At 44.1% G+C, this 288,358-nt stretch overlaps 4 protein-coding genes, 2 long non-coding RNA genes, 1 other non-coding gene and 1 pseudogene across 8 annotated transcripts in view; 2 read left to right on the top strand and 6 right to left on the bottom strand.

Annotated features, from left to right (window-relative positions):
* NMNAT2 (nicotinamide nucleotide adenylyltransferase 2) overlaps positions 1–46,140 on the top strand; it is a 98,219-nt gene extending 52,079 nt beyond the window's left edge. The window contains exons 2-11 of the mRNA XM_070397049.1: positions 19,593–19,681; positions 20,523–20,590; positions 23,533–23,611; positions 25,035–25,161; positions 26,685–26,765; positions 27,897–27,941; positions 31,824–31,900; positions 44,861–44,962; positions 45,082–45,149; positions 45,794–46,140. Of these exons, the coding sequence (XP_070253150.1) occupies positions 19,593–19,681; positions 20,523–20,590; positions 23,533–23,611; positions 25,035–25,161; positions 26,685–26,765; positions 27,897–27,941; positions 31,824–31,900; positions 44,861–44,962; positions 45,082–45,149; positions 45,794–45,896 (839 nt within the window). The 3' untranslated portion in view covers positions 45,897–46,140. The remainder of the gene's footprint in view (positions 1–19,592; positions 19,682–20,522; positions 20,591–23,532; positions 23,612–25,034; positions 25,162–26,684; positions 26,766–27,896; positions 27,942–31,823; positions 31,901–44,860; positions 44,963–45,081; positions 45,150–45,793) is intronic.
* Positions 46,141–53,357: 7,217 nt separating this feature from the next.
* Positions 53,358–125,139, bottom strand: LAMC2 (laminin subunit gamma 2). Its single transcript, XM_070397047.1, has 26 exons — positions 124,817–125,139; positions 123,231–123,445; positions 116,467–116,757; positions 110,688–110,907; positions 91,689–91,877; positions 84,820–84,955; positions 81,819–81,917; positions 78,999–79,135; positions 78,066–78,188; positions 76,681–76,870; positions 74,124–74,236; positions 73,288–73,506; positions 72,466–72,648; positions 71,648–71,893; positions 67,719–67,864; positions 66,374–66,530; positions 65,849–66,054; positions 64,678–64,757; positions 63,455–63,604; positions 62,539–62,683; positions 60,964–61,113; positions 60,313–60,427; positions 59,128–59,327; positions 57,313–57,471; positions 57,121–57,220; positions 53,358–54,728 (listed from the first exon to the last, which is right to left on the bottom strand). The coding sequence occupies exons 4-26, from the start codon at positions 110,761–110,763 to the stop codon at positions 54,475–54,477; spliced, it is 3,573 nt and encodes a 1,190-aa protein (XP_070253148.1). The 5' UTR covers positions 110,764–110,907; positions 116,467–116,757; positions 123,231–123,445; positions 124,817–125,139; the 3' UTR covers positions 53,358–54,474.
* A 7,679-nt stretch (positions 125,140–132,818) lies between these two features.
* Positions 132,819–238,849, bottom strand: LAMC1 (laminin subunit gamma 1). The gene is made up of 28 exons (XM_070397159.1): positions 238,423–238,849; positions 174,485–174,789; positions 170,537–170,667; positions 168,295–168,461; positions 165,128–165,316; positions 164,171–164,288; positions 163,719–163,817; positions 163,488–163,624; positions 162,281–162,403; positions 162,004–162,193; positions 161,589–161,701; positions 158,811–159,032; positions 158,514–158,702; positions 153,721–153,966; positions 153,065–153,218; positions 152,349–152,491; positions 151,205–151,383; positions 149,814–149,970; positions 148,049–148,254; positions 147,274–147,353; positions 145,606–145,743; positions 144,938–145,082; positions 143,370–143,519; positions 142,996–143,110; positions 140,988–141,187; positions 139,847–140,005; positions 137,367–137,466; positions 132,819–135,830 (listed from the first exon to the last, which is right to left on the bottom strand). Exons 1-28 carry the CDS (start codon positions 238,832–238,834, stop codon positions 135,574–135,576), a joined length of 4,824 nt encoding a protein of 1,607 aa, XP_070253260.1. The 5' UTR covers positions 238,835–238,849; the 3' UTR covers positions 132,819–135,573.
* On the bottom strand, positions 165,644–165,778 carry LOC138996484 (small nucleolar RNA SNORA20). Its single transcript, XR_011468778.1, has one exon. It is a non-coding gene; the product is annotated as a small nucleolar RNA SNORA20 (small nucleolar RNA).
* On the bottom strand, positions 225,686–228,838 carry LOC138995531 (adenylate kinase isoenzyme 6-like; annotated as a pseudogene).
* A 1,677-nt stretch (positions 238,850–240,526) lies between the features above and the next one.
* On the bottom strand, positions 240,527–267,685 carry LOC138996459 (uncharacterized). Its single transcript, XR_011468763.1, has 3 exons — positions 267,606–267,685; positions 252,612–252,870; positions 240,527–240,627 (listed from the first exon to the last, which is right to left on the bottom strand). It is a non-coding gene; the product is annotated as an uncharacterized lncRNA (long non-coding RNA).
* Positions 267,686–268,122: 437 nt separating this feature from the next.
* Positions 268,123–285,881, top strand: SHCBP1L (SHC binding and spindle associated 1 like). 2 transcript variants are annotated; one of them, XM_070397691.1, is made up of 10 exons: positions 268,123–268,724; positions 270,392–270,541; positions 273,854–274,068; positions 275,301–275,387; positions 275,706–275,924; positions 279,375–279,480; positions 281,784–281,937; positions 283,336–283,475; positions 284,513–284,635; positions 285,504–285,881. In XM_070397691.1, the coding sequence occupies exons 1-10, from the start codon at positions 268,284–268,286 to the stop codon at positions 285,747–285,749; spliced, it is 1,881 nt and encodes a 626-aa protein (XP_070253792.1). In that variant the 5' UTR covers positions 268,123–268,283; the 3' UTR covers positions 285,750–285,881. The 2 variants fall into 2 exon arrangements, with proteins under 2 accessions (XP_070253792.1, XP_070253791.1); XM_070397690.1 differs by having other exon boundaries at positions 283,225–283,475.
* LOC138996458 (uncharacterized) lies at positions 273,829–280,892 on the bottom strand. The gene is made up of 2 exons (XR_011468762.1): positions 275,267–280,892; positions 273,829–274,010 (listed from the first exon to the last, which is right to left on the bottom strand). It is a non-coding gene; the product is annotated as an uncharacterized lncRNA (long non-coding RNA).
* Positions 285,882–288,358: the final 2,477 nt, after the last annotated feature.

Genomic DNA, 288,358 nt, shown 5'->3' with positions numbered 1-288,358 from the left:
GCCTTCAGTTCCAGATCAGGTCATGAACCCCTCACGTGACACCTTCTTCGCTCCTTTCTGGCCCTGAGTGCTGGTTGCAGCAGTTTCTCTGCCTGTCCTGGAAGCTGCGGGGGCAGCTGACGTTGAGGAGCCTCTGACCTGGAGATTTGGCAAGAGAGCTGCTTGCTCAGTTGAAGAGGAAGTCAAGGGAGAGAGGGTAGTGTTCAGCGCCAGCTCCTCTGAAACCCAGGGGAGCGAGGGAGCAGGCAGGGGCAGGGAGGAGCAGGGTGGGAGAGCACCAGCCTCCCAGGGCAAGAGAATAAACCAGCAGCCAAAGGACTTTTTATTTCCAGTTCTCCAGTTTCCACTCCCAAGAGATCTGTCCGAGTGACTCACAAATGTCCTTATGCACCGAGAAATCACCTTGTGTGCAGGTACAGTGAGCCAAATGAGCATTCCCCCTCTTCTTCAGCCCCTCACCCCTACCATGGTAAGCAATTCTGGGAAATGCTAGTTTCTGTGCAGTGTGCGCATATCTGAATTGGGAGAGTTGTTGGGACACACAGTAGGAAGCTCTGTTGTACGTGAATTGTTGAGGTACAAGAATTGCACGTAAATATGGTCACTCGGCTTGCTGGATTGGTGATTCTTGTGCCAACAGATCTCCGTAACTTGCTGTGTGAACTGGGAGATGTTATCTCACCAATTTCTGTCTCTATTTTCCTAGTAAAGAGAAAAGAACTACGGACACTGCTGGGAAATGATAGGGTGACAGTCATCCCAACCCCTTTACTCCCGTGTGGCTTGATTGGAGGAGACTAATTCTATTCATCTCCTTCTGATCCTTCCCCAGGCCCCTTCCATCCACCTGGTTACCCAATCCCTTCCCTCATCTCCCCCCTCCCGCCCCCCAGGCCAAACCTTCAGCTAACTTGGAAACTTCAGCCAACGTGGTCATTCTTCCTCCGTTGTGTATGTTAAATCCATCTTGCTCTTTCCAGCTCCCCCATCACCTCTCACCTCGTCCATTGCAACATTGGTCTTCTAGCTTCTCATTCCAGGAACATGTCCCTTTGGTCCACATCTGACCATTAGCACCCAGGCTGGGTAACCAGGCTATAACAAGGGCTCAATAAATATTTATTTACTTCTTTTTTGAGCACCTACTATGGGTAAAGAATTGCACTATATTCTGGGCAAATAAGGAAATAAAACAGACTGCTCACATAAAGCTAATGGTTATAACACATTATTTAACTATTATGATTTGAGTGTGAGGAGAGAAAAAGTGATGGCTCTTTTAATATTAGAAACACATTGAAATTGCATTAAATAAAAAAAAAACCCCTATGTTAACAACAGACTTCTGATTTGCTCCACTGTGGAATAATATGAGGCAAAATGTTTTATTTAAGGAAGCTCCAGCCCAGGTGTCGTACCTTGGGCTTATTTAGCCATTTTCTCTAGAGGTTTCTGATGCACTTTCCTCAAACCATCAAGCATTAAAATAGCTTGAAGAAAACCTTAAAGATTGCCCCGAGTCTCTTAAAGAACATGACTTTTCATTTTTCCAGCTTTTCATGCAGATAATTGTATGTATCTCTCTAGAGTACCTGTGAATTTTCATCCTCTTACGAGTTGGCTGGGTTTGCATTCAATTGAAAGAGAGGGAATAAAATCCTTTTACCGACACTGAGCAAGAAATGGAATTTAGAATGAAGCTGCGTGATGTGGGAATAGATCTCTGACTAGGAATTGGGGGGCACAGATGCAGGGTCTGGTTCTACCGCTAGGTACCTGGTGAGTCAGATCATGTCACAGGGCCTCAAGTTTCTCTCTTAGAGAGTCAGGGGGCTGGACTAAGTGAGGTGTCCTTATCTAGTGGTGGCAGTCGATCATGATGGATGATGGTAAAATGGGATGCCCTGTGCCTGGGGCCCCTAATCATATACCAGAGAGAGAACTTGGTATTCTGGTTTCTAGGTAATCTGGGGGACTGCTTGTGGGACCACAGTCATTGAACTCACATATACCCTGTGAATGAATGAGTCCAGAGATTCATTCATTCAACAAATATTTATCAAGCACCTACTACACAGTGCCAGGAACTGGGACATAATGGCAATGGAAGGCTAGTCTAAAGTCCCTGCCTTCAGAGAGTTTTAAGTCTAGTGGGGGAGACAGGTAGCAAGCACCCCCACCCCACACCCCCCAAAAAGAAAAAGTACAATGTGAAGTGCTAAGAGGCTGGAAGCAAGGTGCAGGGACAGAGGATGATGCTAGGAAAACCATTTAGGAAGTGGTCAGGGAAGACTCCCCTGAGCAGGTAGCATCCTTTGAAGGATCCAAAAGGAGGAGGGAGGTGCAGAGCATATCTAAAGGCAGGAAAGGGCTGCAGCGGTTCTCAACCTGTGGGTCGCAACCATCAGAAAACACATATAGCATATCAAATATTTACATTACAATTCATAACAGTAGCAAAATTACAGTTATGATGTAGCAACGAAAATAATTTTATGGTTGGGGGTCACCACAACATGAGGAACTGTATTAAAGGGTCGCGGCATTAGGAAGGTTGAGAACCACTGGTAGAGTATCAGGGGAACTCAAGGGAAGCCAGAGCAGCTGGCATTTAGTGATCTAGAAAAAAACACGTGACATGAGGATGGTGCAGAAGGTAGAAACCAGGCCAGGCAGGGCCAGCAACTGGGGCTCCCACACCTGCAGAGGCCGGCAGCTGGGGATCCTTGGTGTGTGCAGCTACGGAGCCTCAGCAGATGGAGCCCGAGGCCACAGGCTCAGGGGGCAGGAAGGACTTAGCACTCTTCCCAGGGAGAGGAGGGTTGTGCGGGGTTCTACTGCCCCCTCCCGACCCCTCCCTTCCCTGTTTCGTCCTCAGAAATTCCTTCCCCCACCCTCTTTGGGGGATTTCCTCTCTCAGAGAGGGTGAGATGACCTTGCTCTGGTTTCAGAATTCCAAAACAGGCCAGGAATAAATCTCCCAGAGCTGACTGGCTCCCAAACCCAGAGCTAACTCCGTTCTCCTTCGCTGCGGCCATCGCTCTGCACCCTCCTCCTCTCCAGTAGGAGCCAACGCCAGAGGCGCCCGTCTAGAAGGGGCTGCTGGAATTCCCACTTAGAGTTAGTCTTTGGGGAGGCTCGCTGGGGGCTCTTGTTAAAATGTGTGTTAGACACAGATGGGGTTACAGTTATAAAACGCACACAGGGTACTAAGCAGTAACTAGCTGAGGGCATGAGGGGTGGGGGGCACGGAGGTCTGGAACGGAACATGCCAAGGATGCTGAGAGTTCCACTCAAGGCCCAGCAGGGGGGTCTGTGCTGCTGGGAAAACCTCAGTTTCCACAAGTGGGAAGGAGGATCAGACAAGGGGCTATTTCCAAGAAATTTTGCCTCATATACAATATCCCATGGAGAGGCCTACCTTTACTCACTCATTCAGTGTTTGTTGATATCTGTAATATTTAAGATGCTCTGCTAAGGACTGGGCTGGGGCGGGTAGGGCAGCAGCTGGGAGGGTACAGTCCTGACCTCCAGATCACAAACGAAGGGACAGTCCCCGGGAACCCACGCTCGGCCAGAGCGGAGGCCCAGGCCGCCCGGGTCTGGAGCTGGTGCTCCCACAGGCAGCCCAGGAGGAAATCCGAGGCTGTTGTCTGGCTCAGCACATGATCTTCACAGACATGAAAGAGAAAATGGGGCAGCAAGAATGTGTGTGGGCAGACTCTGCTCTCTTTTCAAGCCTGGAGAGCCTGCAGGGGAGAGAGGGGCCACCCCACAGAGCAGCCATTGATCTCAGGAGGCTCAGGGAGATAGACCCCAGGGGAAACACACACTCTGCCCGCCACCCACGCCCTCCTCATTGTTCACATGGCTCTCCGTGACCTGTGTCCAAATGAATCCCAGGCTCCAGGGGGAAAGGTCCCTGGGAACGCCAGCCTGTGGGGTCAGAGGTGACTCTGGGCCCATGACGTCACCACCCCCCCTGGGGAAAGCTGCCTCGAGCATCCCCACCTGTGAACCTCAGGATGGGCAGAAACTGGGTCAGAGAAGAGAAATACAGTCCCCGAGCCGTGTCTTTTGAATAGACCCGAAGCAGGACAAACCTCTACGCATCAAAGATGAGGGAGGCTTTGGTTACTCTGAACTTGATAGTTTGCTCGGTTCCTGAGTTACTCTGATATTTCAAAAGCAGTTTGACGTGATGTCTTTAATTCGGATTGAATTAAACACACACCCACACACACACACACATGTTCTCTGTTTGTTGTACCCTCTAGGAATGCTGGACTGGTTACATGTTAGCAAACGTGTGTGATGCGTGTTTGTGTTCACCAATGTGGAAATAGTGTGTTGGTGGGGAAGTTGGTGGTTACTATTTAAACTGTTGAGATATACACGGACCCTTTTAAAAGTATGTACAAAAGTATTTTCTTTCTATCTGAATGTCCTCCTGAGCAATTTCAGAACCAGGTACAGATGGCCCTCATAGTACGGTGGCCGGTCCATTTAATGTGCTCTTTTTCATTATCATCAGCATCTTCTTGTTGAAGTAAACCAGTGTCCTAGCGACAAAGAGAAAAAAAAATGATGGGTTGAATATTAACACATTGCAGGCGGATCACAAGCATTCTCGTGTTTTCATATGACACAGTGTTTTACGTAAATGTTAAAGGCACGCCTTAAAATTAAATACCCATTGCATTTTGAAGTTATTTATTACATGTTCTTAAAAGCTAATATCTTTTTAAAGTATCATACTTTGTAAACGTTTTTTGTACTCGTTCAATAGAAACTTATCTGGCCACTGGGTAAAGCTAGCAATAAGACTACTGGTGTGCAATGTGTTAAGATGAAGTATTCATCGAAACCTTTGGCCTTGTGATTTTATCTTTGAAAACCTGTGGGAGGTGACATTAGAAATTTAAATTCATAAAACTAACATATACAAAGGTAGAACTCCCCCTCCCGCCCCCCAAGAAATTACTACATTTGTACGTGAGAAATTCACCTTCAGGCTGGGGAGTCTACTTTTTAAGCTGCCTATGCTCTTACACACACATGTAAAAGTCTGGTGGAAAGCTGTGCCCATCAGTACGCATTGAGTATCACGGAACGTGTGGTTGGTAAGGAGGGCCCAGGCACTGGCGATGCAGAGAATAAAGCAAGTCCTAACCCGAAGTTGCTCTGAAGAACATGTGATCCAGCCCACTGTGGTGATACATTCGGAGCTGTGGACAGGAAGCGTCTATTTCCCCTCCAAAGGCCAGGGAAGGTGGCGCGGTGAATTGGACATCGAAGGGTTGGCAGTGTTACCTGCTGGGGAAGACATTTGCGGCAGAGGGAACACCTGGGTGAAGGCATCATAGGGAAGAGGGACGTGCTTGAGGGCTGTAACAGAAGGTTCACATTTAAAGGACCAAAGATGCCCTCCGTGGGAGCTTGGGCCTTAACCTACAAGCACCTAGTGTGGCAGGTTTGAAGGCACGTGGAGGCTGAATGGATGCTTCTGGAGACAGACAGAAGGTCCCACAGGGGACACACGGAGGCTGCCTCTGACTCTCAGCTGCGACTGACGCTGGCAGAGCCGGCCTCGTGAACATGAGCCCAAGGCTGTGGCCCAGCGAAAGCCATCCCGTTCCCAGCGGCTACACACCCCGCAGGTCCCTGAAGAGAAAACCCAGCAATAGATGGAGCCAAACCATCGCTTTCTGCTTCCAGGCATTTCTTCCCGCCTTCCCGGTGAAGCTGCCCGTGGGTAATCATTAGTGATTACCAGCTATGTGCGGTGGTTGTTGGAACGGGAAAGCTATAATTCTCAAACAAGAAACGCTGGAACGAGGAAACATCTTAACATCTTGTGAAAGCGCCAGGAACATACTCAGTATATTTTTAACATCAGTTTTTTTCTTTCTTTCTTACGAGCCCACTACCCAGCTAGGGGGGTGTAGGGAGAGAAAGGACAGCTGGTTGGTCCAAACGCCCAGAAGCGAGGCCTCTCCCTCTCTCCGGTGGCCGTTACCCACAGCACTGCCTGTGGTTTGTGATCTCAGGTACACCAGGTTCACGCTGGTTTTCCTACTTGAAGTACAGGCAGTGTAATCATTACATGCAATGAGCTTTTGTTCTTTTCTATTCCATAGCATGCTTCTCCATGTCTAAATCTGCCATTGTTCAATTGAACAGAAGACCCTTGTGTATGGGGGAAGCAGGGAGCCTGGCAGTGGGCAGAGAGAGAAATTAGGAAAATCGTGCATCCATGCCAGCTCCGCCCATGACAACTGGGGGGGGGGAGTGGAGGGTTTCATAGGAAAGGGCAGTGTTTGGAAAAAATGCTGGTGAATAATGATCCCAAATAATGACATAGTGTGGCAGGTTTGTTTACGTTTAAGCAAATGAGAAGGGAAGAGAGAAGGACGTAATGGTAGCTAACACTGAATCACCTTTGTTACTGAGTATCGCGTAATACGTGTGCCACACGTGTCCATGCATTGTCTTATTATTCACTTAGTTCGTTTGATCCTCGCGGTAACCTTATGCAAGAGACACCGGCATCCTTCCCAGTTTACAGACGAAGAAACCGAAACTTAAGAAGGTATTGAAAGTCGCACTGCTGGAAACTAGTAAAGCCGGGATTTGGACCCAGAGATGCCAGGAGGCCCTCGGAAAACCCTACTTTGCAGGCCTAGACTTTTCAGCCATCTGTCAAGGGCTCAGCCTCCCTTCACCTGGAAAAGGATGGGCCTTAACTGTCACTAATGTGTCCTTTTTGCTGGGAAACGCACACTGAAGTATTTAGGAGTGAAGAGGCAGCTTAGCATCAAATAGTTTAAAAAGTAATATTCATACGACTATACAGAAAGCACAGAGATAGAGCAAATGTGTAGTAAGACATTAACAAATGGGGAATCTCGGCGAGTGGTATGTGGGATGCTTTGTACTATTTCTGCAATTTATTTCTAAGCCTGAAATGATTTCTTAAAAATTATAAAAACAGCAACAAAAGCCTGTGAAAAACCTGCCCAGAGAAAATGATTCTCTGTCCTTTTCTCCTTCCTAGTATGCTTACACATTTCTAAGTTTGTTGTGGTTAAACTGGGCAGAACACCAGGGTGTGTGTGGTGTGTGCGTGTGGTGTGTTTAGGGGCCAGAAGTGTGAGCTGTGTTGCAGAATTATCTTCCTCTGTTCTGAGCAGCAGCCCACTTCCTGGGTCTGCATGAGAAAAGAAAAGCAGTAACTACCATGCATTTCACAGCTATTAATCATCAGGTTCTCCAGCAGACACTCCCATTCCCTGACCCGGAGGCGGGAGACAGGTCTTTCCAGGAGGTGGACTAGGGACCAGCCTCTGTGTCCGCTCCTGCCAACATGGTGCAAAGAGCTCCCTGCCACTTGAACTTGCAGGAGAAAAAAAAACGGTCTTTACCAGCAGAGAGCCAAGAAACCAGTGCAATTGGTTTTACCTGATTATTATAGATTATTTTGAGTCTAGAAAACAGGCTGCTAATAAATGCTTTCACTGCTGCTTGTCTTAATGACTCCCTCCCAGCTTTTCATAAAGAACCAATTAATTAGCTAGCAGGGCCTGCAAGGAGAAAGGGTCTCCCTTGGTCCTTGGCCAAGAATTCCCTAAATCACTCCATCTGCTTGTTCCCAAATCCTGGGCCCTTTAACTACTGTGCACAGGCGCCCTTCATTCTGTCAGCTCAGGGGGATTTTTGAAGCTGCACGACTCCCTAGAGTGGGACTCGGTTTGTAGAAGCAGAGGGAAGGGGACAGACGGACAAGGAAGAAGGCGGGAGAGTGGAAGCCTGTCCCAGATCACTGTCCTTCCCTCAAGCAGGGCACGTCTCGATCTGCAGCCCCTTAGGGTGAGCAGAAACCTTGGGACTAACCTCTTACAACCCGCCTGGACAGCTTGGAAATCCCTGTGTCCTGCAGGGCATTTGGTCATAAAATGGTATGTGGCTTGGTCACTTTTTCTAATAAACAGTCCCTTGTGTTTAAAGGAGCAGAAAGGCGGAGACTGAAGTCCCAACGGCCTTGGGTTTTCTTCTCTTGGGGCCGGAATTCTTCCACCTGTGTGGGCGCTGTTCGTTTCCACTTCACCTTTGGCGGGCGGGGGGGGGGGGCTTTTCTTTATCCGGAATATGGTTTCTCAACCTGGGCACTCTTGGCATAGTAGACCAGATGCTTTTTGCCCTGGGGGCTGTCCTCTGCATTGTAGGGTCGTTAGCAGCATCCCTGCCCCCTAAAACAGCCAGTAGCACCCCCTTCTAATGGTGACAACCAAAACTGTCTCTAGACATTGTGAAATGTCCCCCCGGGGAGCACAACTCAACCCCAGCTGTGAGCCACTGACTTAGGACTTACTTAGGAAGAGGGGTTGTCCTGGGAAACCACTGGAAACAGGAGAGGGGCCAGCGCAGGCTGGAGGCCTTGGGTTTGAGCTCGGGGTAACGGGGGAAGAGAAGTCGTTGTGATTGGACACCAGACGTTCTGGAGGCCAGGCTTTGCTGTCTTGCTCTGGGTGCTGGTCCTAAGACACCGGGACCATGTCACATTCTGCACCGGCTGTTCCCACCAGCGTTGGAAAGCCTTCTTGGGAGCAGGGCGATATGGGAAGCTGACCTAGAGATACTGAGATCCAGGTTGCCGGGCCGTGGTCTTTGACTAATTAGAAATACGGCATCTTAAGAATGTTTGGGAGAGTCCGTCCGAGCCGCACCCGGCTGCCTGCAGATTTACCTAATCCTGGCTGGCTCTTTCCTCTCATTAGAGCCGCCCTCCCTGTGGAAGGTCACACAACTCCTCTCGTTCCGAGAGCAGAGCCGTGGACCGCCCAGGGTGATTTCCATGCTTCTGCAGGTGCCCGCCCTATATTTTCAGGAAAGTGCTGACAAAGTTCATCCCAAAGAAAATATTTGCTCTGCTTAAAATTAGAACGAAAAGGTAAAGTCTGGTCTTCTAGGGGGCACTGTAACTTTAGCTAAAAAAAAGTAAAAGGGCCCTGGCCGGCGTGGCTCAGTGGTTGAGCGTCGACCTATGAACCAGAAGGTCACGGTTTGATTCCCGGTCAGGGCCCGGGTTCCGGGCTCCATCCCCAGTGTGGGGCGTGCAGGAGGCAGCCAATCAATGATTCTCTCTCATCGTTGATGTTTCTATCTCTCTCTCCCTCCCCCTTTCTCTCTCAAAAATCAATTAAAAAAAAAAAGTAAAAGGAACAAAACCAGCGAAAAAATATGTTGAAGCGCACCGTAGTCCACTCAAGAGTACAAGAATGTGAGACTTTACTCTTTACTTAGGAATTTGGTGCATAATCCCTGGGATCCTTCCAACTCTTGGGTTTCACAAAATAAAATGTCATATCAGATTGTTGAATAAACTGCCGTATTCTGGGAAAGGATTTGACCAGATAAGATATGCTCATAACAAAATAATCTGCATCATTAACCAGCTGTAACAAATTTAATTCTACTATAAAATTACTCTCCACTTAATGTAGGCCTTTTTAGTTTTGAAAATAACATCTTAGTCATCGAACATTTTGTAAAATGCAGATTAACGTGTTTGCTTCGGTGGTAAATGACTGGAGGCCTGGCGATTAGGAGGTGCATGATTTATTTCTCACCTGGTCTCCGGTGAGCATCACTTACTTGGTCTCGCTGCCTTCACCCATGTCCCCCACAATTCATTCTCCACCCCACCCTCAAGTGACCTTTCAAAGGTGTAGCTTGCATCATTCTGCTTATAACCCTCCAAGGGCTTGGGGTAAAATCCCAGACTCCTTCCCTGCTCACAAGGCCCTGCCCGGTCAGTCCTCCTCCCTGACTTGAGCACCAGCTGGGCTCTTCTGCCTTTGGGACTCCATACCAGCTGCTCCCCCTGATCTTTGTGTGGTCAATGTCTTTCATTCGCTTCTCTGCCTCCATGTCACTTCTCCAGAGAAGCCACCCCCCACCCCCCAATCTCTACCCTCTCTCCCTGCTTCATTTCCTTCACTGCTCTCATTATGACGACCTGACATTATTTTACACTCACATAGTTTTATTCAAATGTCACCAGGCTATAGTTAATTCTATAACTTGATTTCCACCCTTCCCCCGCCACCTAACAATGTACTTTGGAGATCTTCCCATGTCAGACTTGATAGATCTACTTCATTCTTCTTAATGGCTGCATAATATTCCTTTAGATGTACCAGAATTTGTCTAACGGTTAACCTCTAACCTCTAACCTCTTCCCTATTTATTTCTGATGTTTCCTATTATAAATAATGCTAAAGTGAAATAGCCTTTTGAACACATCTCTGCACATGTGCAAGTTTTTTCTGTAGGACAGATTCCTGGAAGTGGAGTTGAAAGGCCAAAGGTGGTGCCCATTTGTCATTTGGACAGATGCTGGCTGCCATACGGCTTTCCTAAAAGGCTTTATCCATTTATACTCCCACCAACAGTGTGTTAGCTGCACACTGCCCGAATCCTCACTGACATTAATTAGTATCATTTTTTGTAAAAATTTGCCTAAGGGATAGACAACAATGGCATCTTATTTTGCCTCCTAATTCTAAAGGCAGTTTTCAGATTGTTTCCTGCTCGTGGCCCCTGGAGTCGTGCCTCCAGCTCAGTTCGGAGAGAAGCAGCAGAATCCTTTGTGTGAGCTCTGAGAGTTTCATAAGATAAATGAAACCTTTCAAAGCAGTCTCATCCATCCCACCAGAAACCTCATGTGTCCTGTCCCCGAGCTCTCTCCCATCCATCATCCACACACCCCGGGGGCTCAGCGAAGGCTCTGAAGTGAGTCGAAATCTGCCCAAGAGCAGCACGCCCCCCACCCCAATCTTAGCTTCTCTGACATCATTTAGAACGCTTTGTTCGGCTTCACGTAAGGACCAAAGGAGACTGAGGTCTGGTCATTGACACGGCATCTCCAGTGGTGGCTTCTCAAGCCCGGAGGGGCATGTCCGCTCTCTCTACGGGAGGCAGGACCAGAGAGCCAGAGGGCACCAAGGAAAACATATCGCTGACTTGATCTTTCTGGTCACCAACCCCAATCCAGGGGTCATCCAGGAGCCCACCCAGAGTCACCTCATTAGAACAAAGACAAATGCCACAGATGCTGCTAGTGTTCTTATCACCTAGGAAATTACAAGGGTTCTAGGAGCTCTGTGCTAGGAACCAGGGATAGAGACCAATATATGTATTTTCTGTTGTCTCAAGAAAGTTGCTAGACTTCCCCAAGGAAGGAAAGTATGGCCTGTGATTCCTGGGTGCTGGTGCTATGCTACGCTCTTTGCATCTATCATCTAACAGCTCTGTGAGGTAGACAGTGTTATTATCTCTTAGAGATGAGTCTGCAGCCAGAGCAGTTGAGTAACTAACCTAAGGTCACCTGGCTAGTAAGGTCGGGGGCAGGATTTGAACCTCGAGCCTCTAAACGTATGTCCTGTTGCCTCTTAGGTGAGATCGGTGTCTTAATCTAAGACATGTCAAAGGCATATTTTGGGGTGTTAAGAGATTATTGTTCATTTCTTTATTTATAGGTTTCTTTTAAGAGAAAATGCCAAAGTAACTATGAAATTACTTTAAAATTGTGACCTTTCTATGCCCACATGGACGTCTATTTTCTATGGGCCGATTTTCTTCACTTCTGGTTCAAGACAGTGCAGGGGTTCCCTGGGCACCCTGGTCAAGGGAGGGGTAGGGTGAACAACTGTTTCCGTTTCCTATTGCTGCTGTACTCAATTACCACAAAGTATTGACTTACACCCACACAGATGTATGATCGCATAGTTCTTCAAGTCCTAAAATCCCGGTGTGTTCTTCCTGGAGGCGCTGGGGGAGATCCCCTGGCCTTTTCCATCTCCCAGAGGCCACTGCACTCCTCGCCGCATGGTCCTTTCCTCCGTCTTCTAATCTCTGCTCCCCTTGTCCCCTTTCCTCCTGAGTCTGTGAGTACATTGGACCCACCTGCATACTCCAGGGTCATGTCCCCATCTCAAGATTCTTAGTTTAAGCCATCTGCAAAGTGCCTCCTGCCACACAAGATAACACATTCACAAGTGGCGGGGATCAGGATGCAGACATCTTTGGGGGCTGTTATTCAGCCAACCATCTCACTTTGCTGGAGACTGAAAGGTCTTCTGGGTAGTGGAGCTTTCAGTGCTACAACTACTACGAAAGTTCTGGGCCAACCTGGACCGTCAGCTGTCCTTAGCAAGGGGGCCCTCGTCCCAGGGAGATAGTCTACTGACTCTTAGGGAAGTAGATAGAGAAGATGGACACCAATAAGAAAGCTGTAAAGGAAACTGTTTCTCCAATAACATTCTGAGGAGAAAAGCAGCCTTCACCTGTAGGGAGCCCCGCCCTACACGGTAGCCTCCAAGGACCACATCCTTTCAAAGGAGCCTTCTCCGCCTAATGTTCTCCACTATTTTCTTGATAAAAGCAAAGCTATTTGCTGGATAATCTCTACTTCAAAGTCTGAATTATCCCTAAATAAGAAGCCTATATGGTGAGCTTGAATTCAGGAAGGTTCATAAAGTGTGGAACGACAGAGTTGTAGTTAAAAATAGAGCCGATTCCATGCCAGTGACCGAGACTTGCCACCTCAATGTGGAGCCATAGTCGGGTTTCTTCATCGGGTTTCCTCTTCCGATCTTTCTTTCCTATTCCTCACCTTCCCTTCTATCCCTAGCCCCAGTCCACCCACCCAGTTATATTTGGTATTACAGTCTGTGGGTTTCTAAAATAATTCTCTCATGTGTTTATGAGTCTCACTGAAGGGAAACCAGTTCATGTCATATTTTTACACATATATTTAGCTTTCTATTTCTGAAGAAATAAACAAAAAAATCCTTTTTCAACAATGGGTGAATTCCAAGAAGCTTGGAGCCTGCTTTGGAAAGAGTGGGGGATGGGATCTGGGGAGCTTTCCCAGTGGAAAGGGTTTGAATGGAGGCCAGACTTCTGGGGTGGCACGCAGCCACTGGGGCCCAGGAGAGGGTCACCCAGCACGGTCTGTCAGAAGTGACAATTCGTGGAAGTGAGGGTCATCAATCATCCTTCAGCTGTGAAGACAGAGGGACTCAGAGTCTTCCAAGGTAGAGGTAGTGGAGCAAAGAAGATCGCAGGAATGAGGGAGCGACTGCCACTCTGTGTTACTCCGTGACAGCCGGTTCAGGGCTGCAAGTGGCAGTGGCTGCAAAAGCCAGACAGATCGATGAAAATCCAGGACCTAGAGGAAATGCAGGCATGCAAGGGGTTCTGGGAAGCATTGGTTGCTTTCTTCAGTGAATTCAGATAGCCTGAGGCTCGTGCTGTGGGGATGGGGACCGCTGGTGGGACTTGACAGATGGTCAAGAGAACCGGACTCCAAGGTGGCAGGGTTGCTCTGAGCACGATCTGTTCCGGGACCTCAGCCTGATCCCCACGGGCACTTAAACCCAGCCCGCCCTTCTGCCGGCCAGTCACTGGCCATAGAGACTGGGCGGAAGAACGCACCAGATCTGGGCAACCCCCCACCCCCATCCCTGAGTCAGAGACAGGCCAAAGAAGGTGTCTTTTACTGAAGAAAAAAATTGTATTCTCATAACCTCAAGGGGCTTCATGTTATATTGCTCCTTCTATAGGCGTGGGGAAGGGGTATGAAGGAAGGGAGAGGCCACTGTGCTGGTGAACCTGCATCCTCTCCCCCAGTTCTGCTGAGGCATCATCCTTGGCAAGCACTTGTCCATGGCCGGCTGGGGGCAGGCTGGCGGCTCCCTGTGGAGAGTAAGTCCATAACCAGCTATCAGCCCACTCAGCTCATGGTGTCTAAGGGGTGGCACGGCGGACTCCCAGGATCCCACCCGTGGATCAACGGTAGGGAGAAGACTATCCTTTAATAATTACTTCAGCCTCAAGTTGGAATCTCACTTGGAAATTATCTCATGGCGTAGGCTGGACAACTCAGAGACAGAGGACCGGGACCGACCCACTGTTTCACCCACCAGGGGAACGTGGCCTCCCAGCTCCCTTCTTCCAAACAGATGGGGACTGGAGCACCTGGGTCCAGAGGAAGATGCAGAAGGTGCTCGAGGTTGGCTGGGGGAGGGTAAGACTCCCTTAGTGACAGTGGATGGATGTGGTACCATTGGCTTTCAAACAAGGAAAGCCAAGCCCTAGAGCCTTCCGGAGGACCCACAAACTCCATTCCTGACTCAGTTCATCTGCTCACATCGCCTGGTCCCCCTGGAATGAGTGTCTTCTGTTTTAAAATGTAGGTTTCACTATTAGGTGTAGCATGGCCAACAGATCAGGAAACAGTTGCCCTGAAAAGATAGTGAAACTCACAGTTCCCAAGAGGAGAGGACATGCCGTGCTTGCGGGGGTGGGTGGTGGTAAGACTGGATAAGGTTGGTCAGCAGGCAGAGGGAGAAGGGGAAATGTAGGCCCGAGCCTTTCTTGTCATTTCCACAAGAAGGAACAGGGGAGGCAGAGTAAACAGGTTTAGGACTGGCTCATTTGGGTAATTTCAGCAGATGCTGTGACATCACAGCTATCCCTAGTTGTCTGGTACCTGGCCCTGAAGTGATTAAGGCAAGGGGCTAGTGTGCCCTTGAGTGTGAGAGCAGACAGAGGAAGTGGTTGGTGGGGGAGCGGGGAGGACACTCTGATTGGGGGAGTTTGCATTTGAAAGGTGGGTTCTAGTGTAAGTTGTTCATTATCTCTAGGAATTGTCTAACCCGGGGAGGGGTGGCTCTCCGGGGTCAGCAAGGCCCTAGAGGTCATAGCCTCAGAGAGCAGAAAATAAAAATACGTGGGTCATACACTTTCCTCTTCTCTGTTTTCAAGACCCAGCTCAAGCCTCAAGCTTTCCCAGACACCCCATTCCATTGGGACCACTCCCTCCCCCAAAGTCTTATAAGACTTCATGTCTCTGCTGTTCATCGATAATTGATTTTGGTATCGATTATCACAGGAGAGTGTGCTGTGTCCCTGCATCCTCGGGGGGCTTGTGTCTTTTACTTCTCTACGTCCCCTGCGGCACCTGGCACAGAGTCTGGAACCTAATAAACACTTGTTGAATATTTGTGAGCTCATAGGGCAAGCATGTCAAACTGAAAGGCTAACACAGGCCAAATAAACGAGGCATGTGGCCCGCGGGCTGCGAGTTTGATGTGCTTGTCATAGGGGCTCAACTGCCTTCAGCTCAAAAATAATCCATGTCAAAGTGGCATGTCTTAGGGAGGCTTTTTTTTTTAAAAAATATGTTTTATTGATTTTCTACAGAGAGGAAGGGAGAGGGATAGAAAGTTAGAAACATCGATGAGAGAGAAACACCGATCAGCCGCCTCCTGCACGCCCCCCACTGGGGATGTGCCCGCAACCAAGGTACATGCCCTTGACTGGAATCGAACCCGGGACCCTTGAGTCCGCAGGCAGACGCTCTACCCACTGAGCCAAACCGGTTCTGGCTAGGGAGGCTTTTTTAAAAACCCCTTCAGTTTCTTCCTTTATTACCTAGGGCTTGATCTTTCTAATACTCAGAATGTTTACAACTCTGGACCACCTTTATGAAATTCTCCGACAAGGAGCATTCAGGCAGCTCCAGCTGTGAATGCAACTGAGAAGGGACCCTTTCTAATTTCAGCTGGAAAGGAGAAATTGAGTAAGTATCGATGCCCTGGCTCCAGTGTTTCCTCCATGAACTCCCTGGAAGAGGAGAGGAGATGACATACAGCAGTGGGTTCACGGAGTCGCCCGGAGGCAGAGGAGGCATGTCTGTCTCATGTATTATTATTAATGGACAAACCATCTGTGTTATGTCCATCTTCGCTGGTGGGTCCAGCCCACGCTGTCAGCAAGGGAAGTAGCCTGGAATGAGGAGACACAGGGGATCCTCAAGGTATTGAGGGCAGGACACGGCGATGCTGCTGGCCACCTTGGGCCCCCCCTCCATTAGAATAAGAGCGATGAGGGAGAACAAATGGAGGGCGGGTTGGACTTGAGTGTAAAATGATAGAGTGATTTGGCTCTGTCCCTGGGGCAGAGCTGATGGACAAAAATAGACCACATCTTGGGAAGCCTGGCATGAAATTAAACTCCAGGGCTGTAGCGATAGCCTTGCCAGTGGGCTACCTGCCAATATCCAGAAATGCCCTTGTCATGCAAAGTGGAGGTGGTGGTGGAGTGGAAGAGAGAGCTTCTGTGGAGGGTGCCCGGACATTGCAGGGGCTGGCTCATCTGTCTTGAGTCCCTTGTTATTCAAAATATAGCCGATAGGCCTGCAGCATTGGACTCATTTGGGAGCTTGTTAGCAATGCTGAATCTCAGGCAGGGCCAGGGGGAGGGGGCGGCCAAGGAGGCTGGCGCCCTCCACTGCAAAATTCAAGGAGGCGCCCCAAAACTTGGTCATCAAGATAAATAATACTTTTAAAAATCAAAATTCATGCAAAAAAAAAAAATCCATGAGATGAACAAAATAGCATGATTTTAAATGAAAACAGGATCTGACTCTGCACTTGAAAGATTCTGCCTCTTTCACCTCCCCCTAATCATGGCCCAGATCTTAGGCCCCGCCCACACTGTTAGAGTCGACATTCTAACAAGGTCCCAGAAAATGCACATGCACCTTGAAGTTTGAGAGGCACTGCTTTGGACAACACCTCTCAAGCCACAACAACTCAAAATCTTGGAATCCAGACAGCAGCAAAAATGGAAAGGGATCATCAGAGAAAAAGTTCCAGAAGCATCCGCCCCCACCAGTTGGCTGGCCATTTGCCTGGATTTGCACACGGCCACCTTAGAATGGTAGTGTTTCATAGTTTCCTATAAACTTTAAAACCTGTTTTATTTGGAAATCATCATCCATTCATAGGAAGATGCAAAGAGAGTACAGAGAGAAGCCATGTGCCCTCACCCACCTGATAGCCACACCCACCTCCCTTCCCTGCCCCACTCCTATCCCTAACTCTTGGCAGCCACTAACGCAGTGACGGCGAACCTATGACACCCCTCATTTTTTTGGTTGATTTTTCTTTGTTAAATGGCATTTAAATATATAAAATAAATATCAAAAATATAAATCTTTGTTTTACTATGGTTGCAAATATCAAAAAATTTCTATATGTGACACGGCACCAGAGTTCAGTTAGGGTTTTTCAAAATGCTGACACACCGAGCTCAAAAGGTTCGCCATCACTGCAGTAATCCGTATAAATGAATGACATATAAGTGGAATCATACATATGCAACCTTTTGAGATTGGCTGTTTTTCACTCAACATGATGAACTGGAAAGTCATCCCAATTATTGCACATATCATTACTTCCTCCATCGAATTGTTTTTGCACCTTTGTCAAAATTCAGTTGGCCATATTTGTGTGGAGCTATTTCTAGACTATTGTATTTCATTAACCTATGTGTCTATCTCTCTACCAATACCTGAGGTCTTGATTACTATAGGTATATGATAAGCTTTAAAATTTGGATAGATTGATTTTATCACTTTCTTCTCTTTTTTTTTCCAAAAAAAGATTTTAACTACTCTAGTTCTTTACCTTTCCATATAAATTTTAGAATTATTTTACACCCCGAAAATCTTTCTGACATTTACATTGGAAATGCATTAAACTTATATGCCAATCTGGGGAGAATTACTATCTTTACAATGTTGAGTCTTCTAACCCATAAGCACAATAACCTCTACATTTATTTAGATCTTTGATTTCTGTCACCAGCATTTTGTAGTTTTTAATGCACAAGTACTGTATTTATTTTATTATATTCATACCTAAGCATTCATTTGTGTGAGTGGTTATAAGTGGTCTTATACATTTAATTTCACTTCCACATGTTTTTGCAATTACTTTTCTTAGATTGATCTTGTATCTTATGAACTTAATGAACTCACTTATTAGCTCCAGGAGTTTCCTTGTAGACTTCTTGGGATTTATAAGTAAATTTTCATGCCATCTGCAAATACAGTTTTTCTTTTCCTTTTAGATCTCTATTTTTTTTCAAATTTCCTTTTCTCACTTTCTTGAGCTAGCTAGAACTCCAGGTGCTGTGTTGAATAGCTGTGATGAGAGCAGACATCCCTGCTTAGTTCCTGATCTTAGGAAGAAGCATTTAGTCTTTCTCTGTAAAGTCTGATGTTTGCCGTAGGTTTTTATGGGTGTTCTTTACCCACTTTTCTGAGTTTTTCTTGTGGGGAAGAAAGAAATTTCCTCTACTCTTCCAGGTTCTGGGCCCCACATTCAACAAGGACAGAAGTTCCTTTGTTTGGGACCTCAACCTACATGTCTCTTCATCTGGCTGTTGATTCTTATCCTTAAAATCCTTTGTAATAAATTCATAATCTAGCGAATAAATGGGTTTCTCGAGTTCTATGAGCCACTCTAGCGAGTTTGCTGAACCCAAGGAGGGGTTCTTCGGAACCATCGAACTCTATAACACAGAGAGTAAATCTGTGGCCTAGAAATAATAATGTGTCAGTATGAACCCACACAGTGTAACAAATGCACCACAGCAATGCAAGGCAATACTAATAACAGGGGAAATGGTGTGTGTGCATGGAGTGGGGGAGGCGATAAAGTAAGGGGCTGAGTATATAGAACTCTGTACACTATTTGCTCACATGTTCTATCCATCTAAAACTGTGCTGAGAAATAAAGTCTATTCGTTATTTAAAAATGCAGCTCTAAGAAAGCTGACATTGAAAGAAATGTGATGAGAATTTTTTAAGTTTTAGGAGAGCCTGCAGGGTCACCCTGGAACCTTGCTTTTAAACTGCACCGCAAGCCTTGCTACCCAGGCTCATTGTAAAATAAACCCAAGCCTCGCTTCCTCAGCGGCACAAGCTCAGGCCCCGATAGAGCTGTAGAGCGAACCCCCTGAGAAATAAGAGGGCCAAAATTTTCATCCCCTTCCTAGGTTACGGAATTTTTCTCATGAAAATGAAATGGGGCGTGGCTGGCCAATTTGAAAAAACAACATCACAAATTCCTTCCTAAGGGGCGGGGTGGGGGGTGGGGGTGGGGGGAGGGGGGGCGGACACACACGTTTCTCTGGCTGAATGCTCCTCAACTCACTGTGATGATGGGTTTTTGACCTGACTGTTAATTCTCCCTAATTATGCAGAAGGCTCTGTAAATTTGTTTTGGTGGGTTTTCTCTTCGGAGTAACTAGATGAGGCAACCAGCTCACCTTTCCTAATTTAAGAAGGCTGCTTCTGCTTCTTTTTTAAAAAATGACTCCTGCGCTTCAGCATTTCTGCACGTGATCAGTGGAGCACAGTTCCGTCTGTTGCTCCAGCAGCTCTTAGTGAGGGGCTTGTTTCAAATCCCCCTAAACTACACTGGCGCATCGAGTGGAGGCCCTTTAAAACTGGATTAATCCCCTGGAGTTCGGAATCCTTTTGCTTTGAGGGCTGAAGTCTGGCTCTCTCGCCTTTTGAATCCCCAGCTTGTGCTTTGAAAGTTGGCCCTTTCTATGTAAATGGCAAGAAAGAGCGGAGGTGAGCCTTCCAGAGCTGAATGTATTGATTGCAACGATCGCCTTTAATCCACCCCTTTCCTCCTTATAATGTGCGGCTTTCTTCTCTTAATTAGAAAGAGCCAGAGATTACCTGCACAAAACCGGGAGGTTTATTGTGATTGGCGGGATTGTCTCTCCTGTCCACGACTCCTACGGAAAACAGGTGGGCTCCGCTTTGCCCCTTTTCTCCCTCCCCTCCCCTGCACCCCCCCCCCCCGCCCCCCCAGCCCCTTCCTGACCTGATGCCTCCTCTGGTATCAAACTGCCCCACTGCCATTGCTGCTGTGATTCCGGCCAAAGCAAAATGCCTGGTAGCAGGCATCGCGTTTCCCATCTCTGGACCAGCCGGACCTCAGGGACTGGTGTTGGGCAGCAGCTGGAACAGCTGCCCACAACCAGGCAGCTGCTGGCAGTGCCAGGCTCGGTCCAAACTCATTAGAAGAGAAGCAGTCACACCCGCTGAGGGCCAACTGTGGCTCGGCATGGATGCCAAATTATCGGCTGGTTATGGGCAAGGCAGGTCTTTCCTGGGATTTTAGGAGGAAAAAAGACTTACGCCTTTTATAATCTGATTTTACAAAGTCACTTTCCTGCCCCTCCATCCCTGCCACCTGTCCCAGACAATCTAGGAGCCACTCCCCTTGCACCCCCAGGCAACTTGGTGGGCCCCAGGGGAGGTCCCCTGAGAGCCAGACTGAGCCACGAGACCAGGCAGCACCTGAGCCTCATCTCTGTGCTGGGCACACGGCTGCCCGAGAGGTGGGGGCTCACCCATGGGCCCTGTTGCGGGTGGTCTCCTCCTCCTCCTGCCCCTTCATTCCTGTTCTTTCCCTGCTGCCCCTCCATGCCTGTCTTGTGTCTGATGGACAAGTAAAGGGGGCACACCCCCATTCCCCGTCACCACCGAGAAATGGCTGCTTTTGGGAATGGGCTGCCCCGGATGGTGTCTCGGGAGGTGGTGGGGAGCAGACACAGGTCCCCATGATTGCCCTGTTGCTTCCCAGGGCCTTGTGTCGAGCCGGCATCGTCTCATCATGTGTCAGCTGGCCGTCCAGAACTCCGACTGGATCAGGTAGGGCTGGTCTGCTGATGCCGGAGGCGGGTGGCCCCGGGACTCACAGGGGTGGGTGGAGAAAGAGGATGGGTCTGGGCAGGGGTCGGGAGGCCAGGGGAGATAGTAACCCTGGTAAAGACAAAATTCAGCTGAAGATATATATATATATATATATATATAATACTTTATTGATTTCAAAGAAGAAGGGAGAGGGAGAGAGATCAAAACATCAATGATGAGTGAGAATCATTGATTGGCTGCCTCCTGCACGCCCCACACTGGGGATCGAGCCCACAACCCAGGCATGTGCCCTGACCGGGAATTGAACCGTGACCTCCTGGTTCATAGGTCGATGCTCAACCACTGAGCTAGGCCGGCCGGGCCAGCTGAGTAGATTTAAAGATCAAATTGGCTTTATTCAAAGATTCAAGAATCAGGCAATATCCCACCTAGCAAGTAAAAAGGAGCTCCGAGGAGCTACACAAAATGGAAGGTTTTATAGGCAGAAGGGGAGAGAGAGTGGATTGTTTTGGGCTTAGGTAACCTACCTGGGGGCAGGAGGAGGCTATTGGGTGAAGTACCTCACCAGGAGCTGACCAGGAAATTCTAGACTGACTGGTTAAGATAACAATCCCGGGAGAGGCTGAAATTGCTGTTAAGCTAGGTATGACGCCCTGGTTTGGTGATGTGAGCTTAGCACAAGTGACTCCATTTTGGGCCTGTTGTTTGTTTCATAACAGCTCCATGCAAGCAATAGTTACGTAGACCTTCAGGGGTGGCCCAACTGATAACTTACATTTTTTTTAAAATATATTTTTATTGATTTTTTACAGAGAGGAAGGGAGAGAGATATAGAGTTAGAAACATCGATGAGAGAGAAACATTGATCAGCCACCTCCTGCACATCTCCCACTGGGGATGTGCCCGCAACTCAGGTACATGCCCTTGACCGGAATCGAACCCGGGACCCCTCAGTCCGCAGGCCGATGCTCTATCCGCTGAGCCAAACCGGTTTCGGCGATAACTTACATTTTTAACCAAGTTCTGGGGCCCATGGCACTAAAGAGGGTGCTCTAGTGTTTCATCTGCTCTGACACCTTTCGATCCAGGAATATTCTTGGAGCCTCCAAAAGCATCATTGGGTTTGGGGTGAGGCATGGCCAGAAAACCCAAAATGCTTCCCTGCTTTTATCCCCACTCACTTCCCGGGTGAGTTGCCTGGCCTTGGCTATTTCCCTTTCCCAAATTGGGGTCTCTGGGGCCCCAGGTTGACTGTGGGACGGAGGTGTGGGGGGAGCGCTTGCTCCCTTTCCCGGGGACATTCCACTAAGATGGCAGAGCCGTTACCCACTGAGCCTGCCGTGTAATTAAAGCAACCTTCCGCTAATTATGCTAATTACACTCTCAATGTGCCTACAGCTGTAATTTGCACGAGTGGATGACGTTTCTAAAAAATAATGGCCCACCATGTGCACTGTCATTTCCCCCATGGAATCGTCAGCAGCACCTAGAGGTTCCCTTGAAAGGAAGAAAAGGAGGGAAGGCCGACCTCAGGAGGAGGGCGCAGAGCGTGTGGAGGAGATGGGTGGGCCAGAATGAGAGCCGTGAAGGGAGGCGACAGGGGTGATTAAGAATCCATCCTTGACCTTCGTGCACAGTGATCTGTGTGAGGAGCACATGCGCTTGGTAGACCTTCTCCTCCCCCCAGGATAGAGGTTAGGCAGAGAGACAGTTGCCTTGTCTCAGACCAGGCAAAGAGACGTCCAGGGGCTCGAGAGCGAACAGCACGTCTGAGGTCAAGGCAGGAGTAGAAACAGCCTCTGAACCTTGTAACTCATCACCTGCTGGGGAAACGGGGTCCAGTCGGGAGAATACTGGGCAGCAGGCTGTTCTCTTCGGCTGTTCTCCTCGGATGTGATTAGAAGATTCTAAACGAATTCCCTCATTCATTCACTAAATGTTGATTGACAACTTCCGGCCCGCCCTGCTCTAGGCACCGGGAAAGCTAGAATACTGAGCTGAGATCACTAGGGGGGCTCAGAGCTAGCTCTAGAGGTGGGGCTGGGTGCAGCAGGGCCCCTGGACATGGGGAGTCTGCTGAGTAGATCCATCCGGGGTCTGTGCATCTCAGGGGAGGGCTGGGCAGGGATGCGAGGAGCGGGGGGTGGCAGGCTCAGGGCAGGCTGACTCTCTGAGTTTTCAGTTAGAGAGATTGCCTCTCTGAAAACCTTAGGTGTGTGTGCATGGTGAGAGGTGGGCAGGGAATGCTCAAATGCTAAGAAACATCCCAAGTTAGCATCTCATTTAGCGTGTAATTAAGGCTGAGTGATGCATCAGTCGGGGCTGGAGCCCTGCTCACTCTCATCCTGGGCTGCAGGAGGGCGTGGCCCGGCCCAGTCTGACAGCCAGGCCCACCTCCGTGCCCACAAGGCAGAGGCAGACAGGGCAGACTCCCCAGTTCAGCTAGCTGCAGCCACCGCGGGGTGAGGGCTTGGCTCTCGCTATCCTATAAGGCCCCGGGGAGAATTCCCGTCGTGCAGGTAAGGATACAAGCAAGACACTCGTCTAGGCACTTTACATCCAACACTCATCACACCCATCTCATCTCCCCACAAGAGAGCTACTGCTGCTAGTCTCATTTTACAGAAAAGTGAGCGCCGCCGAGAGAGATCACACAGCCTCCCCACGGCCCCGCAGCGCGAAGTTCTGGGCCTGGGGTTCCGCCTGAGCAGATGAGTGTCAGCGTCCCTGCATGTCAGCCCACACACCCCTCCTCTCACAGAGGGGAAACTGAGGCTCGGGGAGGAGTATAGGCCCACGTTGTATCAGCTTTGAGATCTAACTACACAGCATGACCATGTCTGCTCAGCGCCCTGAGAGGTGGTCTTTGAAGGGAACCAATAAGAAAAGAGGGAGAGACTGGACAGCAAGGGAGACCCCCTCTTTCCCCCATTGTGCAGGGTGGACCCCTGGGAGTGCTATCAGGACACCTGGCAGACGACCTGCAGCGTGTTGGAACACCATCGCGACCTCATGAAGGTGAGCTGGCCGCGCCGAGGGGTGGGGGACCACAGAAGCCAGGCAGGCTGTGGGGAGGGTGCCCCTGGCCTCCTGACCTGGTTCGGTCTCTGGTTTCTCACCAACCAGGCCCCGAGCAGCACACGGGAGGGCGGTGGGCAGGCACCCAGAGCAGCCCTAGGGACTGCGCCTGCCCTGCTCCCCTTGCTGGATCTGACCTGGGGCTGTTTTCATCCTCTGGGGGCAAGTTCAAGGTGGGATGAGGACCACAGGCAGAAGACTTCAGAAAGTGAGGCGAGAAGGAGACCAGGCAGAGAAAGGCAGGAGAAGGGAGGGCCTCTGGGAGGAGGAACAAGCAGCCAGGTGCTCCTGTACCACCTGTTTGGGACCCAGTGGTCCCCTCCCTCCAGCCCAGGATGCTGTGCTGAGGGCTGCACACCTGCCGGTCACTGTACCGCCATCCCCACGGGTTCCTCCTCAGTGAGTCCCACGGGCAGACAGTGTTTCAGCTCCTGCTGTGTCCGTGGGTAAAAGGAAGCTCGAGAGGTGAGCCAGCGTGTCTGAGGACACACAGCGACTGCCTAGTGAGCACGGCAGGGTGCCTGGGGCTTGTGGCCGGGTTGCCAGGTGAGGACGGGTTGCACACCAGCCAGTAGCACCCGCCACAGACCAACACCAACCCATTGACTCTCACTGTGAAAGGAGAGAAGCAGGAAGCCCAGCCCCCAAGGCCAGACAGAATCCATTCTGAGGAACTGTATTAAAGGGTCGCGGCATTAGGAAGGTTGAGAACTGCTGCTCTAGAGAGAAGCAGCGCAGGATAACACAGGACAATGCTGAATACACATAGCATTTCCGCTTGGCTCTGGAATGTGGCTTCACACTGGCCCGCTCTGCCCAGGGCCCCGCCCCACCCTCCTGCAACACAAACGCTTCCTGCTCTGCCTGGCACCGCTCTGGCTTGGCCCTGCCGTTGGCATTTCTGGCCTGGAGAGGCGGCAGATGGCGATCGTGCCTGGTGTTTATATGACCTTTCCCAAGCTCACACGGCCCTTGTGCAGACATGACCTCATTTGAGCCCCACGAAGCGGGCAGGGAGGGCAGGTATGTATGTTGCCCAGAGGTTATAGCACGGGCTGGGGGTACCAGGTTCCTGTCACGTGCCAGGCACTCCATAGGCACCTTGCATATCCTCCCTCGTATAATCCCAGCACAACCTGGAAATGTTGCCTCTCTATGCTGGACTCCTGAGCTGAGGTTCAAGAGGAGTGAAGTCCCTATCCAAGGTCACACAGACAGAAGGGGGCAGAGCTCAACCTTGAACCTAGGTCTGGGCAACACCACACCCCATTGGACAGCACATGTGCATTTGGAGATGATTAGAAACACTTTCCGTAAGTCACTTGGCTGATGGCACCGACTCTGAACTTTTCTCTTCCCCCAGCGGGTGACCGGCTGCATCCTCTCCAATGTCAACACCCCCTCCATGACCCCCGTGATCGGACAGCCCCAGAACGAGAACACCCAGCCAATGTACCAGAACAGCAACGTGTCCACCAAGCCCACTGCAGGTAGGGAGCGCCGCGTACAGAGGGTTCTCCGACTTCAGAATCACCTGGAGCGGCTTGGTGCCGCCCCAGATCTGATTCGGTGTGTCTGGGAGGGGGAGAGTTCGCATTTTTAACAAGGTGATGCTGATGCTGTGGTCTCCATAGTGACAACCCTTAATCTAGAGGGTCAGAGAGAAATGGCCAGGATTAGAGAGACAGAGAGACACAGGGGTGAGGGTGTGCATTCTTCTACTGTATATCAATATAAATTATATAAATATAAATATAATATAAATATAAACTGCCTCAATGGAAATGAAAGATACAAAAGAGAGCATTGTCCTCTGCCTCTCCCAAGGGGGTTGAGGACTTTGCCCAAGTCAAACAGCGAGGAAGTAGCAGGACCAGGAGTCAAACCCAGGCCGTCTGCATCCAGAATCCCACCCTCTTACCCCCCTCTTCAGTGACAGAGGGGTGGGGGCCACCCCACAGCTACCCAACACCTACCACTGGGTGCCCGCACCGTGCTCAGTGCTTTACCCGGCTTCTGTTCGAATGCAGTGATTCTGCGATAGAGATAGGCCGTTCCCATGGACGCGAGATGCAGAGGAGACGTGGTTTGCCTCAGAACACACAGCTGACACGCACAGGAGCCAGCATTCACATTCAGGGCTTTCTGATTCCAAGGTCTACGCTCTGTCTGATATTTTCTTCCAGACCAATTGCAAGAGGCAGACCCTGGTATTACTTTTCCAGCCTGGAGCCCATAAGCAATTATGTCATTAGGCTGCTATAAACAGGAAAGAGTTCCATAGTTCACATACAGCCACAGGTGGGGGCTCAAAAAAAAAAAAAAAAAAAAAAAGTCTGGATTAGAGCCCAGAGAAATGATGGAAAACCAGATACCTCTTGGCCAGAGTAGGCTGTCTGATTGTTCTAAGGGCCATCTGCATGGGAAGGAATGACCAGCAGGAATGATTCCACATGAGTCCTCTGCCACAGGCCCAGGCTCCTTGGATCTGGGGGTCAGTGTTCAGCGGTGGGTAAAAGCTCATGATATTAAAAAAAAATAATAATAAGCAAACAGCCAATATGCCCTTTAAACACAGGATATAATCCACCTGATGTTACACAGACACAGCTGCATGATACACATTTGAAAAATGGAAGAAAATAAATAATATACCAATATGTCAGAACCACCACTGACATATTGGTATATTATTTATTTTCTTCTTCCTATGTCTTCCTCTTCTATATTTTCCGATTTTTCAACCGTGTAATAAACATGACCGGAGGATAGACTCCAGTCCGTGGCGCAAAATGCTGTGCCTTGGACTGTGAATGAGAAGGAATCTTTGCTGTCATGTTTCTGTTCTTTCTCTCTGCCCTCCTTCCACCGCCCACTGACCACACCCCCCCCCCCCCGCCCCCGCCTCCCTCCAGTGCGTCCCGCTGTTAACGGGGGCCCAAGGCCGGGCCTACCGAGTGCCAGTTGTGAGTGGTTCTCTCCCTGTCCCTGTGTGTCTTGCTCTCTCCCGCAGCCAAGATCTTGGGGAAGGTGGGAGAAAGCCTAAGCCGGATCTGCTGCGTCCGCCCGCCCGTGGAGCGCTTCACTTTTGTGGGTAAGGAGCACGGACCTTCTCTCCCAGTCCTGCCTCTTTTCTTTCCCTCCTCCCTTCGTTCATCCAGCAACACCCCCCACCCCAACCCCGCCCTCACCCCTTCCAGCACCTGCTATAGAACAATGGTTTCAAGAAAACAGAAGTTAACGGTGGTGCTGGTGGAGCTGTTCTGGGAGGCAGAGGGCATGACCCTCAGGGCCTGGGCTGCCTGGGAGACCCCCTCGGAGATGGGCTCATTCCCCACCCCAACAGGATGTGTCTACATGCCTAGGAGTTTTCAGGGGGCCCAGCATCCCCGCTCAGGTCCTTCCGGCTCAGGCATGCCTGTCCTCCTGGCGGCAGGCGAAGAACACACACACGCTTCCCTAATTCCCTCTGGTTTGGGCTGCTCCCCATGGACCCCGCATGGATGGGACTCTCCGAGCCCCAGTCCTACTCGGCGGAGGAGCTAAAGGCCCAGGCCTCTCCCCTTTGACGCTTTGGGGCTGACGCCTGCTGTTTCTGAGATTCCCAATCGCAGGCGTCTGGAGAAGGAACTAAGAGGGACAGCTGAGGAGGAAGGGAGGCAGGGGACCAAAGTGGCCTCCCCATGGCTTTGTGCACCCCGTGCTCCCCCACGCAGGCCTTGCACACGCGCAGGCTCGCGCCGAAGGCTCTGTCGCTCACACCGGCCTCGGGCTCTTGCTGCCTCCCGCCCCGTGGAAAACCGCCAAGGCTGTTTTGCCTGCCCTTTGGGCCACGTCACCCTAAGGAGAGAGGGCCACCTCCGTGTGACTCAAAGCTGCCTCCCTCGGTTCGAGGGCGTTGCTCTTCCCTAAAATACAGAAAGAAACAGAAGGCGCTCAGCAGGAGCGTGTGTGTTCGTCACTGGCTCACCAGCGAGGCTAATTCTGACTGTCCCCGAAATGTGACGCCTGCCCTGGAGCCCAGGGAGATGCTCCCTCTCTATTTGGGGCTGGACTGTGCTGTCCATTCACTCCATGCAGATGCCCCCTGTGCAGGGAGGCAAGCACCCCCCACCCCCAACCCCCACCCCCTCCCATGTACTCCTTCCAAGGAGCCCAGGTGGACTGCAGGTTGGGTACCAGGAAGTCGGGGCCCTAATGCTTCTGTGTTCCCCTCTCCTCCCAGATGAGAATGCCAACCTGGGCACGGTGATGCGGTACGAGGAGATTGGTGAGTGGGGATGGGAAAGCAGGGGTGGGGAACGGGGAGCCACCTGCCTCCACACGGGCAAAGTGGGGGTGGGGAGAGGCTTGAAACCCTGGGCCAGGGTGGCTACCGGGTCTACTCTCAGAAGAGTCCCAAGCAAAGACCAAAGTCTCAGTGACCCCCTGTTCGCCTCCTAACTGCACTCTCCCCGCCAGTTCCCAGGAGGGAGGCCTGATCCCTGGGCAGCTTCCCCTTGGAGCCTCCTCTCCCTCATCCAAAGACGTGGGAGTCGAGCTTCAGTGCCAGCCAGAGGGACCCGCCCACTCCACTGCACAGGAGGCAGAAGACCTTTGGATGGAGAGGGGCAGAGAGGGAGCCGAAAGCCGCCCCACAACCTCCCTGCAGCCTGGGGCTGAGGCTAAGGCATCTACCGTCCATGCGAGGGCCGTGGAGGCTCAAGGCCAGAGCAGGTGGAGGGCGGGTACCTGGAGCTGCCAGGTGGAAAGGAGCCAACCTGCCCCAGGGAGGGAACCGAGTCCTGGCCAACCTGGGGAGCAAACCAGAAAAACACAATCTTTCCAAGGTTCCAGAGTGGATGAGAGATACGGGGGGGACACAAATATCCGACGCTGGGGAAAGAGCAGACAGGTTCCAGAATGTAGCTGGAGCTGCACAGGCACCAGGTGACACAGAGGGTCAGTGGCAACGGGATGCCTGGATCTCTAGGGGGAGGGGCAGCCTGGCGTCCAGCAGACACGCTCAGTCTCAAAGGTCCAGCTGCAGAGATGCTGCAGGTGCCCCCTCCCGCTGTCCTCTGTCTGGGGCCGGCGGTCACGGCCTCCCACAGTGACCCTGGGAGGTGGGCTGCACTTGAACACCAGGTCCTCCCAGGAGGCCCAGCAGCTGTGGCATCATTTCCGGGGGGCTTTTCTGGGTCCTGTCCTCTGATCTGAGGTGCACTCGGCTCAGCTCTCACTGGTTTGCTAGAACCGTTTGCAAGGTTTCCAGGAATTTTGTGAAGCGGCTGTTACATGCAGCCAATAAAAAAAAAATTAAATTATATCAAGTAACAGTTAAGTAAATTGTGTTAAAAACAAAAGTAATGAGTACTGGAAACTCCTCACTTCCTAAGTAGCTGACTATATTTTAATATCCTTTATTTATTGGCACGGCCCTGTCTGAGGGCCACAGAAAGTGGTACCTGGCTTCCTGGGTGCACCCCAAAGCAGGCAGGTGCACAGTGGCCACAGCCTCCAAACCCAAAGGCCGGGATGGGAGCGAAAGCCCTGCACCCTCTTCCCCAAGGTTCCACACTGGCCAGGGGTTAGTTTTCGGGGAAGTTTCCGTGACCAGCAGAACTCCCTCCTACAGAGGCAAAGCCAATGGGGGTTTGCACAGGGCTCTGCTCTGCGCCCAGCGCTCACTGCAGCCTTGGGAGGGGCAGTCTTAGCCCGGTCTTACTTACTCTGCCTTCAGAGGAAGGAAAGCTGGGTGGCCACAGGGGTCAGGATGGATGCCTGGCCTGGCACAGGTGGCGGCTGCCTCTGTGTGCGGTGGGAGCTGGGAAGGGCCGAGGGGCCTGGGCTTCACATAGCACAGATTCCTGGGTGGGGAGGGTGCCTGGAGAGCACTGGCTCTGGCTGTGGGCCCTGGATCCCTGGGTGGGGGGAAAGGGGGAAGTGGGAGAGAGCGCCCTGCCTCCCCGCACCTCCGTGCTGTGAAGCCCTCTGGCTCACACGTTCTCTTTTTGCAATCCCCTTGCACACTTGAAGAGAAGGAAAAAGCCATTTTTCTCTTAGCTCAGTTAGCATTTCGGATCCATGTTCTTAACCAGCTGACTGCCCCCCTAGGGGGAGGTGGGGAGGGGGCAACCCCAGACCAAAGGCTTTGTGGGCTATCAAGGCCTCCCTGTCTCAAGCATGAAACTGGGAGAAATCACTGCTGCCCTCTAGTGGCCACACGTGAAATCCCAAGCCCTGTGAGGGCCTGGGGTCTGTGATAAATACATGTGCTCTGGTCCTGTAAGCGAAGGTGGAGACCCCACTCTAACTCTCCGTGCTCTGGCTTTTAACAAAATAATCCAACATTCTACTGGAGTGGGAAAGCGAGGCTCTGGCTGGGGGTTAGAAAAGAGATTCATTCCCATGGCTACCGAGCAGAGGTTCTTGTGGGGGCTGCTGCACGCAGAGTAGGATGTCGAGCAGCATCCCTGTCTCTCCCCGGTCTTGACAACCAAACACCTCTCCAGACGCTGCCAGGTTCTGGAGACAAAATTACCCACAGTTGTGAACCACTGAGGGAGAGCGAGCTGAGGGCCGGCACATCCTCTGGGCTCGGCTCCCTAACTGAGCTTTCAGGTGCCTGGAGTTTGAGCCTCAGCCTTTCAACTGGGAATTGACCTGGCACGCTGGCTCCTGGTGGGGGACCGGGAACAACAGGCTCCCAGGAGTGAACCTGGCCTGGCTCCTCTGAGCCATACCAAGGCTGGTTCCTCTCCACAGGTGGGGAGTCGGGCCAGCAATCCCAGGGCATAACACAGAGGGCGGAGGCATCGCTGACTAGGGCGACACTTTCCCAGGCCCCCAAGATATAAGGGCAAAGGCCATGATGGCCAGCCCAGCCAGCCCAGACCGCCCGGAGGCTCTGAGACAGCCTGCCTGCATGGCCCGTTGGTCAGCTGGTCTGCAGTTCACTTAGCCATATATCCTGAGCACCTACTGTGTGCAGGTCACTCTGTCTGGCCCTGGGGATATAAAGGTAAGTTAAGGTCCCTGCACATAAACAGGTCATTCGGCTATAGCAGGACATCAGGAGGAGAGGGAAAAGGAGGGGGAGGGGGAGAGAGGGAAGTGGGGTGAAGGAAAGGGACAGCAGGAATATTTAGGAGTTAAGCCCCCAGGGCTCCATGGGGCTCCATGGGGCTCCCTGAGGATGGTCTGTTTGAGTGGGACAATGAGATGCTGCCCTGTCTGTGGTCAGCCCAAGCAGCCTCCCTCTGAACCATCGGGGACTCCTGCAGCAGGGACAGGATCACGGTCTGAAAGTCCCTGTCAGGCCCTGAGATGGCTGTGGGGTCTAAGGCCACTCAGCCTCAGGGCCTGGGGTGGCAGCGGCCTCTGGAAGGCTCAGAGCCAGGCGGGCTCACTGTTTCAGACAAGAAGCCCACAGCCACGGCCTCTTGACAGGAGCCTAAACAAACCACTGAGTCCCGCCCCAGGCAGAGAGCTCTCCTCTGTGGCTCCAAGAACCCCCGGGTTTTAATGAGTGTCAGTTTGCTGCTTGTTTTAAACCACGATGGGCCTCCCTGGGCTAATTCAGAGCGCACTTAATGAGGGAAGAAAAACAGCTGACAAGCGGGGAGTGTGCCTGGGAGTCAGACAAGGGGTTCTCGGCACCACTTCTCCAGCCCTCAGCTGAGGACAGGGGCCACGGAAGGAGAGGACATCTGAGGAGCTCAGCTACTGCCCAGGTGCACTCAATGCGCCCCCCCTTCCCCGCGTCATGTCGGCATTGGTGATGGGAGACAAACTGAGACAAGGCACAGCAGCAGAGAAGCCAATGCCACTGACCCTTGAGTTTGATGTGAAGCAACAGAGACCCTGAGACCTTAGTGAGGGCACATCGCTGGCTCCGTCTCTGTTAGAGACCATCCTCTCTTCCAGAAACCCCTCAGTACCCAGCAAACCAGACCCTCCCCAAAGTAATTCCTCCCACAGGAGACAGGGGTGGTCTATGAACGAGCTGAGGGAGAGGAGAGCAAAGGCTTCTGCACTGCACACACCATGGTGCAGGGGTGCCTGGGAGCCCCAGGTGGGAGACTCCTGGGTGCATCGGGGAAGGCTGCTGAGGGTCGCATGCTTCCCAGGTCTTCACAGGCTCCCTCTGCAAACTCTGTCCCCTCCTCAGAGCTGCGGATCTTGCTGCTGTGTGGCAGTGACCTGCTCGAATCCTTCTGCATCCCAGGGCTCTGGAACGAGGCAGATGTGAGTACCAAGGTTGCAAGACCGCCCACGGCTGGCATGGGGAAGGATGGGAGGGGGCACTTGATGGGGGCCTCTGGTCTTCCCTCTCCCCACAGCCTCCCTCCCCAACCATTTTCCTCCCCACTTCTGAGCTCCCAGGAGGGCAATCCATTCCTATCTCCAGGGAAGGAAATTCTCACCCACCCCAGGCTGTATCTCTACTGCATTTCCACACCCACTCTTCCTCATGCTTGCTCTTGTAAAGCCCTGGGGGAAGCCACCTGAGTCATAGAATACCTTCTCCAAGGAGTGCTTGGGGCAGGGGGGGGTGGGGAGGAGGGATGTGTGTGTTCCAGAGAGGCCTGCTGGCGGTAGGTGGGGGTGGGAGGGAGAGAGAAAAAACAGCCTTTACCCCTTTGAATTATTGTGTTTTGTTTTCCTTGGATTCTCTTTGAAGAGGTAGTAAATATCACCCTAGAATCCCCTCAACTGGAGAATGGGGTCCAGAGGGAAGACATTAATGGCAACAGGTCAGCAGGATCCTTCTGGCCATTGACCTGGACTAGAGGGAACCAGGAAGTTAAACTTGTATCACTTAGAAGCTCAGTTGGACGTCCTTGGTTACCAGATCTGACTGGGATGGTCTTAAGCCAGCTGATTCTTAAAGGACTCACTCTTCTCTTGGCCAATTATTCTTGTTCTTTCACGAATTCATTCATCTGAGAGCCAGAGCTAATGCCCCCAATCCCATGGATAGCCCTCTGCAAGCTGAGTCCCAGGCAGGAATTTCGGATCCAGTGCTTTTTATTAACTTGCTGTGTGACTCTGTGCAAATCACTCAACAACTCTGGGGCTCAGTTGTATTTAATCTATACGATCTATAGAATGGTATCTATAGCATCCGGAGCTTTTAAAGAAATATACAATACAGTCCCTAACCCCAAGTATTAGGTGGCAAGATGGATACATATGAAATACATATATATGTCTCTGGAGAGAGAGGGAGAGAGGGAGAGAGAGAGAGAGAGCTGATAGGATCAGACTCAAGATTCTAGTTCTACTCTAACACAACTCATGACAAAATATGTTCTGAGCATCAGGTTTTCCCACCTCTAAAATGGGTATAATAATGGAGCATACCTCATCAGATTTGGGGAGAATTAAATGAGTTTTCTTATCTATAGCGCCCTGCCTAGCTCCTGACACACTGTTACATACAACATATGTTAGTAAGTGAGTTTACCTGCGCAGACATGGAGGGCTACACATGGGTACGGGGGAAGGGCATCCATTGCTGACAGGCTGTGGGACAACTAGGAGGGGAGGAGAGACTCAGGGGAGCAAATTACAGTGCAGGCCTCTCATCTCCAGCCCTCAACGATTTCCGGCAGAGAAATTCTAACCCCCCTTTCAGTTCTGGATTAGGTGGCTCCATTAGCTTTCACTTTCCTCCCTGCCTCACAAGGTGAAGGTGAAAAGTCATGCGGGCAAAGTTCTGTACAGATCGCAGCAGAGCTCTGCCAAGAATCCAGGCAAATGCGGGCAACTGTCCGGGGCTGTCCCAGCGGGAGGCCGGGGCCTGGGAACCTCCAGGGACTCCTCTCCAGGGCAGACTCAGGCTTTGTGGAGCCTGAAACGTACCCAATTTGGGGTTCTGGAAGCGCAGCCAGGGCTTTGTTAGCTCTCGGACTGCAGGTCCTCTAACTGCCCTCCAGAAGGGCTACTGTCATTGTTGCCCTTCTGACATTTGAAGAACAGAAAAGTGAGCCCCAGGCCCCTCCCTTCCCTTTGGCCCCTGGAGCTGAAATGACATGATGGTTAAGACAGGAAATTTGAGAAACCAATAGCTGTTGTTTTACCGGGAATGGGAGAGTGGAGGTGGAGTGGGACCCTCACCTACTCAACTGTGTCCCCACTTGGCGGGTCACCCCAGAGATCGGGGCTCCCAGCCTGGCTGCTCCCAGAGGGCCCAGCAGGCCCAGGCCAGCAGGGACCCACATCTGTCCTGGTCAGGGTGCTGAGGACTCCAGTCCACAGCACAGGCAGCAGGCGAGGTGGGTGAGGGGGATACGCAAAGCTCATTAGTGGGTTTTCTAGAGCCCAGAGCTCTACCTCCCCACCCAGCCCGGCCAATCACTCAGTCCTCTGATTCAACCCCCAGCCAGTCTGTGGCGTCCTTAGAATCATGGTATCTGAGGCAGAGAGAAAAAAACCAAGGAGCTGTGAGTGTGAATCTCAGCCCACAGCACAGGTGTGCCAGACCAAATTTAAACCAAATGTTTAAACCAAATTAAAATTCAACTCCAAACCGCTGTCCCACAGGGATGATGGGAAGTTGGTCTCAGTCATCACTGACTAGAACCCGAGAGGCTCCTGTTCGCCCTGAACATGAATATCAATGCATGAGGGTCCCCACAGACACCTCTCTTCAGGCCTTGTGGTGCCTTGAAGTTGGTGGCTCTATGCTCACCTGGGGCATGGGACTCCTGGCTGAGTCTAGAAGCCCAGCGCTGATCCACCCACCTATGATCACCAGGCCCCATTTTCTTCTGAGGCTTTGCTCCCAGGATGATGCCTGGGAGGGAAGAAGGAGGGGTTTCACAGATCCCTAGCTTCTCTCCAGTACAGAGGAGGGGGAGACAGCTAAAGCTCTTTTTATTCTGATGTTATATCCCTATCTTCTCTCTCCTCGGGACATCTGGTGAAACCTCTTCAGGGAGTTTAAAACCATTGACTTAAAAACATTCTGTTGTCTGCCCTGCAGATTCCGCTCCTCAAGGGGCTGGCTCTCTGCTAGAAATAGGGTTGGGGTTGGGCAGAGGTGGGTACAGGGAGCAGGAAACTGTAGTCGCTCAGTGAATTATTCCACTGTCCTTATTTGGGGAAGGTTGGCTCTCATGGTCTAGAAAAGGAAGGTCTTTTTCAAGACTAGGCACAGGGTGAGCCCTGTTTATTCTTCTAGCAAGGTCTGCCCTCTGAGGCCTGCCTGGAATTTAAGTTCCTAAGCATGGGATCACCGGGGATGAGGTTTGCGAGACCCGCTTCTAGCCCAGGTGTCGTTCATTCAGTCAACACTTCTCAGAACACCTGGTGAGCCCAGCGCCAGAACCTGCCCATGTCAGCAGGAGAACAAAGCTCCTTGGAAAAGTCCCGGGCCCGGGCTTTGTGTTCCAGTCTCCCCTGTTTTCTCCAGAATCCTCAGAAACCAGACAGGAGAGAAGGAGAAACAGCAGCCTCTGCACCCTCCTGTAAGGGAAGCTCTAGGGAAGTGGGGAGCCGCTCTGTCCCCACTCAGGCTGGGCAGCCGCTGAGACAACCTGCTCTACAGCGGGACCGCCAGGCCCTTTCCAGCCGCACACTCTCCACCGAGTCCCTCTTGCTCTTTCTTTGCTTTGGATTCCTGAGCCAAAGCTCTTTACCCAGAAATCTAATTACACAACTAAAGGGACAACCCCACTCCCACCCCAACACACCCCGTGGGCATTTCCTGTTAGGCAAAGAGACCCATTAGCCCTGCAGAGCATTCCGACCTCCTCTGACCAGTAACACACCCCTAACCCTTACATTCCCCGGGGAGAAAATTCCATACAAGTGCATCATGTTCCTCCCTAGGATCCCAAAGAGCTGCTTGTGTGCTTCCTGGTGGTTGGCATTTTCATTCTTGATTCCAGGAGAAATCAAGACTCAGGTTCCTGGACTAGCCTTGGAGATCAGGATCCAGCCCCCCCTAGCCTGTTCATTTCTGGGCTTTTAATATATATATATTTTATTTCAGAGAAGAAGGGAGAGAGATATAGAAACATCAATGATGAGAGAGAATCATGGATCGGCTGCCTCCTGCATGCCGCATCTACACTGGAGATTGAGCCTACAACCCAGGCATGTGCCCTGACCAGGAATCGAACCATGACCTCCTGGTTCATAGGTTGACGCTCAACCACTGAGCCATGCCGGCCGGGCATTTCTGGACTTCTTATTAGAGAACTAGTCTCCCCTAGAAGGCCTGGTCGTTGCTGTGCTGCTTCCTGAAACCAGCACCAAAGCGGGTGTGCAGGCGGGACCAAGGTCCGTGGGAAACCAAGGCCAAAGGCTAACCGGTCAGCCATGGACAGATTTATGAAGCAGGAAGATTTCATACTCACTCCCCTCCCCCAGACAAAACCTGCGGTCCAGGACCTTATGCTGCGAGCTGCTTTGTCCATTACGTTATGGTGGAAGGCAGCCAGGCAAATTAACTCTGATTCGAGTATTCTTTCCTTCAATCAATCTCGCAACTAATACTTATTGAGTGTCCATGATGAACATAAGCACGTTATTTGCCCTGGAGGCACTGGCACCCTAAAAGTCTCTTACATTTTCTTAGCTTAGTTCCTTCTAGTCCATGAAATAAAACATGTGAAAAGTTCAGAAGAGTTTCTGACCCTAAAAAGCACTCAATCAACGTTGGCTGCTATTCATTCATTGGTTTTAAACTATTGAGTAGCTGCCAGGTGCCCGGCACTGTTCTAGGGCTGGAGGAACAGAGAAAACAAAATAGACCAAGAGGGGAGACGAGCCATAAACACGTGGCTTGTGTCTCAGTTAACCCCTAGACTCAAGACCTAGAGCATTCCCGAGAAGTGGGATCTCTAGCCCCGTTTACAGATATGGAAACCAGGGCTCCCGTGGATTGTGACTTGTGCAAGACCTAACTATTGGTTAAGCAGAGAGGGATTTTGCATAAATCTTCAGCTTCCTCATCCAGATAAGATGGTCAAGTGAGAGGAAGGATACATGTAATTCACAGCAGGCCAGGGAGGAGGCAGCACTGAGCTGGGCTTTGAATGATGGACAGGATTGGGTTAAGTGGGTGGAAAGAGGGCTTGAGAGGCTGAGAGAAGGCTGTACGAGACCCAGTGGTGGGAACAAGACCTTTTGGGGGGCGCTGGTTCTGGCTGGTTGAACCAGAAGGTTTCTCTTGGTCTTTATTTGGGAAGCGTTTGACTTTTCAGCAAGATGGCAAAATCATTAAGTTTAATGATTAAATGTATTGGCCACTCGCCTTTTAAATGAGCCAGGGTCAATATTTAACCCAAAGGAATGAAAGTCTACAAGGGACATGAGGCACCAGAGACGGGCCAATGAGGAAAGTGTTTTTTTTTCTTTGTTCCTTTGTCTTTCTTTTTGCATTTCCCAAAGCGGGGCACTCCACAGGCCAGCTCTAACAGGCTGTAGCCGACATTTTTCCCAGCTAACCAGCCCTGGCCTAACTGCCTCCTCCATCCACCAGCTGTGGGAAACCAACCAAAGCAAATAAACAGGGGAAGAGCCCGGGGCAATGGCCACTCCAGAAGAAATCCCTGGGCTCCGGGACAAATGGAGCAAAGACAAACATTTGGTTTTTCAGGCTCAGATGGTTTTTATCAGACAGTCCAGCCGCGGCCAGGAAGCCCCACGGACACTCCCACCCTGGGGATTAGGTCCCCCGCGCTGATGAGCCTGGGCTGAATTCACAGGCTCCGGGGAAGGCGGCTCAGCCCTAGCGGGGAGTTTCTGGTTCTCGTGTGAAAGGCACTGTTGGCTTAGTGTTCAGGCTGTTGACTTGAGTCTGGAATCCCCTGCCTTCCCACACCGCCCGTCAAGTTGGAAAGGGGAGTGGAGATGATTTTCTCTGGGAACCCCCTCAGAAGCATCATTCATTTGTTTGCACTGAGCGGCATTCTGGAAATGCATTCCCACCCAGCCTTCCCTCCGGGGAGGAACGGGGAGGAGGGGGTGCGGCGGGCGCAGAACCAAGGTGGAGGACTCTTGGTTGATATGGGTGGAGCAGGTGGCAGAAGCCTGTCGCCTACTGGACACGTTCTCCCCGCATCATTTCTGACCCACTCAGAAGCATACAAAATGACATACCCCAGGGGGCAATGTAGGGTAATGAACAGAGGACTTAGCCCATGAGGTGCCTGGAGAAAAGACAGAATCTTTCCAAACCAAAAAAGTTTCAAGTCACTAAAACGTGAGTCTTAACAATGGATCTAGAAGAGGTGTTGCTCTTGGCAAGGGGACCTGGCCCTGAGCGGGTCTGCTAGGGGCCGCCCGCGGTGTGAGCTCTTCACTTCTTGCAGAGAAGATTTCACAACCCCAGTCCCAGCGATTTTGAGAGGATGTTTAGTAAAGCTGGGGACAGTGAAGCAAGGAAGGGCTTAGGGTAGAAGAAGCAGCAGGAGAGAGCCGAGGCGCGGCTGCTGCGGTTCTGTAGAAATGTTACAGGAAAGAAATGAGCCTCCGCAGGTCTGCCTTGGCTCACTGAGAAGTCAGGGAAGAGGGGGACCTGGAGACAGGTTCAGGGGGTTAGCCTGGGACGAGCTGCCGCTGCCCATGGCTCCCCTGGTTGCAAGTCTCCTGGGGTCCCTTAGAGCTTAGGAGATGCACGCCTTTGTGGGGAGAGGAGAGAGAAGGAAAAGGCGCGGGCGTGCTCCTGGGAGGGAGAGCTGACACCGGTGATCCGTTGAGGGTTTTAAAGGCCGGGAGCTTAGGGAGAACCTCAATAGAATATTCATCAGCTTTTCCAGGTGTGCCCTCTCAGGGTCGTGGTTTCCACTGATTGGTCCATGTCAGGGCACGGGGTCATTAGTCATTACAGCTGGTCCTGGCTTTGCTATTTTTCTAGGCCTGGAGCTGAAATACAACTGAGACCTGGATGTTCTGTCTAGGGAGGTGACCTTCGGTATCTGGCTGTAGATTGTCAGTTTGTTCAGCTGTCTGTCTCAGTTTCCCCATTCCACTTGCCAAGGACTTTTCCTAGCTTCTTCCTACGGTGCCTCCGTGTGATGCTGCCGAAAGAGCCTTTAAAGCAGATCAGAGTGAGTGTAAGTTCACCTCCTGGCTGTGCCACTTGGACTTGTGACTAAATCTCACTGCGCCGCGGTTTTCCCATCTATGAAATGAGAACTGAGGCACATATCTCAGAAGAGAGTTGATGTAAGGATTAAATGTAATAATAAATAAAGCTCCTAATGTTGTGCCTGGCACAATAGCAGGTACTGCTTCTTCCCCTCCTGACTGATAGTCCCATGTTCATCCCTGAATTTCCTCATCTGGAGGAGAAACACAAGGGTGCGCGTGTCGCTCAGGTACGATACCTTAGGAAGAGAGCACGGTTAGAATTCGGAACCCTAACCAGGGTCTCAGAGTGATCCTACAGAGGGTCTTACTAGTTAGACTTGCCTGGCTCAGTCAACGTAAATTGGATCCTGTTGCTAATAGAAGTCAAGGCCTCTGTTTAAAACACGCTAATGGTTTCTCTTTGGAATTGGAATGAAACCCCATCTTTACTGTGATCTGGTCCTTGTCCACTTCCCCTACCTCTCTGGGCTCCAGGTCCACTTGGTTTCTCTATTTAAACACCTTTTCCCACCCCAGGGCCTTTGCACTCACGGTGGCTTCACTGGGAATGCCCTTTGCCCAGGTGTCCCTATGTCTTCCTCTTCTAGTCATTTAGAGTTCAGCTGAAAAGTAATTGTGTTTGATTTTGAAGGGGTTCAGAACAGGCCTCCTAAATGTGCGACTTTAGCTTGGGGATTATTTTGAGGTGAAGGCAATTGAGACCCTGTGGGGAGAAGCTGTTACTTGTCCCTTCAAGAATTTAAATTTGGAGCTTGGCCCATAGTAAGTTAGCACCAGAAATAAAGTTTAATGACCTCTCTGGAGGGCACAGCGAATATTTAAACCCTGAACACCTGCTCTTATCCTCCTGAAAATGACCTTGCTCCCCTCTGAAGCCCCAAGGCGTGAGACCTCATCTGAATCTCAGAATGCCATTACCCCTCATTTTACCTGTCTTGACCCTCTCGTGTATGTGGGGTCTCTGACCTTTATGTATGTGGGGCTCCCATACGTGAGTATGTAATTAAATTTGGTTATTTTCTCTTGTTCATCTGCCTTATGTAGATTTAATTACTAGACCTGCTGGAAGAACCTAGGGTAGGGGGAAATTTCTTCCTCCCCCACAGTATTCAATATTGTCCTTAGCTCTACCTGATGTTTTCTCATTTAAATATTTATCTGTTTATGATCTACCCCTACAAGACAGTAAGCTCTGTGAGCACACTAAATGTACCTGTCTTTCTCAGCAACAGCAGGACAGGGACCAGTTTGCCATATGCACTCAATAGAAAACTGTTGAATGGAAGAATGAAAGGGTACCCGGGAAAAGCTTGGTTGGAGGAGTTCAGCCCATAAGGTAGTTTGCCTCTGCCACGGGATGTGCCTAATGTTTTATGGGTAAACTTTTGACAGTTACGGGTAAGACATTAGCCACTAAAAGGATATTAGCCACTGAATAGTAACCTGGCCTTATCCTTCACAGCAATGCAGTTGAAATCATCATTTGTGTAATGTTTCCCACTAGTTAGGGATTGACCCAAGAGATGAAGCCATACCTGTCTTGCTCAACCCTCTGTTCCAGAAAGGTCTTGGCTAAGACCTTTGGGCATCCTCCTACCCAAAGCATCCCTGAAATCCAGCAAGGCAGGTCTTGGAATTCGGCCTCCTGGAGGGATGATGATGATTACTGCACATTCCTTCCAAGAGATTTGCCCCCTGTGTTTCTCCCGAGGCCAGGTTGCTTCCTGCCTCAACATGTTTCACATCCTTCCCTCGGATTCCCTGAATTTGGGGAAGCAGAGTCCGCTCCTTCCATTTGCTCTCCCCATCCCCACCATCCCTCCCCTGGGGAGCCTTTGACTAGAAGATGAAAAGGTAAGATCACTGAGAAGGTGACATTTAATTGGAGGGTTTTGAGCTAAGGAGCAACATAATTTGTATTTTAACATTATCAGCCTGGCGATTGGGAATAGAGAGAAAAACAGGGAGACTAGAGCAACTCAAGTGAGAGATGATGGAGGTGAATTAGTTAATTCCTGCAAACTTGCTGACTTAAACCACACAAGTTTATTCTCTTACACTCTGGAAGCCAGAAGTCCAAAATAGGTTTCACCAGGACAAAACTAAGTTGTTGGCAGGGCCGTATTCCCCCCAGAGGCTCAGGGGGAGAATCTCTTTCCTGGCTTTTGCTAACTCCTAGAGCTGCATTTGTTGCATTGCTTGGCTCATAGCCCCTTCTTCCATTTTCAAGGCCAACAGTGTGGCATCTTCAAATCTTTCTCTGCTGTCCTTACATCATCGTCTCTCTTCTGTGTTCAATTGCCCTCTGCCTCCCACTTGTTATTGAATTAGATCCCTCCTCCTAGATTATTCTGGATAATCACACCTGCAGAGTTTCTTCTGCTACATAAGGTTTCCAGTGGTTCTCAACCTGTGGGTCGCGACCCCTTTGGCGGTCAAACGACCCTTTCACAGGGGTCGCCTAAGACCATCCTGCATATCAGATATTTACATTACGATTTATAACAGTAGCAACATCACAGTTATGAAGTAGCAATAAAAATAATTTTATGGTTGGGTCACAACATGAAGAACTGTATTTTAAAGGGCCAGAAGGTTGAGAACCACTGGTTTATGCGGTCATGGGGGTCCAGGGATTAGGACCTGGGTATCTTTGGGAGCCATTATCTACCCTATCAAAGGAAGCTTGGACCAGGATAGAAGGGATGAAAATGGTGAAAAATGAGCCGGTTCTTGGATTTGTTTTGGAATCAGAGTCAATTGGGTTGCCTCATAAATCATATGTGGGATGTGAGAGAAAAAGGAATCAAAGAACTTGCCAAGGCTTTGGCCTCAGCAATTGTAAGAAGAGTTTCCATTTATTGAAATGAAAGGCTACAGGGAAAACATTGGTGGGAGGGGCGGTAATGATTGATTGATGTCAGAGCATTTAGGGGCTCATGGACATATCAAATTTGCAATGCTTCACCCCAATGGGCATGTTGAAAAGGCCGCTGGATATATGAGCCTGAAGTTGAGGAGAGAAATCTATGCTGGAGGTATCAATTAGGGAGCCTTCAGTGTGTCTTTAAAGCTTCGAAATCGAATGAAATCATTAAGGGTGTGAATACAGATAAAAAAGAGGTCCAAGGACTGAGGCATGGGGGACTCCAATGGTTCAAGTTCGAGGTTAGGGAGATGAGAAAGAACCAGCAAGATGAGAGGCCAAAAAAAGAGTAGATGCGGAGGTAGGAGGACAACCAAGAGAGGGTGGTGTCCTGGAGGCCAGGACTTGGGGTGGGGCACACCTCGCCCAACTCTAGCACCTGGCACCTCCCCTCACCCCAAAGCACACACCCACACAAACACCCTCCAGCATGAAAATCAAGCCGGAGCCCTAGAAGATAAAGCCGGCAGCCTCTGGCCTGCACGCCTGCAGACATGCCTCTTTGATGTGGTAACGCCGTGTCTTATCTCTAGACCCCATCTCCCTTGCCCATCTGTGATTCCCAGGGGGCCAGTCTGTCACCTGATTCTGGCAAAGGAAAACGTCTCAAGCAGCACGGCCTCCATCTGCTTGCTACCCACTGAGCCACCTGGCACTGTTATTGATTGGGTGCTCAGATCATTAGTTCCTGAGTGGAAAGCAGCAGATGCACTAATGTCACCCCGAGGGCCATCCCCCCAGGAGTCCTGACTACTGTTCTGAGCCATTGTCTTCTTGCTTTAAACGGGGATGTTCTCTTTAAATAGCCCCATTATTTCAGGCATATGATACACCCATCCAGTTCTCAGAATCAAATGGAAGGCAGATGCTGCATTATGCGGCCTGCACCAGATATCCTGAAACATCTACATAGCCAAGCCCTTAAGGGGCTCCCTTGTATCCCTCCCATTCCTCCCTCCCCTCCATTTCCTTCCCTTTTCTCCTTTCTTCTCTTTCCATACCCTACCAATTCCCCTGGAGTTTGAACTCAGTATTTATTTAGACCACTGGTTCTCAAGCTTGGTTGAGTATTGCAGTCACTTGGGGATTTTTAAAAAACTGTTGATGCCTAGGTCCCGTTCCCAGAGATTGATTTAATTGGTTTTGGGTGTGAACTGGGCTTTGGGAAAATGTAAAACACCTGAGGCGATTCTAATGTGCAGCCACGTGTGAGAACCAGCGTCTTAGGTTACCTTCGGAGTAGTGAACCCCAGGGCAGCACTCAAAAAGCTACGGCAGGAGGGGCTGGGTCTGCCTCCAGCTCCCTGCCCTGCCTCTCCCTAACATGCCTGGTTTTTATAGGGCAGTTTAAACCGTGCCACTTTACCAGGTCTGAACACCACCGATCGGTGCAGCAAGTGGCAAAATGCTCTAGTTTTCCAAATGGCACGATCCCATGGGGCCCTGATATTTTACACCCACCTTTAACTTCCCTTCACGACGTCCCTCTTAGGGCACCTTCAGCCGACTTTTTATTTCAGCAACAACAGAGCTCCAGTTGCAACTCTAGCTCCAGTTGTCAGCAATGGCAGAAGTAGGCTAAAGTGGATGGAAAACCCAAGGACACAGGCGCATGTGCACACACATGCACGTGCTCCCAATCACGCGTGCGTGCACCCAATCACGTGCATGCACGCACACAAGCACCCACACGAACATAATCAGTGAATTGGACTTAGAAGTGGAATCCTGCTAGTACAGAAATCCCCCCACAGTGCTCCTTAATGTCTGTCACTAGTTTGGAGAACTGTAAGAAGAAACCTGGGTCCTTTGCTGCCAAATCCAGGTCTTGCTCAATGAGCTGCCTTGCCTAGAAGCAGCCGGCCTCCCCTCCTTACCCCCCTCACCTGGGATCCTTAATTGGCAAGATCTAAGCAATAATAATACGCCCAGGCTAGATCCAAGTATCTAAGTGCCATCACTTTCAGACTCTTTGAAAACAAAAATTGGCCTGAGTTTCCAGAAAGCTTAGTAATATGTCTCAAGAGCTTGAAATGTGTCCAGTTCAGATCCTTTCATCTAATTATTTTACTTCTTATCCTAAAGAAATAATCAGAGAAGTGGTAGAAGGCTTATGTATAAAGATCTTCAACAAAGTCTGATGTAAAACTGCAAAAACCAGGTCACTGCCCACTTTCTATTATACAAGATCAGTTTTATATATCCTGCCATATCATAGTGCAGCTTGACAATAAAGGACACAGATTGCTGAAGCTTAATCTTTTCAAATAATTTTGGTGATGTAAGAATATGCTCACAATATAATGTTAAATTAAAATGCAGATAAAGTGATTTGTTTTTCAGTGTAATCCAATTGTGGATATATACACTTATTTGTAGAGAGGAAAACAAATTTATTATGGTTATATTAGTGGTTTTCTGTGTGGTGTGGTTCTGATTTTTTTTATTCTTTCTTTTTTCTCTTCTTTTTTTTTTTTTTTGTTTTGTTTTAGTTTTCCAGGCTTCTATTATTGTCTATATTCAGGATAAATTTTAAATATTATTATTTTTTTAAGGGAAAGGTTTCATTTCTCATATGGCAGCAAGCTCCTATCAAAGGCTGACCTCCGAAGTGACCCCGTTATAATCTTCTTCCTATCACTTCCTCTGCACACACCGATGCATGACAAGCTCAGCGCTGCCCCTGAGACCCTCAGCAGCTTTGACTGGGGTGAGCAGGGAGCATTCTAGCCCCTCTCAGTAGCCCACCGGGGGGCTAGGGCTTTTCTTGCTGGACAACGGGATCTGTGTTGCCACAAGCTGTCCACCATAGGACTATGTGCCATTCATGCTATTCGTCAGCATTATGAACTCAACAGGAGCCTCAGGGATTGGAGAGATCGTGCCCAGGCATGCAGAGCCACGCTTATTCATTTAGTCTAGGGGTATTTATTACACATATTCTGTGTGCCAGGCGAAGTTCTCACTCATTCCACTAACACTGTTACGGCTTGTTACTTGAAGGAGCGGACTGATGGGGCTGAGAAAGCAAGTGTAGGACTAAAGCTTGGGGTTCCACATGGATGATACCTGCACCCTGCTAAGTAGTTGCTTGGTAGGGGCTTGGGTCATGATCTCACAAAAGGCTTTCTCTCTCCTTTTCTCTCTCTCTCCCTCCCTCCCTCCCTCCCCAGATGGAGGTGATCGTTGGGGACTTTGGGATCGTGGTGGTGCCCCGGGACGCAGCTGACACAGACCGAATCATGAATCACTCCTCACTACTCCGCAAATACAAAGTGAGTTCTCCATCTCCCTGCTGGTGTAGCTCTGTGATGTGGCCCTTTTCTGCGAGGTCGGGGGGGTGGGGGTGGGGGTGGGGGTGGCTGGCAACCTATTCTCTCTGCTCTGTCCCCAGAACAACATCATGGTGGTGAAGGATGACATCAACCATCCCATGTCTGTTGTCAGCTCAACCAAGAGCAGGTACGTTTGACTCCTCATATGAGGAGAGAATGGGGAGCAGCCAGACCAAGGCTAAAGCAAAACTGCAGAAACCAAGGTGCCTCCCTGGAGCCCTTTTGTACCTGTGGGTGCCTTTCCGCCATAGCCCCCCAGCTTGTGAGAGGGCACCTTCTTCTCCATCAGGCTCCTGTAGGAAAGAAAGGAAATGGTCAAGCAGAAGAACCCCAATGAGAATTATTTTCACAGACCATGGAGCAGAAAAACACAAAGGAAAGAGATAATAGCTAACATTGAAATGCCTACTGTGTGCTTGGGCTGTTCTAAGTGGGTTTCGTAATGAATTATTTAATTTTTGTAATAAATGAGCTAGTTATTGTCTACATTTTGTGGAAGAGAAAACTGAAGAACAGATGGGTTTAAATCGCTTGCCCAAGGTCCCTCAGCTAGGAGCTGACAGAACCAGGATGAAATGGAGTCACCAGGTTGGGGGAGAAATTGTGGGCACAAGAGGGTATTTCCTAAGAGGGATTCCACTTACTTAGCCTAAGCAAAGGCTGGTGAGGGGCATTGGGTACACCCTTTCCCTGAAAGAGAGTGGGCAGACCACTCCTCCTGCCGGGCTTCAGGGAGCGACGTCCATCTGATTCCCATCTGTTCTCACCCAGGCTGGCCCTGCAGCATGGGGACGGCCATGTCGTGGATTACCTGTCCCAGCCCGTCATCGACTACATTCTCAAGAGCCAGCTGTACATCAACGCCTCGGGCTAGCGGCCACACAGCCCTCCGCTGCGCTCTCCCCACGTCCTCTGCCAACACACTGGCCCCTCCAGTCTCTGTCGTCCCGTTTCTCTCTGGCCTCTGTTTCTCCATCTCCTCATCTTGACTGTTCTTCCCGTTCGCCAGCTCTAGCCCCCACAGTGTGGGGACCTTCAGAGAACCTCGGCATCCCTTACTCTGCAGTCATCTTTGGACAAACTTTCCTCTGGTCCCCGGGTTGGGGGTGGGTGAGGGCGTAGGGGTGGGAGTTGGGGGGAAGTGCCGTCCTTGGAGATGTGCTGGTGGCCATCTCCCAGCATGCTCTAGAGAGTGGCTCTGGTGCACATCCTCCCAGCATGCTCTGGGGAGGCAGCTCTGGCTCTCACCTTCCCAGCATGCCCTTTACCACAAAGGGCTATTTTTTTCTTTTCTGTTTTTTGTTTTTGTTTTGTTTTGTTGTTGTTTTGTTTTGATTTTGATTGTTGTTGTTCACGCCTCATAGAACTTGGATGAAATCAGTGTCCGTGGTTCTTCACGTCTGTGGTCTTAATGCATTCCTGTGGAATCGCTTCCCTGTGGTAGGAAACTGTGGCCAGACTCAGCACAGTGAGCACATGAGGGCCACACCCAGGGAAGAAGGCCAACCCACCTCCATTTCTCCAACACCCCCCGCCCCCACCTACCCTCACCACCCACCCTCACCCCCTACAGCAGCAGCAGCAGCAACAGTCTGGGGTCAGGAGTGAGATTTTCAGGTTCTGAAACCTGGGAGGCAAGTCTGGGGACAGTAGGGGTTCTTAGAAGAATTTGAGTCCATTTCCTTCGTTTCAGACCATTTTCCTGAGGCTCTGGGCCTAGGTTCACACAGAGCCAGTCCATCCCCATTTCCTGGTGACATCTATACAGTTACTCCTTCGGGCTGTGACGGATGGCAGAGAGTGGGTCTCCTGCCATCCCAGGCATTTCCAATCACCATCTCAGCCAATGGAGGCCATACCTAGCTACATCCTGCACCTGAGAAGAATCACATATGCAAGGCCACTGTATCCTAATGATACAGTCATTTCTGAAGAAAAACATGCTAGGAATTCACTCCCTGGGGATCTTTGCTAATTGCAATTATTACCTGTTTGGCTGGGACGTGTCTCTCATCATGTGAGTCCAGGATGATGTAGGAGAAAGCAATTGGTTGCCCTGGTGGCAATTGATGATCCTTCACCCACCGGAGCTGGGGTGACACAGCCCTGAGGGCAGTTCTTGAGAAGCAGAGCCTTGGCCTTGTTGTTTGGCCTGGGTCTTATCTCCTTCTGAGCCGGCAACCATTGTCGTCCCCTGCCTGGTAGAGGAGTGGGTTCACAGAACAGAGATTGTGAGGGACACCAAGAGCCACTATAGTTCCATCCATTTTCTCCCGAATTCCCCACCTTCCTCCACCGCCCCTGGAAACAGTATGGGCAGGCTCTGCTCTTGTTGTTCAGGCCCCGTGCATGTCCTCCTTGGAGACCGAGAGGAAATTATTCTCTCGTGCCCTGTGTCTCTCATCCAGTCCCTGGCTCTTGGGCTTCCGATTGCCTTTGAGGAACCGTCCCCGAGCAGCAGGACAATTTCATCAAAATCTAGTACCAGCGATGGCCCAGGAGGGGTTGGGGGAGATCTGGTCCCAGGAACAATGGTCTCCACCACACGCTTCACATCTGCAGCATCCTTCAGTAGTCTCCAGACAGGGAGCTGGATTCGGCAGAAGAGCACCCAGGAGGGCTATTCCTCTTGGATTATGGAAATAATCTCCAGAGGAGGGAAGGAACGATTCTATTATTGGGTCTTAGTGCTCATGGCTAAGGATCATGGATTCATAAGTGAAAAGGACTTTAGACATTAGTTGATCCAACATTCTCCTTTAAAAGATGAGGGAGCAGAGAGCCCTGAATTAAATGGCCGGTCCCAAGTCACACAGCAAGTAGAGAGCCCAGCAAAAGGATGTTGTTTCCCGGACCCTTAGGTTATCACATCACATGGCCTCTGCCCCTCCCGTTCCCATGCTACTAACCAGCTAATATGTGATTTCTACTCTTTTTAGCCTTTATCTGCATCTTTCTCTTAAATTATGTCTGATCCAGGTGCTGCCTATATATGGCTTTGTATATGGCAGTTCCGAGGGAAAATGTGATGGTGAGGAAGGCTGTAGCTAGATTTCCCCATAGAAATCAAGAAATCTCAACAGCTTGGAGGAAATCCTAGAAAGTAACTCTCTGAATCTAAGCAAGAATTGCTTTGTGGAAGGCTAAGAAAGACCCAGAATGCTCAAGATGACGCTAGTGTTGGAGGGAGGGAGACAGAAAAGCCTTTGTCTAGGCAAAGAAACAGGAAAACTGGGAACTGGGTTCCCGGGGTCGGGGTGGGGGTGGGGGGATGGCATCCTCAAGGATATGGAGTTTATGGATAGACTGTATTATGAGGATCTACAGGAGCAGACCCGAGAAAGACAAGATAACTTTAGTCTCTTTAATCTTTGTTACTCGGCTGGACTCTGGTTAACCAGTTAACTGGCACATGTCCAAAACGAAAACCATCCCCACATGCCACAATATTTTGAATTTAATCTTAAAAAATCCACAGCTAGCATCTATAGACGTTTATGGCGTACAAAGGGTTAAGCCCCATTTAGTCCACATCCCATGAGAGAGAACGGGGCTGCTCTGTGCACTCAGTGTGGGGGTGAGGAGACTCAGGAAGGGAGAGGAGATGAGCTGAGGAGAAAACTAGAAGTAGATTTCTAGGAAGAAAAGGGGGCAGGTCTTATCTTGGTACATCACAGGGATCTTGTTACAATAGCTTTACAACAAGGAAAAGTGAATCTCCTTTTGGGTAGAATTGCCCATTCCCCATTCTGCCCTGTTCTTCGTTTGCTAAGGGGGAGGTCAGAGCCTCTCTCTCAGTCCAGGGCAGGACAGTGTGGCTGTGACCCAGCTAATGTCAACACCAGAACGATGATTCAGTTTGAACTAGTGCCCCAGGTGCCGATAGGCTAACCCAGTGGTTGGCAAACTCCGGTCTTTGGCCCCTTGAGTGTGGCTCTTCCACAAAATACCGACTTCTGCGCATGGGCCACGAAGTTTCAATCGCACTGTACTTGCGCGCCCGCATGTGGTATTTTGTGGAAGAGCCACACTCAAGGGGCCAAAGAGCCGCATGTGGCTCGTGAGCCGCAGTTTGCCGACCACTGGGCTAACCAATCGGCTAACCTCCTGGCTCTGACTTCCCCTCTGGGGTCCTGCTGTTCCCTACAAAGTCCAGCCCAAGGCTGGCGTGGCTCGGAGACTGTGAGAAAGGCCTGGGCTGGGGTGATCATATCAAGAGGGGCCTGGAGCCGCATTTTCTGTCCGCCAATAAAAAATGTTCCTCCCATTTTTCTGAAAGTGGCTGGTATGAGTAAGAACAGGCAGGAGGGAAACCCTTTGTGTCAAGGACTGTCTCTTCAAGGAATGGCCCTCTGGCTGGGGGGTGGGTGGGGGGGCTCTGTGCTGCTGGCTGGTACCTCATTTGCCACCCCCTCCCCCAGGCAGCCTCTTGCTTTCATTTTCCCTGAATGTAATAGGAACAGGGGAGGGAAGTCTCTTACTGAAGTGCCTGAAACCCAGAGCTGGAGCTTCTAGAGACACCGTTCTTCCGGTCTCAGCTTGGCCTACCTTTCCCCGACGTTCTCTGGTCTCATGCTCCAGCTTCTCACAAAGAATAAAAGAATTTGCTGTTCTAATGAAGGAGAAAGCGAGACCCAATAATCAATCTACAGCAAAAGGCAGAGAATTACAGGGAAAAACAACTTGTATCTTAACAGCCCAAATCTATTCTCCCAAACTACACACACACACACACACACACACACCCCACACACACATATTAGGGGACTAAGAGAAGCATGTTATATTTTATTTGTCAAAAATCAATCAGTGGAGTATGAAAAGCTCAGGATCTCTCCCACGGCTACTGCGGGAAGGCCACCAGAGGAGATGGAAAGGGTATAGCTCATCCAAGTAGGACACCTTAGGAATAGCATTGTGGTAATGAGGATGAAGATGCTCGGTTGAATTCATCCAGTCTGCACCTTCCTATGGCTGCTCAGTAAACTCAACGCGTGGTTTCTCAGTTGTGTGTGTTGGAGTGTCCTATTAATCTGTGCCAGTGAGTTAGGACTGAGTTACACACGTTCTCTCCTCAGTCCCAGGGCCCAGAACGCAGCTGGATCCAGGAGGTCTCAAGGATTGGCATGGGGAGGGGGAAGCTTTTTTTTTTTTTTTTTTTTGAGTCACTTTTTGGTCACTGATTTGGCCATTTTAAGAGCAAGATTTGCTTTATGGAAACCAATTCATTCACAAAACCTACATTCGAGTTGCAACACCATTTCACAGTGAAATATTTTGAGTGAAATTTTGTTGCTTAGAATAGTCACAGACAAAAGTTTTATCAGCAATATGTTTCAATTATGTTAATAAAGAAGACAATGCTACTGGAGTCTCTTGTCTTGGTCTACAATCTTCTCTGTGGGTTGCAGTATATATCACTTTTTCTTCATAGTCCTACTTGACAGGTGACAACAGCTGTAAAAATGTTCTTAGAGCTGGAAATTTTCTGCCTGGTTTAGCTGATGCCACATGTGTAATATGAAAGTATTTACAAATACACCCAAGGGTCAGAAGCAGGGAAGAATTAGCAATTTTGTGAATTGTGCCTAAGTTTTCTCAGCTAAAAAAAATAAAATAAATTTTAGATTCTATCTAAATCTGCATAGTCTGGTATTGGTTAGCTTTGACTCCTTAATGAAGTTAGTTCTTTATGAAATAAAAATTTCTAAAAATTGCAAACTTGAATAACTTTTTGGCATAGAAGATCTTAAGAGAGAAGTTGCTAAACTCACACATTGTCTTGGCAATGTAAAAAAGCAATAAATGAATAAGTTGTTAATTGCCCAATCCTGCTGTAACTCTTAGTTCAATGTCATTTTTAGTTGTGACATACACATGCTACTGGTTTAGGTCTAAATGGTGATTGTTATGAGCTGATCCCAGCTGTGATTCAGAAGGTGAAATAATAATTTCCTGTTAGGTCAGCTCAGTTAAGGCTTAGCTACGTGTTTGTCAGATTAATTGTGGTTATTTTTTTTAAAAAATCATTTTAGTTCTTAGCATATTTTTTTTGTTTAAAATTGAGATTAATGAGCTTCGTGTGTATCCGTGTGAGTTTGGTGGCGTAGGATAATGATGCTCAAAACGCCTTGTAAATTGATGACTTGTATTTATGTTTGCTATTTTGGCACAAAGCTAAATATACTTTTATTCTCTGTCCTAAAAGTATATAATGATGAGGGCTTGTTTAAATGAAGGTATAAACACTGATTTGATCTGCTAACGTTCACGAACTTGTCAAATAGATATTTTAAATATGAATGAACATATATGAACACATTAACATTTCTTCCCATATGACCCATAAATAAGCTTCAGATCTTGGAATTTCCTAGGAAGTTTCGTGTAGTCCATAGTGGAACAAAAGCAGAGAACAAACAACAACAGTCTCTGCTTTCCAGGTGGGAAAACGGAACCACAGCAAGAATCCCTAACATTGCCATGACGATGCAAAACATTGAAAGATGACATGATAAACATATTTCTGGTCCTTGAGACTTGTTCCAAACACTGGACATGACAGAGTATCCTCCTCCCCTTCCCCCCAGCCTCCAAGAGTACTGGAAGGAAACCACATCCTGGGATAAGACCAGAAATACATCTGCTAAGAAGTTCTAGTCCATGGGCAGTTTCATTTCTACTCCCACCTCCATACAGAAATCCCTGTGAGTCAAAGTAGATGATGATGTGTGTACTAGTAATTGCCTATCGTCGGCACAATTCATCAGAAAACACTCAGAGGCGAAGTATAAGAAAGTTTTCACTACAAATTACATGTACTGATGAGAAATCAGAAGAAAAAAGCTCCCTCAATATGGCAGGGTCAGGTCAAGTCTGGCAACAGAGGCTAAGTCCCAGGTAGGCTATCTCTGAGTCACATGGCCTTTCTCTCTCCTTAGGGATTCCTTGTCAGGAAGACATTCTTATGATACGACAATCACTGAGGAGTCCTTTTATGATTGCATGCTCCTTGGTTAGTAAGTAATTGGGTCCCTCACGAAGTTCCCTAGTGTATGTACTGCCTAGCCCTTTACTCAGCAGAGACAGCCAATCACTAACGATGCATTCTCCCCTTTTTAGATTGTCCTATGTTCCCCAATTCCCTGGTAAGTTAGATGTGAATGTGAGAGAAAGTGACTTACAGCCCCTCCTAGGCTTGGCCCACAAAAACCTTCCATGTGTCTCCCTCTTCCATATCTTTTTCTCCTTCCACGCACTGGAGTGGAGATGATTTCCAGGGTAACCCTAAAAGTCACATGTTATAAATGGCAGGGCCTCTGGAATGACTACATGGAGGGCCAGCCTACCAACTTTCTCCCCATTCAGCATGTTATGGGAACAAGAAAAACATCTATTGTGTTTGAGTTATGTACATTTTTAGGTCTATGTGATATAGTAGTTAATCTAATAGAATACACCTTATTTTCTGGGCACTAGTTAATTAAAGCAAGAGGTTTGTAGAATATGTGGTTGAGTGTGTCAAGACAGGGTTATCAATTCACTTCCACAGAAGGTAAAGCAAAGTGACCAGAGCTGTCTGTACCTGGCAGGGGCAGGGAGGGGCAGGGTGGACAGGAGCAGAGTCCTTTTCTCAGCCACTTGGGTAGATGGCCAATTCAAGATCTTAATTTATTATATCTGAGTGTATTGGAAAGCAATGTGCCACAAACTACTGATTTTACCTTTATTTTATAGCCAATAAAAAGACAGAAATATTCATTATAACCCCCACCTTGCTCAGGGTGTTCCAAAAATAAATCCTTCTTCATGCTTAGGAGATAGTACCAGTGAAATCTCACAAAATACTCTCGTGGTTGGAAAGGGCCAGACAGATGCTCAGAAAAAGGACTTAAGGATGCTGACTCTAGGACTCCTTGCTCTTTCTGTGGCACTTTAGTTTCCATGGTTTTGGAACCTCCACCCCAGGCTTAGAGTTTAACAAATTAGAAATTGACCACAGGCATCTAAGAATTATTCTTTATTAAAAACATGTTCGCGAAAAGCCAAGGAAATACAGAGGTGAGGCAGTGCCCACGTCTTCTGAGCTGAGGTGGAAGGGCCTCTGGCTTTTCCAGCAATTCCCACTGGTGTCATGACTCAATGGTCTGTTGCAATAGGTTGTGGAAAGGGGCAGAGGGACAGCTGGAATACAAAGACGTGTGCACAACCCAGAGCCGTCTCAGCTTTGCCAAAACCCAAGTGCCCCCAAGGGAGTGTTTTGCAACATATGTCCTGTTGAGAAAAGAGGTTGCAAACCAGGGGGTGATTGCAATAAACACCACTTGGACAAACAGATTTGTAAGTTTAAATTTATTTTTTTGAATGTCTAACTTCCTCACTAGACAATCAACTCTATGAGGGCAGAGACTGTCACCACTGTACCCCAGCCCGTGGCATACAGGAGGTACTCAATAAATATATGTCGTAAGGATGGATGGATGGATGGATGGATGGATGGATGGAAGGAAGGAAGGAAGGGTGACTTTTATATACCTCCAGTGTGAGTAGGAACATTCTCAGAGAGAGAGAGAGAGAGAGAGAGAACACATGGGTGCAAATAATTTTCAATGTTTGAAGTGGGACTGAATTAGGACTAATACATCTTCTAGATAATATTGTACCTCTTTCAATGCCCAAGTTACATTTTTCTATTACTTTGAAACCCAAAAGTGAATTCCCAGTGTTTGCTTTGCTAGTAGGAAATGCTGATAGGGTGATGCCGTGGCATCATCAGGAGAACAGATGCCACTCTCAGGTCCAGAGGAACTTGAAGGTAGCAGGGCACGGCAGGCATCATTGCCCCAAGTGGGCCAGGCTTGCAGCTCCTCACTCCATCTTCTTCCAGCTTGAAAGTGGAGTACATGCTTGTGTACTGGGTGGTAAGTGGGAAGAACTTTGATCAACAAGAACACTGGACACTAGGAGTCAATAGTATTTTACTGGCCAAAGTATGACTGGACTTCACTCTCTGTTCTGACATTAGGAAGAATTTTATGCGTGAGCCAAGTTACAATATTTTCCTTTGGTCACATTACTCAAAGAATGAATGAGCTCTCACCCAGCAGCGCTTGTCCGTACTCCAGGACTCAGTTTACGCCTATTCTGAGGCAATCATCTGCCCGGACATTTTGTCCTTCCATCCAGTCTACCCTTGGGATCCAGGTCCTTGATCAGTCTCCTACTCAATGCTATTTGCCTCATTATCCAGCATCAGAAAGCAAACAGCATCACGTTGGTGCAATAAGACATTTGTCTGGCCGAGGTCTCAGGGATGGAATCAGGTTTCGTTGACCTGAGCATGCCTTTCCACATGTTCAGACGTCCACATCCCACCCCATCCACTTGAGATAGCTCCTGAGCCCTGAGGTCTGTGTCCCGAGAACCTCAGTTGAGAAATCACTATGGCAGCTTCACTGTTGCTCAAGAGCCTGGGTGTTATAGCAGCCTGGGGGCAGGTTGTCCCGAATGTTCTCCAAGTTTTTGACATCAGCCAGAATCCCATCTATGCTCATCTCCAGCGAACGGAGTTGGCCTTGCTGGCGACGTGCCCTTTCTTCCAGCTCCCGCATCAAGGGCTGCAACTGGTTTTTGATCTGAGTATTGGCTTTGGAAAGCTTCTGCTCCAATAAATCCAGCCCCTCTTCATCCACACTGCCAGGCTGGTCTATTGGAGGGAATGAAAAAGGAGTTTAACAGAAAAAAGCTATGGGTTAGATCCCCTTAAACCTACATGGCCCTTCTGTACCTTTAACTAATTCTTCTTTCACTTGTCCAGAGCTAATAATGTGCCATGCATTTATTTTTAAAAGGCTTATTTTAAATTACAAATAATCCAGAAAAAGTGCTGAGAGCACTAGCATAGTTACTGTGTTGTAAACAGTCTAATTCCGAGCTCTCCAGTTAAGCAATATGAAGCTTGGAATTCTCCTTCGATGTTAGGGTCAACAGTTCGTGCTCTGAAAAGATAGGGGCTGAAGGTCACATGGGACTGATCTCCTCCTAGGATCAGAATCAACCCCTAATTATGCTTTCTGAGCCACCCGTAGGCATTATCTTGCTGTTTCCCACTGAAGGACCTGTAGAAACTGGCTGGGCTTCAGGCTTCATAGAGGCCAAGGTATGCTTTGCTATGCAGAGGATGGATTCCAGCTGTTAGGAAATGCTGCATGATTTCCTTCTGGCCTCAAACAGTGGGAATCTAGCTAGATACTGGTTTACTTCCAATATGAAACATAGTCCCATTTGTTCAGGTATGTTTACCCTGAAGCAATCTAAAAGTGACATCAGCATGAAGGGCACCAGGCCAAACTCATTTGGCTTGAATAGGTTTGCGCGACCCTTGGTCATTTCAAAGTCAAGGTTAGGTGGCCTCACATATCTAAGCTGAGTGACAGTATTCGGTTGCATGAGTTTATTATACCTAGAGCAATTAAAATGCGATTGTTCCAGGACTGAACAGAGCAAATAGAGTAGAAACAACACCATCACAAAAGTGGACCAATCCTTCACCGGGGGCAGGAGAGAATTCACGAATTAAGGGTCAGTCCCTATGACACGCAGAGAATGTTAACTAAGCTTGGGGACAAAAGAACTATGTCCATGGGGAGGCAGCATGAGTTACTCCAAAACAGCAGGAGTGCTGGAGGCCAAGAGACCTTTTTCAGAACACTAAACAAAGCTGCTAAAATCTCAACTGGATCGCATTTTTTACCCTTACAGGGTATTTTACTCTTTGGGGCCCTAATGGGGTCATGAAGAAGACCCATAAGGATAACAACACAGATAATATTGGTCTCTCAGGGAGATGATGATACTCAGGGTGATTGATCCATTTTTAAAAAATATATACATTTTATTGATTTTTTACAGAGAGGAAGGGAGAGGGATAGAGAGTTACAAACATCGATGAGAAAGAAACATCAATCAGCTGCCTCCTGCGCACCCCCTCCTGGGGATGTGCCCACAACCAAGGTACATGCCCTTGACCGGGATCGAACCTGGGCCCCTTCAGTCCGCAGGCCGACGCTCTATCCACTGAGCCAAACCAGTTAGGGCTGATTGACCCATTTTTGTTACAGTGTAGTTTCTACTCTATTTAAAGTTGTCCCATGGAACGAACAAAGTAGAACTAGGCCTTTTCCAGAATGTGGCTGGAGTCTAATCAAATACCTCGTTGCTTGTCTGCTGTAGTCCAGGCTTGACCAAGCAGGCCACATGAGGGCCTGAAAACAGATCTACCTAAATCTAGAATTTTAATTCAAATCAGATGTCTTTTGGACGGTTCTGTGGAGAAACCTGATTTGTTGCCACACTGTGCCATCTAAACTATTTCATCCTAAAATGTTGCAGTATCTCCTGGGCCTACCACCTTTACATTTCTCCTGGTTATCCACCAGGCAGCTCGAGTTGCCACCGCTGCGCACATCCAGGTATAACTGTGGTTTGAGGAGGGACACATAGCAGAGTCAGCAAGTGATTCTTGACTTCCCAAATGGGGAGAAGCTCCCCCCTCGCCACTTCCACTGCTTCAGAGAAGGCTCCATCATCTCTCTCCCTAGTTCCTTCACCAATCTCCGGAGCAGCCTTACCCTGTCTTCTGTCTAACCCGCCTTAGCTCTCCTCTACACAGCCGCCCAGGGGTCTGTCTGAAACATGCAGTGATGACAGTATTCCTCTGCTTAGAGCTGTCCACTAGCTTCTCAGAATCAAGGCCAGAGTCCTTAGCAGGACTTCCAAGCCATTCTAATCCTTCCTCCACTATTTACTTTGTGATCCATGAGACATTATTAATCAACCCGAGCTTCAATTTACCTTCCCTATAAACATTCAGCTCTTTGACCTAGAGACTTTCACCTCTAAGAGCAAATGTGCTCAGTAACCCATCTTAGAGATGCTAACTAGCATAGAGTCCAGAAAATGTACAGTATCTGGGCCTGGACAAGGCTAACTTCCTGGTGCCCTTAAGGAAAGTTGAGACTCCCATTCATCGGGACTCATGGTTAGTCTTCTAGAAAAAGGCATGGAGTATGGGACTGGAAGCTGGTGGGTACTCCTACCTATTAGGTGTAGGATGCTGTCCAAGTTGTCAAGTGTATCTTGGATCGTAACTCCAGCATTCTTGGCTCTGTTATTAGCTCCTTGGGCTTCTGTAATCACCTAAGGAAAAACACACACAAACTCGTCTTGAAGGGTGTTTTCCATATTGGCAAGTTTGAAAGGATCTCCCTTGGAAAGCTGTGGGAACTCACCATCTGTACGGCGTCCATGTCCATGTCAAACTCCCGCTCCTTTCTGGCCAGCTCTCCTTCTACTTCTCTCATCTCACTCCTCAGAGTGGCCAGTCCCTTCTCCATGGCCAAGGCTCCATCTGCTGTCACATTGGCTTCCAAGTTCAGACTCTCTATCTCCTGGGAGAAGAAAAGGAGCCAGGGACGGAAGGAAAGAGAGGGGTGAGGCACAAAAACATTCCAAAGACAACTGCAGAAAAAATACAGATGCAGCGAGGCCCTGACAGACTGAAATGAACAAGGAGAGAGTCAGACGTGGGGACACACCCTTTCCAAAGCTCTGCCTCAAACTAGTTAATATGGGGGTCTGTGCGTGGGGACTAAGAGGGTCAGCACTGAGACACTGCTTCCCTCTCAGGGCACTGCTCACCAAATGGTGGATGCAATAGGAACGAGTTGGGATAACAGAGAGGGTGGGAAACTCACCTCATTCTCTGTCATGTTCCTTTGCTGCCTTAGTCTTTTGCATGACTTTATTCCCCAAGAGAGTTGAGTATGAGGTACAGAGAATGAATAGGCTACAGCTTTGAGTTTTGTTTTCATTAGGACAAACCTTATCAACATCTTTGTCAATAGCTATTATTAAGCACCAAATTGCAGATGTCTCTGTGCTAGAAGCCATATAAGGAAGGCACATGAACTTGGTCTCTACCCTCAAGGGACCTAAAATTAGAGATTATTTTTGCAAGCCATCAAGTGGTCCAAGAGTAAGGCCAGTCTTAGTATCAAGAGTTCCCTCCAGGCTAGAGTCTAGAGTTGCATCGGCTTTGTAGAGTCATGCTTAAGTAACAGCTATGGAGCTCTCTTCCTGCTGAGAAGCACTCCTAGTGGAGCATTTAATGTATGGGTTGTAAGCGTCACTAATCTCTCCCCATTACTAAAAGCTCCTGGAAGAGAAGGACTGGGTCTTTCTCATCTCCATATCCCCAGCCAAGCACAGCCTGGCCCACAGTGGAAGAAAAGAGAAAAATAAGTAAGTGGAGCTTACAGAGAACACAGAGACAAGGAACCTAGAACTCTAGAATGCCATAATCTTGAGTCAAAACACTGATGATCGTTGTTATGAGTTGAATTGTGTGTCGTCGTCCTCCCCCTAAAAAGTCCTAGCCCCAGCACCTCACAATATGAACTTATTTGAAATAGGGTTGTTGCAGATATAATTGGTTAAGATGAGGGCATACTGGAGTGAGCCCCCTAATCCAATAAGACTGGTGTCCCTATAATATAAGAAGAATCAAAGACATCTAGGAAGAAGTATCCCATGTGATGATAGAGGTAGAGATTGGAGCGATGCTGGTACAAGCCAAGGAACACTAATATTGACGGCTGCCACCAGAAGCTAGGAATGTTTCTACCCAGAGTCTCAGAGGAAACATGGCTCTGCTGACACTTTTATTTCAGATTTCTAGCCTCCAGAACTGTGGGAGAATACATTTCTGTTGTTTTAGGCCATCCTGTTTGTAGTACTTTGTTACAGCAGCTCTGGGAAACTAATATAATAGTCTATATAAAAACAATCTTGTGTGGGGTTTTTTCATGGTGTTGTCTAAAAAGGGAGTTGAAAATAGAAGATTCTAGCACTCAGTCAATGATGGACTGTGAGTCAACCAACAAAAGGGGTGCCCCAGTGGATCTGGAGCCACCATGGACCACAACAGGACTCTGGGCCCTGTAGGTGAAAAGGGCCCTTGAATGCTTTGGAATGCTCTTTCCCATTCCACAGGAGCCTTGTGTTTGGAGCTGCCCGTGCTGACCAGCATCTCGATTTCTCTTTACCTGTTCTATCTTGCCGGTGATCTCGAGGGCCTCCCTGGCTGCGTTCTTTGCCCGCTGGGCGTCAGCAGCAGCACTGCCCAGGGCTGCCTCTGCTTGCTGAGTCTGCTCACTGGCATCAGTCACCTTCTGGCTGATGTAGGACAGTCTCTTCATGGCCTCTTCAGCTTCTGCTTTTCTGTCTCCAACCTGCAGGTCGAACTCTGAAATGAAGGTAAGGAAACATCGCCATGAAGATGAAAACAAACTTACACAACCAACTTATAAATGAAGATGGAAGGGGCTGAAGTTTTTAAGAAAAATTCCAGAAAGAGTGTTATTACTGCCTGGGAACGAGATGGGTAGAGGGAGTTGTGGCTATTGCTCTTTCTTATCCAGGAGAAAGCATCTTAAAGGAGGCCTTGAAAGGACCATAATTTGTCCTTTGTGGGGAGGAAATGACACTCAGCCTACCCGGGTCCCCATCACTGTAAGAATCTTAAGACCCCAAAGCAAATCAGAAGCAGGTGGGATCTTCGAAGCCCAAAGTTTCAAGCCAGAGCCTTAAACTTGAAGCTGCCACTGACAGCAGTTGAGGGTTGGATAGGGCTGGATTTTCTGTGAAGAATATCCCATGTCTTGAGGAATTCTTTTGGTGTGTGTTTTGTTTTGTTTTTGTTTAGTGAAGAAGCCTGAAACTTAACCAAAGCTCTAAGGCACAGACCTAAATTTCCTGGGATCTGGGTGCTGTGACAAAGCTTGCCCCATAATCACAACAAATTGACCTATACTGGAACCAACCAGGCTACAACAACAACAACAACAAGAATGAAAAAGAAAAATATCTGTATGGTAGTAAGGTGTTGGATCTGTGAGGGACCCTACAGATCACTTAGCTTAACCTTCTTCCTTCAAAGAGAAAGTTGAGGTCTGGAAAGGCCTTGTGACTTCCTTATGGACACCCAGCCAGCTCAGCCTGGTCACGGGATCCGGCAGAGATCGGAACTCAAACCTTATGACATCTAGCTCAATTCTTTCCCCTGCACCAAACATTAATGAAAACTTTTTCTTTATAAAGTTATTTATTATGTGTCTATGAATACTCCCAATGTACCTATCACTTAGAGAGTTTTATGAGGATTCAAAATAAAGCAAAGTCATGGTTGCACTTTTAAAATGCTCAAGGGACCTGAACCATGAACTACTCACCTCTAAGGTTCTTTAAGATGTTCTCAACTTCATAAAAAGTGGCATTGCCCATACTTAGTGCTTCTTGGGCTCTGCTTTTAGCAAGGTTGGCCCGGGAAAGTAGCTGAGCTGATTGCTGTAAAGAGGCAGAGAGAACAAGATGAGCATAAATGTTAACATATACCTGGGAAGTGCATTCCTGCAAGCAAAATCGTTTCAACACATTTCTCTTTGTGACAACAGAGTGCTGTGACTCACCCAAGAGTATAGTGGTGCTGGAGCAAACCCCTGCACAATCTGGGACAAAGCAAACACTGTAACCCAATGACCCAAAAGGATCCCATTCAGAGAACAGTCTCAACTCTAGTCCATTATCAGAGATAAGAAGTTTTGCAAATCGTAATTTTTAACTCTGGATACTTTCTGAAGCCAAGTTAGCAGACAGAGTTGGACCAAAATGGGACCCACAAGGCCTGGGTCCTATTCCTAGATCTGAGGGCTGATTCAGTGGGTAAAGTTGAGCTAATTACATCAAGGTCTCTATATCTTAGTCACTTCCTCTGTATGCAGTGGTACCATGATCTTTTAGAGAATTTCTATTTTCCCCCCCATATTTGTTCACACGGCAGGCATTTAATGCATGCTTGTTGAGTGAGTGCATTAAAAAGATACCTGTCTCTCATTCTTTCCGTTCTGTAAGAGCTGCCGGGTTTCTTCTTCCCAGTTTCCCAGATTGCTCTGCACACGCTTGAAATCATCCATATGCTTCGTCACCAGGCTTGAGAGAGAATCAGCTTTTTGTCTGATCCTCTTTGCTTCTTCCTGTGATCAAAGGAAATAAGTCAACTCTCTGCTCGTCAGTTACCACACCAGTCTTCGTAGGACCTGCCATCATTGTTTGAAAACAACAACATGGGCCCAAAGTCTAACAGGCACAACGCCAAAGCAGTCCCCCTCCACCCCACCCCCGCCCCCCGCGCCCCAGGCATCAAACAGGTCTTCTTTTTAAAACTTATTTTTAATTGTAGTTGACATATAATATTATATTAGTGTCAAGTGTACACCATAGTGATTCAACCTAAAAAGCGATCACCATAATAAGTCTAGTAATCATCTGTCACCACACATTACTATGATGATATTTGATTATATTCTCTATGATGTACGTTACATCCTTATGACTTACTTTATAGTTGGAAGTTTGTACTTCTTAATCCCCTTCCCCTTTTCTACCCATACCACCATCCTCAAAGAGGTTTTGTGTCTGTTTTCATTATATTTCCTGTTTTATCACATATATATATACATATATATATGAACATTTTTTAAAAATATATTTTATTGATTTTTTACAGAGAGGAAGGAAGAGGGATAGAGAGTTAGAAACATCGATGAGAGAGAAACATTAATCAGCTGCCTCCTGCACACTCCCTACTGGGTATGTGCCTACAACCAAGGTACATGCCCTTGAACGGAATCAAACCTGGGACCCTTGAGTCCGTAGGCTGACGCTCTATCCACTGAGCCAAACTGGTTAGGGCTATATGAGCATTTTTGTGGGAAGCATTGAGAGTGCTTTTTGTGGTAGGTAGAAAGCCAAATCTTCTTAATCTAAGTTTGGAACTGATGACAGAAATAACAAAAACTGTGAACAGAACACACGTCTTTTGAGTGGCTATACATAGTATTATAGATTTCACCTACATGTAAGTATCAAATTTTTTTAAAAATATATTTTATTGATTTTTTACAGAGAGGAAGGGAGAGAGAGATAGAGAGTTAGAAATATCGATGAGAGAGAAACATCGAACAGCTGCCTCCTGCACATCTCCTACTGGGGATGTGCCCGCAGCCCAGGTACATGCCCTTGACCGGAATCGAACCTGGGACCTTTCAGTCCGCAGGCCGATGCTCTATCCACTGAGCCAAACCAGTTTCGGCAGTATCAAATTTTATCTATAATAATTTCCCACAGTTTTCTTCAACAGTCCCCAAAAGTAGGGAAGAGATATAAAACCTTTATCCATAAATTGGTTAGGGATGTGAGCCGAGGCCTTTTCAAATACCAAGATTGGGATTAAAGAACAAGGACATGGGTAATAAGAAAAATATATACTCCTCCTAATCTATGCAAGAAAGATCAACATTGAGACAAAACTGAATGACTGAACGATATGATGGAACCACCCCCCAGAGAAGAAAACAGCCTGGCTTCCGCTCATCAGCACACAGGTGAGATGTCCTTACCTGCAAGGACTGATCAGTGACTCCCTGGAGCTGAGACATGGAATTGAGAAGGCGGAGACTATGTTGATAAGACTTATCTGCTTCGATGTCAGTTTCAGTGGCCTCCCTGGACAACTGCTGAGCCAGAGACTTCGTTTTCTCCAATCTGCAAAGGGGAAAGAGGGAGGAGTTTGTGAGAATGCACTCTTTTTATTAAAAGCAAAAATCCATCATGTTGTCTTAAAGTACGTAGTTGGAATTATCAGGAAAGCCAAATGAGGTTATGTGTCAATTATGTGCTCCTCTACCATCTAAACACAAGCCTTAAAATTGATATAGGTTGGCTAAGGACAATTCAATCCATTTCCCAATTCTTTTTTTTTTAAGTCATTTTTTTGTACATGAACACATATAGGAATCCCTTATTTATTTATTTTTAAATGTATTTTTATTTATTTTAGAGAGGAAGGGAGAGTGATAGAAACATCAATGATGAGAATCATTGATCAGCTGCCTCCTGCACGCCCCCTACTGGCAATCGAGCCCACAACCCAGGCACGTGCCCTTGACAGGAATCGAATCCAGGACCCTTCAGTCTGCAGGCTAATGAGCCAAACCAGCCAGGGTTTTTCCCAATTCTTGATAATATAAATATATTGCTGTTATAATCTCCATTCCACTAGGTGGATTTACTCACATACATCTTTTAAACACTACAGAGGGTGGCCATATCTCCGAGCATGCAATATCTCAATCAAAACACATATTTTACTTAGATTAACCTACTTTTTCTTCCTCCAGCCTTAAAGGTATCTGTTTTGCCCTAAAGTAAGTCTTTCATTCTCTTAATATTAATATATTTTTTTAAAGAAACAGTTTGCATTATACCCCAACATTGCAGATGACATTGGTCCCGTGAGGACCCGCTGAAACATACTTTCCCACAAGCCCTTGCACCACGGAGCCGTCCAGGCTGCCGCTGCCGCCTCCTTCCCGAATAGCCTTGTGCGCCAGTGACAGAGCTTGTTTGGAATAATCTTCGGTTTCCCTTGCCAGCTGCTCCATGTTCCTGGCTGACTCCTCATGGCTGAAAGAATTAAAAATGAATAATTTGGGTTTTCATAGCAAGAGCCTCCTTGAGGCCTTTTATTTAAATGAAGGGAGAGGAGCACGGGAACTGGTTTGGCTAGAAATGCCAAATAGAATTGACCCAGTTAGGTGGAATTAGAGGGACTGTCAAGAAACAGGAGGTGTTCTGCAGGAGTAGGTAGCCTCGTATCATTGACTTTTGGGTGATCTTTTCCATTTATGGCAAACCCAGGAGAGGCCTGGGGTGGGGCTCGGGATGGCTGGGAGCAGTAGTGAGGGGATAAAATATTGCATTTATAAGCTGTTTTCTGCAGGGGGAAAAACAAACAAAAACCCAAAAACCCTGGGTCTATTTCATTCAGGATGTAACCTCTTACTTACATGCTACAACTCTAAACTAGGCCATCACCAGGGGGCACAAAACCAATCAATGAAAGTCCCCCACATGCTTTTGTCCTCCTGGTTCTGGAAAGCGATAAAAACAAACTCCAAGGCAGCTCATGCTACAAAACCCCAAGCCAGCCCAGACTGAATTCCATGTGGGATTAGCAGAACACGCTGCCCTGCTGAGCAGTGGGCTCTGGGCAAACCGCTGCAACACGGCAGCACAGTCAGGCAGGACAGAGGAGCTGCCTGAGGTCATGGGGGCCCAGCAGAGCTGCTGTTCAGGGGGAAGGCCCCCTCTGCAGACTCAGCTCCTCCCCTCCCACCCCCCAGGCTGGCAGAGACTCATTGTTCCTCGTTCCCAGGCTCGCTGTGGGAGCCTGGGAGTCCCTCAAAGCTGCAGCATGTTCTTTTCCAAGGGCGGATTCATTTCTTGGGGCCCAAGGACTCACATCTGACACACACCAAAGTCATGTCGTGAGTCACAGAAAAATCCGGGAACACCCTGACCCCCAACTTCTGCCAAATGACCATGTCTAGTGGCCACCAACTTATCAAGGGAAGTGGTTAAAAAATGAGCCCGGAGGTCATGAATATGGTGCTTGGGGAGGGAACGCCCTGTAGTGTTGTTCAGGTCTGACCTGGCAGAGATGGTCTAAAGCAGGGGTGCCCTCTGATCATGCTCACCTGTTTGCCAATCTCATGGCCTCCTGAGCCAGACTTTTGAAGTCATTTGGTCCCACGTAGTGGTCTGGGGATGGGATGTTCTGTGAAAAAGGAAAATCGGTTAAGGCTTTGCCCTTGGCCATGAAGCCTAAGCAAGTCTGCATCTTCCTGTCGGAACCACTCGTCATTAGCCACACAGCATTCTACACCATGCAACACAGAGTCCCAAGTGACCATGGTCATTACAATTAAAAAGAAGTGAAAAGAAGAAACAGCAAGAATAAGGTTGAAATTCGTCTTCAAAATAAATCTGGATAGGTAGAGATGCATTAAAAATATACATATGTTTATATTTTCATATGTATTCCAAGTCCAGCAGACTATATATCAAGTTATAATGGTGGTTATTTCTTAGTAATGGGATTACAGGGGGGAGGAGTTATTTATTTTCTAAATTTTTCTACAATAAATTTTCCTCAGTATAATAATCTGACTGTCTTCTGATTTCCTTTATTCATCTTCCACCCACCCATTTGTATAACTGTCACTTTGCCTTCTTTATTCTGAAATAGAAGAGTGCTCATTCAAATTTCTCCCTCCTACCATACTACAAACTACATCATCAAGACAATCATACTGACCATTTTTTCCCTTTACCTTATTTTTAAATTTTCCCCCCATCACCATTTACCCCTCATATACCCTCTTCCACCTCCACCCAGCCCCACTAGCAACGATTTTTATTTCCCATTTTCAGGACCATGTTTCCATGCCCTCCTTCCTTTACTTTTCATTTGTTCTTTCGGTAGTTTCTTCATTCATTCCTGCAGCAAACATCACAGCCACACACTGTGCTAGGGGCCTGAGAATGTGAATATGAACCCAGATCCTGCCCTCTGGGACCTAACAAGCTAGAAGACAGGCAGAGAGAAGGGAGAAGAGACAGGCCCAAGAGGAAGACATGGTTAGCAAGAAATGAATCAGGGAGAGTAACACAGCGCAGTAAAATGGGACATGGGGGAGGGGAGGACACTAAAGAACACAAAATCAGGTGTGACTGTTTCAAGGGACAGAAGTCCAGCTCTCTGCCAGATGGACCAGAAGACCCGAGAAACAGCCAGTGAGCCAGTGACGCCTGCGGACGGGTCCCCGACAGAGCCAGGTCTCAGCACCCTCAGCCAGCACCACCTACCGTGTTGCGAAGAGAAGACCCGCTCTCCTCCACGCTCAGGCGCATCTGAGTGATGAGCCTCCGGGTGTCCTGAACTCGATTCTGATACTGACTGCCCAGGGCCTGAAACCTCTCCACCGTCATCTTGAGCTCATCCAGGCGGTTCCGGTAGGTATTTTCTTGGCTCCTTGCCTTGGCCAACCGGGGGCTGAGAGACCGCATGGCCCCTGGACAGCAACAAGGAAAGGGAGGATGAGCTTTTTTGAAGTCAGCACGGTGATCAATCATACTAGAGGGCTGACAAGGGGACTTCGGCTGGCCTATGGCAAGATGGTGCAAACTCAATAGATGAATGCATGCAACTGCTCTTTTATCTCCACCATTCATTTCCCAGGAGAATGTCACAGACAGGCCTTGCCCCTCCGCAAGGGCTGGGCAGCGATACCTGCTGAACTGGTACCCAGAGAAGAGTCTGAGACCTCAGGTGGCAATGCTTTCTAGGACTATGCATTCTCTCCTGTCTGAAGGGGAAGTGGCCTCCATCACCTTGTGAAATCTGGGCTTCTTTCAGCATGTCCTGAAGGGCCTGCTCAGCCTGCTGCATCCTGCCTTCCAGCTCCGCGTTGGGTGCTCCTCCTCCACCGCCCTGAGCCTTCGAAATCAGGTCCTCCAGGCTCTGGAGCTGCTGCACAAACTGATCCATCTGAAACCACACAGGGAAGAGGATCAGAACACATCATGGTCGGACACCAGGTATCCAGGGGATAAAAGCTAAAGGCCCAGAAATGCATAGCAGGCCATGGTGGTCCAAAGTTCAGACTGTAGGCCTGGACTCTCGGCCCCACTACTCACTAGCTCTGTGACCTTGGGCATGTCACTTCTTTACCCATAAGTGGGGATAATAACAATAATATCTCATAGAGTTATTACTTGGACTCAATATTTCTATAGTGCTAAGAACAGTGCCTGGAACAAAGAAATTGCTACAGAGGGATGGTTAAATACGTAAATTTTAAAACAGGCTGCCCGGCCTGTGTGGCTCAGTGTTTGAGCATCAACCTATAAACCAGGGGTTCATGGTTCGATTCCCAGGTTTCAGGATCAATCCCCAGTGTGGGGTGCACAGGAAGCAACCGATCAATGATTCTCTCTCATCATCGATGTTCTATCTTTCTCTCCCTCCCTCTCCCTTCCTCTCTGACAGCAATAAAAATATATTTTAGAAAAACAGGTTGAGTTTGTCCTACATTTAGGGTTCTATTTGGGCCCCTTCTTCCCCCACCCCTCATTCCAGTAAGATACTATTTAATAATTAACAACAACATCAATTTCATTCTTCTCTGGAATATAAATGAGACATTTCTGAAAGCCATCTCTGTTTAGACAGCCTTGAGACCTTCTGGACTCCTCATATCTTTTGTGTGTTTAAGTTTTTCTTCATTTGCCTTACAAGGACAGCTCTTGGGAAAAAATCCTAGGAAGTGGCATATTATAGTGGGAAAATCACTGAACTCAAAGTCAGGGGCATGGGTGGGATTCCCAGGTCCACGTGGTCGTGTGACTTCAAAAGGCTGTACATTTTTTTGAGACTGTTTTCTCAATGAAAACTGAGGTCAGAATGCTTTTTCTCCCAACTTAACTAAGCTATCACAAATACCAAATGAGACGATATCTACAAAAGGGGTTTTCAAATGACACATGGAAGAACATAAATCAGAAGTGTTATTACTGTTATAAAGAATTTTTTAATACAGTAATTTTTAGAGAAAAAATAGTAGCCCTTCCCTCCACCCCCCAAGGAGACTAGGAGGGTCCTAGAGCTATGGCAGAACCACCCAGCAGACACTGGAAGACTTTACTCATGAGGTGAGGGGGGCGTTAGCATGCCCACCTGAATCTTCACTTGATCATAGCAAGCTGGGCAGTTGGTTAATGCTGCGTGCTCACAGTTGGGGCCACCAAATCCTGGCTTACAAACGCAGCTGCCATCGCTTCGACACTCCACAGGCTCAGAGCCCATTGGGTTACAGTTGCAAGCTAGAGACAAAAGACAAACCATTCCTATCAAGCTAAGTCCAGAAACCGGAGGTGTAGCAAAATAAAAGGAAGATCAAGTCAGCACTCATACCATGTCACTGATTCACACTGGGTGAGATGCATCTCTTGGCTATGGCTCTAAGCACATTCCTAATACAGTTAGGTTTCAGGAATCATCTGGCAAGTCTGTTTGCTGTGTGTGGGGGTGAAGAAATATTACAACAGCCCATCCCTTCTAGTGGCACTTATTTTTTCCCTCCTGTTAACTTGTAAGCCTGTTGGAGATTCAGCAGGCACTCTGACTTTGCTCACAAGGTGAATAGCATTTCTTCTGGGACTAATCTGTGCCAGATGTTGACTTCTTCTATTTTACAGATGAGGAATATGAGCTCAGAGAGGTTAAGTAACTTGTTCAAGGTCACACAGCAAGTAAATGGCCAGCTCGAAGGAGAACTTGAAAAGAGCCAATGCCCTTTTCCTTCTGTCCTGCTGCCTTTGTTGTATGAAATGCAGTAAGAAAGCAATACCTTTAACCAGTTGGTCAAATTAATTGTGTGCACCTACTATGTGCCACATTCTATTCTAAAGGCTGAGGATATAACGGAAGGTGAGACATCATTCTAATGGCGGTACAGTGATTCTCTGGGCTGCTCTATGTTCAGTGCTCACAAAATACTCGGTATCTATAATAATAAAAGCATAATATGCTAATTAGACTGGACGTCCTTCCAGATAACTTTGTGGACGAAGCTGGGGCTGCAAGGGAAGCCTGGGTCCTGGGTGCCTGCCAGTGGCCAGACGGAAGCCTGGATCTCAGGTGCCGGGTGCCGGAGGGAAGCCGGTGCTGGCAGCCAGGGGAAGGAAGGCCTACTCTTGCACGAATTTTGTGCATCAGGCCTCTAGTGTAGTAATAATCACATATCTTACTGTACTGTCATTCTTTGCTTACGTATTTGTATCTTCCTTATTAGCGTATGAGCTTTTTGGGAACTGGGACTGACTTACTCATCATTATAACCTTAGTATCAAGCTCCATGTTGGGTACCTGGTAGGTGCTTCACAAAAGATAGCCGAGTGAAGAAATGTATGGTCTAAAGCCAGTGAAATCCCTATTAATAGCCTCTTATAACTAGAACTAGAGGCCCTGTGCACAAAAATTTGTGCACTGGGGGGGGCGTCCCCCAGCCCGGCCTGTGCCCTCTCACAGTCTGGGACCCCTCGGGAGATAACGACCTGCTGGCTTAGGCCTGCTCCCGGGTGGCAGAGGGCAGGCCCAATCCCTAGGTGCAGCCCCTGGTCAGGCTCAGAGCAGGGCCGATTGGGGAGTTGGGGCGCCGCCCCGTCATGCACAGAGCAGGGCGGATCGGGAGGTTGCAATGCCACCCTCAGTCACGCTCAGGGTAGACTGATTCGGGGGTTGGGGCACTGCCCCCTGTTACACTCAAGGCAGGGTCAATGGGGAGGTTGCGGTGCCACCCCCTGTCACGCACAGAGCAGGGCCGATCAGGGGGTTGAGGCGCTGCCCCCTGTCACTCACAGAACAAGGCCCATCAGGGGGTTGAGGAGCTCCCCACTGTCACTCACAGAGTAGGGCCGATAGGGGAGCTGGGACACCGCCCCCTGTCACACACAGAGCAGGGCGGATCAAGGGGTTGGGGCGCTGCACCCTGTCACACTCAGGGCAGGGCCAATAGGGAGGTTATGGCTCTACCCTGTCACACACAGAGCAAGGCCCGTGGAGGGGGATTGGGGTGCCACCATCTATTACCCACAGAACAGGGCCGATCAGGGGGTTGGGGCGCCACCACTGTCACACTCAGGGCAGGGCCGATGGAGAGGTTATGGTTCTACCCTGTCACACACAGAGCAGGGCCCGTGGGGGGTTGGGGCACCGCACCCTGTCACACACAGAGCAGGGCCGATCAGGGGGTTGGTGCGCTGCACCCTGTCACACACAGAGCCGCAGGGCAATCGGGGGATTGGGGAGCTCCCCCCCTATCAGGCACAGAGCAGGGCTGATCAGGAGGTTTGGGCGCTGCCCCCTGTCACGCTGATCCCGGTGCCGGGAGCCTCGCTGCTCCGGTGCTCCCAGTGCCGGGAGCCTCGCTGCTCCGCTGATCCCGGTGCTGGGAGGCATATTACCCTTTTACTATATAAGATAGAGGCCTGGTGCATGGGTGGGGGCCGGCTGGTTTGCCCTGAAGGGTGTCCTGGATGAGGGTGGGGGTCCCCACTGGGGTACCTGGCCAGGCTGGCTGAGGGGCTGAGGGCTGTTTTCCCGCTGGCAGTTGACTAAAAGCTCCCAACTGCTCCTTGTTTTCTTTTTTTTTTTATTCTGGGCCAGCTTTAGCTCTGAGGCCTCCCTGCTGAAAACATGGATACAATGTTGCGGTCCGGGGCTGACTGAAAGCTGGTTTTATTTAGCTTCTTATTTGCAACATAGTAATAGTTGCTTAGAGTTGCAGTTGAGAGTCCGGCAAGTGAGGCGGGGAACGTTGGAGTCTGCAGTTCCTGGAGCAAGCAAGCCTCCCTGCTCGCTTCAGTGCATGGCTGCCGGCCGCCATCTTGGCTGACAGTTAATTTGCATAAGGATACGCTGATTAGCCAATGGGAAGGGTAGCGGTCGTACGCCAATTACCATGTTTCTCTTTTATTAGTGTAGATTATCTGGTTTAAAGTATACTTTCTCTAAGCTGTCTTATCTTTGCAACCACTTTGAGTTAAATATTATTCATCCATATGAGGAAACTGAAGCTCAAAGAAATTAACTGGTAGAATCGGAATACTACAGTAGGCATGTTAAAAAGCTGGACTTGTAGGCTTTTCCCACCATGGAGTACTTTCTAGCACATCACAGCAAATCCACAGGTTGGGGTCAGGGCAGGTGGGATTCGTGCTCCTGGGCAGAAACCCTGGGTTGCAAGCCCGGGTTGCACGGAGGTCCTCGGGCATTTCCAGGGTGGACACTCTGGTGTCAGTGGGAGGTCTGGGCTCCTGCAGACACTTGGGGAATCAGGTGTCCTCCAATCTGGGCCTCCAGAGCCACTCTGGGCCTTGTGACAAGCAAGCTCCTAAGTTCTGGGCACCAGGCCTGGTCTGAGACCCTTGCGACCAAGGGGTGAGTCTGTGGTGAGGCCAGCTCCTGGGATAGAACTTGCCTCTGGAATGTCACCTGTGCAGAGGTGGGACAGGAGGGCGGAGCCAAGAGGCCCGGGCGGCACATCCACGCTCTGATCTGAGCAGCATTAGGACACCCTAGACAGCTGCTGCTTGGAAGCCGCGTCTCTTTAGGAGACGTTTTGAACGTTGCCTTTCTACACATCAATGACAACGACTTCCCGAGAGGGTCTCAAACTACTTCACCGCCCACTCCCCGCCCCGCCTCAGCTTGTTCAGGCTCAGTGGCGAGTCATTTATTCCTGTCCTGTAACAGGTGCGGCAGCCACTTCCCTGCCCACCAGCCTTGGGACTGGGCAGAGCCTGGGGCCCCACGTTACCTCCTCTTCCACTTAGGAATGTAAACCTGACCTTGTTCACTTCTCCTCCCTGGCTTTACCCATTCGACGCCCGCCAGCTCTGTGCTCCAGCCCTGCTACAGGGGAACTGGTCCAAGGCCCGACAGGCGACGGGTCTCGGCTGTTCATGGGCCAGCTGGTCCGAGAAACCCAAGTAGCATCGCAATACGACCTGCTGCTGGCCTTGCCGATTAGCACGTTCTTACATGTGTACATACCAGCAAGCTTGCGTGTACACACACACACCTGCTTGGGGACGCAGTCCTACCTTGACACTTGTCCGCTGGGTTGGGAGCCAAGGGGTCCCCGAAGTAGCCTGCTTTGCACTGGTCGCAGTGGGCGCCGGCTGTGTTGTGGATGCACTTGAGACACCTGCCCGTCAGGCGGTCACAGTTCCCGGAGGCGCTGGGGTCCACGTTGTTGTTACACTGACAGGGCTGACAAGGCCTCATTGGGCTACGCTCCCCAAAGGGGTCCCCGAAGTAGCCCTCGGCACAGAGTTCACAGCGGGCACCTGGAAGGAACAATGGACAAGCCCAGGGGGTCATCCATCGGCAGCGAGACCAGACTCAGAGGCAGGAAGTACTCGTGGTGTCTAGAGAAGCTTCCCCCCACCCCCCCCGGCCCCCCCTCCTAACCCCAGAACAACAGCCTCAGGAGCAGGCCCTGGCGAGGGGTTGGCTCTTGCTCTCCAGGGAACAGGATGGCGGGGCGAGGCGGGCTTGGAGCAATACTCTCAAGGCTGCCGCTGACAAATGAACTCTCCTTTCAGACTGACCGACGGCAGACGTGACATTTCCAAGGTCACTATGTTTTCCTTCTCTACCTTGGTTCACTTTTAAAAACTGAGCCAAAGCATGTCTTCTGTCTGAACACTTCATCGCCTAATTACAAACCTCCTCAGACAGCTCAGATGTTTCCTCCCTGTACACCCAGCCCTTCCTCAACCCACTTCACCTCTCGGGCATCGAAATCGTCGTATCTTTAGAATGAGCCCATTTAGTTATTATAATTCCCTAGAAACTCCTTGGAATAGAAGCTCGGTCCTCGAATTCACGGCATCAAGACAGGTGGCACGGGCCTTACCAGTGACCCCGAGGGGGCAGTTATTGCACACGACCTCCTCTGTCTCGGGCATCACGGAGCAGCTGAACCCGTTGCGACAGGGGCACGGCTTGCAGCTTCGGGGGTCGTGCGGATCATTGTAGAAGCCAAGGGGGCAGTCGGCACACCCGATGTCAGGATTTTCATCCCCTGAGTAGCAGTCCCCTGGGAGGCAGAGGAAGAATGGAGACGCAGCCATGAGCAGGGTAAACTACACTTCCTTCAATTCGGGTGATGTCCGGGGTCAGGGCTTAGTAACCCAATGCCTTCCTTTCTGAAGCTTTCTTCCACGCGCTGGAGCACTGGTGTTCACCTTTGCCCTGGTACCAACTCTAAACATGGCCAAGGACCTGCATCTCACCCTCACTCTCCCATGTGGAGTAGACATGCACTTCCTCTCCTCTCCTTAGCTTCACACTGTGCCCCCAGCCCCCTCCTGCTGCCTGACACCATGTGTCCTGTCCCAACATTCATCCAGGCCTTGGCACTGCCTTTGATCTCCCCATATAATTCTTGCAACTCGACACCAACTCCCCGCCCACCCCCAGCGCTGAACCAGGACAGCCATTTCCTGTAACCTAGCACCTTTCCCACAACCTGGTGGCATTTCCACAATGAAAAGGATTGGGTGTCACAGAGCACCGTGTCCATCTTCCCCGACTCCAGCCCGGCTTTCCTTAATCCTTTTCCATCTCTGAAATGAGTTCAGGCGCAGGCTTTCTTACACAGTTCTAGCTCATCCGTGGGAGACCCCAGTCGCCTGGCTGCACCCAGCCCCCTGGTCCAGGTGTTCATTTCACTCACCTGTGTCCGGGTCGCAGGCCCCGCCCCCTTGGCAGTTACATGGAATACAGGTGCCAAAAGGTCCCAGTGTGGGTGAATCTCTTTTGTAGCCAGAAGCACAATCCTGGCAGAACTGCCCCTTGTACCCAACAGGACATACACATTGTTCAACCCAGGGTGCGGGGGCTCCGGAGATGGGGCGGGCCGAAATCAGGGTCACGTTATCCAGGTACCCAGTGCCTGCAGTGGAGAGAACAGGTTAGACAGAGCAGGTGGCAAGGTCTGATAAAGATAGACAGGCAAGCCTCTCTTTGGGTTTGATCTTTCCTAACTCACTGTCATAGGTGGTGTTCACTCACTCCGCCATGCGTGGAGGCATAGCCGTCCGTCATGACTGAGCACACAGGCTCTGGGGTCAGAAGAATCAGAGTTTAAATTCTGGCTCCACCCTCACAGGCTGTGTGAGTCACATAACCTTTGCATGAATGTGTCTCCTCAACTGTGGAAGTAACAGTGCGATCTACTGCCCATGTTTACTGTGAAAATTAGATGAGACAACGCATATGGTATCACGTGCCTGGCACACAGTAAAGACTCAATGTGACTGTCTTCCAATCACCAGCTTCCATCTAAATCCAGAGACTCTTTTAAGCAAGGAAGCATCATTCACTCTTCAATGTTTTGAGAGAAACATTCCTTTTTAACGACTGTCTAGAATCGAAAAATTCAACGCCGAGACCCTACACTGAAACCATCAAGCAGTTTATCTACTTGCTTGGGTGGCTGAACGTTAGCGCGCTGAAGCAAATGGAAGGAAAACCTGAGGGGAGGGAACTCCGTTTCTCCCAGTCACTTACTGTAGTCTCCGTAGGTAGCTCGGATCCAGAGGGCTGTGAGGTTCCGCAGTAACCTCCGGTACTCAAAGTAACTCAGCTGGGGGCTCCAGTTACTGCTTGGATGTTCATTTAATCTGCAGGATTTAAAACCAAAGGCTTAAAGATCCAACTCTTTTCAAGCCTTGTCATTTGTACACCTGCTACAAATTATGCCCAGGAACAGCCAAGCCCTTCACAGCCCTGCTTAGAGAAGAGGCAAAGGACCAGCAGCCACGTCCTTGTAGGCACAACATGGGGCTTTCTCACTTCGTGGGAAGCAGGCCCCACAGGACGTGATTGGGGCGGGGGGGATCCCCATGTAGGAAGCAAGCTCCAGGGTTCATGGCATCCAGTGCTGGCCCAAGTCCTCAGAGACCACTTTCCATTGTTGGTCACACAGAACCCAATATTAGAAGCATCTCTGGGTTCAAGAAGTTCTGATCCTCAACTCAGATCCCCAAGAGCTACCATTCGTTTTTTGTTGTTGTTGTTTAAATAATTTATCTGAGCACATTTCAGAAAGTTAGTTTCCACCTTCTACATCTCATGCGTCCTAATTAGACATCATAGTGCCTCACTCCATCACATCGCCAGCCCCTGAACTATTCTTTTTTATGTTTTTGTTTCCTGGATTTGCTCTCCTAGGAACAACCCTGACCCCTTTGTTTCATTCACTGACTGGTTAAACAAAGCTAACTGTGCACTTGGTTGGGGCCAGAAGCTGTGTTAGGATGGAAGACACAGAGACACTGGGGTGAGGTGGTCAGCACCAGCCAGGGGAGTCGTAGGTGAATAATTATGACACAATGCAGCGAGTGCTATAGCACATGCATGCACAGGCTGCCATAGGAACCCACGAGGTGACTGTCACTTCACCTGGGATTCCGGAAGGCTCACACAAAGGAAAACCCTATAAGCAGAATCTCAGAGAGCAAAGTGCCCCAGGCTGAGAAGGTGGGACTGGGTAATTCAGTTGGGAGGGCTGTGTGTGTACCACTGGCATAAGCTGCACTCCGTTCATTAAGTACACACTGTGTGTGCTGTGAGCCTTCTAACTCCATTTCCCTTACTGGGTTAGGCCTCCAGCAACTGCCGCTTGAACCACTGTGCGTGTGTTCGGATGATCCAGTTAAGGACCCCACCTGAAGTATCCTCCACATGGTATTTGCACCAGTCTTCATACCTGATCATACCACTTCTTGACCTCCAGTGTCTCAGTAAACTTTCCATTATCTTACAGGCATGGACAAGACCTCGGCACCTTGGCATGACATACAAGGACCACCCTGTGGGTCCTTTCCCAGTCTTTTCAACCTTCTCTGTCCACCTCCCTTATACATGCGGTGCAGCAGCCACAAATAGCTCTTGCCAATTCCCCGTATGATGCCCTTCCACACTCTCACCTACATCGACATGCACAGTTGTCTTGGTTTTGTCCCTGGGAAAGTCCTGCCCTTCTTTCTGTCCTCAGACCACATGCTGCCTCCTCCGCGAAGCTTTCTGACTCCTCCAGGCAGAACTGGGCACTCGCTCCTCTCCTCTCAAGTCCCCATGAGCATGCACACCGCTGAAGCAATTCTTGTACTGTACTATGTTTGCTTGTTGACATGTTAATATATTCTACTAGACCAGTGATGGCGAACCTTTTGAACTCAGCATGTCAGCATTTTGAAAAACCCTAACCTAATTCTGGTGCCATGTGACATATAGAAATTTTTTGATATTTGCAACCATAGTAAAACAAAGACTTATATTTTTGATATTTACTTTATATATTTAAATGCCATTTAACAAAGAAAAATCAACCAAAAAAATGAGTTCATGTGTCACCTCTGACACGCGTGTCCTAGGTTCGCCATCACTGTACTAGACCATGAACTCTTGGAGGACAAAGACCATATTTCTTCATCTTTATTTCTAAGCTTCTAATCAATACTGAGCACTTAGAAGGCACAGCCCCTTCCCCCAACCTCTCTGTACCCACCATTCAAAATTCCCATTCCCAGGAGAATGAGCAACCTCCTTAGATAGACACAGGGCTGTCCGTGAGCTCACTCCTCCCACCTCTTTCTCTGACCTCACTTCTCAGTGTGTTCCTCTCCCCCGCTCCACTCATGCGTAACCACTTGGAGTTCCCTAAATCACAACCTCCCTCAAGCATACTTTTCTCAGCCTTGTTAACCTTTCCCCTTTTCTTTCCTTAGAGAGTTGCTCTTCACTGTCACATCTTCTTGAGGCTCTTTCCTTGATCACTCCAGTGTGAGTTAGTTTTGCCTGTGTGTGTTCAAAACCCGTGTCCACCTTATCTATCTTATAAGCTGCACTGTAACCATTTGTTTATTTTCCTCTCCCATTAGCCTGTGAGAGGCTGGAGGGTGGCAGTCGTGTCCTGTCTCAGCACATAACACCATGGCTGGTACATAAAAGGTGCTCAGAAAAGCTTGTTGAGTGAACAAATGATGATTGAGTGAATGAAGGAAGGAACTTGACTGCAATCACAGCTTGTGCTATTGGACCCACTGGTAGTCTCTCTTCTTACCTGAATGTGTAAGTCTTGGTGATCCCACAAGGCAGTGTCTTGCCAAGTGGCATCAAGGGAGCTGTGATCCGGAGACCAGCACCTTCTAGGATCACGTCGTGGGCAGATGGGTGTCTGCCTCCCCTGTCCACACGGTAGTCAAAAGACAGGCTTTGCCCATAGCTCACCTGCTGATTCCCGAGAAATTTGGCTGTGAAATAGAATTTGAAGAGATTGAGATCAGTGTGAAGCTGGAGAAGCAAATTAGGGAGCAAGTCTGCACTAATGTTGGCCATTTCTGTTGGCGCTTGTATTATCCACCCACCACCCTGCCCCAAACCACCCTCCGGAAGAGCCAGTTCACGGCACTGGACATGGTCACACTGCTGTCAGCTACAAAGACGGATTCGTTACGGAAATGCTAAAAGGGCCTCATTATCACACAGTTCCATCTATTAGATCAGCGGTCACCAACTGGTGGTCCGTGGACCACTGGTGGTCAATGACGTCCGAAAGGTTGGTGACCGCTGAATTAGATGATTCATGGCATGGCCCTGTGACAGACCAGTATGTTAACATCCCAGGTATACCGGCAATAGTGCCCTTTGTTACCTAATGCTTTAGAGCAGGGGTGGGGAACCTTTGTTCTGCCACGGGCCATTTGGGTATTTATATCATGTTCTGCCAAGAATTATCAACTTAAAAATTAGCCTGCTATATTTGGTCAAACGTTTAATTAACTCACCCCTAATGCCTTAACAGGGCCAGGCCAAATGATTTCACGGGCCTTACATGGCCCGCGGGCCGGATGCTCCCCACCTCTGCTGCAGAGTTTACAGAATGCTTTCACAGACACCATTACATTTGATGGCAATAATACTTGGAGGCAGGCATTTCAATTCCCATTTAACAGCTGAGAGCACTGAACTTTGGAAGGTTAAGAGGACAACTCATCCGGGAATCACATATCAGGTAAGGACATGACTAGGATTAGCATTCTCACCAGAGCTTTGCCATCCAGTTTTCCTATACCACTGACTATTTTTAAATCTACAAGTGCTTAAAGCTTTGAGAAATGCCTTGTTTTTGCTTTTCCATCTGCTTCTCAACAGGCCCACGGATTTGACTGCAGTCCCTATATCTTTTATATCTTGTCTTGGTGGGAAACCTAGAAACTTCCCCTTTGATTAAAGTAAGACCCTCACCCAGGGTCTGACCACCTGGACACACCCATTCTGCTCTGTTGTGCCATGACTTTGTCAAATTGGACTGAAGCCCCAACCGTCGGCTGCGGATACTGCTGCCCTGAACACTAAGGGACATGGTTTCTCTTCTCCAACTCCGCTCCTCTATCCTCACTTCCTAGTCTTATAGGTTGGCTTCTATAGGACAAACGCGGTACATACCAGGAGCTACAAAATAGACAGGGTCCGATCGTCGTGCCGAGCTAAACACGTCCCGGTGGCGGGGTGACCAATGGAGCTTTGCAGGAGACCCATTTCTTTGGACAGCCTTCCAGCCGTCAACATCTGGAAGACAAATAAAACCACTCTGCATTCGGACACACCATCTACTGAGATAAACAAGGCAAGATGTGCTTGCCAAAAAGTCCTAGCGGTGAGTAGCAAGTGGGGTTTTCCTAATATTTCCACCCCCATGTCCAGTCCTCAAAACTCCCCAGGCTCCTCTCTGCTTGGGTCTCAACCTCATCTGCTCTGCCCACAGCTGCACTGACTTCTAGTCTTTGTGTCTCTTGTGAGAAGAGAGCACGTTTTCATCTGCCTGTAATTTGGAATATTATTTTATTGACATAAACAGTGTCTGGCCTTAGTGAGGAAAGAGGGTCCAGTATGTTCAAAGGGAAATTCAGAGTTGGAATCATCTGGATCTCCCACATTTTTATGGTGCTTTGTAGCTTGGGAACTAATTTCACATAAATTAACTCATTTAATGTATGTGAAAGGAGTACGATTAGTGAGTGTGAATTCCAGGAAGGAGCTCATAAGAGCCCCTCCCCCCGCACTCAATCCACTGAATGATTCTTTGTGGTTTTGAAGCAGATGCAGATGGGAAATGCAGGGAAATGAAACCCTGGTCTCTTTTCAGTGATTCTTTTAAGTTATTCATACGCTGGTATGAGTAACTTGTTCAGTTATAACTTCTTCAAGATACCAGAGTCTGCCTGATTGGCCTGTAATAATAATGCACATTAGAAGCTAGAAGAGAGTTGCTAAAGGTGACTCCAGACTCCTGTCCTATGGATGGCCAAGTGGTTATCTGTCAGCACAGAGCCCTGTACAATGTTAAAAACAGAAATTCTAGAAAACAGAGGACTTTACCCTGATGGAAGGCAGAGGTGATTTTGTGGACACTGTAGTCCCCAGAGCTGTGGCAGCTGGCTGAATGCCCGTAGCAAAAACACTGGGTACAGCCCTCCGGGTTTCCTCCATCCAGGTGATAGTACCCTGGTCGACACCTGCAGGGGCATTTTGGAAGTCAGGATAATAGTATAGGTTCTTTCTTTCTTTTTTTTTTAAAAAAAATATATTTTATTGACTTTTTACAGAGAGAATGGGAGAGGGATAGAGAGTCAGAAACATTGATGAGAGAGAAACATCGATCAGCTGCCTCCTGCACACCCCCCACTGGGGATGTGCCCTCAACCAAGGTACATGCCCTTGACCAGAATCAAACCTGGGACCCTTGAGTCCGCAGGCCGACACTCTATCCACTGAGCCAAACCGGCCAGGGCTATAGGTTATTTCTTAGTCCATGTAGACAATATAATGACTGTTCTTTCCTACTTTCTCTCCCACCCGGGCCTGTTCATTCCCAGAGGGGCTAAATACAAATTATACATGCCATCCCAACTCCCAGACCACCTGGGGACAATCATAGGCCCTCCCCCCACCCCACCCCACCCCACCCCCGATTCCCCACCTAGTGACAGAGCATGGGGCGCATTCACTTGCTCTCCCTCTAGTAGAACAGAATCTTGTGTGAATTGGTGGTTTGGAAACTTAGTGATTTCCCCATTCTTGGTGAGGAACTGAGTGGAGGTCATGTGGGCAACAGGGGGTGGGGTAGGGCAGGGCTATGCAGAGCTGGACTCATCCTGGAGTAAGGGCTTCATGGGGACAAAATGGGGAGGGAGGGCGCAGGAAAGGAAAGCAAATGCTCCAGTCCCAGCACCCACTTAGCCCCACTGACCCCCTCCTCCAACCAGAGCACTAGGTGTTAGCTAGCATCCCTGCCCCTTGGCCCCGGGCTCTGGCCCCACGAGGAAAGGGGCAGGTGAGGCTACGACAAAGGGCGGCTAGAGACTCTACAGAAGTAAAGTGTGGGCTAGAGTTCCACCTCTCTCCCAGCTCCAGCTGTCCAGGGGCTTCTCCGAGGATCACAGCTGCCATACAAGTCCCAGATGTTGGGGTCACAGAGAAGAGGGCAGGTGAAGCTAGGGAGGACTCATGTTTTTCTCTGTTCAAGTTTACTACCTCCTTCTACATGAAATACCAATCGTTTCAAGTATCACTTATTTAACACTTCAAATGAAATGCCAGGCACCTGATGTGTGCTCTCTCATTTAATCCTCACCACAGTCCTATGAGATAGCAATTGTTATTTCCAACTTTCTTAGATGAAGACACCAAGAGCGGTTAAGAAGCCTGTTCATTCAGCTGGTAAGTGGCTGAGGCAAGATGCAAACTCAAGCACGTTTGTTTCTAATCCATGTGGTCTAACTCACTGGACCATAGGTCGGGCATATGTTCATTGTGCAAAATCCCAGAAAAGCAAGTTGGCTGTGATGCTTCAGAGAACAGCTGTAAGTAAATAAGCTTTTTTCTCTATAGGGCAAGGGTTTTAAAAAAATCATATGGTTTCTACGGAGGAAACCTGTAGATTAAAAGAAATTTAAAAACAAGGAAGGGAAGAAGAAGGGAGGGAGGAAAAGGGAGGGAGAAGGAGGGAGGGAGGAAAAGGGAGGGAGAAGGAGGGAGGGAGGGAGGTCCAGAAAGGGTGGAGAGGGCATGACAAAGGGAGAAAAGTGAATGAATCAGGCAATACTAATTAATAGTGTTTATAGGGATGCACTTGCATAACAAATCATGAAGAAAAGTAAGGAAGTGATCACCCTAGAAGTCAGAATAGTGGCCACTTCCAGGGAGGAGGGAGGAGGGAGGAGGGAGGGTGTCGTTGGGATGCCACATTTTCAGCCGAGGTCTATTTCCTACAATTGGTGGTGCTGACAACATTGGTTTTATGTGGCTCTCTATTTCTGTGTTATATTTTGAAATTAAAAACGTTCTCAAAAAGTGACTCCTCTTTTAACTCTGAAGCCGCGTTTCCTTCTCCCCACCTCAGCAGCAAAGAACCCCCTTGAAAACGGAGATTGGAATGTGCCTGGCATTGCCTCTGCCCAGGTAGGAGTGATTGGCAGGATGCCAAAGAACTGCTTTCTTACTTGGGAGGAAATGAGAAGGAAGCCTTTACCCCTGGGGCCTCGCCACAGCCCTCTGCTCGCCACAATCTCAGACTGAGTGGAGAGGGTGGGGAGAGGACAGAGCTTTAGGTCTGGGCAGTGTCTACACAGGAATGTCCTACTGCAGCAGCTGAGGGTGGGTCTCTTCTCTTGGGGCCACCTGCCCAAGCTTGGCATGGGGCCTGCGTGCTCTTACATCTCCCCCATTCATGTGTGTGCATGCAGCCACCATGCCATCCCTGGGCGGTTCCTTTTCTGCACACGATGGTTAAATATGGCCATACACTGTGATATTCCCTCTTACAAGAATTTTCCCAACGTGTTTAATTAGGTCAGGCCTTTCCTGGGAGCAAGATGAGTCATGTGACCTCGTCACTGCACACCACCTGGTAGCTGAGCACCTGGGATTCAGAGCCAGCTGGCAAGGGCACTCACTGGGGCCCTGTGCCTCTACGGTGGTGCAAACGAAGAGAAGGAGCCACAGCTAACGCATGGAGGCCAGCGAGATTTGGGGGCTCAGTTGTATTTCTTTTTTAAGCTTCGTTTTTGAGGACAGAGGACAGGAAGAAGGTCATCAACATCTGTTAAGTGTCTCTTTCCCATAATTGCAGTAGAGGATGATTTATGCTAGTGGCCAAGGGCCTCCCCCTGCTGTGTCCATAGGCCCGAGTTCACAAACCTATCACAGCGCTCCCCGGTGACAGCCGGCTTGCAGACACAGCGGCCTGAGTCGCAGGGCCCCGAGACGCCAGCTGGGTCACAGTCACAGTTGGGGTCTCTGGGAAAGAAGAAAACAAAAGTTAGGGATGTGTTTCCAACTTTACACATAAAGATCAAGTGCTCGTCTGCCAAAGTCACCGACTTGAGTGAATCTTTTCTCTTCAGTGAGGCCTCTCTTGGCTATCCCTGTCCATGCTCATGCCTTGCCGACCCTGTACAGACTCATTTGTCTATGCCAGGGCTACTCCGGTGTGGTCTGGGTGGCAGCCGGTCCATGACCTGTTTGCTACCGACCCCTAAAGAGAGGAGGGGCTCTGTGCCAGAATGTAAGCCACACTCATCACTAAGCTGTCTAGTTTGGTTGACTGTTTGGTTCAGTTGATATTAAAAAAAAATTGTTTCTCTATTGTTTAATTCAATGATATCTGCTTTTATTATGATTAATTCCATCTATTTGCTATTTTAATTCATTTAGTTCTTTCTTTGGGTAACAACTTTATTGAGATATAATTCACATGCTATGTAATTCACCCATTTAACGTGTACAATTCAATAGTTTTTAGTAGCTTCTCAGAGTTGAACATCCATCACCACAATTTTAGAATATTTTCCTCACTCTGAAAAGAAGCCCTGTGTCCATTAGCAATCCCCCTCCATTTCCTACCCAGCCCGAGGCAACCACTAGTCAGCTTCCTGTCTCTTCTGCACATTTCCTATGAATGGAATCATACAATATGTGGCCTTTTGTGTCTGGCTTCTTTCACTTAGTATGTTTTCAAGGTCCATCCATGTCATGCCATGTATCAGTACTTTGTTTCTTGAGGGATGAATAAAATCCTATCATGTGGGAATACTATATCTTGTTTATCCATTGAACATGTGTGTACTAGTTTCTGTGAAGATATATGTTTTCATATCTCTTGAGTGGAATTGCTGAGTTTGGCTGATTTTTTTTTTTTTTTTGGCAAGACTTTCTCAATAAAGTTCTTCATTATTTAATGTTGGCACAATCTCCTTGTCTTGTGCAGACCAGGGCTTTGACTAGTGACTGGTCAAAGCACGGGTCTCTGTCACTCGGTTTGGAACACAATTATGTAGTTATCTCATGGATCCAAAACCAAGTGTCATCTGTACTCTGCTGATCTGCTCCTCCTCTGACTGCCCTATGATCCCATCCAAATCCTGCCCAGACTTGAACTTGACTCCTTCCTCTCCCTTACATTCCTCATCCAACCAGCTGCCAAGTCCTGTCAGGCTTCCTGAAGATTTCTTTGCCAATCTTCACCTTTAATTCCCATGGTCTCCTCCCTGTCTTATCCCCTCCGTACTATTTATCTAGACCAGCGGTTCTCAACCTGTGGGTCGAGACCCCTTTGGCGGTCAAACGACCCTTTCACGGGGGTCGCCTAAGACCATCCTGCATATCAGATATTTACATTACGATTCATAACAGTAGCAACATTACAGTTGTGAAGTAGCAACGAAAATAATTTTATGGTTGGGTCACACCATGAGGAACTGTATTTAAAGGGCCAGAAGGATGAGAACCACTGCTCTAGACCCTTTGATGGACATTATACAACATCTACTGGCTGCTAAGCACTGGGGATACTAAGCCATGGGAAATACCCGCTGTTGTCTGGGAGTCTCAGGGACAGTAAAGCAGGTGGCAGCTGTAGCCGAGCTACACCCTCTATGTGCCGCCTCCTACAGGGATGCAGCAGTGAACAAGACAGAGTCATAATGGGGCTCACATTCTAGCGAGAGGGACAGGCAGACAAGCACATATGGAAAATGAGAGATTTGAAGTAGAATAACAGAGTCAGAACACGGAGGAGTGGGGACTGGACAGGGAAGGCCTCTGTGAGGCGATGGATGTGGTAGGGATGGAGCCCCAGGAAGCTCTGTGTGGCTGGGGGTGGGGGGTGGGGAAGGGCAGTGCTCTAGGCCAAGACCAAGGTCACATACACTTGGCTCCTTTGGAGGAGGGAAGGAAGGCTAGTGCGCTAGAGTGCAGGGAGCCTGGGGGAGAGTGGTGAAAAGTCGGGGAGCCGATGATGGAGGTTGGAGCAGGAACTCGCATGGCCCTACTGGCTTTGATGAGAAGTCTGGACATTCTGAGCGGGAAAGGGAGCTAACAGAGGACTGCAAGCAGAGAAGTGATACGATCTACTTGTGTCTTAGGAGGGTTACGAAAAGGAGATTGGGCCCAGGAAGGGTCTCTGAAGATCATCGAAAAGAGGACAGTGAGGTTGGAAGAGAACAATCTATGCAAAGGCCCAGAGGGTAAGGGAACATGGGAGAGTGATGACTGGGGCAGACCAAGCATGGCCGGAGGGATCTTCTCCTGTGGGCAAGGGACACAAACCCTCCGCAGGCAGCCTTCGAACTAATGGCTTCCCTGCCAAGCTCCCACTCCTCAAGGCCACCCCAGCGCCCTGCCCACTCTGCATCTCTGCGGACTGGATATGTGATTTATAATGCATGCGCCACCTTCTTCCAGCAAAGAATGTGAGCAGGGACAGAAGCTTCTTCAAACTAATGGAGATTAAAGTTATGCACAAAAGTTCTCTACTCCAAGCTCATTTGGGTTGGAACAGGTCCCAGGTAGGAATTTGAAGATTCTTACCTCCATCGTTGTTCATCTAAAGGGGGCAACTGTCAGGGTGCAGGACATGGGTTCCTGAGTCAAGATTCTGGGCTTGACTGTTACATCCACCTTCTCCAGGAACGTGGGGCAATTTATTTAACCCCTCGTGGAATCAATTTCTTATCTTTACCATGAGTATAATGGAAATCCTAACTTCTTAAGGTTATTGTGAGGGTTGAGATAACCCACATGAAGTTCTCAAAGCAGTGCTTGGCACACAGTAGGTGCTCAGGGACTGTAAGTGGTCACAAGGGTTAATATAATTGTCATTTTTCATGGCAGAGGCAGCACTGGTAGGCAGGGTACTTACATTAGCCTTTGGTCTTGGGTGCACCCAGCATCAGTGAGTGTGTGGAAGCCTGGCAGACATCGGTCACACCTGTCTCCTGTCACACCTGGCTTACAGCTGCACCGTCCGGAGTTGTCACATCGAGCGCTAAGAGAGCCTGTAACCGACAAGATAGGGGAAAGGAAAGAAGAGGAGGAAATAGGTAATTTATATGCTGTTAGAGAGCACTCTGGGGGACAATAAATATTATGAAATAACCACCACCTGCTCCCTCTAGCAATTCCCACATCGCCTGAGTTTGCATCTGCCCCCCAGGGAGAGTTTTAGCAGCAAAGGATGTCTTCTCCCGGGAAATGAGTGGAAATTACTCCTGAAAGTGTTTTAGTACATCTATCTGCCTCCTTTCTACACGAAGTAGTGTGTAAGCCACTGCTTTTTAAAAGAAGTCTGTCAGATCCTCAAGATCTCCAGAAGGAGGACATTTGTGAATGGGCATGGCCTCCTGGAGCAAGTGGGCATGAGGGAGTGAGCCACATTCTCCCCTATTTCTGGCAGGCAAAAGCCGTCTTTGAGGGGTTAGTGTTTGAATGGTGTGATTTTTTTTTTTTAAGAGGACAAAAAGGCCTCTTAACCAAAAATACCTCTACTAACCTGGAGGGGCAAAAATTCTTGTCATTGGAGCATCACTCCTTGAGAGGAATGGAGGACGTATGCCTCTTACCCGGTTTAGTGCACGAGAGTCCCTGCCCTGTGATTAACTTTTTATAGACATGCTCTTCCTTGTAAATGAGTCCTCTCAGAGGGAGCAGTGATGAAAGACAAGGGGTGCTCAGGATAACAAGACGTGCCACTCCATCACCTCCGGAACCCATCACCTCGCCTTCTGCCACCCGAGTTCTCCTCGACCCCGCCTCTCATCCTGGCCTCCCTACACTCCAGCCTCTATACAGAAGCCAGACTGCTCTTTCTAGAATGGAATTCAGATGATATTCTTTGTCTAAGTTCTCCGGTGGCTTCCCACTATCAGCAGGATAAAATGCAAACTCTGTACCATGGCCTGCAAGACTAAACCTCTCTTACCTCATCTCCTACCCGCCTTCCCTAAGTTCCAGCACCCAGCTCTCCACACTGTTCCTAGAAGGTGCTAAACTGCTTCCCTCCTCGGGGCATTTGCACTTGCTGCTCCCTCAGCCTGGAATGCTGTTGCCCCAGAACTTCCCTAAGTTGGCCCATTCTCAGCACTCGGGTCTTGATTAAATATGACTTCTCTAGAGAAATCTTCTCTGACCCTCATAACTAAAATATCCATCCCACCCCTACTCCAGTCCTTAGCTCTGCTTACTTATGATGAGTTAGCTCATGTTCTCGGCTGCGTCTCCAGCACCCAGCACAGTGCACAACACAGAGAAGGGGCCCAGAAATTCGCTGAAGCGATGCACATATGCCAAGAAAGAGACAGGACTGTTGTGAAAGCACGTAGGAGGGAGCCAAACAATGAGGTGGAAACTGGCTAGCGGTACACCTCACCTACTTTAAAATGTTTCTGTGGCTGGTAGAACTATAAACTCATCTGTGTAGCTCCACTGTGATAATTAGGGTATCCATTCTCTAGCCAGCCAACAGAACACTAACCAGTTGCTCCTTTAGAAAAAAAAAATCTGTTATCCTTCTATGAACGTTTAATTCACTAGTAGTTACAATTCAAATCAATAAAGGCATTGGCTCCGTACCCATATAAAGGCTTTTATGCCACAAATGGAACATGAAATAAATTAGCCATATTCAAAGTTAGAGTCTATGAAAGACTCTATGTCAACTTTGGAAGATTTGGGGGACCTCAGTCATAATAGTCTAAAGTGCATTTTTGAGCACCCATGACATGCAAGACACCAAGTTAGGCACTTCATATATATTAGCTCATGCTAGCTACCAGTGAATTCAATGCCAACAGAAGGATAAAAGGTCCCTTTGGGGGTAACAGGGAACTATCAGACCTGTGGTTTAGAAAGACAACTCTAGAGCAATCTGCAGGGAGGCTTGGGAAGGGAAAGACCAGCAGGCTCCCATGAAAGGAATCCGCCATGACGTGATGGCCTGGAGGAGAGGGGTCTGGGGAGGAGAAGAGGAAGGAAACCTGGGAGAGCCACTGTAGATGTAGAAGGAACAGACTTTGGGGACATGGGTAATGGGGGGTTGTGGGGGACAGGGATCACATGGGTGGCACCAAGGTCTTGGAGGGCACAACGAGATGGAATGGGATGCTATTTACCAAAGAGAAGGGAAAGGAAGAGCAGGATCTGGGGTTGAATCATCCAGAGGAGATCGGGAGTTCAGTTCAGACATAGGAAACTTGCGTTTCTAGTGGCCTATCAGGTGGGGATGTAATTCTAGAACTCACGAAAGAGGCTGGAGATGATGTTCACAGCCAAACAAGGAAGCATGAGCTCACTCTGGGAGCAGAGAGGGCTGAGTAAGTGCCCAGCTTAGAAAGGGAGCCCCATGGATTAAGGAAAGAGGTGACCAGAGAGGGGAGAAGTCTCAGGGCAGAGGAAGGCCAGGAAGGAGAGTTTTGAAGGAGAGTTAAAGGAGGAGGAGGGTGGGATAGTTTTCAGATCTAAGGCCGAGAACGTTTTACAAGACGAGAATGAAGAGAGGTTGTTGGGCTTGACAGTTAGAGACAGACATGCTCACTGCTCTACCAACCGTTAAAGGAGCTAAAAACAAACAAATAAAATTATACTTTAATAAGGAACATTCAACAGAAGAAATATCTCTTTAATATAATTGAGTTTTGTTTTTGTTTTTGTTTTTAACAAATGGGTGCTGATCTGGGACTCAGAAACATAATTTTTCCCATTCAAATGAATGGAACTTATGCTTCTTCGGAAAACTCCTTCCACAGTTTTTCAGAAATGAATTAATCTTATAGGATGAAGAAGACTGTACTTTGCTTTTGGGTTTGACCCAAATAACCCCCAAATGGTACTCTATAAAATACCTTTCTGAGGGTTATTAACAGTCACCTCATAAAAATAGGCACTCGGTGTTCCAAAGAGTTTGGGAAATAGTACAGACTAAATCTTGCAGAGATTTACAACATAATACATTCAGTAGGCATAAAGCTTAACTTTTTAATGCCAGTGTTTCCAAACATTATTTGACATTCTTACAGGCAACACCTATTATTATCTGGAGGAACGCAGTGTTCCTTAGGACATTATCTATAGAACACAGCTCTAGACGCTGGGGGTCATGAAAAGAGCCCAGGCTTTGAAGTCCAACAGATCTCACTTCAAATACCAGCTCTGCCACTTATTTGCTTGTGTCCTTGGGCAAACTGCTCATTCATCACTTCTTTGAAGAGGGGATAACAACTTGCACCTTGGAGAGCTGTCCTAAGACTTTGAACTGAAATATGTAAAGTGCCTAATTCAGTATCTGATGCATAGTGGGTGCATAAGAATTGTAGTTTATACATTATCTCTAGGCCTCCTTCAAGCCTCACCAAGTACACAGGCTCCTACCATGAACAGGACGACTTTATTTCATGTTCCAAAACGTCCAAAGTGATAGCATTGGGTTTCCAAAGTGTCTCATTGACATAAAAGCACCCGTCCCAGTTCCTACATCAAGAGCTACTCTCAGGGGCCGTGAACAACTGGGTTTCAAGAACAGATGCGAAAAGTTTCCTGTTTCAAGTCTGTGTCCCAATAAGCACTTTCAGAACTTATGAACATATAGTCTACATGCATCTGAGGACTCAGGAAGGTATTCTAAAAGGATTATCAGTTATCAATTATACCCTCTTGGTTTAAAATTTAAAATTTAAACCGAGAGGGTATAATTCCTCTTGAGAACCCAATGGCTGTAAGTATACACTTGCATTTAAAAATAACATGACAATTACGAAATAATTCTATTAATAATAATTAAGTAATTATTACTTAAGACATGTTTTAAATAATAACTCAAATGTTAGAGACTGAGTAACCCACTGTCAGGTTCATAGGTATGTAAAAAAAAAATGGTAAAATTAAGAGAACAAGTCTAATATCATTGATGTCCACACAGATCTCAAGAATTTAGGTGTCATGGGAGGAATAAACACACATGCACACACAGTGAATTTCAAAGTATTTGCAAAAGGGTATCTGGGCTTATACACATGGTTATAAGAATTAAAGACAATAGCCTGATTGCTGAGGCCACAAAGTCATCACATAAAAATAAGTCTAGTTGCTCTGATTATGAGAAACTGATGTGAAGTCCAAATCTGTGACCAGCCTAGGGATTATTCATCCTGTTGGCTTCCTTTGCCATACATGGGATGATAGCATTATTTGGAAAGATGTAGTCTCCCACGTTTGAAATTGAATAGACAACAAGGTCCCTTGTGAAGGTATTATTTGAAAGTGAAAAATATCCTTTGATTAAGAGGCTGAGAAATCACTTTGGGAATTAATCTTGTGCCTCTGGTCTAGTCATCTGTGCAGCTCGGGCCCCTCAGTCTCTTCATGTTTTTAACACTGGGTGGAGCGTGTTAATACACACACAAAGAACACATAGTATGAGAAAGTGTTCTGGAAAAATAGAAAGCATTACCCAGATCTTAGGAAATAATATGCATGATTTTTTTTTTACTGGACCTCTAATTATCTGCTGTTGATATTTTGATATTTTTCTTTCACACAGAGGGAATAAAAGGGAATAGTTGCTGATCAGAACACCTGGGTTACAACTTTAGCTCTTGTAATCACTTGCTGGGAAATGTTAGGCCATGAATTAATTCTTCTAGGTCTCAGTTTCCCCACTGTTAAAAATATTTGAAAAATTTACTGTCGATTTCAGGATGTTAATAAAATATTTACAAATTGCTTTAATAAAGCTTCTTTCTAGGCTGGCATGTAATTGATTGGGACCCTGACCTCTGTCCTAATAAGAAAAACAATGACATTACTGTATTGAGTTGCCTAGCATGTGCTCAACAAACATCATTTTATCCTCACATGATCCTGTGATGTAAACAGCATGATCACCCTGTTACAGATGAGGACACTGGGGGCAGCGAGAGCTTAAGGGGCAGGCCCAAAGGGACACACAGTAGTGGCAGTGCCAGGATTTGAACCCAGGCTGCCCGACTCCAAAACCCACCACTATACTCTACATTACGACCTTTGATGTCAGCACACCTGGGGCTGGAACCCACATAGCTCTACAACCTTCTACAAGTTTCATCTCCTCTCTCTCTAAGCCTCTGCTACTTCATTTGTAAAATGGAAATAATAATAGCATCCTCTTCATAAGGTGATTTGTGGGGATTAGATTAATTACTGCATGAAAGCACCTAGACAAGTGCCTGGTACAGAGAAAGCGAGTAATGCACGCTAGCTATGGTACAAGAGGTAAGTCACTGCTGGGCTCCACCTTCTACCAGGCTGATCACCCTTAGTCTGGGATAGCTGTTCCCCAAAAGAAAGAGTCAGGCTCATTGTTGCTGGATGGGCAATGGATTGCCAGTCCTTCGTCACCATCTCTCTGAGAGCAGCAGAGACTTACTCTGGGACTATAACCTTGTCGTCAGGCCAGGCTTTCCAGCTGAGCCAATTACATTTCTAATTACACTCTCACCAATCTTTTTGCTGGGATGACCCAACTCTAGTGACTCACAGTGAAGCTGCATAACCTAAGGGGATGTGGGCTCTTTAGAGAGGTTAAATGCCCATTCAAATGGAATCACTTTTTTTTTTAGGTTTTCTTGATGAAATTCCTTGATTCATAGGGAGAATTGCTAAATCCAAAAGATTCTGGATGCTCATTCTCCACCACCAAACTGAGCAAACTTGACTCAAACCACATCAAGAGGGCAACTCTGGTGACTGCGAAGTGGTTGCTGGGATATGGGTCTGTGTCACGACAGGGTCACCCCAGTTTCCTATGAGGCTCCCCAATACACTCTATCAGCAACTCATAGCTGGACCACAAACTACTATTTTCAGATGCGTTGAGCTGCTGCTATGAACTGGTCCCATGCAGCTACACTGAGTCACTGCCACGTATTAGGCCATAGCCTTTAGGTGGCTTCATATTTGTCATGTGATCCTACTAAACACTTTCTAACAAAGAAGTGAACCAGACACCACCAAGATAATAGACAATAAAGTCAATGAAAAAGAAAAACTCAACTTATTTAGCAGAACTACCTGTCTCTCTCTCTTTATTTTTACTAGCTTGTCTTACTGTCTGCCCACAATGAATCCTGTGCATCTGTGCACAAAACTCCCTACAGTTCTTTGAATATACTGGTAGCTCCAGGTGACAAGTTCAGCAAAATAACAATAAAGAGCCCGCCTATGAACCAGCCACCCTGTTAGGTGCTTCCTATTTGTTAACTCTATTTTTTCTTGTTAACAACCCTTTGAAAGACTATTTATTTGTCCGTCTTTTCTATTGGTACCATTTTATATCCCTAGCATCTAGCATAGCACCAGAAACAGACCTTTCTAATCCTTTAGTTTTTTAGAGGCTGGGCAAAGGGATGGTTGCAGATATGAGAAGCTATCACTGGAAGAGTGTGAGCTTCCTTTGTCCAGGGGTCAAAGACTGTCATCTGCCAGGACAACTAATCGTGGGCCTCCTGGTTCTCGAATTCAAATCAATGCGCCCTAAAGACATCAGCTGGTTCCTACAATTCAGACTTCAGAAAAACATATTTCTTTTCCGACTGAAATGACAAACAACAACAACAGTGTCTGGTTAGATTCCCAGTTGTTCTAGAAGTTGAACGCCTCTCTCTTGGCCTGTTGGCTTCTCCCTCCAACCCGCTCTCCCTCCCTCCCTCATTGCCTTCCTCCCCTTCTCCATCTCCCTCTTTGTCCCTTTCCCCCAGCTACCTTTGGAGTTACAGTTGCAGGGTAAACAGCGGTCTCTTTCTCTCTGCCTGTAGAATCCTTCCTTGCACCGCTCGCAGTGAATGCCGCCGGTGTTGTCATTGCAGTTGAGGCAGCGGAATCCATGCCCTGTCTGCCTGTGAAGTTCTGGATCAAAGACACATTGCCGGGACTTCCCATTGCAATCACAGACTGGGGATCAGGAAAGAAAAACATCGTTAGCTAAAAGCACAGAGACAATTCTCCCAGGTGCTGTTTTATTAATATAAGTTATGCATGGGGTCTACAGCTTAGTCCAACTACTTGATGGAGTAAGAGGAGGAAGTTAAAGGAGCCGGGTGAGGACTGTGAGAGTTCTCACTCATCTAAAGGAAGGAGCAGGTACGCAGTGCTGGTGGGGTGTTGCTTGGGAGAACATGAGTCCAGGGTTACCCAACTGTCCATTTCCTCAAAAGTCTTATGTGTCTTTATGTGAAATTCTGAATTAAGTATTTGCAAGAAGTTCGTTTTTAAAACCCCATGCAACCCTATAGGACAAGTGTATGGGCTGGAGACCTGAGGACAGTGGCACAGCTGTCTAACAGCTGGTGGCATCATCTATTCAAGACACACAACACAACATCTGTTCCTCCAGTGATGGTCCACGTTGAGGAGCTAATATGACTGTCTGGACAGGTATCTCCTGCCCCACTCACTATGCCTGGCATGTGCCTTCCAAAGCCAAGTATCAAAGAGAACCATAGCCCCATAAAGAATAACCTTTCCCAAGAGTCTAGGGGAGTTTACCCCGTGGATATTCCAAAGAGACTCACAGAGTGACATCTCCATGTGGGACCTACACAGCCAATGAGGGAACACGTGGAAATACTGAGCATAGTACCTGGCACAGAGCAGATACTAAAAAATGTTTCGTCACCACGTAGAAGAGAAAGATGATGAGCCTTGAGGTTAAAAGAATTGGATCAAATACTAGTTCTGCTGGTTTCTGGGGCAAATTACTTGAACTCTCTGAATCCTGGCTCTTGTCTTATAAATGTACACGCATTATCTGCCTCCCTGGGCTGGTGAGAGGGTCCCACTGAGAAGAGAATATCTAGTCCTTCGCCTACACTATTGTATCCCTCCCTCCCACGGGACAGGCACTGCCTTAGATGGGAAAAGTGCAGCTCCGAAAGGGCAAGTCACTTGCCCCAGTGGAGAGCTGGAATTTGAACCCGTCTGATGCCAAAACTCACTTTCTTTTCGCCAGGCACACTGTGTCTATGGGTCATGCAATCCTACTGATCCTGTTTCCATCTTTGATCCTGTTTCTAGAGGTGCCTAGGGCCATGACTTACCCAGAGCACTGATAACAGCTTCAACGAATATGCCAAGATGTACGGAGCAGCTGCCCTTGCAAGCCGAGTCAGGCTCTGAAGACACAAAGGTGACTCCGCAAATCTTAGGAGCTTCCTAAGCAACTTCCTTACAACAGCTCCTAGAACCCTCATGCTACTTTGGATGCCATCTAATCTAGGGCAAGTCAACTAACATCAAACCAGAGCCCACTCTATTTCCAGGACTTTAAGTGCATCGGCTTACAACAACACTTTAATCTGAGTTTTACTATCCCCATTTCACAGAAGAAACAGATGTTTAGAGGGAGTAGGTATCTTGCTCAAAATCAGACAGCTACATGGGCTAAGATAAATTTGCTCCCAGGTCTGCCCCACCACAAAGCCCTTACCTTTCCACTGGACTCCCACTTCTTAAGAATCTGGTTTACTACTGAACGTAGGCATTCATTTTATAAATTCAATTCCTTCTTGAATCCTTTCTAATCTAGTACAATCTCCTGTTCTTCCTTAGACAGTACTGGTTGTTATAAATTATTTTTATAGAGTCTAAAATCTGTCTCCCTCCCTGTAATTTTTACCATGTATTCTTGTTCTTCCTTGGAAAATCACTCACACACACACACACACACACACACACACTACTCTCTTTTTCATTTATCTATTCATCAGACATTTATTTTAGACATTGTTCTATAAGGCACTGTATCAGCCAAGCCTTTGAATATCTTAAGGCTAGAGGCCCAGTGCACAAAATACGTGCACTCGGGGCGGGGGGTCCCTCAGCCTGGCCTGTGCCCTCTTGTAGTCCGGGAGCCTTTGGGGGATGTTCAACTGCTGGCTTAGGCCTGCTCCCTGGGAGAGGCCCCTGCCAACACCGCAGCACTCGCCAGCCGTGATCCTAGCTTCTAGCTGAGTGGTGGTCTCCCTGTGAGAGTGCACTGACCACCAGGGGACAGCTCCTGCATTAAGCATCTGCCCTCTGGTTGTCAGTGCGTGTCATAGTGACCGGTCGTTCCGCTGTTTGGTCAATTTGCATATTAGTCTTTTATTATATAGGATAGTAGCTATAGCATCTCCCTCCTTCATCTTTTTTCCTTCAGGTTAAGCTGGAAGGCTGTCACCTCCAAGACCTCCAACATTTCCCATGTGATGATTTCTAGATCCTTCTTGACTACCTGTCTAAGAACAAACTCTAATTTTCAATATGTTTGTTTAAATGACCAGATTTATTACAGTACTTCGAGTGTGGTTTGAACAGCTCTGCTTCCAACAAGACCAGGTATTACAATTCCATGGTTGTAGCCTAACATTTCATTAAACTTACAGCCTATTAAGTTTGCACTCAAGTCAAGCTCCCAGGGCTTTTCACAGAGCTGGTGCCAAGGCGAATCTTTCCCAGTGAATGCTTGTGTAACTGATGTTTTGGATCTCGAACAGATGTGCCACACAGCTGTCATGTGCTGCGAAATTTCTGAGTACATCGTCAGGCACATACAAGAGCTACATTCACCAGCCAACAATCCTTGTGTGGTTACTCAGCTGGGTCACAGGCAGCCAATGCCCTCTGTGCCCTGGATGCCTTTGGCGAGGAGTCTCAATATAATTACAAACTTTTCATTGTGCCTTTCTTATTCAGAACAAACTTTTTGCTGGTGATAGTTAACTTCATAAAGACAGCTCATGATATATTTAATTTAGAGCAATATTTAAAAAATAGACAACCTTGTCATTATTATTATTATTATTATTATTTTTAACCACCTCCCTCTCTTTCTGGCCAAGCTCTATTCTAAAAGAACTATGTTCTTCCTTTAAAGTCACAGTCATCCTTAGAGCTGCATTACAGTTCCAGCAAGGGAGGTCTTCAACCAGCATCTCCACTCTGGAACTTGCCCAATAGGTTACAAACCTATTGTCAATCTACCCTCCTCTCTGTCACATGGGTTTTCGTCAAACCCCAAGGTCATGCTGGCTGGAGTGAAAGAACCTATGGGCCTCGTGTCCGGGGAGTGCATTGGCCTCCTGTGTCTGCATTACAAGGTAATCCCATGGAGACACTCTCTCCATCCTTGTCTGAAGGACTTTGAAACCACACTGAGCCCAACACTTAGCTGCACTGCACTTAGCTCAATATTGAGTCTTCTGAACACTCACACCCAGAGAATGAGGGGAGGGAGTTTGCCCTTTTGCATGGAATGACCCCTTTTGTCACTGATGCATTTGCAACATGGCCTCTCTCAAATCATCTCCCAAATTTAGACTAACTTCCCAAACACCAATTATTACTCAATCTTACTACTGAGAAAAAAAATCCTGGATAGAGCGTCGGCCTGCAGACTGAAAGGTCCCTGGTTCGATTCCGGTCAAGGGCATGTACCTGGGTTGCGGGCACATCCCCAGTAGGAGATGTGCAGGAGGCAGCTGATCGATGTTTCTCTTTCATCGATGTTTCTAACTCTCTATCTCTCTCCCTTCCTCTCTGTAAAAAATCAATAAAATATATTTTTTTAAAAAATCTTTATGCTTCCAATTTCAGATTATTTCTGCAACTGAGTTGAACAGAATGGGCCTCATACAGCTTGAGCCTGGTCTGTCTTATTCTGCGACCAATTTCTGCCCAGCCACTACCATGGGCACACCACTGGTTGCCAAAGAGCACTGCCAGGCTAGGAAAAAGGCGACAGGGAGCAGAGGGGATTCTGCCAAAAGGGCTATAGGGAGAAGCTGTATATCCCCCCAGCCAATCCTGTCACACAGAAACGACGCCCCCTGTAGAGAGCATTTCCGCTTACGTTCTTAAAGAAGAGAGAAATTTCGCTTTATGTCTGAAATGTACTGATTTTTAAATATTGGCAGAAATATTTTTTTAAAATTTATTTTTGAAATGAAGTAGGGCAAATATCTTCACTTTTTTTTTTTAATATATTTTATTGATTTCTTCACAGAGAGGAAGGGAGAGAGATAGAGAGTTAGAAACATTGATGAGAGAGAAACATCGACCAGCTGCCTCCTGCACATCTCCCACTGGGGATGTGCTCGCAACCCAGGTACATGCCCTTGACCGGAATCGAACCTGGGACCCCCCAGTCCGCAGGCCGACGCTCTATCCACTGAGCCAAACCAGTTTCGGCCAAATATCTTCACTTGACTCTGCTCTTCAAACAGGCCGAAAGCACTCTCATGCTGTAGAAAAGGAAAAATGAAGCCCTGGTATCTGGCTCAGTGTCTGTATTTGTAGTGTCTGTGTTTCATGCTTTTCACTGAACAAATGAATGAATGTTTTCTTAAACTTCAGGAAATTCCTAGATGTGTTTCTACCATTCAAAGGACCCCACGTGTTCCCACATGTCTGGCTGTGCCTAAAAAATACAAATACCGACATTCAGCAGACACTTTCTTCCCTGTTCCTGGAGGGGATGCTTTTCTCCACAGAAGCCCCGTCTAGAAAATAGCATTTTTTTGATAACTTATAATACAATGACTTATTTAGATTAATAGACCTAAATACAAGGCTAGACTACATTTCAAACAAGAGGAAATTCTAAAAAGTATTTTAGTATACTTCCCTTCCTCTATGTTTAGTCTTGTTCACCTTTATGCCTAGAATTTTCTCATTTTCATTTTTTAATGTACTTGATATTTTTCCAAATTCTGGGCCAGCAGCAAATTTCATGACTATATTCTCTAGTTTCCATCAGGGAGCCTTGATACAAAAGCAAGTGATGGAAGTGTAAAGATAAAGGTCTTGGACGTTTCCCTTTTACCAACAGTCCATTCATTCTTCCATTCACTCAACAAATAGATATTAAGCATCTACCATATGCCAGGCCCTATTCTAGGCACAGGGGGAACGAGGTATACAAAACCAATAGATGTTCCAGCCCTCCTGGAGTTCTCATGCAAGTTGGAGGGAAAGAAAATAAATAAGAAATACAGAGAGAATCCTGAGAGTGATATTTGTTAGGGACAGCTACAGAAAACAGTGAAGGGAAATAAAAAGGAAGGAAGGGTTGAAAAGTGCCCTGTGCTGGTTTCCTATTTTATTTCTATTTTGATAGTGGTCTGTTCGTGATCTTTGTCCATTTATCTAATGGGCACCATGTTTTTTATTATAAATTATCATGGTTTATTTACATAACAAAGGTAGCAAACTCTTTGCCTGTCATGTTGCAGATTTTCTTTGTCCCTCCTGATAAAGCCCCTTCCTCACCAAAGCGCCTCATTAATCGATTTTGTTTTACTGATTCTTATTCCTTTTCCCCCTTCCTTCTTCTCTCCTTGGTCAATGAGCTATACACCTATTTCATTCATTTAATAAACATCGCCTCATGTCTAACACTGAGTGCTTAGACACTGGAACTTCGTGAAGAAGCAAGATTTCAAAAAGGGGAGTTGCCAAGGGTTTATTTTGTCAAATATGATATTCTGTATATATTTACTTAATAACTATTGGGTTTTGTCAAACACCCATCACATCATCCACGTTTTCCTCATTTCACCATGGATCTGGGACCTGGCCTTAAGGTATCATTGCACCAGAAAATACAGAAACAAATCAGACTGGGACCCTGAACGGACCTGAAGCCTCATAGGCTCTAGGAATCAAGACAGGCAGGCCCTGCCCCCTCTCTCCCTGACTCTATCATAGGTGCCAGGTACCATCCATTTCTCTGATTCGTCTCTTCGTTTGTACTGCGCTCTTTCCAAACTAGGGACCTCTCTTCAAGGCTTTGTCCCGTCCTCTCTTTGTTCCCTCACCCCAATGCCCAGAAATCCTTGTCTCTGTCGGCCGGGGTTCTCTCCAAGTTACCCCGAGCCCTCCATAAACACACCTAAAACCGAGTCATCTTACTCAGATTTGCACATATTTTTTCAGTCTAGTAAAGCGTGGGTGGTCATTGTGTCTGACTAAGCTGTATGCTCCCTCTTCGGCACTTAAGTATTTATTATGATAATAACTATCATAGCGCCTGACCCTCGAGGTGCTTCTTAGCAAAGCCCGCCAGGCAGCCAGACACAGGCTGATCAGCCCCCCACCACCCCCATTGCATCCCCAGACGCAGATCCAAGGAGCTGGAAAACCCTGCACCAGCAACGAGTAAGGTGTGCGGAACCCCTCGGGCTCCCTTCATGCCACCGCCCTCTTTCCAACACAGCTCCAACAGGTCGGGGCAGGAAGCGCGGGGGCAAAGGCTGTTTCCAAGCTGTATCCTTAGGAGAATGGAAGGAAACGGAAAATATTTCCTCAGGTTGTACTTGGGGCCAGGCCCTGGAATACTCAGCATCGATGGCTGCAGTTCATCCAGACCTCATTTTAAATTTTCCATAGGAAATGCTGCAAACAATTACGAGAAATCTTCACCATTTGGCATACACCGCATCGTGTGTGTTAAGCAGATCCTCTTTCTTTTGTTCTACACGTAAAACACACGCTCTGCTATTCGCCCAGGTGATCTCATCACCACCTTCATGCAATTTAGGGAATCACCGAGTTTTTAGTGCTCCCACAGTGACAACAAAATTAAAAATGCAAACTTCTTTCCAAACCCTGAGGATGTGGCTCCGCTGACCTCTGCAACTTGATCTCATTCCTGTTTCCCTCTCTTGTTCACTGGGCTCCAACACACAGAGCCTCACAGGAATCTGGGATGCACCAAGCTCTTCCTTGCCTTCCCCAGGCCCTGGTTGCTACTTCCTTTGCCTGGGGCTCTACCCTCTTCCACTCTCCTTAAACCCACAGGACAACCAGAGTGATCTTTTTGAAGAGCATAAATCAGATCGTGTAGGGTCCCTGCTAAGAACCCTTCAACAGCTTCTCCCTGCTCTGAATGCCCGCAGGACTTCATCTCCACCTCTCTCCCGGCATTTACCACTTTCTCTCCCAGGCCATCACTATTGGTGTCCATGACTTACTTCCCCTTTAGCATTTCACACGTTTGTGTCCCCACAAACAGTACCTAACACAGAGCTTGGGACAGTGATTATTGGATGGATGGATAGAAGGGCAGATGGAAATATGAATAGAAGGAGGAAAGAAGAAAGGAAGGAAGGAAGTCTGACTCTTAAAAATGCTGAACAAGAACTCGAACATGCAGAAATCTCCCAGGAGTCCAGGAACCCAATATGAAAATTTCTCAACACAATACATAGGTTACATATATGGCGTTCAGTGTAAAAAGCTAATGTTTCAACAACAACAAAATCCACAGTGAAACGGGAACAGGAAGACTTGTCAGAGGAACATGGTACTCTGAGGTAGGAGGAGTGTGGGATGTTCTTCCAGGTAGCTGCTTACACCACAGGAACGATTTCTGTGCCAGGACTGCCTGTGAATCTGTGCCCTGTGAGCTTGGAGCTGCAAAGACCTTCTGCCTGTCGTCTCAAAGGGCAGCAAGCCGAGGGCTGCACGGGAGGCAGGGCAAGGCCATGAGGCAGGCTGGAGACCATGAGATCAGTTTGCAGAGATCTGGCAACCTTGACAGGTAATGTACTTGGCTGGTGTGTGGGACTAGCTCATGAGCTAGGAATCTGAGTGTCATGTTTGAACTTGACGGTGTGTCCTGATTGCTATTACGTAGAGCTTTGCTGCTCTCGCTTCCATTTCAGCTGCTTAGTGCGCACTTATACTGATGCAGTTAAACAGCAGCAAGGGTATCAAACCAGTTACCTGTAATGGCTGAGTCCATGTAGAAACCATGTAGATATGACATTCAATTCTCTTCCTTATTTATAGGGGAGGTGTGTGCCCCGTGTTTCCTTTCTAGCATTTTGTGCCCCTCATTCCCTTTCTGGGACACCGAGTCTTGTTCTCTCCTTTTTTGAGACTCTTCCCTTAAATATCATGACATCATATACTGTCAGATTTCTTCTTGGCTTCTGACCTGCCCCGCCCCCTCCCCCCCCCCCCCCCCCCCCGCTCCTCTCCCCCCCCTCCCAAGTCTGCAGGCTCCTTTGCTCACCCCAACTCTAAATGTTGCTGTTCCCCAAGGCTCAGCCCTGAACCTCCGTGACCCCTCACTCTAGAACAGGGGTCCTCAAACTACGGCCCGCGGGCCACATGCAAATACAAATATTGTATTTGTTCCCGTTTTGTTTTTTTACTTCAAAATAAGATAGGTGCCGTGTGCATAGGAATTTGTTCATAGTTTTTTTTTAAACTATAGTCCGGCCCTCCAACGATCTGAGGGACAGTGAACTGGCCCCCTGTTTAAAAAGTTTGAGGACCCCTGCTCTAGAATCTCTCACCCAAGCCAAGGCCTTCGGTAACCGTCACAGGTGTTGCCATACCAAGAGTCTTCCCTGGCCCAGACTTCATTCTCAACTTGAGACCCTCGTGCTCAGCCAACCGCTTTACATTCCCAACTGGTTATCTCAAAAGCTCATTACACAAAACACGTTTAAAAGCAAACTCACGGTTGTCAGGCCTCAAGTCAGAAAGCTGGAAGCTATCTTATAGGTTCTCTATCTTTCTTACCTGCCCATACGCTAGTCACCACCTCATTTTATTGATACGACGCACTAACTAACTAGCCCAGGTCCATCCAAGTGCATCTCCACTGTGACTGCTCTAGACCAAACCCCAACCGTCCCTTGCCTGCCACAGCTTTCTAACGACATTCCCTCCAACTTCTCTTGCCTCCATCCACTCAGTAGTCATTAAACCTTTTCAAAGTAGACATTTACCACTACCGCTCTGCTTGAAACTCCATGATGCCTTCCCTTTACATCTAGGGTAAAGACCAGAATTCCTTAGCATTGCCTACAAAGATGTCCGTGTTCTAAGCCTATATACTTTCCCAGCCTGATTTCCCGTAACACTTCCCACGGAGACATCTCTCCCTCTCCCATTCATTTCACGTACACTTCATTTTACCTCTTTACTCCCTCTGCTTCTTTAAATTCTTGCTTTGTAAAGGAAAGCATCATTGTGAGGAGAGGTGAGTTGGAACTAACAATCTTAACCACCCTTTTCTGTTTTGTTTGTTCAAAGAAGTTACACTAACGATGAAACATTAATTTATCTTGTGGAATGTCATCCCCTTTCCTGCAGTCAAATAACTGGCCTCATGTAAACTGACAACGCTTTTATGCTCAAACATAGCAACTGTCACCTCCATGTAAATAGCTCGATTGAAAATGGTGAGTAAAATTAAAGTTGAGAATAGTGTTCACTTTTTAAAAGATGACAAATGCCTATTTTCAGAACGAAAGCAATGGTTGAAAGTGTCCTTAAATATTCATTACACCTGACATGAATGTAACATTACTAGTATACATCAACTGTAATTGAAAAATTTAAATAAAGTAAAAATTTACAAAATCAAAGTCTCTAAATACTCAAGATGACAAGATGAGTATTTTTATGATATTACACTTCCATGTGCTGATGAAAATGCTCCTAAGCACTGTCTAGTTTTAAAACCTCCCTGCGTGAGATTTTTCTTTCCACGGTTTAAAATGGTTCTCAGTTTGGGTGAATATTTCAAACAACATCTGAACAGTTCTTTATTGAAACGGATCCTGAATTTTAGGTTTAATGTGTGACTATCTGCTTTAGTTTTATCTTTTTAAGGTTTGTCACAATATGTCTTCTAATCAGAATAAGAAAATGGAACTGGCACGAACCTCACTAGGAATTTTTTTGACTGAATTCAGTTTTCTCTCCCCCAGTTTTCACCGCTGCCTTCCCAACAATGCAGCCAGAGCCGCCAGTGCCACATCCTGCCTGATTCTTTTGTTCCCTGGATGCATCGATGCCCAAGCAGGGTGAGGAAGGCTGCCAACAGGAAGTGCCCTGAGAAGAGGGGCAACAGAGGTCAGGGCTCTAATCATACGGGTCACTTTGAATGATAAAATGTGGGCCAAGCTTTCCAGCTCTGAATAGTCTAAAGTTACCAAGAGTCAAGGAAACTCAGATCACCACATTTTTCTTTTGACAGATTGTGGCTTAAAAGGAGTCACCTATTTTCACCGAGTTTATAGCACTTTGTATGACAACCCAGACTTGGAAAAGGCACAGGTGGACTTAGAGGACTCAGCCTAGTGACGATGACACCAGGAGACCACACCTGGAGATGTCTTCCCCTAACTCCCCACCAGGGTTCCGGCAGCCAGTGGGGAGAGGGAAACACTGGCTGCTGGAAACAGAGAGGTTGGGGACACTGATTTTTGTCTGCCTAGCAAAGGAGTTGAGGGCAGAGGAGGAGGCTGAGGGCTCAGGCTGAGCTCAACGGGAAAGGGAAGAGAAGAGTAGGACACGAGACACAGAAGAGCCTCCCTTCTCTCACACCTGCACCTTTAAGGCTCCACTCCAAGACAGCAGGTGTCGGCTATAGTACGAGACTCAGTTTGTGTTCATGGTAAGGATTCCATGTGTAGGTATTCACCCACCTACATGTAACCCCATGCATCTCTGACCACATAAATAGCAATTTCTGTATTTCCCCGAGTTCATCTATAAAGAAAAGCATTCCAATACAGAAATCATATTTGATTGTGATTTCTAAGAGCCTACTTAAGAAGCATTTTCTATCTGGCCCAGCAAAAGGTGTCATGTACCCCTTTACAAAGCAGCTGAAATAATGAAAATTAAAGAGTCCAGGGCAGGTAGAAGTGACACCGAAACGAGGACCAAAAGGAAAGCAATCGTGCATGAGGCATATCTATGTATATAAAAGGCTAATATGCAAAGTGTCCCCTTGGGGAGTTCAACTGAGAGACCAGGAGTTCAATCGCTCGTTATGATGTGTGCTGACCACCAGGGGGTGGCGTGGAACAAAGGAAGGTCCCAGCCAGCAGCTGGAAGGCCCTGATTGGCCCTGATCATTGGCCAGGCCTAGAGACCCTACTATTCATGAATTTCGTGCACTGTGTCTCTAGTGAATAAAGAAAAGCTTAAAAGGAAGTTCTAATTTATACTGAAATTCTGATTTGTACTGAAATTTTTGGAGTATACATTACATGTGGTATTTCAATCACCTAAATTTGTGTTTTGTTGGCTCCTTAAAAAAAGTTACCCAATAATTCTCCATCTTTAAACCCTTCATTGCTTTTATGAACAATATATTTTTGCACATGGAGATTAGCCATAGATTTATTTTTATTTTTTTGCTACCACCACATCTCTTCACAAAGACACACATATTTAGATGTGTGTGTGCTAACTATATACCACTATCGTTTCCAGTTTCGACCAAAAAAGCAGTGGTCATTCATGTACATTTACAACGTTGGGAAAATATGTGTGGAGTGCATTTATCACATCTTCCTTAATGATTCTTTTCCGAAAATAAACCCTTTTAAAAACAATAAATTAAAAATGTACTGCTTAAAGTCAGAAAATGTATTAAATGGCCTTTCAGGAGCCCAACCATTTTTACATCCATAACTAGAAGTAACAAATATTCCAAGGAGAACATTCCAAGTAACAAATATTCCATGAAGCCTTCCCCAGGGAGTGGAAGCCATGTGTCCCGTGTCTCAGTCAGACAAATGTGCTACCTCCCCACTGTCACTCCCCACGCCCAGTTAACCGTGACTGCCTCCCCGTCTCCACGGATCTCAGTGAGTGAAGATCACCTCCTATCATGCCCAACCCCCTCGACGAGGCCAGAGCAGAAGCTTGGGTCGCTGTTGGAAACACTGCTTGCAAAGTGGACCAGTCTGTTTGAGATGAGAAACGATCTTTAAACATTAGGGATCCCCTTTTACCAAAAACAAAATGGGTAGTGATTTGAAACAGCAGTAAGCATGTGTAAAGGTTACGGTGTCAATGTTCTAGCCGTAAACAGACATGACTCAGAAAGACTCCAAAACTTATACCTCTGGACACAAATACGCATCAATAGATTCAAAATGTCAACAATCATTGAAGAAAAATGACTGATAAAACCCTGAAAAGCTTATTGCTGTCCCTTAAACGTAAATTTTGAATTGATCAAAATTATATCTATTTTTCTGTCAGATCGGCAAAAGATATGTTTTTTGGTGTGCCCTAGTATTTCAGTAATTAGTTTATGTGTGCCATGAAATTAAAAAAAAAGTTTGAAAAATCACTGGCCCAGAAGCCTGAAGATGCCCAGGGGGTGAAATTAATGTATGCCTTTGCTCGCCTGAACTCCACCTGTCTTCCGATACGCAGAAGGGAGGACTCAGGCCCTTCTACTGATCAGTGTTGGAGGAAGAGCCGTTTTTTTCCTCTTTCAAAATTGTGACTTAAGAAGCACCCATTTGTTGGGAAGGCACATACACAGATATACCGTCACCCACAGACACAGAAAAGATTTAGCTTTCGGCTTTGGATATGATGCAAATATTACATCATGTACCTAGGGGTTATATTAGAGCACAGCCCAGTAATGATTCAGTAATCCACTAGGTCTAATTTGTGACTAAGTTAGAGTATTCCAGAATCTATGGGGCTCCTATACATTGGTAATGGATGATTCAAGTCTTGTTCTGGCAAATTTCTCTAGGGGTGGGGGGGGGGGGGGTTGGGAAAGGGGGCGGGGGGACAAAGCCGTACAGTTGAGCCACTAAGAAACTTAAATGGGGGTAGTGCCCTCAGGGTCCCAGATCTGCCTCTTGCTTCAACAGTGTTTGGACGGAACAGACCCAGGGACGCCCGTTCTCCCAGGCTCGGGCCACCCTCCTGCGTCTTATCCAGTCACCACCATCAGTACCACCTCCGAGACCAGCCAACACACCGGCTTCTTTTCTACTTTAACCCCTTATCGCCGAACAACCATGAGCTCCCAGAACTGTCAGAATTATCCCACCGAGGTGGAGGCTGCCATCAACCGCCTGGCCCCCACTCCCCCTGTCTCTGCGGGCCGCCCACACCTACCTCTCTCTGGGCGAGATGGCGGAGAAGGGCTCCTAGTGTCTCTTAAAGTTGCAAACCCAGCGCGGTGGCCGCACTCTCCCCCAGGACGCGCTGAGGCCTCCCAGATGAGTGGGCAGAACTCGGGGCGCCAGGGAAACCGCCCTGGCCTCGGGGAGGAACCTGACCAGGCCCTAGTGGACCTGCAGGCCCTGGTTCTGCCCCCGCAGACGCTCAGCTCTGACTTCCCTGCAGAGCCACTTCCGGGTGAGGAGGGGAAGCTCATCAAGAAGATGGGCCACACCTGGCTCCCTCCGCAGGCTGCGGCCCCAGGCTGGGCGGGCGAGTGGCTCTAGGAAAGGCTCAGCCTCCAGCACCACTAGGAGCCTGTGGAGCCCCGAGGCCTGTGAGGGGCCCCTCTGCCTCCCCTGGTGTCTGCCTTGTGCCTGAGTCTCTCCCTGAAACCCCAGCCATTCTTTTAACCACCCTGAAGCCCTCTCCCATGCATTGGACCAAATAGAAACAGTAAAGCGGTGGTTCTCAACCTTCTGGCCCTTTAAATACAGTTCTTCATGTTGTGACCCAACCATAAAATTATTTTCGTTGCTACTTCATAACTGTAATGTTGCTACTGTTATTAATCGTAATGTGATATGCAGGATGGTCTTAGGCGACCCCTGTGAAAGGGTCGTTCGACTGCCAAAGGGGTCTCGACCCACAGGTTGAGAACCGTTGCAATAAAGCTTTTTTGCAGAAAAAAACAACAAAAAACTTACATGGAACAAATATTCCCAGGATTGACACCTTAATTTCACGCTCCTGACTTTCCCATGAACACTGATCACAAATCAGCATTCTTCCTCAGCTTCTCAGACCAGCAGAGCTAAACCAGTGGCTGCTCCCTCAATTCAGGACACCCAGAGTTTAAGCTGCATAGAAATTTCCAATTTACACTCCAACCGAATTCTACACTCCTGTTTATTGTACACACTTGAATATAAGATAAACATTTTTATTTTTCAATTTTTTTTTCTCTCTCAGGGGGAAAATAGGTCACAGTTAAGTCTTTTCACAATCTCTCATAGGATTGTGAATCTAAAGTATCGTTTGGGGAAGACACATTAATTTGAAATGACTTCAATGAATGTTTTGGACACCTATCAGTGAGAAAGAGGTCAAGCTATCGAACAAATGTACACTTAAAAAATTTTTTTTAACCCTCACCTAAGGGCATGCTTAGAGAAAGGAAGGGAGAAGGAGGAAGGGGAGGAGAGAGAGAGAGAAGAAACATCAATTCATTGCCTCCTGTACATGCCCATACTGGGGACTGAACCCACAACCCAGGTATGTGCCCTGACTGGGAATCGAACCGGCAACCTTTAGGTGCATAGCACGATACTCAAACAACTGAGCCACTTCAGCCAGGCAGGATGATGGTTAAATGTTTTTAAAATGGGGTACTTTCTGATGACAGCACCAATAACAGACTCAAAGAGGGCTGTATCTCAAGCCACCTAGTCCAACGTGAAGAAGAAACTGTACTAAAGTGGCTTTGGGAATGCTAAAGATGAATGGAGAGAATTTTAATTAATTACTTCATGAAATGTGAGTGAGCTAACCAATACTCCTAAGTTATTAGTTTATAAATTATGTGACTTTAAATATATTTGTGTCACTAATTTCCTAAATAAAACATAAAGAGACATGTGGCCATCTATATTTATTTTCATAATTAAGTTGATCTAACTATTAAGAAGTGAAAGACCATCCTACATGGGGGCATCTTATATTTGGTCATATTCCAGAGAGCAACAGATTTGCTGAGTCTATATGTGATGAGGTCTGGTGGTGACAGAAGGCAAGGAGAAGACATGAAATAAGATCCAGTCTTGAACTTCCAATCTGCTTTGGGTTCCTTGTCAGGTTCTTTGTCATTTGTTTCATTGGGTAAAGCTGAGGGCTCATTCCAGCCTAAGCACAAGGCTCCTCATCACCTTTTAAAATATATATATATATATTTTTTATTGATTTCAGAGGAAGGGAGAGGAAGAAAGAGAAACAATGATGAGAGGGAATTATTGATCGGCTGCCTCCCGCACACCCCCTACTGGGGAATGAGCCCGCAACCCAGGCATGTGCCCTTGACCTGAATCGAACCCAGGACCCCTGAGTCCGCAGGCCGACGCTCTATCCTCTGAGCCAAACCGGCTAGGGCCTCATCACATTTTTTGAGTTAATTCAAGGAGCCGTCAAAAACCTCACCATTAAAACTCACAAGGCAATATACTGGCCTTGAGTACTGTCAGGACAGTTAATTATAACAATAATACTGACACATAGTGAGTGCTTGAGAGGCACTGCACAAAGTGCTCTACAAATTCCTCATCTTAGAGATGAGGAACCTGAGTAACGGGTGTGGTAGCTTGCTAAATCCCAGCACTGGTAAATGCCGGAGCTCGGATTTGAACCCAGGCAATCTTACTCCAGAGCCTGCACTCTTATGCATGATACTACTTAAAGAATTTAAATAACAGAATCCATGAGAGTATAAACCTTTCCACGAGTCCTTTCCACTATCTATAGCACCTCTTTTCCAGTACCAGGCCATGGGAAAAACCACATTGGTGATCTATAATAATCTTGGATTCTGAGCTCACTATTCTAGAATAATTGCTTCAAAACTTGCCTGATGGCTGAATCCAACAGTGTATTTTAGTCCTCGTCTTTGTATATTCATATTTTTTTAATCTGAATACCACTTGTTACTGTTACATTGTCGAAACTCTTATTAACTCATTGGCTAACAAAACACACCTCTTTCTTAACTCTTTTCTCCTCAGTGCTCATCCCTCCCGATTCTCCTTCATTGTTCTTCCATCCCCTTGTTAAGTGTTGAGGTTTCTCTTACCTCTGTCTCCCAGGTGTCTCATCTATTGTCACGGCTTTGCTTTCCACCTTTGGGCTCCCGACTGTATATTTCAAACTTTTCTTCTAAACTTCAAAATCATAGTTCCAGCTGTTACCCAGGGCTGTTGGACATCTCTACTCTTATCTCAATCAAATTCAACAGGTCCCCCCAGGAACTCCATCCCTCCTCCTCACTGCTCAACCTTGCTCCCAAATCTCATACTTCTCTCACAGTCCTCCTTTCCTTTAATGGTATCACTGTGTAAACAATCACATGACCCATTTGGACTCTTTGGACCCATCTTGGACTCATTCCTCACAATTTTCCCTTACTGGTATTCCTAACACACACACTTAGTGGATCACCAAATTCTTTCAATTGTACCTTCGATTCAATTGTCTCTGTTACCTGTTTCCTGTCTCATTTTTACTCTTGCAATGGCCATTCACTGGCCTCTCCTAGCACAACTCCATCCCGTAAGCCTCTGAGTGAGTGACCTTGCCTATATCCTGCTTATAAACCATCTGCAACCCTTTTTGGCCTACAGAACACCATCCTAACTGCACAGCCTGGCATGCAAGGCTCTTAGGGACCAGATTCTTGGCTACAGTTCTAGTCTCCTTCTAAACCGTTTTCCAGTCATACCTCCCCATGTGAACTCTGACCCAGACCATTGGAGCCACGTGACACATTCTCTCACATCAACTGTGAGCTCCTGGAAGGGAGTATGCCTCTTCCTTACTGATCTCCAGGCATCCGAGTTCATTATACCTATAGTGTTGGAGTTAGACTTTTAAAAGAAATAAGGTTCCAGGCATTTTAAGTCACTTTAAAATAATTTCTCATCCTTTCAGCAGCTCTACAGGGTTGCACAGCACTGCTGCCTCCATTTAACAGGCGAAGAAACAGACTCCGAGTGGCTGAGGTTACTCATAAGGAAGTAGTAAGTGAATGCGATAAAATCTGAAGCCAGGTCAGGCCACCTCTGAACCGTGTGCTTTAGCTGAGACCACCCCTGAAAGTCTTGCTGATTACATATAACACCATAACTTCACCTTTGAGGGAACAACCAAGAGGCAATGTCATTGCTTTGGACTCCTAGGGGCAGCCCAGTGGATGCACAGATGTGGGTCGCTTAGGGAGGTGGCAAATACCATACTTTCAGCCCAGCTTCCACTGCATTCCAGCATCCTAGGAGTGGACAAGCAGGTGTGCTCCACCTGGGCACCAAACTTTCCACACTCTCACTGAACCCCAAGGTGATGCCTTTTGGAAAGGGAGTCTAATGTCCTAAGCAGTCCGTCCCCAAAGAAGAAGGAGTTCTAGAAATGAGCCTGAGCACTGCTTCTGGCTCAGCGGTCTACACAGAATGCTCAGAGCTGGTCCATCCTTGAGAAGGTACAGTGCAAGCTCTGGCCTCTTGAGTCTGATTTCATTAAACAATCGATAAGATCCCACGCATTTGTTTCTACTATCTAATGCTAACACACACACACACACACACACACACGCACATGCACATAGACTCAACCATAGCCAAGGGGAGAATTACTTCAATAATTACCCATTATGTAAATTTGTACCTTGTTTCCTTATTACTTTCGTAATGTGGCCCCAAAAGTTCCAGTCTCAGAACCCTGAATCAAGTTCCAGTTCAGTCTCTGCCAACAGCTGCCTCTGTGGCTCTGTGCAAATCCATTTCCATTTTTTCATTTTTTTAAGCCACCAGATTCTAGCAGTTGATCTATAAAAAGTCCTCGTATATTCCAATATTCAGAGACGATGCTTACTTTTACAATGTGTTTTTTTTTTTTCACTAGCTTAAGACTACTTATCCTAACTCTGAGGGAACTGAACCTGCATGATCATTTCCATAAATAGTTTTTTAAATGATAGCCGTAATGATGGGCTGGAAGTTAGTCGCAAAACTATTTTAGAAAAAAACAGAACAAAAAGGACCATATCAGCGCATTTAAACACACACTAAAATATCCCTGCCGTTCACATCCCTTCAGGCCAGCATCAGCCCAGGCGGCACAATAATAAATGGAATATCTAAGATGATCCCACGTGCACTGAACATCGCCTCATGTTCATTCATGCACACGTGTGAAAATGCCTCTTAGCCCCATTGAAATGATTGCTGGAATGCCATCAGGTGCAGGAAGCAATATAAACATGAAAACTCAGGGTAATTACCCAGTCAAGTATCAGTGGTAAGACTAGGTGACAAGGAAAACACCCGTTATGTGTTGTCATAGCTGATACGTGGGTACAGTAAGTGGTTGCTAGGCTGCCTGAAAGTTTTGTTTATTTCAGCTGAACTTCCCAGGACATGACAGCCACTGGGAGCCCCAGATAAGATCCAATGATCGATGGCGTGTGTGCCAAATAAACGCCTGATGGATGATTGCTATGTGAAAATACTATAAAAGGTAACATTAATCAAAAGTAAGGCATCTTGAAGACTCAAAAGGCGCATTTTCCATCCCAAAGATGAAACGGGAATTTCGGGAGGGTTACGGAAGAGGTTCATTTTCATACTTTGTGGTGCTCCGTCACAGAAAACACTCGCACCAAAATCCCAACAATAAAAACACACAATGAGAAAAGCGTTGATGCACCAACGTATTACTAATTGCACAGGGACCCCTTGGTCAAAAAAGCAATCAAGGAGCATGCTTGAAGTAAGGAGACCCCTGGTTTGGCGCACCTGTTGGATTGTTTTTAAGTCAGACAGCTTTAAATAGTGGCGTTAGTCTTATTGAAACCCCATCTCTGGAGAAGCCCAGATGGCGGTAGCAGGGAGGAGGAGGGAGCTCAGAGGGGTTCTGAGCAAAGTGGGCATCTTCCGAGGTGCATTCAGCCTCGCCGTCTGCACAGAAAGGCCAGTTCGCAGCCCAGGACTGCGAGGTTTCCTCCTGGAACCGACTCACCTTCCCTCCTGAAGGTGGCCCGGGCGGCGGGCAGGAGCAAGACGCAGAGGCAGCAGCTGAGCCAGAGCGCGGGCATGGCCGGGCCGGCGCGCCGTCCACCGCTGCAGGGGTCGCTGCCTGGCGCCTGGCGGCCGGTGGTGGTGGTTCTCCCTCTGCACTCCGCTGTGCCTTCCTTGTCCTCGGTCAGGTGGTTTTATCGACTCTTCTACCTGACTCAGTCCTGACAGGAAGAGAGCCTGCGTCTCGGGGTGTGACTCACCTGTGAATAAGGAGGACCCAGCCCTCGGGAGGCAGACAAACAGCACCAGCCGAGCTGTAAAAGCGCTCACCCCAGCCGCGGGCTCCCCCCGCGCGCACACCTGGCCGGGGCCAAGGGTGTGGTGCGGAGGCTGCGGCCCAGGGATCCTTCGGGAGGAATGTGCCAGGGCCCTCCTCCTCTCCTGGGGTGGTCCAGGGGTACCAAGGTAGCTAGCAGACCGCCCCTTCCTCAAACTGGGAGGTCCCGCCTCAAGTGCGCAAACTCAGAAAAAAATTTGGCAGCCCTGATCGGCTGTGGTCTAAGAGGCATCAAGGAGAACAGGCCAGTCGGAGAGTTACAGCAGGGTCCTCTTCTCAACCTCTTTCTGAAACACAGCAGCGGATCCCAGCCCACCCAATCTGCTGACACCTCATTCCTTCCCTCACCGTCAGGGGCCAGGACCGACGGTTCCCCCCTGGAGCCCCATAACTCCCTGAGCACTTGGGCTAGCAGCTCGTGAAGTCCCCTGTGGACAGGTGGGCCTCCCCATGAAGGCCAGGTAGTATCCCTAACAACTGGTACAGCATCCAGCTCACAGTCGGGGCCAAATAAGTGTTCTGTTGAATCGTATAAGACAGTGGTCGGCAAACTCATTAGTCAACAGAGCCAAATATCAACAGTACAACGACTGAAATTTCTTTTGAGAGCCAAATTTTTTAAACTTAAACTATATAGGTAGGTACATTGTTATTAACTTAATTAGGGTACTCCTAAGGCTTAGGAAGAGCCACACTCAAGGGGCCAAAGAGCCGCAGTTTGCTGACCACGGGTATAAGAAAAAGGATCCAGATTTATTACTCCTTTTACATCCTAGACCCTATTTCTGTAGCCATTCTCTATGGACCCATTAGAAAAGGTTTGTTGAGACCCACTGTGAGTATCATCCAAGCCCACTGTGCTAGGTGAAGTGAGTAATAGCTAGAGAATGGAAAATCTTGGTGTGTCCAACATTGCCCCTTTCCTGTCCCTGTACCTTCTGCTCCTTGTATATCCACCCGTCAGGGCTGTGCAATGTCCCACAGTCCAGCAGGACCAAGGAGCAAGCCCTCCAAAATAAATCTTGAAGGTCAATTTCATTTTAGCACAGACCACTATTGTTCATTATATCTTAAAGGGTAGGACAGATATTTATATCTATCATCATTTTTGGATGGTGATAATGGCCAACACATATATTGTACCTACTATTTGTCATCACTGTTATAAATCCTTTATACATAATAACCCTTTGGTCTTCAAAATAACACTATGAAATAGGTGTACTATTAATTTCGCCTTTTTACAGATGATAAAAACAGAGGCTTGGAAAGATCACGTCACACGGTGAGTAAGTGGCAAAGCTAAGATTCAAAACCTGGTACTCTAGTTCCAGAGTCCATAAACCCTTTGTTAGGCCCGATGACAGAGCACAATAAAAAAGACAAGTTCACAATATTGAATGAATTCAATACGCAGTCAATGGTTACTTGTCAACATCTATTCCAACCCAAGCAGATTGTGGACTATTGGCCCAAGTCAATAAAGCCAAATCACAACGGACTCTGAACAAAGAATTCTGGTTTTCCTCACATGTTGGGTCTGAAAGAACCCCCAGAGGTCACCTGGACCTGGGTTAGAAAAATGGGCAGCAGGCCCCTCGGCACCAGGCCAGCCAGCAACCTCTTTCCTGTAAAGAGGATGCGCCAGTGTTTCTCAGTTCCTGCCTCTTCTCGTGGCCTTATTCTGGGCTTCTTCATACATCTGAACAACCTGTCTGGCTCAGGCTTGCAGTCTCCGCTCTGGCTTAATCTCCTACCTCGCTCAGGGACAATATCAGCCCCCTTTGCTAATTTGAAATGTCTTCTCTAGGGCACTCCTGGGGTTAAGAGTATCCTAGTAGTCAAACATCAAGGCTCTGGAACAGAATCTCAGGGCCCAATCCTGGCTCTCATCAAGGCAGGTTACTTAGTTTTCTCTGAGCCTCAGTTTCTTCATCTGTAAAATGGGGATAGTAATAGAACACTCACCTGGAAACGTTGTTGGGGAAATGAAATGAGTTAATGACCTACCTAGAGCTCAGAGCAGCATCAGACATATAATATACACTATATAAGTAAGCTATAAGAAAATATTATTGTTGTTGTTGTTGCTTTTATTATCACTAAGCACCGTCAGTTTTTCCTTGTTATAGTTACTAACAAATATATGAGAAAGATGGAAGTTTTTTTTGCTTTAACCTTTTACTAATTGTAATTACTCAATCATAATTTTCAACTTCTCTGGAACTCTTGGTCTAATCCAGGTTTATGTCCTAACTACAAACATTTACCTGGAGGTTGTTAAGTAACTTGTATTTTTGCTATATATCTGGAAATTTCCTTCAGATTTGCCTGACAAATGGCTCAAAGTTTGTGCATTTACAACATCATTTTAAATATGGCAGGGTGGGATCTTCTATTTTGAGGAAACTATAAAGGTCAGATGGATATAAATATATTTTTATGACCAACTTCAATTAACACATGCTTTTCAAAGAGGCAACAAAAATCGATTTGCTTTTCCACATGACCCAAATAAAATTTTTTTTTCAAATCCAAACAAAAGTCAATTTGGTGTACTTGTAAAAATGGTTAAGGTGGTAACTTTTATTATGTTTACTTTAACACAATAAAAATGTAGAAAAAACACACAACAAAAAAGAATGAACTACTGATACCTACAGGACACAGATGAATTTGAAAGCATTGTGCTACGCGAAGGAAGCCAGACGCACACACACACAAACATATCCTATATGATTCTATTTACATGAAATTCTAAATGAAGTGAAACTATAAGGAAAGAAACCAGTTCAGTGGAGACCAGAGATAGGGGATTGACTGCAATGGGGCATGAGGATAATTTGTGGGGATGAAAGAAACATTCTGAAATATGACAGTGTACATAATCCAACTGTACACTTAAAATAGATACCTTCGATTGTATATAAATTATACCTCAATAAAACTGGTATAAAAAATAAGAGAAAAAGCTCAAAAAATCTACTTGATAATTAAGATGATACATTAATTCAAATGTGCAAACTCAAACCCAGAACCAGAAACAGTGTCTGCCTAAGTCGTGACATGCACAGCACAGAAGGTGTCCAACCCTGAGTCTTGCTGCTTTTGATGAGCCCTCAGGAGCTCCAAGCAGAAGGCCATCTTGGGTCTCCAGGCAGAAATACCACCCAAGAATTGCAGGGGGACCCCTCTTCTGGAGACCTGCCTGTTTCGGCAGTTTGCAAAACTTCACAGATGCTTTTCTGAAATGTTTGCTTAGGAGCCCGTACTTCACACTTGTCTTGGAATTTTGTTCTAGGAAGTCAGCACTGGAATTTGCCTCTTATCATCCCCCAAGTTGTCACATTCATCTACAGGGTAAGCCCTGGGATCAGTGGGGACAATGTCCTAGCAGGTCTCCAGTCCTGCAGACGGAAAGGTCCTGGGCATTTCCACGGGGCAGGGCAGGAAGGCCGAGGCCCTGGAAGTCCCCTCGGTCCATTGTTTCATTTGCAGCTCAGTCACCACCCGCCCCGCCTTCCCCCCCCACCCCCCCCAACACACACACACACAGGGGACTTTCCTTTTTACAGTGCTGTGTCAGTCACTTCACAGAGCTGTCATCTCTGCACCCCAACCTCCCAAATAGAATTGCAAGTGACATGTTGATTTTTGCCCCGAGTTCCATCTTTACCTCAGTTCACTTTCAGAAGGAATGTCTGGCATGTCACCGCGTTCACTCACTTATGATAAAAACTGAAGCACTGGCTGTTCACATGCCGACATCAGACCCAATTCCCTGCCCTTAATCTCCCCAGATAGCGCCCGTGACGTCAGCTCCTGCAGAGCATTTTTAAATGTAAAATAAAGCAATCGGGGCACAGGGGTGGGTGGGGGGGGGGGGGGGGGGAGCCGGGAGGGCAACTCCCCTTGTTCTTAATTATAAAGGAAAATGTCCATAAATGGAAATCTCATGTTTCCTGGATCGACCGGGTAAATTCTCTGAGGTTGGCCGGACTCCAGAGCAGGGCTCTCTGAAGCGAGCGCCCTGGCTGAAGTGGCCGCTTTCACTTTAGGCAGAAGCCTATATGGCGTCCCCACAGCAGGTTCTTGGGGAGCTGCAGCGGCCAGGCCCGACTCTGCCTTTTACTTTGGGAGGGGAGCCGATCCTTTTTCTGTGGTTGGCTGGGGACCCACGTGGGCCAGGAATTGGTGGGCCATCACAGCCCTGCACAAAGAACAACTTCCTTGCATCTATTTGGGTGTAGTTACTGCAGACAAAAATATTCAAATCAAGTCTTTTTTTTTTTTTTTCAACCTATACAACAAATAGAGAGGGCCAGAGAGAGGGCAGTGCTCAGAAAACAAAATAGAAGAAAATAATAATAATAACCAAGAGAGTGAAAGATTCTGAGAGAGGCAACTCCAGTAGATGTCGGGGTGTGCCAACTGTCACGTTCCTTTGGACTGAAATTTTGTCATCCACTCCTGGGTGAGATGTCCATTAGCAGGTTGAACACTGCCCATGGCTCCTCGGCCACTCTAATACTTGGACCAGAGATATGCGGATTTGAACGAGAGGTCACCTGGTTTGAAGGAGCCCACTGCAGTGAAAATTCTTCACTGGGCTTCATGGTGAGGTCAGGGCTGCAGGTGTGACAGGGTGAGAGGCGGCCACCCTTAGGTCAGGCTCCCCAGCCTTGCCTTTCAAAACCAGAAAAGAGTTCAGGTAACAAAGTTTCTAATTGTGCTTCTTCATTACCATCTAGAACTCTCCACTTTAATAAGTGAAGTTATAAAGCAGCCGTGGGCAAACTACGGCCCTCGGGCCAGATCCGGCCCGTTTGAAATGAATAAAACTAAAAAAAAAAAAAAAAACCGTACCCTTTTATGTAATGATGTTTACTTTGAATTTATATTAGTTCACACAAACACTCCATCCATGCTTTTGTTCCGGCCCTCCGGTCCAGTTTAAGAACCCATTGTGGCCCTCGAGTCAAAAAGTCTGAAAAACTATAGCATTTGGAGCCTAGTCCTCTCCTGTAGATAAGAAACTGTGAACACATTTTAAACACTTAGTAATAATGCTGACAATTACAGTACTGACAGTGAAGCTGTATGGAATGTTCTGGATGTGAACAGCTCAGCGCTGGGAAATGCAGGGTTTTGGAGTGTGTTCCTCACCACCACCCTAGGAAGCAGGTCCTGCTATTATCCTCATGTTGAGGTTACTCACACATCCAATACCTCTATCTAGAGTTATTGCTGACCTCCAATATACAAAAAATTAAGCCTCGCATGGGATAAACATGCCCTCCTCCCATTTAAAAACAAACAAAAATGAGTCAAATATTCAAATAAAACATGAAATTCCTAGTCTTTTATATACCATATTCTGCAGTGACTCCTCTCCTGCAATAAAAGTTTGGTTATTAGGGACGCATTTTCCTTTTCACGTTACCTTTTTAAATTCTTCAGGGTACAATGACTTCAGACTCTTACGCAACATCCTTTTACATCATCCAATCAGGGCCCTTGCTCTGATATCTTAATCCAGGTATGCGCACTTTATTAAGTAATTCAATTCTTGAACTCCTCAGGGTAATTGGGAATGATTGTCGGCCTGGTGCAGAGCCTGAGCAGCCGGAGAGAACTCCAGATCCCAGTAGCTACCTCCCTGGCCGCAGCGTTTCTGGAGGCCGGGTCACACAGAAATCCCCAAACATTCCTGGGTGGTTCTCCTTCAGGAAGCCTGCAGATTGGATGAGACCTCGGTTAAAAGGGGGAACTTTTAGACCACTGCGATTATGGAAAGAGCTACCAACAATCACAGAAAAATCTAGACACTCCCGACTAACTTGAAAACCTCTGAGTCTACTTAGATTTAGTAGAATTAAGGCAGTGATTCAGACAACTTAAACCAAAATGACGCACTTCTCCCACCCACCCACCTGCTTTCCATGAATGTCGTGTAGGCCTGGATGATCTGGACATTGTTTCAATGTCCTGCTTTTTATTGTACAAATGCACAGCCGAGCAAGGGCTAACTTCCAGTGCTTGGCCAAAGCTACTGATGTTGTGCTGATTTCTTACCTCAAGGTCCTCTTTGTATAATACGACCCTTGGAAGTAGCTTAGGAAAGTTCAGCAAAAGCAGAATATGACTCCTTGGTTTTTCGGAAGAATTGTCTATATGGAAGGGAATGCATTATATATGCCCCAGGAATTCTTAGAATTGCACCGATGCGAAAAAGTCTACGCACAGAAAGGGACGTATTTTACTTGAGCTCCAGGTAGAAAATGTCCTTTTGAGTAAAAACTGTGGGCTTTTGTCTGGTTGATTTGCTGCTTAGGTTTAATCTTATCCTCAATATTTTCTAAGAACTTTCTCATCATTTGGGTTGTACACCTGAAACTAATATAATATTGTATGTCAACTGCAATTGAAAAAAAATAAAATTAAAAAGCATTACAGTACAGATACATACACGAAACTTTGAGACAAATTTGCTGAACAAAAGTATGTTTTAGCATTTCCCAATACTTTATGATTTTATAAACTTTATATGTCTCCAGGCCTGTCTGGCTGAAAAAATCCCATTTTTAGACATCCAGTAGCCATCCCTGGTGATGGTTTTGGTTGCTTTTTTCTTAGGCTGTTTCCAAGCTTTTCTATGAATGTCTTGACAAAGAAAAACCAGATTGTAAAAGGTTTTTACATTTAAATGTGCCACAGCTTACAGTCATCTTCCTAACATTCTTAAGGGGTAATTTAGATAAGATATAATTTCCATCATATTAATATTTAAAGTGAGATATAGAAAGGTGAGATTTGGCCTGATTGGAAGAAAAACAATTCTGAAACTCAAGTTCTCTTAGTTTATTAAAATAACTTAATATATCACCAAAGCTATAAAAATTCATACAACTAAGCGAGACTAAAATGAATATAAAAGAATGATGTATGACTGTAAGAATGGTATAAGAAACATTAAACTTCAAAATGAGATGTTGCTTATGAAAGATTTTTTTTTTTTACATTTTACAAGTGGTTTCTTTTTTTTCATAAACTATTTTTATTAAGTTCTAAGGTTTAAGGTCATTTTCCTTCATTCCGTTTTAGACGTGCATTTGAAAAGTACTTTCTTATGTTTAGAGCTTGAAGGAGACAAAGGGAAGAGACCTGTGCTTAAGGTCAAGGGTATTACTAGAGAGAAAGTCCACATTCTCAGTGCCTCTTGGCATTCATGTTCTTAGTCTCATCACAGAGAAAGTGTCCTCCAACCCATATATTTCATAGATTTAATCAAACCGTCACTGCCTCCAAGAAGGCCCACACCACCAATCTAGGTAATTAAAAGAAGCTAGTGTGCCCTGGCTGGTGTGGCTTAGAGGTTAGAGTGGTGGCTTGCTCACCGAAGGGTCTCGAGTTCGATTCCCGGTCAAGAGCACCTACCTGGGTTTCAGGTTCTATCCCTGCCCTGAGAGGCAACACCATCAATGTGTCTCTCTCACATTGATCTTTCTCTCTCTCTTTCTTTCTCTCTCTCTCTCTCTCTCTCTCTCTCTCTCTCTCTCTCTCTCCCCCTTCCCTTCTTTCCCTCCATTTTCTCTAAAAACCAATGGAAAAAATATCCTCCAATGAGGATTAACAAAAAATAAACAAACAACAAAAAGCTAGTGTAGCTTTATTCCCTATTTTTCACATTTTTTTCTTTCTTTATTGATTAAGGTATTACATATGTGTCCTTATCCCCTCATCTCCCCTGCCTCTCCCCCCTCCCCCCCGCTCATGTCCTCACCCCCTGGTGTCTATGTCCATTGGTTATGCTTATATTTCACATTTATTTTTAATGATGGAAAGGAACATTTATAGAAGCAGGTGTCAACTCTTTTTGGTGTCTGCAAGTTTTGAGAGTCATAAACATTTTAAGTTTTCTGTCGGCTAGGATGCATTTAGCCGCAAGGAATAGAAATCCCAACTCAAAGTGGTTTTTACAATAAGCAAACCTATAGGCTCACATAATTGAAAACCCAGAGGTTGGTGGGGAAAGGGGTTATATTATCCTGTGATCCAATGAGACCACCAAGGAAGCAAGTTTTCCCTTTCTCTTCCATCGCCCAGAGGACACTTCACCTGAAGGCAGTTGTCCTCATAGCTGTACACTGCTGGCCGGTTACAATCAGGGTTATATGCGTCCTTACTCACACAGGCAGGAAGAGATCAAACTCCTCTCCCCCAAACTTCAAACAAAAATCTCTCCTCTTCATGGGGCCAGTTTTGGTCATATGTCTGTCTCTGAACCAGTAATTTTCTCCAAGAAAATGCTTTATGCTGATTGGTTTAAGCCTAGATGCCATAATCATTGGCAAGAGGTTTAGGAGAACACGGATCTGCTTAGTCCAGAGGTCAGCAAACGTGGCTGTGGGCCGAATCCTGCCCCCCAGCTGCCTCTGTGAAGTTTTATTGGAACAGTCACATTCTCCCTCTGCATGTTACCCATGGCTACTTTTGCAATATAACAAGCGAGTTCAGTAATTGCTAACAGAGACCATTGGACCCAGAAATGTTCAAATAGTTACTATCTGGACGTCTACAGAAAAAGTTTGCCAGACCCTGGTTTGGGTCAGCATGGGCCCGCTTTGGACCTGAGTCCAGGCCCCTAAATCATGTTGCCACTCCACGAGAGAAAATTGGACTCAAAGTTAGATTGACATGTAGTCCCTCACATGTCAACCTAAGTGGAGTGTTTTCTCTTGGTTTTTTGGGGGGTTTTTTCCTGAGAAGAGCTGAAAAATAGATGAACACACACCAGCCTAGTTTTGAAAGCCCTAGTTTTTGAAGTCCATTGACTTATGTCTCTTCTAGATTCATCGATATCGATTCCTTACATCGATCTGTGTTCCAACCTTGGCTCTATGGTTCTTTGCTTTTGTTTCTTGTTTATGTGTGCATGTTTTTCTGAATCGTCTTCAAGAAATTTGTTAATTTCATGGAACTAGACCAGTTGTCGGCAAACTGTGGCTCTTTGGCCCCTTGAGTGTGGCTCTTCCACAAAATACCAACTTCTGCGCATGGGCCACGAAGTTTCAATCTCACTGTACGTGCGCGCCCGCACTTGGTATTTTGTGGAAGAGCCACACTCAAGGGGCCAAAGAGCTGCATGTGGCTCGCGAGCTGCAGTTTGCCGACCACTGAACTAGACTAAACTTTCTTCCAGATCTTCAACCCTCCAACAGTGCTACCTGGAGTTCCCCCAAGACCCGCTACAGTCAGAGAAGAAATCTCCGGCAAACCAGGGCTTGGCAGTGCCTGTCCAGTCATAGGAAGGACCAGTCCTGCCCAGGGTGATGTCATGATTTTCTAGGTAAGCGATTTCCTGCCAAAACAGCCATCTGACCTTTCTTTTTCCATAGCTTTTCTTGTTTATTTTTCTTATGACAGGTGCAATACATGTCCTCGGTAGAAACCTTAGAAAACACAGATAACAAAAGGGGGAAAAACAAAGAAAGAAAGCTTGTCATCATCCCACACCCCAGGGAACTTTGAAAACATGCTGCTGCCTGTTCCAGAGGTGCAGTCTTCCCTCCAAGTGATCTGAGCAGCTTTGACTTTTCCAACAGGAAGTCGTGATGGGATCGTTTCGTTTTTCAGCCCCCTATATTTACGTTTTTCAGCCCCCTATATTTACGAAGTTACTGAATGGGTCTATTCTTTGACTCACCTTTCTAAGGGTCATCAGTAAATTGTGAACTTTCTCACCATTTTTGGAAGAGGCCAGAGTTGGAGAAGTTGCTGTTTCTAATTGCTCTCTCAATGCCTCGCGTAAATCTTTTGCAAACATGAAAGAACCCACTTCTCTGCATTGGGGCTGGTATAGACCACCTCACCGTATTTTGTAAATAAAAGGGAGCCAACCTTTCTGAAGTATAGGGTTGGGAAAGTCAGCTCAGTTTCGCAAATCCTCATTTAGGCACACCTGTGGGTTTGCTAATGCTCATTATAGAAACCACTTGAAAATGCCCCAAGGCTGGGTTGTTTCCAAGCGCTCAGATCAGTATGACTTAGGTTTAGGGCTAGAATAGTCTATAGGGTAGGACTCAATGTTACTCCGAGTGCCTGTGGGGATCTGAGTGTGGGCTCAGGACCAATGTTGTAATTAGGAAGCAGGCATGACTTCAGAGAGGGGTGCCTTCCCACCTTGCTCACGCACCCACCCCACTCCATTATTTCTCTATAGCGTCCACACAGTACAGCTGACACCACGGGTCAAAATAACCCTGGCCATTCATAGCCTAAGGATAATTCCTGTTGAAGAGAGCAGGAGCTCCTGCTGCCGGGAAGAGGAGTGAATGGGGAGGAAAGTACACAGATGATAGACGTGAGAATAACACTGACTCTGGGCCCAGGCTCTCTGGGTCTGTTTTTCTTCATGGATAAAATAATGACATAATAACACTCACCTCCTTCACAGTGTTGGCTGCTGTGAAGGTGAAAGGCAATACATGGGCTAAAAACTTAGCACAGTATCCTAGGTAAGCATGGGCTCTTATTTTTATGAGGGGAAAGGGTCTGGGATGGGAGAACTGGGAGCTCTGAAACATACTTCTCTTTACAGAATTGCCTGCCTGTGCAGTCCATATTTACAGGGTGGTGGCTGCCCAGGACTGCCTGCTTCGTGACCAGACTTTCTGCATCAGATGGACTCTGAGAGCGGCAGAGTTTACTTTCCAGTCAAGTACATTAAAATATATATTTTTTTAAATTATTTTTTAGCCCCGACAGGTGTGGCTCAGTTGGTTGGGCGTTGTCCTGTGAACCGAAAGGTTGCTGGTTGCTTCCCCCTGCTAGTGTTTTAACCTAATGTCCCTTTCCCGTTCCAGGATCCAACCAGGCTACCAGACGATTTATTGGTCATGTTTCGTTAGGCTCCTCTTGACGGACAGCATCTTAGGCTGTTCATGTTTTAGATGACCTTGACAGTTTTGAGGAGCACTGGTCACTGTTTTGTAGACTGTCCCTCAGCTGAGGACTGCCTGATATTTTTCTCATCATTAGATTGGGGTTGTGAGGTTTGGGGAGGAAGATCATAAAGATAAGTGCCATTTTTATATCCTCTGGTGAAAGGTACGTGATTCCAACATAATGTTGACATTGACCTTGACCACCTGGCTGAGGTTGTTTGCCAGGTTGCTCCCCCTGAAGTTACTCTTTTCCCCCTCTTCCCATATCTGACTCTTTGGAAGGAAGTCACTACACATGCCCACAACTAAGGAGTGGGGAGTTACCCACTACCTCCTTGAGAGCAGAGTATCTATGTAAATTATTTGGAATTCTTCCATATGGGAGAGTTGTCTTTTCTGCTCAAGTAATTTTTCTAGTCGAAGCTTTGCTTGAATGAATTATTTTCTACCAAGAAACCAGTGAAAAAATAGTCTAAAGCCAGCTTCCCCCAAATCGATGTTCTTAACACTCACCACTTTCTGCCATCAAGTATTAATGCTTGGAGTGTTCTTAAGGTGAGCATGGGGGTGGGGGTGGGGGGGAATAGAACAAAAGCAAGATTACTAAAACCAGCTCTGGAATGAGAGAGTCCTTGTTAACCCTACATGGAAAGGCCTGAAAATGATGAAGGAACTAAAAATAAAACGAGTGGGATGGTCAAAGCCAATATGAATGAAAAGCTGTGAGCCAAGCGGAAAAGAATCCTCTGGCGAGTTCAAACTGGTTGCCTCAGCGTGTTCTGAAAATGTGCTCTCGGGGTTCTAGGCCACGCGGTTCCTTCTGCAACCATAAATCCCGCGCCTCCTCAGAAAGAGACCATCTCCATGTCCCACCTAAAGCACACACCCATAGATTGCTCTAGCATTGGTATGCTCCCCCAATCTCTCTCTCACACCAAACAACTCGAGAATAAATGACATGTCATGGAATTAGGATGATTACAATTAGAATAAATGGCTGGGTAGCTCAACATCCACTTGGACTTTTTCTTAGAAAGGCTTATTGCAAAACGAAAAAGCATGCATTTGGAGTTGTTCATTTGAAAGGAAATGGGGGATGAGTATTTTTGGGTCAGCCTGTCAGATTTCTCCCTCTGATTGGTCAGATCAAATGTTAGTGACCATTGTCTTCATTGCTGCCAAAGCATCAGCTTACAGAAATAGGTGAGTGTTCATTTCCTCAGAGTTTACCCCAAGACAGGGAGACCTTTAATGTGCTCACCGGGTCCCTTTCACTCCCCCTCAGGTGGGGCGCAGCCTGGTCGCAGCAGTCCACGGTGGTCCTGACACATTTCGTTGGAAAGCCACCCATTGCATGGGATATAGAAGCATCCGTCTCCAGCGGTGAATTCCTGTCTTATCTTGTTCTCCTGCGCTCCCACAGCCATCTGGGACAAGCCTTCATTTTGACTTATTATCCCAGGCCACTGAAATGAGCTGAAGGAAAACAGCCTTCGGTCAGCTCCAGTGTAACCACTGTGAGGATTTTTAAAAGGAATAACTCTATCTGGTTCAGAGCCTCTTCAATTTCCCACTTCCTACAAATGCAGCAAATAGAGAATTCCTGATTGAACAGAAAGTTCAAGAATGAAGCTGTTGGGGTTGACTATGGTCTCTGGCTAATTAAACCCTGCTAACATTTTTTTTTTCTAAAGTATGGCACTCACTCTACTTTCCAGACTAAGGTATTCATGCCTTCACTTAACATGTTGGGTGCCCTCTCTGTGTTCCCCAAATTGTCTAAAATGTGATTACTGTCACCTTTCTGGAATATTTTGGATCTCATTCACTCTTCACCATTATTTTTCCTCTTCAGCGCTATAGTTAATGGAGACAGTGTAGGCCGAATTTTTGCCCACCCTTTGACTTTACTTCAAAATTTTGGGAAGTTCTTTGTCTTTTTTTGTTTTTATTTTTCAGAGAGATCATTAATATGAGTTTTTATTCTTGAGATATTTTTCTTTCCAATTAACTCAATTGCTGAAAAACAGCCAGTCAAATTAAGGGTTCTGATAAAAAAATGTCTAGCTAAATGTTTTTCAAATTCTTTGCCTGAAGAGGTACACATAGAAGGTCAATTTGCAGGAAGCTCATGGCAACCACAAAGGGAAGTACAGTAATCTGATATTTGGTTAGAGCAGATCAAATATCCCTTGTGAAACCATTGGCTTTACAGAAATTACTCAAGTGTACTTCACCAACCCCAAGTATGTGCACTTGCTAATGTTCACCTGGGATTCAGACCCATCCCTTTCCATCAAGGAGTCTCATCAACTGTCCCAGTCATATGTGTGTGCAGGATGCAGAGAGCCAGGGCACTGGTGAGTCATGATGGGTCATTCATGGACTATGGACGACCAGTGAACAATGATTTCATTTGGTTTCACTTAGAAATAAGACTTTTGAACAATTTACTAAAGTGGCTTCTATAGGCACAAGATTGAAAGGAAAAAAATGTGACTGCTTAACCAAATAAATGATCGGGTAATACACACCCTACTTGGCTACTCATTCCTGCATTCACATTTAGATCTTGCCATTCCAAGTAACAAGTACCTCTTCCAGAACTTCAGTTTCAAACACCTAATCTCTAATCACCAACTCTGCTTTTTCAAAGTCAGTCTCTCTATTGACTAGACCTTAATACCAACCCTACCCACCCCCCCCCCCCACCCCCCGCCAGGACCACTGAACCTACCACCTTTGCACTTCTCCATCCCCTCTCACCATCGCAGCGCTCCTCACTCGCTATAAAGGCCATGGTCAGTCATGCCTTAGAGTCCCATTAGAATCCCATGCACAACTTACTGTCATAACTTTGAATCCATGCTTATTAACCTCAGGGGGTTCTGAGCAATCAGACTCCATCTCCATAGTCCACTGGTTGTCCTGTTCTCCTTGAAGACTATTTCACACTTTCCCCTTTTACTCTCACATCTCACACTTCCTCCCCCAAGTCACTCTCTGCTAGTGACCTAGCTAGAGGCACCAGAAGAGAACCTCTACCACACGCTTCTGCTGCCACATCCAACTGCTCGTCCTCCTTTTCATCTTCCCTGTTGTCACATGCCCCATGGAAGGCCGACAGGAGGACTTAACCCTTCCCCTGGAGAAGGATTCTTCACCCTTTCTCTGGAGTCACTGGCTTTTCTTTCTTTTCTCAAATGTTCCCATCTTAAGAAACAAGAACAATTCCCTTGAGCCCATGTTACACGTTAGCTTCTGCCCTATTTTTCTGCTCCCTTTTAGAGTTGTCTCCCTTATGGGCAATAAGAGTTGTCTTTACTCCAATGCCACCTTCTCAGTGAGGTCTTTCCTGACCACTTTGTATAAAAATTGCAAGCTCCACCTCACACCCCAAACACTTTCTGCCCCTTCCCTGCTTTATTTTTCTCCATAGAACTTTCTACCCTACTAGACACTGGCATGCTACTTGGAGGCAGTATGATGTGGTGGATGAGATACAGGTAAGTGCTGGAGTCTGTTTGCCTGAGTTCAAGGCCTGGCTGTGTCATTTACCAGGTAGTCAAAATAGAATCTCTCTCTCCTTCATTTTCCCCATCAATAAAATGAGAATAATAATAGTAGTATCCACCCCATTGGGTTGTAGGCTTAATATTTATAAAGTGCTTGGAACAGCATCTGGAACATATTAAGTGCTACACGGTTAGCTTACATATTTCATCTACCACTTGTTTATTATGTCTCCCTTGCTAGAATGTAAATTCCGTAAGGGTTTTGTCTGCTCTATCCCCACCACATCGGTGGGGCCTCCCACAGAGCTTCTCAGTATATAGTTGTAGAATGACAGGTCATCAGTTTCTCATCTCAGGAGTCAGTAGGAAACATTTGCTAAAAAAAAAAAAATTGCTTACTGTAATGATATGCATAAGAACAAAAATCAGAGTTCCCCTAGAGCATGGGCCTGGATAAATCTGTGCTAATCATCGATAGGTGGTAAGTCTCTTTCCCAGGTTATTTCAGAAAGTCACAGAATAGACTCTCAGCATGCTAGGTGGACATGCATTGGCTTTATGTTATTACTAGATGAGTAACCATCAGAAGTCATTTTCCTCTGATGACAGAGAACCAACCGAGGTGTTCCAGTTGTAAACTAATGCTCCCCTCAGTATCTTTTGACCAGAATATTCTTCACAGTACCACCGAAGACAGCAAGTACCCACAGGGTACTCTGGGGTCCCCAGGAGAGGGGGCTCCCTAAATAAAAGTCACTATTATCTTCCTCTACCATCTCCCAGGCTCTGGAAATATAGACCCCAAAGGCTAAGCTGAAGAGTTCAGATCTTTTAGCTCATGGAAGCGGCATTATTTCTGTTATTGTTGCTGTTTTGTTTTAATAAAAACACACCTGGTAATAAAAACACACCTGGCACCGAGTCCTGGCTGAGACGTCAGGGCTATGTGTTTACTGTCCAGAGCTTATGTTCTAAGCATGGTGTGGGCTTAGAGCAGGCCGGGGCCCGAGAGCAACATTGAACAACTCCTGCACTGAGTGTCAACTTGTGAACCAGGAGGTTACGGTTCAATTCCTGGTCAGGGCACATGCCTGGGTTGTGGGCTCCATCCCCAGTATGGGGTGTGCAGGAGGCAGCGGATCAATGATCCTCTCTCATCATTGATGTTTATATCTCTCCCTCTCCCTTCCTCTCTGAAATCAAAAAAATATATATATATATTTTTAAAAGAAGTCAGCTGTGCCTCTTCCATTTCTGAGTTTGAAAGATTTAATGAAGCAGACCATGAAGGCTCTGCCCCGTCAAGCCATTGCCCGTTGCCCCAGTGAATGCATGCCTTGGGGTGCCCTTTCTTCCTCTGGCAGAAGGCTGATTCTGCAGCCTCCGGGCACATTCTGGAGGCCGGGCACTCCCCTCGGAGCCGCACCCATGTCGTCATGCAGTGAGCACACCAAACAGGTTCTCCTGGCCAGACAGCGGCTGAGGTGTCTGCAGAGCAAGGGAAGTACAGTCATGCACACGCCCAGTGAAACAGTGACATAAAGGAAGCAACTGCTCGGCCTTAAAATAAATACAGTAAGTGCACTGTGGTTGGATTTCCCATATGGGGATGATGGAGCTCATGGGTCCTTCCCAGCTCCGTACTTACTTTTGCATTAGTGATTTCATAGATTTTTAAAAAGAAGGCCCCAAATTGTACAAGCTTCAGGCCCCACAGTAACTTGTTTGCCTGGTTATACTACATTTTGTATAGTTACACCTACTTACCCATTTCTAGGAAACGCAGGCGAAGTTGACTTAGCTGAGGGTACTCAGCTAACTTGTCCATGAATTGTGGCCACGCGATAGGGCCCGAGGTTAAAACTGAACTTCTTTTGATGTCTTCAGGTGTATTTGTTGGTTATCCTAATTCCAAAGGCATCTCTCATACTAAATGACTTGGCTCTCTTTCATTTTACGCTTGAGGAAACATTCAGGACAGGCTCACCAAATTCGTAGCATTAGATGGTAATGATGAATTATAAAGTCTAGTCTCTTCCATGATCTTTTGGTCTGTTCACAGCTCTTGGACAGAAATTAGTATTTAAAAGGTCTTGTGGAAAGTGGATAAATCAATTGTAAATGAAAATACTTACAAGGTTTAAAAAGTAGATTTGTCAATGTCATAAAATACAAAGGAAGTCTCAGGAACTGTTCCAGATGAAAGGACATGAAAGAGACATGACAACTGAACACAACACATGAGTTCAGATTTTCTTTTTCTCTAAAGGACATTATTGAGACAAATGATATATTAGTTATCTATGGCTGTGTAACATATTACCCTAAATTCAGTGGCTTAAAACAACACAACTTTATTGCATTTCTGTAGGTGAGAAGTCTGATTGGCGTTTTCCTTGTGTCAAAGTGTCTCTATTCCCTTCTGGAGGCTCTAGGGGAGAAGCCATTCCCGCCTTTTCCATCTTCTAGAGGTGCCCGCGTTCCTCGGCTCCTGCCCGCTTCCTCCATCCTCCAGCCAGCAATGGTGGGCCTAGTTCTCGTCACATTGCATCACTGCGGCTTCCTTTCCTGCCTCCCTGTTCCAATTATAAGAATCCTTAGGATTATATTGGTCCCCTGATAACCAACATAATGTATTGTAAGATCAGCTTAAATTCCCCTTTGCTGAGTAACCTAATCCATTCACAGGTTGTAGGGATTAGCATGTGGATATCTTTGGAGGCCCATCATTCTGCCTACCACAAGTGGTAAGAGTAGTCTATCAATGGTAATTTCTCCGATTTTGACAGTTGTACTGTAGTTATGTAAGAAAGTTCCCTGTCTTTACATTGAAGTATTTATGGGTCAATGGGGCAACATGCCTGCAATTTAAAAGTCCCCCCCCCCCTCTTTCCCTTTCTCCTTCTCCCTCTCCCTCTCCACCCTTCCCTATCTCCTTTTCTCCCTCCCTCCTTCCACAGACAGCAAGAGAACAAGAGTGAGGGCAGCAAAACAGCCAATGTAGTAAAATATTAATATTTAGGAAATCCAGGTCAACTATCGAAGAAGGTTTTGTACTATTCTCGCAATTTTTCTGTAAGTGTGAAATTGTGTAATGATAAAAAATGTTAATGTAGTCTTTGTTATAAGCAAAGCTCCCATTTCTAATAAATACTTAAATTTGTCACATTATTATGAATGACATGTTCATTCTGATATATCTTTAAAAATCTCTTTTGAAGCATTAAGGACATATTAGCAATTTGTTTAATGACATTATTTGTAATAAACTATGAATGTTGTACATTGGGGAGTCTTATGTCTATTATGAAAGTAAAATAAATTATTTTGGAATATTCTGTTTCTATTTTAAAATTCAGTATTTTAAAATGGTGTCTTGAAGAAGAAAGTGTTTAAAAGCAGGCAAAAGACTATAGTTAAGAGTATTCTGCCAATATTAATTTCTTAAGTTTTGACAAATGTGCCGTGGTTCTCTCAGATGTTAACATTAGAGGAAGCTCGGTGAAGGTAGAGAGAGCTGAGCCAGCTTTACACTCTACCCCTGGACGTAAATAGGGCAGCAGGAGAGGAGTGTGAGCTGGGTGGTGTATATGGGCCAGGCTGCTTCAGGACAATCAGGTTTCAAGTGATAATTCTGCCACTAACTGGTTCCCATATATTGTTCAAGTTACTAATATACATTAAATTCTGCTTTGATTTCTCCAAAAGGGGATTTGTTGAAACTGAAAATAATTGTGTACCATAAAAATTCTTAAAGGGAAAATAAACCAAAATCACGAGTGAATAAGGCAACATGCTAAAATAGGGGTGAGGGTGATGGAGCGGGGGACCATGCTTGAATTTCCTCACTGGGCAAATGGAGACCCTAATCAAATGAGGGGCAAATGAAAGAAAATAATTACGAAGGTGGCTTTTCAAACAGGGCATATAATGCAAGCTATCTCGATGGTGCCAGTCCTTCCAAAGTCCCCAGGAACTTAAAGAGGGCGACCCATCTGAAATCTACAGGGTGAAACTCGCATCTCTGGCCCGTTCTCAGCCTCTGCATCAGCCCGACCGAGACCGCGGAGAGCAGACTGTCTGAGCCAAGAGCAATCAGCAAGTTGCAACACACACTTCTCTGACCAGGCTAAACGTGTAATCACCCAAATCACAGCTGTCTCCCCCGAGCCTTCATCCTGGACGCTGGCTCAGCAACCCAAGGTGTAATCCACACCAACACAGCCCTTCCTCCCCAAACAGTTCTGCTGTGGCTGGACTTGTGCTTACGTTGCATGAACCTCAAGCTGGAAACTATGCTCAGGAGGAGAGACGCGTCCGTGGAAGAAATGGTGGGGATCGATTAACAGCGAAGAGCCAGGAAAACTGGTGTGGTACATCCCAGAAGGCGGGCGCTGAATATTCAGAAAGAAATTGCACTAGAAATGCTTAACACTTAGTTGCCACGGCACAAAGGTTGATGATCACATTTAGTTACTGCAGTGATGAAGGATCTCAGTTATCAGGGCAGACTCCATGGAATGGACCCCCTAAAACATCAGCCTGAAGTTCAAGTAGAATTATTTGCTACTAGCCATAGCGAAAACGGATTATAGGAGGAAGGAAGGGCGGTCCTCACAGGTATAAGTAGGCACATTTCACAGTCACTTAAGTCGACGTGGACATTATTGTGGGAATCATGCTTAAGAGAAGGTTACATTTCCGATCAAGGCGTGACCCTCCACTTTTTGTAGAAATAAATACAAACTGTTTTGAATTACTCATAAGCCATACCTCTACGGCCTCTATTACAAGGCTTCTAATACCAGTCTGTTTAAATTCACTGGGACCATTCCAAGGAGTCAGAGAAAAAGGGAGGGAATTAATGCTATAACTTGGGCCAGAGCCAGAGATACCTACAGAAGAAGCTGCCGGTAAAAATCACAGCCCCACGCCCATGGCACTGGGAATGGCTATCGTGAGCCTGGGAGCTGGAGAAACGGGCCTTGCAGACCAGATCGCATCACTCACTGGACGCTGGCTGCTTAGCTGTGTGTGTGGCGTGTGCAGTGCCATTTGGTGAAAGACAACAGTTGGTTTTGCTTATCGAACTGCAAATCCCTGCGTAGATGAGTGTGTTGAGGGAGCAGAATGTTGTTGGAAGGAGGCAAGAGAGGGCGTTAACAAGTATCTCTAAACCTCCCTCTCTGCTCACAGCAGGGGAAAAGTAACAGAATAAGGAGAAAAGGCAGATGAGGAAGGATGACTACGTTCATGTCATCGAGACAACCTGAGTAACTACACCTCCCAGCCCCGAGGATGTGACTATGAATGACACAGACCTGGGTCTTGGGAAGGGGGAGGGAGGGAGAGGTGGCTGGAACACCTGATCAATAAAATGTGCCCAAGGGTGGTGCTAGGAGACAGAACACGGCTGGGAGGGGTAGTGGACCTCAGGAAGGAGTGGCTAGTTTCAACACAGGAGACTTTCCTGTATTGGGGAGAGGAAAGGAAGGGTGTTCTGGGCAGAGAGAAGAGCTACAGCAAAGACATGGAGGTTTTATAACAACACTTGAAATGTTGGACTTTCTCAGGTTTGAATTGCAAATCGGGGACTTTGAAGCTTTTCTTTGGACTTCTGCTAAATATTTCCCTTTCTTAAGCATGCATTTAGAGTGTCATTTATTCATGCAGAGCAGATGCAATCCTTCCAGGACACTCAGTATGAATATAGGACATGCTGGTTGACGACTCCTGAACCAGGGGAGCCTCTGAGAGAGAGATTACTAACTAGGTCTACCAGACCTGAAGCCCTGAACCTAACTGTCCCCTATACCTGGGCTCCTGAGCATTAAAGAGAAAAAACCAACATGATATAGAAAAATGTTAGTTACATGCAAACAAGTGGTTAGAATAAGATGGAACTTGGAGACATTGTAGAAAATAGGTCTACCTTTCATCTAGCACCAATATTCCACCTTTGTGTGGAAATTACCTAAAAATCGGTACAGCGGTCTGGTAGGGCTAGGAAGTTTCTTATTTTTCACTCCAACTAGGAATACTCACTTCATTTAGACCTGCTTAGTGTGAATAGGCAAAACTATCTGCCACTGACCATTTCTCACTTGTTTCCACAAGCTATGGGCCTGGGGACACCTGATGTTTCCTCGGGCCGGGACTTTCCTCACCTTAGGAAGAAGGTGCCACCTTGCTTTTGTACCTCAGGACCCCTTGGTCCCAGGGGTCTCCTTCGGCATTATTCCACCATAAGCTTCATGGACGGAGCTGGTGAATTCAGATTCACCGGGACTACGATGCTTATTTAAGGAGTAAGCCTCTGGGAATTTTTTTGATCGCATGACGCTGGTACCAACTTTGCAGAAACTGTGGAAACAAAAGGAATAGGAGCACGTTTTAAAATTCCCACTCATCCCGTTGACAGTCGCTAGAAAGGATGTATTTGTATTTGAACCGGGTCCTGCAAACGAACTAGGAGGTGTGGTGTAGGAGAGCTAGTAACTCGTGCCCTCTAAAGCTCTCAGAGAGAGGAAGTCGGAAGGGAAGCGCTCAGGCCTTTCATTACAGGTTACGTAGTTACAATGACGCAGAAGACGGGGAAGGTGGAGTGTCCTCCACAGGGACCCAGGGCTATCGACAGCACTGAAGAGCGAACCAAAGCCCACCTGCTGTCTCTGTAGTTCCAACGCTGCTCACCTGGTCTCAGGTGACTCCAGCTGGCTCAGCCCTCCAGGCGGGCAGAGGTACAATGAGCAACGCCTGGCCTGCTGGTCCAGCGCATGACTTACTCACCTTTTCTTTTTATTCCATGTTTGGGTGTTTCTCATCATCCGAAGGAACCATCATTAGCTCAAGACATGTGAGTATTCAAAAGGCAAAACAACTTGTTACATACAGCTGCTCATTTAGGAAGCCCAAAGAACTGAAAAATAGTCCTCAGTAGTCATTCATCAGGTTTTGAGATGACACCAGGGGTAATCTACAGACGGCAGGCCCATGGCCTGTGTTTGTAAATAGCTTTACTGGGATGCAGCAGCAACACTCATCTGTTCACATGCTGTCCATGGTGGCCTTTCTCCTACAATGGCGGAGTGGTTGTAACAGATACTGTCTGGACTGCAAAGTCTAAGACAAATATTTGCTATCTAGCTCTTTACAGAAAAAGCTTGCCAACCAGTGGGCTATAACGAAGTATCCCAATCTGAGAAGGGTGAGAGAAAAAAATTCACACACACACACACACACACAGAGGATTGCTCTTATGAAAATAAGTAAACACCTTTCAACACATCTCATGCTCCCCACCCCCGGCCGCCGTACTCAAGACGCACCAAATATGAAGGGTTACAAATATTCAGATTTTATTATAAATAAAATACTGGTTTTTTAAAACATAAAAATTGCCAAGTGTTGCATTTTATTCACCATCCTGGAGAGCAAGACTGTAGAAATGAAGGCACACAGCTCAGGTGAAGGCACATGTGAAAGGGCCACACTTGGAATTAAAAACAGAATCCCAGGGAGCAGCTGTCTCTGCCCCTGTGACACCCAGCATTCCGCAGCAGCCACCCTGTCGATTGTACTGAATTGTAAAATACAGATAACTGGAACTATACAATGAAACAATGGCTATGTTGCAGGGGTGCAGTCAAGGTATCGTCTTATAAAGAACTTTCATTTAAAAAATAAAATTCTGCTTACAAATATACCACACAGATGGAGGAGGAAAGAAAAAGCCAACAACAGAATCAAAATATTTCACCGTGGCCCAAGACTCACTGGAGTGACCCTGACCGAGAGGCTGGATGGAAAACTACCCTGGCAGTCTATCGCAGGCCTCTTCCTGCAACCTTGACCGCAACGTCTATTAGGAAACAGCCACTTTACCAGAGGAACTAGCTAGGAAACACTGCTGTGACAACTTGGCAAAAAGGAGCCATGGGTCCTGGGAGAGCAGGAGAGAAGCAAGAGTGAAGGCTCAGGGGTGTGTCACGTGAAGCCACCTCTGGTCGCAAGGGGAGATGGGAAGGGGCAGAACTGAGCTAGGCGGCTCTCCTACTCTATCTGGAGCGCCTCCCTGACGCGCTCTCGGGAATTACACCCTCTCTCCTAAGACTGACCCATCCAGCTCCAACCATTGCAGAACGGGCATCTCTAGCTCATTCCTGGCTAGAGCCACACCGATGTTGAAGATATCCTTCTGCAAAATGTCCCCACCCTACCATCCCCTGGCAGCCTGGCATTCCTGCTCTGGAGCAGGCGTGAAGAGCAACACTGTGCTGCCGTTTAGAATCACCAGGGCTGCAGTGGAGCAGGGGGCGAGGGACTGGGATGCTGGCTGCGGCTGGAGGAAAGCAGGCTGATGATGTTCGCGTGAGAGGATGGGCATGCTGCAAACACAAGGCAAAGAGCGAAGGGATGGAACAGGTACAATCCGGAGAACTGCGGATGGAAGGGGCGGAGGTAATCAGACACATTGTGCCCGGGATGAGAAGTGGAGAGAAGTGAACAGACAGTGCCATTCTAGAAAGAGGACCAAGTATATTTACATAAATTCCTTATTCTATAATCATGATAAACAAAAAAAAAACATTCACACAAAAATATAAATTTTGAAATAATTAATAGCACCAGTGTGTCAGATAATAGTTTCTTTCCCCCCGCTACGCGAAGTACAAAGTTGCATAGTGTTAAAGGCTATATATGAATCTCAAAGGCAGGTTGGTAGGAGGAAGGGGTCATGTGGCAGGGAATTGTCACACTGTGATCTTAATAGAAAACCACAGAGCCGAGGATCAAAAGTCGAGAAGCCCACTAGGAAACTCCACGTAAGGGTCTTCCCTCGACGCTTCGAGGGAAGGGTTGGAGTGGGTTTAAAAATCACAAAGTGCAGGAACTAGGTGGTGTTGGCAGCTGTAGGAACTACTGAGGGCAAGTATTTGCCACCTGGATTTGGCAAACACGTGTTTTGAGGGATTCTAGACGATGGGAACGTCAGGGGGGAAAAAAATGAGGCTAAGGATCAAATATGTCATCTCTTCCCAATGGAAGAAAAATGGATACATGGGATCCTGACAATAAAAACTGACCTAAGTTTTATCCCTTCGCTAGAAAAGACTGGGGCTTGTTTTTCTTTCGTTTTGTCGAGTTCTTAGGGACCAACTGTTCTCTGCCAGATAACAACACTAGTTCCCATACCAACACACTAACACAAAGCTCTAAGAATCAGATTTGGGGAAAAAATAACAACTTTAGTGGTTATCATATCCCTATTTCTTCTGCATAAATGCCATTGACAGGGATATCAAAAGATGTCTAGTGGCAAGTACGAGCTGCCCATCCAGACTGAAATGATCAGCTGCCCAAGGATCTGAAGAATGTTTATCTTCTTAGTCAATTGTTAACAGAGGAGAAGATGTTCGGCCCCACGTTCTCCCGGACACTGTCATGAACAATTGCATCCTTACCCGGGGATGGCTCAGTGTCCTATACTCAAAGTAGCTAAAGCAAGTGGTGATGGCTCTCGACCTTCTAAGGGACCAATACCTTTGGCACAGGAGGTTTAGTTACTTTTGCTTACAAGGAGGAGGGTCAGGAGACGTGGATGCGTTTTCTTTAGCTATAGGCTGGCTCTACTGGCCATCACAACGCTACAATGAGCAGCCAAACTTTTCCTTCATAGAAACAAGTGGACTGGGGCAGAGGAGGTTCTGTTGGCACCAGTGAGAAAGGGAGGGCGACTTGCCCAGCCCCGGCCCGCAAGGGTTCCCACGAAGTGCGCACGCCACTGGAGGAGGCCACTGTGAGAGGACACGTCCTTGCGCAACTCAGAAGGGAAAGTGTGGGTCAGGGAGCACCGTTAAGTGGAAGAGAGACTTTGTTAGATAAAACCCTTGGTTCCCGATTCACGATGTTTCGTTTGCTTCTCTTTAAACTTTGTGACTTTTCCTGGGTCAAAAGGACAGCGGTGGCGAGCAGCAGAGAAGTGGGGGTCTGAAAATGTCATCTTTGTGTGGAGGCACGCCCCGGCCTCACAGTGGCTCCCGGCGGCCGGAGGACTGCCTGCCTGGCTGCCAGCCCTGAGGGAAGGCACTAGGGCTTTTCGATGGACGGGGTGTTGAAGCAGCCGGAGGGTAAGGTCTTCCTGATGTCTTCCAGGTTGTGGATGTCCTTCATGATCTCCTCGATGTCCCTGTTGTAGTCCAGGATGGCAGCCTCCTGCTTCCTGGCTTCGTTCTCCAGGTCGGACACTTTCCTGTCTAGATCGCTGACTTTCATTTCGTCTTTGGCTTTGTTCAGGGTGCCTTCAATCTCGTTGAGCTTGTTCAAGTCCACGGTTTCCAGCTGCCCTGTAGAGTCAGAGAGGACCCAGAAGAGAACAGACGTGTTCAGAAAGGATTATGCCTTCACTCCACAAGTACCCCCTGGCCTTTTCACAGAACCCCGCAGCTGCCACTACGAAAAGGCGGCCTCCTACAAATGGGACTTGTCCCTGTTGTGCAAGGGCATCCGCAAGGCAAGCCAAGAACCCCGCCAACCCAACCCGGCAGGAAGGGGGAGAACATGAACTGAATACTGGGCTGGATGGATTTTCTGAGAAAATGGTTTTTGTGAAATGTTTCCTAAGTGCCCAGCCTTAGGACCTTAAACCTTGCTGTGGTTTTGAAAGTCATCTGGTGGCATTTAATACTTTTTTCCACGTAACCTGTGTGTCATTTCAGTGCCATCTAATACACACAAACCCCTTTGGGCTAGAACCCTAAGCCTCAGCGCTGAGGTTCCAGGGAAGCTGAGCTGGTTCTGGGAGTCATGTCCTGCTCTCAGGAGTTAGACACTATGAGGAGCCCTGTGAGAAATGGCCAGGGCTGAAATGATGACATCATTTCGGCAAAGCTTCCCTTTAAAACCAGCAAGAAAGAGAGGTTCTTTGGAAAGGAACTATTTCCATAACAAATGAAAGCAGACTTCCACACAAAAGTCAGCACTTCAGACATGCTGTACTTGATTAACTGCTCACAAGGCCATGTGACATCAGGGATTCTCAGATGTTAAGTTGCCCAAGTTTGCACAGCTTCTGGGCAACAAAGCAAAGATTCCAACCCAAGTCCGACAAACTTTAACATCCAGCTCTTTCTTCCACAAAAATCGACCTCTTTTAGCTAACTTTCATTTTCAAACCCATCTGCTAGCACATCGTTTATTATTCTTGACATTTGAGACAGATAAAAATTATACCCCCTCCCCCCCAAAAAAAACACTGCCTAAACTTTAAAGGCTAGGAAATGAATGGAATGCCTTGTACAGAGCTGCTGACTACAGTTTCCCACTTTATGATGAAGGCCAGTGACAAAGGAGATCTGTCTTATAGGAAGCCTGCTCTCTATCAAGTTGGATGAAGAGAGGGCTCCAGTATATTTCCTTGAAAAAAATCAAGCCTTTTTTCCTTTTGACATGTAAGTGTCACCTCATCACATTATCCTTCAATCGGCAAAGGAAGAGAATTCCAGGCAGTGGCGTCACAACCAGTCGAAAGTGTTCTTTTTATCGCATCACTGAAATCCTCTAAAGACACTACCAGCAGGATGAGCTAAGGATAAATCACTGTTCGAATGGATCCTAAACCTCAATCGTAAATGAGCCACCCCTGCTGGCAACACGTCTCCAAACTTCTGCTGAGTCCTGGGACCACGGTCAGACTCAATGCCTAGTCAGATTCTATGGAAGGACCTTGTACGTACTAACTGGATTAATACAACCAAAAGTCCAGATTCAGTTCACACAATATTCGCATCATGTGTAATATCTGTTTTTGAATCAGCTACATCAGAGCCCAAGAACAGTACAAAGAATCCGGAGATTCCCTAAAAGACGCTTTGGCTACTCACCCAGCTGTTCCAAGAGGTTGTTAATAAGGTTGAGGAGGCTGGAGACGGAGTTCTTGGCCTTTCTGGCATTGATCTCGGCTTCCTGAGCAGCCTGAGAGGCCTGTGGGGGGAAAGGATAAATGATACACCTGTCCTGACAGTATGTTTTCAACTGCTTGAAGCACTTCTTCCCCAGTGAGCCAACTAATCTAATTTTCCTAACTCATAAAACCTCAATCTCTCACTGTAGGGCATTTTTTTGTTTTTGTTTTGGGGGGGAGGGGGGAAGGGGGGGTGGGTAGGTACATCTTCATGTTGAGGATGTTGCTATTTTTAATACATATAACAGTCATGAATAGGCACTCAGTATGCCTACACTAACTGTGTTTGTATTTTAAAGATCAACATTATCTCCTTTTCTCACTCTCTCACTCAAAAACACATGGAATTGTATTCATAATAAAATCCATCAGGCAGAAACAAGTTATTTTTAAAGAATGAGCACAAAAACTACATTTTTAGACCCAAAAACATGTCCTCAGGACACTCTTAGGAGCCTGATTATTAGAAATGTCCTATCTTCAGGAAACTTTCATAATCAAGTGCCTCTCTTCTATAACTGTCTCCCCAACCTGCATGTATGCACACACACACACACACACACACACACACACGCACACTGGGCCAAAACAATTTACATTTTAAAAATCAACCGAAGGTAAATATAATTGGGAAAATTCCAGGAAACCTGAGTAAATATACTTGTGCATGAGTCACAGGAGACAGCCAGGGAAGAGGAAGTGTCCAAATATCAGAGCACAGATGCTCTCAGAAATAAATCTCTCAGGACACAAGCGAGCGGCTGTGAGCTCCCTGCCACATAATTGTTTTCTTAGTTTTGGGGTCAAAACAACGTAAAATTTTTAGATAGAAACCATGTCAAAATTTTAAAAAGAAAAAAAAAAGCAAGGGGTAAAAACCTTCCCATTAATCACAAATCAATGATTAATCTCTGGAAATCACAGTCAGCCGTTCCTCCGGAGCCTTCGCAGGCTGCTCTGTGCACGAAGGACCGAGCTGTAGCCGAGAGCAATGCTGCTGCCTGGGCCCTGCTGCCCCTTCTGGGAATAACCATGAGTCTGCGCTCTTTTGGTTAAAAAAAACAAACAAACCACCAAGTCACAATACTGGCCCAATGCTGGCCTTTCAGGATTGATAAAAATGTAGATAGGATAGTGTATGTGACGGTGAGTTGTGCTCCTTAGAAGTTATTTACCGAAAGGAACAACAACAAAAAATACATCTTCTTTCTACCCTTTGAATGGAGGTCACAGTTCGATTCCCAGTCAGGGCACATGCCTGGGTTGCAGGCTCAGTCCCTAGTAGGGAGCGTGCAGGAGGCAGCCGATCAATGGTTCCCTCTCATCATTGATGTTTCTAGCTCTCTCTCCCCCTCACTCCCTCTCTGAAATCAATAAAAAAAATTTTTTTTTTTTTTAAAGAGAAAAGAATACGGCCTCTTCTTCCAACCGGCTCTAAAACTAATGTTTCTACAACCAGATTACAGATGAAATCCGGAGACCCTCATATGAGAAACACCTATTTTTACTAGATGGGAATTTCCAGTTGGGCCACACCTTGCTACGGAAAACGAAGACAATCCAAAAAAAAAACAAAAACAACCCACAAAAACCCATCAAAAAAAGCATAATAAAACAGGGTGTTTGCACAGGATGCTTCCTGTTATCACTTCCTTAACATCTTCTCTACCTAGATGAACTGCCTAGTATTTCTCCTTCCCATCCCAAGGCGAAAATGACCCACAGCGAAGGGCCTGTTTTTTAGCAGGACTGGCAGTGCACAACAAAATGAGTTCATGTCCATCATTCCTGTGACTGTGATCACAGATGGAACTGGGAAGGAGTACTAGTATGTTCCCTGTGGCTTCATTAAAGTCTTTCAAAAGCAAAATACAGCATCAACCATTTTTACTTGGGCTATGCATTCACAAGTCAACTTGGTTACTAACGATGTTATCACACAAAAGGTGAACAATTAAATGGGATGCAAGTTTGGGATGGTTTGCCAGCTTCAAAAAATGTCCTTTTACACAAGCAGTGGGTCTTTGCCTCAAGGGAGCAAGAGCTGGGAGAACAACAGTCGGATGGAAATTGACTTTTCATTGCATCCTTTTTTGTTCCTTTTTTTACTTTATACCCTCTATGAATTACCCATTCAAAAATATAAACACATACTGTGAAATACCCTAAAGCCTCAGATGTGCAAAACAATGTTTCGATTTTAACTGAGAGCAGCTTTGGGACGGGACAATTGTGCAACCACCTGGCAGAACATCCAAATTCTTGGTCTTCTATGTAAGTTACTAACCCAATTCCTGACTAGAAAACACAATGAAAAACGGAAGTCCATATGAAAGAGACTCTTTTTTATGAAATACCCTTCCCTTTCTGCCCACGAGCACCTAGGTCAATGTGGCTTACCATCCCTGCCATCATCATATCCTGGTCCGCATCATCTTGTTTTTTCTTCAGCTCCTTTTCTGCTTCTTGTAGCTGTTTCATCATATTGTTCACCTCATTATCCAGGTCTGTCACTTCTGCAAAAGTCCTTTCAGCTTCTGCCTTGGTGCTGGTAGCATTCTAAGCACAAAATAAAGAATGGTTAAAAAAAAAACCAAAACCCCCACCACATGAACCTGTCAAATGGCTCAAAAATACAATCCAGAAAGAATAGGGCAGTAGTTTATACTGGATATTGACTTGCATATTGAGTTTATCGTTTATTTTTTGTCTTCTACTATTCCCATTTTTAGTTGAGGTCACAGAGCTGGCAAATGCTGCACATTTTCATGGGGTACACTTTCCACCACATCATATTGATTAGATTCTTTCACTTGGATACATTTTAAATTCAAGGCTGGCCTTGTTCTACTTGGCAGTTCATCATAATATACAAAAAGACCATAATCCTGAAAAAGGAATATTTCATACAATTCAGTTAAGCGGAAACTGACTGTTCTAAAGGAACTAAAAATGTGTGTGATTCTCAAATATGTAATATTAGAGTCAGCACCAATCTTCCTAATAAAACAAGTAGAGTGACCTGTAGGTAGGGAAAAAGCCAGCCAAACAATGAGTAGCAGAAGCCAGCAATGGCAGCTATAGGAATTCTAAACAGGTGGGGCTTAGGTATGGCCAATATGCTTGAATGAGCAGCTTCAAAGATGTATTGACTTGGCATTCTATACAAGATTGAAAAAAAATGTCAACAGTCCAGGTCAAAGAACTGGACTGATTGAGGAAGAGCCTTTTTTTTTTTTTTTTTGTAGGAAGGGGCTCTATGGGTCTCTGAAGCCATCTACCTGCTCACAAACTCAGATCCTGCCATTGAGACAGTAGAAATTTTAGTCAAAAACCCTTTCCACGGTTCTCCTTCCTAGATCAGCGGAGTTGCCTATTCTAATGCCTAGTAAAAAAAAAAAATGACAAGGTTAGCTTAAGATCATTTTACTGAGGTCAAGGAAAAATTTACCAGGGCTCTTGAGGGTCTGGAAAGAAAGAGGAAAATAATTCAAGAAACACATGAGCAAAGACTATGTTTCGAGAAGAGGCACATACACACCTTCTGGACAGCGCTGGCGATCCTCTCCGCCTCGTGGGCCTTGTTCTTAGCCTCCGTGGCATCCGCCGCTGCATTGCCCAAGGCCAGCTGTGCCTCCCTTGTCTTTTCATTGGCTTCAAATATAGTCTGGTTGATGGCGGGGATTCTCCTTAGCGCCTCCTCTGCAGCAGTCTTGTTATCATTCACTCGCTTATCAAAGTCTAAAACAAGTTCAAGGGATGCATTTGAACTAGACACTCAACAAACCAAAGGGAAGCTTTCAGGGAGCTGAGACTGGGTTTTATGTTACAAACTAGGGAGAAAATGAAAGCAGCATGGACTGAAATCTCAGAAGAACAAAGCGCACAGTTCTATGGGTGGGAGAGTCAGAGGAATGAACATCTAGCTCCAGAAAGCAAATTCTTACCCGAGAAGTGTACTTTCAGGCAGAGAGCTGAGCACGCCATCACTACCACCTCAACCCATATTAAAAACTGCGGTTTCCTCGTGTTCACTATGTGCTAGGTGCTGAGTGAAGAGCTTTATTGTGTCTGTGATGTGGGCATTGTGCCATGTTTATATGTGAGAAAACTGAGGGTTAAAGAGATAGGTAATTTCCCCAAAGGTTCACAGTGAGACGGGGATCCGCGATTCGAACTCAACCCCACTGACACTGGGACCCTACAGTCAACCATCCTTGTGTCAAGCATTAGTATTCATAGAGCCTGTGGCTACTTTATCAGAGACAAATCCAGGACCACACAGTGCATTCAGAACATTTCTTTTTTTTAATTTGGGTGAGAAAGGAAAACACAAATATTGAGATGCAACTGGCAGAGAAAATTAAAGATCATCTCCATTTTCCAAGAGAGATCAGCTAAATAGGCTTATCTAGGTTAAGTAAGTTAGCCTACCAAAAAGTTTCCTTTTCCCCCATACTGAAGGATGCAGGAGTGAGATGACATGAGCTCTGATTTTTTTCTTTGAAATACTTCAGAAAAAAAGTAAAGTGGGCCCTGGCTAGATGGCTCAGTTGGAGCATTGTCCTGTACACCAGAAAGATTTCAGGTTCGATTCCTTGTCAGGGCATATATCTAGGTTGTAGGTTTGATCACCGGTTGGGGTGCATACAGGAGGTAACCAATCGGTATTTCTCAGATTGATGTTTCCCTCTCTTCCCCCAGACAATAAATAAAAATATATCCTGGGTGAGGATTAAAAAGTTGGATATTGGGGGATGAATTAAGTGCAGTAAAAATCATAACTGTTGAATCTGGATGACAGTATACAGAATTTATTCTACTACAATAGTTTCCCCCTTATCTGTGATTTTGCTTTCCACAGTTTCGGTTATCCGCTGTTAATCACAGTCCAAAAATATTAAATAGGGAATTCTATAAACAAACAACTCCTAAGTTTTTCCCAGCCGGCGTGGCTCAGTGGTTGAGCTTTGACCCAGGAACCAAGAGATCACTGGTTCAATTCCTGGTCAGGGCACATGCCCACGTGGCAGGCTTGATCCCAAGTAGAGACCATGCAGAAAGCAGCTGATTGATGATGTTTCTATATCATCAATGTTTCTATCTCTCTATTCCTCTCTCTTCCTCTCTCTCTAAAAATCAATAAAAACATATTTTAAAAAAAAGAAATTTCGAACCATTCCGATGTGAATCATCCCTTTATCCAACCTAGGGTATCATGCAGTATGTGGAATACAATAAAATACTTTAAGACAGACCACATTCAATTCCTTTTAGTACAGTATATTGTTGTAACTGTCCTATTTTATTAGTTACTATTGTTAATCGCCTACTGTGCCTAATTTATAAATCAAACTTTATCATAGGTATGTATATCTAGGGTTTGGTACTATCTGTAGTTTCAGGTATCCATGGGGGGGTCTTGAAATATATGTCTCACAGATAAGTGGGGATAACTATTATTTTTCAAAGAATCTCATGGTTAAAATTTTAAAAAAAAGAAGCATACAAATCGACCCTGTGACCCTTGTTATCTGACCCTTTCATACCTTTCAGGTTGTTGAGAATGTCATTGGCTTCTTGTAAGGTATTTCGTCCCCGTTTAGCAGCTTCTTCTGCAAGAGCCTTGGCAGCATCAGCTCGGGCTAGGAGTTGGTCGGCGGTCTGCAAGCACAGGGCTGATCAGAGGCCAAACCAGCCAAGGTGAACCCCCTCTCTCCTAATAGATCAGGCACCGCCAGGCAGCCACCCCGAGACACGCCAGCACCCAGCAGGCTGGGCCTGGGCATTCTGCACAGGCCCTGCTCTGAGAAGGCCGTGCTTTGCTGCCTCTGCTACTGTGGTGACATTACAGACACAGCTTGCACTGGGGCGGTTTCAGATTTTGCCCCGAGGAATGAAGCAACCTGCAAATCAAACCGACCTGCTGTTCGACCTTGCCGCCCTCCAGAAGCTTCTTCACTTCGAATTCCTTCCCTCTCATGTCATCTCTGAGGTCCTCATAATCTTTTAACTTCTGGTCAATCAGACGGTCCAGATCCTCAGCTTCCTTCTTTATCTTATTGGCCTCATTCTGTGAGAAGCAAGTAAGACCATTCCATTTTATATCAAACAAACGGATGAAGAGGCAGGCTTAGCTACTCTCTAATACTTAATAGGTATTCTTAAAAGAACAGCATAGGTCAAGATATGGACCTTATTTTAAAATCGAGGTATACTTTACACGTGGTGAAATGCACAATGCTTAGTTTGATGAATCTAGATAAATATATTTACCTATAACACCCCAATCAGGATACAGAATATTTCCACCCCAGGAAATTCCCTGTATCTCTTTCCAGTCAATTCCACACCCATCTTTCCAAAAATGCAGCTGCCACCAGTCTGATTTTTAGTATCATCGATTAGTTTTGCCTATTTTCAAATTTCACAGATGTGTAATGATACAGTATACTCATGTCTGAAGAGACCTAAACCTTTATGGTAAAAATAAAGTCAATGCTGTGGATGTAAGAAGTGTAACTTATAATATATTTTTTAAGTTTTTTGTTTTTTTTTAAGAATTTTTGTGAGTTTATTTGAGCCAAACTTTCGACATATGCCGGGAAGCAGAACCTCAAGGAATTGAGATAGTGCTCCCTTTAAGTTTTAACATATATATATGTATATATGTATGTATATATGTGTGTGTGTGTGTGTGTATATATATATATATATATATATATATATATGCATATACATATATACATATATATATAATCCAGAGCCTGGTATGAGGATTTATGAGTAGAGTACGAATGAAATAAAATACTACTACCAATTCCAAAATATTTTACCTGACCTTGAGCATCTTGATGTAATTTCTTCATTTAAACCATTCTATTTCTCTCTCATCCTCAACCAGGTAGTGCCTGGGAGTGACGGTCTAGGTCATTGATGGCGAACCTTTTGAGCTCGGCGTGTCAGCATTTTGAAAAACCCTAACTTAACTCTGGTGCCGTGTCACATATAGAAATTTTTTTATATGTGCAACCATAGTAAAACAAAGACTTATATTTTTGATATTTATTTTATATATTTGAATGCCATTTAACAAAGAAAAATCAACCAAAAAAATGAGTTCACGTGTCACCTCTGACATGCATGTCATAGGTTCATCATCACTGGTCTAGGTGCACTCTGCTTTAATTAATCCAAACATGTTACAATTTGGACTTATATTAAAGACTTGGGAGTGACTATTCATATCACTAAAGTAGTCTTTGCTATTTAATGTTTATAATCACAGGATTCTTTGCCTCAGTCAGTTCTACTATGTATCTAAAAGAGAACTCGCCTTAGCAGTGACTCCTTGCGTGTACAGTTGTGGGCTGGTCAGAATAGCTCTTACCCTGACTGTGTGTGTGTAGGGAGGAGGTGAGGGGGAGGGGGAGGTGGTGAGTGACACAGTGACAACCAAAGCCCTGTGCATACAGGTTGTCAATCCCATACCTCCAGGGCTCCTGAGTCCACAGGTGACAGCTGGGACACGCTGGCGTAGATCTCCACAGCTTTCTCACCGGCTCTTTTGGCCTCCTCATGCACTCGGGCCGCTTGCTTCTCTAGATCCTGGGAGATGTTCTTCGCTTGCTCATACCTAAGGGACAAGAGATGGGATTTCGTGAAAAACTCAGATGCTTTTGGCATCTTAATATTAAGCGGATTCATTTCCGTTTAAATCACTATGAGAATATTTCCAAAATCTCAAAGAAAATGCCGCCTTAAACTGCTATTGTTTAATAGCAGCTGAAGTTTACATTTCATCTCATCAATTCTATACATAGCATTTGATTTACCTTATACCTTTTCACAGCGACACTTTTTAAATATTTATAACTCAAGTGTATTTTCTCTCTGTTATGATTCTTTTCCTCTTCTGTTTTCATTTATCATGGCTAGTCTTATCGTTTTCTGCAGTTACAGTAATTGGACCAAATAATATCTCCATGGCTCTACATCCCCAGCTCTAATTATGGGACCAGGTGAAAAGCAGGATAAGCAAAAAAAACCTTAGTGCATGAACGCATGCCCTGAATCCGCCAGCGTCTGATTTTTCATTGAACTGGTGTTACTTACAAGAACACCTGAATGGCTATAAGCCATTTTTAGATTTCACTCACTTCCTATTAAGCTCTTCAATCTCAAATGCTGTTTGATTTTCCCCTGCCAGTGTCCTCAAAAGCAGATTATACGCCTCAGTTGATGTGTCATTTGCTGTCTGGGCCACCCGGACAATGTCATCAGCTTCTTGTTTATGGCTGTAGAACACAGAAGAAAAAAATAAGTCATGAAACAGCCATCTGATGGGGAAAGAGGTAGAACTTAGGGAATGCTTACCTTATTGCACGTAATAATGTATATATGCATCTACAAATGCTAGAAAGTTTTATACATTTGGAAATTTGTAATCATTTTAGTGGGCCTGAGTTTACAAGTAGCATTCTGTAATCTGAGAAAATGACATTTTCCAAAAAAATTAATGGTATAAAATGTATAGGAACAAATGTTTATATGTCTTCAAAAACTTACCTACAATGACTTAAGAGTGATTTATATATAAAACCATGTCTGTTAGCAAGAACGCTGTATCTACTCATAAACACTAATCGCAGACCTACTCTGGTTCATTTACTACACAGTCTTGAAATAGCTTTGACTATTCAGATTTCGTACATGCAACCCAATTACTGGCCAAGAAAAGCAACTCAACACCAAATGGCAAGGAACATATCAACAGGCTCTCCGGCCAAATAAATGCATTTTAGACAGGGAACCGCGAAGGTATTTTTCTTCAGCTCTAAAATTTCTTATTATACTGCACTGTCACACTGCAGTCTGTAGCTACTCATTTTGGTATGATAAACTTTCCTTCAAAATTCATGTATGAAGTACACTGGAATTAACTGATCTCCACGACCTAATTTTCTTGGGAGCTTTCCATACTGTTTTCAGCTGTCTTCTTTTAATCAGAAAATCCAGCTATGAGACCAGGAATGCTCTATGAACTAAAGGACACAGCTCACACATTCACATTCACAAGGAACAGAAAGAGAGCACGTTTCAGCAAAATGCCAATGTAACTGCTCTGGACACTGAGGATAAAATTCCAACCTCAGGCTTACTTAGGCAGCCATGAGGTCGACAGCTGTTCTGCAATGCATTCAACAAACATTTATTGAGTGCTTACTGTATGCCACACATTGTTTTAGGCATTGGGGACTTCAGCAGTATATACGACACAAAAATGCCTGCCCTACTGAGCATACATTCCAGCAATTTTATTTTAAAAAAAAATTTTTTTAACTTGATGCCCTCTACAATTTAAAGTCTTCTTAAGAAATTACATTACACTTAATTTTAAAAAAAAATTCAGGAATGAAATGGTCTGTTTTCTTTGGCTGATTTTCAAATGTACTATGGCTTAGTAAATGGTTTTTCCTGAAGCTTGAAAATTAAACATTTTTGTTAAAAATAACTAAATTCTGCTGCGCTTCTTAGTCATCTATTAACTTTAAGCTTTTGAAATTAAACATCTAAAAATGTTATTTTTTTCAGATGTGCAAACATAATTTCCCTTCAAGCCATCATACTCTAATATCCAAAGTAAATATTCTAATTTCAAAGAAAAGGAAGAAAAGAGTACATGTAGCCGATAACATTCCAGAAAAGAGAGCCAACGTTGCGAGGGAGGGTGATGTGGAAAGACCTTGCCGGTGCAGGATGCGGGCACGCGCCCGCACCACAAGAAAAGCCACAACTTCACCACTGAACAGGGGTCTGGCCATTACCGTTCCGCAAGCCTCCGCGCCTCTTCTGCCAAAAGGGTCATGTTGTTTGGTTCCCCCGTGGACTCTGGCTGAGTGATTGACTGAAGAAGAAATAAACAAAGTACTGACTTTAAAGGACTGAATTATTTAATTTTAATAAAGCAAGTGTCAAAACTAAATTTTTTAAAAATGTGTTTTCATGGATTTCTGAGAGAGGAAGGGAGAGGGAGAGAGAGAGAGAGAGAAAGAGAGAGAGAAACATCAATGAGAGAGAATCATTTGATCAGCTGCCTCCTGCATACCTCCCTACTGGGGATCGAGCCAGCAACCCGGGCATGTGCCCTTGACCAGGAATCGAACCATGACCTCCTGTTTCATGGGTCCATGCTCAATCACTGGGCCATACTGGCCAGGCAAAACTAAATTGTTATTAGTGTCATTTAGCAAAAAGAATGCCTCTTCCTAATTTCAGAGATCTTTAATAGCAGCCTCCTTGATTGTAGCTATTACTTCTAGTTTCAGGAAAGGATAAAAGAAACTACAATTGCCTGGAGCCGTAAAAAGAACAAAGCTAGAGAAAGGACCCAGATGTAGCTTTGGTTCTGATCCAGTTCCTGATAACTGTTTCATGACTACTATGAGCAACGTGGTTTTCTTGCTCCATGTTTGGAGACAAATAAAAGGACACAGGAGTCAAGTTAGCTGAAGGAGTGAACACTCCACTGACTGTAACAGACCTGCTACAAATTACCAAGGGATGCCCCCACCCCCACCTCAGAGCATCACAACCACTCACCACGTTGGCAACAGCAACCTTTGCTTTCTCAAGTTCCCTGGACGCAATTTCAATCAACTGCTCTGTGCTTTCTACCCGGGCACGCGCTTGTTCAGCCAAGTTTCCAGTCTCTTCAATGGTATTCCGGATATTCTGTAAACGGCTAATTTGGCTGGATAAGGAGTTATTCACTCTCTGGAGGCGATCCATCAAATTTTGGTCCACATCTGCAATGCATTGCAGAAGAAGGTGCATGGATTATTGGAAGGGTCGGGGGAACACGTCACCTCACATGGGATCAGAGGCACTCGTGATCCCTACTCTTCCAAACACAGCAGCTATCTGACGCGTTTCCCCACGGGCAGAGCCAGTCAGTCATTCCTGTGCCCAGTTACATTCATCACAGTGTCTGTCTGTCCCACTGACTCTGAGGTCCTCTTTCTCACTTATTACTATATCCCCAGTCTCAGTGTGCAGTCACAACTTAAAATGTTACAATCAAAACAAACAACCAAAAAACACCTAACGTGGACATAAACTCTTGACATCTTGTTTTATTTTTCTTAAAAATTTACCTCACAGAACAGATTCTGGATTCTCATATAAAATTTACCCGGCCAAAAGCAGATGCATCCAATTACTTCCTTCTTTACACCAATAATTTTTATAGAGTCAAAATTCTAGATATTAGAGATAGTGACAACAAGAAATAAGCAATCTGTTAAGTTTTTGTTGACCTGAACTCTAAGACTTCTCTAACGCCACATGGATACAAATTCATACACCCAACAGGGAAGTCCACCATTGCGGTCCCAAATGTGATAATGTTAATGCGCATTTACTGTGAGTGCCTGTGAACCGGGCATCTGAGAGATGGAGAGCCCCAAAGCAGAGTGACCTCAGCCAGATGGTGAGCACCTTACTCATCTTTTCATTATTGCTGTTTAGCACAATGCTTGGTATACTACAGGCACTCAACACGTGTAGAAAAGAACTGGTCCAAATGTAGGAAAGAGCTAATCCAGAGTAAGAAGTAAACATCTAAAGTGATTTAAAAAGTAAATTATTTAAAATAACATCTTTTCTTTTTTACATCTTTTACTTTCAAAGTTTCAAAAACTGTTTCTTGTAAAGTCAATAAAGTATCTATTCAATTGTTTTCTTAATCTTAAGTAAACCCCTTTTCTGCCTGTCACCAGTCTCATCAGATGATGTACATAGAACTGGTCTACCAAATTGGGAATGATATTAAAGATGCACATAATATGTAAAATACATACTTTTATATATACTAGCACATATGCTTGCTAATTAAACAGAAAATTTCCTAAGTAGTCACTAATTTCCAATCTTTGCTTTTGTAAATACTAAGTGTTATACATTCAGTATCTGTTTAGCCAACACCTAAAGTCCATAACTTTTCCTCACAAGAGTCCTTTCTAAGAAAATAATAAAGCTGTGCCTAACATAAACTCTTACTCACTAGGATGATAGAAAATCAATGCTACAATTTTCTACTTAAAATAATGCACACCTTTAACGCTTTTTAAAGAAACTATTTAGAACACTTTGTAATGAAAAAATTTATAAAACAGAATTTTAATGTCTAATCCTTCTTGATGTGTTTGGAGAATTTTTTATGTGTACTAAAACCATTAATTTGACAGGTTCTTGTAAGACTACAAGTAGTTTAAAAATCGAGAAAGAATTTTAGAAAACCATACAGATTCACCTTGAATTAAGACTGGCTTGCCTCATGGAAGTTACCCCGTTGGGTCCTGCATACCTTTGACATCCTGAGCCTCACGAAGGAGGTCCATCACCTCTCTCTCTGCTTCCTTCAGTCGATCCTCGAAGGCTTGGTCCGGCACCACCTCACCCCCAGTCCCAAGGTTTGCCATGAGAGTCTCTAATTCCTGAAGTTTCACTCGATGTTCAGCAACCTAAATATAATGAAGGGAGAAGAAGAAAAGGTAGGACATACAGGTATTCCAGAAGAACTCAACTGTACTTCCTGCAGGAATACAACTCAGAGGGTACTCTATAACAAGTAGGTCCAGGCACCCCACGCATGCCCATTCCATTGATTTCTTATTTGTACTTAATTAATAAACACAAGTTTTATTTTTCACTTACAGTTTACATTCAATATTATTTTGTATTAGTTTCAGGTGTACAGTACCGTGGTTAGACAACCATACAGTTTACAAAGTGTTCCCCCAATATTTCCAGTACCCACTCGGCACCATATATTACAATGTTGTCGACTCTATTCCTAGGCTGTACTTCACTCCTTTGACTTTAAACAGTATGTGCTGAGGATTCTCCAGTTCCACCTCTCCCTTGCCCTTTAGATTACCTTCCTGATATCTCCACTTGGCTCTCCAATAGGTATCTCAACTTAATATCCAAAATTAGACTCTCGATTTTTTTCCTCTTAAATCTGTTCTGAGTCATCTCAATAAATAATGCCTCCAGCTACCTTAAGCAAAATATCCGACATCCATCCCAATCCTTCTCTTTCCCAATGCTTGCCCATGCTACTGACCTACCCCACAAACATACATGTTTACCCAGTTCAATCTAGGCTTCCCCTATGCCATCCTTCTTCACGTAGCAGTCAGAGCAGTCTTAGAAGATGAGTCGGATTTCCTAGCTTAAAACTCTTCAGTACATTCCCATTTGATCTGGTATAGAATCTAAATTCCTTACCCTGGTCAACACGTGTGACATCAACTGACTCTACCTACCTCTCCAGTCTTATCACAAACTGCTCCCTCTTCATTCGGCGGGTTCCAGGCAGCTCCCAGTGCTGAGGCTTTGGTACCCGTGTTCCCTCTGCCTGGATCAGCCTACCCTCCACTTGCTTGCTCCTTGTTATCCTTAAGATCTCACCTGAAGTGAATTTCCTTCGAGAGGCCTTGGATAAAGTAGCTCCCCCAGTTTTTTTGTTTGTTTTTGGCCCCAATTCTTTCGGGCACTTATCTCAGTTAAGATTTCTTTATTTAATGTTAATAATTTATCTCCCAACTGGAGTCTGGGTCTTTGAGAGCAGGCACTGTGTCTACCTTGTCCACCATTTTTTCTCTAGAGCTCAATGCACAGGGATTGGCCACTCAACGTCTGCACTGTGAATGATGAATGAATGAATGAATGAGTGCACTGTTGGCAGCTCACCTTATCCTTCACCAGCCGGTAACATGCTGGACATTCCTGGCAGCCAGGCCAAGACCGATTGTAGAAATAGTTCTCTTCACATTGGTCACAGCGATTTCCCACAAAGCCTTCTCTGCATTCACAGCGACCATCGTCTTTGCACTGGAGTGAAAGAGACCCCTCAGGGTGGCAGTCACAGGCTGCAGAATAAAGGCAAAAAAAGGTCAGAATAAGGAAAAGAAGGAAGAGTGCATTTCCTCTGAACTCAGGCTACCAATAAACTGATTGTAGTATCATGACAAGTAGACTTTTTTTTTTTTTAACAAGCTACCTTAGGATTTAAATGGTGAAGTCCGCTTAGTTGAGAATACAGACATTTTTGTGACAAAAATAAATTTTAAAGTAAAATGTACATCCTTTGGAGGGCGACACGTTTCATGTCACTTAATAAATTACAGAAATTAGTCTCTTAAACTGATCAGGGCCCTTTCCGTGCACTTGGAGAAGGCATCTCCCCGCTGTTTAATATTTCTCTCACTAAGGAGCTAGAAAACCCAAACGCTGATGCTTATATTATATTATCTGCTGGTCTGTTTACTCACTTTGTTCTCTGAGCAGAAAGTCAATGACTTATGCTACGTTCCACAGGAGAAATGAAGGAATTCGGCAAGCAAAACCCACACTGTTCTGAGGCCTAATTCCAGGCAAGTGTTTATGCCAAGGAGCAGCAGCTGTTTACATGTAGCTGCACCAAAAGCGCCCCAAGGGTGGGAAGCAACTGCAGCCAGCAAGTCAACAAGCATGTTCTGAGCAGACTCCCTCTCCGTTTCATCGTCTGCACTAAGAATGTGATCAATGACATGTTTTACTGAGCACAGTGGGACACTCGGTAACCAAAGGGAGACTTTTCTTTGGAAAAATAAAAGACCGGCAGAAGGAAGAAATCAGGAACATGATAAAAGAAGACATAAAGAAGGTGGCTGCAAAGAAACCAGAGAGGCTCTCAATCCCCAGAGTTTGAGAAAAGGGTTATATTCACGGAATAAAGCACCGATGATGATTTAGGGACGGCCCTGGCTGTGAGCTGTCGGAGTTCTTTCTGGACGTACGGTCCCAGCTAGGATTAGGGGAGACCGAGAGTTCTATGCCATCGACGCCCCCTTACGTTTGCAGCCTTCGGGTCCAAAGCCAAAGTGGTTGACCTCACAGCGCTCGCAGTGCTGACCGGTGATGCCCGGCTGGCACTCACACTGGCCAGTGCGGATGTCACACTGTCCGTTGGTGGAACCCAAAGCATGGCAGTCGCACCTGAAATGAATACAGGACATTTCTCAGGTGAAAAAACAACAACACACAGAACAGACTTGAAGCAAACTTCTTTTTCCCCCTTTCAGCATAAAACTGATATAATTTGTAACAGAAAACAGAACGTTGAGGACTACTGAGCCCCTGAGGTTCAAGTAATTTTCAGGCGTTCTATTCGGAACCTCATTTCCTAAGCCAGCACACAAACACTTATTCCACCACTAAACCCACCACTGCCTGTGGCTCTCCGACCTGGTGCCTCCTAGGCCCCGACCAGGAGTTTTGACAACAAGAATTCCCCAACTGCCCCTCTGCAGGTCTGAGTCTAAACATCTCCGAAAGGACCTTGTCATTTGTGTATTTTTAAAATGCTGCTCTGGTGAGGATGCCCCAGCCGGGGCCACGGCACCCCGCCTTTCCCCCCATTAGCTTCATTAGAGCTCTCCAGTACTGCCTCCCGTGTCAGGCACCCGAGTAGCTCCTGAACAAAGTCAAGCCCACGACAACTCGTGAACATTCATCTCTTCCGATAAAAAGAGCGAAGATCACTTCTACCAAAGGCCCCTGACGCCTCACCTCTGGCAGCCCTGCCCGCTGTGCAGGTTGTAGAATCCAGGTTCACAAGCTCCACAGTCCCGGCCGGTGACGTGGGGCAGACAGTCGCACTGGCCGGTCACGGGGCTGCAGCCGCTGTGCTGCCGCGAGGTCCCGTAGGGGTTGCAATCGCAGGCTAAGGCGGGAAGAGAAAGAGACGGCAAAAGAGTCAACTCACCCAAGAGAAACACAAAAATGCAAACTTTACAAAGAGACTCTTTAGGTGTGTGTTGTCCAGTGCAGGAGCCACCGGCCACCTGTGGCTGTCGAGCACTTGAAATGTAGCTGCTCTGAACGGAGATGCTGGAAATGTGGAGTACACACTGGATTCTGAAGACTTGGTGTGGGGGAAAAACATACATCTCAGTAGTGTATTATTACTGGTTACTTGTTGAAATGATAACATATGTTAGCTATATTAGGTTACATAAACTATATTACTAAAATTAATTTCACCTGTTTCTCTTTACTTGGATGTCTCTACTAGAAAAATATAAGTTACATAAGTGATGCGTGGCTATTTCTATTGAGCGGTGCAGCTTCAGACCAAACAACTATAAATATTTAAAGAGACCGACCACACAGCGAGTTCTCAGACTGAGTACAATTGGGACAGCATCTGGCCGAGGGCTGATCACCTTTGCATTTGTCTGCCGGATTGGGAGCCAGCGGATTTCCAAAAAAGCCGTCTTTGCACCGGTCACAGTAGAAGCCGGCGGTGTTGTAGATGCACTTCAGGCATTCTCCCGTCAGGCGATTGCAATTTCCAACTGCGTTGGGATCGATGTTGGCGTTGCATTGGCACAGCCGGCAAAGCCTCACGGGGCCGTGTGTCCCCTGAGGGTCTCCAAAGTAGCCATCATCACAGAGCTCACATCTCTTACCTGTGCACGACACAATCGATGTTAAGAAAGAAAGGCCTTAGGTATTTCCGGTGCTACTGGTCATGAAGAGTCTGCTTACAAATTAACCTGGTGGCAAACAGCCTAGTGTAACCACTGACTGGGAGGCAACATGGCGCAGTGGACGTGGCTCCGGCCTAGGAGAGCAGAGGACCGGGGCTGCGGTCCTGGCACTGTGACCTTGGGCACCTCTCCAGTTCCTCACCAGAAAGTAGCACCTGGTTTGCCTACTTCAGCTCAATTGTTCTGAGGATTACCTGAAATCATACACTGAACATGCTTTGTAGGTGAGCCGGGCTCAGGGTTCATTGACCTCTCCATTCCCAAGGGCTGGCACATTCATCTGTTTGCTTTGATGATGATATTAAGAGAAATGAAAAGTGACTCTTGATACCATAAACCTCCTATACAACAGGGTGAGTAGGATCATTCTCTTAAAAAAACAAAAGGCTAATCTTTGAGCAGCATCAACTAGCACAGAAACTGAGCATTTTAGAAGGGAATCTGGAGATCATTTGCCACCCACTTCTATCATAGCTAAGGGATCAGAGAGAGAGGTTAAATTACTTGCCCACAACCAAACAGCTGATAGGTAGTGAGAGAGACGGAGCCAGAATTCAGGGCTCTTCCTACCCACCAAACTCATGACTCTGTGAAGTAGGGAGAGATGACAGTGATGTGGACCAGGGTGGTGGCGGCAGAAGAAGTGAAACGTGGTTAGATTTAGGTAGAACCAGTAACACTTGCTGGCTGACTGTCCGGGAATCAAGGAAATGCCTAGGATTTTAGCCTGAGCAATGAGGTGGAAGGTAGTATTTTTACTGAGATGACCAAGATTGGGGAGGGAACAGGGTTGAGATAGGAAAAAGAAGAAATCAAAGATTTAGCGTGGATTTGCTTAAATTTGAGATTCCTTTAGCCATCTGAACCAAGACCACAGAAGAAAAGAATCAGAAGATTCAAATTAGCAAGACCTGGAGAGAATTTAGTAAAGATACCTTCTACCCAGGTATGGGCAGAGTATAGGGAAACCACAGGAGAGTGTAGCACGTGGGACAGTAACCGTGGGGTTGATGGGCTCCATAACCTGGTCTTCAGGGGTGGGTGGAGGAAGTAGTTACCAGAACCCAATATAATTCCTAACTTTACTAGAAAGGGCTGTTTGGAGAAGGCTGCCAGTAGCTGAGAACTATGATTAAGGTCACCAAACCATGAGGATCCTACAGAGAAAGAGCCTCAGAACAAACACTCCATATTCACCAGGGGGGCTGCCATTCGATGTGGTGCATGCAGGGCTCGTGAGAGTAGAGACAGAGGAAGGATGGAGGGGGAGGAGCATATGGAGGGCTTTCAGCCACCACCCACGTGGAGATGGTAAATAGGTAGCCGGTGCTCAGGGCAGCAAGGTCAGGGCTGAAGATACAGATTTTGCAGCTGTAACAGAGAGGCTTTGAATCCTAAAGATGGGGTCTACTCACCTGAGGGGAGACTATAAAATTGACATGAAAACCCGAGGTCGAGAATCAGAAGTGATCAAAGGAGACCCAAGAGAAGAGAGGAAGGAGGAAACCAAGGAGAGGGAAGTGTCCAAAAAGGCAAGAGGAGAAAATGTTTGGAGCAAAGTGAACAGTCAACAGTGCCCAGTGTTGCTGAGACCCGGCCAGAGGAGGACTGGCCAGTGCAGGTGGCTAAGGAAGACCACTGACAAGGCGAACAGAACAGAAAATGTGGCTGGGCTCGGGCAGGAGGGGAAGAAACAGGATGCTGAGAGGAGAGGTAGCTGGGGGCCTTCTGGTCTCTGATACACATAGTTGCCAGACCTGCACCTGAAATCCTTGTCCAGAATTAGCTTGAAGACAGCATTTCAGTTCTGCTTTTTCATTAGATAATTTAGCTATCTAGATGGGATCCACATTTAAAATGCTTTGCAACCTGTTTTGAATAAAACTTAACTTAAAAAATCTGGTGGAAAACCTAAAACAGAACTACATGGTAGCCCATGAAAAGCTCTCACTCCAAAATACCCTCTGGCAGCTACAGTTCATCTACCCTTTGTCTTAGAGTCTAGGATGCCGGTTCAGATCCTGGCTGTACTATTTACCCGGTGTTCGGCAGGTTATATGCCTTTTTAGCCTTAGTTTTCCTTACCATCCCTCCCAGCAATGGGAGAGGTGTCCTTCTTTCTTCTCCTTTACCACATGTGTGCATCCCTCCGTCTGAACTAACCACACTGTATTAAAATTATCTCTGCTTCCCTTCATACTTTTAGCCCCTGAAGAGTAGGGACCATCCATTAATCATTTTTATATTCCCAATGCCATGCACTCAAAAACTGGTTGAAAAAAGACTATTATTATTGATTTATCTCAAAAGATTGTTTTAAAAATTAAATGTGAATGCAAACCACGTTAGGATCTCAGTGATTACCAAGAGTTATTTATATTCAATAGTGTCCTAAATGAATTGCATCTTACCTTGTATCTGCAATCTCTATTCATTTATTCAATAATTATTTGCATTCATTCAACAAACACGCATTTTGAATGCTATATTCTGAGTGTTAGGGATACAAAAGTGAATAAAATAGATAAAGGTCCCTGCTCTCATGGAGCTTAAACTGGGGGTGGAGGAGTAGAGGGGAAGATAGACAATAAACAAATGAATAAACATGAAAATATCAAATGATTAAAGAATGCTATGGGGGAAAAAAAAGTAAAGAAGATAAAGGAATAGAGTGAGAGCATTTTTACAGAGGCTACGCTGTTTTTTAGTGCCATCTACACCCTAATGAACATCCTCAAGAACTACTATAGATCATTCCCTTCAAGCCAGGTGGTAACTAATGAGACAAATATACTTGCCAAGCTTTGTGTGAGAAACACCTGATTAGAGACCAACATGTTTATAACATTTCCCAAGATCTCTTATTTTACACTCCATTTCTCTGTTAAAGCATCCCAAACTGTCTTAATCCACCATTGGTATCCTTTAGTATAGACATGAGGACAACTCCACTATGCTTAACTGTTTCGTTTTTGCAATTGCCATCTACCCAGTGAAACAACAAAATGAGTAAGGGGCTCTACCATCAAACGTTATATTAAGTACATCTACGAGTAGATACTATACATGGGATACTTGCTAGATCCTATGCCTAAAAGGCACTAAGCACCTGGGGTAGGAGGGCAGGGAGGGCCCATTGGAAAGCCTTCCTGGGAAAGTGCTGTTTCAACCCCACCTCCCAGATGAGACAGGCGTTGGCCAGGAAAAGGGAGGTTTGTGTAGGAGAGAGTGGGGTGAGCACTCTAAAAGAGAACAACAGACGCCGGCCAAAGAGTCCGGCACATCTGAGCGACGACGACGAGAAGCCCAGGAGGACTGGAGCAGAGCGCGGGAGTGGGTGATGGGGAATGAGGATGGAAAGTCTGTCTGCGTGAGACTCTGTTGGGTCACTGATTTTTTTAAAAAGCAGGAAAGAGTCAAAAATATAAAGTTCTACACTAATTTCCACTCCTTATTTTCCCAACTATCTTACGCAAATGATCGCGTCTCTGTGTTGCAATGCCCTGGTGCTCGGGGAGGAGTCAGTGGAGCAGGGAGGGAGATGGGGTGTTTGGATGCTTCCCAATGATTAAAGAATGTTTTGATGAAACACAAGAGATACAGATGATTAGCTCAGTGTTCTGGTCTCTCACTTATTTTTATGCTCTGTAGCAACGTCTTTGGAACAAAAGGCTTGTAATGGAGTCCAAGGCTTGTAATGGAGTCCTGGCCAGAACCTCTCTGATACGTGGAGGCCGAAGTCAATGTGAGAAAAGAAACGATCACCAGTGAGCCTTGGTCTCCTTGGGCAGCCAGCCTGGGTGGGCAGTTCCTTGAGTAGCTAGGAAAGACCTAGTTTTATGTTTTCATCAGAAAGAAAGAAACTCAGAGAATGGGAATACTGGCCTATCCAAAGCTATAAAAAAATGAACATGTTTTCCCAACAAATGTGATGGGCTCTGATACTCTGAAAGAACAATTTGGAGAAGGGATATAAAACAATTGTTTTAATAACCACTTTATCTCAAGAAGCCCTGGATAATGGCCCCACAAACTAAAAACCAAGTTGTTTTGGTTTTCATCTTATGTGGGGAGTATACTATAGAGATCATCATCTTTGGAGCCAGAACACCTGGGCTGAAATTCTAGCTCCTCCAATGATGAGCCTGCAGGCTTGGTCATGTAACCTAGTGTCTCGGTGCCTCAGTTTCCTTAGCTGGAACATGGGATGATAGCAGAACCTACCTCATAGGGTTCTGAGGATTAATGAGGCAGGAAAGTACCTGGCCATGAATATGTTAGCTATTGTAAGTATCTGATATGCATTTTATAAGTCTATAATCAATCTGTTTCCTACAAAATGTTTTCTACTAGGAAAACTGTAATCATTGAGCCAGACAAAAATAATCCAGACACTTCCAAAGCCCTTCTTCTCACAGTGTTTCTAAAGGATGGACACTGTGAGCAGGGGGAAAGAGCAGACTCACCGGTGGTACCAGTAGGACAGTTGGTGCACACCACCTCCTGTGTTGTAGGGACAACAGCACAACTTGAGCCCCCGGGACACGGGCAGGGCTGGCAATCAGAGGAGGTGCCCGCGGTTGGATCTCCATAGTACCCGTCACTGCACTTCTCACAGTTGGGGCCGGCTGTATTGTCTCTGCAGTTACAAACACCTATTTGGAGAGCGGGTGTGAGAAACAGACAAAGGAGACAATGAGGATTTCCTACCCATCTGCTAAGGGGAATTTAGGTCGAGCAGCCCCCAAAGAGCATCCGCTCACCTGTCTCAGGGTCACAGGTCTCACTGTGTCCATTGCAGGTACAAAGCACACATGGACTATATGGCCCGAGACTCGGGGTTTCTCTTCTGTAGCCCGGGATGCACATCTCACAAAACTGCCCTCCGTATCCCACAGGACAGGTGCAGGTCTCCACCCAAGTTGCAGGGACCCCTGGCCCAGGACGAGCAGTAGCCAAGGTGACATCATCCAAATATCCAGCACCTGTGTGGGGTGTGGGAAAGAGAATCACTGAACTGGCTTCCATTTTGCAAAAGCTCAAGAGAAGTCAGTAACATTAAAGGTAACCAAAGCCAAACTCCCAGAGACAAGCAACCATCAGTTTAATTCATTTACTGAAGAAGATAAGTAGACAATAGCATTTAGAATAATCATGCGGTAGCTGGTGCTGTGTCTGGGATACAGCAAACTTATTTTTAAACACACACTGAGACTGGTGGCTTTTACAGTTCTCCCAATCACCAATATAAAAAATGAAAAGCACTGGACCATAATCCAGAGCAAGAAGAGAGAAGAGCAAGACTATGGAGGACAAGAAGATTTTAGGTCTGCAGTCAGCAAGCAGTGTTTTTATTCTCCTGTGACAAAAACAGGTACTGACTGTAGAGTTCAAAGACAAGACAGCAGGGAAAGCACCTGTCAACAAGTACCACTCCATTCTATTTTTTTATACCCTGCACAAAACAGCAAAAATAAACACACAAGTTCTAATACTCAGGGCTACTTCAACATGTATGCAAAGATTCCAAAGCCATTATGCCATATATCACAATGCTTTCCCCTTTCCAGAAGGAAAAAAAAAGAGGAAGCCTTACACTGACTTAGACCAATGGTTCGTCCAACCCCACAGTGCCTGTGATGGTCTCAGCTGGAGCATCCCATGGAAGAGGCAGGAACTGATGATGTCATCAAGTTTCCCTTTAATTTCCATCCCACTCCTGTCTCTGGCAGTCTATCTTTCAAGTGTATTTCCCCATGTTATGAAATATCACTGGCTGCTTATATAATTCTTAAAAATTGACAACCTGAGGCTGAAGGATATCTCTTCTGTTATTGACTTGAACTTAGTTAACTTTCAATATGTTTATGGGGTTTTTCAACAATTAGATCATGAGATACTTTTCCACTGGCTAATGTGCTTCCAACTCTAAACATTCTTAAGTCTCCCATGCTAAAAGTACTCCTCCTCCCATCTGGTCCCCACTCCCAAATTATGTATAATCCATCTCTTTTCCTTCCCTTATAGCCAAACTTCTTAAAAGAATAACCTTTACTTTAACTTCTTGACCTTCAAATTACTATTGGGACACTGCACTCTAATTTCAGTTTCAACACTTCTTTAAACACACACACACACACACACACACACACACACAAAACTCCACCTCATCAATGATTCCTTAGTCACCCAACCCAAAATCCAATGGTGTTAACTTCTTAAACTTGTTAATTGTTTCTCCTCCTCAAATTTTTTTTCTCTTTTGAGGCTCAGGGTATGGTCCTTAAATAATTGTTTCCCGAATTGCATGCTCTTTTTCTTTTTTCCAAGTTTCCAAGTTTAAAATTACTACCCATGCATTGACAACCTTTCAGTTCTAGATCTCCAGTCCAAATTTTTTCCTAAGCCCCAGATCCATGTTTCTAACTACTACTTATAAGATATTTTCATCTGGATATTCATGAAAGTCACATCCAAGGAGTTGAGGGCATTGTGCTAAGTGAAATAAGTCAGACAGAAAGCGAACACTGCATGATCTCACTTACACTCGAAATCTTTAAAAAGAAAACAAAAAGAGAAAGAAACAAAACAAAAGAAACCAAAACACTTACCTCACAGCTACAGAGAACAGAGATTGGTGGTTTACGAAGTTCCAGTTATAAAATAAAATAAATCATGGGGATGTAATGCAGTGTGGCAGCTACTGCTGATAATACTGTATTTTGCATATTTGAAAGTTGCTAAGAGAGTAAATGTTAAAAGTTGCCATCACCAGGGGGGAAAAAAAATTCTGTAACTATGTGTGGTGACGGACATTAACTGTACTCATTGTGGCAATCATTTCACAATATGAACAAATATCAACTCATTATGTCATGCACCTAAAACTAATACAATGGTGCATGCCAATTATGCCTCAATAATAAAAAAATCCACACACCCAAGCTGCTGATGCCACTCTCAGTGCCACCTCATCACTGACTCCCCTGCGCCAGTTCTACCTTTCTACAGAAACAGGTCTTCGTTAAAAGGGACATCTGTAATACTTTCAATAATAAAAATGAATTTTCAAAAACAATGCAAAAAATTTTTATAGGAAAAAAATTTGAAAGGCATACTTAAAACAGCTTTATCTCAAATTATAACAAATGTTCATTCAGTAATTTTTAATTTTCTATAATTAAGCCAACAGATAAAAGACTTGAGAATTACAGAACAATAAATTAAAAAAAATTGAGGTTATTAAGTCATATGAGCCAGTAAAATTATATTTAGAAATTTTGGAAGAATCTATTTATATGTAATGTAATCGGAATAGGCTTATCCATTATAAGACAGTAGTATTTACTAATTTTAGTAATTTTTCTCCAGGTTCTTAAAAGTGATTAAAAATACTTTTTTTTTTACACATAACTCATGTATATAGTTCATACCACTTCTTTAGGATAAGCTTTATAGCATTAGGACTTTAGAGATACCCTTTTGCATATTAAGGATCCTAATCATATTAAACAGCTCTTCTACGTTATATCATAACTTACTTCTCTCACTGTATGTCCCACGGATCTTGATAGAAGTTAAGTTGTTAAGGAGCTTTTGAAATTCGAAAGGGGTAAGAGTAGGCCTCCAAGGGTAATCTGTTGCTTCGTGGAGCCTGGAGAGAAAGAAGGGGCCCCATTAACTTCTGTGAGGACAATTCTGGGGGCTGAGAAAGCATTTCTTCTTCATTTAGGCCGCCAACAATGCAAAGCTCCATCAATGTGACCAAGTCAGTAATTGGTCTGCTGGTTTGACAGTGCAGGTGACAAGGGTACAGGGGACACAGGGAAGGCTCCCTTTTACAAAGGCCCCTTATACCCCAAAGTTTCTCTTCAACATTCACCTTGAAGCCTGGAGAAGCTCATATAAAGAAACCACTTCTGGTCAAGTCACACTTTACAACGAAGAGGACCTTACCTGAAGACGTATTTCACAGTGGTCTCACTTGGATAGGAATTGCCCTGTGCGATCAAGGGCACGGACACTCTCAGGCCAGCTCCCTCGAGCACCACGTCTTCTGCAGAGAGGCGAGTGTCTCGCCTGTCCACTCGAAAGGAGAAGGAGAGGTTCTGACCATAGCTCATCACCTGCTTGCCCAAGAACTTGGCTGGAATGCAGAAACATGGGGCAAGGATGTGAGAATGAGACTATAGAGGAGCACACCCCAGCCAGGCTGCTTTCTGGCCTCACTTACCAGGAGCAATGAAGTACCTAGGAAAGTAGCTGTCTGAGATGACGGCGATGTCTTGCCTTTCAGAGGACCACTCCAGGGATGATTCAGAGCCGTCCCTCTGCTCTGCATGCCACCCATCCTCATCTGCAAGCAGAGGACAAAAACACAAGTGCTGTGACATTGTAAACACCCTGAATTCACCTTTATGGACCACAAACACATATAAAAAGTATAGGGAGAGCCCTAGCCGGTTTGGCTCAGTGGATGGAGAGTTGGCCTGCGGACTGAAGGGTCCCTGGTTCGATTCCGGTCAAGGGCACATGCCTAGGTTGTGGGCTCGATCCCCAGTAGGGGGCGTGTAGGAGGCAGCCGATCAATGATTCTCTCACACCATTGATGTTTCTATCTCTCTCTCCCTCTCTCTTCCTCTCGAAATCAATAAAAATATATATTTTTAAAAATCTTAAAAAAAAGTATAGGGAAACACAGCAATGAATAAATGAATCCTACAACAGTACCTAGATATGCTATACCTCTGAAGTTAATTTTTGCTTTATTTTATGTAACATTTAACTATGGTGGATTCTAAACTCATGTATGTTTTCATAAAGTATGGCATCGGGAATATAGTCAGGAATATTGTAATGACTATGTATGGTGTCAGAGGGGTACTAGATTAATTGAGGTGATCACTTCGTAAGTTATATGAATTCCTTTTTTTTTTTTAAATATATATATTTTATTGATTTTTTACAGAGAGGAAGGGAGAGAGATAGAGAGTTAGAAACATCGATGAGAGAGAAACATCGATCAGCTGCCTCCTGCACATCTCCTACTGGGGATGTGCCCGCAACCCAGGTACATGCCCTTGACCGGAATCGAACCCGGACCTTTCAGTCCGCAGGCTGACGCTCTATCCACTTAGCCAAACCGGTTTCGGCATGAATTCCTAATCACTATGCTGTACACCTAAAACTAATATTATATTGCATGTAAACTGTAATTGAAAAATAAAGTTTTTTAAATTACTAACTTCAAAGAGAAACTATATATGATGATAAAAACAAACAAAAAACCCCCAAGCAAGAAAGCCAAATAAAAAATCATATTCATTAAAAAACATGAAGTGTTGCTACCATAAAAAAAATCCTCCAAGAGTTACTGATTTTTTAAAAATACTGTACGTCTAGTTGCACATTTTGGGGACAGAAGAAAAGGTCTAAATTACCAGTCTGAAAGGTCGAGGTTACAGAGTAAACACTGTAGCCGACGGCGTTCGTGCAGACAGAAGAATGCCCGTAGCAGAAGCAGGGTGTGCAGCCTCGGGGATTAGATGGTTCCAGATTAAAAAATCCAGGTTTGCATCTGAAAAAGATTAAGGTACAATCAGGCATTTTTTTGTGTGCTTGAAATACGATAACAGAGAAAGCGCAATCCAGCTGGAGAAGGAATGAGCTACCTCTCACAGTTGAAGCCTTCAACGTTGTCTTTGCAAACACACCGCCCTGTCTCGACGTTACATTCATCTGTGCTGCCGGAAGGGTTACACGCGCATGGCCTGTTGGGTGGAAAATGAATAAAACAATGAGAGAGGAGACAGGAGCAAAGAAATTCCACTCTTAAAGTCAACCTGTTGGTTTACATGTTAATGACAGTAATAATACCTAACTGATGTCACTTTTATACTTGGATCTGGTTTCAATCCAGGATACCCATTACATTTAATATGTAAAACTCTGCTTAATCTCTGTGCACACCGATCCTGGGTCATCATTACAGCCACAAGTCTTGAATCTCGCGGACAATTATTTTGGGGGAAATGTTTATACGGCCACAGATAAGCCGCAGGTCTATCATTAGGAATCAGCTCCATTTAGGTTGTGCCCTTGTTTTGGTGTTGAAAGGTCTCACCTGCACCCTGCCTCCGTGAGAGAATGGAACCCAGGCTGGCAACGGTCACACTTGTCGCCCATCACTCCCGGCTTGCAGCTACATCGGCCATAGCTGTCGCACTGCGTGCTGAGGGAACCTAAAATGTAAAAAGCATGTCAACCACCCGGTGAGTCTACAATATTACGTGTCAACGAAGAAAAGAAGAGAAAATTGGTAACTTAGAACAATGCCCGAAAACCAATACGCAATCTCCAGATGGTTACGGAGGAAAAAGGGTGAAATTTTAAATCAGAATTCTCTCAAAATCAGATCCCTGTAAGCCATTACATGTTACCTTTCCAGACACTCCCCCCTGGACATCAATGTTGAAAACAATAACAGGTCACTCTGTTCCCAGCGGTAAACTGGACACAAGGCCCGTCCCTCCTCTGTGAGAAAGCTCTGGTTCCCTCAGGGTCATGCCGAGAACTTAAGTGTATACCGGCACGCACAACAAACACAAAGGTCAAACTCCTGCAAGGACAGAATGGACTGAGAGCACACCACCTCTGTGGACATATACTAACATGAAACAGCTCAAGCTCTCGAAGGATTTCAGACTAAGCAAAATCATGAACAAGGAAGAACTCACGAAGCAGCTAACCTTTCACCGTGGAGTTCAAATGCTCCCTAGGATCCTGTTGCTAATTATTTACAAAATCATTGCTCAGGCCACGCCCAGTTTTACACACACCCGAAAATCATCGGAAAGTCCAATGTGGTTAAAGAGAGTGGAGGTGGGGGGGACAGGCAGATCCTGAATCGTTGACATGTTATAATTTACGTGTTACAGTAATGTCCGCATTTTCATACCGAACCTGTGCACATGCCTAGGAAACAGCTTCATTTTCTGAGGCTACAGGAAATGCTTACTTTTGTGTGTGTGTGTGTGTCTTGAAACCCATCAGGCTGAAGCAGACATTGCCTGGCACTTACCCACAGGACTACAGTGGCACGGAGAGCAGGGCTCCGTGTTCCCGAGGCGGAAGAAGTTCTCCCGGCACTTCTCGCAGTGGGCGCCGTCGGTGTTGTCCTGGCAGTTGGTGCAGTGGCCACCGTGGCTGGTGGAACGGTATAGTTCAGGGTCAAAGTAGCACTCTCGTGATCGGCCATTGCAGTCACAGGCTGTCGGCCAAACACACAACTTAAGTGAGATCCATGTTCCTTAAGAACAGCATTTTTACAAGACCAACCGAACAAACAAACCTCAATTTCCCACATCTCTGTGACAGATAGTGTTAAAATAAGAATGACTGCCAGATGCATTGCTCATTAAGAAAAAGAAAACCAGTCTGTCAATAAAGAGTTTATACAGAAAAGGTTCATCCTGATCAAAAACAGCACCATCATAAAAGACAAGGAATTCCTTCTCTTAGGAAGGGATCTCCAGGTCATTGTGCATATACAAATAAAAGCCAAGTCAAATTACAATTTTTCTTTTTTTTTTTTTTTATTTGTCTAGACCATGCATGCAGAAGAGATGAAATGGTTACTCCATCTCAATTGACAATGGTCTAATGTTATTTTATCCCATGCGTATGACTGCTCATACCATTGAAAAGACTATAGCAGCCAATAAATGGGAAGAAAATGACAATTTTTCTGAATCTTTATTCTTCATCCTAATCCCAACTCCAAGAACATGTCAACGTAAACGCAGGTTTCAAGGCGCCTTAACGTTTCAGGCCTTAGATGATTCAAATACATTAAGATATGAACTTTCAAGGTGCCAGGTTATCTGCATATCCAGACTGGGCTAACCTGAGACCAAGGGGTTATAATTAGTGCTTCTGCAGATGGAAGCGGAATTAAAGCGAAATCTGGATCCAGTGGATCCATCCATCCACTGGGGAGCCTCAGCGCCAACTGCGTCATCTGTTAAGTAACTAATGATACCAACCCCTTCAGGGCACAACCATAGTTTAAGAACAAGTATCTGTAGTCACAGAAATCCACTGTATTTATATGCAGATGATTTTATCAGAATTATTGATTCTGCCCAAAGTATCTTTGATTTTACAGACAGTATCATGCACACTAAATAAAAATAAAGTTTTATTTAGAAAATAAAGTTTTTATTTAATAAAGTTTGATTTCAGAAAGATCAGGAAGTTGTTGTTTTAAAATATTTAAATCTACATATTTTCTTCCTTCATTTACAATCAGTTCTTTTATGATATACTTGAAAATTTTTTAGAAACTCGAATTACTGTCACCAAATTAGAGTTGTGTTAAGTAACTTTTATAGCTCCCTTCCCCTTCTTCAGTAGCTGTTTCTTTTCCCTCCAGCCTCCCTAGATGATCCCACAATCAACCCAGCCAGCCCCACCGGAACAGTCTGGTGCTTGGAGACTATGAGCCAGAACAATTCCCGGGTCTCCACTGTCCTAACCCAAGGGTTTTCAACCTTCTTCATCTTATGGCACACATAAACTAATCACTAAAATTCTGTCGCCACAGCTGTCACACTGCATGCTGAGGGAACACCAAAAATATATATTTTGCCAATCTGATAAAAAATATAGGTGTAATTTTGACTCATTCATACTGCACGGCTACTGTTGTGTTGGCTGGTGCCATTTTGTAATTTGACAACCTCAGGGAAAGAGGTCAGTGCCCTGACGAAGCAGTCAGGTACTGCACGTTCTGACAATTCTTGTGGCGCCCCGGTTGAAAATCGCTGTCTACCCCACAGCTCAAGCAGAGGCTGTGGCTCCCTCCTCAGCAGCTGGTAAGAGAGAAGGCAGCTGTCATTTCCTCTTCCGCAGCTCGAGTCCCTGGACAATACTGGACTACTGTCACAACCTCCAGAAACGTTGTTCTCTGAGGGGTCACAGGGCCAAAGGGACCGAGGAAGCAAGCAAAGTGGCTTAGCTCCTCATCAAAGTATCTGCCTACAGCATTCAGCTCATTTGCTCGAGGTAAGCTGGCGATCCAGGGTCTTCGTTGTTCTCATAATGTTCCTGGACAGACTCTAAATATTGCCCACGTCATTAAACAGAATACTTGCTAAACACAGGTGTACATTTACTTCGGTGGCACACCTTAGGAATATTTCATTCTTTCTCTTGCCAGCCTTTAGCATGTAGCTTCCAACACTGGATATGACAGTTCAGTAAAATAACTAAAGAAGCCCAAGCAATCGTTTAGGAATGCTGGAGGAGGCTGTAAAGTTAATCTGCAAATCTGGGATTTGTTGAGGGAAAGAAAAGATGAATAAGGAGATCTGCTCTGGGCAGCTAATAAAATTAGTCATAAGATATCAATTCTTTCTCAAGGCTTCTGCCAACAATTCCTGCAAGTTCACAGGGTCCGCTTTCTTATTCAATTCATTCCCAAGAGAATATGATAAGGGACACTTATAAGGACATGAGAAAATTACAGCTGCTTTAAAATTTTCTTAAGTCCTTGGCCAGTCATAATTATATGATTTCATGGTTCCTTTCTCCTGAGATGCCTTTCCCTATCTGTTCAGAATAAACAAAGATGTTGTGAAGGAACAAACAACGTGTTATCTTCTCCAGTTCGCCCTTCCCTCGGAATTCTAGTGTCTACTCTTCCTCCCAAAGCTTCCGCCTCTGCCTGAGGGGAATCAGAAAGTTCTCCCCACTGCGCTCTTTAGTGACACCGAGGACAAGTACTTTTCTAATAAATAAGCTTTTGAACGGCAGTCTTAGTCCAGAACTCATTGTAACCGACACATGTTAATCAATGACCTTAGCTCTTGAGCACTAGTCGGAAGAAGACTATTTTAAAGGACAGCAAAGAAAAGAACTGGAGAAATCGTATGTTAGAGCTGACCGCGCTGGCCCGGTATCTGGATCTAAGCACAGTGCCCAGCGTCGAGGATGCTGCTCCCATCCTGGTGTGTGCGCTCAGGAAGGAAACGCACAACCAGCACGGTTTATGTTGACAGCCAATCGCCCTCATCTGTGATGTTCCTCTGACATCCACGCCCCACGCTTTCCAAGTATGAAAGAAGCACTGCCTTTCGTTGTTTTCCTTTCGAGGAGGCGTAAATGCAAGTCACCCATTCCTTCCTCCGCCCCTGAGAGATCAGATCTCGAGACAACTGAACGGGCCCGGCGCCACGGGGCACTCACGCAAGCATTCGCTGGCACTCTCGGCAGTCGCCCTCCTCCACGGCCGGTCGTTGAAGAAGGGGAGACACTTTTCACAGTCGACCCCGTAGGTGTTATGCTTGCAGTCACACACCAGCTTGTTATGCTCGTTCTTCACACACTCGCTCGCGTGTCCGTTACACTTACACCTGGGGAGAGAGAAGAGACGCTCAGAAACAGGACACAGCTCGAAAGCCCCAGGAATGGATGCAGAAAAAGGATGGACATGGGGAACCAAAAACAACCTCTGAATATGCTTGAGATCTCCATTCAAAACTGGAAACTGAGGCACGGAACAAGATTAGGTAAGGGCTGTTTGAGTTTTCAGGTATGAGGAAAAAGTAAACAGGAGAAAAAGAAAAAAGGTGACTTTATTTAACAGGGGATGGGGCATTAACCAGGCGCGAGAAGAAAGCCCCTAACAATATCAGAGGACGTCTGTAGCATCAACTTCCTGAAGTCAAATGTGTGGGCCAAGAGGCAGCCAAGTGCACTGGTTAGGAAGAGCATGGATTCTGCAGCCAGGCTAGGCTGCTGGGTTTCGAGCCCCGCCCTGTGATTTGCCTGAAAAACAGGGAAGATGATAATGTCTGTTTCATAGGGTTCCTGGGAGGATCAAGAAGTTGCTTTATTCATATGCCTAGGATTGTGTAGGCACATCACAAGTCAATAATTATGTCAGCAATTATCTGCCATAATGATTTTAAAGTATTCTGATCTGAGGGCAGCAAGGCACATTAGATACCTCATGACCAGATAGATCTCTCTCTGGTGGCCTTTTATTCCCACAAGTTGCTTGGGGTAAGAATCCTTGCAGGATCCTCTAGATGCCGGTAAAGCCATAAACTAAGAACTCGTGGAAATCCCCATGAACACCAATGCGTGCTCTGGTGCGCTGAGTTTCCCTCACTTGCTTCCTTGAAGAGAGCCATCAGTTCCATAGCTTCTACTACCACTTAAAAATACACCCAAACATTTCTGGAACATCTACAGCATAACCAGATGAGTCACAAATTTATATCTCCAGCTCTCATGTTTCTCCCAAACTCCTCGACGGCTGCACAAATTTAGTCGTCCTCCGTGACCTACAACTTTACATGTCTACATCCAAACTCATCGTCTTCCCAATGAACTCATCTTCTTTATTTACTCTGTTAATGGTACCACGATGCTCCTGATCACTAAACCTTACAATCATCATGACTAAATCCTGACAATTCTTTCTTCACAATAAAATGCACCTAAATGTTCCCTTCCATTCTACTGCCACCACCCTAATGTCAGGTGTTTGTCAGCTATCACCTAGCTCACACAGCGTCGTAATAAGAATGGAAATTCTCTCGAGCATACTCTGCTCATAACTCATACATACATGCTCACAACTCATCTTCCTGATCTCACAGCCCTACTGCAAAAAAAGGATGACATGATTTCTCATTGGTGACAGTTTCCATCAGCTTTTCACTGAGCATCAACCCCTCCCCAGGAACACTGCATGCAAAAAAAAAAGTTTCTGCTCTTGAGACCTCATAGTTTAACAGGGGAGGTAAGTCCAAGATTCTTGCCTGCTGTGTAAAGTCTCTGGCTACCAGTCAATCTCTCTGGTTTACAACTCTACAAATTCACATAAGAGATTTTCCTTAAGCCAAGTAGGCTTATACACTGCCAACTCGAAACTTTTTTCATGACCTGCTCATCCTTCTGTACCAACCCAGACATCCTTCCCACTCATCCTAATCCTACCCGTTCTTCAAGACCCAGCTCCGAGCCCATCTGCTTCTCTAGCCTGACAGTTCTGCAGCATTCTCTGGCATATGGTATCTTTTTATCTAAAACATGGGGCTATACCAGTATTTACTTTTTCACATATTCATACATTGGCCAGATGTATTGCTCATTAAGAAATGGATTGCTCATTCCTATACAGGAATGTTGTGTAGGATCCTAGAAGGTCCAGTTTTTATCCGTAGGTGCATGTCAGCCCTACAGTTCCTCTGGAGCAGCATAGTTCCTATCTATTATAGAGCTTTGCACTTATATTCTCAATAAGAATTCACGAAGGGGACTGATTTGACAAGGTTTTAGAAAACCTACCTACTTATTACTTTGTTTTCACGATAATGAGAAGGTCTAACAACATTATTAATGCAGTTGTAAACAGTTGCTGCATTCACTTCTAAACCAAAGCTCGGATCCCTTCCAAAGAGGTTAATAGTTTACTTACCTACCACCTACGGAAAAATCAGAGATGGCGTAATAATAGGACTTGAGAACTTTGGGGTCATTAAACACCTCGTCTCCGAAAGTGTTCAGGCGATTGAGAGTCACTCGGATGTCCGTGGCTGTTACCCACTCCTGTGAGAAAACAGAAAGAGAAAAAACAGCTAGTGGGACTGAAGATAAGAGACATAAATGGGACAACAGTGAATGTATCATTTAACTTATGTCCTCTTCTAGCATTAACTCAATTGTAATACTCAATGGTTCCTTTAATTTCTTGATATTTTTCTTCCTCTTGACTCTTCCCTTCTTTGTTCTAAGTTGCTACTTCACGGCTCAGAGTCCCCCAAAGCAGGAATAATACTAGTTTCTTCACAGGCCATTGAGAGGCTTAAGTGAAATATACTTCTAAATGCCTGGCATACACTGGATACTCAATACACATGTCCCTTCTCTCCACCCTCTATCCGCACCCCAAATCCAATCAGATATTAGCACGGAGCTCATGTGACGTCACACTGGTACAATACATGCTGGTAGTTGTTGTCTCCTCCTGCCCACTTGGCACCACCTATCGCTTCCTCCATAGCCAATCCACTCCGATAGGTCTGGGAGAGACATCCAAGTAGAAGCACTAAATCATTACACTGCCCTCAACCAATCAGAGTCAGTCTTTGCCTTGACCCTCTCCACAATTTCACTTCTCTGCGAGGCCTTCCTGGGCCACCCTACCTAAAACTGCTACCACCCCGAACGCCCGATTTCCTTTCCCTATTTTATTTATATTGTCTGTTTCTGACACCATCATCACCAAATTGTGAGCAGGAATTTTTTGTTTTGTTCACTGCCATTCCCCTAGCACAGGAGGTGCTCACATGGCATTTGCTGAGCAAATGAACAAATGGGAAGAAACTACAGCTGATCGACTTGGTAGGCGTACCATAACGGCCAAGGGTAAGAATGAAGGTTGTACAGTTTCCCCCTAGATTTTGTGGAATCAAAGCCCTTGTAATAAATGCCCTTTCACTGAGCTAATGCTAGTCAGGTGTTTACATCTGTGACAGACTGTTATACAAACGATGCCAACCCATTGTCACTGCCGGTGTCCCCACCCTGCGGAGCCCCTTTCCACATGGATTCTGGGCTTGGGCGTGTGATTTGCTTTAGCTGAGGGGACATCAGCAAATGTGACACGTGCAGAGGCTTGATAAGTACTTGTCACTGGGTCTTGCCCTCCTGGAATAATTCCACCATCACATGAAAAAGCCCAGACTGGCCTCCTTGAGGATGCAAGACCACAGGGAGAGAGAAACCCAGCTCCCAGATCACCTGCCGGCGAGTGAGCCCAAGGCAATACAGAATTAATGAGAAATAATAAATCATGGTTGTTTAAACAAAGACACCATCTCCATTTCAAGTCCTCTCCCGGGACTGCACTACAATCACCTACGGAGACATAACGAGACGCCACGAGTGAGTGCAGGGCTGTGGGCGAGAATGGGAGGCACACCCCTGATTAAGAACCACTGCTTCAGCCACGCCAAACACCTGGCAGATAGAACAACACAGAGAACTCAGAAAAGCTCATCTCCACCAAGCCTCCAAGTATAATTAGAAAGGAAAGAGATGATGATTTCACCGCATCCAAACTTGGAACTCCAATAACAACTCCCACTCATGGCCACAATGTTAGGAATCCTTTAGTCGTCTGTAATGTAAATAGCTAAACATCTCTGTGTTTAATGCTTATTATATTTTATACAGCCTTCACCTTTATCACGGCTCTCCTGAATAAAAGTTTTTCAAGGGCTGAATATAAGCACCCTTCCCCCCCCACACCCCGCTTTTATTTCCCTCATAGTGGGAACCTTCAAAAGAACAGACAGACCCTGGAGCAACACTTTCTGGGTTTTGAATACCAGTTCAGCCACTTAAAACTGTGTGGGGCAAGTTATTTTATCCTTTCTGGGCCTCTGATTCCTCATCTGTAAAATGGAAATAATCAAAGCATCTACCATATAGAGTCACCCTGAGGGTTGAGTTAATATATCTAAAGGGCTTAGAACAACGCGTGGCACACTGTGGCACACTGTAGTAAGTGCTGTAATAAATGCTAATCATCATCCTAAATCAATGCATGCTTGATCATATTCATATACAAGGAAACCAAGAAGGGTCTCCCTCCTGGCAGGGAGAGAGCTTCTGGAGGGTGGCACAGGGGGTAATGAGGAAAGGGTGCTTGGCCTCTCCTCACTGTCCAATCAGCTGAAGCTTAAACCCCCTTGGCAGCCAGATCTCAGAGCCAGAGCGCTTACATCTAGAGACACATAGTTAACGTCTCTGCATAATGATGCCAACTGACCAAATCCACCGCAGACGCTTACAGCATTTTTTCCACATTAAGTCTCGTGAGTTCCTGTGGAACAAGAGCTGCAAACATCAGGATTCCTATAGCTGGCGAAACGGCCTCAAGACGGCTGACCAGGCATCCAGCTAGCAAAGGTGCCAGAAAACCAGTCACAACATTATGCCACTGCCTTTTCCTACTGGCTACCCTGTTGCCTCTCCAGGACAGTCAAACACAATAATTTGTGTGGGAAGAAACGAAGCTAGCAGATGTCTGCGGGGTCAGCTTGAAGAGTCTGTGTAGAACACTCCTCCCCTAGGCAGGCAGTCTCCTGCTTTTCCATCTATCAAAGTCAGCTAGTCTTCCTGCCATTGACTTTGAGCACCTCTTACCGCCAATGCGAGAAACGCTTTTCTGAAGGACTCTGCAAACATATTCATTGCTCACTACACCCTCAGAGCTTTCCAAAATCAAGATGTATAAGGTCGCAGCCAGCAGCTTACAGAAATACAATGGAAAGGAAGAACTGGACTCACAGAGAAATATAGTCTCATCTTGTGCCACTGTCCAAAACCATACAGCCAAATTAAAGGAGGAGTCCTGAACATCATAAATCCCAGAGAGAAAGAATGAGAAGACACAAAAGCATAAAGCACCCCCCCACACACACACACTGAGAAATCACAATAGCTTTTCATGACACGAGCACAGCTTTTGCAAACCCACATCCAGTATTTCTTGTCTCAGTCAATTACTACAGCCTGCTCCCATTTAGATGTTAGCTTCAGCCGCAGCACAGAAGTGCCTCCAATTCTGTGTTAATGTGCTGGGTATATATGGCATGAGGCTCGCCAGTCTCTCCAAGATCAAACAGCCAGAACATAAGAAAAGTTCACAGAAATCTAAGCAATACATAAAGATTCCATGTGATGGTGCATAAGGAATTATGTACACAGCAGTTATGAGAAAAATTCTTTCTATTGCTAAACAGGGGAAAGTTTCTATGACGATGCTTGAGCATGATATGAGTTTATATCCTGGCACAAACACCAGTGCTATAGACGATGAGGAGTTTTCATATTGGCAACAGTGCCAGACAAGCCCAATCAGAATTCCCTGGCACAATAATGAAGGAAGGCGGCATTCACAACTATCCCGCTTCAGTTGTTGCCTCTTGCTAATAAAATATCTTCTACTTTGTCCAATCAAAGAAGAGGTAAGAAAGGACGCAAGAGAACCGGATCGATAAGTTCAAATACCCTCTTCTCAAGGTCAGAAGCAAAATGTTTCCACTTCAAGTACAAACACTAGAGTTAAAATGGTCCAACTTCAAAAAAATTTGTAAAGTTTAGATATCCCAGGACACACTTGCAAGTGCATGAGAACGTAAGAACAAACATCAACCGTGGGTGGGGTGGGGTGGGGACAGGAACAAAACTGCTCTCCCTCGCTTAGTGAGAGTCCACAGGAGAGCAGAAGGAAGGCCAGCTGTCTGTCTTGCTGGGAGACCACAGGCCCTATCACCACATCTTCCCGCATCCCGTACGTACATACGTACGTACGTGGGAGAACTGCCTGGCTCCACGCCACCCTCCGGATGCCTACCTGCAGCACAGGGCTATTGTCAAAGTTGTAGGCACTGGGTCTCCCCTCCAGGGTGGAGAAGGCCACGTTGCCGCCGGTGAGTGGGGAAATGTCACTGAACTCGTCGGTGCACAAGGCCTGCTGCTCGTCCTCTCCAGTCCTGATGAAGCCGCGGTTCATCTTGAAGTAGGTGTTCTCGCAGGAGCCGCTGTAGTACTGGTAGGGAACCCAGGGCCCGTCTTCCCGCGTGCGCTTGTAAATGGCGAAGCTCTCTGGCCGGCTGGTGTGGAACCTGAGGCGCACGTACGTGATGTCAAAAGATTTTCCTACGGGACAAACACATCAAAGTTCATATCTCATGTGAGAAGCAAAAAAAAGCCCCCCTGCTCCCAGTCTGCTTTAGAACGTGACAGAGAAAGAGTATACCAACCATCCTGTGCACACTAGACTAAGAAGGCTCCAGAACATACAACACATCAGCTGTGTCCGACAAGCTGGTCTACATACACCGTTCCGGAGCACGTTTTCCCACACAAATGACAAGTTATAGTTGGTTCATAGGTTAGCTCATGAAAGCCTATTTATGACGTAGGTCGTTGAAATTTCGTTTGCCATAAAAATTGTAGCATATGTTAGTACTGTACTTACACTATTAAAAATAAAATGGGGGGAAAGTACATTTATTCTTAATGCTGAGGTTTCGGCAGAAGCTTAACTGATAGAAAAAATTTTTTTTTGAAAGTGGGTATTCTGGGCACTTTCAAAATGTTTAAAAACTCATTTCTTGTTAACGATAATATTATCTCTTCATGCAGGAAGAGTACCCTGGGCACTGATTGTGATGCTACTTATCAACCAGATTAAGAATGAGAAATCTGATACGGGGAGGACAGTGGTTGAGATAGGAGGCAGGGCATAGAGTAGGAAAGAAGGCAAAAATTCCTCCAGTGGCTGAATAAACAGAAAGAGAAAAGGAGAAAGGTGGCTTAAAGTTGTGTTTGAACATGTTCAAAAGAGAACAGGTGAGAGGTGAGCTCTGGTCAGGGAAGAGCAGCGAAGGGAGGAGTCAGTGGACCGTCATCCCTCCAGAAGAAGAATCCCTGGATCAGCTCCCTACAGCTGCCAATCCGACAGCAGGGTATCTTGGTCGCCAGCCAGCGTGCCTTCGGGTGGGTAAAAGGGGCCATGTGCAACTGTTCATTCATTCAGAAACTGGGTCTGACACTATCTTTTCTTTGCTGCTTCTATGCCAGAGTGAAGATCACAGTTCGGTCAACAAGTATTTGTTGGGCACAATGACAAGCTCAGGTCCCTGCTGTACACTTTGGGGGACAGGATGTATTAGGGGTCCTTGCACTCAAGGAGCTGCTAGTCTTTTCTCCCCAAGTGAATTGACTGCACAGGAAGAACCATGCTAATCCTCCCCTACATGCTCAGAAGTGCTGAGGGCAGATTTCAACCATTTCTCACTTCCTTGAACACACACATCCCCAGGGGGACGATGCTCATGTGTGGCCTGGTATCTCCAGCTCTCTCTCTAGCTATCTGAGTCCATCTCCTGCACTCCTCAATGCAAGACAACACCTCTGCCTCCAGGCAGGAGGCCTGCTGCAGTCCTGGTACAGATCTGAGACTCAGTGGGTGAGTTCAATTGGGAAAAGGAGGTGGCAGGGGGAGGGGGCAGGAAGTAAGAGCAACAAGTCCATGGAAGCCATGTGTGCAGGCTCTGTTCTTCACTCCAGTCTATCTATAATAAAATTGATGTGATGAGCCGTATCAGATTGTGTTTCTCAACTGGTCCTGATCTTAAAAGAGAGGTTTAATTAACTGCCCCCCGTCTACACAAAACACACACACATACATATGACCTTGAACACAAGGACGCGTGGCATAATGGAAAGAACACAGGACTGGGCACTGTGAGTCCTGAGTTCAGGTCCTGCCTCCTTCAATGACTAGCTGTGTGATTTCTGCTCTGCCATTTTCCCCTCTAGAAATGAGGATGATAATCCATGAGGCACCTGCTCCCAAGGGCTGTTGCAAGGTCAAACTAAGATCTTGTATATATTTGACTCATTGTAAAACTCTATACAAATATAAGGTATTATTACAACAGGGTTTAGGAGAAAATTCCTGAACTAGGACCCTGGGTATGTTCACACATAAGGGCCTGATTATTCCAGGGACTACCTGGTACAGCCTGGGTCTTCTATCTACAATGCAATTCAACATTTTGCCTCAACACGGGTCATGCAAATACAGTTTACAACCCTCCTGTTAAAAGAATGCAAATTTAACCTCTCTTTACTATGTAAAAAATGTCGAGACATCACCTTTGCATGAGGGTGAGGCTATAATGCAGTATCTAGGACATTCCAGCGACTATCTAAGACATTCCAGAATGGGAAAACCACTTAGGAGTAGGTGGCTCAGGATGTTCAAAGGCTGACTCGCTAATCTCTAGATTACAGATGACCCTTACTTTTCTACTCTCTCTGTCTACATTTATGATATCGCAACCTCATTTTTCTTTAGCAACCCAACCTGCAGAAGATTGGATCAAAGGAGAGAAGGCAAAACAGATCAGGGTGCTTTTGAGTTCCATACCAACATTTGTACCACAAAGTCACACCCCAAAAGAAACAGGCCTATGTGCTCATTCTCACTGCTGACACACCTAGAAAGCAATCTTGCTAGCATTAAACCTGGAGGCAACCTAGCATGGGGGCGCTGGCCTTCCCTCACCCAGCCTTTTACAGAGCTGCTTTTCTCATCCTAACCTACAGCCACGGTTGGAAGAGGAAAGGCTGATGGGGCGAATCTGTGGAGGAGGCACACAGTCCACACCACAAGACAGCCACATGGACTGACTGCTCATGGAGTTGCAGTCCGTCCAGCAGTCACTACAGAACATTGCGCTTCCATGCGAGGAGGGCTATGACAGGGAAGTGCATAATGTTTTGGGAGCATGGAGGGAAGTCACCTAATCTAGATTTGCGAGTTTTTCTAAAGGAGGTGACATCTAAATCCAAGAGCTGAGGAATGCAGAGGAACTGGCTAAGCAAACAGGGCTCAGTTGTCCAGGCAGATGAAAGAGCATGAGGGAAAGCCCAGAGGACAGAGAAGTAATCACTGGAGGAATCAGAGTTGAATAGTATGGGTGGAACTGGAGAGAGTAGCTGGATATGAGCTAACGAGGAGATAGAATATGCTGGCCAGAAGTCATGCTAAAGAGCAACTTCAGTTTAAGGACAATGGCAAGTCATTGGAAGATTTGTCAGGAAATGCATGATTTGATTTGATTTTTAGATCACTCAGGCCACTGTGGAAGGGACAGGACTAAAGGTGAAGAGAATAGTGGAGATGATGTGGCAGTAATATCGGAGTGATGACAGTGGCTGAACTAAGAGTAGGGACAACTGCTGAAGAGAAATGAATGGATGCAAGTGAGACGTAAGAAGCAGACATCAACAGTAACTTGGTCGTTGATGGAGGGTGACAGGGAACAGGAGCCACCTCTGAAAGCCTCCTCTACATTTACCCTGTTGACATTCTGTTTCACTGTCAAATCTTTTATTCATTTCCTAAAGCTGGGAGACAAGAATGTGACTAGTGGTGGTGGAAGGATTGCCTCCACGTAGGAGGAACCCTGCATCCCTGCTTGCTATCTGGATGCAAATGCAAATGACTCTGTAGGTTTTATGGGATGGACATTGAAAGAATTCTAACTGATGACTTTTTATTTCTGTGCAGTGAAAATCAAGGATGTCAGCTAAGAGGCTGGGGAATGTTGGTGGGGACTATGTGAGGAGTGTAGAAACTTCCTAAGAGCCAATGTAGAGTCTAGCAAAGAGATGACTGGAGAAAAAAAAAAGGCTTGCTGGGCAGAGACTAGACTGCGGAAGAGGAAGGAGGTCATGACTTTGTATGGACATCTTTGTGCAGGTGTGATTTTCTACACAGGTGCAATGGAAGGACAATAAGATAAGGAGACTAAAGTTACTTCAAGAAATCTGGACTCTCTTCTGAATAAATACAGAAGCAAATATAGAGTGAAGAGTCAAAGCTTAGCTGTCTGTGCTATCCAGGATTACCTGCAACCATGAATAAGGAAGAACTGGGAAAGTAAGGAGCTACTTTTTATTCCATTAAATATTCCAATTCAGAACATCAGAAGTACAGGTCTGAAAAGTGTCCCAGCAACTACACAACTAGGACATCTTCCACCCCTCACCTCATGTTCATACAACTGAGACCCATCATGTTCTCTCTCTCTTTCTCACCATACTTCCCTACTCCTTGTCTGTCCTACTCCTTTGACAGTAGACAAAGTACAATGATCTAGTTAATCGGGAGATGAGCAGAAAATAGGACCAGGTCTCCTGATTTCCAGTCCAGTGACAGCTACTGTACTATCGTCACACTGAAAGGGTGTCCAAGGAGACAGTCTGACTTGAAGGTGAAGACTCCAAGCACACAATTCAGAAAATCAGAAGTGCGTGTCTGAAAAGTGTCCCAGCAAACTACACAACGAGGACATCTTCCACCCCTCACCTCATGTTCATGCCCATAAAGACTAACCATGAATATACACACCCTCAAGAAAATATTTAGCTTCTGCATGTTCTCCTGCCTCCCCCCTCTCTCTGCCACATTCCTCCCATAAACAAAAAGCCTCAAGTGCAGATGTTTAGAATGAAGCACACAAAATTAACTAATACTTCCTGCTCTGAATCCTACACTTCAAGCTGGCGAGGGAATGAGAGAAGGGGAGGGGGCCGCCTGAACAACGAGAATCGGCCTTTGTTCACACGGGGCCAAGCCAAAGAATTCCGCTTAAGCCTCCTACGTGGTGAAGTATTTCTAATCGCTGAGCAGGGGAGAAACCCTTCCTGTCTCAGAGCTGGAGTCAAGCACTGACTTCTGGCGAACATAAACGCCTCTCTGTTATGTGCAGCTCAGAAGAATTCCACTGAGTTCCTTGTACAACAGCCTTCTTCACAATGAAGTAATGAGCGACAATGGCCATACAGAATTTTGCAAAACTTCAAAATGTCCTTCAGTGGCCTGAATTAGACCAAGAAAACGAGTTCATTCTGAAGTCTCCAATTAGGAGTCACTGATTCACTATTGTACTTCTGGGCGAACTCCTCAGAAGCATAAAATGACTGTTTTCCTTGCAGTCAGACTTGATCTTCTGAGTCTTACAACTTTAATAAGGTTGTAGCACGTAAAGTCCACGAGAGATGATAGATGTTTAGGCTGCTAAACGAGATCCCCCAAACAGTTAACACAAACAGTAGTCACCAAAAGCAACTATTTGAAAACGTTTTCCATTTTGTGAGTGGTGTAACTGCTGGCTGAAACAAGAGTTCCCAGGACAACATGCACAGCTGCGTTCCAGCTGTTATCGCTCCACCTCGGCAGGCAGATTGTCCAAATACGGCCTCGCCAATCAAGATGACCCAGGGCCAAGTGAATGCTGAGTGTGGGATCCTCAAGTGGACAAGGATGGGTGAGCAGGAAGAGGACTGATGAGCACATGCAGAATGCAATCTGGGTACGTGGAGTCGTTCCAACTGCCAGGAAACTCAGTCCTGATTGCCTGTTAACCGGCTAGTTACTACTGTCCAAAACTCATCTTCAAAACAGGTTCTTTTTAAAAACTTATTATCCCAGTCCTTTCCCTTAAATTTCAGTGCCCCTTTGTCATGGCCTCTCTGTCAATCGGCTTGATGCCAACAGTACGAGGGCACAATCCCATAGGAGGTACATCTAAATCAGCACTACTTATACTGAGGACAAGTAACCTTTATAGCTCGGTATAAAATAGTCATTTTTAATGGAATTTATTAAAATAAATGCAATGGAATTTACGATTTGAGAGAGCTTCAATGGTTCACATTTCCCAAGTACATGCAATACGCACTTCCTGTCACACGTGTCACTGCCATGACAGAAAGACATGCTAAGATGAGTAGTGCTGGAATATGGAGTTTCAGTTCCAAGCTGCCACCGGAGATATAACAGAGCAGGTAGGTAAAAGAGAAGTGATGCCAACATTTGACCCTTGTTTAAACGCAACAAAATTCTACACCATTGGCTATTTATAAAAATTGTTGTATGGCCGCGACAAGGGGACTTAGGGGAAAAGAAACATTTTGAAATACATTGGCATGCCTTGGGGAAGATAATCTCTTAGGAAAGCAAGGTGTTTCCAAAAAGCACCAAATTTAAAGTGTAAGCCTAACAAGACAGTTCTACCTTCATCTCCCAAAACTACCAGTTGGCGCCATTGTTGAATAAGACCATGGCACTAACCTAGCGTGGCAATCTTCCAAACGTAAACTCTTTCTGCTTGCATTGCCCAACTGCGAGATCCAAAAATGCCATATACCCTTCAGCAAATGGAAAGGTCAAAACTGATTTGGTTTAACACACATCAAACATGAGATCATCAGACAGCTGTTATGTCAACAGAGAGAATTAGAATTCTTCACTGAACGCCAGAACATCAAACACTCTTGAAGAGTAATTTCAAATAGGTGCATAGCACTGTTAGATGCTACAGATATTTGCTATTATCATAACATAAATTCATCCTAATTTGTTTGTCTTTGTCATTTTATTTGAAACCTTCACCAGAAGAGACAAGATTCCCAAGTGAAATTCCAAGACAAGAATTGGGCATATGCCCTCTTAACCCAAACCTCCTGCTTACAAGACTCAATACCAGCCCTAATTCAGGCTAGTAGGTCACAAGCATGCCTGAAATCCTTGAGCTGAGCTAAAGGAATGAAGCCAGCATTTACTCCCACTCACCCCAGCTGAGGCAAAAAATCCATTCTGCAGAACAACAGAGTTCTAACTACAGGGGACTGACTGACAAGTGGGATTTAATGGAGTCACCTAAAGAAAGCAAAGAAGTTAATTATAATACTAAGGAAATAAAATATAGAAATAGAAAGGCAATGAAATATAAGCTGCATAAATAAAACCCATATTTTAAAAATGTAAAATTGTTTAGCTATGAAAAGAAAAAAGACCACACAAGTATATAGGAAGTTATGTCTTCTGTGATATCCATGTACTATTAAGAACTGCACATACTTTCACCCATAATAGAGTGAAGAATGTAAAAGAATAGTGAGAAAATCTGATTAGGGGAAAAAGATTCTTATATATAATGAGAGATTCTATATGTAATGGTGCAATAATAGACTAAGGTAAACCCTAATAACACTTCACCACCACCACCCCACACACATAAGGCCACAGAGAGTTGAACAATGGTGTTCTTTTATTTATGAAACCACTATTTGCTAAGTGAATTTAAGCTGAAGTCCACCAAGACAATCTATGTAGAATACACCATTCTTCATTTTGCTAGAATGCCTTTACTCTCATTAATTTAATTCCTAATAAACTTGGCCCCTTATTTCTCTAAATCATATACTTCTTTTTTCCTAAAAAAAAATAACTACAAATACCATAAAATATCTTAAATACTAAAATGTCTTTCTCAGTTTTCACAACTGCTTAACTTCTGACCACAGCCACCCATTAGATCAAGCACAATTAATAGCCATAACTGGTCTTGATAATTCCACGTCCACTTTTTCCCCCATTCATTCAACAAATATTTATTGAGCACCTACTATTTCACCATTCTACGCACTAGGGCTATGGAAGAAAATCATAGAGCCCAACACCGTAGTGCAGTGATGGCAAACCTACGACACGCGTGTCAGAGGTGACACGCGAACTCATTTTTTTTTGGTTGATTTTTCTTTGTTAAATGGCATTTAAATATATAAAATAAATATCAAAAATATAAATCTTTGTTTTACTATGGTTGCAAAAATCAAAAAATTTCTATATGTGACACAGCACCAGAGTTAAGTTAGGGTTTTTCAAAATGCTGACACGCCTAGCTCAAAAGGTTCGCCATCACTGCCGTAGGGTACAGTGGGGAGTGGAGGTGGGTAAAAAAAGCAAAAATTAAAAAAAATGTTGTGTGTCAGATGATAGATGATGTGGTGAAGAACAAAGTAAGGATAGAAAACATGGGGGAGAAATGCCATTTAATACAGCATCATCAGGGATAACTTGAGGTGGATAAGGACATTCGCGGAGAACTCAGGAGAAGGAAAACACATGGGGGGTGGGGGGGGAGAACATTCCCGAAAGGACAAAGGCAAATACCATGAGGCAGGAGCATCTTGGCAAGTTCCCAGGAAGGTGACAAGGCCACAGGGGCTGGAATAAGAGTGAAAAAGAAGGAATGTACAGGGGATAAGGTCAAGAAGCTGAGGGGAGGAGGGCCTGCCCATCATGTAGGCCTTATAGGCCATTGTAAGACTGGCTTCTACTGTTTTGTTTTGTTTTGGCTTCTACTCTGAATGAGTTGAAAACCCACCGGAGGATTTTATACAAGGGCGTAACATGACCTGACTAGTATTTTAAAAGGATCGCTCTGGCTGCTTTATTGACAAAAGACTACAGAGGAGGCTGTAGGGACAAGAAGGCTGGTCAGGGTTCTTTTGCAATCATCCAGGCAGGAGATAAGGGTAGTTTGGTCCAGGGCAGAACCAGTGAGCAGTGAGCAGATTCCAGCTATATTTCGAGGGTAAAGTGGACCTGATTTACTGATGGACTGGAAGCCAGGGGAAAGCTGTTCCATAAGCAACTAGGAAGCAGAAGCCGTTGTTTTCTGAGATCATGAAGAACATGGGAGAAACGAGGATGGGGATGGAGTGAAAGGAAATTGGGAATTCAATTATTAACATTTTAAGTTGGAGACGCTTATTATGAAACAACTGAGTGGCGATGTCAAGTAGGCATTTAAGTCTGGATTTCAGAGAGAGGTCCAAGCACGAGAGAGAAACCTGGAAGTCATCAGCAGCCAGACCAAACTAAAAGTCACGGGATTAGATGAAAACACCTAGGGAATGAACACAGACGAGGGGTCCGCAGCTGGGTCTTGGGGCATGCCAACTTTTACAGATGGGGAGATAAGAAGACTCAGCAAAGGAGACTCAAGAGGAATAGACACTGAAACAGAAAGAGAATTAAGAGTAGAATCCTAGAAGCCAAGATTAAAAATTTTTTTTCAATAAGGAGAGAATGATCGATTGAATCAAACACGCCTGAACAACTGAGAAAGATGAAGACTGCACACTGGCCATTGGATTGAACAGCCTGACAACTGGTTTGGTATAATGACAGAATGAAAACCAGAGAATGTTTGGGGGGAAGGAGGCAGAGATTGCAGACAGCTAATAAAGACAATTTTCCAAGTAATGTGGCTATAAAGAAATGAGATGGTGGATGGAGGGGAGGAGAGGGGGTTCAAGGGAAAATCGTTTTTAAAGATGGGAAGACAGCATGTACTATGCTGATCCAGTGGAGCACTGACCCTCTCTGGCAGTGTCAACGGACTAGAGTGGGTAAAAGAGACAATTTCTGGCCCACCAGGAAGTGTGTGAGAGAATCTTTCCAAAGACCTCCTTCAAGAAAAAAGAAATAATGGAATTAACAAAAACAATGGAATCAACAGGGTCACTGCAGTATCTAGATTAAAGAGAATCATCTGGTGCCAAAACAGTTCAAAACCCACAGGCGCTCTGGAGGGCGCCTCCCCAATAGCCCGGCACCAGGCTAGGCTTTCCTGCTACAGTCGTTCCCATAATCTGGCCCGTGTAAGGCTCCAGCCTGCCTGGTAGCATCACCTAGTGAGCTTCTGGAAAAAATGCAGACTGTTATGCCCGACCCCCAGAAGTTCTATTTTGGTAGGGTTTGGGAGAGGTCCCCAAATCTGTATTTTAAAGGACACCCTAGGTGATTTTTATGCACATTTGAGAAATACTGCCCTAACCGGTTCGGCTCAGCGGATAGAGCTTCAGCCTGCGGACTCAGGGGTCCCAGGTTCTATTCAGGTCAAGGGCATGTACCTTGGTTGCGGGCACATCCCCAGTAGGGAGTGTGCAGGAGGCAGCTGATCGATGTTTCTCTCTCATCGATGTTTCTAACTCTTTATCCCTCTCCCTTCCTCTCTGTAAAAAATCAAAAAAATATATTAAAAAAAAATAAGAGAAATACTGCCCTACTGTAAACTTTTAAAAAAATATGTTTTTATTGATTTCAGAGAGGAAAGGAGAGGGAGAGAGAAATAGAAACATCAATGATGAGAGAGAATCATTGATCAGCTGCCAACTGCACGTCCCCTACTGGGGATCGAGCCTGCAACCTGGGCATGTGCCATTGACCGGAATCGAACCCGGGACCCTTCAGTCCACAGGCCAACCAATGCTCTATCCACTGAGCCAAACCAGCTAGGGCTGTGAAACTCTTCTTCACCCTGGTTCTCACCCTTTAAAGACGCAGGTAGGAAAAGGCCTCTGCCCTCGGTGCTCCGCTGCAGGATGAACCAAGGCGCTCATGGGTGGTGACTTTGACTTTGACAGGTCATGTATTTCAACGTAAAATTTATTGCAAGTGTTACCTGTGCAGGCCTGTGCAGTGAACCAGAATAATAGCAGTTTATCTTCTTTAAGACACATACGGAGGCTCAGCTCCACAGGGGCTGCTCACTCCATGTCCAAGGAGGCTTGGAGTGACTGGGCCAACTGAACCCAAACTCGCCAACATTTTTTTCCACGCCAATCTCTCAGTCTTTCAACTTGTGTCCTCAAGGCCCTATCTCCTAGGCAAGTAGAAATAAATATATGTTTGATTCTGAGAAAACCCACCTACTGCTGGGGCTTTCGCTCTGCTATTCTTCTCATGCAGACAATGGTCATGATTCCTCGAAACCAAATTCCCCATCCCTTCTGGTTCCTGTCCTTCCGGCCTCCTCCCAACCACTACTGATACGTAAAAAAAATGATACAAGACCAAGAGCAGTTCTCAATGGCAAGGGACAAATCTGGAAGCAAAGAGTTAACTTCTGCTTCAGTGCACTCAGAAAGATAAGAAAACACTTTTTCTCCTTTGTCTAGTAGCCTAGACTTGTTTAACCCCAGTCTGTGTTGGGCAGTGTTGGCATTTTCAGGGAGGGTGCTATATTCTGCTGGTTAAAGACCAATGTGGAAATATTTACTTTTCAGAGAAGAAATTTCAGGTATGTAATATATATATATATATATATATATATATATATATATATATGCTTTAGAGCAAACTATCAGGCACTCACACTGATATTAGAGAGAAAGAGAGGGGGAAGGGGAAGGTGAGAAATAAGAGGAGGGAGAAAAAACGAAGATTGATTAAAAAATTAGAACACTCCAAAACTCCAGACTTGATATTCTGGATTTTAAATTCTCTCACAACATTCACACTGAATCTATAGGGTGACCTTTTAGTTTTCATGTTAGAAATACTTGGAGGCCCCTGTTCCATCTCCTTCCAGACTCAAGCCTTAGGGACACACCGTTAGTAGTTTAGAATCTAAGGTTGGCAAACTGTACCTATGAATCAGTAAGTAATTCTGGGCATCAAATGTATTTGGATTGTTCTTAATCTTGTAAAATTTCTGAATGTACCTCCTCCTTCTTCCGCATTTTTTGGGACAATAGAGGACACATTCAGGTTTCCTTGGCCCAAACTTTGAACCTGTGTGCCCTGCAGAAAAGAGGTAAATGAAGGGGCAAGAAGATTAGCAGTTAAAAGGCAAGGGGATGGAGATTCAACTCATTTCCAAGATCGAATCTGTACTAATAATCTTTAGCTCTTATACGGCCCACGAACTTGAAGCCATCAAGCAGAAAGACAAGGAAAACAACATTTTTCCAGTCACAGCATTTCCCCAGTGGTGCCCTGTCACCCCGCCCCAGTGGAGACTTAATAGCAGCAACAGCAATGAAGGGAGGGAATCAGACTGATCAATTCAAGGAGCTATGGGAGCTGGGACAGCAGGAAAAACATGTTGAAAACCACACACAAAGTGGAAAAGGCAAGTGGAATCATTCAGGCTCTGTGAGGACCTCCCTCCCTGTCCGCTGGGTGGGAAGGAATTCGGTCCTTCACACAGGCCTCCTTGTGCCTCTGCTCTTCTGAGAGGATGGACATTTTACATCATGAAAATGCTCTGCCAACTGTCACTCTTTCCACAAGCGACTGATTGTGAGCAGATGCCCCTGTAAATAAGTATAAGCGAATATGGCCCCTTTGCATTTGTCATTCACCCCGACCCCCCTCTTTGCATAGGAATGGAAATGCACGCTCTACAAAGTACTTCTTAGACACCAGAGTCCGTGTTCTCTGCATCTCTTCATCTCTCGTGGGCTGTGCTTGGACTTGCTGGCGCATTGCTGATTAAATTAACCCCCCTACCCCCATCGAATATCTGAGATGTCTTCAATCTCCCTAAGTATTTGTGAGCAACCTTGTACTCCCAGGGTCTGCCTATTTGTCCTAATGACTCGAATTAAACACTGAATTACATTCTAGTACAGCCTCAGTCTAGAACATTTGATAATCTACTACAACAAAGAATCAAAACGTCTAACCAGAGTCCATCAAAATTACTGATGCATATGCAGTGTTACAGATTAAATAGTCATATTTAAAGGCATTTTTCTTCAATTCAATCCCTTTCCTTTTCATGTACATTATAATTTCAGAAATTTCTTTGTTTTAAATTTCTGTTCAGGAAATTAGTAAAGTAGTAAAGAGGGTTCTTTTTTTTTTTAAAGGAAAATAGTGAAGAGTATCAATGACCCTATTTAGGGAGGAGAAATTTTTTGTGATCACTCTCAAAACTGTCTTATAAATTATACACACGCCACATCCAGTGAGGGGGCACTGAGGTCAAAGAGAAGATCATGACAAATTATTTGCAAAGCACCCTCCAGGTAGGTCGGTCAGATTCCCAGTACTTCAAAAAGGAGCCTCTCTTATCTGCTTTCCCTTGTACAGTGAGAGCAAACTTAGCAGCGGTATCAGAAGAAATGTTCAAGTCCATCCTTTGCCATATTTCAAACAGACAGCCCTGACCCACAGGAGTGCCTCGAAGGCCCACAATGGGACCCGCTCTTCCTTTCTATTTACATTCTGGACGGCAGCCAAAGTCCTCCTGGCGCTCTTTGATCGGATGCCAAAGACTTGGTATCCAACACCCACCTAGAAGAAATTCCCTCGGGAGCTCCACAGCTAGAGAGGGGTTAGGACGGAGCTGGGAGACAGTCTACGAGCCCACCCTACATCCTATCACCCCCTAGCGTATGAATCTGTGCAGGTTACCTGTGCGGGTCAGTGCAAACTCCCGAGGTGTGTTCCTGCAAGACTTTCCTAAGTCTGAACAACTGTGCTTCACTTTCTACCTCCAAGCCAGACTCGAAAACACTCCAGCATAACCTGAAACTCCTCTCCAGACTTGCCATCTTTTTTCTCCCTCTACCATTTCTCCCTTCTAAGTCATCCTCCAGCCTTCACTTCTTCCAAACCCCACCTGTATTTAGTTCAGGTTTAGTTCAAGTGCCACTGTCTCCAATACACTTCCAAGCTGTATTACCCTCTAAGCTCTTCAGGATGCCCCGTGTAACTCAGAACTTGAGTATGTACTCCTTTGTGTAAGTTTCTTTTCTCCTACAAGAGTTTAACTTATTCAAAAGCAAGAAATCTATCTCTACTTTTTAGATATTCTCAAAATAATATTTTTCAAGTTTTTCTGACCATCATACACAGTAAAAAAAGAAACTTTACGTTGTTAACTCCAAACACACACAACTGAAACTCCAGCTTGATAAAACAATGCAATGCTGCGAGGCAATCTAATATTCTAAAGGTGGGCAAACTTTTTGACTCGAGGGCCACAATGGGTTCTTAAACTGGACCGGAGGGCCGGAACAAAAGCATGGATGGAGTGTTTGTGTGAACTAATATAAATTCAAAGTAAACATCATTACATAAAAGGGTACGGTCTTTTTTTTTTTTTTTTTTTTAGTTTAATTCATTTCAAACAGGCCGGATCCGGGCCCGCGGACCGTAGTTTGCCCACGGCTATCCTATTATCCATTTCATTTGTTAGAAAATGCTAGTCACTGCTCACTACGTTGGTTTTATGACATCAGGAAGTTGTAACCCACAATCTGGAAAGCACTGTTCTGCAATCTCTTGGGCACCGCTCTTGGCACAAAGCAGGTGACCAGCAAATATTTGTTCACTGACGGTTGACTCACGTTCTACACACAACAGCTCAGAATTCTACAATGAAACAATGCTTTCTGGATCCTGATATGAAGTTTAAGATGATATCTTCCAAGATCTTCTTCCAATTATTTTAAAAACAGGGCAACAGAAAAAAAAAAAAGAGCCTTTATATGTGGCAGCCTTTAACAAGATCAGAGAGAAAAAAATACCTTTTCCAAAAAGCTAAAAGGCAAAAATTCCATTCATCAAGATGGCATCCCTAAGAGGGCCAGAAGCCACCAGCCCTGCCTGAACTAATCCTTCCAGAGATGTTCTGTTTAGCAGCTCTGGTTCCAGAAGTCCTTCTACCATGAGCATGCATGAGCTTTTAGGGGAGTAGCAAGGATTTCCTCTCTGTGGGGTTAGATGGACTGATGCCCAGTCCTAGGGGTGAGATTTCTACTGAAGAGAAGACATTTGGGTATTTATTGAGAAACTCAATGCTCCATGTCTCATGTCCGTGGCACTTTTTTCATTGAATTATTGGTATCTGGGATTATCTCACTTATTTTTTGCATTTTTTGTTTAAACCCCCCTTTCTTATCCCTTTTCCCCCTGCCCCCACCCTCCCACACACACATACTCATACACAAGAGAGTAATGAGGACCAGGACTGGTCTCTTGCTGTCTCTTTACTCTGGGGTACATTTTTCTTGGTGTCCTTTCATGGGAGAGAAGTGTCTGACTTATGAAATAGCAGCATCCCTATGAGAGAAAGAGAGTGGCCTAGGTGAGTCTGGTTTGCCATCTGGTTCATTCATCCACTGATTCATGCATTTTGTAAAAATAGGCTAAAACTTACTGCATGCCCCTCAGGTTAGACACTGAAGATGCAAAGATAAAGCAAGACTCACAACCCTTGTCCTAAAGGAATTCCATATGATCTATAAGGGAAGACACAAATAATTAAAATGTGAAGTGAGTGCACTGCTCTACTAGGGAGTAAGCTGCAACCATACATCTGTTTCTCATCCGTAAACCAGTTTCGACAAAAGGAACTTTAAAACCCAATTCCAAGAAGCTTGATTCTACACTCTTATGTGTCAGTGACATTTCTAAGGATACCCCCCCACTAGATCTGAAACCCTTTTTCTTACAGTTACATTCCAGAGAAATGCCAGAATGCCATAGGAGCTTGATTTCACAAAGACAAATGACATCCGAGACATGAAATATCACCTGGTTTCCAATTAACTTCAGTTCTGTAAAGACTTAGGTAATTTCCTGAACCTATACAATGTGCCCGGTTATTGCCAGCTGCTGGTGAGCTTATACTGAATGATCTGCAAAGGGTAACGGAAATTCAGGTCCGATTTTTAAGGGTTAAGACTTTCTACTGACTGCGACCACAGGGTTCTCACATGGCGGCTTCATCTTTGGATGAGAAAAAGGTAACTTTCGGTTTCTAAGTGCACAAAAGATGAAGCATTTCAATCTCCAGGCTCTAAACAAACAATCAAACATCTCTGTCCACATCTAGCCACAAGGGACAAACGACACGCAACGTTTCACAGTTAAGTTCCTCAGCAGCAGGAAAGAATGGGTTTTCTGCTCTTGCTTCTCTCACCAGAAAAAGTAAATGTCTGGAGCCCTTTGAAAATTAGCCCAATCCACAGAACCGTGGAACTAAATGAACTCCCACCACTACTTGGCTCATGCATTCTTCCACAAGTTTGGAACAAAGACCCCATTGACTTCCGCATGTAGGCGGATTAGAATTGCAATGCAGCCATGCAGCACACTGCTGCACAGTGGATCCACCCTGGTGAGGCCCGGGAGCCGTCCCTAGATTTTGCCCTGTTTTCCTTCTCTCCACAGAAACACACTGGCAAGGCCACCATATATCACCTGAATGGGTCCTTTAGCATAAAGCAGGCCTGCTTGTGTATTTTAGAACAGATATGGGCATTACATTTTTTAACTCTGCCTGCTTATACTTAGTGCTGTGTCCAACCCTTTTTAGAACGCTCCTAAAAGTCCAGACTAAGTGGGCACATGCTAAGGGTCAAACCACTTCACGTTCCTAAGTGTCCAGTGAGGACAGAAAGAGAAAAATATTAGTCTGAAAAAAACGAAAGGCATTTATGGATGGGAAAGGGCTAAGTGGGAGAAAACATGAGCGAAAGGATAACATGAGCGTAAGCCAGTTTTCACCAGCGTTCTGTATCTTTAGAATTCATAAAGCATGCTTATAAAACATTTTTTAGTGGCAACAACTTTCGGAATTGATTTCCAAGAATGAACAGGAATAGAATATGTAAGAATGAATGTGTCTCTGCCCTTCAGAAGTTTACAATCTAGTGGAACCCAAATCAAAGGGCAACACAGAGCAAGCAGGGTGTGCGGTTTCGGCAAAGGCATAGACGGGGCTGACTGATCCTAAGTGGGTGGTTAAAAAGCAGTTACATACAAATTTAGATTTCTTCTTTTGAATAACTGATAAAATGGGTGTTTTTGAGACACAATAAACCAATATAAGATGCACCCCTGACTGCGTTTTATTTCATTGTTCCTCTTGATGTCTTCGTATATGAATTTTAAGAATATTCACATTGAGTAAGTGCCTGGTACTGTCAGCATTTCATTGGAAGGAACCCACAGAGAACTTAAGTGAATACATGCACAGGTAAGTGCGGAGCCTGGTTCTAATGTCATATATGCCTGAAAAAAGAAAATAATTTCTCCCCTACGTTATCCTTTTAGAAAGAGAACTGCTTTGTATTCCAGTTCTTACTAAGTTTCCCAATTACTTCATTTTAGACCACAAATTACTGTGGAGAAATCAAATTAGCTTGCAAATAACAGAAGTTTTGGAAGTTTACAAAGAACACAGGATAGAGGTTTTTCTGTTTTGGGGGTTTTTTGTTGTTGTTTTTTTAGAGGCAAACATTTTAACCCAGATTTATATAATTATCTCTGGAAGGTATAACTTTAAAATTAAAAGTGCTGAATATTGCAAATAACAAGCCTTTTAAATGATACTTTATTAGGCAGGAGAGTAAGTGGCTATATTGTTAAAACCCCAAATATAAAACAAAGGAAAAAATATATACTGTTGTTATATGAATCAGTATACATGGCTTAAGATTAAATTTCCATGATAGCAATCTCATACAAATTTGAAAAGTACTATATTATTTATGGAAATGAATGTATATAATGTACTCTGGGAAACTGCTGATAGCTAAAAAGTAACTTTAACAATCACTGATGTCAAAGATGTAGGCAAAAAAACTGTAATAAAATGGTTCCATAAGATGTAAGAATGTAGGAAACAACCCTAACTTATTATTTTATTTAAACACATAAATCAATTAAATATTTTCAAAAGACATCTGATTATTTCACCTATATCCCTAAAATGTTTACGTATTAAAAGTTGGTAAACTATTTTAAAATTCTTCTAAAAGGGAAAATGAGGAATGGCTTAATATTTGCAGATATCTTTTACAAATATTCAGATGGTAAATTTCATGTTATTACTCAAAAGAAACAGGATGGGAGCCCCAGGGGGATTCTGTATGAGAATTCTTCAATACTGAACAGAGCGGTACCCACACCAGTTTCAGTCCCTGAAGACACCAGCACAGGTCAGGTAGCATGTGGGCGGCAGGCCTGCCATGCGTCAGGTATGAATCTCGTATGTTGCCACAGAGTAGCTACAGGTCACCCAGGGGGAAGGGTGCCCTTCTTGAGACTCTTCCATCCCCTTCCCACTTTATTCCAACTTCAAAAAGGAAAATCAACTGTAAAGGCAGATCAATCATCAACACTAATAAAATAAAAGGTCAGTACAGAAATCAGTATAGAATGGGAGTCTGGTAACAGAACAGCATAGGGAGAAAAAAAAAATCTTTTTCTCTTATCTGCCTTGCACCAATTCAAAAAATTATCACCCTTCTTTGCTTCCTCTGGAGTCCTCGCACCTACACAAGTCACTGAAAGCCAAAAGTGTTGGCAGAATTGTTAGCACAGATAGCCGGATGTGAGCTTTTGAGCATGTCACTGTCTTTGCATGAGCTGTGCTAAGGCCAGAGAGCCCTTGTTCCACAACGTCACTAACAAGACAAACGGTGATACTGTCCACATCAAGGCTCGAGCCGGGGAACCTCAGCAGGAAACTATCCTGACTCTAAGTGCACTGTCCAGGCCACAGTCCTCACTTCTACTCCCAGCACTAGGATATGGTTGGCACTGGTCCTAACCAACCCCAAATTAAAGCGATCTTCAGAGACCCAGGCCCATGCCTGGAACGCCACAGATCTTCTCATCAACACTAACACGGTGAAGCATCAGTGCCATCCTCACAGTAGCAACGTGACTGCATTCCCAGCAGCAATTCCAAATGCAGGATGCGGTTTCAGGATGGCCAGTGGTGATTTGGAAAATGGAAGGTGTTGGGAAGTCCTCGTCCTTCAGCGCCCTTTCTCAGGCACCAGGGTGTGTGCACGCAACCGTCACACACCACGGTCAACCCATTTGCCCTGACCTCTCAAACTTCACAGTCATCTGCCACACAATATCCTCACAAGGAAGTCATCAAAAACACACTGAGCATCCGAATCCCTTTAGGATTAAAAAGCATTACTACTCTCCTTCGTTGTTGGTGGGGGTGTAAAATGGTACAGTCACTTTGGAAGACAGTTTGGCAGTTTCTGACAAAATTTCACTCATGCTCACCATATGATCCAGCAGTCTCGCTCCTTGGTATTGAAAACGAAATGAGGTGAAACCTTATGTCCACACAAAAACCTGCTCATGAATGTTTATAACAGCTTTACTCATAATTGCCAAAACTTGGAAGCAACTCAGATGTCCTTCAACAGGTGAATTCATAAATAAACTGTGATATATCCAGACAACGGTGTATCATTCAGCAATAAAGAGAAATGAGCTATCAAGCCATGAAAGGGCATGAAGGAACCTTAAATGCATGTTACTAAATGAAACAAGCCCATCTGAAAAGGCTATAGATTGTATGATTCCAACTATATGACATTCTGGAAAAGAAAAAACCATGGTGATGGTAAAAAGATCAGTGGTTGCCAAGGATCTGGAAGGAGAGAAGGATGAGTAAGTAGAGCACAGAGAAGTTTTAGAGCTGTAAGACTATTCTGTGTGAGAGGGTAATGGAGGTTAGATATCATTAAACACTGTGCAAACCCACAAAACGTACACCACCAAGTGTGAACCCTAATGTAAACTATGTAGAAACTTTGGGGTATATTGATGTATCAATGTTGTTTCACGGATTATAACAAAGGTACCACTCTGGCATAGGAAGTGGGCAGTGGGAGAGGCTGTGTGTGTGGATAGAGTATGTGGAGGGAATATGTGGGAAATCTCTGTATTTTACTTTCAGCTCCATTTTGCTGCTAACCTAAAACTGCTCTAAAAATAAAGTCTATCAATTTAATAGGGAGCATTACTAAATTTCATTTAAAAGACTTGTTTTAGAGGCCAAATAAACGTTGCTATAGCCTTTCAAAGGCAGTTTTCACCCAAAACTATTAAAACTGTAGAACATTAGTACTGTCAAAAGGTTGTCCTAAGGCCAATTTTTAAGTTCAGATAGGCAAAGACAAAATTGTGTTTAAAAAAAAACAAACTAAAAAATAAAAACTTGCCAATCTAGCAACATAAGTAACACTCATAAAATGACAATAACAACATAAATTTCTACTTAAAGATGAAGGATACAGCCTAGAAAATGCAGAAACTATCTTGATGCCTTAAATATCCACTGTAGAAAAAATAGCCAATACAATGCCAAAAAGTTTGTTTGTACATTTTCATGGCACTGTCATTACTCACTAAGCTATCCCTTCATTATAAGATGACTACAGTAATACAAATATTTATGTTGCTATTCAGTAGAACTCCATGGCATCTGTCACAAAGATTGAACACTGGTTATAGTTTTTTTCAAGCAAAATCAGCTGACTTGCAGCTTTTCAAACTAGAAATGCAATGTTGATCAGCTGATTAGGCTCTTGGGAACTGACTTGTGCTAACCAAAGTAACCATAGACCATAAACAACCACATATTCATTTTTGATGAAAGCTACTTTGGTCAAAACAATAGGACAGATATCTGCACAGGGCATGTCCTTACAGAAGACCAATCTAGAGATCAGAAGGTTGCTTGGTAAGCAGAGAACTGGGGCAAAGGGGAGTTGAACATTCTTAGGCAACAGTTCTCTGGTCTACGGGTCTACGGGTCTACGGGTGGTTCTCTCCAAAAGCCATCAGACCAGTTGTGTAAAAAGTTAGAGCATTCTACCTCCCAGAGAATGGGAAATAGATTAAAACATTTACTCTTCACTTCTCCTTTTTCAATATCCCTTATACGTCATGAAAGCTTCTGTTTTTACGGTTTCTCACATTAATTACCTGTCATGATCTCCTTAATCTCCCAATGTTGCCTTTAACTGTATCACAGAAATGAGCTAAAATGACTCCATCTATTAAAGGTTTAGTTCTCCGCCCCCAACCCCATAACTCCAGATTTGGGAATTTGAGGATCTTATCTCATTACTGGAGCTTTTAGACTAAAGAGCACTTAAAAACACAATTAACATTCCAATGTGATACATACTTTCCCATTTAATACCTGCCTCCAACGCATAGGACCCATAACTAGTGAAAAAAAAATGTGACAACGTTCCTGCTAAGAACAATCTTTCTGAACCGATATCTTTCATAATTTTAATCTGTATCTAAAATATCAAGGAAAACACACAAACACAAGCAAACAAACAAAAAGCAAAGCACAACTTTTAAAGGTGAAGGAAAGAATGACACCGAGTTGAATAAATCTAAGAGAGAGAATTTTATGGCCTCAAACAAGTAACCCACGAAGGGATGAGAGAGAACTGGTCAGAGCTAGTCCACACAAGCACGGGGACTGGGAGGGAGGGGACAGGAAAGGGAGCGACCCCAGCAAAAGGCATTCCTGTGTACAGTCAGCCTGTCCACACCAGGAGTTTCCGGGTTCAAAGCGACCCAACAGGATTATCTCTGGGATCACTACGTAAAAAGAAAAATGCTATAGAATTATGCCGCCAGGTACTTCAAAGGAATTCCCACTTCCCCCAAACTTTCAGCCAGTGTACCTGCTTTTCAAAAAAAGAAAGAAAAAAATGAAGGGGCAATTTAGGTTTGAGACTATTTGCATTGTTAGGGCCTTTCTTCTGTTCTCTCTAAATTTAAAAAAAAAAAAAGGCAACCCATGTTGTTTCCCCAAAGTGCCTCTTAATTACACCAGTTACCAAAGTGAACCCATGAAAAGCCCCGTCTTGGCCTTTCAGGGCACTTCAAGGGACTACAGTGGGAAGAGTCAGTCACCGGTAACAACTAAAACCAGCAGGCCCTTCTTTAACTAGTTGGGTATGAAGTTAAAGTATCTTTCTGTGTTTAAATATTTAGGATGGACATTGGGGAGGAACATATTGGGGTCTCTCTGAGAAAAGTTTAATTTTTTGGCACATACACAAATATTGTAAATGTCGAAGGATTTCCCGTCAAAATTTATATCAAAGCTTTGATAACCAGTGATCAAACTTAAAACATTCATTAGCGTGCATTCACATAATCAAGTGACACCTGAGAAGGAAGAAAATTAAGAAAAATGAGTGAAGATGGACCTCGCTCTGAAGTGGTGCAGAGGAAGGATGGTCCACGTGCACTGTCGCATCCTAGAGGCCTTCAATGGTGCTGAAGCAGGATGTGCGTGAAGGTGGAGGAGAGAACGGAGGCTAACCCCTCCTGCCTTCCCGCCCCAACTCCCAGCTCGGCTCCACTGCTCCCCTCGTTTGATGGACAAAGTTGGCAAAACGTGATGAAAAAATTAGTCAAGTCATCAGACATGTTAGTGGAATAAAATATAACTACCAAGGTGTTTTCTTCTCATGCTTCTCATTTTTTCATCAGAATCCCATGGCAGCATTCTTTTGTTCCTTACTACTAAAACATAAAAATGGCAAAGCTCTGTTGGACAAGATGTCTTTTCGTCACTCAGGGAAAAAGGCGAGTGACAAGGAGCTGAAGACATTAACGTGAAGCGTATCTAACCATCACAGAAACACTTGGAGAGCACATACTAATAGCCTTTCACACGGTGAATGGAGTCCTCACTTCCGGCCTTCTTACCGCGGTGGAGGCCTATTTATAGACTCATGTTGGGAAGAACTGGCCAAGGAAAGAAAGTTCTCCCTTTATAATAGCTATAAGATCTGGTAAAATGACAGAGTGGGGTTTTGTAATACATTGCTTATGACAGCTGCAGAAACATTTATAGAAATTGGCCAGACAACGCGATGCTCAATCTACTGATTTCACATGCCCCAGTGCGCCAAGAGATTAAGAAACCGTTACTGTACTCTATCTTTCCTTCCCTCTCCACACAGGAGGCAGCGGAGAGTTACAAGCCAAACATTTCAGAATTTGAGGATTTATTTTAAAGGAAATGTAGTTGTAAAAACTCTCCAAGGATGGGAGAGTTCTCTCTACCAAATGCCTGTAGCTATTCATTCCAATCACGGGACTACACAAATCACTGCTGTACCTGAAGTGGACTGACTCTACAAGTTGTAAATTCCGTCTCCAGGGAAGGACAGGGGAGGCCAGATCACTGATATCCACAATGAGCAAGCAAGATGGTCCACTGGGATGTGTGAGGGGGAAAATATTAGAAACTCTACTTATATTCAGTTTTGCCTTAACCTTTTAAACTTTCCATTTACTATACTTGTATAAATTACAATAGTACATATGTGTATAACATAATTGGTATACATATATTATAGGTGTATGCCAAGAAATATTTTTATTCTAGTGCGCCGAATCAGAAAAGTTTAGAGACCACAGGGCCAGACAGCCGCTTAGAGTCCATGCTTATGGAAGAACTCAAACATTGGGCAGGACTTGGAGATAACCTGAAAGTTCACTTCCTAATTTTAAATTCCATTCACGCTTGCTCAAATGTACCTATCGTTTTAATAACCTGTTTTAGAAAATATTTTCCGTGAGACAAGAAAAATATAAACGGCAGACACACCTTATTTCAGTAAGATTCTTTTAGACTTAAGTGGGATTGAGGTACGTTAGAATTTTGGAGGGAAAAAGTCTTTTGAAAAACTAAATGAGATAAAGTCCAATCTGTATATCCAAAGGTAGGTAATGAAAGAGGTTTCCATCACTTTTATTCAGCTACCTGATGTTTAAGTAAAGTTTCATCTTTCACTCTTGCAGCACTAAATAGAGAACTTCCAAGATTTTTGTTCTTATAAACTCCAATGATTGTGAATTAAAATATAAAATTAACGCATCAGAATGTAAAAGATAACTTTTTCTAATACATAAAGTGTCCAAATCCTCTATAATGGAGAAGACGGAAATGATGTTGTATGTTCAGCTCTCTTTTAGGTAAGTACTCCGCCTCCTCTTCATGATCTAATAAACTTGTGACTCAGGCTCAATATTATTGTACAGTCACGTCCACAGAGCTGTCTGGGGACCTTGCAAGGACCACCTGAATTAATTGTCACAAGGCTTCAGCGTAGCAAGATTTTATCTTCACTCAAAGCTCACCACGTTCACATTATCACAGATGGTGCCCCCAAATAACCGACTTCAGAAGGTCAAACTTCACCTGTGTGCTAGTATTTGTTCTTAGCTCCAAATTAAACAGTTCCCTTCATTCTCAAGAGATTACTTTTATCTTTTAAAAAGCATAAAAACACCCCATGTTCACCCAGACATCTGAACCATAAGTAGGAACAATAAGCTTCTACCCTAAATACAGCTAATTTTTATTACTCTCGGTAGTTATGTTCCATAAAGTTGCTATAAACACCGACTTAGCAAATATTGAAGTATTACTCCCAGGGGAAATACAGGCTTAGATTCTTGCAAGCCTCTGGTCACATCTCGTCAACAGATCAATACATAGCCTTGTTCTATGTGTGCTGCTGTTTTAGGACACCTCATTTAAAACATATTATTGATTCATTAACATTGAGGTCATGGCCAACATTTCTATAAACTCGTGCCTGAACAAAGCTGACCTAATACATGCATTTCCTCCCACATCAAAGCCTTCTGGTGCTTCGGGACACTAGACCCTTCGGGGCCATTTTAGGTAGCAAAATCAACAAAAGCACAAAAATGTGCAAAACATGGTAGTAAACAGAGCACGGAAAGGACACACCTGTAGTATGGGAGCTGAAACAAGAAGGCAGAGCGTCCCCTGCAATTTCAGCTACGAATGTGCGTATCAGGGGACTCAAATTTTTCACCGCTCTGCACATGTCCCCAAATAACTGAGAAAATGACCTGAATATTGATTTTTGGGTTACAAGTGAGGATGTGATTTTGCAAATGCCAAATCTGTGAATCGTGTCCAGAAAAAAAGGTAAAAGACCAACTGTGCTATTCGTATTATTATTGTTTTAAATTATAGCTGTAACTGGATGCCGTTTCAACTTTCAAGTGAGAAACCCCACAGGGTAAGAGCTACAGAACACAATGTAAAGCATGTTCCTCCACCCACGTGCAGACAAAACATCTACACATGCACAGGCCCAGGTCACTCATGATGTCTCTTCCTCCATCCATCGCCAATTCCCTAACCTGACAGCCTATGTGTACACACACACACATCAGCTTTCAAATTTAGAGCCTTGAGAGACATTTCCTGGATCTGCCTTTTGTGCAACAACAACAACAAAATAAACATGGACTTCCTGACATATAAAACATGGTTTCCTAAACAGCGGTCTTGAAAAGTGCTGTTACTTTGTATAGTGACACAGCAGGTGGCAGGGTGTGATGAGACAGGAAATGAGAACAAATGTCTCCCACACAAACTTGCAGACCACCACCGGGAACTCATCCGCACACAAGTCCACACCTTCAGCCACTATCTGCAGGGTTTCTCCTCCTTTAACTCACCCCTACCCACCGCTCAGTTACCCTTTCACCTGCCTGACAATTCTTTACATGTTAACAAGAAATTCACCAAGGGTGACATTACAATGAGAAAGACTCCACTAAATTCAAGTACAGAAAAATTCCTAATTCCTAAACAATAATAATAATAATTCCGAATTCTCTAAATTAAAAGCATTTCTTCTCCTTAAGCCCCCAATTAAAAAAAAAAAAAGTAACATTAATATCTCTAGCAATTGTTAAACCCCTGTCCCCTCACCACCTCCAAAGAATAAGGGTTCCCTAATTACTAGCACTGGTTCCACTTATAAATCTAATAGGAGCTTTTATCTCACTACCCCAGAGATCAAAGTATCCAAATAAATAGAAATGGTGGTAAGATCCTGACAACAAAGGAAGAACACACAGATGCTACCATCACCCACAAAACTGGAAGCACCCCAGGAACACCTGAGCACCCACAAAGCCTCTCAGTCATCTCAACTCCACAGCAGGCTAGAGTGAGGCTGACAGCCAGGACAGAGAACCCAACCAAAGAGGCTCAGATCTGAGGCCCCACAGAAGCACTGGTCCCTGGTCCCTTGACTTAAAACCACAGATGCTCTAAAGTTTAAGGAATAGAAGAATTCCCAAGTGCAACTGCTTCATTAATAGGTGAGGAAATAGGCCCAGAGATGAAATGATTTGCTAACAGTTTAACTATGGAATCAGGGACTGAACTGCATGACTCTGTATTTGCCTCATGAAGGGCTAGGGGAGGATGATTTAATGGGCAATAAAATCACCACAGTTTTATAAACTACAAATCTGGTCATTCCATCCCCTTGTTCAGACTTCTAATAATTTCCCAAAGCACTCTGGACTTTAAAAAGTTCCTGAACATATGGCATAAAGATTTTCATGGCCCAAGTCTGCGTATCTCTTACCTAATTCTACACACACCCGACAATCCAGCACATTCATTCATCTGTCCATACACTCAATCATTCTTTGAGTAATTATTTATGAAGAGTCTACTCTGTGCCGGGCACGGTGCCATCCCAAACTACTTAACATTACTCAACTGGGTTTCTCCTTCTGGACTCTGCGACTTTGCCCACACCACTCTGTCCACCTGGCACGTCCTCTCCATCTTCCATGTCTTCATTCCCTGGAGTATGTAGGGCTTGGTAAATGAATTAACTCAGTAGTTATTGTATAAATATAAAACGTACAAAGACCCTGAGATTTAGATTAATGTGCCAAGTATATCTGATGAGCACTCTGAGAACACTGGTCTTCTTTTGATTGACATATAATTCACATACTATAAAATTCACCCATTTGAAGTTTATAATTCAGTAGATTTTAGTACATCCACAAGACTGCAACCATCATCACTATCCAATTCCAAAACGATTTTATTACCTCTCCCCAAAAAAACCTAATCCTACTAGCAGTCGTCCCCATTACCTTCTCCCCCTAATCTACCTTCCGTCTCTATGGATCTGGGTACATTTCTCACGTCAGGTGAATACCCTAAATATTTAAATATTTTTAAAACATCCTAACAAGAAATTCAGCAAACATATTCACTAAGACTTCTTTTTATTTTTTTTTTTGAGATAAAAACCTCTTATTGAAAAATAAAGGCAAAATTCACCTTACATAAAATATGAATTCCAGTTTAACTTAATAAACTCTTAATGCAGCTTAGTTATTTATTCCCTTATAGGCAACAAATAGAAAACTCAGTATTTCCAGGAAAAAAATGAAGCCCAATAAGTGGATTTTTGAGAAAGCAGTTCATAGACATCTACAACTAAATTCACATGTCCCCAAAGAATAGAGAAAGTAACATGAATATTGATTTTCGGGTTACACATAGTGAGTAGGCGATTTTGCAAATACCAAATGTGAATAGTGTCCAGAAAAAGTAGAAGACCAACTGTGCTATCCCTACTATTGTTATTTTAAATTACAGCTGTATCTGGATGAGATACAGTTTCCTGACCGTCCTGTCTGTTCTGGAACACTCACGTACTGCTGTGGACTCAGGCAGTCTGACCTGCTGCGGGACATTTTTAACTATGAGAAAGCCCTTTCTTTGAGCCATGAACTGAGTTTTGCGTAAGTCTGTGGCGCTGCAGCATGCGTTGCACACAGGTGCACAATCTGTTACGAGATCCCAGAATGTAGGATGGACAGAGCCTTTGACCAGCAATCTAGTCTCCCTTTAGGAACCTGATTTGTAGAAATGCTAAGACAAGTGTATAAAGTAAAAGCCTGAGGATGCTCACTGGTGAGTCACACCAGTGCTCTCCCCCTGGTACTGGAACTGTCTAAGCAGAGCTGCAGTGACCCTTGTGGGGGTGCCGTAGGGGGAGTCCTGCATCCCCTGGGAAACTGCACTTGGTGACTTCAAAGTTTCTTCCAACGATAAGCTCTTGAAGACAGGGGACAGCCCTATCTAGTCTCACTTATTTTCTTCTCTACTCCCCTGTTTCTCCTCTCGGCATAGGCCATGGAGCTCCATGGAGAAGGTGACCATGATCAGGTCAGCATCAGAAGCCTTCCCACAGTCGCTGAGGTGTCTGGAGCCACCTCTCCTGCTTATGCTGGTGGGAAAGGAATCCAATCACCTGCTTCACACAAATACTCTGTGCTTGGGAGCACACTGTCTTTCCTAACCCCGCACCAGCAGAGCTGACGAGGGGCAGTACCAGGGGCAGCAGCAGTGATATCCAAGGTCAGTGGGAGGGTGATGGCAGGAGGGGAGATGACCGGCAGACCAGTTAAGAGACCGTGGAAGGTCCAGGTGCTGGACCCTTCATGTCAACCTGGCAGAGTAAAGACAATACCAGTGTACAGAGTGGAGACCAGATAGTCTCCCAACACCAGGCTGAAACCCTTAGGAAGAGAAAGAAAAAGGCGAAAACTCCCACCACAAGGCCCTCCTATCCTGGTAGGAAGTGGGAGGACAAGTCAACCCTAAGATCCCATGGAAACAGTCGGGGAGATCAAAATAAGGACCAGAGCAGCCCAGGGGGCCAAGGACCTGGCTCCTCCCCCCAGGAATACTACAGCCTTAGCATCACCCAAAAGGAACCGATCTAGAACTAGTTTGCGGGAGGGATCCATTCCTTCATCCCTCCCCGATTCTGCAGCTCTCTGGAGTCAGAGAGGGAACTCTAGCTACTCATGGAACCTGTGCAGATCGACTAGAATTGGTCTCCAGTGTTATGATCCACCCACCCTTTCAATATGGATAAACTTTAACTTTTCTGAAGTGGGTCAATTCTTTCATCTCTAGAAACTAATAAATGTCTGCTATATCCCTTAAAAAAATAAATTGGTCTGATATGGCCTCAAGGAAATCCCAGTCTGGCTCTTTTCTCCCCATCTAAGTTGAAGTGGGCAAGTGATTCCTAGTATATGCTTGGGCTATTTGGACAAGACACTCAAGATGCCCAAAGAGTTTGGTGTGTTTGCAGCTATCACTGCATCAAATTGCCAATGCGTTAAGCTTGCCAGTGTGTGAGAAGTAAGTATTTCTGAAGTACTGAATACTGCGTGTCTGTAATAATTTGTGTCCAGAGATTTCAGTGGGCTTGGAATGGTCCATTTGTCTAGAGTACTCGCAGTTTTCAATATGTGTGGCACACTGTGTGTTGGAAGGGGTAAATCTGTCTTGCTTATTAGTATGTACAGAGTGGTGCCTCTGTGTGCATTTTGGTATTGGAATTTACGGCCACATCCTGAGAAGTTTTAATCATGGCCTGTTCTTCTAACTGGCAATGTGACCCAAGGCAAACATGCTGGGTCTTGCTGGGATGCAGTTTCTCAGTGCTCCAACGTGACCCCTGGCACAGATGTCCAGGCCATCAGAAAGCATCCCAGATGTGTGAGATGGGGAGTCCATCACGACCTATCATAGCTATACCCTACTTGCCACAATTCTGAACCTCACACTTCCTGCAGCAGTTCTCAACCTGTGGGTCGCAAACAACGAAAATACATCCTGCATACCAGATATTTACGTTACGATTCATAACAGTAGCAAAATTACAGTTATGAAGTAGCAACGAAAATAATTTTATGGTTGGGGGTCACCACAACATGAGGAGCTGTATTAAAGGGTCGCGGCGTTAGGAAGGTTGAGAACCACTGAGTAAGGGACGACAGCTGTTAATTCTGCCCTTGAACGTCTCACGTTCTAGACGCGCATCCTCTCACTGCACCTCTACCCAAGACGGAAGGCTTCTTTCTAAACATCTGTCACCCCAATAGCTCCCTCCTGCCTTTGCATCTACAAATAGTGAGGGCTTGTATGAGGCTGAAGAACGGGCTAATCCAGAGGTAGTTTAGACACCAGCATTAGGTAATTTGGGCTTCACCCCAGGCTTTAAAACAGGTGGTTTAACAGCCCCATTAAGACCCAGGCAGCTGGGCTCGACGGCCCACAAATCTTCTCCCTGACATCATGAGCCTATTCTGAGTTTTGTCAACTTTTCAAATGAAATTTTAAAATGTAAACACTAATTATGGTTAAACATATTGCAGTTAATTTCCAAGAAAAACACTAACAGGTATGTTTTGAACCCTGAAAAAACAGAGCAAAGTCTTAAAGAACAAGCTGTTTCTATAAACAAATCAGTAAATATGTACTAGTTTACTGCCCAATAAACTATTTTCGCATTTCATGAAAAAAAGACAAAATTAAGAGAGATTGCTAATAAAAACCTTCCAGGGGAAAATATCTAATAAACAAAATTTACCATAGAATAAGGCTATAAATTATAAAGAAGCTTTGAAAGTGTTGGGAACAATTTCGTGTAGAAAACAATGAAGAGAAATCTCCTAACTTCAGCCGCAGGACTGAAATTTCCCAGTATTGCACTAAAACCAGGTTAAAATGCACATTCTAACCTGTATTTTAGAGGGAAAAGAATGAGGTAGAAGAGCCAATATTGTCTTAAATTGTCTCTAGAACTCACTGACACATAAAAAAAAAAATCAGAAACAATGGGGGGGTCATGATGACAAAAGATAGAAAGAGAAATGAAATGGCATTATTTGTAAGTATCTGTTCTTATTCCAGAAACATCATATCCTACTATATTAAGTGGTAAATGTATGAGTATAGGTCAAGTCTCCTTGGGAAAATTATTTTTCTAGGCCACTACTTTCTTAACTGTAAAAATAGAAGTACTGGCCCATAGTCCCTTTTCCTCAAATCTGCCATTTAGAAATTCCCATAAACCAGTTTTTGTTGTTGTTTTTAAGTTAGCAGCAGATTCCTTTGGCAGAAAAGCTCACTGGTAGCAAAAATCTGACCTGAAGGACATGGGACTATTTATAGTCATTATTCCACTAATGCGTGACTTTTCTGTATTTCACTACAGAAATAGTCATTCGTTCAATTATGGGATACTTGGCCAAAAAGTGCCCAAGGACGGAGAATATATAATACAAAGTATCCACACTGCACGGCCTTTCTAAAAATCCAAGAAATTCATGAATTCTGAAACACGTTTTGGCCCAAGGGTAACTGACTGCATACCTGCAATAATTTAGCATCTACTTCACAGAGTGGTTTTGAGGATCATGAACTTATAGAATGCTAGTATAGTGCCTGCACATGGCAGGTCCTTTTCAGGAGTCATCGGCTGCTGCTAGCCTTCCCGGACTGATCCGAGGGGTAGCAATACCCCTCAAACATTTCTGGTTTTCATTTCTTCTTCATTCATACCCCAATGGATGTACTTACCTCTCTTCGCTCATGTACAAAAAATGAGTGCTGGCTAACTATTTCTTTACCTTGGACTGTTACATCCCATGTGCTACTTTAATCTACATAAAATAATTATCTTACACTTTAAGTTCCTTTAAGCATTTGAGATTAGGACAACTGTATCCAGCGTCATTCATACAAAAAGAAACCACAGTACAAAACAGATAATCCATTAAAATGTACCATCCTCTTAGGCAATAAGGTTGTATAGCAAAGGCTTTTTTAAAATTATTATTCCATTTTCAAGTAGGAAAATGAGTATTACCAGGTACTTTCAATCTAGCCCATAAGCCTCTTAGTAGGTTACCAGGAAACAGACCCCAAGCACATGTCCCACTGTGCTATGGGAAGCTCAGGGTAATGGACTCCAAGCCACTCATTTTCTGGGAGATGCATCAGAAGCAACAGCTATACACAGTTTAAGTCTCTTTTTCTCATTCATTTTATCACCCATGTGAAGCCCCAAAAACATATCTTTCCCAAGCCCTCTCTGCTATCATGATACTCCCAACACTATGAATATTGAGGTCAATACTGACAAGCTACAGAACACTCAGCATGGAACCACAGCAACAGAGAAATGCACAAAATGGTCAACTTTAGGGGGAAGCACACTAATCATTCTTTAAAAAATCAAAATACGAGTGCTTCCATAACTTAAAAATTTGCACTTATAAGAAAAGCATTCCAGACAACATTAAAAACTTTACAGATCAAAGATTACTTTTTATTTCTGAGCAAAGTCCCAGAACTGATCGGTAAGTCAGCAATAGTTAGACAAGCTACATCTAATCTAGATGTAACATCTGTAAGAATATGACCTGCTTTGAAGATTTTCAAGAAAATAAGGTTCTCTTTCAGGAAAACCAGTGTCAAAACAATAAGTTAACTTTCAGATGCACCCTTTGAATTTATTTAAATGTAACTATGACTTCAGAAAAATTATATACCAATGACTAAAAACACAATAAGCAAAACTTATTGTCCAACCTCATTTAATCTTCATACAACACTTTAAGATCATAATTTCACTTATATTTAGTTTGTTCAATCATAATAGTCTTTAAAAAATAGAGAATGATAAATTTGAAAGATGCCAGATTTTTATTCCATTTTTCCTTATTAATAATACCAACAGTATACTCAACAGGATACTTGTGTATAAGGCTACAGTGTACAAGATATAAAGGGAAATTGAAAACTTTAAAATGCAATGTAAATGTAAGTCTATAATAATAATAGTCACAATAATAAGTCATCATGTACTGAATGCCACTATATGCCAGTTACTATAGGAGGAGTTTTACGATCATTCTCTCCTTTAATTACCAAAGTAATCTGATGAAATAACACCTTATTTTATAAATAAAGAAACTGAAAGTCAAGTTTAAGAAACTTGACCAAGTCATACACATTATAAATGGCAGAACTGGGATTTGAACCCAAGTTGCTCAGCTCCAAGCCTTGGCTCTTTCCATACCCTTCTGCCTCTCAGAGCCAAGTACTTCTAATTCTTGTCAGAGCTCTGGGCTTCCAAAGAAATACTCACACTGAACAAAATTTAAAATTTATAACGTTTACAATGTTTCAAAACATGTTATTAAAGATATACACTATGATGGTTAATTTTATGTGTCATCTTGGCTAGACTATGGTATCTAGATAGTTGGTTGAACACCACTCTAGATGTTTCTGCGCACATATTTTTTAGATCTGATTAATATTTAAATCAGTAGACTCTGAGGAGAGCAGATTAACAGGGGTGGGCCTCATCCAATCAGGTGAAGGCCTTAACAACAAAGACTAAAGTTCCCTAAAGAAGAAGGAATTTTGCCTCCAAACTGCAACATAGAAATTCTGGCTGAACCCTGACTTATATACTTAGAGGTATTACATATAAAATTTTAAGCATCAAATGCATTAACGCATGCAGACAAGTAAATTTGTTTTTACGCAAACACTGAAATAACTTTTCTCCATCTCTGTGGTGTATCTGTGTGCCTTTAATTAGGTTGGTTCTGCTCTGTCTTCACGTGAATTCCTTTTGGGGCTTGTCCACTTGCATGAAACTTTATAAGCGCGCACACTATCACTGTCCTTGCGTGCCACACTTATATGCCGGGGAAAGCCTAAACTCGCCTGCTCACCTGGACCTGCACCTGCCACAGTGTCAGAGTCAACTCTACAACAATAAAGACACTTTACAAAAGAGATTTAGGCGCTGTTTTCCGACTGTCACTGTCCATGACAACTATGACAAAAGGAATCCATGCTATCTATTATGAGACTATAGGAACATCTTGTAAATGACAAAAGAACTGACAGATTATTTCCCAAGCTTCCTGTGGGCCCGCAGCCCAGCAAAGATGAGCCTAAACTGAAATAAGTGAATAAAATTTTAAACATGCTTTAAAAACCCCGAAGACAAGAGTTATTACAGAAAGAACTTCTGTTCCTCTTTGAAAAATCAGAGTACAGACTTTCAGATTGAGGTGGAGTTTTTAGGCACTAAAGCCCAAGACTTAAATAGAAAGGACTTTACTTTTGAAGGGAAGAGGGAAAGAAAAAAATGACGCCTTGGCAAACCAAAATGTGAGAAATCTAAAAGCGAACGACGCTGCCAGAGCTCGAGGTTTGTTGTTTTAAGTCTCTCCTCTCGCCCTTCTCGGCCCTCATTAACTCACATCTGGATTGCGGCAATAATTTCACTAGTATTCCAGGATCCAAACTTTTCCTCATTCCAAACCATCCCACCCCTGGGCGAATTTTCCCGTAACTCTGCTATGTAACCATGCCACTCCTCTGACAAAAAACCTCAGTGGCTCCCTTCCATAAGACATCTCCACTCTTCTGCTTCATGTGAGAGCTTTCCAGATGAAGTGACCATATCTTCTCGTTCACACAAGCCCACTTCCCAAAACAAATCCTTCCTTCCCATTAAACGGTCTCATTCTTCCCATCAAAATAATGCTAATTTTGCACCCTTATCTTTGCTCGTGTCGTTCTATCAACTTAGGATAACCTCTGACCATAGTAATTTATGTTCCATTCATTCATTCATTCGTTCATTCACAAGCATCTCATGAGTATCTTGAACCAATCTAGTTTCTAGGGACACAAAGATGACTAAGACCTTGACGTCAGGGCATGTGATGATTATTTGGTGAGTCAGACGTGTAAACATATCTGTAAACATTAGGGCACAGTTTAATAATTGCTGTAACATTGTGTACAGGGTACTACGGAAACACAATGGAAGTACTGATTCATTGTAAAGGAAGGTAGGAAATGAGGAGACCATGGTCCAAGAGATAGAATTTGAATGAAGTCCTGAAAGATGACTAATGGGGAGCGGTGGGACAGGATAAAGGGACAACCACTATTTTAGAAAAACAATGAAAAGGCATCCCAGGGAACTGCAAGAGATTCCGCATGACTAAAATACAAGAAGTAACGATGGAAAGCACGGTCACGTAGGCTTGAACTTTTAGATGTGTGAGGGGGAGCCAAGGAGGATTCCTAGGCAGTGAAATTGATTAGATGTGAGGTTTTTTTAAAAATATATTTTATTGATTTTTTACAGAGAGGAAGGGAGAGAGATAGAGAGTTAGAAACATCGATGAGAGAGAAACATCGATCAGCTGCCTCCTACACATCTCCTACTGGGGATGTGCCCGCAACCCAGGTACATGCCCTTGACCAGAATCGAACCTGGGACCCTTCAGTCCACAGGCCGATGCTCTATCCACTGAGCCAAACCGGTTTCGGCAGATGTGAGGTTTTTAAAGGTTTGCTCCGAAAAGACTGTCCCTTCAACATCAACAGAGCCTTCTTGTGATGGTTATTTTTATGTGACAACTTCTCTGGGCCAAGGGGTGCTCAGGTTCAACATTATTTCTGCGTGTGTCTGTGACGGTGGTTCCAGATGGCCTTAGCATTTGAATTGGTCTCAATAAAGTAGACAGCACTCCCCCATGTGGGTGGGCATCTTCCAATCCACTGAGGGCCTGAATAGAAAAAGGCAGAAGCAGGAAGGATTCACCACAGCTTGCTTCCTGTCTGCCTGCCTGAGCTGAGAGGGTCTTCTCCTGCCCTCGGGCGGGCGGAACTGACACCATCATTGGCTCCCGGGTCCTCAGGCCTCTGGACTCAGACTGGAATCGCACCCCCAGCGCTCCTGGGTCTCCACCTTGCAGACAGCAGATCGTGGGATAGCTCAGCCTCCATAACAGCATGAGCCAATTTCTCATAATAAATCTCTCCATTCATATCTATTTCCTCCCCTTTGGAGAGCCCTGGCTAATACATCTCCCTGCTACCACACTGCTCACATTTCTCCCATTGCCTTCCCCCTCCTGCCTGGAACTCCTGGAACAAGAACAGCTGCCCTTATGGAGCATTCGCTATGTCCCCACACACTGAGCCGGACACTTCACACCATCTTATTTAATCCTCACAATCTCTCTAAGGCAAGGAACTTAGAGCCAGAAAAGTTTTCTTGTCCAAATATCACACAGCTTGTAAGTGGTAGATGGTATTCAAACTGACTCCAGATTCTGTGCTCTCCATCCACTCTGACCGGCGCTCTCCTTGTCTTCTCCCCATTCCACATCTGTGTCCTCTCTTCGCTATCTTAGAGATTGCTGCGGGACCTGAGTTCTATGCCCACAGCTGCCACACATGAATTGTTGACTTACACTGGGCAGGTAATTTACCCTGGCTACTTTCCTTGGCTAAAATGAAGAATTAGACCAGATGGCCTCTCAGATCACTTCATTATCTCCTGCCACACCCTTGGGTTAACACAAAGCACAAATGTGGGTATATAACAGGGCAACTGGGCTGATACAACCTGGGATGCCATGTCCACCGAGATATAACTTATGAATGGTCCACCCATCAACGTTTAAGCACAACACTTCTCAAAGCAGGAAGCCAAGCCTGAGTTAACGAAATCATCCACAGTGAAGGGCCCCTCTTACCCCTGAACCGGATTCTTAGTCTAATACTGTCTCCTCTAGGCATGGATGCTTGGCTTGTGAAGGCTTGATTTAGAGATCACTTCACTACCAGGAGATTCTACAATCACAAGCTAAGCAAGAAGCTGCTTCAGGGAACACAATGGAAGCCACTGCCTCCGTTAAACACCCACCAAACTGAGACACAAAACAAAACAGATCCTGTCCTAGTGTTGCTATCTTTCGAGAAAATCTTTTGAGACTTTATTCCAAGGGAAGAAAATGTTACATGCCACAAAGCAGAACAATACATCCATATTAGCTTACTTGAAGAGCCCTTGGCAGCTGAGATTGGAGCTGATGGGTTTTATCTTTAATAAACATGTAAGTAGCTTTTTGTTCGTGGTTTTTTTGTGTGTGAGTTTTTTTTCTCCTTCATTAATCACCTTCTTTTGCCCTCCAGGGAAACCAAGTAGGTGGGCAAAAATTCCTGGAGGTTTTCTGGGAGGTACTTAGAACACCCACACCCAGAGACATAAAAAATACTTCAAGTCTAGATAAACAGTTTTAATTTGTTTAACAGGAAATATCAGTATGAGGAGAGATAAAATATTTACACATTGAGACATAGGAAATGTTACAGGAAAATGGAAAAGATGTATAAGAACTACAAAACTTCAGCCTAAACCCTTTAAGATGTGTTTTCTAATGATTCATTCACACAGCAGACTCTCGGATCCACCAAATCCATCATTCTTTCCTGGGAACGGAAAAACAGTATCACTCACTATTACCTATTATATCTATTATAATGAATGCAGAGAAGAAACAAGACCAGTCTTAAATTTACACCTGCCAAGCAAATTAAAATAACCACAGAGGAGTTTTCACCACAAAAAAAAAGTAATGTGTTCATTTCAAGAACCAGACAGACATAAAGATGTAGGAAACTAAAACACTGTAAAATTCAGTCAACCTATGCTATTTAGAGAGCACTTCACTACCAGGAGATTCTACAATCACAAGCTAAGCAAGAAGCTGCTTCAGGGAACACAATGGAAGCCACTGCCTCCGTTAAACATCCACCAAACTGACACAAAACAAAACAGATCCTGTCCTAGTGTTGCTATCTTTCGAGAAAATCATCCCTATGCTACTGGTACAAAAATACAACTGTTAACCAAAACTCACATTCATTCAGCCACACAATCAGCAGGCTTGAGATAAAATCTTTAAATTGCGTCTTTAAGTACATTTCTAAGAACTGACTACATTTAGGATAGATCAAACAGCCAATAGTGGTGAAGTTTTGGGACACTACATCATAGACAAAAAAACTAAATGTCCTCCCATGTTAGAATGAGAGAGTCTCTTTTTAGAATGGCCAAATATACCCAATGACATAAACTGATGGTTTATATTTAGAAAGAGATGAGGTCTGCTAATATTTGCTAAACAAGAACAAATCCTAAAGATGACCTTTAATTATGACTTAGCTACTTTTTAGGTGTTCAATTGCACATAAAAAATACACATTTAGTTAGGACACATAGTATTTACGCAGGAAGAGAAACAAAGACTTTCATAGAGACTAAATGAAGGTGATGTATAATGTATGTTTTCAACTTCCCAACCCCACCAGCTTGGGCTAGTTTGAAAGTTAAAATTTTTTAAAATAAATTTCTGTCTGGTTTGAGATGGCCTAGGAAGTTTCCAGAGACACAGGCAAACTAGTCAAACTGGACGTTAGCCTGTATCCTGAAATGTTTGCCCATCAAAGGTGGCTAAGGAGGGGGCACGGAATGAAAAGAGACCAAATAAAATAAAAGTCCCTGGATGCCTCCAGAAAGCTATGACGCGGGCACCCCTGCTGCTCTGAAATAGAAGCACACCTGCCACTAGCAAATGAGAAGCTGAGAGAACAAGGTGGGCACCAATCTGTGTCTCTCTGCATCTGTCTTGTGGGAAAAGGTTTTCCGGAGGCCTCCTGATCCCCATGGCCTCTTAACCGCCCAGTAGGCTCTGAGCTCTCCAAAGGCACAGACTCTCTGATAAAGCTCAGGGTCCTCAAAGCTTTGCACATAGTAGGTGCTTAGTAAATTACGCCTATGGTGTGATTTTAAATAAGACAGAATTACTCAAACATTATACCTACCGTCTAATAAAGACAGGTATATAGACTGTGAGCAGGATGCACACCTGGAAGAGGCTCTCTGTCCTAGGAGGTACAGGTCTACGTCCATAACCTCCTAGTCCTGTTTCTTTGGGGTTTTGTTTTTAAAAGAAGCTCAAAAACTGAGATGGTGCACAGAGTGGTGGAGAGAGCACCAGTTAGAGGCGGGAAACCTGACCTCAGGCAATCACTCGGTTGGTTCCCTGGACTCCAGTTTCTTCTTCCGTAAAATGGGTGTGGTGGTGAAATGAATTCTGAGGTCCCTTTAAACAAGTGATACTAAAGAATTCAGGATGGAGGGCAAGATCAATGAGCTGGGGGTGAAGGGAGGGGGACACACAGTGAAGAGCCTCAGGAATAAGACGGCTCAAATCAGGCTTGAGAGATGGGGTACTTGTCCACTGGACAACTCCGGGATCATCAAGGTCAGGTGTTCATACAAGGCAAGTTTGAATTACATGAGATCTTTATAAAATCTTTATAAAATGTTCTGCTCAGATCCATCATCACTGCGGTCTTTAAACACATTAATTCTCTCAGGGAAGCTGATTGGCCTCAGAATCAGACCCTTACCATTCAAGCATTTATTACCCAACTCAGTATTTTTAAAACAATACATTAGTTTGAAATGAAAAATAAAAGTCAGGTCAAGATCAGCCTTTAAATATATATTTAGGATAGACTAGAAAATATTCTAGTACAATAAATGAAATAATGGCGAGACAAGTTTTAAGAAACCTGTTTTAGTTAGGTGTACTGACTAGGTACTAATGGAAAACCTATTTCTCTTAATGGGCTACAGTCAAAGATACCTGGGAAAAACTGATCTGACTACTAAAAATGAACAAGGAAATCAAGTTTCTAAGCAAATGTTTCAAGTTTTTACATTTAATGCACTGCAAAACCCTAACAAGCTATCTGATTTGCAGCATCCTCATACCATAAAGTCAAACAAATACATTCAGAAATGTGCTTCCCTGGGTAGGAAGCAGAATTACAGAGAACTGCAGCCAACACTAGGAAGAAGAGAGTAAGCACTGTGCAAGCCTCCTGCCTCATTTACCTGTTTGCATAAGGAAATTCACATGCTCTCAAGACAATAATTCCCTAAGTTTCTGGTCACTAACCAAGAGCTGTCACATAGTTTCTTGGAATAAAAGAGAAGAAAATACAAATATAGAAATGGTTTCCACTTAGTGCAAGTAATTTAATGTACACTCTTTTATATTATAAATAAGACCTTGTCTGTTTATAATCTCCTAAGGGATATAAGACAAACACTCAAAAAGCCACAGTGGCTGTGCTCAAGGTAAGGGAGAGGGAGAAACATGAGCAGGAGGAATAAAGGAATGAAACTTGAAGAAATAGGAAGCCGCTGATATGAGCCTTGGAGTATATGAAGAGAGTATCAACTGGCAGAGTTTGGGAGCGAGAGGGTGAGGAGTGGAAAGGGGGATGCCTTTGACGGAGGAGAGAAGAGCGAGGAAAAGGCATGAGCGCTATAAAAAGATGGACAGGCAGCCTGGGGACACCTGTGGGAAAAGGTGGGAATAAAGGCTATGGTTTCAGCGTTGGGCCCACAGAGTAAGTGCCTTCAGTGGCAACCAGGGGCTACATGTTTTCTCTGGCAGGCAATGGAAGGGAAGCTTTTTGACTGGGGGGTGGCAGGAACCTATGGATACCAAGAATCTGAACACAGCTTGTTTTCTTATTGCAACACATTTAAGGTTTTGCTGGGGATCAGCTTAAAGGTGGTCTCTGCACCTGCCTCCCATTCAGTAGACAGCAGGGATACTGACCAGAAAACAGCCTGTTTTCTCAGACACAAGACACAGTGATAGTAACTTGGTCTGAACTCCAGCTAAGCTTCACTTCTCATGCAAAAATGCACAGCCTCAGGATAGCTCTGGCTCCTTTCCCAATTCTCTCTAGTGGAAGCCAAGAAGAAGGGCAATTTCTGCTGGGAGGGAGTCCACAGGTTCTTTTTAAGCAACATTCCAGGAAGGAAGAAAGGCTAATTCCCCTTGGGAAAGAAAAGCTTAGCCTCTCATACTCAATACCCCAGAGGCTCAATAACTGCTCCACTTATCTATTGCTGCACAGCAAGCTACTCCAAAGCCCCATGGCTTAGGACAACAACCATTTTTACATCTCATGATTTTGAGAGTCAGGAATTTGGGAAGGGCTCAGCTGGGTGGTTCTTGCGCTCCATACGGTGTTGACTGAAGTCACTTCGTAGTATGCAGCTGGGGTGGTCATACATGGTGGCCTGATGGGGATGGACGGAAGGCTGGACACAGCTGGGAATAGCCACCAGAGTGCCTGTCCATGTCCTCTCAAGCCTGTTGGTTGTAGGGTAGTCAGACTCCTACATGATGCTTGGGCTCCAGGAGACCCAGGTGGAAACTTCATTTCTTTGGAACTAGCATGTCATCTCACCTGCTATCCATATGGGTCAACAAGGTCACAGGCAGGCCCACAGGCAAAGGGACAAGTGTCAAAGCATCGGTGGTCATCTTAATCCACTGTAACAACCAAAATCAGAGCTGCATCCTAGGCCGGCATGATTTGCCTATTCTTGAATATTGGATATTTAAAACATCAGGTGACGAAAAACTCATTTGACTACCTCACATTACAAGGAGAGGAGTAAAGGGGAATTTTTAGAACAAAAGGTACACTCTGACTGCTACTCAGAGTTTAAGACTGAAACACCTAAAGGCCTTACAAATACTCATGTGTTTCAATTCAATAATTCTGCCTAACAAAACAACATAAAGTTAGGCGAGTATATCAAAGCACTATTGACAATAGTCACAAAGTTGAAGTAACCTACATTTCTAACAAGGATGGGGTAAATATATAAATACAGACAAAAATTTCTTTTAAACGATTAAACAATGTAATAAAATCCACGGGGAGAGTCAACAGGCAATGAAACCCTACACTCCAGTGTGATCAATAGCAACTTTGAAATCTGATGGATAAAGATCAATTAGTAAAGAATAAATACCATCTTGATTGGGATCTGTATTTCCAGCATATAGGATGCAAAGCACAATCAGGCAAGAATATTGAGTTTGGAAGACCAATGCACAGGAACATATATAAAATGCTACCCAATACAGATATAATTTACCAGGGGGCTACTGCCCCAACTCTTGCTGTATCCAGGGTTAAAAAAAAACAACAAAAAAAAAACTCACACAGAAGAGAGATGGTCCAGATTAATTTTTTTTTTACAATGTGGTAAGAATGGAAGAGGATGGTGTTTAGGGACAAGAAAAACAAATTTCCCCACCAGGAAACAAAACAAATCTCACACAATAAATCAAATTCCACATTGGAGAAAACAGCTATCAAAAGTCAACAATACAGTGTTGACATACCTTTTTATATAAAGTTAAAAAGCGGGACTTCTTTTACTACAATTAAACAAAATTTTTTAAAGTAAAAATATTTTTAAATGCTTCTACCACACATTATTCTAATGCTGTAATTACAATAGAACCTGTTAAGGCCTTTCCATTCCTATGCATCTTCTCTACAACCAGGGGCGATGTATATGCCCTCCACCATGAAAAATGTTATGATGACACTCACCACCGAGACTCACTGAAAAAGCAGTTGTGTACAACAAATAGGGAGAGTTATAAGGAAATATGAAGAACTTCCTCCGACTTTCTACCATAATGGGGATGGGGGAGGTGTGGACTAAATATATCAGCAAACACTTCGGGAATATACACCAGTTGCAAAGAACTATGTTAATGTTGGAGATACAGAGAAATTTAAGATATAGCCCCTACCTTCCATGTCTCCAGTCGGTGAAACCAAAAAGTTAATACAAGATAGCACTTGGGTAAATAACTAACACCTGATATTTTAGGAGGATGCTTTGGCTTCCAAGTACAGACTGGGTTAGGGGGTTGGGGGGGGGCGCGGTGGTTGGGGGAACAGAACTCGGAGGCAGGACACAGAAGACTGCACATGAGGTGGGTTGCTGCAGGATGATTCTCAAGCCGACCAGACTCCTGCCCCTTTTTATAATAAACATTTTGTAATTCCTCCACATTACTATCCCCAAATGAAATACTTAAATTATGGAATCTACAACATACATGACTTCCAACTAGGGGTGTGTGTGTGTGGGGGGGGGGTGTAGCTCAAACTATAATATAAACCAGAATTAAAAGAAAACATGCTCATTTCAATAGATAAAATCTTGGGGATTACTACAGTAGAAGGCATAGCAAACCCATCTGACACTTGTACCTACTCACTACAACATAAGCTTGAATTTTTAAAAACAGGATTGGATGCCATTCTGTATAAGACACACAGACAACGAAGGGGCAGAGATACAGGTAAACCCTGCAATGAAAATCGGTGTCAGAAGTAATCACAGACTAGACTCACCCATATGTTTTGAGAAAGAGAGGAATATCGCTTTAACTGAGTAGGTGTAACATGTCAGGACAAATTACAGACTATCAGAGCGGAGACCATGAGGAAGGATGATATACCTCTGCCAACTTGATCAGCTTGTTTCCTTATAGAATATTCCACTTAATTTAATTATCTCACTGTTCCATAGGAAAATAACATGTTGGTTACTATTCATATGTAGGAAAAACTGTAAAGGCACATTTCAACGGAATGTTATCAACGCTTTTCTTTTAACATTTGATACTTTAGAAAAGAGGCTAAGTAAGAATATACAATACATGCACAGAATCCCTCAGACTGTGGTCTGCTTGTGTGTTGTAGGGGCACCACAAGAGACACTGTTGGCAGTGAAATGACTTTCCGATTTGTAAACTCTTGTTAAGCTCAAAAAATATTTATTTACACGGTACTTGTATTCATGAGAAATTATGTACAATAAAATTATGTTATAAAACTTCTGTGTTTATCTATGAAGACAAAGCTATATTCTAGGCTCAGATCTTTATAACTGGGTTTTTTAATAGCACAAATGTCCCCTGGGAAGCCCCAAAGATGGGCAGGATTCAGGCAATTCTTTGTTGTGTGGGACGGTCTCCTCTCCTCTCTCTCCTCAGACGCTCCCTGCCACCTGTCCACTCTATGGCCCTAAAGCGACACTACCGTAACTCCTTTGAGAACCATGTCTGTGGGGTTTACAGATGAATGATACCTGGGGCTTATCTATCCCAAGAACTAAAAGACTTCACATTTATCACATTTTATGTTGTACAGACAATCTTTCTACCAAGTCACACAGATTCACCATTCTTTGTTCCAAGACCTTTAAGTTCAATCTATTTCTCAGATATAAATAAGTTTTCAGAGTGTATTAAACTTTAAAGAGAAGAAGAGGAAAGAGCTTAAAGTCTATGACCCACATTCATGATAGGAAAACCAAGAAGACGGTCCTAAAACATCTCAGGAGCTTGAGAAATTTATCAAACTCTGCAATCAAGAGTGATTCAGTTATGAAAACTGATAAAGCCCAGGTCCCTCTATCAGTGCCTCCTGGAGTTGCCACTGAAACAGTTTACTTCGTGTTTTAGCGACACAAATGTATTAATCAAGTCTTCACCGAATTTTATAAATAGCAAACTTTTCTTAGTCCAAATTACCACTTATCAGGTCAAACATTATGGAAAGAAACTAATTTGGTAATTAATTTTACCAAAGAAGTGAGTAGTACCTGTGTATTACTAAGTTTAATATTTTAGAGCTATTTTAATCCACTAAAATCTGTGCCCAAAACATTCCTTACAGTGGTTTAATAGCAAAAAAAAAGCCAGAAACTAAGCTGAAAAAATTTTGTATTAATACCACATCTCTTTACAAAAAAAGGAAGTGAGGTAGCTTACAGAAATAAATATTATGCCACAGAATAAAAAATAGCCTCAACAATTACAAAAGAAATGCAACCTAAAATAAAAACATTTCTCATCTTTCAAATTAGCAAAGCTTTGGGAATCACAGTATTTAAGGGGAATGTTTAAACAGAAACTCTGTATATTGTTCTAATAGACAAAGAAAAGAGAAAAATAAATATTAAAGATTGGTCTTCCATATTTCATGTTTCAAGAAGAAACAAAGTGTCATTATTTACAGTGATTGTCTTCATATAAAACCCAAGAGAATCTAAAGACAAATAATCAGAATTAATCAGAGAATTAAGCAAGTAGTTATAAGATCAACATACAAAACCAGTTACATTCCTATTTGCCAGCAACCAAGATGTAGAAAATAATTATAAAAGATAAAATGTACCCAGGAATAAATCTAACAGAAAAGGGCCAACGCTTATGTAGAGAGAATTAGAAACCATTACTGGAATTCATTAAAGAAGGGCTAAAATTATACTATGTTTATGGATAGAGAGACTCAATATTGTCAAGCTATCAATTCAACCCAAATGGATGTATAAAGTTCATGCAATTTCAATAAAGATCTAAACAGAGGTTCTAGAAGAACTTGATGAACTGATTCTAAAATTTATGTGGAAGAGCAAAGGCGCAAAGACAGCTAGGATATAACTAAACTAGAAGACTAAGTTTGAAAGGGATTTGCCCAAGGAGTTAAGGACAACACACAAATCAATGTCAGGTGAATTAAGAACTTAAATGTAAAAGGCAAATTTTAAAACTTTATAAGGTCCTTAAAAGAAAATATATGAAGACATAAAAAGGCTAACTACCAGAGAAAATACTGATACATTTGATCATATTAAAATTAAGAGATTCTGCCCAAAAGATATCATAAGGAATATAAAAAGGACAGATCACACACACTGGTAGAAAATACAGGCAGTACGTAACAGATAGAGGATCAGTACCCAGAATATATAAAGAATTCTAAAAATTCTAAGGAAAAAAGGGCAAAAAACATGAAGAGACGTTTTACAGGAAATGAAATATGGAAGACCAATAAACACATGAAAAGATACTCAACCTTATAAATTAAGCCACTGAAATATCATTTTAGACCATCAAATGGGCAAAATTTAAGAATTCTAACAATACCAAATTTGGGTCAACAGCCTTATATTAACCTTGCTGGTGAGCATTCAACTGGCATAGCCACTGTGGAAAAAACTATTTGCATGATCTCATACAATTGAAAATACTTATTATGACCTAGCAACCCAGTGAGACTCTCACACATGAGCATCAGGAAACATGTGTAAGAATATGCACAGAACATTATTCATACTAACAAAAACAACATAAAGTCTATCAACAGGATGACCAATAAGTTATTGTAGTATAATCGCTTAACAGAAATCCTACAGAGGGATGCAAATGAATTAATTACAATTACACTTTAGAAATGTACTGAGTGACAAAAGCAAGTTGCAGTAGATGACTACACATAGTAAACCATCTTTATAAACGCAAAAAACAAGCAATCCATTGTATAGGGATTTTTAATAGCAAAAAAAAAGCCAGAAACTAAGCTGAAAAAATTTTGTATTAATACCACATCTCTTTACAAAAAAAGGAAGTGACTGTCTCTTTTTGAAAGCAAGGGAATAATACACAAAATCTAGGGTAGTGGGTACCTATGGTGGAAGAAGTACTCCTCTACTCATTTACTTCATAAAGAAGTTTTCACTTCTACTCTGGTCTCTGTGCACTGAAACAGACAACCGGTTACACAAACAATATAATTATCTCTTTTATCTTGTATTTACTTGTAAATACTGAACAGCACGTCATAGTAATCCACATAACTTATTTTTAAAAACTCCAGAGGTGATTTGTTTGTTACTGGTGAGCTCTTGGGAACCACCAGCCTAAGTGACAACAGATTTCCTCACAGAGAAATAACCTCTGGGTTTGTTGGCAATCAGGATTAAGAATTGTGTGACATTGTAATAACCTTCAAATGACACGAAGAAGGAATTTAAACAGCTACTTTGCAGGACTTTATACTTAGTGAGACAGAAATTCTTCAAGTCTCAGTCTGAGAAACACTGCCATCCTAAAAAAAGAAAGGTACTGAACTTGGCATCGTGGATCCTGGAAAGGAAGAGGAGGCTTCTTAAAAAGAACAAGTTTATAGTTGGTTTCAGCTACTTTCCTGTTCTGAAAAGAAAATGCATTGGAACACAGGCAGGTTTTCTATTATTACTGTCCACAATAGGGCGATGTCCGGAAATTAGCCTGCACATATTTGTTAAATTTAGCGCTATGCTTCCCTATCGGTTTCGAATTGAGTTTTCTGATTCATCAAGATAGCGAAAGCATATGTAAATGCCTATCATTTCGTGAGGCAAGTACCTCGCTCTAACCTGCTGACCTAATGGTTTAAAACAAACTTCCTGTCCTCAGTGAACTCCTATGAGGAAATACACATGAAAAAGATTCCAGAACAAGACAGTATGCTCAAGTGACCACATGAGTGGTGCAATAGCCATTGCTGTCTTCATCCTTCTACATGTGGAAAAGAATGTATTGAGAAGGCAAATTCCTTAAAAAACAACACTGGAATGATAAAGCCCAAAGGACAAGACATATTGTAGGCAAAGGGTGATGGCAAAGGACTCTGAGCAAATGAAGATAATGAGTTTGACTAAGAAAAAAATAAGAGTAACTGGAGACCACAATCTTTTAGAAAGCAAAAACCAAGCTGAGATAACTCAACGGGTAAAAGAAATCATTTATAACCATCAATACACTCATCCTCAACATGAGTAATTTTTTTAAAAGATTCTAAGGGACACTGATTTACTACTGATTTAAAACAACTGGACAGAAAGAAAAACAAAGCTGTGCTAAGTAGGTAGGTAGATGGGGAGATGCATAAAGTGTGAATAGAGGAAGGACCCAGACATCTGCTTCTGAGAACAAGAAATCAGAATTAACTCCAATTCAAAAAGTATCTCAAATGAGATGGCTTTAGTGCAGCCAGGTTCCTAACAAACTATGCATAGGTACTGAAGATGAAATCGAATTTTCACAAAAAAACAATCAAACAAAAAACAAGGAAAAAAATTCTTTTTTCTTAGAATGGGTATTTTTGGTTAGAATTCAACCACTACTACTTCTCTTAAACATTTCCATAATGCTCATTTACGTACTTCTAAATATTCTTACTGTAATTTAATAACCCATTCACTCAAATTCTCAAAATAAATGTTAAAATTATTCCTTTTGACCAAATAAAAGTTCCTATTAAATGGGCTTTATTCATTTAGTTAGATAATAATCAATTACCAAATGGCTATTGGGTGCCAAATTTTGAAATAGTCGATCTAGATAAGTAGTATAATATATAATAAAGCGTGACGCAGTGTACCAAAATTCCAAAAGTGCTCAAGAGCAGAGGATCTTCCTGACATTCGACAACAAAGCATGATGTAAACTTAGTGTGAGGTCCTTGCAGCCTTTAATCAGCCAAAAGCAGTGATGGCGAACCTGTGACACGCGTGTCAGAGGTGACACGCAAACTCATTTTTTTGGTTGATTTTTCTTTGTTAAATGTCATTTAAATATATAAAGTAAATATCAAAAATATAAATCTTTGTTTTACTATGGTTGCAAATATCAAAAAATTTCTGTATGTGACACGGCACCAGTTAAGTTAGAGTTTTTCAAAATGCTGACACGCCGAGCTCAAAAGGTTCGCTATCACTGGCCTAAAGTGTAAGTACATTTCGCTGCAGGAATATGGAAGTGTTTGGCTGGGGGTACTGCTACTGCTGTGGCTGTTATGTGTACACACCCATTTTGCTAAATTTACTCGGATTCCCTAAGTCAAGTACCTAGCTCTAAGTTGCTGATCTAATGAATGTACACACAGTTCCTGCCCTCCGTGAACTCATATTCAAGAAAAAGGTAAACACATTAAAAAAAGATCCCAGAACAAGACAGGATGTTCAGGTGGCCGGTAAGTGGCACAAACAGCAGGCACTGTTTTATCACTCCTGGAATTCTTGATCTAAAACACATCTGGATTTCACAACAGATTTGATTCATCCATCACAGCCCAAGGTAAACATGCTCAGGGCTGTCAACTAAATCAGGATCCTGGCTGGGAGGTGCTCTCCGCCCCGGATCTGTTACGTACTCAACACCAATGCAGGAAGGTCTGTGACAACCTGGTCTGGTCTCAGAATAAAATGAATTCTGCAAAGGTAGGGAGCGAAGGCCACGCTGAGAAGAGCAGGATGAGCACTCACCCGTTTTGGCAGAGCCTCTTCTCCTGAAGCCCGAGCGTGTGAGGGTCCACAGAGGTTGCTAGTTTTTCTAGATCCATTTCCTAAAACTGTGAGCCACAGGATGGGAGCCTCTAAAACAGCGGTTCTCAACCTGTGGGTCACGACCCCTTTGGGGGTCGAATGACCCTATTTTTTTAAAAATATATTTTATTAATTTTTTACAGAGAGGAACGGAGAGGGATAGAGAGTCAGAAACATCGGTGAGAGAGAAACATCGATCAGCTGCCTCCTGCACACCCCCCACTGGGGATGTGCCCGCAACCAAGGTATATGCCCTTGACCAGAATTGAACCTGGGACCTTTCAGTCCGCAGGCCAACGCTCTATCCACTGAGCCAAACCAGTCAGGGTTCGAACGACCCTTTCACAGGGGTCACCTAAGACCATCGGAAAACACATATATAATTACATATTGTTTTTGTGATTAATCACTATGCTTTAATTATGTTCAATTTGTAACAATGAAATTGGGGGTCACCACAACGTGAGGAACTGTATTAAAGGGTCGCGGCATTAGGAAGGTTGAGAACCACTGCTCTAAAAGAAGGTGTTCCAGGAAGACCAGAACCTGGGAGAGGTGGGCTCTCCCGCACAGCGCTGGCAAGGACATCACCAGAGTAGAAGTGTTGGCATGCCAGAGCCGCTTGCCAAAATCAGTTCTCCCTCTGTCACCGTAACAGACGTGTGGCTGGGCACAGGTGCCCAGCTAGCCTACATTTCCCAGCCTCCACTGCGTACAGGAAGTGGCCAGGTGACTAAGCACCCTCCAGCGGCAGGTGATAGAATGATGTGCCACTTTTGGTCTCCGTCTTAAGAATTAAGCACACACTCCTTGGCAGTATCTTCCCATGTGGAATACAGAAGAGTCTATCACCAACTTCCACCACACACACGCGAGGGCCACCCCCCAAGGGATGGCAGAGCATGAAGATGCAAGGAGCTTGGGTCCCAGAACATCTGTGTGGATCGAGCTACCCAGCTGCCCACCTACCTCGGGACCACCCCGTGAAATGGAAACAAATATTTTTTTAAACAACTTTATTGTTGGGGCTCTCTGCTACTGTGGCAAGCCTTTACCTAACGATGTTGGTAAGGAAGCCACACCATGCACTAGCCATCTCATTCCACTTAAGTTCGACAACCCCAGGCAAAGCCCACCTTGGGGAAAATCTAAACAAAATTGCCATTCTCAGCTGCATCTGCATTCTGTGACCATAGCCTCCTAGAAATAGGAACTCCATTCAGCCAACTTCTGAGCACCTAGAGAAAAGGTATCATGCTATACACTAGGGAGCTTAGAGCCAATGAAAAAAGAAAGCCAATAAAACCCTCCCTGGGTCAGGTCCTCTGAACTGCATGCTTTTCACCCAGAAGTTCAGCTCTAGGTCTTCTCTGCCCTGTCTCCAGCACTTTGTGGCGCCTTTTATATACAGGCACTCAATAAGTATTTTGTTAGATGAATCAATAAACTCAACTTGTTCTCAATGAACTCAGTCTAATGGGGAAATAGAGGAAACAATTATAAGATAGCACCTCTTACATCATAGGCACGCAATATGTGTGTTGTACTGATTTTTAGAAATGAATGAATACATGAATATCAAACAATGTAATGGCAAGCACTATGGAGGGGGCAGAAGGAACCAGAAATTAACAAAATCTTCCTGGAGTCCTGGCTGGTGCAGCTCAGTTGGTTGAGCGTCGTCCTGTGCACCAAATGGTTGCTGATTTGATTCCTGGTCAGAGTACATGCCTGGGTTGTGGCTCAAACCCTGGTAGGGGGTGTGTAGGAGGCAACCAACAGATCGATGTTTCTCTCTCTCTCTCTCCCTTTCCCTTCTTCTACCTCTAAAATGTTAAAATAAAATAAAATCTTCACAGAGTTGAAATTCGCCTCGAGTTTGATATAACCAAAAAAAACAAGCAAAAGGGGGGTAAAAAAGGAATCAAGAAAAGATGCAGCACCCATGCTGTGTAAACATGTTTACTATAACTGGAATTGGGGGCAGAGTTCAACCATACAATGAGCATAGCCAATACTCCTTTGATTGAATACTATTGCTCCCATTAATTAAGCCCAAAACTGAATTTTTTTCCTTTAGCATTTGCATCACCCTACTTCAGCGATTTTCAACTAGTGAGCGCAAGAATTTTTAAAATACGCAATAAATACCTGACTATTTAGTCAGGGGGCACTGACCTCTTTTCTCTTAGGTTGTCAAATAAAAAATGACTACAGCCAACACAACAATAGCCATCTGGCATGAATAAATCAAAATTATACCTAGTTTTTTGGTCAGAATGGCAAAAAATATGTATTTTTTGGTGTGCTGCAGAATTTTAATAATTAGTTTATATGTGCCATGAGATGAAAAAGGTTAAACATCGCTGCCCTACTTGCTTAATATAAATTGTTTGCTCCCCCTTCTTTTAGAGATTTAATTTTCGTTTTTAAATCTAAAATCAGGATTTGACTCGTTCTAACAAGTCCTCTATCATATAATCAAGGAACCTCAAAGTTGGTAGGAATCTAAAAATTTTCCGAGAAGTCACTTATCTTGATTAGCTCTAATCAGATCTCCTTTGCAGCCCCACGGAGTTTTTATCCTTCTCTACGGCTGCTTTATGTTTTGTCCTAGAGCAGCGGTTCTCAACCTGTGGGTCGCGACCCTTTGGGGGGTCAAACAACCCTTTCACAGGGGTCGCCTAAATACATCCTGCATATCAGATATTTACATTGCAATTCATAACAGTAGCAAAATTACAGTTATGAGTAGCAATGAAAATAATTTTATGGTTGGGGGTCACAACATGAGGAACTGTATTAAAGGGTCGCGGCATTAGGAAGGTTGAGAACCACTATCCTAGAGTGTATATGGTGGTAAACACATTTTTTATTTTATCTTTAGACTTTAATTTTAAGAGACCATGTTCATTTTCTTCTATAATAAACTTAAAAGATATCCATCCACACATTTGGTCATATTTATTTATTCTTTAGCAACTGAAGCATGAAATGATGACTGTTTTTAGTCCCAATCTTTAATAACATTATATTTATTACGCTTAAGGTTGTTCAGCTTTCTCATGGGGAAAAAAACAAACAAACGTAAACCTTTATACTATACACCTACCAGTTCTGCAGCACAATTTTAATAAAAGGGGTTTACTAATAATTGGACAATTTATATGATGTGGGCAGGGAAATATGAGTGATTATAAAGTGGCCAGTCTTATAAGTCAAGAGCTATGATCTTTGATCCATTCCTCAATCCACTTCAGTATCTGATGGACATTATCCTCTAAATCTCCTAGTTTTATTGCTGGGCAGCTATTGCACTATTTCTTCCTCATAGGATGCTAATGCTTCTTCATAAAGAATTTGAAATATTTCACACTGGACATTATCTTTTAGTTTCTTCTCATTATCACTCCTTGTTTCAAGTCTTTGGTACAATACACTATTACCGGTTTTCAGCACAAAAACTATATGAAACAAGTGTTCAGAGAAGAAATCACAACTGTGGTCATCAACAAGAACTCCACCTTCACTCATTTGGTTTCCTAACTCATTAGCTACTCTCAATTCATTTAAAATGGGACAGTCATATTCTTCATCATAACCATCCTATAACTGCTCTCCTCCAGCAGAATCACCCACATTAATGTGTTTCAGTCCCGATCTTGATGCGAGTTCTCTGCCTCGTGTGGTTTTTCCAACTCCTGGTGCACCCGTGAACAGGATGTCCGGAGGCAGCACGGTCCTCACCGCCATGGCTCTGCTAGAATGCATGCTTCCTGTGTAGAACCCACTCTCTCCTTTATCTCACAGTCCTCCAGTGCTCAGTGACCAAAGGCTGTGCAGAATTTCATCTTTCCATCCACCCCGTCCGCTCTCCAAGTCCCTGTGAAGTCCCACCTCTTGGCTTGTACTTGGGGACAGTGTTTGTTGCCTTCGGGAAAGGTAAGTTGTTGCACCTTCTTTCCTAAGATCCACACGCTTCCCCATGGGTAAAGCGGCCACGTTACTTTGTTCACCTCCATTTCTGTCTGTTTTATGGATTAGGGTGGGAGACGCCAAACGTTTTTTTAAAAATGAATCAAGTTCCGAAGAAAGGATCCCACCTTGAAGCTGCCGAGTGCCTGTCTCTCAGGAACTGTCAGCTGTTTCCCTGCAGATGGTTTAGGCTTAGAACCATCCGTGGCCTTTCCCGTTCCACCTTTTGTTCCTCGGACGAGGATACTGCGCTTCCTTGAGACTTCCTGTTTGAATAACCACACACTTGGGTGTTCAAACTCCCATGTGTCCCATTATTCACCATAGGAAGTAACCGGGCAGCTGAACACAAAATGATGTATGAACAAAACAGCTGTGTGTTAGCGGGATGAACAAAAGACAGCAGGGAGCTAGGCACTGCTGTGAGTTTCAAAAACAAGGTCTATTTAGTCAGGCCTGGTTAAAAGGCTGCTGAGTCAGAGCGTCGGGGGCGCGCTTCCTAATTGAAAATCACTGGAGATGTGAACGAGTCTGCTTTTAGGTACTGCCTCGGAGTTTCACCCCAACACCAGCCTTCCCAACAGCTCCTTCCTCGGAACAAAGTTGCCTCTTCGATCTATCACAGAAATGGCAATACCAAATCAAAAGTTTTCACACAAAAATTTAACACCTATTTTTTTTCCCAATCCGAAAAGCAGGTCCTCCCTTCCCCAAGGGGCTTTACTATAAAAACACGAGACACACACAAGAACACACAAATGCAGCACAGAAAACAAGCCTCCATTCTCCAAACATCTGGAAAATACGTTAATTTCAGAATCAGTCCATCTTTTGGTACCCTGGTTTCACCATCCATGTCCTGTGCCAGGACAGAAGAGCTTTCAAAAGGACGTAAGTTTAAAACCAACATCTTAGAATAGCCACAAAACTGAATGACCCCCTAATTCCACCAGGAGTTGGTGTTAATTTATTTCTTGGCATGCGGCAAAAAAATGCAGAAAATAGCAGTAAAGGAACCAGTGTGAGCCTCTAAAGCAATCCCGATCAAGTAAACAAATTTTATTACAGCTGCATTGCAGATGTTCCCACAAACTTTCATCATCTGTAGTAGAGCTCTAAAAATTTAGTCTTCAGTAGATTTTCTATTCCATGAACTTATCTAAAATACTATAAATTCCAAAACTATATACAGGGCTGCTCTAAAAGTTAATCCTAGACACTCAACCCCACAGAACATGACCCTTTTCCCATGAAGAGGCGATCACATGGCCAAAGCCATTAGACAATTGCTCTTTTGGTCTCCAATTCCCTCCTCCCCCAATAATCTTTACCCTTAGCCACTGTCTCTTCCCAGTTCCAAAAGAACACACAATTTCAATGAAAATTCCAGGATGCGCATCTCTACCAGATCATGATCTGGCATTAAAATAATAATAATCTAAAAACTTAGTGACACCAAAACAACAGGAGTCATTAGTCCTATAGGAATAGGGTCCATGGCGAGCAGAAACCACTGTGGGAGGAACAGCAGCACCAGGCTCAGCTGAACAGAAAAGTATAAACCAAGGCAACTAGACCCTAACTTCCCAGTCCCTGCCAGTGAACAGAAAGCTCAAGAAAAGCTGTTCAATTCGTTGTCATCAAGCTGTCACTACCCCCTTTTCAAAAACTTTTGACTCCCCCAAAACTTAACTACAGCCATCCCTCAGTATCTGGGGGGATTGGTTCCAGGATCCCCCCTGCAGATACTAAAATACTTGTGTGCTCAAGTCCCTTCTATAACATGCCTAGAACAATGCACACAGTTGGCCCTCAGCATCTGGGGATTCCCATCCCTGGATTTGCAATCACAGATCAAAAATACTGTGTTAGATCCCAGGTTGGATGAATCCAAGGATGTAAAACTGCAGATATAGAGGGCCAACCATATTTTTATTGAAAAAAAAAATCCATATATAAGTGGACCCACGCGGTTCAAACCCATGTTGTTCAAGGGTTTATAGTTCCGATCTTTATATTCTCTTTGAACAGAGTTGATAGAAAAGTCCTGAGAAAATACTTATTCTTCTATATTTTACCAACTGGGGCGATTTTAAGCCCAACACTCGTTCCTCAAATGTAACAATGGGTGTCATCCCACCCAACCCCCCCCCATCAGAAAAGACATTGAGCATGCACATTTAAAAACCATCAGCCACTAGGATGTGACGGTGTGATGACATGGCAGGAGTACCATGTGTACTAAGCAGGACTATGGAGAAAGCAGAACTTAAAATTTAATCAGTCAACTGGTACTTGTAAAGAACAGCCCATCCTAAGAATCTTGAGTTCTAGAAGTGGAGATAGTCTGCAGTGGGGGAGCAGCCTAAAATACAAAATCTAAGTGGGAATTATGACCCTGTTCTTTAGAGATAAAGCGAATAAAACAAAGCAAAAACAAAACACTTTTTTTTAAGGGTATCTAAAGAGTCCCCTGATTGAACCTTCACTCTGTGATGCTCTGGGGAGACTAAGAAGGTACAGATTAAGTAACAGATAGAAAAAGAGATAAGGTAGATCAGATAGACAGAGTTAGAGATTTACAAAGTCACTTATACAGAAAAGAAGGTGAAGGGAATCACTCTGACGACAGTGGCAAAGAAATCTAGGGCCACCGTAGTTACAGATCAATCAATCAATCAATCAATCGATAAAAGGTGGTTAGACCTATTCAGTTAGCAAACCTGAACAACAAAAAAGCAACCATGTATGAGTTAGAATTTACTTGGAGCAGAGGGGAAATGAAACAGAACCTGAAGGGGGCCTGGCTGCTTTATCTTCAAGGATGTCAGATAACATAAGCAACCGGACTAAACTCGGCAATTCTCAACAACCAGAAAGGGTGTCATGGATAAGGCAGGAAGGAGATAAGCTGGCATTCCCCCGACCACCCTTCAGGAAATGGGCAATGAGGTACACTTTCCCTGTCAGGAGATGCTGACAAAACCCAGGATCTCATTCTGAAATTCAATAAATTCCTTACAGAGTCCTAGAGGCATTAACAGTTAAATATTTTAAAAGAGTGTAAGTGCCCCAAATTTAAAATTCTTCCATTGCCAAGAAAAAAAGTGCAAAGCCCGTTTTGAAAGAAGCAACCCCAAACCAGAACTCCTCAAGAAGAGGTCTACGGAGACACCAGGTTCAGCTCCTAGATTTTAAGTTCAATTCACTTCCCAATTCAAGGTCTTCCTACAGTTCTCTCTCACTTACCAGGTCTGTTCTAAGGTAGAATCCATCCACAACAGGCCTGGATTCCAACCTAAACCCAGCCTGTCCAACCTCAGAGAAGTCACAAGTTAGTTCATATTATTATTCCATAGTCGATATAGTAGGAGAGATGCTCAAGATCGGTTTTTAAAGGGTTCAAAGAGGTAACCAGGAGGCACTCAATGGGAGGTAATTTACTTTCTTTTGTCACCTAGTTTGCAAGATCCTCATCTCCCCAGAACCCATTCTACATGTCTCCTCTACTCTGTGGGAAGCAAACAACGCCTTCACCATTATCTGATTACTTTTAAACCTCCATGAAAGCACCTCACCCTTCCTGGAAAGTCCTCCATTCATGTCCCACTTGGGTCTTTTCTTCAAGACCCAAGGAGCTTTTCCTCACTCTTCATTCAAAGGGCTCTGCAGGTCTTCCCTCTGCACTTCAAAAGGTTCCCACTGAATTATTTTTGCTGTGCTTATGTTGTCCCATCGATTTCCTGCGCATGAATGTTTCTGTCTCATCTCCTCAGACATATTACAAATTACTTGAGGATATAACGTTTCAACATCTATTGTTACCCGCACAGCCCATATCACAATGGGCATAAATGAAGAATTCTCTCACCAGCTGCCTTATTTACATAAGGTCTTTGTCCACTAACTATTCAGAATCCCAGTCCATTAAGTTCATCTCATGTTGAGTGAGTGGGTCTTTTTTCACTTAGTTGTAAATACTTCACAACATTTCATAAACTTCTCTAAGAAAGCCACACAACTCAAGCTGCAGACTTACTGGCTCAACGAGAAGAAGCCACTAGTAAAAAGGAAAGAAGACGGGGTCTTCACATTAGCTACGAGTCATTTGTGGAACATTACGTTTTCACCACAGAAATTAAACAACTTATATATAAAAACCAGACAATGGAACCAAGAACACACCACCACCAGGCAGAGACATTCTTAGAGAATTATCTACCAGCAGCAAAACCCACAAACTTACCATCTTACCATTTCAAACCACAAAGCATCAACCAAAACCTGCTTCAAGGTGGGTGAGAAAAGAACTCCTGCACCCGGACTCTGCCTGAAGCTCACCCGGACACCCTGCGGAAGGCGCGCTCCATTAAAACCAGCTGATATCTCAACTAAAACCAGGGGTTCACTTATTTGCCCTTTCACTCAACAAGCATTAGTTAACACCTAATGAATGCCAGCAAGTAGAAAGACAGTAAGAGAAATATATCTTAGATGATCAAGCCTCAGCTTCTGTGTTCTTCTATTTTAAGTCAAAACCATACCAAAACCAAATGAAATCACCTATATGTTATTTTGCGTTATGACTGTTTTTGTTTTTGATTTTTGAGGAATAATTTGCATACAATGAAGTGCACAAACATTAAATGTGCACTTCTGAATTTGCACATATGTATACACCTATGTAACCTCCATCCCAGTCAAGACATAAAACATAAAATTAGAACTATAACGTTGGGGGTTGGGGGGTAAAGACTGGTCATCGTGGTATCTCTGGAAACACTGGCAGGTGCCTCTGTGGTGACTGCCCTGGGCAATCATCCTGGTTAGCGGAGATCTTCACATCCATGGTGATTTATCATCAAACAAAATTCACTGAGTCCCAAACTCTATACAAGATCATTTGTATTTTTTATTTCAGGAAGATTTTTAAAATGTGAAGGAGGATGATTCTGGATTAATATTTCTAGAAATGTTCAAAACAGAAAGAAGATAAAATAACAAAATTTTTTTAAAATCCAAACACAATTTCGGAAATCCAAGGAAGACGATATAACAAAAATCCGATGTCGCCCTCACTATGACAGGAAGCAGCCACACAGTTGGAAACAGAGAGTAAAAGAAGGAAGCGGAGGGAATATAACTCCTAAAGTTTGAAAAGAAATCTTGTAAATCCCCTAATTCATCCCCCAGCCTCGCCACAAGGTTCTCCTCCCACGAGAGATCTGAGAGTGCCATTGTCTCAGGAGGAGATAAGCCTGCTTTATTTTATTTCATGAATATGGAGCTGCCCTGGGCACCAGGCTGACTGGGCCCAGTTATTTTAGGCTGGCCCCCGGGAAGAGACCGTGGAAAGAAAAGCAGACATACTTAATTAGTGTCACCACAGTCTGGCACAATGCTCTAAAACCTCAGGGACATTTCTATAAATGAGTTTTCTGGTAGGCCCCTTTTTTAGCAAGCTGTCAATTTAAGCCCAAATGAGCAAACATCTAACTTTATCATTTCACAAGAATGAAGATGCTTGCAAATCCCAGCAGGTCCCTCTTACAAATCTTAGAGCGAGCCAGTTAGGCAAGGTAGCAGAACCAGCACACGGGCCCTTGAAACTTTACCCTTGAAAACTGATCATTTAGGATAAGGGGCAGATCAATCCCTTATTTTTTTTTTAATTTTTTAAAAATATATTTTATTGGTTTTTTACAGAGAGGAAGGGAGAGAGATAGAGAGTTAGAAACATCGATGAGAGAGAAACATCGATTAGCTGCCTCCTGCACATCTCCCACTGGGGATGTGCTCGCAACCCAGGTACATGTCCTTCACCGGAATCGAACCCGGGACCCTTCAGTCCGCAGGCCGACGCTCTATCCACTGAGCCAAACCGGTTTCGGCAATCCCTTATTTTTTAACAAGCAATTAATTAATGTTAGTTTGGCTGCACTGAACTGAGAACATGACGAAGTCTTTGATGCTGCCTTCAAAGACCTCATGGTCTAGAAGTGGAAGCAGACAAAGAGACACCGAGTGGAAGGAACCCCTAATCCAGGCCAGAGAGTGAGAATGGAAAGGGGAGAAACGGGGGAAGGATACCTGAGGTGGCGGCACCAGGAAGAAGTGTTCCAAAGCAAAGAACCAGCCCTCTGAGCATGAAAATGACAAAACTGAAGCCTAGCGATGAAGAAGGTCTAGATTCTCAAGTATCTTGTACCCCACCCCAAGGAGTCTGCACATTATCATTCTCCTAAAGGCTTAAGGAACCACTGCACAATTTTCAGCTAGGAAATGTTATCCTCAGATTTGCATTGAACCATCGCTCAGCCCCGAGTGAGGCTGTCCAAATACCAGGAGCCAAACTGGAGGCAGAAAGCCCACCAGTTAGCTAGGAAGCTTTGCAGTGATCCAGGTGAAATTCCATGGGAGCTACAGTCAGGCAGAGACAAAGATAAGGATTCCAGAGACACCGTGGCTGGAGAGAAGAGGTAAGAGTGGAGTCTTGGGCAGATGGCAGGGAAAGATGGGTGGGAAAGAGGGGGTGGAGTTTCAGCTGCCCAGGCTGACACACCGCCCAGCAGTGAGTGAATCCTATCTGCTCGCCAAACAGAGCAATCTTTGCTGATGAGAGCCTGTCGGGCACGGCTATCTTTCATGGGAGACTTGGCAAAGGATGGAGTCAAGGGCCTCAGGGTTAAACATTAGTCTGTGCATTAAGATACGGCTTTGAGTGGGGTAAGACGATGATGGGGATGCATTTAGTTTTGGACGTGGCCTCTGGACATCCCAAATTGACCATGTCCAACAAGTCCTTAGGCCTGGAGAAAGAGCTGGCTAGCTTGCAGATGAAGCCTTGAGATTAAGAGTTCATTCAGCAGAATTATTAAAAAATTTTAAAAAAAAATTAAAAAAGGCTTCCAGAAACAAGTAAAAAGGAGCAGAGAGGGACTAGGAGGGAAACCAAGGGAGTCTGGTATCTCTGAGCCAGTGTGTACATGACCTTGTATTTTAAAGCTGCTCTGGAATAAATGAATTCTTTTGAGAAATCTGTTAAAGAAGCTGAGTCCCAGGAGCCAGTGCTTTAGACTAAGGAGTCAAAATCTACTTCTACTGCGACTGCTGGCAAATCACCACCTCAGGATCCTCACCTTTGCCTGCTCCGAGTTGTGAAAATCAAATCTGTGATATCCTGGAGGCTTTATAAACTGTGAAATATCACAAAGGCACTCCTGGCTTATTATCGAAATGGCATTACAAGGGAGCAGGAAAATTCCATCTAATAGAGTATAAACTTCTGAAGGCGAGACCTTCAGTCTTCTATACCTTCCTATGGGCTACTGCGCTATGTGTTGAGTGGGTATTTTTAAAATGCTTGCAGCCTCTTTGGCAGTAACATGAGAATGTATGCACAGCGGGAAGGAGTGCATAGCAAAAGGCATATCCAGCTTCCTAAAAGGATTTAGAATTGAAATAGGCAAACCTTAGCCTTCCCACAGATGTGGCCAATGACAAAATTACGGGGAGGGGTTGGGGGTGCCTTCTAGTCCCAACTTCTCTCCGAATGTGTGCCAGGTTTTTTCTGAAATCCTTTAGAAACAGGGACAAGGTATTTACAGAAAAAGCAGTGAACTGCAGAACCGGAAAACAAGGGCTTTATAAAACTGTGTTCAACAACCCCTGGCCATTGAAGAAGAGCGCCTTCACGTCTCAAGTTGAGACCTGCAAAGTGTAAATCAGGCCTTTGTGAGACAAACTAAAATAGTGTCCCCCCGGGGTACGCAAATACCACAGTGAAGTCACCGGAGCACACCATTCCCTGACGGCGGTGGAAGGCAGGCGTCAGTCAGAGCCTACCTGGCAGAATATTTTCCTGGGGAGAAAATGCTGTTTGTTTCATGCTAAGTATATACACAGAGGACCCAACAGAATAAAATATAATATCCTTATAGACCAATTATTTTGATTTAGATTCACAAAAAGGATATTTAGATAAAGAGAAAAATGCATCGTTCAATCACGATTTGTCCCTAAAGCTGATGAGGAGCTTGGAAATTAATCTGGTCTTGGTGTAAATTTTAGGCATTCCATAAACTTTGAGTTGGTTTTATAAGCACTCCCTTAATCTAACTGTTTTCAGAAAGAGAGAAAGCCACCTTCCCCCCAAGATGAAGACCCAGGTTACCAAGTTTCCATCCACAATGACTATGAAGTTAATGAAAAGGGCAGCTTAAATACATAGCAAATCCTCAGCCACAATCTTACTACCAGCTACCCCACTGATACTAATGAAACCTATTATGCTTTATTATAAAACACAAGAGCCACACAATCAGCAATCGAATTAATCCATACAGACGCTAGAAGAGAAGATCCAGAAGTTGGAGGCAAAATAAGAAAGACTTCTTTTGAGAAAAGGGTGCCTGGTTGAGATTTCTCTCCACAACAAGCAGAAAATGCAATTCTGGTTCCCACAGCAACTTTAACTCATTTTATCGGAAGACACACTGCTCCCTGGATGACTGGATATGCTCCTGGAGACATGGCTACTTTCAGAACCAATGCTGATTTTCCTGGCTTTTGTACAAGTGATGATAATAGTACAATGATCTAATTTGTACTTGCCATCTGTTAAAATGTGCCTCATCCTCCCCGCCGCCCCCCAAGAAAAGGTAGCAGTTAAAATGATCATGTAATTTTATATACACATGTGTGTGCATGAGAAGTTTCCAGAAGGTAACATAAGAAACCATGCACGGTGGTCTCTAAAGCAACTTAGCAACTGGAGATGCAGAGACTCACTAATCATTAAACTCGCTGTTTTAATTCACCCTGGCATGTGTTATTTTTACAATAAAAAATGACTGACGATCGGTGCCAAAACACGTATGCTTCTTGCGACTACTTAAGTGCAATCTGACTTGGCTTATTTTAAAGTGTACTGTGTTCAAAGTTGAACATTAAAAGGAAGCCTAGAAAAGTGGTCGCCAGAACCCGTTCTTTCACACCGCTCGCTCCCTTCGCGTTTCACGTGCTCCGGAAGGGCAAGGCACAATATGCATCACTTGTTTGAGGGTATGTGAAATCTGAACTGGAGGGGAGATTTAATAGATGCACCAGCAGTCACGGCACTTGAATTCGTGGGAATAATTAGTTAGCTAGAACCCATGGAGTAACTGGAGTAAGGGAGTGAGTATGCTGAACATCATAAAGCCCTATTTGTCATAAAGTATAGATCATAACAAGCATGTATACATACATCCTTGTCATTTAAAAAGGGGGGGGGAGGAAATGGGGGGTAGGAGGTGAGTGAGAAAGGGAGAGATATTGATTGAGACATCAACCCTACTACACACTAATCTCCCTCCCCTTCCCACCACACACCATTTCCTCCAGGACATCATTTCTGACCCAAGAACAAGTACAATAGGTTCTAGCCAAGTCTTTAGACACTGTCTATCTGAAAAGTTTAAAGTAAATGTTTTTACAGTTAATCACAATGGTCATCTGAAAACTACTTTAACTTTTTTTATACTTAGAATTTTTAAACCTATGGTTTATGAACTGCATTTACCAAGGATATTATTTTTTTAAAAAACTGGAAAAAAAATCTTCCAGCAAAAAACAAGTCCAAACATATAAAATTTTTAGAGCAAAAAGTCATGTTAGAGTCCTAAGTAGGTGAACTTTAAAATCTCTTTTGACCTTTTAATCACCAAGACCCACAGTTAATATATCTACCTCCCAGCAGTAGGAACCTAACTTGACTGATACTGTCTTACCCACCACATGGTGGTTGTAACAGAGAAGTAATCACTGAGTAATCTAGCCACCTCTACAGATCACCTCAAATAACCTTTTGCTACATGGTACCCACAGCAGAAAACTCAGAGGCCAAGACTGACAGCCCCACCTTTACCTCAATAAGAAGATGCTTGTTCAGAAATTTTCAGCTGACTCTCAGGCTGACTTTGAGACATCAAGGCAATGCCTTTGCTTTGAAATATTCAATATTTGAAAATAACATAAGATTTCGGGGGCATTCAAAATTCAACACAGAAACTTTAACAAGTCACAATTTAAACAAAAATAGCTGGATATACATTTCAAAAGTAATCTTGGCCAAGTTTAAAAATGTAATACTTAGGAGAAAAGAGCTAAGGAGCAGCCCCACTAAGCCTGAGACCCTCGGTGTCTTGCAGTCTTTACAAAGGCCCCTGGCTCCATCCACAAGCCTGCTAATTCTACACGTTTCCAATACCTCTGAAAAACTGAGCTCAGCACAGTCTACTTCTTCCATCTCTGAAAAAGAGGTGTCTCAGAATTTCACTTTTTTGAACTTATTTTCAAAAAGTTTCCTCTTCCTAATGCCTTGACTACCAATAAAATGGTACCACAAACAAAGGTGCCAAGTACTGCTTTTCTAACACTCCATACACAGTAATTTCACTCCACTTTTCAAAGCATTTTTTGTAAGTCATATTCCTTCCCTCGCATCTTGACACTTGTATAAAGTTCAGTGTACCAGAGAGCAGTGGAAAGAAAAATACCACACCACTACCGAAAGAACCATGTGCCCACAAAACATTCCTTCCAAAGGCCCCCAAATAATGTCACTCCCTTTATAGAATAATCCTGCGTTGACAGAAGAATGGCTTGTTACTCTGCCCTCTCTGGAAATTCATTACTACCAGCTACCGATGACATCGAGACTTCCAATGCAATGGGGATTAAAGCTTCCACAAATCAAATGCTGGTTTCTCACACGTCATGTTGTTTGTTACTCTGTTAAACAACATAAATCATTTCCTTTGTTTATATATTGCAGTGATGGAGAAACACTTATCTAGCTGAAACATGATGTTTGATCCTTGAGGATAAACATGTCCATCCTCATCCAGCGCCCCCCCCCCCCCCCCACTCCAATGAAGTTTTCTATACAGCCCTTTCCTGGTTTCTAAAAGCTCACTTACACATGTTTCTACACTTGCTGGGAATCAAAGCAATAAGACAGGCAGGAGAGCTTTTTTACCCAGGGACAAAACGGGGCCCAGCAATTACAGTGCGTGCAGACACCTCCCTTTGTTTTCTCTGTTACTAGGATTAGCAGGGAAATAGCTTTGTGACGGTAAGGCTGAAGAACTGTAAAGAACAATAACTTTAAAAGTGCATTTCTATTCTAATGACATAGAGCTTTATGGGTCGCAAAGGCATTTGCTCTCCTCAAATTCCCTCATCTTGGACCCCTTCCTCTCTAGCTTTTTCAATCACCCTCAGCCCTGGAGACACTGCGACGAGGTAAAAGCGCTGAAGGTGGACCTTCCCGCCTCCGATCCAAGAATGCGCTGTGATGGCCCCGCTAGGAGAGAGGAAAGCATGGGTGGCAGCTTCTGCTTCATGTTTTCAAAGAAGAGGGAGAAAACCAGCCGAAATAGTGACTCATCAAGGGAGCGAGAATCCGGCCAAGTTAGAGAGAGAGATAGGGAAAAAAAAAAAAAAAGCAAACGGAGAGATGCTGGCGGGAAGCATCTTGGCCCTGGCGGGACGTTCAGTGTTGGATCTAGTTTAGAGGCTGGAGAAGGGAATTCTGTGTGGCCCGGGCTGGGGAGCGAAGCCGCCCGCGCGCGGCGGCGGCGTGGGCCCCGGAGGCTGGGCCCGGGGTGGAGAGGGCCCGGGGCGCGGCGCTGTGGGCGAGCAGGAGCGGGGCGCGGGGCTGTCACCGCTTACCCAGGTGCAGCGTGAGGTTGATGGAGTTGGGGTACTGCACCCCGGCCAGCATGGTCTGGCTCTGCCACCAGGTGGTGTCGGCCTGGTTGTTGTAGTCGGTCAGGAAGGCGGCCCCGTGCTGCAGGTGGGGCTGCCCGGCGTCGCACAGGTGACAGGACTTGGTGACTCCGGTCACCCCGGTCTGCACACAGTACTCCTCCGGCGGAGTCCCGCACGTGTTGGTGGCCACCACGGTCACGTTGAAGGCGGCGTTGACGAACTCGGGCATGCAGCGCTGCGCTCGCCCGCCCTCGTCCGTGCACTCGTCCATGGCCGCCCGGGCGCAGCCGGCCGCCGCGGCCAGCACGGCCAGCACCGGCCAGAGGCGCCCCCGGGGCCGCAGCGCCCGCGCGGCCCGCTCGCCGCCCCTCATCCCGCCGCCCGCGCGCTGGGCCACGGCACCCGCACGGCGCGTTCCTCTCCCGGCGGCGTCCCCCGGAGGCCGCTCTGCGGGCTGAGCTCCCGGGCCCAGGGGCCGGGCTCGCGGTGGCGGCGGCTCTCGCTGGAGACCGGCGGGTGGGCGCTGCGGGCGAGGACCGTGCGGCTCGCCGACCACTGCCCCGCACGCCGCCTCCGCGCCGCCCTCAGCCGCCCGGGACGCGGTCCGCACTCGGCGCCGACCCCCGACTTCCGAGCGCGTGCCCGCGCGCGCGCCCCCGGGAGGAAGGCGCAGGGGGTGGGGTCGGCCGGCTGGGGTGGGGTCTGGCGGAGGCGCCAGCCCAAGCCCGGCCTCCTCTCGGCAGCGCCCGCGGCCCCCGTCGCTGCTCCCCCCGCCCTCGGTCCGCCCCGGCGACTCGTGGCGGCGGCAGGGGCGGGGGCACCGCGCGCTCGGCCCGGGCGCGCGGTCGGCGGGGAGGGGCCTGGAGGGGCGCGGGGCGGTGCATGCCGGGAGGGCCGGGAGGCTGCAGACACAGCGCCCCGCGCGGGCTGGGCACCGGGGTCCCTCGGCCCCGCGTCCCGGGGTGACTCTGGGTTGCGGGCGGGGGTACGGAGGTGGCTTTCAAGGCGCGACGGCGAGGTCGCTCGGGCTCGGCCTGCCGGCCCCGCGCCCACCGGAGCCGCAGGAGCGCGGACCTCCGCCCGCCAGGTGTCCGTCCTCGCGTCCAGCGGGGCGCGCCCGGAGGCCGGCGCGGGAGGGACCCGACGGTGGGGGTGGCCCGCAGGCTCCTCGCCCCCGCCGGCGGCCCGGGATCGCCCCCTGCCGCGCGGGGTGCGCTCCAGCCCTTTCCGGGGAGAGGGCCCGGGATGTCCAGGGGGCTGACCCGGCCCCCGGAGAATAAGGGCCTGGTTGCAGCATCAAAATGCATTTTCGGAAGCGACTTCCTGCCTCTAAATTAAAAGTGTAACCTGTCGTCTCACAGGGGCAAGGAAGGAAGTGGGAAGGCTGGGAATGGAATGACATTTCTCCCCTGGGTACGCACCCGCTGCGGAATTCTTCCACTGTGTTGTTTATGTTCCCCAGCTTGCCTTTAAAAGACTCGGAATTATCCGGACCTGACATCCTCCTTTGCGGGCCTGCTGAGTCACGGAATATTTTCGGTGCCAGAATGACTCAGTTCACAGAACCTGAGCCAGAAGATCATGAGTTCTGTCCCAGATCAGAACCGGGGCACTTCCCCGGTGCTGACCGAGAGCAGGCAGGGAAGGCAGGGCGCCGTGAAAGCGCACAGCCTAGGGCGGCGGTTTCAAACCTTGCGAGTCCCTAAGCTTAGTGGATGCAACTAGTGGTTCTCCCGGTGACAGATTTAAAAAACAATCAAAAATCTTTTCGAGATCTTAATAGTAAAGTGAGAATAATGATCCCACCGGGCAGAGAGGGCGGGGAGCCATGCCTGGTTAGGGACCCTGAGGTCCCTTATAGAAAGGGATGATGGGTATCTAAAGGAATGAAATATGTAATGTTAGGTTACCATGGTGGCAGCCAGTGTTAACTCCAGGAGGACTTTAAGGAGAAGGATCTGATTGAGGAGAGGAGGGGTACAAGGGACTTGTCAAAATGCTGAGGTTGCTTAGCAAGTGCATAGATCACTTATGTTGTTCATTTATTTAACGAGATGGGTGGAGACTGTGCGTGGCTGAAAGTTTAACTCTTCACCCCTGGGCACCTCCTCTTTGGGGGAAGAAAGTTGTAGGGCTGTCCGTAGCAATGTTTTCATCCTTTTATGCCTGAGTGGAAGCAAAACAAATATATTCATTTATACCCAGAGAGAATGATAGTGGGTCCTTGATTGTACACAAAAACAAAGGCATATAAGACAAAGGATGTTCATTGTCAATGAAGCGACAGACATTTTTAATAAATATATTAATGCATTTGCCTTATAAACCAAGTATTTTATTAGATATTGTCAAATGGTGGGGTCTTTTTTGCCACCAAAAAGGTAAGGAGACTCAGGCTGCAAAGCCAAGTGCTTGTCCCTGCTCCCTTTTGGGTTCTCGTGTCCAAGGGTACCTTCATGCTATCACTTAGGCTTCTCTGTACCATAGTTTCATCACCAGAACCTCACCTGGTATTTGTAAAGCACATAGTAAGATTTTAAGTTAATTTCTGAATTCTGTTGCTCAATGGGGATGTGTTACAGAGACAATGAAATACCTGTTTTGAACACTTGGGTTGCGGGTGAATTTCCCGCCAAAATATAAGATGGCGCGTTAAAATGCCTATATCTTTTGAAGTATGGGTTCGACTGAAATGAAATATTTGGTAATACGCAGTTACAATCGGCCCGAGTTTACACGTTTCCCGCACTCCACCGCAAATCTATATGAACCGAGTTTAAGACGGCTCCCGCGGAGTACGCGCAATTCACGCGAGCCGACTTAACTCGTTTCCCGCAACCCAAGTGTGAAGAGAGGTAAAATGTAACCAGTCAGTGTGCTCGTTGATTTAAGGAAACACACACACACACACACACACACACACACACACACACACCCCTTTGCTCCATTGTTTCAGGATTCAAACACACCAAAGGTTAAAACAACAAGTTTTAAGGCAATTGGGGAAATTTGAGCACTCATTAGGTATTTGGTGATAACAAAATACATATTTTAGATACCGGAGAGATGCCACTGTTGACTAGGCTTGGTGTATTGTTTATTTAAGTGAAAGTGTGTGGCATTTTCTTTTACATCAAGTTACTCTAAAAAAAAAATACAGAGCCCTTTAATATCTGTTCTTAACTGCTGGGAAACCCCATCATCTAGGAAACAGATGTGGTGCTTAGAAGGAAAATGTGAAGGTGTGGACGGAATGGGATCAGATGCCGCAAAAGATGATCTTGGTGCCCAATCAGCAGTGCCTCTGTGCAGCCAGAGGGGGAAAATGAAGGAAGGTAGCTGCTTATTGTACAGACAAAAGAGCCCCACTTAAAAAAAAAAATCCACTTAGAACTCCAGAGAAAAGAGATTTCCCCCTCAGGAAATAGGTAAACCGTTCCAAGGAAGGATGCTGACTTCCCTGGCGTGGGTCACCTGCCAGTCTCTGAGCATCCTATTCCTAACCAAGTGCGCACAGGTCACAGGTGTTCGGCAGCCCACCAGAAAAACCACCAAATTTGGGGAACGCAATTCTCCAAGGAAAGAGGTTCTGATGCCAGAAGGAGGGGAGGTTATAGGACAGAATAAAAACAACAGCTGTCTACGACATCAAGATTGAGGTGTGTGATATAATTAGAAAAATAATGTAAAAGGTTGCATTGGGCCTTTTAAGATTGCAACTTTGCCCTTATTTTTTATCCTCTTGGAATTACCAATGTGTTTATTTTTCCATTCCTTCGTCTTTCTGACCTCATTTCCCTGTATTCTTCCCAAGCCGAGGCACCACTATATATATCCTTTATCTTTTATATTTAGAGTGCAACCTAAGATAGCAAAGACTAGTAGTAAGATAATGATGTTAGCCTGTATTTAATTCTGTTCCGCACTTTTCAAATGCAATAACTCTGAAGCAGGGGGATATTAACTGTGCCGTGTGGAGAAAACTAAGACTCAAAGAGATGAAGTAATCTCTGTAACCTTGCAAGCGGCAAGGTCAAGATGAGGACCTGCCCTTTCTGGCTCCCCGTCCAGTGCTGTTTCCTTTTCTGCTATTAAAGGTCAGAGTAGAGAAGAGGATAAAGGAAGAGCTATTTCAGACTTCCCAGGTTTTTAGGTTATCAAGCGGGAATTTAAAATTAGGTGAAAATTAATGTGATACTGGAAGAGAATTACAATATCCATCTTCAAAGTTACAGTAACTACACATGATTCTTTGTGTTAGGTTTATAGCTCCTGCTTGGGTCCTTGGTACAAGTCCAAGCATAACAAGATAAGATATCTTTTGTGGCTATGTTCAGGTAGACAGGATTCTTCTTGTATGAGGTAAAGTCCCTCCTTCCCACTCAGCCCCACACACGCAATTTAAGCCACTCTGATATTGTGATACCAGTTGAAAAAGGGAGAGAAGAGGAGGACACTTATCATAATTCAGAAAATTTAAGCTAGAACTCTATTACAAAGACAACAAAAGAAAATATTTTTCAACACGAAGAGTAAAGCTCAATCCCTCCCTGACCCAAAATGTCCAGGGAACCTCACATCTCAAAATTGTATTATTCTACTAACCGGATGTGCACTGCATCCCACTGTAGAGAGTGGAGACAGAAATAATCTTTTACATACAGATGACATGGTTTTATTGTGGGAACTCAGAATGTCCTTAGGTTTTGACCCTGAATGGTTAAATATTGTTAGAAAGGGTACATGTAACAGGCTGGTGACTATAGTTAATAATACTGGGTTGCATATTTGAAAGCTGCTAAGAGAGTCTATTTTAGAAGTTCTCACCACAATAAATAATTTTTAACTATGTATGCTGACAGATGTTAACTAGACTTATTGTGATGACCATTTCACAATATACAAATATCAAATCATTATGTTGTATACCTGAAACTAATGTGATAGGTCGATTATACCTCAATTAAAAAATTCAACTCTAAGAAAAAGAGAAAGGCTAGTTTTTTTTAAAGCAAAAGGAAAGTTATTATTATTGGTTGGTTTTTTCCTAAAATTTACTTGCCTAACAGATTCATTACCTCATTCAATTATTTAGATACATATTGCAACAGGTTTTTTGTTTGTTTGTTGTTTTGTTTTTCGGATGTGCCTGGAAATTGCATTGTTCAAAATTAGAAGTTCATAACTCTTGAGCAAGACTATTTAGGAGGCTGTTATTATACCAGCTTTAAAAAGCTTTTCTGGCTGAAATTGTTATGGTCCTGGCACAGAACTCAAGAGTCTCCATCTCCAGTTTATATATGTATTTGAAAAGATGTTAAATTACTTTGTCCTCCCACCCAAAATTTGTCTATTGTAGCAACCAAATTAAAGCAAGACTTTAAATAGTTCATCCATATTCTACTACACTAAAATGACTTTTTCATTTATCAGGATTCCCTCTCCTCCCCCATATTGTTCTTTTGTTTTAATAGACATCCTTTATTGAAGTACAATTTGCATACAGGAAAAATGCACAAATTCCAAGGGTATAGTTCAATAGTTTGTATCACAAAGTGTACACACTTGTGTAATCATTACCCAGGTCCAGAAATAGAATCTTACCCTAACCCCAAGCCCCACCCCGCCCCCTGACCATCGGTAGCCCTGCCTTCTCCCTAAATGTAACATCTATGCTTGCTTCTAACAAGCTTGCTAAAGTCACTTATTATGTCCTATGGTTTGTAAATTCTTCTTGATTTTCCAGCTACAAAATTAGGTTACCTGTGCATAGTGACAATTTTATTTCTTATTTTCCTTTTTAAAACCTTTTAGCTCTTTTTCTTCTCAACTTGCACTGATTGGGACATCTAATAAAATATTGAAGTGATGGTAGTAGACATCTGATCTCAGAGGAAAACGTTTCAACATTTCACCATTAAATATAATGTTTGTTGTACATTTTGTACATTTACCTTTTATCAGATTAAGGAATTCCTTTATACAGGGACTGGGGAAAAGTAGGTTTATAGTTGTGAATAAATGCAGTTTATTCTTGTATTTTTATTTATTTTTGTATTATCATTATTATTATTTTGTTGTTGTTGTTAATCCTCACCTGAGCATATTTTTCCATTGATTTTTAGAGAGAGTGGAAGGGAAGGGGAGAGAGAGAGAGAAACATCGGTGTGGGAGACACACATCGATTGGTTGCCTCATACACACACCCTAACCAGGGCCAGGGATAGAGCCTGTAACCTAGGTATGTGCCCTTGACCAGAATCAAACTCGGGACTCTTCAGTCCGCAGGCCGATGCTCTATCCACTGAGCCAAACTGGCTAGGGTACATTTATTCTTGTATTACTTTTTTTAAATATGAAAAACTGTAAACCTACTTTTGCCCATGCCTGTATTTCTAGTTTAATAAGAGATTTTTTAAAAAAAATTATGAATGTTGTAATTGGTCATGATTTTTATGCATTTACTGAAATGTTTACTTAGCTTTTCTACTATACATACCATATGTTATTATTTGTTTATATGCTGAATTAATTGATTAAATTTTAAATGCTAAACCAGCCTTGCACTCCTGGAATAAACCAAATTTAATTCCACTATTTTCTATCTATCACTGAATTTAGTTTCTAGTATTATATTTAGGATTTTTTTCATCTATGTAAGAGAGAGAAATTGCTCTCTTATATTCTTTTTAAAAAATCTTGATTTAGTATCAAGATTAAGCTGGCATGCCTGGCTGGTGTGGTTCAGTGGTTGAGCATCGACCTATGAGCCAGGAGGTCATGGTTCAATTCCCAGTCAGGGCACATGCCCAGGTTGTGGGCTCAATCCCCCATAGGGGGCGTGCAGGAGGCAGCTGATCAATGATTCCCTCTCATCATTGATGTTTCTATCTCTCTTTCCCTTCCTCTCTGAAATCTGCAAAAATATTTATTGGCATAGACTCACTTATAATTAATTCTTATTCTCTTTTTAATGATGGCAGATACTTTATTCATTCCTAAAACTGGTATTTTCTCTCTCTCTTTTTTATTTTACTTGCTAGATTTCACCAGTTTAACTGTTACAAATTACCAGCTCTTGGCTTTGTAATTTTTACCTATTATTTGTTCATTATGTTACTCATTTATGTTTTTATTATTTTCTTCTTTCAACTTTGAGTTTTTGATATCCTGTTCTAACTTCTTGAGATGAAATATGAGATGATGAATTTCAGCCATTTTCCCCTAAAATACGCATTTAAGGCTAAAATTACCCTCTAAATGCCACTTTAGTCACATCCCATGAGTTTTGATGTGCCTTATCATTGATCCTATTCAATTCAGAATATATTCTAACTTTGGTTGCAATTTCTACTTTGACCTACAGCATACGTTATTTACAAGTGTGTTGCTTAATTTCTAAACACTGGGGCATTTTTTTAGTTTTCTTTGTTATTATATTGTTATTAACATTAGAATAACTGGGACCTTAGGAAATGTACTGTTGATTATTGCGATTGTCTTGCGTGGATCAGGGAATCTGGCCCTAGCTGGGCTTTAGGGAGGTGAGAAAGAGGACTCTGTGGTTTGAGCAAATTATAAAGGGAGGGCTGGCACCAGAAGCTCTCTGACCCTGCAGAAATGGCATCAGCCTTTCCACAGCAAGGGACAGTCATCAGAACTGACCCCTTGAGACTGAGTGTCAACCCCTGGATTCCATGACATGGGGATGGAACCAGAAAAGATCTATAATAATAAAAGCGTAATATGCAAAGCGACCGGACAGCCAAACAGCGGAACGACTGTCCGGATGACCTTCCAGACAAAACTGGGGCTGCAAGGGCCGAGGCAGCCGGGGCTGCAAGGGCCTACCCTTGCACAAATTTCATGCATCAGGCCTCTAGTATTCATATAATATTCAGGATAGAGGTTTAAAGTCATCTTACTGCTAAAAATATGTGGCCTTAAGTTATTCTTCAAGCTTGTGAAACAGGATGTAACATTTTTCACTTGGTATCATTTTTCAGTTGATATTTAAGAGACATGACTATAATGTAGTCTCTCTAGTGTGGTTTTAATACCCGTTGCTGATATTTACTCGGCACTTACAATGTGCCAGGCATTCTTCTAAGCAGTTAGTGCCTCCATCACTTCAGCTAGTCCTCATATCTGTCATCATCCCCATTTTCCGATGAAGAAATGAAGGCACTGCCCAAGGTCATCCAGCTGCTGGTGGAGCCTGGATTTAAACTCAGGATGTCTGACACTAGAGCCAGGGCTCTTAGCCACATGCATGACAACAAGTGTCTACTTGGAATTTGCTAAGTAGCAATGACATTTTAAGTGATCGACTCATATCATCTTTGCGATAACTCTGTGAGGTGGGTATTTTAACTATCATCCCATTTTATAGATGAGCACAAGGAGGCACAGGGAGGCTCAGTCATTTAGCCAAGATCACACAGATAGTACGTGGCAGCGCTGAGGTTCAAACATGGGCAGTTTGGCTGCGGAGTCTTTGTCTTCACCATTATACTGTATCACTGCCTCCCAAACTCGATCGCCTTATCAAAGACGTGGCCAGTGTCAAAACCATCAGTTCACATGTATATATCATCAAATTAACATTCACTTAGGTTTGAGAATTATCAGAAATGATGAGACACTTATTTTCTGAATAAATGTTTTGCTCATAAAGTTCTAATTGTTATCATTTAAAAACATACTAGCATAATAGAAATGACCTGCAAATAGTCATGTTTAGCACAAATATCACTGCACAGAAATATGGTGTGTGATTTTTATTGCCTAGAAATAGGGATTATGGTTTTAGTTTGAGTTCTAGGACAACTAGAAATGACTGGTATAGATAAGATCAACTGGGGGAAAGAAAACTTCCATTCACCTTAAGTTATGCACACAGGTTATTTTTTCCATGGCTGCCACCTAAATTATTAAAGCTCAAAAGTTAAACTTTAATGGTAAACTACTCGAGGACTTCATAAATACCCTGTACAGACAAGGCTTATGTGTGTCAGTTCCACATGGGGAAAAGGATCCATTTTCTTCCATCCAAGTCCAGAGACACGGTCACCTAATAACCCACTAAACTTACTGAGAGCGAAGCTGAACAATCCTCTCACCACACAGGGTGGTTTTTAAACTATCCAATAAATTACACGGTCATTGAAATCCTTGACTTGCTATCAGCATTAGCATGCCACGATTTTAGGAACAGGACTTTGAATCCTTCACCCAATCGCATTTGACTGAAGTCATAAGTGGTGCCTACTAACCTTTCACCTTTGACTTTTGGTGTGTGTTCGCCATACCCACTTGTTAACCACACAGGATATGCTTTTCCAAAGCAAGAATTACCAGTGACTCAAGCTGATTTTATGAAAAAGTCATTCCAGGAAGTAATTTGACAGCAGAGTATTCACTGAATACAAGAATGCCGTTTTCTTTCCAAGAGCCGGATGGGCTTCTGGAGGTCCAGTTTGCAGGCACGTCAGGACGTTTTAGGCATAAGGCAGCCTTGTTTTGTTTTTAATAGCATCTGAACATTTGTGCTAATGGAAGCATTGATCCCTCATTCTGGAAAGAGTTGTGGAAAGGACATTCTGAATACAAGGGACCTCTGTGACATCACGGAGCTTTTAGCAAAGAAAATACTTGAAGCTATAAAGCAGGAATACAATATAATCCCTGCACAAGGCAAGTGAGTGAAAATAGTCCATCGAGCTGGCGTCCGAAGCAGAAAAAGAAAATAACCACTTCCTAAGAACTCTTCTCAGCACAGCACAACATGAAAGCCAAAGCAAACTGCTAAAATCAGGGGAAGAAAAACCAACAAAATGTAAATAAAAGAAAAGGAACACACTCCAGAAATAGGCACCATGGCAACTCCCAAAAGCCAGATGTGCTTTACGGAAAAAACAAACAAACAAAAAACTCTGCCTGGCTGGTCTGGCTCAGTGGTTAAGCGTCGACCTATAAACCAGGAGGTCAGGGTTTGATTCCCAGTCAGGGCATATGCCCAGGTTGTGGGCTTAATCCCTGAAGGGGAGCATGCAGGAGGCAGCCAATCAATGATTTCCTCTCATCATTGATGTTTCTATCACTCTCTCCCTCTCCCTTCCTCTCTGAAATCAATAAAACATATTTTTAAAAAAGAAAAAGAAAAAACACACTTTAAATTATTGTTATGGAGTGAATGTTTGTGCCCCTCCCCATAAATATCTCTATGTGTTGAAATCCCAATGTGATGGTACTGGGAGATTAGACTTTTGGGAGATAATGGGGGTTAGATGAGGTCATGATGGTGGGGCCCTGGTCTGATGGGATTAGTGCCCTTATGAGATACCAGAGAGCATATGCTCTCTCTCTCTCTCCCCCTACCTCCCTCTTCCTCTCTCTCTCCCTCTCTCAGTCTTGTGAGGAAACATCAAGAAGCTGGTTATCTGCAAGGACAGGAAGATCTCTTACCAAATTGGCAAACACTGGAACTTGGACTTAGGAACATAGAGAAAATAAATTTCTGTTGTTTAAAGCACCCAGTCTATGACATTGGTGAAGGCAGCCTGAGCTGTTAAACTACCTTCACTTTGTGTCAGTTGCCACAGAGTAGATACAAAGTGAACCTGCTGTATCTCAGAAATGATGACTCTGTGTGTACTAAAGATGGGCCTGCTTTTTTTTTTTTTCTTAATTGGCTGTGGAACTCCCAAATAGGACACATTATAAACTCAATATGCCCAAGTTTGTCACAATCTAATATTCACTGACCTCTAAAATATACCAATAAAAGGAACTCTTTAGTTACTCAGCAAAGCTCATGTAGTCACAAGATGCCAAAATCTTGTCTGCTTGTAGCTCTAAGGTATGTACCAGCTTTTATGATGTTAGATATTTAAAATTTAATTTCAGTAGTTTTCAGAATGAATGTTCTTCACTTAACATGTGTGATATCCTAACATTTTCATGGAAGATAGAAGAACTAAGATTTACAGTACTTCCCCCTCATTTTGTGTATAGGATGATGCCTCATTTTGTGCATATGATTGTTTTAAGGAACAGGAGAGCTTTGCATTATTCTGAAACACTGGAGTATTTCTTACCCTGGAACTTCCGTCTTAAGACAGCTCATTATTAAAACATCATGTAAATGTCAGGTGAGTGTGTGAAAGAACCATTGTCATCAGCTGCCCTCCTGATCAGTCTTACCTCCTTATCTGAAATGTATGATTACACAGACACTGGAGCTACGGAACAGCCAGGGGGAGTCCCTCAGCACACGCAGAGTCAGGGCAATGGTCAGTGACCCCCTGAGAATGAATTCATACGTATACCTGTTCCCATTCCCGCCAGAGGTGTCTTTTATAGTCCTGCTCACCTGAAATTAAAAACCAAGGGTTTTGGTTTTGTTTTTGTTTTAAGTATTGGTACCAATGAGAGATGGAAGGGAAGTTATAAAAAAAAAAGTAAAGATAAATTAGATCTTAATATCAACTAATTTCTAATGAATAAGTGCAGTTTATCTTAGAAATTGAAAGTTTTCAATAAATTTGAAAGGACCTACGGGAAACTGAATTTTCTTCTCCATTGGCTGATTTTAAGGTGTCTTATATTTAACATGGGACCAGTAAACAGAATTGCCTGAGTTGGAAAGAATGCATCTTGGAATGGAGCCTAAGGAAACTAAGACAATGAACACCAGATACCTTGTATCTCTGACCCAAGCCCTAGATGGCAGCCCTAAAGTTCATTTCCACCCTGAGGCAGCGCCAGGGGTCCATTCCAGTGATCTATCTGCTGAGTGTTTCTCACGTCCACCGTTGCAGGCTTACCCTCGCCTGTTCTTCAGTCTCTATTAGTTATTATGCAGAACACAATGCTAGGCACCAGGAGGGTGAGCGGAGGCAAAAGTTTCAAAAGAGAGCTCAGGTTTTGATTCTAAGTTTGTTTATAATCCAGTCCAGAGGAAAGAGTACATAAGTGTAAAAATTATTCAAGCACATTCACAAAATAACACAAATTTTTAAATGTTATGCAGCTCAAATACATAAGTGCATAAGAATTAATATGCAAAGAGCCTCCTTCCCCCCCAAAAAAGAGTGAATAAATGAACCACAGATTAGAATTTTAAACCCTGAAAGGGCTATGGGCTGGCCTAAGAGGAGAAAGTACTAGAAGTTAAAATCTGGACTGATACAACATTTCAGACCGTAATGAAATTCGTATTTGCTTGAGTGTACATGAGTAGTTGGCTTTTTATCTATCCAAGAAACACCCATTGTGTATCTACTCTTTTCCAAGTGAATTCATTCATTCATTCAACACATTTTTTACTGACACATTTTGTGTGTCAGAAGCTAGAACTATAGCAGTGAATAGGCAAGGCAGAGCACACTTTCAAGGTGAACACACTTGAAATCCAAGGGGAGGTGCAATATTGTGATTTATAAGATACACACACACACACACACACACACACACACACACGTATATTTCTCATAAATATTTGGTCTTCATCCACAGTCCCTGACTCACAGCTCCTAAAACCTTTAGAATTACCTAAGTGTTGACAGCAATAAAGGTGTCTTTTATTATGTGAATGAGGTGGCTGGAAAGCACCTAGCATGCGGACTGGTTGACAGTGGAACCAACCATGTGGTGAGAGGGTTGGAGCATTCAGTCCCTCCATCCCCACCTCTGGAGAGGGGAGAGGTGCTGGAGAGGAAGTTCAATCACCAGTGGTCAGCAACTTAATCATCACACCTACCCAGTGCAGCCTCTGAAAGCACAGGGTTAAAGAGCTTCTGGGCTGCTGCACACGTGGAGGTGCCGGGAGTGTGGTGCTTGGGGAGGGCATGGAAGTGTGAGCTACTCTAGCACATGAATAAAACCCGAGGAGGGGGCGTGGGAACCTCTCATTTATAGCCAGTTGGTCAGAAGTACAGGAAACAACTGGTGCTTCTGATTGGAGTCTGAAGTCCCAGAAGGGGTTGTGGGAACCTCCAATATGTAACAGGTTGGTCAGAAGCATGGGTAACAGGCTGGCCTTGCCACCTGCATCTGAAGTAGGAGGCGGTCCTTGAGGACTGAGCCTTCAACCTGTGGAATTTGATGCTACCTCCGGGTACACAGTGTCAGAATTGAGTTGACTTCTTGGGCATGCTGCTGGTGCCCAAGAATTGTTTGTTAGTGTGGGGAACCCCTACTATGTTGGAAATTGTGTCTCGAAACACTCAAAAAAGGAGGGCAAATTTTTTAAAAAAATAATTATAATAAAGATGGCATATAAGAAATGCAAATGTGATTGGAAGTTATTGATGGGAATATTAAAAAATAACAAAGTTATTTAAGCCTGGAAGTAATATGGTCGTAGTTGCGAATTTTAAAACATCTTTCTCTTACTGCAGATGAAAAATGAATGGCAAAGGAGCAATGGAAGAGGGTCACTTAGAAAGCTGGTGCCTATCGTCCCAACAAGAGACAGATAACAAGGGACAAGAGGATGGAGAAACATGGCAAACTGAAGACATATTTGGAGGTGGACAAGTATCTTCTAGGCATTTCTTAACAAGGTTAAGAAGACTAAGAAAAATATTTCCCGATTCTGGATTGCGTGACTGGGTTAATGGTGATGTCATTTCCTGGGATAGAAAACACTGGAAGCTGAACAGTTTTGGGGGGTAAAGTTTGAAGATGCCGAGTTCAATTTCCAACAAGTCCGGTTTGGGTTACAGCACTCGGTTAAATGAAAAATAAAGCATAGCGTCTGACCCAGGGGTTCACAGTGTAGGAGAAAAATAATGAACACGTTCTCATAATTCAGCATAATAAAAGGCTAAGGAGAGATATGCAGAATGTTTACCTAGTCGGGATGGGTGAAGTTATAATGTGGTAATGAATAAACACCAAACAAAGCTCAGTGACTTAGCCAACAAGAGTTGACACTGTGCTTATATGAAGTCTGATGCAGGTTCAAGGGCTTCCCAGAGCATCTCCCTCCATGTGGTATGTCCAGGCCATTTCTACCTTGTGGTGTTGCCGTCTCCATAATTGCCAACAGCAGAAGAAAGAGTTGGAAGGTCATGCACCAACTCTTAAGTGTTTGGGATCAGAAGTGGCACATCTCACTTCCACTCAAAGTCACATGGCCTTACCTCGTTAGAAGGGAGTTGGGAAATGTGGGCATCAAAAGGCTATTCAGTGAGGAGCGAGGTTTCTGCCACAGGCATGAAATGAGAGCGATGAATTAATGGGAGAGTCAGGAAATCGTTCAGAGAGAGGCCACATCTATGTTGGATCTGAAGGAAGTCGAGGAGGTGACCTTGAGATGAATCCAGAGGAAGGATTCTGCAGCCGGAGGGAGCATCATGTGCGAGGACACTAACATGGAGGAGCTCGAGATGCCGGAGGTGTCTGGGAAATGGCAAGAAGAAACTAGTAATTAAAATAGAGGGTTTGGGGGAAGTAGAAGAAAATAAGGTAAGTTATAAAAATTGGGGAAGGCATGAATACTCTAAGGAGGTTGGATTCTGATCTGTAGGCCACTGGTTTTTAGACAAATAAGTTTATCAGCTTGGCGAGGAAAAACGACTAGAACGAGGAGAGACTGAAGGTAGGAAAAACATCGAGGAGACTGTCATATAGTCCATGAGAGAGGTGATGAGGCTCAACCTTGGAAGATGCAATGGAGATGTATCTACTTAGGAGATAAAATAGACTTGGAAAGTGACATGGGAGAGTGAGGGGGGAGGAGCTGTGGAGGACGAATTTGAGGTTTTTAACCTGCTCTGTTCAATAGACAGTGAAGCCATGAACAGATGCAAGGAAAACAGCCATCGGAACACATTTAGGAGTAAAACTAACTGTTTCTACGTGTAGAAACTCAAGACTCTCATCCTTTGTCAGAGTTTGTTCGCCAACAACTAATCTATACACATGTTGCAATAATATTTTCCTTTTAAAAAAGTCCTAGTCTATGGAAACACTGAAGGAGATTTTGTTTTTAGCTAAAACCACCCCTTTTCTTTGAGTCTTGGTCCAGTTTCTACTGCCTCCGGGATCCGATGTGCCTGGAGTGTGGAAGCATCTGGAGCACCACACTTCCTCACTCCAGCCAAAACAAGTCCACTCATCTGTGGCTTATCTCATATCCGCCCTCTAGATCTCCTGGGAGGATATAGCCCTTACTTCTAAAATAATGTGCAGAGAACAAAAATAGTGTGGAAAGAAGTTTTTGAACATGATCTCTGTAATTGCTTTTCAAAATAACTTAACTCAAAGTTAACATAAATTAATGTTTGTGTTTCAATATTGCTTGGTTTTGATAAAGTTTGTTATGATTTTTTTTTTGTATTCGTGTGGGCATTCATTTAACTTTGGGGGAATCATTTTTTGTAATAAGAAAAGAAAGTCTTAGGTTCTGTTGTTTCCTCTCCTGACTGACTTCATAACTTGTGGTAAGCCACTTGACCTTTTGACAATTAAGCCCTTGACTGTGAAACAGGATAATACAGTAATATTTAACTCTCCTATGAGAATATGATTGTGATTTATTCAATTAAAGGCTTTGAAACACTGTTGTGCCCTTGGGTGAAATTTATTTATAAATACAAAGTATGAATAATTACTGCTATTTGTTTTTAATATAATCACTTATTTAGTCCTTATATTTAGTGATTCTCCATTATATGTTAGGTGCCAAAGATAAAGAGAGAAATAATATATGGCTCCTACCTTCAAGGAATTCTTCATTTTACTAGAGAAGACAAATAATATGATCAAAGTCAACACAAAGAAGTACAATTTCATGAATGGTCAAGTGAAACACTAAAGTAAAAAAAAAAAAAAAAGTGAAACAGAAAAAAAAAAAAATAGAAAAGTTACCTGAGATAGCTGTTCCAAAAAATTTCAAGAATCTTGATTTTGACTTTTTTCAACCAATGATAAGTTATAATCATTTCAAAGCTTCCCTCTTGATAGCAAGGTGTTTGAAGTCATATTTTTCAGCTTAGTATCTTATTTACCCCAAAGAAGTGATTAAGAGAGTTGGCCTGGATGTGGACTACCTGTATTTAATTACTTATGTGTGACCTTGAGCAAGCTTCTAAGCCCCTTAATGCCTCAGTTTCCTAATTTCATAGAGCGGCTGAGAACCAAACAAGCTATGCATGCAAAGTACTTAAAAGTGATTGGCACTCATTAAACATTAAATGCTAGCTATTATTATTTTGTCATTATTATTATTAGCCACACCTCTTAGCACAGTGTTTTGTATGGAGTAGATACATACTCTTTGAATTAAATTAGCAGACATTTAGGGACAATCCAGAATCAGATAAAAAGATCTACTCAACTGTCACTGTTGTTGACAAAGGCAAGTATAAAATCTGTAAAGATTTCATCTCATGCTGGGCCAGCATGGCTTAGAGATTGAGCATCGACCTATGAACCAGGAGGTCATGGTTCGATTCCCAGTCAGAGCACATGCCTGGGTTGTGAGCTCAATCCCCAGTGTGGGGCGTGCAAGGGGCAGCCTATCAATGATTCTCTCTCATCATTGATGTTTCTATCACTCTCTCCCTCTCCTTTCCTCTTTGAAATAAGAAAAGTATATATCCTATATAATAAAACGCTAATATGCAAATCGACCGAACGATGGAACGATCGGTTCCTATGACACACACTGACCACCAGGGGCAGATGCTCAACGCAGGAGCTGACCCCTAGTGGTCAGTGTGCTCCCACAGGAGGAGCGCCACTCAGCTAGAAGTCTGGCTCATGGCTGATGAGTGCAGCGGTGGTGGCGGCAGCACTAAGGACCCCTCAGGGAATGTCCGACTGCCAGCTTAGGCCCGCTCCCCGCCGGCAGTCGGACATCCCTCGAGGCATCCTGGACTGTGAGAGGGCGCAGGCCGGGCTGAGGGCCCCCTCTGCATGAATGTCGTGCACCGGGCCTCTAATATATATATATATATATATATACACACACACACACACAAAGATTTCATCTCATAAAGAAATAAGGAATACGTGAATAATTACTAAGAGATAAAAACTAAGTGTGGGCCATGAAAAAGTTTTGCAGAACAAGAGAAAGGGAAGAGTATCTTTAACATGTCATAGGAGCAGGGCCAATGCCAGTCTTATAGCCCTGACAACTACCTAATGCCTAGCACAGTGGTTCTCAACCTTCCTAATGCCGCGACCCTTTAATATAGTTCCTCATGTTGTGTTGACCCCCAACCATAAAATTATTTTCGTTGCTACTTCATAACTGTAATTTTGATCCTGTTATGAATCATAACGTAAATATCTGCTATGCAGGCTGTATTTTCATTGTTACAAATTGAACATAATTAAAGCATAGTGATTAATCACAAAAACAATGTAATTATATATGTGTTTTCTGATGGTCTTAGGCGACCCCTGTGAAAAGGCCTTTCGACCCCCAAAGGGGTCGCCACCCACAGGTTGAGAACCGCTGGCCTACATGTAATACATTCTCCATAAATATTTGTTGACTGATAACCCAATGGGGTGGGGGTGTGGGAGTGGATAAAACCTAATTCTGAAAAATCATCTAGAGCACTATTCAGAGGGAAATTTCTATTTTTTTGACCTTTTCCATAAAATGCAAGACGACATGTCCTTTATGAAACAGAATCAGAAAACCATCATGAGGAAAGGATGGGACACTGGTAGACCAAACACCGTGATGAAACATTTAAATTACCACTTGCAATGACCGTGAAGGAAATGCCTACTGAAAGCAGGGTCTTAGCAGACGTCATATCTGCTGCAATACATCTTAAGTGGGAGGGAGGGGTGGGGGTACAGGAGTTAAATCTGTCAGACTGTGAGGCTGCTTCTCAGTGCTAATTGATATTGTCTAAAGTACTGTGGCCATGAATATGTGTGGTGATGAATTCTAAGGCTGTTAGGTCAGGAGGCAGGAACATAACGTTAGGTTGGGCTGGATTTATCAATTGGCATGGATCCATGAGAGATTGTGTATTCAGTGAGCTAATCCAAGCAGCTGAGAATAGCTTTACCAGTGTTTCTATTCTGAGTTAAGTGGAGATAACAGAAATTCTTTAGTATTAGATGAAACAGTGATTCTCAACCCCGTTAGACCTAATGCCCCCATTTTATGATGCTTTTTGACCATATACCCTTTATTCTCAAATTAAATTCATAGTGAGTATAAGCGACTGATACATATTTTAATCAACACAATATCCTCACGGTAACATAAAGAAATAAAAGGGAAGTATTATTATTTCAGTGTGTGAATGCTTAGGCACAGCCCCACTGGAAGACACAGCGAAGTAACCTAACCATGTCTGGAGCCAGACGTGGAATTCCCTGGTCTTGCGTAAACGTTTTGTTAATAGTGCTGAATGATAGGCAAAATGAATTTCTTACTATGCGTTATGGTAAAAAATTTTGAGAAAAGCTTCCCTCCAGAACCTGTGCCCACGGATCTCTCCGGGCTCATTTCATGCCACTCTCCCCTGGTCCTGATGCTTCGTCACACGGGCCTTCTGTGGGTTCTTTTATAACTGCCAGACCTTTGCCTTGCGGGGCCTTAGCCCATGCAATGCCCTGCCGGCATTGTTCCTCCTACCAGGTCTCCCGTAGATGGCTTCTTTCGTGTTTTGGGTCTCAAGTTAAAAGTCTCCAACTCAGAGGGGACTTCTGCAACCACCCTATTTAATTAGCTCCCCACTCTTATTTTCTCCTCAATATCCCATTTCCTTCAAAACACAAGTCACAATGCTTAACACAATATTTTAAAAAGATGGTTAAGGTCTGTGTCTACTACTAGAATATAAGGTCCCTGGGAACAGGGGCTTTTTCAGTCTTTGTTGTACCCCAGCATTGTGTAAACTCCACCCCGTACTGTTATAGTCAAGTCTTGACAGTTGTGGATAAAACCCATATCACATCCTCAGATTTGCCAAAGTGAATAATTTATAAGTACTTGTAAAATACTCCTCAGCCTTGACAGATGCCGAAAGAGTTCTGTGCAGATTGTAGTAATGGAGGCGAATTTCCGTAATAAGTTCCTATCTGACCCCATCTCTCTTGTTACTTCGCTTCCTTAGTGGAGGATGTTTGGTGGTGGCTGCCGAAACGCCATTAAATCGTTGTTTAAAGTTCCATCTAACTTTTTAGCTCGGCCACACAGCACTGATCAAAGGTTGTCTTGCGGAAATGAGGCAATCCCTTTTTCTTGGCTTGGAATCCACCTGAACGCTCACCAAGAGTCTTTGTTTGGCTGAGTGAGTCCAACATTATGAATGAATAGCCCCTTTACCAACAAACAATGGCCTCGAGCTGGGCACTAGCTGGTTGAGAGGTGTTCACCTCCTAGCGGGTAATTATTTCCAGAGATCTAGCAACTACTAGAATGATTCAATTCCTACCGCGTCCTAGAAACTTAACAAACTTAAAAATGTTTTTGAAAACATTTTGTAGTTTTCTTGCTGCAAACTTTTCAATTTCAAAAGTCACGGTTTCATACTGAAATTGTGACGTTATAAATATTTTTTCTTGAAATGATTATGGAATTTATACATTAGAATCTAAGAGGCTGATTTCATTGATACGTTTAATTCACTTTCAACTCTTCGAACATGGGGAGCTGATACCGTACCTTGATCAAATGTGCAGTTTGCCATGAATACCTTTACCCCTGCACCGGAAGAGATATGAAGATCCTAAACAGAGTCACAGCCGTGACCTGCAAATGTTTACTGCAGGAAGTTAAACATCAGACCTGCAGCGGGGGTTAATCAACAGTCGATTTCTAATAGTTTGCTGACAAAGGCAACCTTATTCCATGTGTTTCTGAGACCCACCGGAGTTAGTTCCTGTGACCTCACAGTGAAAACAACAAGCGTGCTTTGCCTCAATGGCCTGAGAAGCTATGGGGTCCTTCAAAACCAAAGGTAAACTTTAGAATGAGAAAAACAACGTTTCAACTGATTTTCCTCCAAATGTACTGCTGCAGGTGAAGTAAACTGGGGCTCCCCCCACGCCTCCTTGTGAATTGTAGCACTTCATGCTGAGTCAGTGCGCTTGGTAACACACCACCACGCTGCTGCGTTTAGCTCCATTGTTGGCGGGTATTTACTTTCCCGCTAGAAAGAACTTCCCAAGAGTGTTCATTCTCTCTCCGTCTCTCTTAGGCCCTCGACCTTTGTTCACAGTGCTCCAGCCCTGTATGGTGGGACTTAGGTTGAGTTTTGAATGCTAACAAGGCAAGATTAGATTTATCTTAAAAAATACCATTTGAAGATACTATTCATGTCTTGCTTTGTCTTGAATTCATCCCAGTCCACTTTTACACAAGACGTCTAATCAAAATGACTTAATGTTCAAGGCATCTTGAGACCTCAGATTTCAAAAAGAAAAAAAGAAAAAAAGACAACAAAAAAACCAGAAGCTCCTTCATTTCTTGCTATTGTTTGGAATCAGCCTCTTCGTTCCTTTGCTGTCTGTATCTGTCAACTTCCAGACTCCTCAGCTGGCCTTCAGTCTTTCTCCTGGTGACACCTTAGCCTTTAACACCGAGGTATGCGGTTCCCTATGTTACATCACGAGGACATTAGGCAGGTACAGCCTTCAAGAAGGGGTTTCCCGATTGGTACATTTCCCTGCGACATTTCCATTTGCATTTATCTAATTACACATTTGGATTTAAAAATTTTAAGCATAAAAATTGTTTCTGTGAGAACTAAGGTGAATGCTTTGGAAACACTTAATGAGATCGGAGAACTTCAGATTGCTTAGGTGTCAAATTAGACGTGGGTTAAGCACTAAGTATGACAGGCATAAACAGCTCTGATCAAACATCTCAAGCACAGTAGAGCAGCCAGCTTGCCACAGAGCTAATGCTATGGGCATCAGCTAGGTCAGGTGGGTGGAGGGCCTTAAAAGAGAGGCTACTTTAATGTTGACTTAAGCCATTTTTATGATATTCCCTATTTTTAAAATATGTCATAGGTGTGATGAACGGTGTCAGAGAAATGCAATTGAACACATGAAGTAAGAGAGACTGATGAGTAACTTAACTCAAACAGAAAGGGAACAAAACATCCCAAAGGAAATGCCATGTCACTCGATGATTATGAACAAACAACAGAACCTGACTCTAGATATTTAAGATGTTTTAAAAGGATATTGGATGAATGTTATTTGACTTGATAAAGATGTCCAATGAGGTGAGGGGGAGGACACTGAATGTCCAAGGAGTGTTTTTCAACACTACCAAACAATTAGCCTGGAGATAGGGGCAGATCCCACAGGATAAGGGCACAGTACAAGACTGTCCCCCACCCCACACTTCAGACACCAATTGCAAGTCCACCTTGTCACCTGTGCTATAGATCAGAGGTTCCCAAGATCCCTTCCTTGAGTTCAATTAATTTGCTGGAGTGGCTCACGGAACTTGGAGAAACATTTCAGTTACTAGATCACCAGTGTATTATGAAAGGATATAACTCAGGAACCACCAGATGGAAGAGGTGCATAGAGCGAGGTATGTGGGAAGGGGCACGGAGCTTCCATGCTTCCAGAGAGGACCCTTCTCCCCATATCGCCAAGTATTCACCAACCTGGGAGCTCTCTGAACCCCTTCCTTTCTGGGTTTCTGTGGGGGCTTCATTCCATAGCTATGCATGATGACTAAATCACTGGCCACTAGTGACTGAACTCAATCTTTACCCCGCTCCCCTTCCCATGGTTGGTTCCCCGAGCAACCAGCTCTCATCCTTAAGTGACTTATGGGTTTTAGAAAAGTCACCCCATTAACATAACAAAAGACATCTTTAGTGCTGTCATCACTGTGACAAAGATCAAATACGTATTTCTTATTATAAATATACTAGAGGCCTGATGCACGAAATTCGTGCAAGAGTAGGCCTTCCTTCCCCTGGCTGCCGGCACCGGCTTCCCTCTGGCACCTGGGCTCCCCTTGAAGCCCCAGCTTCGTCCGGAAGGTTGTCTGGAAGGTTGTCCGGAAGGACATCCAGTTTAATTAGCATATTACACTTTTATTATTATAGATATTTCTTATTACAAGTCACAGGACAGCTCACAGAATCCATGGGAGGACTGGAGAAAACAGGCTTGAGGCTACACTTCCAGGAACAAAACTGAAAACCTTGGTGTAAAACTGGTCTGATGAGGAACCTACGGCTGGGGCCCGGCTCTCCCCACCTTGGAGGACACACTGTGGCTCTCTGCCAGGGACTGACTTCACAGTGTTCATACTGGGTGAGAACTCAACCTTAGGACCACAGTTGTCCTCTCTGCCCTTGTCTTCAATTGTTTCTTGGCAGGGTGTCCCCACCCATCCCAATCATTCTACTCTAAACCATTCCACTCTTTTTCTAGTCCATGAGCTACCCTCTGATTGTAAGTTCTTTAGAAAGATACTTGTTAAAAAAAAAAAAAAATATATATATATATATATATATATATATTATTGATTTTAAAGAGAGGGAGGGAGAGGGACAGAATCAGAAACATTGATCAGCTGCCTCCTGTATGCCTCTACTGGGGATCAAGCTCGTAACTTTAACCAGAATCGAACCCAGGCCCCTTCAGTCCATGGGCCAACGCTCTATCCACTGAGCCAAACTGGTTAGGGCAGAAAGAGACTAACTTTTCATGGCTACGAGATAAAACGCATTGCATTTGTAAGTCTATTGGGACATGCTTTGAGCTGGCCTCGCCTGGAGTTTCCCAATCCCCCATTACTATAGTCATCCTCCGGCTGCCTAAAGGTGGTTTTTATTATCTCAACAGGCAAACGCCGGCTAAAAGTATTCAGTAATTCAAGTTTTTCAGCATTTATGAGGTACAGACATGACTTGCATGCCTCTATCCTTACTCCCTCTCCGAGATCAAAGAGACGGGTATGGAGAAATGGTGTTTAAGTCAGGCAGTTACATATCTAAAATGAAGCTCATTCCCCTGTCCCTTAGTGTTTGGTATGTTCCCTCCAGCGACAAATTCAGAGAAAAAAAAGAGGGTGAGTGACTCCCTGGAGCAGTGCGTGTCCACATAGTTCCCTTGGGGCCTGAGTCCGTGGGCCAGCCAGATCTGGCAGATGTCCCAGGTGGCCCAGGGCTCCAGCTCCTCCGGCCAGAGTGATCCCTTCACTGGGTGTGTCTTCCAAACCTGCAGCTCATAAGTTGCCATGAAATGTGCGTTTACCAGTTAAAATATACTCTGGCTTAGACTTTTAATAATATGCAAAGAATCCAAGGTAAGTATTCCAAAAGAAATAGGATTTGGAATTCCTAGTGAGAGGGAACAAAGGCATTACTGTTAAAACTCTGGTGTGAATCTGCGTAGAAGGCCGAGCTCCATGAATTTGGCTTCCAGGACTCAAAACCACAATAGGAAACTCACTTGTTCTATTGAATACTTGCCTCTTTGCTTCACTAATATATACAATATAAACTACCTATTACTGATTTTTTTTTTTTTTTAAGCATAGGGGTTTATTGGCCCCTATAACTGAAGAGCCCAGAGTGGGCCTAGGCTTCAGGCATAGTTGCATCAGGCCTCTGCCTGTCTCTCTCTCTGTCCTTAGTTGTGCTGGCTTTGTACCTACGCTGGCTTCCTTTGTGGTACCAAGAAGGCCCTTCGCCGTAGGGCTACTTGTTGGAAAATCATCTGATGATTTCGCTATAGGTTTAGCGAATTGTTTTACTTGCCTTTAAAATCTAGCAAAGGCAGAGTCTTTGACGAAAGGTTCTTCGCTGAACTTCCGGTGCTGGACAACGTGTAAGGGTTAGGTCACCATCGGGACTGGATATCCTCAGTGTCCAAGCCCATGGGGTCCCTTCAAGTTACACAGCTCTGCTCGTCCCATGGCAGTGGAGCGCCCGAGCCTTTGCGTATTTGGCAGCCCTGCCACTCAGGGCGAAGCCTTCCTGCATTGCCATATGGCCATTTTTGTCAGAGTCCTTCCATTATTGCTTATTTTTAAGGGTTTCGAAATGTGAAGCAATGGATACGGTAAAATACTCAGACCTATTTCTACAGACAACGAGGAACCCTAAACAATAATGTGAAGACTCTGAAATCAATAAAAAATATTTAAAAAATTTTCCAATGTATCATTCTCTATTTATTATTATACTTTAAAAATACGGAGTCCTTCTAGTTCTAGTGTAACTGTTAAGTGAATGACCTGATTTGTATGACTGCCTGAAATAGCTCTAACGACATTTTCTCTGGGGTACATGTAGCCTGTGTTTGTTAGTGTGTGATTGCCTATAGAGTGTGGACTGTAGGGGTGGGTGGTTGGGGGGTAGCAATACTTATATCAAACAAAACAGACTTTTTAAAAAAAGGCTATTGTAAAAGACAAAGAAGGACATTACATAATGATAAAGTGATCCATTCAACAAGAGATTATAACCATTGTAAACATTTATGTACCCAACTTAGGAGCACCTAAATATATAAAGCAAATGCTGATGGACATAAAGGGATAGACAGACAGTAATGCAGACACAGGAGGGGACTTCAACGCCCCATTGACACCAATGGATCGACCTTCTGGACAGAAAATCAACAAGGAAACACAGACATAAATGACACATTAGACCAGCTGGATTTAATTTATATTTTCAAAGCATTTCACCCCAAGCAGCAAATATGCATTCTTTTTCAAGTGCACACAGAATATTTTCCAGGATAGAGCACACATTAGGACACAAGTCTCAATAAATGTAAGAAGACTGAAATCATATCAAGCATCTTCTCTGACCACAATGGTGTGAAACTAGAAATCAATTATAAGGGGGAAAAAAACCTTGAAAAAGACACAAACATATAGAGGCTAAATAATATGTTACTAAACAATGAATGGGTTAACAATGAGATCAAGGAAGAAATCAAAAGATACCTGAGACAAATAAAAATGAACACACAACAACCCAAAATCTATGAGACACAGCCAAAGCTGTCCTAGGAGGGAAATTCATCCCATTACAGGCATACCTCAAGAAACAAGAAAAATCTCAAGTAAACAATCTGATTGTACACCTAAAGGAACAAGGAAAACAAAAACAAAAACGATGAACAAAGCCTAAAGTGATGAGGAGAAAAAAGGAAATAATAAAGATCAGAGTGGAAACAAACAACGTCTAAAAAAAAATACAAAAGATCAATGAAACCAAGAGCTGGTTCTTTAAAAAGCAAAACAATATTGATAAACCTTTAACATGACTCACCAAGGAAAAAGAGAGAGGATCCAAATAAGTAAAGTCAGAAGTGAGAGAGGAGAAGTAACAACTGACACCACAGAAATACAAAGAATTATAAGCAAGTACTACAAACCATTATATGCCAACAAACTGGACAATCTGGAAGAAATGGATAAATTCCTAGAAATATACAATCTTCCAAGACTAAATTAGGAAGACACAGAAAATCTGAACAGACCATTTAGAATAAACAAAATTGATGCAGAAAACAAAAACAAAAATAAAGCGCCCGACAAACAGATACCTGGACTGGATGGCTTCATGGGTGAATTTTACCAAACATTCAATGAACTAACACTTATTCTCAAACTCTTCCAGAAATTCCAGATGAGGGAATACTCCCAAGCTTATTTTATGAGGCCAACATTATCTTAATTCCACAACCAGATAAAGACACCACAAAGAAAATAGGCCACTATCTCGATGAACATAAATGCAAAAGTCCTCCACAAAATACTAGCAAACTGAATTCAGCAATATATTAAAAACACATTACGATCAAGGGGGATTTATTACTGGGATGCAAGGTTGGTACAATATCTGAAATACAATTAGTACAGCGGTTTTCAACCTGTGGGTCGCGACCACTTTGGGGGTTGAACGACCCTTTCACGGGGGTCGCCTAAGACCATTGGAAAACACATATACATATTGTTTTTGTGATTAACCACTATGCTTTAATTATGTTCAATTTGTAACAATGAAATTGGGGGTTACCACAACATGAGGAACCGTATTAAAGGGTCGCAGCATTAGGAAGGTTGAGAACCACTGAATTATGATGATACACCACATAAACAAAACAAAGCATAAAAATCATACAATCATATCACTAGACACAGAAAAAGCATTTGATAAAACCCAGTACCCAGTTATGATAAAAACTCTCAGCTAAGTGGGAATAGAGGGAACATACCTCAACATAATAAAGGCCATAGAATGGCAAACCCATGGCGAACATCATGTCAAGTACAGCATAGGAAATATGGTCAGTAATATTGCAATAACTGTGGATGGTGCCAGGTGGGTACTGGAAATATCGAGGGGATCACTTTGTAAAGTATATCATTGTCTAACCACTATGGTGTACACCTGGAACTAAAACAAGATAGTACTGAATGTAAACTATAATTGAAAAATAGAATTTTAAAAAAGTAAAAAAATAAATATGTCTGCTGTACTATTAGATGCTATGCACTCTTCCACACAAAGGCTAATTAGCTATTGTCATCTGAGTGTCCTATGCTGCCAAGATGGAAGTGTATGACTTCTGATAGTGATTAAGGCAAATGTGTGTGGGCCATTAGCTTTTTACCACCAAAGCTACACTCACTGATTTTAGGCTGTGCCTTGTCCATACCCTGTATTGCCTCTTGTTATTAGAATTTTTGTGCCCTGAAACGTGTCTGGTGAGTAATGTGTCTATCTCAAAAACTGCTAAAAACAAAAACAGAACACAAAACAAGGACCAGGGAGTGAGTCCACACTGTCAAAGTCTGAAAACCTAGCAGAACATCATTTTGAGGTTAAAGAGGTGTAGGACCTTAGAGAAATGTGTCTGAGCTTGTCCTTTAGCAAAGTGGTGTGCTGTCTGCTTCTGAGTCAGAGGCTGCGGCTGGCAGGCCTGCAGGAATGCTTCAGGCTCCACCCAGCCCTTTGGGATGGGGGCCCTTAAACAGCCCAAAAGCTCTCCAGTGCCCTCTTCTGGTGAAACGAGGGGGTGCATGCTCCCAAGAGAGCTGGTTTTCCATGCACCCACCATTCATACTATTTGTTTCAAAGTTAACATCAAAATGTTAAGGAAGAGGGAAAGATTAGTGTTCTAAGAAAGGAAAACTAAAGTATTTGGGAATAAATTGCTGATTTGAGTGTTTATTAATATTTATTTTGTTCAACTGAGAAAACCAAAGGGGAAAACAAACACAACTACATTTCACAGCTTATGTTAGCCCCTCTACCAATTAAAATAAAGTATAACGGTAAAACAATATAACGACAATAATAAGATATAACAATAAAAACCAAATCTCCACCATAAAAAACTTCTAGTATCCCCAAATCCCCAGATGCACTCATTTAGACCAATGTGAGCCTTATTTAAATGCTTATCATGTAGGGAAATACGAAAATAATGTTAGTAGTATTAAGGAGTACTCCGTATTTATCTGTGTTCCTTATATCTCAACTGCCCTTTGGGAATGACTGCTTGATGGAAAAAACTTTCCTTCCCTTGCAGCTGCCAAAGACTAAGATTTTCCTCTTCACCTCCTTTAGTTCTTTACTCAAATGTCACCTACCCTCCCCACTCTGTATAAAAATTATATCTCCAGCCGCCCTCCAAAACTCTTCCATCCCTACTCACCCCTCCCCCTATTTTTATCATTTTCCTTAGCACTTACCACGATCTAATGTGCTATAAATTTTACTTTTTCAAATTGAGGTGTAATTCATATAGCATACAATTCACCCATTTACAGCATACAGTTCAATGGTTTTTAGTTTATTCTCAGAATTGTACAACCATCACTACAGTCAATTGTAGTACATTTTCATCACCCCAGAAAGACCTCCTGGGCCCATTAGTAATCAGTCTCCATTTCCCCTCAAAACATTTTCCTAGGCAACCACTAATTTGCTTCCTGTCTCTTTAGATTTGACAGTTTTGGACATTTCATGTAAATGAAATAACATGTTATGTGGGCTTCTGTGACTGATTTCATTCATTTGGCATGTTTTCAAGTTTCTTCCATGTTGTAGCATGTATCAGTACTTCATGGTCCTTACTAAACACAGTAATCTATTGACCATCTGCACCCTTCACTAGGATTCTGAAGACAGGAATTTTGCCTTTTATTTTTATAACTTTGATATCTATGGATTGCCCAGCACATAGCAGGTTCCTAACAATTGTTTGCTTTGGGAGGCAGGGGATGGGAGGGGAGTTGTTTTTGAACTTTCCACTAGGACAAGTGGTATCTATTATTCTGAACCTAAAAATAAAAACCCCACCACGATTTATTTAAAAAAGAAACATTTTGGAGAAATGCTAGAGTAATAGATTTTACTTTGGGTGAGTGAAATATATAATTAGGTATCATTTTAAACAAAATCCAGAACTCCTGACAAGAGGAAAAACCTTTAGAGTCAAAACATGATGAATGTTGTAATTATTCCCTGAACTTTTGTAACACAATAGTAATACTAATATTTTCCTAAAAATAAACTCCAAATTTAACACAGTGTCCTTCCAAATGAGCAAGGAAGGCAGGTGTTTTCCCAAGCTGTGGGAACTGTGGGCCCCAGGGCAAGGCTTCCCAGCTAGACAGTAAACAAAAGTTATTCCAATTGGCTCAATGTGAGAATAAAATAACAGAAACCAGTGGTCTCTGTTTTTACTCCAAAATATATTATCTTGAGAAGACTTTTATTGTGAAAGTGTTCATGGTTTGCACACATTAAATTACTCTTTAGCTGGAAATTTGCCTCCCGTTTCACAGTTACATAATATAATCTTTTTTTTATGTGTGAGAATTTTGAGCAGCACAACAGGAACATGAAAATAGACTAACCTATCCTTCTTGGCAGAAAGGAGCGGCTTTGTTTAAAATGTAAAGAAACATTTGTTTTGGGAACCATGTGAATCAGTTGGGGAAACTCTAGGTCGCTGGATTTGTCCCTAGGGTTTCCTCTGGCAATAAGTAGAGGTCTCCGTGTACTATCGCCTCCGAGTGTAAACATCCATTTTCTCTCAGGTGTGTGGAGTTGCAGGTGGCGCATGCATTTGTTAGGTCATGATGACCTGGAAGGTGACTCACAATCACTCAGAAAAGGTATGAAGACCCTAAGAAATCCTACCTTGGGGTGAGAATTCTGTCACAGGGTGATTCCAAGGAGAGAGGGGTGGGGGCACCGCTCAGAGCCGCGTTCCAGAACGCCCCACGCCTAAGCCCCGCCCCCGCCACAACGCCCCGCCCACATCCCCGCCCTCCAGCCCCTATAGAACGGTTCCCTCACGCCCCGCCTCCGCCACCACACCCCGCCCTCCATAAGGCCCCGCCCACACCCCCCGCCCTCCGGCTCCTATAGGATGGCCTCCTCACGCCCCGCCCCCGATCCCCGCCCTTCCACAACGCCCCGCCTACAGTCCTGCCCTCCAGCCCTTATAGAACGGTTCCCTCACGCCCCGCCTCCGCCACCACACCCCGCCCCTCCATAAAGCCCCGCCCACACCCCGCCCTCCGGCTCCTATAGGACGGCCGCCTCACGCCCCGCCCCCGATCTCCGCCCTTCTACAAAGCCCCGCCTACATCCCCGCCCTCCGACACCTATAGAACGGTCCCCCTCACGCCCCGCCCTAAGGCCGACCCACAACATCCCTCTCCACTCCAACACCCCATCCCCAACTCACGCCGCCGGGACCCCCTCGAGCCCCCGCGCTCGTTGCGGGCTCGGAGGGCGCAGCTCGCCCATTGGCCAGCTCGGCGCAGGCGGGAAAGGTGACCAACGGCTCCAGCTTGCCCTCGGGGTGCAAGGATGGCGTCGGGGTCCAGGTCTCCGGTGCCTGAGGACTCGGACGGAACCATGAGACCCGGCGGGCGAGGCGAGGAGGTTGTCCCCGCGCTCCGCCGGGACTTGGCGGCGGCGGAGACCCTGAAGAGCAGCGCGTCCCCGGTGCGATCGGTGGTGGCCTCCTCTCGCCCGGTGAAAGGGAAAGCGGGCCGGGAGGCGGCCCGGCGGCGGCTGCAGCTGCTGCCCGCGTCTCAGGCCGAGGACCCGGGAGAGGGGGCCGCGGAGGAGGAGGAAGAGCCCCTTCCTTCGGTGCCCGAGGAAGAGGAGGAGGAGACGGAGGAGGAGACGGAGGAGGAGAGGGCGGAGGCGCAGCCATTGCCACCAGTCTGCGTGTCCCCCATGCGGGGCATGTGGCGGGAGGAGAAGGTGGCGCTCTTCTGCGACGAGGTGCTGCGGGGTTGTAAGGTGAGGATGGGAAGAAATCGGGCCAGAGTCCAGCGCGGGACCTTGTAGGGGCTTAGCAGGGGAAATGGGTCCAGAGGGTACAAAGAAAACCTGCATTTCCAAAAAGTCAGATTGACTCAGCATGTATAGGTTTATACCTTATTAGGTGTGCCCAGGTCCTAACCTAAAGGAGTAATTATTACATTTCCGGCAGACTGAAAATTCATCTGTTAAGGAGGCAGCTCTAGTAGTGTGTTTTCTTTCTTTTTTTTCCTAGAGCTTCTAAGAAATGAAGATAGACTTTATCAATGTGCAGGTATACATCTTAGTTGATTCATTTAATAGTTTGTGCACAAACATAAGGATGAGATTCCATTTGGTAGCCTTGAATTTTACACTACACTGCGATGCTAAGAATGTTTACAGCCTGAGAATGGTTCGCACACGTCAGTTGACGGTGTGGAAAGATGTTTTGTATAGAACATAGATACAGTACCTGAGAATACTGAATAGAGCAAATATTGTATGTTTCTGCTTTTTAAGCAGAAGAACTTATGTACCAAGATATTTATGGCAGTGATATTTGTAAAAGTTAAAAATTAGAAACTGCCTTGGCCAGTCAGTGTGGCTCAGTTGGTTGATGGTTGTCCCATCGAGGTCGCCAATTCCATTCTGTCAGGGCACATGCCTGCATTTCTGGCTCAATCCCTAATGAGGGTGTGCAAGAAGCAGCAGATCCATGTTTCTCTTTCTCTTTCTCTCCCTCTCCTTTCCTCTCTAAAATTATATATATATGTATATATATATATGAAATATATACATTATGAAATATAATGTAATTAGAAACTAATTTCCAACTAGAGGGTCAATAAAGAACTTGTGGCTTCATATGTAATGGAAAACCATGCACATGTAAAAATTATGTTTTCAAGAACTATAAATATGCTTATGCTATAATGTTAAGCAAAAAAAATCAGGAGAGAAAACACTGATTCATCTGTATAATGAATATATACATAGAAAAAAGACTGAAAGGAAATACACTAAAATATCAACAATGGTTATATTCTGGCTGCCAAGATTAGGGGTGAATTTTTTCCCCTTATATTTTCTGTATTTTTCAAATTTCTCTGTATCTTAACCATATTTTATAATTTGAAAAAAAAAATTATTTTTAAAAACACCTGTAAAACTAGGACAGTATTAATGATCAACTTTAATACTGAGTGTTGGAGAAGGGTATGTTTCTTAAAGGCATTGAAAGATGTTTATATAAATTATTGTCATTAATTAAACATGGTCAAATGACTGAGTTTCATTTTAGGTTAGATTATCATGCTTGAAGTAGCTGAATTTAATTTAAAAAATCAAATGGTAAAATATTGAAGGTTTAATATACTCATTTGCTATACAGAATGGAGTGCTATTTTAAATTTTTATGTACTGAATATATTTTAAATAGTTGTCATTACATCATTAAAATTCAGAAAAAATAACTTTTTACATATGATAATTACTGTGTTTATATTTTCCATTAAATGTAGATTCAGTTCAAATCTATTATTTCCCAAGTTTTTCATTATTTAAGAGTATATTGAGTCCATTTTTAAAATAGAAATCAGTAAAAATATATATAAATCTTACCTATAAATAATTTTACTTAAATATGTACTTTTTTCTTTTGCTAGGCAGAAGATGCTGATGAGACTATGAGTAACTACCTATCAGAAAAATTAAAGTTGAAAGACAAATGGCTTGGAGTCTGGAAGACTAACCCTGAGTTATTCTTTCTGAAATATGAAGAAGCTTCTATCCCTTTTGTTGGTATACTAGTTGAGGTAAATAATTTTGACCTAATCTTTGTTCTTTTGAGTGAAATTATCAGTTCTTTTTAAGATCAAAATATGACCTTATTAACTTGGAGCTTTGAAATTTAAACAGAAGTTGGCAAAAGTTTACTTGTATTTTAAATTTCTAAGCAAATTAGTGTAAAAAGAAGGCAAGAGGGAATGTTAGCACCATTTACTTATAAAAAGTTACCATTAAATATAACCTAATTTACAATACTAGATAGTATTTAGCCTAGTTTTAACTGCTCAAATAATGTAAAAATAATAAAAACCCATTTCTTAAAAATTAGTAATTTAGGCTTTCACAAATTTGGGGCTTTCCCCATCATTTCCCTTCTTTATTTATTTCAATTATGATATTTAGATAGATAGGAAAGAAAAAAAAATGGATCAGAAAACTACCGTTATAATTTGAAATTTTTTCTTATGAAAAGTATCTTTTAATATAATACATCAACTTTCAAGCCTTCATCTGATAATATTTTGCTTTTCTATGCCTATAGGTTAAATATTGTGGCATATTTGATGTCATATATTTGATTCCCTTAAAGATCAATATCCCTGTATGGAAATTAACATTTACAATCACAAATGGTACTCCTGCCTCAGATTAGATATTTCAAATCTGTAGTTTTAATCATGAAAAAAACTTGTGTTTGCAACTCATAGCATTGCATACTACCTGAAAACAATTCTGTGTTCTATGGAAAAGTAAGTTACTGGTGTTTTTACAGATAAAGGACACCATATTTCCAAACAGAGACTACCCTTGCCAAGTTGTATCATGGCAGACTAACCCCACCACCAGAGTGCTGTGAGGAACTCCCCTCCCCGCCCCCCTCCGCAATGTCAGTGTAGACTACATGGGGAACCTGAACTGCCACCTTGCCAGTAAGGAGAGACTCCTGTCATCCCTGCAAAGGGTATCAGAAAAGGTCTCGTGGAGAATCAGGACTTTCTCCCCGCTCCTCCCAGTGCTGTCCGGGGAGGCATCGGGGGGAGCTCTAATGAGGTGCTCCTCTCTCTCCCAGCCTGAGTGCTGGTATCAGTGGAGGCCTGATGGGGAACCTGAACTCCCACCTCTGAACAGCAGTAACAACACCCCCTTCCCCACCCCAACTTAAGAATCTGGACTTCCATTCCCACTAGGCAGTACCAAGGTGGCAAACCCCTTTTTGTGCCAGGTTGATGTCAGAAGAGGACTGATGAAAGATTTAAATAAGATCAAGAATCTACTAGCATAGTACTCAAAACGTCCAGGTTTCAATAGAAAATCATGTGTCATCACTTGTAAGAACCAGGGAGATCTTAACTGGGATAAACAACAAGCACCAACACCCAGATGATGCAGATGTTAGTTAGAATTTTCTGACAAGGATTTAAAGCAGCCATCAAAGTAGGCTTCAGTGAGCGATTCTGAATGCACATGAAACAAATGAAATACCAATCTCAGCAAAGAAACAAAGTCTCTGCAAACAAATGAAAGATACCCTGACTCTGCTTCCCGAATACAGGCAGTAAGGCATATCCCTCCAGGCAGGAAAACCACAAGATTTTTCTATGAATCAGCTCAAAAGTAAAGATACGGATATATGGAGTTCCCATGGAAAGAGCCTGGGTAGAACCTAAGAGTAGAAAAAAAGATATTTTCAATCATGTGAGATCTCTCAAAAGTTATGTCCAATGTACCCCTCAGGAAGTTAATGGATGTTCAGTCAAGGAAGTAAATCAAGAAATATGAAGACATCTGATCCAAAATACAGAGAGGTCAACATAAGAGAGAAGCAAAGGGAATTCCCCGGATGATGGCGAAGAGGTAACAGCTATGCATGTAGCAGGTCTGAGAGCCAGTTCAGATTGGAACTGGTCAAAGAACTCTGGGAAAGAGTGCTTCAAGAAAATGAAACTGGTATTTCATTTGACACACAACCTGTTGTTATTTTGAACATATTGAAAGGAGATGTATACAACTGTATACATCTGTATACAACTGTATAATTTGGGGTTAAATTAATGAAAGGCTCACAGAAAACAGCAAAGAAAAAAAACACTATTATTGACTCCTGAGAAACCAAGTTTGTTCAGGAAAGGAAAATGAATCAGTTTACACTGTATGGTTCACCTGTGAATGGCATTTTCAAACTTAAGGTAAATACTGAATACTAAGCTTTAACAACATTGGTAGATGGAGGACCAGGAGAGTGTGGGTATATGTGATGGGGGTGGGGAAAAATGAATGAGACTAATAAGCCCAGTCAGCATGACTCAGTGGTTAAGTGTCGACCTATGAACCAGGAGGTTACGATTTGATTTCTAGTCAGGACACATGCTTGGGTTACAGGCTTGATTCCCAGGGGGTGTGCAGGAGGCAGCAGATCAATGATTCTCTCTCATCATTGATGTTTCTTTCTCTTCCTCTTCCTTCTCTGAAATCAATAAAAATATGTCAAAAAAAAAGATGACTAAATTCTTTCAGAGTCAGGGGTCAATATATAATGCCAAAAACTGAAACAAAACAAAATGTAAGTGGCAATATAAGGATATTTTTTTAAAAAGAGATAAATGTCAAAGTAATCAGCTAAAAGAATTACAAGTGTTTGTCTCTAAGGAATAAGAATTAGAGCAGTAGTTCTCAACATTCCTAATGCCTTTAATACAGTTCCTCATGTTGTGGTGACCCCCCCAACCATAAAATTATTTTTGTTGCTACTTCATAACTGTAATTTTGCTACTGTTATGAATTGTAATGTAAATATCTGATATGCAGGATGTATTTTCAATGTTACAAATTGAACATAATTAAAGCATAGTGATTAATCACAAAAACAATATGTAATTATATATGTGTTTTCTGATGGTCTTAGGCGACCCCTGTGAAAGGGTCGTTCGACCCCCAAAGGGTCGCGACCCACTGGTTGAGAACCGCTGAATTAGAGGGTGATGGGAGATTATAAAGAAATTGTATTTTTTATAACAAACCTAGTACAGCCATTTGATTCTAAAATATATGCGTGTATAATACTGATTTAAGAAATAAAAACTAGCCAAAACCGGTTTGGCTCAGTGGATAGAGTGTCGGCCTGCGGACTGAAGGGTCCCAGGTTCGATTCTGGTCAAGGGCATGTACCTGGGTTGCGGGCACATCCCCAGTGGGAGATGTGTGGGAGGCAGCTGATCGATGTTTCTCTCTCATCGATGTTCCTAACTCTCTATCTCTCTCCCTTTCTCTCTGTAAAAAATCAATAAAATATATTTAAAAAAAAAGAAATAAAAACTAACATTTTATAATATTTATTTTAGGCAACTTGTACACCACGCCAGAGCTCATCATCTTGTTTCAGAGTGACTGTTTCTGTTGCTGAGCCTTTTTCTTCTAATATTGCAAATATTCCAAGGAATTTGGTTAATGAGGTTTTAGAAGAACTAGAGCATAGTGTGCCTCTCTTGGAAGTGTACCCTGTTGAAGGACAAGATTCTGATATACATGATATTGCTTTGGCCTTGGAAGTTGTAAGGTATTAGAGCTTTTTACTTCTTAAAGTTAAAATTATCATATCCAACATTTTAGTTTAACATGTAAATTTTGTTCATACAAGCACTTTGTGAATATTTATTGATTTAATTTTACTCACTTAATTCAATTTATCTATTTTTAATGAACATATTTGTAACTCTTAGTTAAAACATTCTCTTTTGAAGTATTATATACAGGCAATAAACATTTGCTATTTTCAACTTTGCATTTCACAAAAATTGAATTAAAGAATTCTGGCAATAAGTAATAAGTTTTGTTCATATTTAAACATCTTAAATACATCAGATTTCATTTTTTCACATTTAAGGGCATTACAAATACTCAATGTCATTCACATTATGATTGCTTCTTTCAAGTCTGGAACAATTTGAGAGAAGCCATCCATAAACTTCCTATAGATGGGGGCATGTTTCTGTTTTTCTAATGCTTTCCTGCTTTCAATATACAAATCTGATGATATCTTAAGTGTTACTTTTTTTGGTGAATAAAATAACCCAAATCTATGAGATCTGAAACCTGAAATTTATAATTTCATTTCAAGCAACATTATCTTTTTTTTTAAATATATTTTATTGATTTTTTTACAGAGAGGAAGGGAGAGAGATAGAGAGTTAGAAACATCGATGGGAGAGAAACATCGATCAGCTGCCTCCTGCACACCTCCCACTGGGGATGTGCCCGAAACCAAGGTACATGCCCTTGACCGGAATCGAACCTGGGACCTTTCAGTCCGCAGACCGACGCTCTATCCACTGAGCCAAACTGGTTAGGGCTCAAGCAACATTATCTTATCTGTAGTAACCTAAAATAGAATCCAGATAATCAAATTTTTAAAGTTTACCTTTAATAGTAGTTCATTGAAAGGTCATTTAAAAATATTTTTCTGCCTTGGCAGTGTGGCTCACTTGGTTGGAGCATCCTCCTGTATACTTAAGGGTGTCTGGTTCAATTCCCTATCAGGGCACATGCCTAATACACCAATTGATGTTTCTCTCTCTCTCTCTACCCACTTCCTATCTCTCTCTCCCCTTTCCTCTCTCCCCCTCCCCTTCCTTTCTCTAAAATCAATAAAAAGCATGTCCTTGAATGAGGAAAAAAATGTATTTTTTTCTTAACAGTTAAAATTCATGCAAAGAATTTTTACATCAGAATGCCTTAATTCTAAATGTGGTACTCACTGTTTTTGATCACTTTCATCTTGATTTATCTTAGGTTTTTTTATGACTTTCTCTGGAGAGACTGGGATGATGAAGAACGTTGTGACAATTATACTGCTTTGATTGAAGAAAGAATTAATTTGTAAGTATACTTAAAAACTTGTTCAGGCCCTAGGCGGCTTGGCTCAGTGGATAGAACATCGGCCTTCGGACTGAAGGGTCCAGAGTTTGATTCCGGTCAAGGGCATATGCCTGGGTTGTGGGCTCAATCCCCAGTAGGGGGCGAGCAGGAGGCAGCCGATCAATGATTCTCTCTCATCATTGATGTTTGTATATCTCTCTCCCTCTCCCTTTCTCTCTGAAATCAATAAAAATATATTATAAAAAAAGAATATCTAAAAAACAACTTGTCCAGCATATTATATAAGATAAGCATTGTAATTATATTGATACTTTTCAGGTGGTGTGATATACAAGATGGAACAATACCTGGTCCTATCGCACAACGTTTCAAAAAGACTTTGGAGAAATATAAAAACAAGCGTGTCGAGCTCATTGAGTATCAGAACAATATTAAAGAGGATCCCTCTGCAGCAGAGGCTGTTGAATGCTGGAAAAAATACTACGAGATAGTAATGCTCTGTGAATTATTGAAAATGTGGGAAGATTTACGCCTCCGGTAATACTTTGCTCTATTTTATTTTATTCTATTTTAATGTTTTTTTATTTCAGAGAGAGGAAAGGAGAGGGAAAGAGAGAACCATCGGTGATGACAGAATCACTCTGTCATCCTGTACACTCCCTCCTGGGGAGCGAGCCCGAAACCTGGGCATGTGCCCTGACCAGGAATCAAACCCTGATCTCCTGGTTCATAGGTCGATACTCAACCACTGAGCCACATTGGCCAGGCAGTTTGCTGTATTTTAAATGGAAACAATTTGGCTGCCTCATAATTTCTGCTTTTCTAACCAACATAAGTTGATAAGTTGTTTTTGATGATAAATAAAACAATGTAGATTTAACTAGCGCCATTCTCCTCTAGAATACTTCCAAATGTGTTTAAATATTTTTACATTGTTATGCAGCAAAATATATATTTTTGTCTTTTCTTTGTTTTTAAAAGAGGGTAAACAGGAATTCTTGCTCATAGTCTCCAAATTCATAGAAAATCTTGGAGTCAAAGAACTTCTATTTCATACAAAATTGTTAAACCCCCTTTTTTGTGTTCTACTTTTACTCATTCTTTGCCTTAGGAATTCTGAGCAACATTTTACTTATCTAACTGTGAACTGTGAGCCTAAATCTTTCCTTTTGTATTTTCTCTCAAATTTGACCTGTTTTATAATCACTAAGAATCCCATCCCAGTGTTTATTTTTGATGTTTCCTTGATATTGGGATTCCTGTGTAAAAAAACCTTGGGGTTACTTTGGGAAAGCAATATGGATATGATTTTTGAAATCCACTTATCTAGAAAAGCAGCTTTAACAAAAGTTGAATTTGAATACAAGTTATCATCACTAGACTTTAGATTCCAAGGGCATAGGGCAGGGGTGGGCAAACTTTTTGACTCAAGGGCCACAATGGGTTCTTAAACTGGACCGGAGGGCCGGAACAAAAGCATGGATGGAGTGTTTGTGTGAACTAATATAAATTCAAAGTAGACATCATTACATAAAAGGGTACGGTCTTTTTTTTTTTTTTTTTTTTTTTTAGTTTTATTCATTTCAAATGGGCCGGATCCGGCCCACGGGCCATAGTTTGCCCACGGCTGGCATAGGGCAACACAGAGTTTTCTCATCTGAAAAATTATATAATCACATAGAATCTAATTCTCTGAGCAGTGGAGTGAGTTAATTGATCAAACCCTTCCATAGATAATTATAAAATCAGGACAAAATTTATTAAAGGTATTCAACTATTTTAAGGCACTATGAAATGACCAAAAGCAGGCAGCAACCAGAAAAGTTTATCCTTGAAATGGATTTATCCTTGGAATGGGTAAAAAATTGAAATTTGTGGCTTTTTGGTGTGAGGGTAATCATCAATTCTCATAGCTCTGGCAGCAAAAAGTGTACTGTGTTTGAAAATGACAAAGGACAGAGTTTGAAGGCTAGCAGAGCACCTGGAAACTCAGGTGGGGTACCCAGAAAATAAAAGGTGCCAAAGGGGATCCACAAATTGAGCATAAACTCTGCCATTTCAAATTCTTGGTTGACCTCTAAACTATGCTAGCATTGGTGAGGCAGAGAAATGCTAAAAAAAGGAACCTGAAAATTGAGAAAACTAAGCAGAGATGCCAGCTGCTGCATACCTCAAAGGAAAAAGTTTGCATTCTTGGACCAGGCAAGTTAAAACTGCCTCGTACATAGAATACAAGACTAACAATCCTCAGAAAAACAACACAATCCAGAGTTACTGAAATATATTATCCCAAATCTCTAGTTCAACCAAAAATTAATAGACATGCAATGAAACCAGAATGTTAGCTCATACTCGGAGGGGGTGGGAGGAAGACAGTTAATAGAAACTGATTTTGAGGGGACCCAGATGTTGGATTTATCAAAGACTTCAAAGCATGTATTATAAATACGTTTAAATAATTAAAGGGAAACATGATTACAGAATGAGAGGAAAATACGGTGTTAATAAGTACATGGAAAATCTCAACAGAGATGGAAACTATGTAAGAGAACCAAGGATCTCCAGATTCAGCTTGGACATGTTACCGTGCTCACAACAAGAAAAAGGATTTCACACAATTAACTCAAAATGATCCATAGGCCTACACATAAAACAATACTGGAAGACTTTCAGAATAAAACACAGGCAGAAACCCAGATGACCTTGGGTTTGGCAATGTTTTTATTTGGCAATGTTTTTAGATACAACACTGAGTATGACAGGAATGTTCTATATCTTGATTATTGTGATTGAGTTAAATGTGTGTAATCACCTATGAAACCTCATGAAATGATTCATTTAAAATGAGTGTTGTGTAATTGTACCCTAATTCAATTAAAAATCACTGATATATATGTTTGTTGTTACAACTAGGATTGTATGACATATGTCCTGAGTGTAGGATGCTTTACTCTTTGAGCAACTACTAATCGGGTATATGGTGCAAAAATGTATGAGTAGTTCCCTTTCTCAATATCTAAACCACTTGCTTAAGTAGTTATAAAAATGCTGAGTGTTTGATTTTGAAATCTTAAATGAAACTTTTGCTTTAGAGGATATTGCTAATATGTTGGAATTCAAATTTTAATAACTTGCATGGCAACTTCTTAAAACCAGTTTCCTGAAAATTCTTCACAAAAATATTTGGTAATTGCAATAAACCTGAAAAATACTGGTACTAAAGCTGCATCCCATTCAGCATCAAGCAATAAAGTCCTACAGAAAACCCAAACGTTTTCACCTAATGAGATTAATGGCAAATCGACACCTATTGGGAAAGGAGTGTCCCTTCGGCTGACAGGAATGATAAAAGTTACATTCAAAAACTTACTTTCTTTCTTTTGATGACACTTAAATGAAATGAAGAGATAGAACACAGGAACTGTAAAGAAAAGGAGTAAGAAGAGAAAGAACAAAAGTAATTAGAAGTGCTGAGTAGCAAACAATATAAAAACAACTAAGAGAAAAGCTAGAATTGTTCTTCTGGGAGGCCAACAGCCAACTATTTCTATGGAGACCTTATCCTCTGAAACAAAACAATCTGTTCATTGAACATTATATCTGAAATTAGACACATCTTAAAACATTCTTCTGCCTCAGTGTCACAGGCATAACCCACCTCTGCTCTGTGCAGTGGATTATGACAGTACAACAGGAAACGTGTCTACTGTATTGAGAAATTGAGGGGAGTGAGGTATTAACTGTAGTGGGTTGCATGCAGATTTCAAGTACAAACCATTAAAATGAAAAGATTTTAGAGTTCAAGGGGTTAAACACTCAGTTATCTAATGAATATTTTATTATTCTCAAGTTGCTCATTGCTCTTGAGCTTAAAATTAGTGAAACCTTTTTCTCAAAGATGCTTAGTGCCAAGTTTTTATTTTCTAAGCAAGTGTAGGTTAAATCTTTTTCCATTGTTAATTTAATCATAAATGTTTTTAACTCTAGAGTCCATGGACCTTTTTTTCCAAGAATTCTGAGGCGTAGGAAAGGAAAAAGAGATTTTGGAAAGACTATAACACATATTGTAGCAAAAGTTATGACTACTGACATGGTAAGAAATACACTTCATTCTTACTTGTTCATTTAAGTTTAGCTGTGTATAATCAGAAAAGCAGCACTTTGAAGGTAGGGTTCTTGCCTGGCTCAGGAATGCCATATTTCCCCCATTTCATCCAGCTTAGTGATTGGCATATAGTAAGTACTAAATGAATCAATGTCAACAATTATTTGCTGAGTACTAACCTTTGATGTCAGGCACTATGCTAGTAGAATAGAAAGGATGGGAAACAAATATGAGAAAGCATGCATGTGAGGAAGATACAATGTTGAACCAGACCCACACATCACACATTGTACAAGTTTGAATATGGTGGAGATATGAACAAGTAGGCAATTACAACAAAGAATGATACATGCTATGATATGGGTATGTACAGGATGCATATAGAATGAGCACATAAGCCTGAATTAGCAAGTCTGGCGATGCTGGCTGGGAGAAATAACTCAGTTGAAACCTAAAGGAAGACTATAAATTTAAGCAGCCCAAGAGGGGAAATGTTCTAAGTCTAAAAGTAAATATTTCCATCTCAACCTCTCAGTAGCATTTCACAGTTCTCTCCTGGAAATATTTTTTGTTGTCTTGTTACTATACTCCCCTGGTTCTCATTCTTTCTAGATGCTTCCCCCTCTTCCTTCTATCCATTAAATGCTTGGTACTTTTGCTGTACGATATTATCCCTAAGTAATTGATCTGATCTCTATCTGATCAGTTATATATACTGATAACTGAAAATGTGTCCACTGCCCATTGCTCATCACCACTCCATCTCAAAAGTACTTCAACTCAACTGTCCACAATTAAATACATGACCTTCTTCACTGACTTGTTTATATTCTAGAGTTCCCTGTTCCAGTAGATGGTTCCACCACCTACCCAGTTGCTAGTTATAATTTTCTGAGAGTTATCCTATCCCCCTTCACCTCCATGTATCCATTTTGGTGTATATAACATTCTTTCAAGAATCGCTGCACATCCTTCAACCCTCAACATAAACATCATGCCCACCTTCCGCAGCCTTCCAGGATACATTAGACAGCTGTGCACTTTCACATCACCCTGCCTTTCCCCTTATCACGACTGTGTTTAATACTTGTTGGTATCTATTGAATGTCTGTCTCTTAGAATATGAGCTTCTTGAGAGCAAACAGTATATATTTACCATACATCCCCCACCTCACATCATGCTTGGCACATGGTGCTCAACTGTTTTGGTTAAATAAATGAGTGCATGTCTGACAGAGCACGGTGTGTGTGTGAGAAACAGTGAAGTCATTAGGTAAAAATGAGGCCATTGCCTTGGTCAGTGTCCTCAGTGGTTAGAGCATCGGCCTGCACACCGAAGATTATGAGATCTATTCCCAGTCAAAGGGCAAGTACCTGGGTTGTAGGCTCAACCCCAGGCCCCGATCTGGACATGTGTGGGAGGCAACCAGTCAATGTGACTCTCACATTGATGTTTCTTTCTCTTTCTCTCTAGCCCCTGCCTCCCTTTCACTCTTTCTAAAAACCAATGGAATAAAAAATCGCAGATTAACCAAAAATTTCAATTTTAAATTAAAAAAAAATGAGGCCATCATGGTGAGTCCTAACCTGCTCCTATAATAAGATATATGAATGATATTGCCATTTCTATTGGGAAAAGAATAGGTATTTTCTGAGTATATTTCCAGCTTCCGAATTTTATTTTAAATGTCCTCACTCTAAAAGGTGCTAATAATGAAGCCCTCTACCCTTTTCTACCCCAAGTAAAAATTCCTAGTACTTTTTTTGTCCTACAATCTTTTATATGTAAGATTTTGTGGATTTATCAAAATTGTAGGGTCAGTTCGAGTTAGAAAACAAAGAAGTATATTGGAAAGGTATCTGGTGTCATAAAGACCTGGATCTAAAGCTTAGATTTACTGCTTACTAACTCAACCAGTATGTCCTTGGGCAAACCATTTAATCTCACTGAGTTTCCACTTCCTGAACCTTTGAAAGGCATAATAGTACACCTCAAAGAACTATTGTGAAATTTAGGAGGTAACAGGTAAAATTCAAAATATGACTTCTAACACACATTATTTAGTAGCTGTAAAATTGTTAGTGATCATAAAGAAAATCTAACTATCACTCCTTTAAATGATGGACTAATACTTTGAGCATTTAACATAAATACATATAATAATTCAATGTATTTCCTATACAAGTAAAAGTCTTGGGAAAAGCACGTTACCAGTAAGTTAACTGATTAAAATGACCTCTCTTAATTTAATCTGTTGTTGAAGGTGTGCTGCTTTATTTCTTCTTTTCAGGTAAAGGACTTATCTTCAGACACATTTCTCCAACAGCATGATGATTTGGATTTGGCTTTGGATAGTTGTTATAGTGGAGATACAGTAGTTATTTTCCCAGGAGAATATCAAGCTGTCAATCTTGCTTTATTGACTGATGACATCATTATAAAGGGTTAGCAGGGCATCCTTTGCATTTTTATAGCAATGTGTACTAGGCAAATTGTATATTATAAGCATGGTTAATGAAATTCTTAGGAATTAGAACACAGGTTTATTTTTCACAAAAATCCCTTATGTGCCTTTTTACAATTAAGATTTTTCTCACCTGTCATGTGTATATTGCCTGTACAGGTGACCTTGTCTGGATATACCATACCAGAGCAAATCAGTGAAGACTGCTTCTTCCCATGCTAATGAAAACCTATTGACAGTATTTTCTATTAGGACCATCTCTATCTATCTATCTATATATATTTTAAAATATATATTTTATTGATTTTTTACAGAGAGAAAGGGAGAGAGATAGTTAGAAACATCGATGAGAGAGAAACATCGATCAGCTGCCTCCTGCACACTTCCTACTGGAGATGTGCCCATAACCAAGGTACATGCCCTTGACTGGAATCGAACCCGGGGCCTTGCAGTCCGCAGGCCGACGCTCTATCCACTGAGCCAAACCGGTTACAGCCCATCTATATTTTTACTAAACTTTCTTTTCATCTATCTCCACTGCATTTAATGTCATTTTTGTGGGAAAAGTCCAAATATAAGGCTATATTAAAGTATATTCAGCATTTTCTTTAAAAAGTTAATTCACATGCAAACTTACTAAAATAGTAGAAAAGCAGAGCTTACTTTTTTTTAAGGGTCTGAATATATTTAGTAACTATTCTGCCCTTTTATATTGAAGCATGCATATTCCCACTGTCTGGCCAAAAGAAAAGAACAGGTGACTTAAACTACTACTGGATAATAAAGATCATATTTGTAATTTTTAAAAAATTTGTAGCCTTCTTGAAGATCCAACCCTTATTTTTGGATTGATGTTAAATTTAAATTGCTTTGACTACGCCAGAGCAAAATTATGGATATGATTAATCTTATAACCAAATTCAAGAGTCTCTGCCAGTCCTTTTTAATATAATTTATTGTGGTATTAAAAATAGGTTATGGTAAGATACTTTTTGAGGCTTAGACATTTGTAGATGATTACTGATTATATAATTTAGGGAAATATGTAGTGGAATGAGTATGTTAAAGAAATACCATAGGTAGATTTAGATTGATTTTAAACCCAGATTACATTATAGGTAAGTATCTAATTAGTTAATAACTGAATTACATATATTATTTATTAAAAATATGTGAAAAACTTAGTAATAGCAAGTATTATTGAATAACAAAGGGCTTTTGACTTTGGTACTACTAATGTAATTATGTCTTTGTTCCAATGATTCAGGAGTTGGAAAGAGAGAGGAAATTATGATTACTTCTGAACCTTCCCATGACAGTTTTGTGGTGTCCAAAGCTGCTAATGTGAAACTAATGCACCTGTCTTTGATACAACAAGGGACAGTGGATGGCATTGTGGTGGTGGAGGCTGGTCACATGACTCTGGAGAACTGTGTATTAAAATGTGAAGGAACAGGAGTGTGTGTTCTTACAGGGGCTTCTTTGACAATTAAGGACAGTGAAATAATCGGTGCCCAGGTATTTCATTTTAAAACTGTTGCTTTCTATACTATAGATATAACTTTGAATGATCTTAGTATGCAAAGAAAGGGTAACAGTTACTTCATCTTTGAATTATTAAGCTTAGAAGCTGATGAAAATAAACAAAATGAAGACCAGTACAAGAGTGTCATAGTATACTTAAAAGTGAACTGCCTAAGTCCAAAGTAAGGAATTATTACTTTGTGTTAAGTGACTTCTTTTTAAAATGTAGAAATCAGTGGCTATAAAATAGATTATGAATCAGTTATCTGGTAGTTTATTTTAAAAAAACAATACTCATAAACTATCAGACATTGCTGTAAGGTATGTACTTAGTTGTAACAGCTTGAGTCTTCAAGTAACAGAAAATTTAATGAGAAACAAGATTAAAGGAAGCAGAAATCTAAGAGGACTTTTCCATTAAAATGAGTAAACAGACTTTAGCAGCATTATGAGGGATTTAGTAGAGTATATGTAAGTAAATTTTTACAACTGAAAAGAATTGCTTAAAGACTCCCTTTTAGAGACTTCATTTGAGTGGGAGAGCAACGTAATAGACTGTACGACTTCAATCAATCTTTTTTCTAGGCCTAAGATTTTCTTAGCACAGATAACAGTTTCCCCCATTTTAAAAACATCTACAGCCCTAACTGGTTTGGCTCAGTGGATAGAGTGTTGGCCTAAGGACTGAGGGTCCCGGGTTCGATTCTGGTCAAGGGCATGTACCTTGGCAGCTGATCGATGTTTCTCTCTCATCGATGTTTCTAACTCTCTATCCCTCTCCCTTCCTCTCTGTAAAAAAAATCAATAAAATATAAAAAAACAACAAAAAAAACTATGGAACCTTCACAAATATACTGGTTTTTTTTTTTAAAAAAAACATCTACACAATAAATTGTTGCTTGCACTATTGTGTATTTTCATGTAACTTAGTGTGTTAAATTGCTAATATGGGATTACAATTTTGAAATCTAAAGGAAATTTTGGAGAGAAATGTGTTTTACTGACTGTTGTTATTTGCTTTGCATTGACAGGGTGCTGGTGTTGAACTGTATCCTGGCAGCACAGCCACTTTAGAAAGGAATGAAATTCATCACTGTAATAACTTCAGAACCAATGACAGTTCAAAAAGCATCTTAGGTGGTGTTAATATGAAGGTATTCTTATATTCCTTAATATAGAATTGTTATGAAAATAATTAGAAAGCTACTAAAATATTACTTTTAGGCTTAAAATTTAGTCTAAATGTTATTACTGAGTTGGAAAATAATAATATAAATAATTAAGATATGGCTTAAGTGATGGCTGGTAGGAAACAATTTTAGTCTTCTAATTTAATAATTTCAACTTGAATTTTAGCAAATAACTTCAAATATGAGAAAGTGGTAAGTTTGCTCTTATAAAAATGTTTTAAATTTTTCAGTGAGCAGATGCACAATACATTTAGGAAAGTAAAGCAAGTTAAGGGAATAATATATTAAGAAATATTTTATATTACTTTCAAACTTTGTAAAATAATTTAAATCAAGTAAAACATTAATGGCAATAGTTTATAATAGTGAAATGCCTTCCCATTCCTTTCTATTTCTATAAATTCTACTTTTCTAGATACCTCTCTAGACTTGTGTAGCTAATGAAGTTTTTCCATAGAAATCTAGTTTACATATTAATTGAAATTTTCATGTTTATCATTTTCATTATTTTTGAAATAATTTATTTTCCCATTTATCATATTAAAAGTAAGCTTCATGGTATTGCTGTAACCCCATCTAGAATCATTTATCTTTACCAGTAACTGATAAAAAAATAAGTCAAAAACCTCATTTAATGTTTCCTCAGTAAACATTTTTGTAGTTAATATTCCATTAACCCAGTGTGAGGAAAATAACTTGTTCAAAACTGAGATTCTGTTGTCTAAAAGAAATGTGTACTCCCAAGAATTAGTTCTAGAGTTTATGACATGTTCATTAGTTCATATTTTTATAGACATTATTGAAAAACTAATTTCTTTGAATTCTTTCATAGGTTCTTCCTGCACCCAAATTGAAGATGACTAATAATCATATTTACAACAATGGCTATGGAGTAAGCATTCTTCCACCAACTGAACAGTTTTTTATTGTAGCAGAAACTTGCAACAAAGGGGCTGCTTCAGGAGACAAAAAAGATGAAAACAGGCTCTCCAAAGTAATGCAAAATCTGAATCTGGAAATGAACGATAATAAAATGGAAGCAAACTTAAAGGGGGATATCAGAATAGCCACAAATTAAAGCACTGGGTTTATGTTCAAGTTTTATATTTCAGAGAGTTTAATAAACCTCATCTCCCACAAAAATTGTAGTTCTAATTAAATTCAACTTATTTAATTAAAAACATTTAAACATGTTCATGTTTTCATTGAATGATTCATTGTAAGATTTTTTTAGCCCGGCTGGTGTGGTACAGGGGTTGAGCATTGACCTATGAACCAGGAGGTTACAATTCAATTCCCAGTCAGGGCATATGCCAGGGTTGTGGGCAAGCCCCGGTATGGGCAGAAGGCAGCTGATTGATGATTCTCTCTCATCCCTCCCTCTCTGAAGTCAATTTAAAAAATGTATGTAAGTAAAAGAATTTTTTAAAATAAGTTTTGAAATATAACTCACAAATCATAAAATTCATCCTTTTGGGCATACAATTCAGTGGTATGTAGTATATTCTTAGTACCAGGTATATGGTACCACCATCATTGCTAATTCCAAAAGCAAATGTGGTTTTAAATATTGCTTTTAACACTCTTAGTCCAATAAGAAGCATTTTGTGTTCTATGTGGAGAATATTACGTTAATTTTACAGTTAATTCCTGATTCGTTCCCATTTATGTGTTAGTAACTGGAATAAGATTAAGATAGCCCCATAGGATCAGGTTCAACTGCAGGAAACAAACTCAAAATAAGAGAGATAAACACTATAATGATGTATTTCTCCCTCATATTCAGTAAGTCCAGAGGTATCAGTACAGGCTACTTAGTGTAGGGCCGTGTTTCATGCTAGAAATTCAAGTTTCTTCTATTGTTTTACCATTATATGGTGTTTCCATTCAAAATCAAATGGTCCAACATAGCAATGGTTGCTCAAGCCATTATGCCGAAATTCCAGCTAAGTAGAAGGGACAGTGCCTAATAAAGCTGCATACATTGTTCCAACTGGATTCTTCGCTGAATCTAATATGGCTATACCTAACTGCAAATGAAGGCAAGAAATCTTTGTGTTCTCTAAAAGGGATTCATTTCTAAGAAGTCTTTTCCACAAAGCAAAACAGACTGACTTAGGATATAAAAGGAAATAAGCACTCAGGCTCAAATACTTGTTTCCTCAATTTGCTTTTCACTGTGTTATCTGTAACCTCCTAGCAAGTGACCCTGTGTTGCCACAGAGACTCTCTTGAGGCTGCGTTGAATAAAGCAGTTGTTCTTCAATGTTTCGTTGAATAGTCTTTTGCCATATAATTCCAGGGATTGCCCATGGATCCTTAAACAATCTTTCAATAATGAATGCTGAGAGTGGGGATTTCCCTTTCCAGGCCTCTTCCTCCACCTCCGTTTTTGGCTTTAGGAAGAGTAGGTCATAGACAGCCAGGATCTTTTGAGTGTGAGCAGAAAGCAATAGCCTTGTGTGAGCGAACTTGTCATTCATTGGTCATCTGCCTCTCCTGTTGCTGCCAACTAATCTTTTCCCAGTCCCACTTAGAAAGTTTTTTCCTATTCTCACATTCCTAAAGCATGCACAAAGCCTAAGATTTTCTCTGAGTTTGATCTTTCATAAATATTTTTATCTCCCTCCTTGACCTTCCCACCCTTACCTTTCCCCTCCACTGTAACAAATTACCACAAATTTAAACGGTCAAGCAACACTAATCTTACAGTTCTGTAGGTTGAGGTCTGACATGGGTCCTACTGGGCTAAAATCAGTGTTTTGGGGCTGCGTTCCTTTCTGGAGCTCTAAGGGAGAATGTTTTCTTGCTCATCTGGGGGCTTTAGGATTGAAATGTTTCCTTGACAGTTGTCAGCCAAGGGCTGTTCCCAGCCTCCAGTGGGCAACTGCATTCCTTGGATCATGGCCTCCTCCTTCCATCTTCGAAGCAGCAACAATGGATTGCATCCCTTTCATATTTTGAATTTCACCTGCCTCTTCAGTCTCATGTCCCTCTTCCACTTTTAAGAATTTACACGAACCTGGATAATCCCGGATAACTTTCTCACACTCAAGTTCCTTAACTTTAATCACATCTGTAATGTCCCTTGTGAAATTTAAGATGTGGACATCTTGGATGGTGGTGGTGGTGGTATTATTCTGCCTACCACCTACCTTCACCAATTTTCCAGGCTAAGGTAAGAAAAATCCTAACTCTTCTACTCCAATGAGATTTAAGAAGTTTCCTCCACCAGAACCAGATAGCCAATGCATTTCTTCTGTACATTTTTAAAAAATTCTAATTTAGTACCTAAAGGAGAGATGGTTTCATATTTCTGCTGTCCTTCCCATGTGTGCACACATCTGGCTTTCCCACTATAAATTTCTTAGAATATAGGTACTGGGTCTTAGTAGCCATTACTTCCTATGATGTACTGTGCATTGCCAACTAGTAACTTGCTGGGGATAGAAATGCTAGGATCTAGAGATCGAGATTAGGAGTGACCTTGGTGTGGATGAAAAGGGAAGAATTAGAACCTCTTTGCCTTCTGTAAGGGATGGGCAGTGGAGTGGAGATCTCCTTCATTGCCTTGCCAGCAGCAGCGAGGGCACAGCCTCATTTGAAGAGCAGAATGGAAGCTGTAATGCTAGAACCTTTTTTCAGTTTATGAAATAGAAGCAGTTAGAGGTAAGTGACTACAACCCC

Source organism: Myotis yumanensis, unplaced genomic scaffold (genome assembly GCF_028538775.1).
Source record: "Myotis yumanensis isolate MYYU_CA2020_CCGP unplaced genomic scaffold, mMyoYum1.0.hap1 SCAF_17, whole genome shotgun sequence".
Classification (NCBI taxonomy): Eukaryota; Metazoa; Chordata; class Mammalia; order Chiroptera; family Vespertilionidae; genus Myotis; species Myotis yumanensis.
The sequence above is the reverse complement of the archived record's forward strand: the minus strand, read 5'-3'. Positions and strand labels throughout refer to the sequence as shown.

What these genes read in the sequence shown, in the direction of transcription:
- LAMC2 (XM_070397047.1), bottom strand. Translation starts at nt 110,763, where the DNA reads ATGCCCGCGCTCTGGCTCAGCTGCTGCCTCTGCGTCTTGCTCCTGCCC. An exon ending in CACCTCTGCCTTCCATCAGG is followed by an intron (nt 78,189 to 78,998) that starts GTAAAGTCCTCT and finishes TTTGTCTTCCAG; the next exon opens with ATGTTGACGGCTGGAAGGCT. An exon ending in ATGATCAAGTGAAGATTCAG is followed by an intron (nt 66,531 to 67,718) that starts GTGGGCATGCTA and finishes GTGTGGTTTCAG; the next exon opens with ATGGATCAGTTTGTGCAGCA.
- LAMC1 (XM_070397159.1), bottom strand. Translation starts at nt 238,834, where the DNA reads ATGAGGGGCGGCGAGCGGGCCGCGCGGGCGCTGCGGCCCCGGGGGCGC. An exon ending in TAGGTACTTCATTGCTCCTG is followed by an intron (nt 162,194 to 162,280) that starts GTAAGTGAGGCC and finishes TCTGCATTCCAG; the next exon opens with CCAAGTTCTTGGGCAAGCAG. An exon ending in CATTCTCAACAACCTGAAAG is followed by an intron (nt 141,188 to 142,995) that starts GTATGAAAGGGT and finishes AACTTGTTTTAG; the next exon opens with ACTTTGATAAGCGAGTGAAT.
- SHCBP1L (XM_070397690.1), top strand. Translation starts at nt 268,284, where the DNA reads ATGGCGTCGGGGTCCAGGTCTCCGGTGCCTGAGGACTCGGACGGAACC. An exon ending in TTGTTGGTATACTAGTTGAG is followed by an intron (nt 270,542 to 273,853) that starts GTAAATAATTTT and finishes TATTTATTTTAG; the next exon opens with GCAACTTGTACACCACGCCA. An exon ending in TTGGCCTTGGAAGTTGTAAG is followed by an intron (nt 274,069 to 275,300) that starts GTATTAGAGCTT and finishes GATTTATCTTAG; the next exon opens with GTTTTTTTATGACTTTCTCT.